At 43.2% G+C, this 288,358-nt stretch overlaps 1 protein-coding gene and 1 non-coding gene across 2 annotated transcripts; both read left to right on the top strand.

The window, feature by feature from the left end:
• The first annotated feature begins 47,279 nt into the window (after positions 1 to 47,279).
• LOC124805706 lies at positions 47,280 to 256,201 on the top strand. Its single transcript, XM_047266279.1, has 2 exons — positions 47,280 to 47,486; positions 255,491 to 256,201. The coding sequence occupies exons 1-2, from the start codon at positions 47,450 to 47,452 to the stop codon at positions 255,757 to 255,759; spliced, it is 306 nt and encodes a 101-aa protein (XP_047122235.1). The 5' UTR covers positions 47,280 to 47,449; the 3' UTR covers positions 255,760 to 256,201.
• On the top strand, positions 118,571 to 118,644 carry Trnat-ugu. Its single transcript has one exon. It is a non-coding gene; the product is annotated as a tRNA-Thr (tRNA).
• Positions 256,202 to 288,358: the final 32,157 nt, after the last annotated feature.

Here is a 288,358-nt window from a genome sequence, read left to right as displayed (position 1 = left end):
ATCAGCAACCTCACTCCGCGTTTGCGTTTTTCAGTGATTTTATGTTTCATTTCTAAGTTAATTTTCTTTCTCTTACGGTCGTCTTCTTGCGGCTCTATCTTCGGCAACATTTCTAAGAAGGTTATTAAAATTTGCAAACAAAAAACACAATGTGAGCACGATTTTAGAGAAAAGTGTGGTCAGAAGCTGCACGAATATGGTAGTAGAAAGAGCACTGAACCCAGATTGCTGTACATACTAAAGACATTATTCATATGCGGCTGCCAACAACGAGAGGTGTTCATATTGTTGAACGTTTCCCCAGACGCGCGCGAACGGCTGGTGACGTCACACTAAATCGTCGTCACTCGTTACGCGAAACATCACCCTTTAAGCGAGTCATTTTTGTACAATTTGTTTTGCTTATTATACGAACTGCGTGTTATGGGAAGTGCTCCTTAAGCGAGGTTCCACTATCTAGAATAAATAAATATATCAATGGCGGCTTTCGCCAAGTTCTAGTGGACAATATGGCGAATTTCCTGACGTTCACAAGTAATTTTTATCGTTTATAATCGCCGAATTGCGACACCACCTTCGTTTTTCCCTAAGGGAATTGTATACTTCTTCTGTGGCATACGAAAGAAGCTTCTAAGAGATCTTGAACACCATAACATGCATGGGACTTAATGAAATGCTATCAAGATAACAGTGGCACAAACCACTGCCCCGTCTTCAGGAGAAGGGGTCCCGCAAACACCTGCCGTAATATACCAATTGTAAGCAAATACAGAACTCATGTATAGTTTGTGTGCTTTATTATCACGGCTGTAATACCGAGTGCTCAAAATGTTGGTCTCCAGCATTACTGCATGTTATGAAGTGATTATGGAGAGGCAGTACTACAGGCTTAATTTCATCCGGAGTTACCGGCAGCACAGGCCCATGTTAGAAGGCATTTCATGCCTTTGGGGGTCAGTGTTTCCTCATAGTACTCTTGTTTTAATTTTCACCATAGATAAAAGTCCAGAAGTTCTAAGTTTGGTAATGTTCAGACAATGTTTTGTGTCCTGAACGACCTTTCCAATGCTCTCCACATGTTTTCTTAAGAGGGTCTGTCATTACATGTACTAAATGGGAGGGACGTCCGTCATGTTGGTATCACATTGATAGCCTTATGTCCAGTGGGATGTCTTCCAATAACTGCATCAGCGGCATATCTTAGGAACTCGAGATACTTGCGTGTATTTAGATTCCCATCAATAAAACAGAGACCATTGATGCAGTTCTAGAAAAACACTCACATAACGTTGATAGACTAAGAGCGTTATTTGTATCCTTTTCTTTGAGTCAGTGTAGATTTTCAATTGATAGTTAATGTTAATTGTGAAGATTGACTTGCCCGTGGTTTGTAAACGATGGTTCTTCCTTGAACAAAATTTTGGACTTTCGTAGATAACATTCGAAGAACTGTTGCCTGTTTTGGATGTCATGGTCATGAAGCTCCAGATGAAGCGAAGTGTAAAGTGGATGAAATGCGATGATCTGTAGGGTTCACAGCACACTCGCTTGGTTAATCCCTATCATACTTCCGAGATTCCTGTTAGTGTCATTAGCATTGTGTGTAACTGCTGCTGAAATGTTTGTTTCATTTCTCCCATTACTTACTTTTCTTTTTCCTTGGAATATTTTACTCTCTACGCTTCCAGATCCTACACATTTTTATAATATTCACAAAGACAGATCGTGAGTGCTTGACACGATGAAGGTAGCCTTCAGCATATAGCTGCACCGCTGCTTCAATAGTCTGGCGACATTCGTCATAAACGATATTCAGTTTTTCGACTGCCGTATATGATGTGAATTTCTCACTAGCTTTACGAGCAAGTTAGCTGATTGCTACAACAGCAGAGCTTCATGGTCACAGTTAAACTCAAGAACCGTAACTGAGCTACGTGTTCTCTTACATGTGGTGTAAGAGGGCAGGCATTTGTGGAACCTCTCCTTCTGACGGCCGGACAGTGGTTAGCGACGCTGTTATCTTGATACTGTTTTGTCAAGTTCCATTCATGGTATGACGTTGAAGTTCTTTAGAAGATTCTTTCATATGCCGCAGAAAAACTGTATATAGCTCAGTTAGGAAAAAACGAAATCGGTGGCGTAATTCAGCGACTGTCGCCTGTGTAGCTGCCTCATCCTACACACACATTCTCACCACCGACGTTTTTGAGATTCCCGATTCTCGCGCAATTTGTCTGCTACTGATGTGCGGATTAGCCGCGACAGCAGCTAAAACACCTACTTGGGCATCATCATTTGTTGCAGGTCGTGGTTGACGTTTCACATGTGGCTGAACACTTCCTGTTTCCTTAAATAACGTAACTATCCGGCGAAAGGTCCGGAAACTTAGATGATGTCGTCCAGGATACCGAGCAGCATACATAGCGCACGCCCGCTGGGCATTTTGATCACAATAACCATACATCAACACGATATCGACCTTTTCCGCAATTTGTAAACTGTCCATTTCAACACGGGTAATGTACCACGAAGCAAATACAGTCCGCACTGGCGAAATGTTACGTGATACCACGTACTTATACGTCTGTGACTAGTAAGTGCCATCTGTCACAAAGCGAAAAAAGTGGTCCAACTAAAACATTCATATTTCTTTACGTACTACACGAATATGTATTAAAAATGGGGGTTGCTATTTAAAAAAACGAAGTTGACATCCGTTTGACCTATGGCAGCGCCATCTAGCGGGCCAACCATAGCGCCGTCTTGTTTCCCCTTTCAAGCTAGAGAAGTTTCGTTCTTTGTAGTTTCTTCGTTTGACGCTTGTTTCGTGAGATATTTGGCCCGGTCACTATCAATGGACCACCCTGTATATTAGTTGTGGACTTAGCGTGAGGCATAATTGACTCTCAAATCAAATATCTGCACATCTGAATTGCTACATGATGCTTGTCACGTATTGGAATACTGTGTTGCATCTAAAAAAAATACGTAAAATGTGTTGCCATCTATAAGCGTACCTGGCGTAGAGAAGCAACTTAAAGATTTGAAAATAAATAAATCACTAGGTCCGGATGGAAACCCAGTTTGATTTTACAAAGAGTACTCTACGGCTTGGCTCTCGCGCGGCACAAAGTCCCAAGTGACTGAAAAAAAAGCGCAGGTGACTCCAGTATATAAGAACGGTAAAAGAACGTATCCGCAAAATTACAGACCAATATCCCTAACTTCTGTTTGCTGCAGAATCCTTGAACACATTCTCAGTTCGAATATAATAAACTTTCGAGAGGCTAAGAAGCTTATGTCCACGAACCAGCATGGTTTTAGAATGCATCGCTCGAGCGAAACTCAGTTTGCCTTTTTCTCATATGATGTACTGAGAACTATGGATGAAGGACACAGGCAGATTCCATATTTGTAGATTTCCGGAAAGTGTTTGACACGGTGTCCCATTGCAGGCTGTTAACGAAGATACGAGAATATCGAATAATTTCACAGATATGTGAGTGGCTCGAAGATTTCGTAAATAATAGAACCCTGTGTGTTGTCCTCTGCGGCGAGTGTTCATCAGAGAAAGGGTATTGTCAGGAGTGCCCCAGAGAAGTGTGACAGGACCGCTGTTGTTCTCTATATACATAAATGATCTGGCGGACAGGGTGTCCAGCAGTCTGCGGTTGTTTGCTGATGATGCCGTGGTCTGCGATAAGGTAGTTGAGTGACTGTAGGTAGATACAACCGACTTTGACAAAATTTCCAGTTGGCGTGATGAATGGCAGCTAGCCCTGAATGTGTAAAAATATAAGTTAATGCGGATGGCTCTGAGCACTATGGGACTTAACATCTGTGGTCATCAGTCCCCTAGAACTTAGAACTACTTAAACCTAACTAACCTAAGGACATCACACACATCCATGCCCGAGGCAGGATTCGAACCTGCGACCGTAGCAGTCGCGCGGTTCCGGACTGTTAATGCGGATGAGTGGGAAGAACAGACCTGTAATGTTGGAATACAGTATTACTAGTGTCTAGCTTGACACAGTAAAGACGTTTAAATATCTGGGCGTATCGTTGCAAAGCGATATGAGGCGGAACGATCACGTGGTAGGGAAAGCAATGGATCGATTTCGGTTTATTGGGAGAATTTTAGGGAAGAGTGCATAACCTGAAAAGTAGAGCCGATATAGGACTCTGGTGAGACCTATGTTTGAGTACTGCTCGAGTGTTTGTGATTCGTACCAGGTCGGATGCAAGGAAGACATCGAAGCAATTCAGAGGAGGGCTTTTAGATCTGTTACAGGTAGGTTCCAACAAAACGTAAGTGTTACGGAGATGCTGCGGGAACTCAAATGGGAATTCATGGAGGAAGGCGGCGTTCTTTCAGGGAAACGCTATTGAGAAATTTTAGAAAACCGGCATTTGAAGCTAACTGCCGAACGATTCTGCTGCCGCCAATATACATCCTGCGTAAGGACCACGAAGATACGAGAAATTAGGGCTCATACGGAGGGGTGTACAGACAGCCGTTTTTCCCTCGTTCTGTTTGCGATTGGAAAAGGAGTGGAAGTGACAAGCAGTGGTATAGGGTACCCTCGGCCACGCACCTTACGGTGGCTTGTGGAGTATCTGTGCAGGTGTAGACGTACATTCCAACGCGATGCTGTGTTACCGGTGATTCGTAGAACGAACTAACTACGTCTACCATGTCTGAAAGTTTTCCAGCAATATTTCTCCTTATAGGCACCACTCTAGGGGAGATGAAAATATTGTACGGTGTTCTACATTACAGAAATATAAACGATGAAACTGACATGCTAATCTTGCTTTTTATTCGCACTTGTAGTGGAACTACGTGAGATTATGTACAAACAAACTTTCGAGGAAGGCTGCAATATTTGCTAACTTTAACTATGGTGTAAAGGCTCTCTAAAATTGCATTTCCCATAACGAGATACAAAATAACACAAAAAATCTGATCAAATATGTGTTGTAAACACACACACACACACACACACACACACACACACACACACACACAAGTTATTTATCGTTACACCCAATTATAATTACAGATCTCTGACTACGAGCGAAAATTCGAACTTTGTACCAAAATAAAAATTGTATTATTTCTCAAAATATGTAAGACTTCGAGAAAAACTCACGTGGATCTATTGTAATGTAACTGTTCTGCAGCATTTAAAAATACACATCGCTTTGCGTATTGGTGCTACTGATAAAATACGTTGAGCAGCAATTGTTGACAAGCGAAGTTTGATACTGTTGGCAAGTACAATTGACCCTCCAATTAAATATTTTTGTATATAAATTGTCTGTATTACTTATTAAAATACACATGACTAAAATAAATCATTTCTAATAGGCAAGGGTAGATCGCTCTTTGTCGATGAGAATTACCAAAGTAAACAATGTTATTCCCATTTATAAACTCGTCAAACGTGTCTCTAAAACTGATATCAAAGTCAGTCAAACGTTAGAGTGGCCCCATATGTAGGTATTGCATCTCTCAAAACGTTGCCTTCTTCTGCTATCACACAATGGAAACTATATGATCCAAACACTATACCGACCCTTCATCTTTCAGTACAAAACGTTTGCCATCTTCTGCTGATAATGCCAAACATCTAGAATTAAGTTCTCACTCTGCAATCGAGTGTGTGCTGATGTGCTGATATGAGCCTTCCTGCTAGATTAATACTGTGTACCGGACTGGGACTCAAATGCAGGTCCTTTACATTTTGTAGAAAAGTGCTCTCCCAACAGAATAACCCAAACATGACTTATGACCCGTCCTCACAGCATTGCTTCCGCTAGTATTTCATCTCTTACCTTGGAAACTTCACGGAAGCTCTCTTGCAAACCTTGTGGGACTAGCACTCTGGAAGAAAGGATGTTACGGAGACGTGGTTTAGTCACAACCTGGGGGATGTTGTAGAACGAAATTTTCACTCTGCAGCGGAGTGTGCACTGATATGAAACTTCCTGGAGGATTAAAACTGTGTGCTGGACTGGTTCTCGAAACCTGTGACTAAGCCGCGTCTCAGCAATATCCTTTCGTCCACGAGTGCCAGTCCTGCAGGGTATGCGGGAATTTTGTGTGCAAGCATGACTACGTACTGGTGGAAGTAAAGCTGTGGAGATGGGTGGTGAGTCATACCTGGGTAGCTCGGTTGGTAGAGCAGTTGCCCACGAAAGACAAAGGCCCTGGTTTCGAGTCTCGATTCAGCACACAACTTAAATCTAAATTTCATATCACCGCACACTTCACTGCAGAGTGAAAAATTCTTTCTGGAAAAAATTTCCCAGCCTGTGGCTAAGCTATGTGTCTGCAATATATTTTCAGTGCGAGTCCTGCAAGGTGAGCAGGAATCCTGTGAAATTCGGAACATAGAAGATGAGATACTGGTGGAAGTATAGCTATGAGAATGGGTCGTGAATCGTGCTTGGGAAGACCAGTCGCTAGAGCTCTTGCCTTCTAAAGGCAAAGATCCCAGAAGTTGTTAGACTTTGCACTTCTTTTAACATGATGATACGATTTGTCAGAACTAGTTCGAACTAGTTGGAAGTGGTCGGGACCACTCGAATCTCTTCAGAATTTGCTATCAGATTGTGGCACATTCAGTGTTAGCTTCTCATGTTAGAATACAACAGGGTGAGCCAAAAACGACTTTACGACTATGGAATATTTTGGAAATTTATTGAGACCACTTGCAGAATCAGTAGATGTGCCATTCTTTGGTGTCTCCCAGCGTATTTGTTGATCGAACGATCCACGGGTATACGGTCGGTTGACACTGTCCAACGGGCACAATATTTCGGCGATCAGACATGTCGCCATCGTCAGCTGCGCTGCCGAACTGAGCTCCTGAGGGCGCGTGGCCGACTAATATCCCCCGCCCTCGCCAGCCGCTCCGTCCGTGCGGTCCGTGACCGCGGCCGCGCGTCGGCATCGGAAGTCGCGGAGACGCCAGCGTCGGCGTCTGCGACGGCGTTGATGCAATTTCTCTGTCCGCCCCGGTCGTCAAATCATTTTGTTTGCCGAGAGTCTTCTTAATAAAACTCGGAGCTGGTTTCCAAACCTTGTTAAGATTATAGCCGCAATCTCGGTTCATGTGATCGTCCCTGGCATGAATTTCTATGGCCTCTCTAGTGACGCTGTCGTAGTATTTGGGAGTCTGTTCCAAGATCCTGGTACGTTCGTACTCCATGGCGTGATTCTCGGACAAACAACGCTCTGCGACCGCTGACTTGTTGGGCTACATCCGTGGAGTGCGCCTCTGGTGTTTTCGGCAACGATCTTCGGCGGTGCGCACTGTCTGTCCACTATACGTCTTCCGACATTGACATGGAATCTGGTCTACGCCGGCCTTTCGCAAACTGAGATCATCTTTGACACTTCCCAATAATGCTCGCGTTTTATTGGGCGGGTAAAAGAGTTTTTACTCGGTCCTTCTTGAAAATGCGTCTATTTTTTTCCTATAGTGCGCCAGTGTACGGTATAAAGGCAGTGGCTGCGTTTCCCTCCGTGGCTTCTTTCGCCTCCATAGGAGGGGCGAGAACGCCCTTAATCTGCCGTTCTAGGTACTAGTTCTTTCGTAACACAGTTCTGACGCGTTCCATCTCCTGGGGCAGACTCTGTGCGTCTGAAATGGCGTGCGGTCTCTGTACTAGTGTTTCTAGTACTCAATTCGTCTGCGAATGGGGGTGTCAGCTCTTTGCATACAAATACAGGTCAGTGTTCGTTTTCTTCCGATAAGCATACAGTGGTCCATGGTACCATCAGCTCATCTACTAACCATGACGTTCAGGCATGGTAATCTATCGTCTACTTCGGTCTCCATAGTGAATTTGATGATGGAATGTATGAAGTTGAAATGTGTAAGGAAGTCAAGGAGTTTGACCCTTCCATGGGGCCAGAGACGAACGTTTTATCCACATAAGGGGAAAAAAACGTTGTTTTCATTCGGAAGAGACCATGGCTTCCTCCTCGAAGTACTCAACATACAAATTCGCGACCACAGGCGAGAGTGGGCTGTCCTTTACTACTCCTTCCGTATGTTCGTAGTATTCTCCATTAAGCAGAAAATATGTGGAAATCAGCACATGGCAGAATAGGTCGGTTGTCGTCCCGTCACTTCTGCCTACCACTTCTGCCTTCTCTCTGCACTGTGTGTCCGTCCCGATAACTGAGTGGTCAGCGTGACGGATTGCCGTCCTTCGGGCCCGGGCTCGATTCTCGGCTGGGTCGGGGATTTTCTCCGCTCAGGGACTGGGTGTTGTGCTGTCTTCATCATCATTTCATCCCCATCCGGCGCGCAGTACGCCTAGTGTGGCGTCGAATGTAATACGACCTGCACCAAGGCGGACGGACCTACCCCGCAAGGGGCCTCCCGGCCAATGACGCTCATATCCATTTCTGATTGTGTCTCTGATTTCCTATCTTGGAGTGCCCTTGATGGCTCCCAACAGCCTTAACCATAACAAAAAACAAGTAATTGAGCCGTTAATGTATGACAAACAGCTTGAAAAGAGGCACCGTGTCAAAAAGTTGCGAAAATCTACAAATCTACCCCAGGTGATCTATCATCACTGGCAAGTATGGCGGCACTTATGGACAGGCTCCATTTTGGAGATGCACACAGTGTTACTCCTGAAGTCGTGGTGTGGGGAGGCATTGGGTATGACTTCAAGTCACAGCTGATATTGACTGAGGAAACTCTGACGAGACAATGGTATAACATGGGGTCGTTGTCGTCGCGCATTATCTCTTACGCGACAGTCTTGAGGTGCCATTCTTCAACAGGAGAACCCATGGCACGAGTCTCTATAAATTGACTGCATGACGTTGAGGTTCTCCTGCGGCCAGCAATATCCACAGATCTGTCCCTGACAGAACATCCGTGGGACTAACTCGGACGTTAACTCTGTTCCAGTGCCAGTATCCAAGACGTCAAGAATAAGTTGCAACAGTTGTTGGCCAGCTTGCGTCAGAAGAGAAAATCACTTCTTTACGACACTCCTCTCAACCGGTGCCCCACTGCAGTCTCCTAACTAAGGTACGAGCATATGGGATTGGTTCCCAAATATGTGAGTGGCTCGAAGACTTCTTAATTAATAGAACCCAGTACGTTGTCCTCGATGGTGAGTGTTCATCGGAGGTGAGGGTATGATCTGGAGTGCCCCAGGGAAGTGTGGTAGGCTCGCTGTTGTTTTCTATCTACATAAATGATCTTTTGCATAGGGTGGATAGCAATGTACGACTGTTTGCTGATGATGCTGTGGTGTACGGGAAGGTGTCATCGTTGGGTGGCTGTAGGAGGATACAACATGACTTGGACAGGATTTGTGATTGGTGTAAAGAATGGCAGCTAACTCTAAATATAGATAAATGTAAATTAACGCAGATGAAAAGGAAAAGAATCCCGTAATGTCTGAATACTCCATTAGTAGTGTAGCGCTTGACACAGTCACATCGATTAAATATTTGGGCGTAACATTGCAGAGCGATGTGAAGTGGCACAAGAATGTAATGGCAGTTGTGGGGAAGGCGGATAGTCGTGTTCGGTTCATTGGTAGAATTTTGGGAAGATGTGGTTCATCTGTAAAGGAGAATGCTTATAAAACACTAATACGACCTATTCTTGAGTATTGCTCGAGCGTTTGGGATCCTCATCATGTTGGATTGAGGGAGGACATAGAAGCAATTCAGAGGCGGGCTGCTAGATTTGTTACTGGTAGGTTTGATCATCACGCGAGTGTTACGGAAATGCTTCAGGAACTTGGGTGGGAGTCTCTGGAGGAAAGGAGGCGTTCTTTTCGTGAATAGCTACTGAGGAAATTTAGAGAACCAGTATCTGAGGCTGACTGCAGTACAATTTTACTGCCGCCAACTTATATTTCGCGGAGAGACGACAAAGATAAGATAAGAGAGATTAGGGCTCGTACAGAGGCATATAGGCAGTCATTTTTCCCTCGTTCTGTTTGGGAGTGGAACAGGGAGAGAAGATGCTAGTTGTGGTACGAGGTACTCTCCGCCACGCACCGTATGGTGGATTGCAGAGTATGTATGTAGATGTAGATGAATCAGTGCATGCATTCAAACCAGAGGAGATGCAACGTCTTAGTACCAAGTTTTTTGTCGCTGAAATAACAAAATGTTCAAATGTGTATAAATTCCTAAGGGACCAAACTGCTTAGGTCATCGGTCCCTAGAGTTACACACTGTTTATACTAACTTGTGCTAAGAACAACACACACACCCATGCCCGAGGGAGGACTCGAACCTCCGGCGGGAGAGGCCCCGCAGTCCGTGACATGACGCCTCAAACCGCGCGGCCACTCCGCGCGACCTGAAATAACACCACATACCCTCATCACTTCTGCAATTTCATTTCCCTTCTTCCTCCCCTTGTCCTTGTCGGTGCTTGATCTTTTTCGTCAGGCAGTTTAGGTTCAGTGTGCTTCATTGAACTACTTAAGGACAATGGGCACTTTCTCAGCCTACGAGTTTGCCTGACCTTAGCTCTGTTGGGAGTATTCACTGTGGGACAGAATGGGACACAAGCAGTTTAAACTTCTGAACAACGTTCGTAATAATTTGGTGTCTGGTAAACATCATGATTCAACAAAGCTTCTCAACTATTTAACACCTAAGATAAATTATTTTAGAACACAACATTACAACACATTATAAAGTATAAAAGAGCAGATTGTAGATTTCACATAACTAACCTCAGTTTGCCTTCAACAACAGGTAACAAATTTTAACAATTCTGTCTGGATTTTGCTGACTGCAATAACATAACGTTCCTTGAAAATAGTGAATAAATTAAATCCTATAGTTTTTCGGAAATGTAATGTTATTTCCTTTCCGTGAATAGCTTAAGTTCTAAATACATGTCTGAGTCTCACATCTCTCAGCGCAGAACTTCAGTAAACGTTCTAAGACTGTCTTCGCACAGTTGGTTTCTTCATTTTATCCCTTTTCTCTTGTTGCTTGTTAGGAAGCCTCTTAACGCGAAGCGCCACTTTAATCTCATTGCCGTAAGTGATGGGAAAACAAACGGCTGCGGTTGCTCTATTTTTACGTAATTCATTAGTGAAACCCTAGAGAGTGCTCCTGTGCTTAGCGCAGAGCAAGCAGACGACAAACAGCGGGCGGTATGCGTTGGCTTGCCTTGGCTGCTGAGCTGTATAGCAATCCAACGTTCTCCTCTGGCCCACCGTGGGCCAGCGGTCTCTGCGTTAGATAAAAAAAAGCAGGTAATACCTTTCCGTATACTTTGCTACGGTAAATCTTTTAGCATGTATGTACCAATGTATCTAATCAGTGTAGCGCTTAACGTTTAATGATGAACCTGAAGGAAATAAGAGAGAATTTTCGGCTTCATTTGAGCTCATCTACTTATGAAACCATGTGCTGCTTTCCGGTGAGGAATCAATAAATGTTCTTCAGTCCTGTACTCATTTGTACTGCTCTCGCAGTGACTGTGAGCGTGTTAAGACGTCAGCAGCAACACACCCAGAAACATGTAACGGTACGTACTCTACACGTTACACCTGTTGACGAAATCCTAAGAAACCTTGAGGTGTCGTGAAATATAAAGCAAACTATCACACGCACTCAAGAAAGCTTAAGAATACAAACACAGAAGCTGATGGTGATATCTACCGCAACAGTCAAAGCTCGATTGTAGGAGGGAAAATATGCTGTTATGTGCAGCAGTTTTTGCCTCTAGTTCGATGACGAACGTAGCATAAAAGTGTGAATAATGTGCACGATGGAAATGTTTCTACGGCCTGTTTGTGCAACCTGTGCGTCAAAGAGGTAGTGAGGTCAAACGGAAATGCAGGGAGAAACATGTCAGTGCTAAGATTCGTATAAGACGCTGTTCTTCTCGCTGAAAGTGAATAGCGAACAGTAATGCAGACGTGTAGAAACTAGAAATGGAACGAGCTGAACATCGGATCTGACGAAGACTTGTAGAAGAAAATAAGCATTTTAGCAATGGCGAAAATCAAGACTCCATAAGTGAGCCGAAACAAGATGGGGACTAAAATCAGAACTAAGATTAGGCACTGATCCGGAAATATTCATAAGCTTCACGCACAGACAGAAGACTCTGGCCTAACTACTTCACCCCTACTTTTCCAAACTCCATGCAGCCGTGAAAAATCATCTCTACCATAAAATTAAATGGCTCTGAGCACTATGCGACTTAACTTCTGAGGTCATCAGTCGCCTAGAACTTAGAACTAATTAAACCTAACTAACCTAAGGACATCACACACTTCCATGCCCGAGGCAGGATTCGAACCTGCGACCGTAGCGGTCGCTCGGTTCCAGACTGTAGCGCCTAGAACCGCACGGCCACTCCGGCCGGCCCATAAAATTAGAGCCACCAGAACTCATCCCCAATCCATTAGCTGTCACTGATGCCTCGACTATAATTGCCTCTTAACTTCAGATTTCAAAAGCATGCATCGAGCGAGGTGGCGCAGTGGTTAGCAGACTGGACTCGCATTCGTGAGAACGACGGTTCAAACCAGGGTCCAGCCATCGAGCATTTACGTTTTCCATGATTTCCCTAAATAGCTCCAGGCAAATGGCGCTAAAATTACCTGCTCGTTACAAACATAAGACTTAAACCAAGGAAGAAATTTCCGAGGATGTGTATCTGGATCACAACATTTTATGAGTGAACCAGGGACTGGCAAAACAGGAAAAGAAGAGAATGGAAGTGTATGAGGTGTGTTGTTACAGGAAGATGATGAAAATCAAATACAGTGATCAGGTGAGAAGTGAAGTTCTCGAAATAATCCGTGAGGAAAGAAATATGTGGAAAAGACTAAATAGGAGAAGCGATAAGACGACATATCGCATGTTAAGACATCAGATGTTAGCTGTCATGGTACCAGACAAAGGACGTCACAAAGGGCGAAACCGAAAGTGGCAGACTGAGACTTGAATATATTGAATTAATAAACCAAGTTGTTGGGTGTAACTGCTACTCTAAGATGATGAGACTGATTCAGAAGAGGAACTCTTGGCGGGACGCGTCTAACCAGCCAGAAACTCGCTGACCCCCCTCCCCCCCCCAAAAAAAACTTGAAGTCTAACAGCATTTCAGCTGTCTGATACGTCTTGCATACCAGATGGAATAAAGGGCCTGATACACATGAACACACAGAAGCCAAACACAAGAAACACATACACTAAACATTGATTTTTTTAATGAAAAACTCATAACTTCGCTGCAAAAATAAGTTAAAATAGTTATAGTCCACTGGTCCGAAATAAGGTTTTTGAAAGGTTTCCGCTGGTTATCAGGCAATCGATGGAAATTTTAATCCGCTCCCAAATATTCCCAATAGTGACCTATCGCCAGCCTGCTTGGTCACTAAGCTAAACAGTTTAAAAACTCATTCGAAATCTCTGTCTTATCATATAATTTGTCTGAACCCTCCCGGTTTCTCCAGGTCTTTTTCACGTATACAAACGTCTTCCATGATTTTAACTCAAGTGCCTGCAATGATTAAATTGTGCTATATGCAGAATTATACCAGACGGGTTCCATTTTCATTCCTTCCTTCTGCTGTTTTTCCCTCTCTTCTTTTCCCTAATACCGAATTCTAGTCCACAGTCACTATTCATATTTTGTGTCTCTTAAACTGAATAATTTATTTTGTCCCATCACATATTCGGTTAATCACTTATCTGAGGAGTTGGTAGGCATACGTGATTGTGTTATTGTACTAAGACTTGTCTTTATATCAGTTTTGGTTACGATAATGCCTTCACTATACTCTTCATACCAGTTCAAAGGCGCTCCTATTTTCTTATTCATTAATTTTCCCTACTCCTGAGTTACTCCTATTTCAGTTTTTGTTGTGCTCATCTGACCATAAATCATCTTCCTGCACCACACTTCACTAATTCCCACTACATGTAACTTGAAACAATGCGTTTCCCTTTTCGAGTTCTTCAATCCGACTATCTGATTAAGGGATCTACTTTTCCACGCTTCGACCTGTAGAACACCTGATTTTTTTCTGCTAAAAACATCTTTCTGTGTAGTTGGCACCCAGAGATCCGAACAGGAAATTATTTCACCTCTGGAATGTTTCGCTCAAGAGGATGTCACCATCATCAAACTTTACACTGACGCAAAAATTACAACATCCTCAAGGACCTTGACACCAGGGTATGTAATATGTGAACAGAGAGAGGCTGTAGTTTTATTTGTCACGGTCCTGGGTGATCAGATGGCGCTCAGAAGATCTGTATGTGCACCCTGCGTTTTCACTCTGCAGGCAGTAGCCGTGCTGAATTTAGCACATTCATTATAGGGTACAACCATGCTCCACAGCGAGTACGCATTCCTGTTGAACAGCTTCAGCCATTTGAACATGGCCGCAATGTAGCCTGCCGGAAGTTTGATGCACGCACAGACGGATCGCTGCAACTGTTGGGCACAACGAGTGTAGATGCGTGTCGCTGTTTTCAACAGTGGTATGCGGAATATTCACACACCTGTAGACCAAGTTTTGGACGTCCGTTAAGTAAAGAAACACGTCAAGATCGACACACCGTGTGACTAGCGGTGGCTGACCGAACATCACCCAGGGACGAAATTCGGACACATATTGCACATTCAGAGTCATCAGCGTCTGTTGGAAACCGTCTGTTAGAGCAGCATTAATATCACGTGTGCCCATGGCCAAGTTACCAATGTCACCATCAAGCATGGCTACTCTGGTGTTGTGAAAGAGTTGACTGGAGAGTGAAACGGCGCCTTATTATCTTTGGTGATGAGATCAGGTTACGTCTTATGCGAGTGATGCCACATACACGTGTATGGCGTCTATATGATTAGCTGCCTACTCCAGAATGCATTCGCCCATTACAAACAGGCTTCATGATGTGGGGCGCCATCAGTTACAACTCGCGGTCACATTTCGTGTACCTGCAGGCTGTTATCTTCGTGCTACTGCCATTTCTTCAATAGGAAGGTGATGAGCTTTTCAGCACGTCCACATACGGCTGTTGCAACGCATCATGCTCCTCATGGCGTATAAGAACTGCTCTGTTTAGTAAGATCACCAAATCTCACGTCAGCTGAACACGTATAGGACATGACGATACAGCAACTTACTCTTTCTCCAGGGCCTGCAAGAACCGTTGCCGAATTGCAACAAAAGACGAAAGATGCTTGCGATACCCCACTGCACGATGCCAATCGGCATCTTTATGATCGATTACATGCGACGACACACGCCATGTTGCCACCGGAGGAAGGTACACTGTATGTTGATGCGACAGTTTCGGCACCCTTTGTTGTGACATTTGTGTTTCATTTTGTCTGAATTTTTTATCGCATACTCCTGCAATTATGAACTACCTGTTACCCCACTTCTTAATAAAATGACTTTGTCTTTAAGCGTGTTACACTTCTTCCCGGCAGTGTACATAGAAGAGCTGTATGCTCGCGAGAAATATAAGGGCCGCCATTTCCCCCTGGTTTGAGCCGAAATAACAAGGCAATAAAATATAATCGCATATGTTTCCACAGTCATTTTGGGGCACAATTCACCTGGCTTCTCCCTTCGGCCTGTCCGGCTTGGATGACTCTTCAGGCACCTAAACTACCGCAAGCATGGCGATCCTGGTTCAAAGAACGTAAACCTCCTGGCCCATACGGACGATGCCCTACGTTAAGACGGTGTCCTCTGAAGCGTGTGTATCACAACGTCAAATTGGTCCCTTCCTTCTATGCTTATCATGTCCCTTTTCCTGTCATGTCCACTTGTAAGTAAATGCTTGGGGCTACTCTTAGGCGCAGGGGAGCCAGCCTCCCTAATTGAGTAAACACTTAAATGAAAATCGAAGATGTAGGAGCGATATCTAGCCATAGTGAAGGCAACTCTCCTAAGGAAAGTTAACCCTAACAGGAACGTCCCTGGTCCCCCCACGTTGGCGGCCGTACGAAGCTTTGGTGCCCTATCCACATGCAACAAAAGTCATTCATAAAATTCAGAAGAATAACCGAACCGATTTTGCGATGACGACAAAGGCAAGAACAAAGGACAGGTTATTTGGAATTAAACAGACATTAAATTTAGGAACGAGTAATGTGAGGAGCGTAACAGAGAAGGAAGAAGGATTGGATAGGGAGTTGTCTAAGAAATAAATCAATATTGCTGCAGTTACGGAAACAAAAAAGAAATTACAAGGGACAAAAAGAAATTGATAACTACACAACGGTTTATAGGGAGTTTATAACGAATCAAGATTGTGGGATTCCTGCGTCAAATAGTGTTTGCAAAACCACTCTCAGTTTACTGAAAACTGCAACACTCTCTCTTTTTCTGCGCTGTTCATTCTAACTAAAGTACAAGGTTAATGTAGACTGGACTGACACGTTGTACTAAACGACTTACGAAAATTCTATACTTTTACAAATTATTCCGCAACATATTGAAACATATTTGTATGTTTCAATGTAAAATTTCTTGGTCGTAATAAGTTAATTGTGTTATAGATTTCATTTTGCATGAGTTATAACAAATGCAACATGGTTCGAATTTGTTTAAAAATGTAATTTACGTAAAATTTCATGGAAAATCACTCGTCATTAAACAGAAAACTGTTAATGTATTATGTTCTAAAAATACGCTTAACGTTTCCGTAAATAATTCAGTGTTTTGAAAAAGAGAAATATATACTGTCCTCTAAACATGGCAAAAAGAGAATTCAGAAATTTCTATTTTGCAACTTTATAAAACAGCTTTTATCATTATTTTATTCTTCAAAAATGGCTCTGAGCACTATGGGGCTTAACTTCTTAGGTCATCAGACCCCTAGAACTTAGAACTACTTAAACATAACTAACCTAAGGACATCATACACATCCATGCCTGAGGCAGGATTCGATCCTGCGACCGTAGCGGTCGCGCGGTTCCAGATTTTAGCGCCTAGAACCGCTCGGCCACTCTGGCCAGCTTTTATTCCTCATTTTTGCATGTGTGGAAAAATTAAGTTTACATAAAATTTTAAATAATACGAAAACCGGATGCCATTATAATCATTAATTTGAACAGTAAAGCTTCTAGAACATGTGTTAATTGGTTCAAATGGCTCTGAACACTATAGGACTTAACTTCTGAGGTCATCAGTCCCCTAGAACTTAGAACTACTTAAACCTAACTAACCTAAGGACACCACACACATCCATGCCCGAGGCAGGATTGGAACCTGCGACCGTAGCGGTCGCGCGGTTCCAGACTGTAGCGCCTAGAGCCGCTCGGCCACCCTGGCCGGCATGTGTTAATTATATAGAATTTTAATATGTAGGACTGGATACACGCCAAATTATCTTTCAGTGGTTGACAGTCGGTATGTGCATTAGTCTTTGTTTCGGGGGCCTACAGCAATTCTATTGCCTCATAAAGGTGCGAATAAAAATCTCTCATTAGTGCTAAAATGGTGAATGATGTATTTTTACTGTTATGTCGATGTAAAATGTGAAATAAAACATGTGAAGTGATGTCTTCACTCTGTCAGTAAAGTCTGAGATCATCTCCTAGCATGAAGGCAAACAAAATGACGAATACATAGTTCTTTACATTATTATTCATCGAACTTTTAGTACTTGATTTCTCTTCTCATGAACTTTAAAAATGTATTACATTAACAATTTTTTATGCCTGAAGAGTACATAATTTGGATGCAAGCCTGCAAGAGTTGTTTTTCACACAATTTTGGAAAGAGGATCATTTCAAGTTCCATAGAAGAAAAGAGCTGCTGCAGGAGTGGCAATATTAATTGACAAAAGATGAAAAAATAAAAGCACAGCTCACGACCCGCCCTCAGAGCTTCACTTCTGCCAGTGCCTCATCTCCTAGCTTCCAAACTTCCCAGTAGTTATCCTGCATACCATGCGGGACTAACATTCTGGAAGAAAGGATACTGCGGAGACATGGCTTAGCGAGAGCATTGGGGATTGTTTACAGAATGAGTTTTCACTCTGCTCATCAGCACACACTCCACTGCAGTGTGAAAATTGATTCTCGATAGGATATCTTAATCAACAATCACAGCTAGGTCATCAAGGGACTCGATCTGAGAACTCATACAGGGCTATGTTTAAAGAAATCTCAGTACTCTGGCTAAAGGAAAGCACCAGCAATTCACCAGTAGTGATTTAGCATACCCTGCAGTAACTGCGAAGAAACGACGGGTGCCGGAACGACTAGTTCAACAGGCCGACGTAAGAAAGAAATTTAGGATGACAGAAATACCAGTCACTTTGGAGTGAAATACACTACTGGCCATTAAAATCGCTACGCCAAGAAGAAATGCAGATGATAAACGGGTATTCATTGGACAAATATGTTACACGAGAACTGACATGTGATTACGTTTTCACGCAATTCGGGTGCATAGATCCTGAGAAATCAGTACCCAGAACAACCACCTCTGGCCGTAATAGCGGGCTTGATACGCCTGGGCATTGAGTCAAACAGAGCTTGGATGGCGTGTACAGGTAGAGCTGTCCATGCAGCTTCAACACGATACCACAGTTCATCAAGAGTAGTGACTGGCGTATTGTGACGAGCCAGTTGCTCGACAGCCATTGACCAGACGTTTTCAATTGGTGGGAGATCTGGAGAATGTGCTGACCAGGGCAGCAGTCGAACATTTTCTGTATCCAGAAAAGCCCGTACAGGACCTGCAACATACGGTCGTGCATTATCCTGCTGAAATTTAGGGTTTCGCAGGGATAGACTGAAGGGTAGAGCCACGGGTCGTAACACATCTGAAATGTAACGTCCACTGTTCAAAGTACCGTCAATGCGAACACGAGGTGACCGAGACGTGTAGTCAATGGCACCCCATACCATCAGGCCCGGTGATACGCCAGTATGGCGATGACGAATACACCTTTCCAATGTGCGTTCACCGCGATGTCGCCAAACACGGATGCGACCATCATGATGCTGTAAACAGAACCTGGATTCAACCGAAAAAATGACGTTTCGCCATTCGTGCATCCAGGTTCGTCGTTGAGTACACCATAGTAGGCATCCTGTCTGTGATGCAGCATCAAGGGTAACCGCAGCCATGGTCTCCGAACTAATAGTCCATACTGCTGCAAGCGTCGTCGAACTGTTCGTGCAGATGGTTGTTGTCTTGCAGACGTCCCCATCTGTTGACTCAGGGATCGAGACGTGGCTGCACGATCCGTTACAGCCATGCGGATAAGATGCCTGTCATCTCGACTGCTAGTGATACGAAGCCGCTGGGACCCAGCACGGAGTTCCGTATTACCCTCGTGAACCCACCGATTCCATATTCTGCTAACAGTCATTGGATCTCGACCAACGTGAGCAGCAATGTCGCGATACGATAAACCGCAATCGCGATAGGCTACAATCCGACCTTTATCAAAGTCGGAAACGTGATGGTACGCATTTCTCCTCCTTACACGAGGCATCACAACAACGTTTCACCAGGCAACTCCAGTCAACTGCTGTTTGTGTATGAGAAATCGTTTGGAAACTTTCCTCATGTCAGCAGGTTGTAGGTGTCGCCACCGGCGTCGACCTTGTGTGAATGCTCTGAAAAACTAATCATTTACATATCACAGCATCTTCATGCTGTCGGTTTAATTTCGCGTCTGTAGCACGTGATCTGCGTGGTGTAGCAATTTTAATGGGCAGTAGCGTAAATAGGATGCGTAGGCAAGTCAAGATGAAATGGCTGCATGAAAAATGTGAAGAAATAGTTAAAATAAATGATTGTCGGAAGGACTGATTTAGGATACAGGAAAGTCAAAACAATTTTCGGTGAAATTAAAAGCAAGGGTGGTAACATAAGAGTGCAATGGGAATTCCAGTGTCAAATTCAGAGGAGAGAGCAGAGAGATGGAAAGAGTACACTGAATACCTCTATGAGCGGGAGTACTTGTTTGATGACGTAACACAAGAAGAAACAGGAGTCGATAGGAAATAATAGGGAAACCAGTATTAGAATCAGAATGAAAAAGAGATCTGGAAGACTTAGAGCAAATAAGGCGGAAGGGATGGATAATACTCCATCGGAATTTCTAACATCACTGGGGGAAAGGGGGGGGGGGGACGGCAACAAAAGCGTGTAGTATACATGAGACTAGATACACGCCATCAGACTCTCTGAAAAAAAAATCATCCATACAATTCCAAAGATAGCAAAGAGCCGACAATTGCAGAATTACCGCTCAATGAGCTTGACAGCTTATGCATCCAAATTACTGACAAGGCTAATATATAGAAAAATGGAGTACAAAAGTTAGGATATGTTAGATGTCAGTTTGGCTTTAGGAAAGGTAAAGGCATCAGAAAGGCAATTCTGACGTTTCAGTTGATAATGGAAGCAAGACCGAAGAAAAATCAAGACACGTTCATAGGATTTGTCGACCTGGAAAAAGGGTTCGCCAGTATAAAATGGTGCAAGTTGTTCGAAATTCTGAGAAAAATACGGATAAGCTATAGGGAAAGGCGGGTGAAATACAATGCGTACAAGAGCCAAGACGGAGCAATAGGACTGGAAGACCAAGAACAAAGTGCTCGGATTACAATTTGTGTAAGAAGCAATGACAGAAGAAAAAAAAAACTTCAAGAGTGAGATTAAAATTCAAGGTGAAATAATACCAATTGAAAAAATTCGCTGGTGATATTTATATCGTCAGTGAAAGTGAAGAAGAATTACAAGATGTGTTGAATGGAATGAACAGGCTAATGAGGACAGAATATGGACTGACGGTAAATCGAAGAAAGGCGAAAGCAACGAGAGGAAACGGAAATGAGAATTACGAAAAGCTTACGAGACTTGGTGACCACGAAGTAGACGATGTTAATGAATCCTGTTATCTAGGCAGCAAAGTAACTCCTGTCGGTCGGAGCAAGGTGGGAATAGAAATTAGACTAACAATGGCAAAAAAGGGCATTCCTGGTCAAGAGAAATATACTAGTATTAAACATAGGCCTTGATTTGTGGAAGAAATTTCTGAAGATTTACGTTTTGAGTACAGCATTTTATGGTAGTGAAACATGAATCTTGGGAAAACGGTGGTACAGAAGAATGTAGAAAATTGGGTGGACTGATAAAGCAAGGAATGATGAGGTTTTCCGAAGAATAGGCGAGGAAAGGAGTGTATGGAAAACACTGACTAGAAGAAGAGTCATGATGATAGCACATATATTAAGACATCAGGAAATAACCTCCATGGTATCAGAGGGAGCTGTCGAGGGTAAAAACTGTAGTAGAAGACGGCGGTTGGAATACATCCGACAAATAATTGAGGACGTAGGTTGCAAGGACACTATGGGTAGCTTCAGTTACAACGATGGAATCGGCTCCAGAATGTAGCCTATTGTTGCATCTCCACACCCTCGCGCACGGTAAAGCAGGCACGTGTCGATGCTTAGTCTACGGCACAGCCGCTCTTTGTAACAGTGGGGCCAGCCGGGGTGGCCGAGCGGTTCTAGGCACTACAGTCTGGAACCGCGCGAACGCTACGGTCCAGGTTCGAATCCTGACTCGGGCATGGATGTGTGTGATGTCCTTAGGTTAGTTAAAGTAGTTCTAAGTACTAGGGGACTGGTGACTTCAGAAGTTAAGTCCCACAGTGCTCAGAGCCATTTTTTTGTAACAGTGGGAGGCCGCCAATACGAGAAGCCTAGCAGGAACGCCGCCTTGCCGGCTGGCAGCGCGGCGCCTGCTCCAGCGAACTCCCTGGCTGGAAGCAGCCGCCGCTGTCACGCGCGACCAAATTTGCCGATCGATGAACTCTTCCGAGGCAGTGTGTATTGGGTCGCTGCCGATTTATGCTATACCAGCTGGCGTTAAAACGCCTCGTCACGCTTCATCAACCCACGTCGATGAACCGGAAAGTTTAATAGAGATTTCTGTATGAGTACATTTTTCTAGCGTGGGCTGAATCTTCCAATAGTTACTCTTGCGATTAACTATTTTCAACCCTTTTATCAGCATCATATAATAAAGCGGTCCGTACTACTAGATGTATTGCTTTCCGCGGTGTTTCTTCACAATTCTGCTTCTACACCGATTCATTTTTATTTCATGGTGCTTAATTCGTTACTTAACTGAGTATATTTGCTTGATAATGACCAAAGGGTCAAACTTGATCAGTTACGAGAATGATCGTAAATAAATAAAGCATAAGCAAGAATACTGGTCTCACACATGAAATTTATTTCGACTTTAGACTCAGATGCCGGCCGCGGTGGCCGAGCGGTTCTAGGCGCTTCAGTCCGGAACCGCACGACCGCTACGGTCGCAGGTTCGAATCCTGCCTCGGGCATGGATCTGTGTGATGTCCTTAGGTTAGTTAGGTTTAACTAGTTACAAGTTCTAGGGGACTCATGACCTCAGAAGTTAAGTCCCATGGTGCTCAGAGCCATTTGAACCATTTTTTGGACCCAGATATGCATAACACACTTAAATAAAATCAAAGGGAGGAATATTAGGATTTAATGTAGAGTTGTAAAGCTGCTGTAGGCTACTATAGACTGTCACAAGTGAGTGTAGACAATGGTAGATTTCTTGGTAGCTTTAGTCAGTTAAGATCGCCATTGCGTCACTAGTACATAAGGAGTGTTGCATACCTATCAGGCGTTACCTAATTTCGATCGCTTCGTTTTCGCATATGATCAATGTCTTACTAGATTCCCATAGAAACAGGAAGCGGTGAGCCGTCTACAAATGGAGCGAGGATATACCTGTATAAACGGCTGCATAACGTAAGGAAGATTTTCGTTCTATATAGTTATCTCGTGTCTGCTACTTAAAAAAAAGTATTTATAACAAGATTGAAACTGGCGATGTTTCGTTCAAATTTTATTCAAAAATTGTTCATTTGTAACGTTCAATAGAGGGATGTTGTAGTAAAAATAAAAATTTACAGATTTATCATATTCCGCTAGAAAACGCAACTTCCACAAAACTGGGTAGAATTTAAAAAAATTCAAAACAACAGCATATTAAATCGCTTCAATACTTCGTCGAACTTGTATATGACATGCTTCTGTTATTGATAAATAACTTTCACACTTATCATCAATAACAACATGAAACTCTTGCCTTTGATCATGATGAAGAACGTTCTCTTGAGTACAAAATAACAGTAACTATGTAGATTTTTTATGTTTGTCTGCGTAAACTGTACTTGCATCATAAGTGATTGCTATAGTTACGTAAAACCGCAGAAGTAACGCGAATCACCTAACTTTTATCACTTATAAAACGCAATTTATATTTTCTAATGATATAAATTATGTGCAAAAAAAGTTATTAATGTTTCTATTTCTATCAATGCTACCAGTACTATCAGTAACCCCACCATCTATTACGTCATTTATGTAGTGTACGAAAACCACTGAATCGTAATTTTCATAGAGCGTTGCCGTAGTTTAATGTCACAAGAGACGGAACACAATCTCAACTTGGGAAGGATGAATAAGACAATCAAACGAATATTTTTCAACCGAGACATGCCGACATCCATCTTGTGCAATTTAGAGAAGCCACAGAAAACAAAAATCAGAGTGGCGAGGTCAGAGTTTGTATCTCACTCCTACCGAATGCACAAGTTAAGAGTTATATGACATACTCTACGATTAATTAAGTGCTCTTTGGTATCCTCTGTGTGTGAAGATTATAGCAAGCAGCGAAGCTGGTGCCTTCCTAATCTGATATTTTACATGGATCTTCAGAACTGCGAACTGTCAAACATTTGTTGAAAGAAAACAGATCATCTGCGTTTATAAGGCGAGTGTAAGAAAAGAAGAGCAAAGCCGTGGAACTCCATGCATAAAACGCAATTGGATGGAGGTAGAATGAACTCTACCCTCAGATCCTTGATAAATAAGACCTCTTAAAGATCTGCACACGTTTCGGGAAAATTAGAATCGCAGTTTACTCTCCTAGAACATAGTTTAACAGAAATCGTGGACTAATGTTTGAATTACACTGTGACGTTACGATGTATACTAGGGCTAATGACTGGATTATATGTTATACGGCTTGGGACACAAAACTGCAATGCAAATATAGACTGCAATGTTCTGTAGTACTGAGAACTTATCAAATAAATATTTGACGACTCTTCAGTTTTAATCTGTGATTTATGTATGTTCTCACCTGCTGGCACAGCAAAGAGAGTAGGTAACGTGCCCATTATGTTCTGTTATATCTAGGTGTCAAATATTTGTCATCATCTTTGATTAAATAATATTTTAATCAGAATGGTTGCTGGGCGTTACAACTGTTTCATTCATAGAGCCCTTCTTCCCCATTTTCATGCACGGATGCGTTACTGAGAACTGTTTTCGCTCGTAGAGAGGACAGGATCAGGATAGGGCAACTTAAGAGAAAGAGTGCCGCCCCTGTTGGTCCAACGACTTCCCCAGGAAGAAAGTTTTATGGTACACCTTGAGCTGATTAGCTAGGAAATATGGTGCTCCTTTCGCGTCCAAACACTGCTAGTAAATCGCTGGACCTCAGTGCCTCAACCCCACTAATGTCAAATCTTTAGGAGCTTCAACATGTAGCTCGATGTCTGTGTTGTCTCTTAAGACGGCCGAACGATACGAGACAGTGTCGGCAGGGAGCCAGACACGTTGCAGCAAAACATGCAGTGTTGTAGTCTTCTAACGGGAGACTGGTTTGTGGAGCTCTCGACGCTAACCAGCACACTCATTACCTCTTCGTAGCTAGCGCAATCTACATGCATTTGAACGTGCTTTTTGTAATGAAACCCCTCTACATTTCTTGCCCATCACAGTCCCCTTCATTACCAAATTGAGGATTCCGTGATGACTCACGATGTGTCGTAGCAACCTAGTCTTCTTTTAGTTATGTTGTTTCATAATTTTCATTTGTCTCCAATTCCATTCAGTACCACCTAGTTTGTTATTCAGTCCACCCATCTGAGATTCAGCACTGTCCTATCTAACACATTTCAAAAGCTTCTATTCTCTCGTGTTTATGGTCCACCTTCCACTTCCGCACAATGCTCCATTCTAGGCAAATATCTTCATAAAGAGTTCCTCACATTTTAATTTATATTCGGTGTTACGGAATTTCTCTTCTTCGGCACTGATTTTCTTGCAAATGTTAGTCTCAGTTTTATATTCTCTCTACTTGCGCTATCACATTTATCTTCCTCCTCAAATAAGAAAACTCATCTACTACTCTTAGTGCCTTATTTTCTGTTCTTATTTCCTATGCATCACTTAATTCGACTGAATTCAATTATCCTTGTTTTACCTTTGGTGATGTTCATTTGATAATCTCTTATCAAGACACTATCCATTCCGCTCAACTATGTTTTCATGTCCTTTTTGATTTCCGATAGAATTAGAACGTTATCCCCGAATCTCAGTTTTTTTCTTTTCCCTGAAGTTGAACCCCTCTTCAAATTCCTCCTTGGATTATTTCACACTTTGCTGACAGTATGTCTAAATAATGTGACGCCATAGCAAAAAGTTTTGGATGTTTTGTTAAGTAATTATTTGACATCGCTTATATTCTTAGAATTTGTGCACTGCACATTTTTCGCCCCTTGATCAAGTCATTGCTTGCTTGCTCTCTCATGAGATCCTAGGATCCCTAAACCATTCCAAATTAGTTCGATTTTTAATGTGGTTATTTTCATAACATGAGTACTATGACAGACTATTTTTATAGGGCTCTATTCCCCACCCCTCTCTCTGACCATATCTTTCTCCCCCTCAACTTACTTCAACTTCGTTCCTGTCATTCCCTCTGGAACATGGGGCCGCGACGAAATTCCTCCACCTGGTACGAATTCTAGCAAGTCTCTTCACTTCACTCCAGGTTTTCCCATCCTCTGCAACTTCTCTCTCGATCGTCCTTTTCCAGGTCTGTTTGGGACGACCACGTTTTCTATCTCCTTGAGGGTTCCAGCCCAAAGCCACCCTTTCAACAGCATCTGGTTCCCTCAATGCATGCCCAATCCAGTTCTATTTCCTTTCCTTGATTTGTATATTGATTGGTTGCTGATTTGTCTCCCTCCAAAGATCTTCATTTGTCATTATATTTGACCATCTCACATTTAAATTACGCCGGAGACAGCAGTTGATAAAAACTTGGAGTTTTCCAAGTTTCGCAACCATACAACAGAACAGTCTTCACGTTGCTATCGAAAAGCCGGAGTTTGGTCTTCTTTGAGATGTTCCTATTTCTCCAAACAGGATACAGTTGTACAAAAGCGCCATTTGGTTTACAGATGCGACTACGGACGTCCTCCTCAACGCCTCCTGTAGTCGTAACTATACTTCAGAGACAGAGGAAGGATTGGACCTGTTCTACGTCCTCTTCATTAATGGACAGCCTATTCGTGATGGTCGAATTTATCCGCATTTCTTTGGTTTTGCGAACATTTATCTTGAGGCCTGCAATTTCTGCCTCTCTCTGTAACCTAGCAAGTTTCTCTTCGATGTCTCGATATCGTTGTGCCATTAAGAAATCTAGATCTTCGAGCCTATCTCGCATCCCCCCCCCCCTCGCACACCTCTCTTCCGTTCCCTCATCATTCTCTTATCACATGGTCCATCACCAAAAGAAATAGTGTTCGGTGAAAGAATACACTCTTGTCGTACTCCCGAATTAACTTGGAAAGGCTCTGTTAGGTCTCCATTATGTAGTACCTGGCATTCATAGTCTTCATACATTTCCTGGAATGCCATATTTTGCAAGTGTTGAAACGTCCCCTTTGAAAAATTGTACATGACTGTGTTTATACTGACACACAATATTGTTAGCGCAACGCAATCTGACTTTCAAAAATCCCTACAAAAGAATGGCCCTGACTAACATTAACCTATACGTTTCACAAATCACTTACCTCACAAAAATCTTGGTTACTCGAACTACTGCAATACAGCGAGCGCCACTACTGCCAGCTAAATAAAAGATTCAAACTACAGAAGGCACTAACTACTGATAGGCATAATTAGCAAATGAAAGATTTTAATAGAGAACAAACAATGTATTTACCTTAATAGTCATCAAAAGTCAAAATATATATAGCAGTTCATGACATCCAGTCTTACAAATTTCAAAATTCCGTCATTTCTCTCCCCACATCCACCACTGCTGGCGGCTCACCTCTAACAGCGCAACGCTACGCGCTGTTCACATCCAGCTGCCGCTGCCCAACACTACTATGACAGACAACAATGCAAACTAGCCACAGACTGCACACAACACAGCCAGTGATTTTCATACAGAGCGCTACGTAACGTTACCAATAAGAAAACATAAACAGCCTACTTACATAGCCCCCATGCACCCCACAAAAAATTTTACAAATTGTTTTGGGCAGTGGCCAATAATGATTTGATAAAATTTTTCATAATTACAATAACAAAGATATCAAATGCACACACTTATTGATACAATGTTGGTCAAAAGCTAAAATTTTCTCACAGTCCATCATAAAGACAGTCCTGATCATTCATCACAGTAAAATTGCAGTGTTTTTCTCAAAGTCTGAGCAGTAAAAGAAAATGCACACGGAAGTAGTGGATTTCCATGCAGTCTTGAAGAAGTAGTGTTGTCCTTCCAACGGAAAGACAGTGCTGACTCTCGACATGCAGACGAGTAATGGGCCACAACAGAGCAAACCCACAGCAGAGTCATTCGAAGTTTTGAAGAATATTGGTAGGCAGGTCATCACAGAGTAGACCCACTGTAGTCCTGGTAGAGATTACGGTATTGGTGGGCCACCAGAGGTGCAGACCCACTGTAGTCCTGGTAGAGATTGTGGTATTGGTGGGCCACCAGAGGTGCAGACCCACTGCAGTTCTTGTAGAAATAATGGTATTGGTGGGTCATCAAAGATACAGACCCACTGTAGTCCTTGTAGAGATGGCCAGCAGCCATCTGTTGTGACTGTGCAGGTGCACAATCACCATTGAAGAGTCTTGCGGATAATATAGCAAGTCCATAACCACCACTTGTGCACTCGCAAAGTTTTTGAAATTGTCCTTAGAACCAGCAATGCTGTTATCCAGTCCCTTGTTGAACTATTAACACACGTGCAAACACTAACAGTCGTTACTTCTCACATATTGTCCATATACTATGACCAACAGAAGCGTGTGCAGTGAAATGGAACTTACAAGTTAATAATATGATGAACTGGTGTCATTTACAATTTTATAACATAAGAATACAATAACAAAGGTACAAAATACATCATTAAAGAACATAACAATACAGATAACATTTGTAGTAATACGGGCCTTACAAAAGAATCGAAATAACATATACATCAGTGTTACAGGAATTATGACATAAGTACATACATAAAAGATCAGAATAACTTTTGAAACATCGACTTCACATATGAGCAACAAAACAGAACAGATAAATAATGTCTAAACATCTTTACAAAGTAGATAACATAGTATTAGAAAAATTCTACAACATAACTCTCATCAGCTAAACACAAAAAGACAGGAAAAACAGAAATACACAAGGGAACACAAACACATAGTGGGATAACATAAGGAAAGGACAGGGTTTCTTTTACTGCAGTATTTTGCAAACAAAACTTTCTTTACTTCTCGGAGATCTCCCTTCGTTCTTCATTATTTCCAAAAAGTCCTATCTATACCTGCTTTCTGCACTTTTTTCGTATGACTTCTCAATGCATTTCTTCCAGTTCATCGCAACTCATTCTCTTATATAGTCTACCCCCTCTTAAGCTAACTTAAATCTACTAAGCTCAGATGCTAAACTAAGGGACGAGGCAATCCAGCAGCACAGAATAATTAACAAAAAACAGCAATGACAAAAAAAAATGGAAATTGGCAAAGCAAGCAGCAGCAAATGCAATAACTTATATCTAAACATGACAAAGCTCAAGCAGAAAAAACATTACAGTAAAAATGGCCATGTTTAATACCTATGCCACATCTTAACACTAGAGTGATGCATCACAAGAACTTACACTAGCACATAAGTTACCAAATCGTAAAAAAATTATTTATGCAATTCCTGTGAAGGGAAATGTCTATTTATGTGCCCTCATTTTCTTGGAAGTAGATCATAAATTTCTTGTTGACTGGATCTGTAGGCATAAAATAACTGTATTAGCTCATCTATTAAATTTTATTTTAACCAATGTTGCAGTGCAGCTAGAAACTAGATATTAAACAAAATGAGTAAATAAATACATAAAGCAAGCCATATGGCATTTCTCTCAACTAGCAAGACAATAGCCGTAAAATGTTTCTCATCGTTTCATTAGGCATTTTAGTAAATATCATAAATTAAGAGCTCCACAGTATAATCATATGTTTTCATGTTTGAGCGTGTCGTATTTGCGATGCTTTCTACAAAGGAATGTCAATAGCGAGGATAATGGCCTCCTTTTTATTTCACCTGTGCCTCTGAAAGGCACAAACTAATGGCTTTTTTCCAGGCGACTGTCACGCAGCTGGGTGCCCATGACTCATTACGTGAAGGTGGTCAATTAACTTTCTTACTGAAATATTTACGACACCAGTTTGCATTAGAGTGACAGAACACATGGTACACAAAGTAAGCGTGTACCCCCCTGAGGATTAATGTAATTATAGCCTCACATGTTACAGATTACAGCAATGGAATGAAATGTATCACGGAAAACTTTCTTTGTAATTGAAAAATCTTGAAAAATAAATGGTTTAAGTACAAAAGTAATCACTCAAATGCGTGTCCTGTAGCGCTAAATGTGCATCTTGCTGTAAGATAATTCTGTGCAAGTGTCGTAGTTATCATCCTCTGTAAGCAAAGTTCTGCTGAAGTCAATGTACTTACCTCATCATAAACGAAAGTGAAATGCCTTGTGTATAGATATTGTAGTTATTACATACCTTACCGTGATCAAGAAAGTACTATAATGTAACATATTGTTGTGCTACGGAAAAGGCTGTCTCATTGTAGCTATACCACAAAAGTTACTACTAAAACATGTTTTACTTTCCAGAATAATACATAAAACTGTGCAGACATAAAACAGAAACACCGCAAAAGCAACATTGTAAATTGTCACTCATTAGTAGCGTCGTGATAAAATCGTGTAGCTGTCACATAAACTAACCACTGTGTCGTCTGGTATCTCACAGAAAGTACTATAAATCCAGAATATATTTTCAAGTAAACCAAAATGTTGCATTAAAAATCTCATTAGCAGTACCAGTATATGTTCTAAGTATGTAAGTCTTACAGTCGTTACGTAATCATGCAACTAAAAAGCAAGAATGTACACACACAATAACACTGTGTCGTCTGTTCACCATAACAATGCATTCGTAATTTCTGTTTAAATATGTTCTCTTGGTTCTTGACTGGATATTTAACTTCAAACATTGTTGCATGTTAACAGTTTCTTAAGTCTAACAAAGCATACTAGAAATGTGAAGTGAAAAATTTTATGGCAAAGACTAAGTTAAAAAGCAGATTATCTTTCAATAAACGGTTTACATGTGAAATGTGGTGCAATCCTTTACTCTTCCTAGTACACAGAGTTTCAGCTTCAACGCAATTATCATGTGGTATACGTCGGATTCTGTAAGGTCCATTGTAAACTAGAAAGAATTTGTGACTCAAGTGTTTCTTCTTATGTGATAATGAATGAGCTTTAATGAGAACTTTCTGACCAATGTATAATTTCTTTGCATTTGCTTTACCGTGTAGTTTTCTCCTTTTGTCTGCTGCAGATTTTATATTTTTAATAGCCAAATCAATTATGTCCTTGTGTCGAAGTTTAAGTGTATTCGGGAAAGGTACAAGCTCTCTGATTCTGTTCGGTGGTTCTTCATTCTTCAGTACAAGAGTAGGTGGTAAAGCAGTGGAGTCATGAGGCGTTTCATTCAGCACATTTTGAAATAAGTGTAAATATCTGTCCCAATGCTGATGCTTTCTGTGACAATAAAGTCTGCAAAGCTTATTGATTTCTTTCATAAGCCTTTCAGACGGGTTACAATGTGGTGAGTACAATGAAATAAAAACAGGTTTGATTTTATGATTCCAAAGCATGCGTGACCAAACAGTAGCTCTGAATTGCGGTCCGTTATCTGAAATGACTTAAGCAACGTGGCCAACTTCACGTAAGAAATTTTTAACAAAGGCGTTGGATACAGACCGTCCAGTGGCTTTCCGTAACGGAGTGAAAGAAACAAATTTTGAAGTAAGTTCAACAGCGACTGGAACGTACGAAAATCCATTAGATGTTCTGACAAGCGGTCCCAAGAGATCAACAGCAGCAAATTCTTTTAATTTAGAAGGAATGATAGGAAACAGCGGAGCACGATGGGAGATAGTAAATGGTTTCACCTTTTGACAAAGCTTACAAATAGACAAGACTCCTCGAATTCTCTTTTCCATATTGTTAAAATAACAAGTCGTTCGAAGAATATGATAACATTTTCGTGGGCCAAAATGTGCATAGCTGAAATGAATGTACTAAATGAGCTTATTAACAAAATCGTCAGGAATACAAAGTACCCATAGCTTGTCATCAACAGTGCAGCGTTTGAACAATATGTTGCTTCTAACCAGATAATAATGCCGAATCTGAGTATGTGTCTTTTCATGCCATTTACTTTTGATGTCTTTCCAAATCGGATCTTTATCTTGTTCATGAGCAATGTCCTTTAAAGATTTGGTGATGAAGTTTTCAAAGGCGACTTTCTGAATGTAAAGAATACTGAAATTTTTCTCGAGGTTGCCTTTTGTGTTACTTTTCTCAAGCCCAGCCGGTGCGCGTGACAGTGCGTCCGCAACAATGTTCTCCTTGCTGGGAATGTAGACTATTGTGAAGTGGAATTCTTGCAGAAACAATGCCCAGCGTTTTAACCTGTCATGATTTAATTTTGAAGACATAAGAAATTGTAATGCACGATGATCACTGTATACTTTTACGTGCTTACCAGAAAGAAAGAAACGGAATTTGTTAAATGCCCAAACGATAGCTAAAGCTTCTCATTCAGTAACGGAATAATTTTTTTCAGATTTTGTTAGCACTCGGCTAGCAAAAGCAATGGTTTTCTGAACAGTAGTGTCATTTTCTGTGGTTTCTTGAAATAAATGGCCACCAAGACCGACTTTAGAAGAATCCGTGCTAAGGCAGAAATCTTATGACAGATCTGGATGAGCTAGTATTGGCGCGTTAAGTAGCGATTCTTTCAAAGAATTGAATTCCAACTGTGCTTGTTCGTCCCAGTTCCAAATAGCATTTTTTCCAGTGAGAGAACAAAGTTTTGGTGTAACAAGAATTTGCATATTCAGAAAACGACGGTAAAAATTTACGAGAACTAGATAACTTCGGACTTGTTTTTTTGTGGATGGAAATGGAATGGCTCTGATTGCTTCTAACTTTTCAGGATTCGGCTGAATCCCTTCAGAAGAAATAATATGTACCAAAAACTTCACCTTTGTCCTACCGAACTCAGACTTTTCCAAGTTAACTGTAATTCCAGATTCTGCAAAAATATGTAACACGCTGTTGAGGATGCGATTATGTTGTTCCCATGAGGTTTCTGCTATCAGAATATCGTCCACATATAAGGTGATGTGACGTTTTAAGAACTCGAGTAATATGGAATTTAGCCCGCGAATCAATGCTGCCAAAGAAATGTTCAAACCAAAATGAAGTTTCCGAAACTGATAACAAACGCCGAAACAAAGGAAAGCTGTGTATTTTCTACATTCTCGATGAAGTTCCATCTGATAAAAGCTGGATCTGAGATCAATAGAAGACAACACTTTTACACCATTAAAATTTTGAAGAAGCTCTTCCAACGTTTGCGGCCTGTCTGTTTCAGGAATAATGATAGTATTGATTTGCCTCGAATCCAAGACAAGCCTGATCGATCCATTTTTCTTCTCAACAACATGTAATGCATTGTTGTATGAGCTTACTGCAGGCTCAATAATGCCCTCGTCAAGCATAGATTGTATTTCTGTTCTAACACGGTCCCTATAATGTGCTGGAATTACTTATGGTCTAACACAAAATTTAGTACGCTCACGAACACGAAATTGGTATTGAAATCCCTTGATTGTTCCTGTTTTGTGAGTAAAAACTGTGGAATGTGCTTGTAAAATCTCAAAAAGGTCCTGCCTATCAGTGTCATTACAATTCTCAATTGTTTGAATTTTATTCTGAATTAACTCATTAGTTTCAAATATGCCGTCGATATCATCCCTGTCAGTACTTGCAGAGTGATTGTTAGTGTCTAGTTCCGTAGAAAATTCCGAACTGTTAACAGAAGGTAAAGCCGATTAATTTCCTCGTCATGGTTTGAGAGCCAATCTTCAAATTTCAAAGCTATTGACCTACCTTCTTTCTCTAAACTTATTTCAGCATCGTGAAAGTTTAAGATTACTTTGTATTCATTCAAAAAGTCTACTCCCAATATAATTTCCGTCGAAAATAATGGAACAATAAGAAAGTTCATAGAGAAGCTGTGGCTTTGACAAAAGAATTCTAAGTTGGTTTGTTGGCGTACATCTACACTTTTTCTAAAGATTGCACCTTGTAATTTAATCTTACGTAACGGAAGTGTGGGGCAATCGTTCGATTTGTTGCATTTGCTAAAAGCTGTTTCACTAATTACTGAAATGGGACTGCCAGAGTCAAGTACTGCCGTAAATTTTACGTCATTTACAGTAATGTGAATCACAGGATATGCAATGTTGTTATGTTTTACTTCGTGTTTTTGGAGTAAGATGTCCCTAATGTCTTCCATTTTTACGTAATTACTAGCTACGGCAGCTGCATCGTCAGTTTCATAAGTAGGTTTTGTGGCTGCCAGCGGTATGAGTCATTGCCTATTGTGTCTTTGTTGGCGCGCGTCGTTATTGGGATTTGGAGACCTAACTTCTACAAATTCACCTTGTCGAGAGGGCCCTGCTCTGTTTGAATCCCGCCAGTTCTGATGCAATTCAGGTCTGTCGTTACGATCATATCGTCTGTCGTCATGTCGGTAGATTCCATAGTTTCTTTCTTGTCGGTCACGTAGTGGAGAATTTCTCCCTGAATCGTGACTCCACGCTGGACCGTTGCTTCTAAAGTTATTCTGTCTCCCTTGATAATAATTATTTTGGTTCCCAAATTGTCTGTTTCTCTGATTGTCTCTGTGATAATTACTACTGCGGAGAGGTGATCTTTCCCTGTAATTATTACTACTCTGCCAACGGTTGTCATACGGGTGGTGTCTGTTTTGGTCACGATTTGTGTTGTGAGAATAGCCTTGTCGTGCCCAGTTATTATTTCAGTGAGGTATCCTCGGCTAAGGGTCGACATATGAAACGTCCCCCTTGAAAAATTGAACACGACTGTCCTTAAAGTGACACACAGTATTTTTAGCGCAACGCAATCTGACTTTCAAAAATCCCTACAAAAGAATAGCCCTGACTAACATTAACCTATACGTTTCACAAATCACTTAACTCACAAAAATCTTGGTCACTCGAACTAATGCAATACAGCGAGCGCCACTACTGCCAGCTAAATAAAAGATTCAAACTACAGAAGGCACTAACTACTGATAGGCATAGTTAGCAAATGAAAGATTTTAATAGAGAACAAACAATGTATTTACCTTAATAGTCATCAAAAGTCAAAATATATATAGCAGTTCATGACATCCAGTCTTACAAATTTCAAAATTCCGTCATTTCTCTCCCCACATCCACCACTGCTGGCGGCTCACCTCCAACAGCGCAACGCTACGCGCTGTTCACATCCAGCTGCCGCTGCCCAACACTACAATGGCAGACAACAATGCAAACTAGCCACAGACTGCACACAGCACAGCCAGTGATTTTCATACAGAGCGCTACGTAACGTTGCCAATAAGAAAACATAAACAGCCTACTTACAGTGTACCACTTTTCGATTGACGGAGTGGAAAGCCTTTACAAAGTCAATGAAGGTAAGATAGAGGGTGTGTTGCCACTCCGCACTTCGTTCCAGAATAATTCTGAGAGCATTGATAAGGTCCACACAGCTTCGATGTTTACTAAACCCGTCTGCTTTCTCCTCAGTTGCGCTTTCACAGAATCCTTAATGCGGTTTAAAATTATCCTCGAAGGTACCTTACCCGGTACTGACGATTGGGTAACGCCACGCCAGTTGTTGCAGTTAGTAACATTTCATTTTGTGCATTTTCACGATAATACCTCGTTTCCAATCTGTTGGCAGTTTGTCCTCTCTCCATATCTTCTCTAAGAGGATGTACAATAACTGGACAGCATCTCAGATGTTATATTATCTGGTCCTGGTGCCTTCCCATTCTTCGTCTGCTTCAGCGCTATCCGAATTTCTGCTTTCATGGGTGCATTTACACCAATGTTGGGCCTAGGATCATTGTATTCCACTTGCTCTTGTTCTTCTGCCTCACCGTCAAGGTCTGTATTTAGAATTTCGTTAAAGTGTTCCTTCCATCTACGTGATTGTTCTTCGTGTGTAGTTAGTGTCTCCCCTTTCTTACTCCTTAGTGGTCGATTTCTCTGGCAGTTTTCCTTTGAGAGCATCTTAGTGATATCATATAGTTCTTTCAAACCCCCCTCCGCGCTACCTGTTCTCCTCTATCAGCCCGTTCATCTATCCATCTTTTGTAGTCTCTTCTCATGCTCCTTTTCACTTCCTTATCTGCTGCTCTATAATCAGCTTGTGCCTGTGGATTTTGTTGCCTGGTCCTGCTCTGCTTTACTCTTCCCTAGGTATGTTCGGACATCCAATCTCTCTGCGGGCGATTTTTAAAGCCAAGTTGTCTCTCACTCACTTGCGCAAAAGTATGCTTAGGGATACAGGGAACTTATAAATGGTGGAAAAATCGAAATTTTTTGTGACTTTATTAAATTCTATATAGTATTTCCTGATTACATTGATATATACATTATAGGGTTTCAAATGAAAAATGATTATATATACCTAATTTTAAAGTTACGGTCATGTATGCCACCACGCCCCCTTTATTTCTGTTACAGAACCCAGTATTATTTCGAAAAGAACCGTGAACATTCTGTTTCCAGCGATTATACGTGTGTTACATTGTATATGTCGGTAACAGTGCAGGTTTCTAGTGTCTGTAAATGATTATCTTTGCTAGTATTTGTTTCGCTGAAGCAGTTTGTTCACGTGTTACTGACTGTTTGTTGCCCAAGTGCTACATATATTTGTGGAAGTACATATTCTTTAGTGTGCAATAAATACGAACTACGCCACGCATCAAGAAATTCAATAAAAGGAAATTCCGTGATCACCAGTTTACAAACAAAGCAAGTCACACTGTTGAAAGTAACCTACGTAGCAGTTCTTCAGGGAAGAAACTCCCACATGGCACACCTCCTGAAGGTTCAAATTATTGTATTAACAATGACGCTGTTTGTAGTGAATTTGTTGTTGTTGATGTGGGCATGTTATCTTCTTTGATAAAGGAAGTGGCGAAATGTAAACCTTGTGATGGTGTAGACTGTCTGGAAATAGCTGAACAACAAAGTAGCGGGAAGTGTTTAGCGTCAAAGTTAGTTGTTCTGTGTAGATCCTGGAATAAATCTGCCTCGAAAATGACTTTGAACATTGTGCGTAATTCATATAATGTGAATTTGAGGTTAGTGTATTCAATGCATGCAATAGGAAAAGGAAAAAAAAAAAAAACGCTGCTCAAACGTTTTGTGGTTTGAAGGACCTTACTCCTCCTCCCAGTAGGTTCAGAAAGTACATGAAAATACTTTTAGGTGCCTTGATGGTTGGGTCTAAAGCATTTATGAAACGTGTAGTAGAATAAACTGTAAATATTAGTGGAACTGGGGAAATTGCTGTTGCACTTGATGGGACATGGCAATGTTGAGGACATCGTTCCTTGAATGGTGTTGTAAGTGCTACTTCTCTGCAGAATGGAAAAGTTGTTGATGTTGAGTGCTTATCTAAGTACTGTCACACCTGCCATGGTAACACTGAAGGACATATTGAACATCAGTGTTCTAAGAATTATGATGGTTACAGTGGAGACATGGAGTGTGATGGAGCTCTAAAAATATTTCAGAGGTCGGTGCCCGTTTATAATGTTAGATATATAAAGTACCTAAGCGATAGGACTCTAAAAGTTTCAATAATGAGTTCAATGTTTCTGGTGATACCTTAGTAACAAAACTGGAGTGTTGTGGACATGTGCAAAAGAGGATGGATGCTAGATTGAGGAAGCTACGAAGAGAAATGAAAAGAAAGTTGCTCTCTGATGGAAAATCTCTGTCTGGCCGAGGCAGATTGACAGAAACTGAAATAGACCTCCACATGGAATGAGACCTCTTCAGAGTTATTATGGACTGACCATTAGACAAACTGCACCTCTGAATGATGTTACAGCAATGAGAAAACATGTATGGGCTACCTACTTTCATAAGTTGTCCACAAATGGCCACCCTGTTCACGGACTTTGCCCGAAAGGAGCAGATTCTTGGTGTGGTTACCAAAAAGCAAAAGAAAGTGGTCAAATACACCATCATAAGCATTCTCTTCCTGAGTCTGTTATGAGTGAAATAAAACCAATTTTTAGAGACCTGAGGGAACCTATTTTGCTTAGTAAATGTCTTCGTGGGGGCACTCAGAATAAAAATGAAAATTTCAACCATTGCATATGCGATAGATTACCGAAGAATTTTTTTGTAGGACTAAATACAATAAAAGTTGGTGTTATAGATGCAGTGCTATGTTTCAATGATGGAGTGATAGGAAGGTTGGAAGTCCTGAGAAATTTAGGCATAAAATGTGGCTCTAATATGGAAGATCAATTGCTTGCATGTGACAGTCAATGGGTGCATGAAGATGAAAGATTCGCTCTTAAAATTACCAAAGAAGCAAGCAGTGCTGAAAGCAATGCCAAGAGGAAACTTGAAGATGAAGAAATACTGCAGGATGAAGACTATACTTCAGGAATGTTATGAGGCACAGTTTTATTGGACTCATATCTTCATTCGCAATTTCCCGCAAGCCGTATTTTTCAGAATTCAGGCAGAAGTATTTCCTAAATTTTAGAAAGCTCTATTTTTTTTCTGTGACTTGCGGCAGTCCATATTTATGCAGTAGACCTAAGCTTTATTGCAGAATAAATTAAATTATAGAAAAAATAACATTTTTACTAGAAAAAATTATAAAAATTAAAATGTAAGTTGTGATTTTTTTTATCCTCCTAATATACGTAATAGGTGAAATTAAACAGGTCTAGTACCTCAGCCATCATGTCATGCGTATCTGGTAAAAATCTGTCTCCAAATGTATAACACTGGATTAAATGGTACCTCAAATTGAGAAAGCATTTTGTAAAAAAAATGCATCAGTTTCTTTGTAATTTTTTTAATAACCCTAAGCAGGTTCAAAAATATTCAAAATACTACTAATGTGTTTAGAAAGCGTGCTGCATTACCTGATATCAACAAAAAATCTATAAAACATACATTATAAACAGTGCCTGAAAGAAATAGGTGTTGATTTTTACATAACATTGAGCAGGAAAAGTACCCTGTATCCTTAACTTCTGTCCACATTTCCTCCATGTCCTTATCCTTATTCATCTCCAGTTCCAGCGCCTGGAATCTATTCCTGAGTTCCAACTGGAACCCCTCAGCTATCTGTAGATCTTTCAGTTTACCTACATCGAATCTTCTATTCCTTCCCCTCCCTCTGACCATATTCTTTTCTCTCAGCTCTACCCCCTCTTCTTTTTCCACCTGCCCACTATTCTTCTAACCATCCACCTCTTCCCTCTCCACTCTCTCTATTTCCTCTTCCCCCTCACTCTATCCATTCCCTCCTCTATTCATCTTAACCTATCAACAGTCATCTTTCCTCTATCCAAATTAACCTATCAGCAGCCATGCTCATTGTAATGTGAAGACTCTGCTATATAGTTAAATAAAGCACGCTGATACTTCTCCCACAACACACTTGTCATGTAGGCTAGGCAACACATGAGGAGCTTGTAAATCATTTATTTGTCCTTGACGTACAGGCTATCATACAGAGCAGGTCGATAAGGCAGGCCTATACTACTCCAACACAACACACCTATCATGCACGGCAGCCTGAAAACCCGTTCTTGACCTTGACATGTGCGCTCATTTGGCAGATTTATGTGGCAGGCCAATACTGTTTCCTCACAACATACCTTATTACACCAGGGGCATGAATACACAGTTTTGATCCAGTCTCCGCTCCTATTGGAGCTATGTGGTTATATGCCCCACAAAGCTCATACTAGCGATGGCTGTTGTTTCTGTGGCAAATTTGGTTGAAATAGATCTAGGAATTTGGGAGGAGACTCTAGACACACACACACATACACTTTGCTTCATACATGTAGCAGGTATAAGTGTAAAGAAATGCATTTTTATCATATAATACTAATCTAAAGAATATATGTATCTGTATGAATTAAACATTAAAACTTGTGCTAACTGTTCAGCTTAAGAACAGCCAACCGCCAAGGACCATGTTACAATGCTGCTGACATATAGCAGTCATGATTATGAAGAACGTACTCATATCCGAGAGTAGTAGTAGTGCCGTTCATTAGACCTCCTTTGTTCCGCATCTTCTCACAGGTCATCAGCTATCAACGGAAAATTTGGTGGTAAGTTCCTATGGGACCAAACTGCTGGAGTCATAGGTCCTTAGGCTAACACACTACTTGAATTAACTTACGCTAAGGACAACACACACACCCATGCCCGAGGGAGGATTCGAACTCCGGCGGAGGAGGCGCTCGAACCGTGGCAAGGCGCCATAGACCGATCGGCTACCCCGCGCGGCCAGCTGTCCACGATGGCACATAAACGAGACATATCTGCGCTTCCAATGGGACCATCCACCACCTCTGCTGGAAGAAGTGCCCTAGCAGCATTAAAGGGCTCTGCGATGATGCTCTAGCCAACTGTTGCCCTTTGGCGAAAAATGACAATAACTTGTCGTTTACCCAGGTACTCTACACAGTGTGCTGTACTGTACAAATAAAATGGTTTCTGGCATCGAATACATGCTTTCCAACATATGTTACTCAGACATTATTTATTTCTTCTTGTTTCAGAACCCTTCTCCCGCAGTTTTCCCCATAGTTCAAAGTCGACCTTGGTCTAAATGAGCGACTAGGAAATGAGAGGAGAACTCACAGATCATTCGCTGATATTGGCTGAATCTACAAGAATGCGCCATCGCAGAGCCACAGTAAGAAAATACTTAAATGTGAATTTAAAGAAACGAAAGAAATATAAGATAAGGGTTCAATTCTCGTCGATGATGATGTCATTAGAGCGATAATAGAACCTCGGATTGGGGAAAAAATCTGCCTCATTCTTTTCAAGACAACCAGACTGGTATTGGCTTAAGCGGTATAGGGGAACCATGGAAAACCAACATCTGGGCTGCCAAATGGGGATTTGAACAGCCGTTCTCCTGAATGTGAATGTAGATGTGACATATCATTCCTGGTAAACTCTTGGCCGCTAGGGACTCAATCCGGTATCCGATGAAAGACTTTGTCTATCCACGATCTGCTGGGTTGGTCTTTCCCTAATATGTCCCAGGCCAGTTCTAGTTGGGGTCTGCTACGTTGTCTTAAGGGCTTACGGACGTACACACAAAACTGCGAAAAGTCCTGTCAGGAAGCAGCACTGCTGTTAGTGAGAGGTGAATTACCAGAAAATGTCTGCTTTCTCCTTTTAAGGCCGACTGTCTGAAAGACCAGAACGTCTAAAAGTTTTTGTGAAATGTCAGTAGCACACAAAACAGAGGACTTGGGACACATATAGGAGACAAGCAACAGACCCTCTGGGGCAGAGGTGATCTTTAAAAGGGTTACGCCAGCCGTTGAGGAACTATGGAATACATACAAGAGTTCACAAGTACGTTGCTGTGCGTTGGTGTTATAATGTATCGTTTAAGTGTATGACGCTTGATGTAGCCTTACGTTTAAAATTATGGAATTCGTCCTAACGAATACTAAAAGATCCCAAAAGAGACAAGTAGCAAAACAATAATATTTTAATTTATACTTTTAGAAAATATAGCATTTGCTGTGGCTTGAGCATAAATGTTTCGTGTCAAAGAATAACTATTGTGAGACAATACTTTACATTACATTAAGGACGTGTTGTTAGATGAAATCTTATGAAATTTATATGGCATTATTTGAGCTTTTTCCACGAGCACTAGCAAAGTTGTTACAGAGGTGACAAATGCATCAACTGTAATGTGTCACACCTATAATTATAGAAAGAATACATTTGGAAATGAAAGAAAATTATGTTTGGTCGTTGCAATTAAGAAATGCTGAGAAGAAAAGTTTATTACCTTAAATTCTAGGCGAAACGGTCAGAAAAGAAAAGTTACATCTTGGCAATAAAAAGACGCCAGAAGAATTTTCCTCATACACGGAAGTAAAATCGCTGCGTAGGGGCTTGGTAAGGAAATATAAGAAACTTCGCACACCTTTAATGAAATATGACTCAGGGATCAATTGTAATGATTTTTGTAACTTATGTCTAACTTTTAGAGGCAGTCACATCATTGTATCTTTACCTGTACTTATAATACAGTATACAGGCGCCTGTGAGTGACAGGACCTGTATAAAATTCTATTAATTGCCGTATATTCAAATTACACGAGAGCTTTGGCACTGCAAGGATAGAACGTTGAGAGGTGACACACCACTCTCTCACTTTAACAATACTGTCAGTCAGATTAATATTCATTTTGTAGGTAATGATTTCGGTGTTTCCCAGTACTATATTTGGTGTGTGTGACTTTTGAATTTTTACATGAGGAAATTGTGGGCAGAGTGTTCATATAACTGCTAGTGTAGCCTGTAGAGAACTTGTGTCTGAGGGGCTGCAGTGGAGGTGACAGAGATATTGGTACTGGTAACCTCGATGTGGGTGCTTGTAGATTGATAAAGAGATTTTATCAATTAATTTGAATACAATGAAGGAAAATCGTACTCAAAATAACAATAAGGTAAATTTCCATCATATCTATCCTGAAAGACTTTTAATAAATGAGCAATGCAGAGGGTAGGTTTTGGATATCCCACCACCACATCAGATTATCAGTGAAGAGGTTAGGGCATCTGGTTATTTAGCTGAGATACAAAGAAGCAGTTACGTAAATTACTCATACAGCATGAACAGGTATTTTGTAGAAAACCAGGTATTATAAAACATTACAGTTACAAAATGGACGTATATCCATATCAAACTCCCTGTTATAATTCTTGCCCAACCCCTGTGTGAAGAAAAGGGTAGTGAATAAGGGAATAGAAAGAATTTTAAGTTGGCGAGTCATAAAACCTTCAAATTCTCCACACTGCAGCCCATTGTTGGGCTTCAATAAGGCAAACAGTTGTATTCGATTAGTACTTGATGCACGATCCATTAAAAAAAAATGTTTCTGTAAGGACAAAACCTAAAAATATCGTCAGAGAACACTAAAAATTTCATGGTGTTAAGTACTTAACTTTACTGGATCTGTGCTATTCATACTGGCAGGTGTTATTCATCTGGAAAGTAGGAAATGTACCACATTTGTATGTTCTATTCGCTTTTACCAACTTTGTGTATTACTTATAGAACCCAAAGTTAATACAGGTTTGTTTATAGCAACATTGGACTTATCTGGCTACTAAAAAGATATTTAATACAAAATGTCTTGACATATATGCACTTTTTTATTTGTTGGTATCAGTATGAGAATCATTTAATATAATGCATCATTTCAATTAAAGTAAGATGATATATTATGTCACGTCTTATAACATGAAACATGCCATCATGTCATTCAACATGACATTGCTCATGTTGTGCAGTATGATACAAGATGTCATTAACGTTTAGGATGCATTCTTCCACACTTAGTGATACTTCCTATTATAGTTGCATCCCCACTCTCAGGTACTTCCTATGGTAAATGCATCCCACTCTCTAGATGCACATACACTTTTGTCTGTTTGTTCTTACAAATGTCACCATATGTGTAACAGGGATAAATTAGGGGAAGGAAAGGCCACCTCAGCGTAAAAAATCAACACCAACCACCTAAAAATCAAAAAACCGTTTTATCTTCCACTCCTCCCCCCACTCCAGGAAAAAATCCATGCTAGAAATTTTATCCCCCCAGAAAAACTTGTTTAGCTATTACATTTATATTCATCAGCTGTATGACATAGTAATGTATATTGTTTACTATGGCTGTCGAATTTTCTGGATTTTGGGCACAGGTTCAGGTACTCTAGCCTATGAATTGCAACATGCAGGAGTGCCAACACATCGCTGCTCAGAGAGCTCACTGCACTCGTAAAAAAGCGCGAATATATCAAGATGTTTTGATTTAAATGCCTTTGAAGCTGCTAGACGAGTGGAAAAGCTAGTTCCCTTCTCTTACATCCCAAACACTGCCGAAGACATAGTAGCCTTTTTGTGGTATGATAGGAGCATTTTTCATTTGGTTCCCAATTTTTACTATACAATAATTGTGACATTATAGCTTGATAATCGATATAGATTTTTGTTGACTCAGGCGACAACTGATCCAGTATAGGTCTTTTTGTTGTCTTTCGAACCATGTTGCTTACACGGAGACAACGAACAAAGATTTCATAAAACAACAGGATGACTGTTAGTTACATGTATTTGCTTACCGTCTTTCAATACTTGAACCTATTTGCACAAGTCTGAATCGTTTAAGGGGCATGAATAAAAAAGCTTCACAGAAACGTCAGGTTACCTTCCATTCGGAAAACGGGTGCACTCAGCGACTGTTAACGTGACTTATAACACAAAAACGTGTTTTTTGAACGTAAAATTCGAATGAAGATAGGTTTTTGAACGCGAGTTTTCATTTTTGTCGTAAGAAAGCATTATTTATTTATTTAATTCACCTCAAACCGTTTCCGCACATTCAGTTCATGTAAGAACGAATTTTACATGCTACATTTCGTTCAACTTTAAACAATCGTATCTCGACAACGGATAAAAAATGGTTCAAATGGCTCTGAGCACTATGGGACTTAACATCTGCAGTCATCAGTCCGCTAGAACTTAGAACTACTTAAACCTAACTAACCTAAGGACATCACACACATCCATGTCCGAGGCAGGATTCGACCCTGCGACCGTAGCGGTCGCGCTGTTCCAGACTGAAGCGCCTAGAACCGCTCGGCCACACCGGCGGGCCGACAACGGATAAAGATTACTGAATACAAAGATTCGTTTTGACTTTATTCATTTATAAGTTTGAACCAATTTGTAAACGTTTAAAGTACAGAAGCGGCGCGCTTCGAAATCCTCCAAGGAAAACGTGATTTTTGCATGTTTTTGCAGGTAAAATCCGAACAGTGCACATATAAAAGGTGCCATTAGTTGAGCAGTAATTTCAGCCCAATTAAAATCTTTCACAAAAGAAATTAATCGACTAGCGCAACATTCCTGGGGGCCAGCTGCAGTTTGTTGTCCAAACTTTGCTTAATATACTGTAACATAGCTACAGTAAGACACATGGATGTAGGTTCACGCTAAACTAAATTTTTTTTTACCCCGTGTTCTTAGTGCAAACAGGACCCGAACACCAAGACCCCCAGCCACAAGCCCCTCCCCCCTCCCCCCTCCTCCCCCCTCCCCCCTCCCCCCTCCCCACCCCAACTCCAAGCCGCGATTCTGCGCTGCCTTTTCAGACATATTTGTTACAGCGCTTCCACTCTGCGACCTATATGAAATATAGGTTGTGAAGAGATACATGCTTACATATTTGTTATCTGTGTTTTTGATTCGCAGTGTAAGCTAGTAATGAATTCTCTTTGAATGCGAGGCACCGTATTTCTAGATTTGTACTACATCCGGATTGTTAAAGTTGTCGTTTCGTGTATGCTTGATATCTAATGATTAGAATAAATATTTATGATAAGCTCAGGGCTCTTTGTACAGAAACATAATGTAAGTAGTTTCATTGCTGTTTAAAATTTGTAGTTCTAGAGTCACATTACCTAAACAAGTGCTGATTGTATCCTAATTTTAGCGAAATGAAACTCAAAGCAGACAACTGGCTTCACACAGCAAACAAAAATGTAACATAATCCACTGATTCACCTGAAGATCAGCATGTAAGCTCTCGAATTAAAAGAGACTGACACACATAATTGTTTTAATTTCTGTTTTATTGTTTTTCGATATGCTTGGTCTGCTTGAAGTTCATTCAAGAGGATGTCGATTTACTTCCGGCTAAATTGTTAAGGAAGTGGTGCTTACGTGCCTTGTTGCTGAAAAACATTTTTCTAAGGTTATTCGGAAACTTGTGAAAAGATAGACCAAGTGCGCTGAAAATCGGGGTGGCTATAATGTTTTCGATATGCTTGGTCTACTTGAAGTTCATTCAAGAGGATGTCGATTTAGTTCCCGCTAAATTGTTAAGGAAGTGGTGCATACGTGCCTTGTTGCTGAAAAACATTTTTATAAGGATATTCGGAAACTTATGAAAAGACAGACCAAGTGCGCTGAAAATCAGGGTGGCTATGTTGGAAAATGATGTCCTAGTATCTATGTACTGTTGTTGTGATTAGAAAAATGTTGTGCAGGTACTTTTTGACTTGTTGTTGTTGGGGTCTTCAGTCCTGAGACTAGTTTGATGCAGCTCTCCATGCTACTCTATCCTGTGCAAGCTTCTTCATCTCCCAATACCTGCGGCAACCTACATCCTTCTGAATCTGCGTAGTGTATTCATCGCTTGGTCTCCCTCGACGATTTTTACCCTCCACGCTGCCCTCCAATACTAAATTGGTGATACCTTGATGCCTCAGAACATGTCCTACCAACCGATCACTTCTTCTAGTCGTGCCACGAACTCCTCTTCTCCCCAATTCTGTTCAATACCTCCTCATTAGTTATGTGATCTACCCATCTAATCTTCAGCATTCTTCTGTAGCACCACATTTCAAAAGCTTCTATTCTCTTCTTGTCCAAACTATATATCGTCCATGTTTCACTTCCATACATGGCTACACTCCATACAATTATTTTCAGAAACGACTTCCTGACCCTTAAATCTATACGCGATGTTAACAAATTTCTCTTCTTCAGAAACGCTTTCCTTGCCATTTCCAGTTTACATTTTATATCCTCTCTACTTCGGCCATTATCCGTTACTTTGCTCCCCAAATAGCAAAACTCCTTTACTACTTTAAGTGTGTCATTTCCTAATCTAATTCCCTCAGCATCACCTGACTTATTTCGACTACATTCCATTATCCTCGTTTTGCTTTTGTTGATGTTCATCTTATATCCTCCTTTCAAGACACTGTCCATTCCGTTCAACTGCTCTTCCAAGTCCTTTGCTGTTTCTGACAGAATTACTATGTCATCGGCGAACCTCAAAGTTTTTATTTCTTCTCCATGGATTTTAATACCTACTCCGAATTTTCTTTCCTTTACTGCTTACTCAATATACAGATTGAATAACATTGGTGAGATGCTACAAACCTGTCTCACTCCCTTCCCAACCACTGCTTCCCTTTCGTGCCCCTCGACTCTTATAACTGCCATCTGGTTTCTGTACAAATTGTAAATAGTCTTTCGCTCCCTGTATTTTACCCCTGCCACCCTTAGAATTGTCAAAAGATTTCTCTAAGTCTACAAATGCTAATCTTTTTGACTTACAATCACACTAAGATTTTTGTGTGTTTCAGGGAGGTTAAACAATTTATTGTTATTATCTTAAAACTGGTGACATTTTCATCGTTAGAAACCAGGCATATAAGGACACATTTAACAGGGAACGATGGCAAGTTAAATTTTTTGGGGGGTTGGGAGGGGATAGTAGGAAACTTAGCCACCCCTCCTTTCCCCCTCCTGCCAGAATCAATGCTGGGTCCGTATCTGATTTGTGGGACGAGTGGGGGGTGCATTGACAGCAGCCGTCCACGGAGAGCCGTAGGACAATCCTCGGGGATGTGGCGAAATAGAGGAAAATTCCGTTTCGCAGCCGCGGGTCGTCTAGCGCGCCGCTTCTTTTGGGCGCCTAAGTTGGCTGCCGTGCGCGAGTGGGAGGTGGTGATCTAGTGATGGCAGGAGGGGTCCGGGGAGAGGGGAGGGCGGGTGCGCGCGCACGGCGCGCCGCCTGGTCAATACGGGCAGTGTGGCGCCAGCGGCCGCTCTGGGAATCAGCGCCGACCTGCGCTCCGCCGGCATGTGAGCGCGCACCCTCGCTACGTGCTGAACGCCCCGCTCCGCACTCTGTTCTGTTCTGTTCCACAGCCGACTGCGACTGCCGGGCCCGCGGCGGGCTGCGACGACCCGCGCCCGCCACACACGCAGACATGGATACCTGGATACCGCTCGTGCTCGCCATTGCAGGTAACACGCAGCCGTCAACTGTTTGGCTTCTGCCCGCTGCTGCGCTCCTCGCTCCGCCTCCCAGCTGTCAGCTAGCGCGTTCACGTGCGGGACGCGGGCCAACGTGTGGCTCCGAGTACAGCATTCTCTGCAGTGAGAACGACGGCGCAAGCAGCACGACACACTAGCTTACCGCTGCCTACAGTTACTGTAGGAGTCACGTGTGAGCACCATTCGAAATTAAAATACCACCTGTCAAAATTTTTGAACCCGCGCGCGCGCTTGATGATCGACGTTTTATGTATATACCTTCAACGCAGACACTGCATTATCTGGGCTCTTGTCAGCATCTTAGCTCTAAACAAATGGGTAACAATTACGTATTCCGGCACTTGTCACGGTTTCAAAGACGATTATTACATCCCGTTCAGTTTCATTTCTCCTTGGTTGGGTCACCATAGCTACTGCAGCGGCGCTATATTATGCAGGATTATACAACCAATACGTCCAATATGCCGTAGTCCTTCTACCTGCAGTGGATAACTGTTTTAAATTATTTTAGAAACTGCCGTAAAAGTTGATGTTTGGTTCATCGACTTCGACCAGTTTTTACGTCAACCTTGTAAAGTAGTTTAAGCTGGGACTTCGACATCTACATTCCGCTGCAGTATTATCATGGTGTAAAACACTCCAGCGTTTCGTCCACTATGGTAGGTGATCACCATCAGGTTGAAGTTTCCATATCCTTAACTCATACGACGATTAAGGTGCGGAGAAACTTTCTTGTATGTTTTCCTCTTCATTTCTTTATAGAGTGCATGCTTATCATAATAATTGTTGGTCAAGATCATTCTCTAAGCGACTCGATTGACTATACGATAGATACGTATGTGCAAAAATTATTATAGCACCTTCTCCTCTCCGCTCTAGTTAAACGAACCACTCGGAAGCCAGGGAGGCTGCGCCTGAAGTCCGCGCAATATCTGTTGTCAACATGTCTTTCGGCAGACAGCATTTAGGAACGGACTACCTGCAGTGATCCCGTTTCGTCCTTTGCAGCAGTTTATCTACCTGGAGGGGCACTGTCGTCCTGTTGTCACATCGAAACATTGCCTATGTTAGCGGTAACACTAATAGCACATCATCAAGCTCTTGCGGCATGCGTGGGCGGAAGTAGCGTTTGTCGCCAGTGAATATGACAGCTAGTGACGTCAGGTGGTATGCGACACGTGCTACTCGCATGGCAGAGTCTGCAGCAGTCTTGGCTGTTTTGCTCGCTGTGTTCTTCTGTTCATTTTAACTAAAGTCTTCCTACACCTAACATGTCGAGAAAGTTGCTCTCTGACTTCAGTTTTTTAGCAGTACGATTGCCAGTGTAGTACAATGATGAAACTCTGGAATGTTTACCTCGAGCTGACACGGTAACAACCACTCCAGCTTTATAATATTAGAAATATCGTCTTTACTGATATACCTTTGTCACTCCTGTACTTATCAGTGATATGGGTATTTTATTTATGAATTTTATATGTTCGACAAACCAGTGTGAAGCTGTATTATTATAATTGGAGCATGTTCTCACTATGTCGACTTTACTGTACTTATATTTCTGGGAGAATCTGAGGATGACATCTATTTATTGTCGAAACTGGTAATGAAATAAACTGTTCCAGACGAAGCGATCTTGCCTCTGATATTATAAATACAATATTAGATCGCCTCAGCAACGTGTGTAAATTGTACATTCCAACTTTTATTTCAAGGTTCTCCATGGCGTTTGGGTCCCTGCAGCCGGCGCTCGTCCTTTATCATGTTCATCGTGGAAAAAAAATTATTGATATTGTTTTGCAAATGGTGTCGATTCTTAACGCAGTGACTCAATGACAGGTCGTCGTAAATATCTCCTGTAGTTTTATTTTTTAATTTTCTTTTAAGACACAGACGCACGAGCTTTTCATAATGCCTTAATCGTTTTAGACCAGCCACTGGTCATCTTCATGCTAAAAGCACATGGTGTAAGCGGTGACGTTTCCCGTTGCGTTGTCAACAACCCGATATCCGTTCTCTGGCAGCATCGGTTGGCAGAGGTGGCGGATCCTGCCTGACCCCCGCCTGTCGCCGCCCCCGCCTGCCAACGCGACGAGTTTTCCGGCTCAGTGGAGACAAATTAGCGGCGCGCAGGCCTCCATTACGGACCGGTACCGACGGAACCGCTCATTCTTATCGACAGGTGCGCCAGTAATTTGCGCCCTGTGCACACGAGAATTTCATCACACCGGCTGCAGGCGGATGTGTATCAATCCAAATTAGCGCGGCCCTCACGGCTGGCTACCTGTCATTTTTTAATTAAGTCAACCTGTCACAGCCTCGAAGATTGATCCGAGCTCTGCAGCGCTTTACAAGGCCAACTTCTACTGGTGTTGCAGCGCCCTTGCCTCCCCCATAGTTTAAAACCCAGACAACTAGCTCGTTATGCGTCACATAACAATTTAACGTGCTTTGCGAGCCACTGTGCAACTTCATATTTTTCTTATAAACTACTATTTGGACATAAATAAAAACCTCGTATTAATTTCTAGCGAAATAAAAAGAAAACGGAAAGCTGTGAGTAGGACTCGCCCAATGAGAGTTCTGTACAAACTTAATTATGTGCGAGGTCTATTCGGAAAGTAGGTCCGATCAGTCGCGAAATGGAAACCACTGATAAAATAAAAAAAATGGCTCTGAGCACTATGGGACTTAACATCTATGGTCATCAGTCCCCTAGAACTTAGAACTACTTAAACCTAACTAACCTAAGGACATCACACAACACCCAGTCATCGCGAGGCAAAGAAAATCCCTGATCCCGCCAGGAATCGAACAGGGAACCCGGGCGTGGGAAGCGAGAACGCTGTTAAAATCAAAAATATTTTATTTGAAGTAGTTAGCTACGCCTTTCAGCTACTTTTCTACATAGTCGCTTAGACATTTGTCGTAGTATTGTACCAGCTTTCCAATACCCTCGTCACAGAAGGCAGCCGCCTGTGCTTTCCGCCACTTCTCTACGGTGATCTGCAGCTCGTTGTCTGCGTCGAAAGGTTGTCTTCATAGCCAGCGGTTCACGTGAGCAGAAATGAAACTCAAGGGGAGCCAGTTACGAGCTGTATTGTGGGTGAGAAAACACATCCCATCGAAAATGCTGCAGGAGCATCTTCATTGCCCCTGCAGATTGCGTCCGAGAATTGTCGTGAAGAAGGAAATGCATGACAGTAATGTAGACTGCTTGGCATCAGGCGAAATCTCTCTCCAGGCCCTCACATTTGGCGGGTGACACTGTTTTCTAGGCGTCTTTACGTGCTCACTGTGAGCTCAGAACTGAAAAGAGCGACGCGATGTGATCGATGGGCCTACTAGAGACACTGCCCAACATATCTGTGCTAAGCTTCATCGGATTTTTCCCCACGGTTTCCATTTCGAGCCCAGTCGGAAATTACTTTCATCTATATGTTTTGAAGAGTGAGTTTGCAAATATCAGAATATGTAACATAAATGGGCTTATCTTTTGACTTCTGAAGCTTAAAGTTTTTACACTGACAAGGGACGATAGACCTTAGTATTTGACGTAAATTTCAGCTTTATATCTCTACCCATTCTTGAGAAAAAGTGTATTTTGGTTGCATTGACTTAGAAGCAACTTTTTTATATTGCAAAGGGACCTTTACCTCTACCCGCTACTGAGAGAAATGTGTCTTAACAGACGGACAGAAAGAGGGAAACAAATTGATACCTATAAGGGATCCGTTTTTACCGTTTGAGGCATGGAACCATAAAGATGACTAATTGGACATCTGACCTCAATTTTTTCATTTATCTAAAATATTTTAAAGTCTAATATAAATTCAAATGTGAGAAAATCTTTTCTGAAAGGATTTGTCCGGAATATATCCTCGAACAGAAAGAGATTTACGGTAAACAGTTTTGAATATTAGATGCGATCCGATACTTAATGGATGCTTAATGGAAAGGCACTGAATCGAAATGAGGAGAAACAAATTTATGGTGCAACAACCTGACTAAAAGAAGGGGTTAGTTGATAGGACACACCCTGTTGCGTCGAGAAATGGTCGATTTAGTAATGGAAGGAATGGTCTGCAAGGGGGGGGGGGGGGAGGCAGGTGGGGAGGAAAGGGGGGGTAAAACTATATAGGAAAACCAAGGCTTCACTACAGAAAGCAGGTTCAAATGGAGGTAGTTTGAATAGTTACACGGAGATGAAAATGCTTCCCAGTGTACACTAGTGAAATGAAGATGGTTCCCACTATAGACTGGCGTGGAAACATGGACCAAACCAGTCTTTGGATTGAGGCCCATTTCAACAATACAAAACTTAGCACTGATAAATCAAAGAACATCTATTTGAAACGCATAGTCGCTTCAGTGGGAATTTATAGGCAATTTTTGCAAAGTATGATATAATTTGTGAGCGTTTTTTTGGTGTATGCAGGAAGTAAGCAAACAGATGGATCGATCCTATAATTGTTGGCATCTAGCTTGTAAACTGTCACTTGAATTGCATTTGACTTGTCCTAAGAAGGCGAGCATTGTGGGAACAGAAGGCAGCAAGTAACGCATCGGGACGTAACTCCGTCCTCCTCACCTACGATGACGTTTCAGGTAGAAATGTTACGACACAAGGAGATTAGCAAAATGCAATGGATACAGTGTTTTGAGAATCCATTACTGTGCTGCGACACCACAGCGATACAACTGCGTCGAACAGTTGTATCGATGAAACATTGGGGTTTTGCGCAATATTATCCGGCGGCAAACCCGAGAAGCGGGAAAGTCTGAAAAGTCACCTCCTTCATCATAATTCTAAAGTAATAGTAAAACTTCTGCTCATCGATTCGACGACGAGCAAGGAAAAAAAAGGATAGTTGTTACACTGTGCGAGTAAAGTAATTATCGAAGTTTTAGAACAACAAGAAAGGATTTCATACTCAAGAAATATTGTCCCATTAAAAAGCGCGCTGACCAAATGCTTGAGAGTGATAAAAAATACGCAGTGCTATTGTAAAAGACGCATTTTGACTCATTAAAGCGTGAATGATAAAACGGGACGAACAAAAACCAATATTCCACGAAGTAAGCGGGACATACTCGGTGGTGACAATATTAATGGGATGCCTCTTAATATCGTTTCGGACCTCTTTTTGCCTGGCGTAGTGCAGTAATTCGACGTGGCATGGACTCAACAAGTCGTTGGAAGTCCCTTACAGAAATATTGAGCGATGCTGCTCTTAAGCTGTCCATAAATAGGAAAATGTTGCCCGTGCAGGATTTAGTATACGAACTGACCTCTAGATTACATCCCATAAATTTTCTATGTGACTCATGTCGGGCGATCTGGCTGGCCACGTCTTTCACTCGAACTGTTCAGAGTGTTCTTCAAACATGTCGCGAACAACTGTGGTCCGGTGAAGTGGAGCATTGTCATCTATAAAAATTCCATCGTTGTTTGAAAACATGGAGACCATGGTTGGCAGAAAACAGTCTCCAAGTAGCGGAACATAACCATTTCCAGTCAATGATCGGTTCGGTTGGACCAGGGGACCCAGTCCATTCCATGTAAACACAGCCCACACTATTAGGGAGCCACCACCAGCTTGCACAGTGCCTAGTTTACAGTAAGGGCTTCGTGGGGTCTGCCCTACACTCAGATTCTACCGCAGCTCTTACCAGCTGAAACTGGGACTCACCTAACTAGGCCACACAGTTTTTCAGTCATTTAGCTTCCAATCGATATTGTCACGAGTCCAGGAGAGGCACTGAAGGCGATGTCGTGCTGTTAGGAAAGGCACTCGCGTCGGTCGTCTGCTGCCATAGTCCATTAACGCCAAACTTCGCCGCACTGTTCTAAAGAATACGCACCACATTGATTTGTGCGGTTATTTCACGCAGTGTTGCTTGTCTGTTAGCACTGACAACTCGACGCAGACGCCGCTGCTATTGATCGTTAATTGAAGGCCACTGCGTTGTCTGGGATGACAGGTAATGCCTGAAACCTGGTATTCTGGGCACACTCTTGACACTGTGGATCTCGGAACACAGAATTCCCTAACCATTTCGAAATGAAATGTCTCATGCGTCTAGCTCCAACTACTGTTTCGCGGATAAAGTATGTTAATTCCCGTCATGCGACCATAATCACACCAGAAACCTTTTCATATGAATCACCTGATTACAAATGACAGCTCTGCCAATGTACTGCCCTTTTATATCTTGTGTACACATTACGTCTGCCATTTGTATATGTGGCTTTTGTCACCTCAGTGTAAACGGGGTGGTCATAAAGTTTCCGTTTGAAGGCCATACGGTCCAGAATCCGTATGCTAATCAGGCAAAATCGTTGTGGGCATTGAGGTAATCATTCCATCGACGCACCAGGTTGAAGATACCCGTTTGATAAAACACCGTGTCCTGCTGCGAGAAGTCCGTAACTACCTGGTGCACGTCCCCGTCCGACAAGAATCGTCGACCCTTGGAGGCCCGTTTTAAGGACCGATGGCGTGATGGCGTGTGAATCAGCGTCCGAAGCATCGTGTAGCAAACGACGTAGAGACTGTGAAATGTCAGCATTCGCCGGCCGGTGTGGCCGAGCGGTTCTAGGCGCTACAGTCTGGAACCGCGCGACCGCTACGGTCGCAGGTTCGAATCCTGCCTCGGGCATGGATGTGTGTGGTGCCCTTATGTTAGTTAGGTTTAAGTAGTTCTAAGTTCTACGGGACTGATGACCTCAGAAGTTAAGTCCCGTAGTGCTCAGACCCATTTGAACCATTTGTCAGCATTCGAAGGAAAACTGACAACCTTTTACCATGATCTGAAAATCACGCATGGATTACAATGTGGATTTTCTAGCCCTCTGAAATTAAATGTGTTATTAGTAAACCTAACATCAACCTTGTTGTCTGTGGTATGGGGGAAAAAACTCGGCATCATGATTCAGCGCGGATTGACTTTATTCCACGATGTGCGTGTTTTGGCTCTGAGCACTATGGGACTTAACATCTGAGATCATCAGTCCCCCAGAACTTAGAATTACTTTAACTAACCTAAGGACATCACACACATCCACGCCCGAGGCAGGATTCGAACCTGCGACCGTAGCAGCAGCGCGGGTCCGGACTGAAGCGCCTAGAAGCGCTCGGTCACAGCGGCCGGCTGTGCGTGTTTTGGTAAGCTACAAACGTCCAGCAATATCTGGAATTGTGGATCAAAAGTTTATTCCGAGAGAGAAAACATTTCGGAATCTATCGGATGCTTTATGATCATGAGTAGAATGTGTGCTTCGATCTTTCTTTTGGGACTCACTTTGAAGAGAGTTATAACGACCTAGCACTCTAACGGGCATTCAAATTAGCATGCAATACGCGTCACAGACTAAGCAGGGATGCCCCAGTACGGTCTTGAAGATGACGTTGGTGTGATGGGTGTTATTGTTGCCTCCATCCACCCTCTCGATGACGTATCATGTGCAGAAATATGTCATGACGATGTGTGATTGTAGAGTGTAGTTTTGGTTTTTCGTCTGTACACAGAAAGCTACAGTACTATATCTGATGGTGGCTACATCGTTTATCACTATCGTTTTCTCCACTCCCTGCTCCGTTCGCTAACGATGAAGGGGGACAACTGACGATAAGCCTCCGTATTCATCGATTTTACAGTCATTCTCATTTCGCAAGAAATATGTGGGAGGAGTTAATATGTTCCTTGGTTGTTGGAACGTATGAGCTCTGAATTTAACGCTTGTAGCGTCTGCCACTGTAATTAGAAGAGGATCTCATTACGCTCTAATGCACATTAAATCGCTGATGCATACTTCTAGTAATTTAACAGTTGCTGCTGTTTCACATGATTTTTCTGCTATCCAGCAAGAGAGTATCGTTTCGATTAGTTATGAGCAATACGTGTGTGTTATTGTTACCGACTGTGAAAATAAAGCAACGAAATTGGATGAAATCGGATGCCAGCACATATACGGGTCGATCAACTGAAAACGAGAAGGACTGAAAAAAAGTAAGTGAACTGTTTAATGTTTCGTAAGTAATTGCTATACCTGTTAATACATTTATCGCGCGGCGAGAGAAGACAGTCAGTCCTTCATAAAAAAATGTTTGCGGTTTCTACGGAGCCACCATCGTACACAAGCGTGCACATCTTCGTCCGAAGCAAATTGACAGTCACGAATGTCTCTCTTCAGGACTCCAAAAATACGTAAATCGCATGGGGAGAGATTGGCATTGTGTGGAGGATGCTTAAGGGCTTCGCTGTGAAATTTATGAAGCGTACATGAAACAGTCTTAGTAGCATGTGGTCCATTATTACGTTGGCAGGTTGTTTCGGCTATGCTAAGGATGTTTCGCTGGGAAGCCCTTACACATCCTCAATGCAGTTCTGATCTCTGCTCATGCGATTTTCATATTTTTGGAACCCTGAAGAAAGACACTTGTCGCTGTCGATTTGCTTCGGATGAAGAGGTACATGTCTGAGTACAATGATGGCTCCATAGGCACCAAAAAATTGGCCATGAAGGTATTGTATGTCTTGTTTCACAGTGCGATAAATGTTTTAACAGTTGCGGTGATTACTTTTGAAATAATTAGCTGTTTACTTACTTTTTCTATCTGTCTCGTTTTCATTTGACTGCTTCTTACACATCTGCCCCTACTGCTGTCGTTTTATGCAAACCGCAAAGTAATACTTTGCGTTCATAAACCAGGCGAGATATTTTCATATTATTTCATTCGCCACACTCAAACAATAAGTCCTGCAGAAAAAAAAGGCAGGACGTTTTTGTAAGAAATTTAATGTAGTTAAATGTGTACTGGGATATATCTTCACTAGAGACTATAGTTTTTAAGTTATTCAAGAAAACCATACAAAAGTGACATTCAAACTCACCCACACTCAGCCCCACCTTTTGTCTTTATGGCACTCTCTCCTGCATCTGCACGAATTATTTGCACATTCGACCTTTTATGGTCTTCGTTGACTAGTCTTGTAACTTCAAAGCATTAGTCGAGTGCTTAAAAACTCAAAAATAGACAACTGTGTAGATTTCGTGAATTTTAACAGCATAAAATAAACAATTACATCGCTGTATTCGTCAGGCCTTCTGACTACGTATCCACAGTGCTTGGGAGGGTTAGCCGCGCGGGATTAGCCGAGCGGTCTAGGGCGCTGCACTCATGGACTGTGCGGCTGGTCCCGGCGGAGGTTCGAGTCCTCCCTCGGGCATGGGTGTGTCTGTGTGTGTGTGTTTGTCCTTAGGATAATTTAGGTTAAGTAGTGTGTAAGCTTAGGGACTGATGACCTTAGCAGTTAAGTCCCATAAGATTTCACACACATTTGAACATTTTTTTTGTGAGGGTTAAGTTTGAACTGAATTGTCATGTAATTAGTTTTAACGTAATGTTTACAAAAATTGTTTTTCTTTCATTACCCTCACTGGAAATTTTAAATTAATAATGTTAACGAAATGGCCGACTATGATTGTGGCGTAAAAGGGCCATTAATAAGAGACCAAATAAGGTCCAATATCGGGAGTACTTCGTGTAGTCGAGAATTTTTGTACAATGGTAGGAGGGAGTGCCACGAACGACGTACGTAACTAGAAATCTTGCCTGGTGAGGGATGAGCGTGGGGGCGGAGCAAGGTTTGAAGGTCACTTTTGCAGGGTTTTCTTGCGTAACTCGTAAACCATGGCCTACAGCGGAAACGTTTATCAGTACAAAATTTAATTTCATTAAAGGTCCTGTTCATTTTTTTTGTAGGACTATTAGTTTGCAGGCAGCGAGCGAGAGAATATGAAAATCTCGCGTATGGTTTTTGAGGGTCAGTTATAACACTGCACGTTGCATAAAACGACAGCAGTAGAGGCATCTGAATCACCCTTTATACCTCGACAGTTATAGACTCGAGAGGAACTGTGGAAAACCTAAATGAGGAGCGATGAACAGGGATTTGAAGTCCACTCTTATCGAAGCTGTATCCATCTGATTCTGTTACATCCAATAGATAACCTCCTTCAAGCATATTTTATGAAATAACTGCATCAGACTCTTATTTCTTTTTCATTTCTTAAACAGGCAAGTAAGTTTGTCTTCAGTAGAGTGGATGCATTACCAGAATGAATAATTCACTCTGTAGAGGATTGTGAGTTTTTTTGATGAAACTAACAGATTGAAACTGTGCACCGACAATGAAGAAGGGCGAGGTTCCGGGTAGGACATATAGTCTAAAGTGGATATACAACATTAAAATCTGCTAGCAGAAAAGGCGTCCCTGGTTTTTATTGCAGCCTCATTAGCTTGTAACTAGTGCTTACCACGTTACGTGCGCCAGAAGCGATTCACACACACACACACACACACACACACACACACACACACAACGAGAGCGAGAGAGAGAGAGAGAGAGAGGACGGGGGAGGGAGAGAATATAGTGTTCTGGAGGATAGGAGGGAAGGAGAGTAGTTAAACGCTTGTTGGGACGTCCTCGTTTATGTATGCTTTGATTTCACTAAATCATGTCCGACGAACGGTGTAACGTAGGTGGGGTAACTGGGCCCACGGTAAATATCGACTTTGCTGCTCTACACCCAGTGCTACCACATCATTCCATTTTTTTTAATACTAATCGCTGCTTAGCCTGTTTATTCGTTTATTGAGATCAACGCAGATTTACAGCGAAGTAAAAGGTACACAATTTAATAATACTCTTTCACAGCCTGAAATATAGAATAACAGACAAAGAGAGTCGCATTATTTGCAACGCTAACGCGATTCCAGTTTCATTGCTTCGTTGCCGATCAATGCACACCGACAACAAACAAAACAATAAACGTAATTTATGCACTTTACACTGTCATTCCGTTGGCTCACTCACAACGAGAGTGGCACTATCGAACAGACGAAAACAAGAAACAATTTTTTCTGTACCAGGGACATGGAAGTGGTATGGAAGGATGCTCAACACAGTCCTTTCGGAATCTCCTCGACAATTATTTGTCCCTTTCCCATTTTAGTGTCCTCCAAACCTTCTCTTCCTAGTCCTTCTTCTCATTCGTTTTCCTCCTTCGGCCTCACTCCTCCGCCGTTCTTTTGCCCTTTCTTATTTTTATCGTCGTCGCAAAAGTGTGCGCGCACGGAAACGGCGCCCAGATCTCGCGCCGCAGCTGCCACTGGATGAACGCTGGGATGGTACTTAAAAAAATGCGATTGCATCGTCCCGCAATCTTATTCCAGTCTAGCTCGTGGTAGCAGCCCTACCCCTCTGTCGACCTCCACCTGAGATTAAGAAATTGCGCGTGGATTATTTATTACTTTTACCAACTGTGTCTTTATTATGGCTGGCTGAAGTAATTGAATAAAATACGGTTACCAGTTACATCTTACTCAAAGATTCCTCTAAAAGAGTAAACGCGCGTATTAAGCGAAATAGAAATGCCCTGGATCAAAGAACATCGGTTCGACCCCACTTGCAGGGTTGGAGAGCAATATTACGATCGTGGACCCATTCCAGAGTTGCAAGATGAGTGGACGTGGCAACATACAATCTGTTATTTTGGCTGATGTTCTATGAAAGAATATTAAGACAGAACTCCCGGTAAAACTGTCCACAGCTGAGCGGTCAGCGTGGATAATTGCGATGCGGGGGATTCCCTTTCGATTCCCGGTACTGACAGGAATTTTTCCACTGTGGGAGAACTATCACGGGCTGCACTCGCTGAGAATCTGATCGACTGATTAGTAGCCGTTTCGAGGTCAAGAAAACCGACAACGGCCGGCAGAGAGGCGTGGTTGTTCCATGCCCCTCCATACCGTATCCGATGACGCGATTGGCAGTCGGTAGGATCGAACGCAGAACTACCCCGTAAAGACTGCATATACAGAGTCATTCACAAAGAAAGAACGGATGTCAGTTGTTTATTATGGACAAACTGTGAAACACAGAAATACACTCATGCTCATAAAGTAATGCAGAATGTGGTGCCACACAAGGTCGCACTACACAAAACTGGCGCTAATAGCATAGGCACATAGGGAACACACATGACAGAGATATGTAAATCGACGGTGTTGGTGATAAGTTGAGAAAACCGTCCCGAAACACATGTGCTACAAAATGCCACTGTTTCCTGCGTATGTACCCCGACATCAATATGGGATATGATCACCATGCAGACGTGCACAGGCCGCAAAACGGGTTGGCATACTGTGGATCGGGTGGTCGAGCAGCTGCTGGGGTATAGCCTCCCATTCTTGCTCCAATGCCTGTTGGAGCTCCTGAAATGTCGTAGGGGTTTGAAGACGTGCAGCGATACGTCGACCGAGAGCATCCCAGACGTGTTCGATGGGGTTTAGGTCTGGAGAACAGGCAGGCCACTCCATTCGCCTGATATCTTCTGTTTCAAGGTACTCCTCCACGATGGCAGCTCGGTGGGGCCGTGCGTTATCATCCATCAGGATCTGCCAAAGACATGCATAGGTGCACGTGCACCAATCATAATGCCACCCCACACCATCAAACCACGACCTCCATGCAGGTCCCTTTCAAGGACACTAAGGGATTAGTATCTGGTTCCTGGTTCACACCAGATGAAAACCAGGCGAGAATCACTGTTCAGACTATATCTGGACTCGTCCGTGAACATAATCTGGGACCACTGTTCCAATGATCATGTACTGTGTTCTTGACACCAGGCTTCACGGGCTCTCCTGTGGCCAGGGTTCAGTGGAATGCACCTTGCAGGTCTGTGGGCGAATAAACCATGTCTGTTCAGTCGTCTGTAGACTGTGTATCTGGAGACAACTGTTCCAGTGGCTGCGGTAAGGTCCCGAGCAAGGCTACTTACAGTACTCTGTGACTGTCTGCGGGCACTGACGGTGAGATATCGGTCTTCTTGTGGTGTTGTACACTGTGAATGTCCTGTACTGCAGCGCCTGGACACCTTTCCTGTCTGCTGGAATCATTGCCATAATCTTGAGATCACACTTTGTGGCACACGGAAAGCCCGTGCTACGAACTGCTGTGTTTGACCAGCCTCCAGTCGCCCTAGTATTCTACCCCTCATAGCGCCATCAATATGTGTCCTTTGAGCCATTTTCAACACACAGTCTCCATTAGCACGCCTGAAAACGTCTGCACATTAACTCGCTGCACCGTACTCTGACATGCACCGACACGCCTCTGCGTATATGGACTGCTGCTAGCGCTACCTTGCGACGACCACAGGTCAAATGCAACGCATGGTTATACCCCGAGGCGATTTAAACCCGCAAACCGCCCACCAGAGCGTTGTTTCGCCCTGTACCAGCATTATGCTTAATTTATGGGCATGAGTGTACATTGCACCTGTCACTGGATAGCGGAAGGTTCAAAGTTTTATGTTCGCACAGATATACTTTCAACATGAGTACCATGCGTTGCTCGACAAACATAAAAACTATAGTCCATTTTATTCTACACGAAAATCAACAGGTCCCCGATTATTGAATACTCACCTTTGGCAATTTGATTTTTCAGATCTTGAAGAGTAGCTGCCATAAGTGGACAAAGACTCTGTCTTTTGTTACCCTCACAGAAAAAAATCGCAAGATAACGCCCCACCTCAAGGTGAAAGCGAGGCGGGGCGCCGACATGCATAAAAATGAAACCATTGGCTTTTTCATGCAGTTGAGAAATAAACCAAATTTGCAGCACGCCCAGGTATGACACTGGTGTCACAGTTTCCTTCGCAAAAAAAGTCCTTAAATTTTGTGAACAGAAACGGCACAAAACACATTCAGTTTCAGTGAATCACATTCATGTTCAACGACGACGCCACGATTTTTTCACCTCCAAATACATACTTTACGGCGGTTTAGTTTACCTGATACATTCGTCCGAAAAGATATGTTGATTCGTCGGAAAAGATGAATAATTCGGAAGAATTGTCCTCTGCCCTATAATTGAAATGCAAAATTCGTAGCCGCGGGGTGTGGCCGCGTGGTTAGAGGCGCCACGTCACGATTTGCGCGGCCCCTCCCGCCGGAGGTTCGAGTCCTCCCTCGGGCTTGGGTGTGTGTGTTCTTCTTAGCGTAAGCCAGTTCAACCCTTCGGTGGCCGCGGCTTTCATACTTCCATGAGTGGGCGCGCTGCGGCTTTTGCAACGCAATTAGTTTTACATTTTTAACCTAAGGAAAAGTAATCATCCTATCAGTAAAAAAAATGCATCAATTTCTTTTTCCGTAATTTCAGCACTTGCTTTTGGACCTGGCAAAACTTTTAGGATGTTCTTGGCCTTGGTTTTATGGGAATAAGGAAGCGGTTCACTTATCCAAATAGTTTCTTTATCTTTTCCTACGTAAAATTGGTAGTCCTCTTTTTGTTGTCGCCCCTCTTCAACCTGGTGGTCATCTATTTGCTCTGTTGTTTGTTCGGAGTCACTGCTGTGGTTTTCTTCTTCAATAACTTCCTCTTCTGACTCAGATTCACCTGAATCTGATAGTTATTGTATTTCGTCTTCTGACAATTCTCGCAGTTCTTTCTCATGGTATTCAGGACGTACAATTAGACGGCCCCTGTCAAATGTCTTCTTTTTCTCCATTTCAACGCTTTTATGAGACCTGTTGAAACACATGTTTTTGTAAAAGTAATGTATTGTAGCAAATCAATACCCAAGACAGTAAAAAGGTTTGAAAATTGCATATGGGAACTTTGATTCGATTCGAATATTCGTTATATACTAAAATGAAAGATTGCCTTGAGGCGAAAGAAAAACACAAGTACAGAAAATACTTACAGCACAAGGCGCGTAGCGGTAAACACACCGCAAACGCAACAGTCACGTTTCAAACAATAGTAGTGACCAAACTGTTAAAAGCATGAATAGCGCAAATGTAGTAAAGTGATGACATCCGTTGAGAACAACAAATACGTATCTGGACGTGGACGCAACTGCAACGCTATCTGTGATACTAACAGAAAACTAAATCTTGCGGCTATTTGCCACAGGCGCGCCCACAGAAGGGTTAAGTTAGTTTAATTAGTGTATAAGTCTGGGAACCGATGAACTCAGCAGTTTGGTCCCTTACAAATTCACACACACAAAATTCGTAATTTCTGTTATGGTCGACGAGACTCAGTTGCTTCAGTGTTTGCAACTTGTAAGGCTGCGCATGCGGGCGTCGTTTCAGAACGCCTCATACGGTTGTTTGAGGAAGTTGAAGTTCCTGGCTTGCTCGTCTTGTGAACTTCCGAGGGATCCGTGTGAACGAATCTCGGATATCCTCGACATTTTCACCAGACGTGCGTGACAGACCAGTTCCCTGCCCTTTGTGTGTGCAACCAGCTGCCAAGAATTTTGCATGGCAGTCATAAATCTGGTAGGTAGAAGCCTCTTCATGCTGAATCGACCGCGGAATGCACGTAGAATTTGAACAATGGATTGACTTCGCGTAACTTCCAACACACAAAATGGATTTCTTTTCTGCTGTGGTCGCCATCTCGCTACAAACAAACAGCGACACAGTTGTGTCAAAACTTTGAACCTTCCTCTGTCCAGTGACACGTGCAATGTGTTTCTGTCTTTGTAGTTTGTCTGTAATAAACAATTGAAATCCGTTCTTTCTTTTTGATCACCCTACATTTTCAACGACTCTAGGCGCGAGCAGAATTCTGTTGAGTGCGGGAGAAATCGAAGGAACGATTGCACCGGGGTTATGTTGTGCTTGGCTGTCTAGCTGCGGCGACAGCGGCCTCGTGGCGCACGGCCCAGCTTCGGAAACACAGATCCATCCTTCTCGGAGGCGGCCGCACTACGCGTCTCCTTCCTAACACAGTCCGCCTAGACGTGATCTCGCGTTCCACCACGATAACAACTGGTTACCTTCAGGAATCTTCTGTAACATTGCTAATCCCACTGGTCTGCTTGGCGTGGTTCACCCTTAAGAAAACCAGAAGAATTTGTCTTTCTTAAGTTTTCTTGTAAAGTCGGTTTTACACGAGGCCCGTGACCGACATTATCTTTATCCTCTACGCCGAGTTTGATCGCAGCAGCTTCGCTCTCACTTCATGTCCGAAGACGTGAACGTTGAACGAACTTCCGCACGACACGCAACCAACAACTGCGTACACCCAATGCGCTTTTCCTCTGTTACCTTCCTCCCTCACGTCAATGTTTGTTTAAAATAATATATACAAGCTGTTAAAAAAATGGTAATTCATATTTTGGGATGTGGTAGTATGGACTAAAACAAGGAAAATGTCTAGTAAATGTGGACTGTAAAATGCATATCTTAAGAGCTATGAGTACTTCTACATCTCCGCTACTGTGAAACGCTTCTACTCTCTGCTTTTAGGAACGAACTATGGAAAGCAGTAAAACAGTGAATAAACAAACGACAACACATTACTTTGTTACTGCGAAACAGCAGATCTGCTTATTAATCTGCTAGCTATTACAAATGACTTGCTCTGGATGACCATCGCGAAAGAAGGTACTCAAAATGGTGTGTGTTTATAGTAAGGTATGCTTCTGTCTGACGTCTTAGGCAAACATGCACTCTCTGAAAAACTCCAGGTCGTTCACGGATATGCTGTAAGGCATTGTGATGCGATCCTGTAGTGTTGGCACATCATTAATGGGCCTTGCATGCTCAATTATCAGTTATCTATTGATCTCCTCAATTTTGAGTCATTGTGCGTCTTGAACCTCAGGAGTGGTTTTCTCAAAAACGGGGGGAGGGGGGGCGGTGGGGGGGGGGGGGTCGAGCCAAAATATTTTAGAACGTTCCGTTTTAGATTGCACTCGAGCGATGTGCCGTGTATGAGCCGAATCGGTTACTTGTGTCTGAGGCCTTCCGCTTGTTAGCCAAATTTCACTGTGGCGCGTCCCTGGAAGTGTACTCAGACCAGGCGATTACACGTTACTAGAAATGTGAAACCAAATAATTGTAGCTTATGCATTGTTCTGCAGGTACTCGCTACCAGATTGGGTGTCTCGGTTAGAGCAGACGTGACAGGCCGAGTCCATGTAAGAGCTGTGCTGTCCACACGAGTAAGACATAGTCCATGACTTTTACTCTGCAAGAAGTCGTACACTCCAATTACACTATTTTAACACTACTGTACACCTAATCAAACTGCTTAGAATGTTCAAGCCATCCTCTGACGCTTACAGGTAGGGTAAGGCCCATCTGGTCAGTATCTAGATATTTAACCGTTTGGACATGTGAGAGGTACTGATAGGACGTCAAGTACACCAATCAGGAAATAGCAAGGAGGCAATAAATGAAGGAAGATTTAATTAAGTATTGTAATAACCCTCTTCCATAAACGCCATTTGGTACGTAATGCTCCAAAGTAATCGTGTTTGCAGAAAGGAATTGCAAGAAAGGGTTCCTGCTTTTTTTTTAACAAAACACAAATTATACTTTCAGGCCTTGTTTTTATTGCATTTCTCAATTGTGGTCTTAATTACATTCTTCAAACCAAACCGGCAGTCATTAAGATGTAAAATAAGTAAAGATGTGACGGCAGGAATGGCATCTGGCCACCCACCGTCATTAACATTGTCAAATCCACAAATTAATATGCCGGCTCGCTACGATACAGAGAGAAGGCCAGAAAAAAAAATAGATTCAGAGCCGATGCTGTCTTAGAAAGAACAGCATAGTAAGCGATCATTATGAGAGTGCCGTTGACTATCTGATATGTCCTTCATGTATCTTGTATCTTTGCCATTGATGGGCGAAGACGCACATTTGGCTCAGGATGTTGATATCATAGGTTCAGTGGTTCCACCATAAGCGTCGGTAACTATGCCATACGCCTCCCGTTCATTTAAGTCCGCCGCCTAGGTAACCGTGAAGATGGCAACATAACCGGCACAGTGCAGGCAGTACAGGAATGCTGTGGTGTAATTGGTAGACGTATGAAAAAAAAAATTTCAACACCGAGAAGGAGTTGTGTCTCATAAAGGAAAGTCTATATGCATGTTTCTAGATCTGAGAGTTGGTGTCTATTCAGATTTCACGCCACTACGAGGTGCAAATTAGGTTTGCTATAAATACAAATTGTAACGGTTGTGAGCACTAGTTACCCTTGATAATGGACGTGGTGAGTTGATGTAGTCAAGAATGCCTTTAAGGTGACAAAAACGCCATTATCAACATCCCACTGAGTTTGAACGAGATCGTGTAATAGAGCTGCGAGAAGCTGGATGTTCGTTCTGCCATACTGCAGAAAAACTTGGCAGGTATGTAACCACTGAGCGTGATTACCGGCAGCGGCGGTCAAGGGAATGTACGCAAGAAGAACAGTCTCCGGTAATGTGGCACTACCTAGAGGGAAGACCATCGTGTTCGGCGTATGGCTCTGGCGCATCGTAATGCATCCGCAGCAGCAATCTGAGCAGCTGTTGGTAGCACAGCGACACAACGAAATGTTAATAATCGGTTACTTCAAGGACAGCTCCGAGCCAGATGCCCTCTGGCGTGTATTCCTTTTACCCCATTTGCGACTTCAGCAGTGTCGAGCGAGAGCTTGTTGGAAGGCAGGTCTGGGACCGCGCTGCTGCTACGGTCGCAGGTTGGGCTCTTGCCTCGGGCATGGATGTGTGAGATATCCTTTAGTTAGGTTTAAGTAGTTCTAAGGCTACGGGACTGATGATCTCAGATGTTAACTCCCATAGTCCTTAGAGCCATTTGAACCATTTGGAAGGCAGGTTGGAGGTATGTTTTTCTGATGAAAACTGGTTCTGACTCGGTGCCAATTATGACTGTGTTTTGGTTAGGAATAGGCCAATTGAAGGCCTGCAGCCAACGTGTCTGCGTGCCACACATACTGGGTCTACAGCTGTAGTGGTGGTCTGGGGTGCGATATCATATGACGCCAGATGCACTCTCATGGTTATCCCACACACCCTGACTGCAAAACTGTACGCCAATTTTGCTATTCGCCTTGTTGCGCTGCAATTCATGAACAACATTCCAGAGGCTGTTTTCGAAGTGGATAACGCTTGCCCACGTACCCCCGTTGTAACACAACGTGCTATGCAGGGTGTCGACATGTTGCCTTGGCCTGCTCAATCACCAGATCTGTCACTAATCCAGCAGGTATGGTATATAATCGGACGACAACTTCTGCGTCATCCACATCTCTGTATTGACCAACCGAGTGCACCAGACATGAAAATCCATCCCACAAAGTGACATCCATCACCTGTACAACAGAATGCATGCAGATTTGCACGCTTGCCTTCAAAGTCTTGGAGGTTACACGGGTTATTGATGTACCAGCATTTCATATTCGCAATGGCTTTTTCCGTGCTCTGTGATCTTGAAATGTTAATCACAGGAATATGTTACCTAGACAAATGTATTCCCGAAATTTCATTACTCTACATTAATTATGTTTTGGTGTTACGATTTTTTTCTTCAGTGAATTAGTGTTCGGACGGCTAGTGAAAACTGTAGCTGTAATAGTATGTATTTGTAGATGTAGGTTGGAGCCCCTGTTGGGGTTTGAAGAGCCCCACTCAATCTTACTTCCCTTTCTCTCGGGTATTTCGCGTCCAGTGCAGCCTGCTGACTCGCAAGTAGTCAGCAGCTGCGTGGAGCGAAAAGTTTCCAGAGTCGGCTGTCGTACCACCTGGTACACTTGGCCCAGTGTACGTACAAATAGCCTTCTTTCTTGCGAGCTGGCAGGCCGGTGCTTATTACTGCCACTCGAGCGTAACTGCTGGCGGGCTCCATTTACCGGCAGCGCGAGGTAATGCACCTCCGTGCAAAGGCGCCCGCCTCAAAGCGACGTTCGGCGTCAAAAGCGCGGAGGCCGTCTGGGGAGGAGGGAAAGCCGGGGGTGGGAACGCCACGCCGCATCGCATCGCATCGCTCCTCGTCGCGTCGCGTGCTGTCGTCGACCGAGCGCAGCGGCGCCCGCGGAAAATCGATGCAGTGCACTGTGAAACACGCGCGCTCTCCACTCCACTCCACCCACGCCTCTAGCCGAGAGACACTCGCCAAGGCGGCGCGACGCTACAGTCCCACAGTTCCGACTGTCATCAGGGCGACGGCGGGACGTGTGGACGTCCTGTGCTGGGGGTCAAGTGTCTCGTTAAAACCTGGATTTGTCGTTTACCGAGTATTTTAATTTCAGAGCATTAGGTGATCTGAGAGGACGAAAGGAGGGAAGATTTTCGAATCCCACATCCGGATGACGATGTGTTGATTGGGGACGCAACATAAGCTCGGCATGTAATGATACGAATATTTTGATTCGTCGCCACACAGCGGAGTGTACGATGCTCAGGTCAAGTTATGTATACAAAGTCATTCAGCTGCGCCGGCCGAAGTGGCCGATCGGTTCTAGGCGCTACAGTCTTGAACTGCATGACCTCTACGGTCGTAGGTTCGAATCCTGTCTCGGGCATGGATGTGTGTGATGTCCTAAGTTATTTAGGTTTAAGTAGTTCTAAGTTCTAGGGGACTGATGACCTCAGAAGTTAAGTCCCATAGTGCTCAGAGCCATTTGAACCATTTGATTCAGCTGCCCCTACCTGTGGGTTTTATGCAACGCACAAAGCCTTATAAAAAAGGAAAAAAGAAAAACACGCAAGATTTTCCGATTTTGATGCTCTCTACACGTAAACTGTTCCTCATACAGAAAAAATTAACAGGAACTTTTTGTAGGAAATTTAATGTAGTAAAATTATGTACTGGCGTCCGTTTTAGCTGAAGGCCACGGTTCCTGAGTTATTCAAGAAAAACGCGTTTGAAGGTCACTTTTGTAAGTTTTCCTTGAATAATTCTACGGCTTCTAGCAGAAACGTCGCCCAGTACAAACTGTAAATACATTAAATTTCCTCCAAAAAGTTCCTGTTCGTTTTTTTCTACAGGACTAATAGTTTCCATGTAACGAGCGAGAGAATATGGAAACCTCGCACGCGGTGTTTAGAGGCTTTGTTGGTTGCATAAAACACTTGGTAGTGACAGCTGAATCATCTTGTATATGCACTGAAGCGGCAAAGAAACTGGTACAGGCATGAGTATTCAAATAGAGAAATATGTAAACAGGTAGAATACGGCGCTGCGGTCGGTACGTCAATATAAGACAAGTATCTGGCGCAGATGTTAGATCGGTTACTGCTGCTAAAATGAAACTTTATCAAGTTTAAGTGTGTTTCAACGTGGTGTTACAGCCGGCGCACGAGCGATGGGCCACAGCATCTCCGAGATAGCGATGAAGTGGGGATTTTCCCCTACGACTATTTCACAAGTATACCGTGAATATCAAGAACCCAGTAAAACATTAAATCTGCGACATCGCTGCGGCCAGAAAAAGATCCTGCAAAAACGGGACCAACGACGATTGAAGATAATCGTTCAATGTGAGAGAAGTGCAACCCTTTCGCAAATTGCTGCGGATTTCAGTGCTGGGTCATCAACAAGTGTCAGTGTGCGATCCATTCAAAGGAACATCATCGATATGGGCTTTCGTAGCCGAAGACCCACTCGTGTACCCTTGATGACTGCACGACACAAAGCTTTACGCCTCACATGGGCCTGTCAACACCGACAATGGACTGTTGATGATTGGAAACATGTTTCCCAGTCGGACGAGTCTCGTTTCGAATTGTGTCGAGCGTATGGACGTGTACGGGTATGGAATCCATGGACCTCATGAATTCATGGACCCTGCACGTCACCATGGGACTGTTCAAACTGGTGGAGGCTCTGTAATGGCGTGGGGCTTGTGCAATTGGAGTGATATGAGACCACTAGTACGTCTAGATACGATTCTGACAGGTGACACATACGTAAGCATCCTGTCTGATCTGCATCAATTCAGGTCCATTGTGCATTCTGACGGACCTGGGCACTTCCAGCAGGACAATGCGACTCCCCAAACGTCCAGAATTGCTATAGAGTGGCCCCAGGAACACTCTTCTGAGTTTAAACACTTTCGCTGGCCACCAAACTCCCCCCCCCCCACCCCCTAGTGGCCGGCCGCTGTCGCCGGGCGGTTCTTGGCGCTTCAGTCTGGAACCGTGCTGCTGCTACCGTCGCAGGTTCGAATCCTGCCTCGGGCATAGATGTGTGTTGTCCTTAGGTTAGTTAGGGTTAAGTAGTTATAAGTGATTGATGACCTCAGATGTTAAGTCCCATAGTGCTTAGAGCAATTTTAACCATTTTGAACCAAACTCCCCAGACATTAACATTATTGAGTGTATTTGGGGTACCATGCAACATGCTGTTCAGAAGAGTTCTTCACTCCCTTGCACTCTTACTGATTTACGGACAGCCCTGCAGGATTCATGGTGTCAGTTCCCTCCAGCACTACTCCAAACATTAGTCTCATAGTGCTTAAAGCCATTTGAACCATTTTGAACCAAACTCCCCAGACATTAACATTATTGAGTGTATTTGGGGTACCATGCAACATGTTGTTCAGAAGAGATCTTCACCCCCTCGCACTCTTACTGATTTATGGACAGCCCTGCAGGATTCATGGTGTCAGTTCCCTCCAGCACTACTCCAAACATTAGACGAGTCCATTCCACATGGTATTGCGTCGCTTCTGGGTGTTCGGGGGCCCTACACGATTTTAGGCCGGTGTACCAGTTCCTTTAGCTCTTCAGTGTACATTGATATACAGGGGCTGAGAGGATGGCTTGTACATTAGTGTTCAAACAGTGTATTTGGAATGTACGATTCCTTGCGGAGGAAAGGTGATGGAGTATGTTTTATTCGTGTGGACTTCACAGCTCTTACATGGATTCCGCGCATGACATCTGCTCTAACCGAGATACACGCTCAGATGTCGCGTGCCTGCAGAACATAGCATAAGCTATGAATCATTTGGTCGCATATTGCTAGTGACGAGTAATCGCCTGGTCTGAGTACACTGCCAGGGATGCTCTACCGTGAATCATGACCAACAAGAGGAAGGTGTCAGACACCACCAACCGATTCTGCTCATATTTGGCAGGTCGCTTGTGTACCACCTAAAATGAAGAACTCTGAAGTTAATTTGGCTCAACAGCCCTAATTTTCACAACGCGCAATCGTCGCAAGATTGACCAGATCGATACATAATTGAAAACTGAGAATTTTTGTCATCATATGTGGGCTCCGAAAATGCATTTATCAAAGAAATCGAGGAAAGAAACTTTTTTGACTGCCGTAGAGACCAAGGCGTTTAGCTGGGGAGCGGGGAACCCGTGTACAGTTCCCAAGTGCATTCTTTTTTTTCATTGGTATTTCTTTCGGTTTTCAGATTGGTAGGAATAGGAGGATTAATAAGATGAGTAAATTAATGAGGAATAATAACAAGGTAGGGTAATAAATTTCTCAAAATACTTGCACTATTAAATAATTAAAACATTAAGCTTCACTCTATCGAAACAATTCCGAGTAAGACTGCTGCGAAGACGTGCATTCGACGCACGCTGTCACATAAGGGAGAAAAACGAACCCTTGTCGCAGCTGGTAGTATACGTAAAATAACGCATCCGTACGGGGCTCTATATTCCGTAACAGCGTGTATGAAATTGTTACCTAAAGTTCTCTGGCGCTTAAAAGAAACTAATGATATTGTCATTGAGGTATCGTTAGAAAAATTGTACGTTACTTTCTCCAAGTCCGGGGAGCTGACAGATTAAATTTGCGAAACCTATCTTGAGAACTTATTTAACAAACACAGTCTTCATCGCATTAAAGTCGTTAGTTTTTATTTTTTAGAAGACCTGTTTCGATATTCTGTAAGACCATCATCAGATCTACATTCCTTGACGACAGTAGGAACCTCTGGCGTCGAGAAAGACCGTCCGTGCAGGTATGGAGAACACGGACATGCTCGACACCACAGATTCCTACTCTCACCAGAAAATTTGGATCTGATGGTCTTACAGAAAATCGAAATCGCTCATCTAAAAAATAAAAACTAGCAACTTTAAAGCGACCAAGACTGTGTTAGTTAAATAAGTTATAACTTTAATAGACCGCCGCGCGGCCTGAGACGCCTTGCCTCGGTCCGCGCGGCTCCGCCCGTCGGAGGTTCGAATCCTCCCTCGGGCATGGGTGTGTGTGTTGTCCATAGCGTAAGTTAGTTTAAGTTAGATTAAGTAGTGTGTAAGCCTAGGGACCGATGACCTCAGCAGTTTGGTCCCATAAGACCTGACGACAAATTTCCAAATTTTCCAAGATCGCAGTTTTCCTTGAAAAATGAACCAAAATAATTTTGTATTTTGAGAAAATTTTAAAACCATACGTTGCCGATAGCAAGTTTTGTCTGATGTTGGGTTCTTTGGGTGGATAAACTGATACCGTCACGTATGACAGCATTTTCACAGGTGACAAGGATCAGCCGACTTGCACGGCAGAAGTAATACTGCCAAACTGCACACCTGTGTATCAGTTATGTTATGTTTGTTCTAATCGGCAAGTTCAAAGCTTTATTTCGACGTTTCAAAACTGCAATCTGCGTCTGGAAACCCAGCGCGAATTACACAAGCGCGCGGATGCAATAACGACTCACAGCAAAATTCGTGATTAGCTTACAGCACTTATGTTTCAGGCTATATTAGTGTATGCAGAAAAACAGATTCCGAAAATGAAATATTTTTGAATGTAAACCAAGTCTGTTTACCGCTGAATGTTCTAAGTGACGACGTAGTTGCATGAAGATTGCATTCATTAGACGATCGTGGTGTCGCGAGTATATTTTCTTCGGCCGGTTTTATGGCAAGTATCATCCATTTAGTTGCTGGAAGATATTTAGGATATGTTGAATGAGAGAGCCATTATAAAGCGACCAGGATTAAATTTTTAATTCCTTACTAATCCAAGACGTTTGAGAAAAGTATTTGCCTCCCAAGTTATTATTCCTTATTGATTTACTTACCCCCTATAAATCTCATAATTCGATCAATTCGGAAATGGAGAAAATTGCATATAAAAAAATGAATGCCCTTTATAAGCGAACACAAGTTGTCTACTGCCCAGCGAAATTCGATGACCGCTATACCAGCGGCTCCTTCGTTGTCCAGCGTTTACCTTATGGGCAGAGTTATAAAACTACCGTGGACCGCTACAGACTATCATAAGTCATCGTAGACTACGGTACGTTCCCTGGTAGTTTTGGTCAGTCAAGATCGTGAGGGCGTTACCTGTATGTTAAAGGCATTGCACACTTGTCGGGCGTTACCTGACGTCGATCGCCTAGTTTGTGTATGCCATCAGTCTCTTATTCGTTTCCCTACCAACCGTATACGTAAAGAGTTGCGTAACTTACGGAAAATTTTTGTTCTACATAGTTACTTAAAATACGCATTATTTCTAGGAAAATTGAAATTTTTAACGTTTAATTCTGGTTTTATTCGGAAACTGTTGATTTGTAACGTGGAATAGAGGGGTGTTTCAGTAAAAGCAAAGAAAATTACAGATTTATCACAAACGCTAGAAAACGCAATTTCCTCGAAAAGAGGTAAAATAAAAAACAGAAACGTATCAAATATCGGTTCAAAACTTCGTCGAGCTTATATAAAAGACGTTCCCATTATTCATAAACAATTTTTCACACTTATAAATATTAGCAGGAAACAATCGCCCATAATAGTGATGATGAACTTTATTGAGTACATAATAACAATAATAATTATACAGACTTTATGATGAAGAATTTAATTGAGTAGAAAATAACAACAATAATTATACAGACTTTTTTTACGTTTGTGCGTGTAAACTGTACTTGTATCGAAAGTAATTGCTTTGATTCGATAAAAACGCAAAGGTTAAGCGATAAACTAATTTTTTTACCCATAAAACGCAATTTGTATTTTTTACCGATATAAACTACTCAATATATTAACACTGAATGATGTGCATTTCGAATTATGTGCAAAGCAAACAGACAAACAAAAAACAAAGAGATGTCGTCGGTTCTCGGTTTTTCTCCCTTATACATTCATTTATGTTTTTTCCCTACCAGTGCCACAAATACTAGCATTAATACCAGCATTTACCACGTCGTTTATGTACTGTACCGAAACTACCGAACAGGAGTTTTGACGAGCACCACTCTACTTATGGGGTGACATAAGCGCCACTCGAAAATGTTTCTTGCCTCGATTTATAGGAGACATTCGTTTCCAGACCACATATATAATGATGAAAAATGCTCAATTTTCAATCGTATATCGATCTCGTCAATTTTGAATGGATTGCGCGTCGTGAAATTTAGGAGTGGTTTTTTCAAAAACAGGTGATGGGGGCGGGGGGTGGTGATGGGGTGTTGAACCAAAATGTGTTAGAGTCTTTTATTTTAGGTAATACGGAAGCGATCTGCCAAATATGATCCGAATTGGTTGGCCGTGTCTGAGGGCTTCTCCTTGTAAGTGCCAGTTTGAAGCACTGAAATAATGTCTCCCAACAACAATATCTTTCGCAATTCTTAGGGAAGATGTGTGTGTTTGTGTCTGTGCAAAGAGTGTCTTGTATTTTGCTTAAAGTGACTTGTGATCCAATGAACCACTTGCAGCAGACATATCTGACTGACAGGATGGCCTCTCGCCGGTATAAGACAGATTTACAAAAGAACTAGCGTTTTTGTAACACCGATGGCACAAACAACAGGTTACACAGACAACTCTTCACCCCCGCCGGTCCTTATCCTGCCAGGCTGAGTGGACCTGGGAGCCAGCAGGAGAAAATTAGAATGGGGATATTTCTGCTTAAGTATAGTGGTAGCTGCAACACTGTCACTGCAATGGAACCGGAAATTAACACAAAAAGTTTCAAATTTGGCTTCAAGAAATTTTCAAAAATCATGAATTAACGCTATCGTACTTTTGGGAGTACGGAAGAATTCTGACTACTTTAATCGCCCATCCGAAGGCGCTCTTGCTTCCACCTAATCATTAGACGTGTCTCTGCCTTCTCTCCATTGTCCCCCCCCCCCCCCCCCCCTCGCACTCACCACCCCGTTGTTTAGGCCATTCATTTTTGTTGTTTCTAAATACTGAAATCTGTGTTTGGAAACAAATGTACAAATTAAAACAAACCTTTAACTAATATTCTGCCATAACGTCTTTTTTCTGTGTGTATCTCTCGATTATTATCCATACAATCTGAGAAATATTGTTTATAAAACGCGTGTTTTTCTGAAACTGCTGCTTTAATTTCTATTGCCCATATCTATAATTTGGAGGTATTTATTTTTCTTTCCTATTGATTCATTTGCTTTTATTACCTTATTGATATCGGACCATTACTCTTCAACGCAACCCTTGGGATGTACGTGTTCCAGCACTTTTGTTAATATTTTCTGGACAAGCGCTTAATACTTCCTATTTCTAGCATATAATGTTTAAAGATCTCTTCTTTTTTGTTTTTGTAGTTTTGTATAATTAGCAGGTGTATTTATTTGAGACGTTACAAACTAATGGTCGAATTGTGTAACACAGCATATGTAAGTACTTGACCTTATATTCCCATATTTACTATAATATCGGTTACTGATCGGTAGTTCCGTGTTGTTCAGGTGTTTTTCTCTACATCTTTCTTCTAAAGAAAGTATTAGTTATTTTCAGATCATAAAAAATGGATAAAGCAGTATAAAACGTACGTTGTTAATTTAGATGAAGCCGCAAAAGAACTGGGTTACATTTAATAAAGGAGAATTAACGGCAGCTAAAAATACCTCGAAAATATGAAAGCAGCTGGATGGAATTAATGTAGAGTTAATTAAGGGCGAAGGAATGCTGCTTCATTTCGACTATTATTCATTTATAATGCTGCTGGAAGCACAAGAAAAACCCTCAAAACTGAAAGAAGGCAAACGTAATACAAAGGCCACAGAACAGTGCGCAGCAACTGTATAGGAGTAGGCCTGGCACAATTTAGAAACTGTACAGTATATTTTAAGCAAACTCAGAGCAATATTTAAATATATGCTTTTTGAGGAACACATAAATTTCAGAAGACGTACAGCGACTGACAAAATATTTATTTTACGATACTTTACTGAAAAATAAAGAATTAGATCGAGAATCACTTTTAATAACGATAGATTTTAGGAAAGGATGCAACAGTGTTTTAAGAGAAAATTTATAGAATATAACAAAATATTGAGTATATCCTCACATATGATATCAGCAATTCAGAGAATGTGCAACAACACATTATTTGTGTTGGTTCTAGGAGGAAAACTGGCGAACGGCTTCCACAAAATAAAGGAATAATACAAGGCTGTAGATTATATCTTACCCTGTTTAATGTCTGCATCGCCAGTGCTATTCATACATGGAATTTTAAAGCAAACACTGGGGCATAGTTGAAAATCCGTCAGTATTAAAATCATTTGTTTAATCTGACTGCCACACACCGATTTCTTCGAAAGAATATTTGGAGAACTGTTAATGAATAAACTATTATAAATGGAATCTGAAAATGTGAGCGCTAACACTAAAACTATGGAATTTATCTATAGAAACATAACTATGATTAAAACGGTAGTTAATGATAAAATGATAGAGGAAATAAAATACTGGGAATATCTTGGCTGTGATTTATTATACGATAATTATAAAGATTATTATTATTATTATGGAAATGGAAGAGGATGTAGATGAAGATGAAATGGGAGATACGATACTGCGTGAAGCGTTTGACAGAGCACTGAAAGACCTAAGTCGAAACAAGGCCCCGGGAGTAGACAACATTCCATTGGCACTGCTGACAGCTTTGGGAGAGCTAGTCCTGACAAAACTCTACCATCTAGTGAGCAAAATATATGAGACAGGCGAAATACTCTCAGGAAGAATATAATAATTCCAATACCAAAGAAAGCAGGTGTCGACAGATGTGAAAATTACCGAACTATCAGTTTAATAAGTCACGGATGCAAAATACTAACGCGAATTCTTTACAGACGAATGGAAAAACTAGTAGAAGCCGACCTCGGGGAAGATCAGTTTGGATTCCGTAGAAATATCGGAACGCGTGAGGCAATACTGACCCCACGACTTATCTTAGAAGCTAGATTAAGGAAAGGCAAATCTACGTTTCTAGCATTTGTAGACTTAGAGAAAGCTTTTGACAATTTTGACTGGAATACTATCTTTCAAATTCTGAAGGTGTCAGGGGTGAAATACAGGGAGCGAAAGCAGATGGCAGTTATAAGAGTCGAGGGACATGAAAGTGAAGCAGTGGCTGGGAAGGGAGTGAGACAGGGTTGTAGCCTCTCCCCTATGTTATTCAATCTGTATATTGAGCAAGCAGTAAAGGAAACAACAGAAAAATTCGGAGTAGGTATTAAAATCCACGGAGAAGAAATAAAAACTTTGAGGTTCGCCAATGACATTGAAATTGTGTCAGAGACAGCAAAGGACTTGTAAGAGCAGTTGAACGGAATGGATAGTGTCTTGCAAGGAGGATATAAGATGAACATCAATAGAAGCAAAACGAGGATAATGGAATGTATTCGAATGAAGTCGGGTGATGCTGAGGGAATTAGATTAGGAAATGGGACACTTAAAGTAGTAAAGGAGTTTTGCTATTTGGGGAGCAAAGTAACTGATAATGGTCGAAGTAGAGAGGATATAAAATGTAGACTGGCAATGGCAAGGAAAGCGTTTCTGAAGAAGAGAAATTTGTTAACATCGAGTATAGATTTAAGTGTCAGGAAGTCGTTTCTGAAAGTATTTGTATGGAGTCTAGCGATGTATGGAAGTGAAACATGGACGATAAATAGTTTGGACAAGAAGGGAATAGAAGCTTTCGAAATGTGGTGCTACAGAAGAATCCTGAAGATTAGATGGGTAGATCACATAACTAATGAGGAGGTACTGAATAGGATTGGGGAGAAGAGGAGTTTGTGGCACAACTTGACCAGAAGAAGGGATCGGTTGGTAGGACATGTTCTGAGGCATCAAGGGATCACCAATTTAGTATTGGAGGGCACCGTGAAGGGTAAAAATCGTAGAGGGAGACCAAGAGATGAATACACTAAGCAGATTCAGAAGGATGTAGGTTGCAATAGGTACTGGGAGATGAAGAAGCTTGCACAGGATAGAGTAGCATGGAGAGCTGCATCAAACCAGTCTCAGGTCCGAAGACCACAACAACAACAACGATAAAGATATTCCGGCCGCTGTGGCCTAGTGGTTCTAGGCTCTTCAGTCCGGAACCGCGCGACCGTTATGGTCTCAGGTTCGAATCCTGCCTCGAACATGGATGTGTGTGATGTCCTTAGGTTGTTGTTGTTGTTGTGGTCTTCAGTCCTGAGACTGGTTTGATGCAGCTCTCCATGCTACTCTATCCTGTGCAAGCTTCTTCATCTCCCAGTACCTACTGCAACCTACATCCTTCTGAATCTGCTTAGTGTATTCATCTCTTGGTGTCCCTCTACGATTTTTACCCTCCACGGTGCCCTCCAATGCTAAATTTGTGATCCCTCGATGCCTCAAAACATGTCCTACCAACCGATCCCTTCTTCTAGTCAAGTTGTGCCACAAACTCCTCTTCTCCCCAATCCTACTCAATACCTCCTCATTAGTTACGTGATCTACCCACCTTATCTTCAGCATTCTTCTGTAGCACCACATTTCGAATGCTTCTATTCTCTTCTTGTCCAAACTAGTTATCGTCCATGTTTCACTTCCATACATGGCTACACTCCATACAAATACTTTCAGAAACGACTTCCTGACACTTAAATCTATACTCAATGTTAACAAGTTTCTCTTCTTGAGAAACGCTTTCCTTGCCATTGCCAGTCTACATTTTATATCCTCTCTGCTTCGACCATCATCGGTTATTTTACTCCCTAAATAGCAAAACCCCTTTACTACTTTAAGTGTCTCAATTCCTAATCTAATCCCCTCAGCATCACCCGATTTAATTAGACTACATTCCATTATCCTCATTTTGCTTTTGTTGATGTTCATCTTATATCCTCCTTTCAAGACACTGTCCATTTCGTTCAACTGCTCTTCCAAGTCCTTTGCTGTCTCTGACAGAATTACAATGTCATCGGCGAACCTAAAAGTTTTTATTTCTTCTCCATGAATTTTAATTCCTACTCTGAATTTTTCTTTTGTTTCCTTTACTGCTTGCTCAATATACAGATTGAATAACATCGGGGAAAGGCTACAACCCTGTCTCACTCCTTTTCCAACCACTGCTTTCCTTTCATGTCCCTCGACTCTTATAACTGCAATCTGGCTTCTGTACAAGTTGTAAATAGCCTTTCGCTCCCTGTATTTTACCCCTGCCACCTTCAGAATTTGAAAGAGAGTATTCCAGTTAACATTGTCAAAAGCTTTCTCTAAGTCTACAAATGCTAGAAACGTAGGTTTGCCTTTTCTTAATCTTTCTTTTAAGATAAGTCGTAAGGTCAGTACTGCCTCACGTGTTCCAACATTTCTACGGAATCCAAACTGATCTTCCCCGAGGTCGGCTTCTACCAGTTTTTCCATTCGTCTGTAAAGAACTCGCGTTAGTATTTTGCAGCTGTGACTTATTAAACTGATAGTTCGGTAATTTTCACATCTGTCAACACCTGCTTTCTTTGGGATTGGAATTATTATATTCTTCTTGAAGTCTGAGGGTATTTCGCCTGTCTCATACATCGTGCTCACCAGATGGTAGAGTTTTGTCATGACTGGCTCTCCCGAGGCCATCAGTAGTTCTAATGGAATGTTGTCTACTCCCGGGGCCTTGTTTCGACTCAGGTCTTTCACTGCTCTGGCAAACTCTTCACGCAGTATCTTATCTCCCATTTCGTCTTCATCTACATCCTCTTCCATTTCCATAATATTGTCCTCAAGTACATCACCCTTGTATAAATCCTCTGTATACTCCTTCCACCTTTCTGCCTTCCCTTCTTTGCTTAGAACTGGGTTGCCATCTGAGCTCTTGATATTCATACAAGTGGTTCTCTTCTCTCCAAAGGTCTCTTTAATTTTCCTGTAGGCAGTATCTATCTTACCCCTAGTGAGACAAGCCTCTACATCCTTACATTTGTCCTCTAGCCATCCCTGCTTAGCCATTTTGCACTTCCTGTCGATATCATTTTTGAGACGTTTGTATTCCTTTTTGCCTGCTTCATTTACTGCATTTTTATATTTTCTCCTTTCATCAGTTAAATTCAATATTTCTTCTGTTACCCAAGGATTTCTATTAGCCCTCCTCTTTAACCTCGTCCTTAGGTTAGTTAGGTTTAAGTAGTTATAAGTCTAGGGGACTGATGACCTTAGATGTTAAGTCCCATAGTGCTCAGAGCCATTTGATAAAGTTATACGGAATAAAGGGAATTCGTTTAGTAGTACATGTGGAAGAATCAGCAGATATATAAAAAATGGAGCTCTGAAATATGAGATTTAAAGTGTTAAATAACTTTTTTTATATCAACACTATTATATGGGATTGAATCAAGAGTGGTAAACCAGAGTACTAGTAATTCTTATCGAGAGGGCTGAGGTGACATTTATAAGATCTGTCAAGGAATGTAAAACAACGGAAAGGCTCAGAAATGTTTACATCAGGAATGAACTAAAGATATGCAGCATGAAATAGAAGTTAGAAGTAGAAGATAGGATGAAAATATGCACAGAATGAGTCCTGAACAGCTACGAGTAAAAATAAATGAATGCAAAACTAAACGAAAAAGGGACTGTGGAAGACAGAATAGTACCAAAAAGCAACAAGTAGCTTAAAACGCAATGAAAAAGAAAAATAGTTGTATATTCTGATAAAATATGCACTACAAAGATTCAGTCTTGGAATGGTGTGTTGCACAATATTAATAATACAAGATTTTGGATTTGTAATACGATTTGCTATTTGTAGCTACATACTGCAAAAAATGAATCCGTGCAGGATGGACAGAGAGTAATTTAGGACTTCTACCTGGTAATATATGTTCACTAGTGGCTTAGACTCCTTGTACAAATAGAGACATAATTTATTTCCAGTACTTGGCATCATTTCCCAAAAGTGTAGCGGGAAAAATGTGCTTATTCCATGTTGATTAGTTTACTTACGTTCTATATAAAAAAAGTTGCATTTGATGGTTTTTCTCCTCTGGATTCACAGTCCGTCGACATTCATTATTATGTTGATATACAACGTATTTACTCTGGTGATAGTCTCTCTTGATTGTTCTGAGGTAATCAAGTTAAACGTCTCAATTGTTCTCCCTTTGTAACTACGAATGCATGGTCGAGTCACTGGCATTTTTTTTTCCTTCCTGCGACACGAAAATCTGATCATAAGACATACACGAGTATTTGTGAGACCACTGCAAAAGACGGCCAATTTTGGTTAGAGCAAAAATTTAATTTGATACTGTGAAATTATATAGCGGTGACAGTTTAATAGTCGGTGTTGCAAAAATCAATTGAATAATATTGGCAGATTGTTGGGTGTCGTGTTTTACTTCCCTTACGTGTTCCGCCCGTGTGTATCACTGGATCATGGATTAGGTCACTGATGTACGTACATAAGTAGAAACGTCTGATTTTGGTATTGGGTCACACACTTGATATCGTATGGTTTGGACAGGTGCTACTATTAATGGTAGTTGCTATGAAGAGATCGCTTTACGAAATTTAAAAACAGAACGCTTAACTATCATTGTGAGTCAAGCCACTTTCGGTTTTAGACATTTCTTGGTTTCACTGGACAGAACTGATCTTTCCCGGTGTGGTATTACCTTTTGTATCTGCATTCTTTTTTGTTTAAATTTTATTGAAGTTTTCCGTTTGTATCAGTAAAATACATTATATACTTAGTCCATATTAGCTTCGAACTCTGAATCGGCCTTCCGAAGTCGAGAGCAAATACACATTTTCTCACATGAGATGGCGTTAGTTGCGTTGTTGGCGTCTATAATGCGGCTCATTTAATTTTTCGACAAAGGACTTAGCACCTTTAGGAAGAATCAAGGAGCTTAATTTAAGACTAAAACACATTCAAAATTCACGGGGAACCCAATCACGCAAGAGATTAGTGGCTCAACATGTATACTTATCAGCTTGGTTGGTGCCTTACTGTATTAGCATTTAAAAAAAAAACTTGGTTGTTTCAGTCGACAGAGACTGAGAGCAAGTAGTCGACAGGAAAACAGTTTCCTCGTCGCATAGCTTATGATGCTCTAGTTCAGCGTTCCTTAAACTGTGTTCCTTGGGACCCTGGGCTTCTGTGGACATCACTAAGGATTTGCGAAATATACGTGTCTCTCACAATTTCACACAAGAAAGTAACTTAGAGGACATTAAATACAGGGTGGTCCATTGATAGTGACCGGGCCAAATATGTCGCGAAATAAGCATCAAACGAAAAAACTACAACATACTTATAGGAGAAACGGCCTTTGTACATAGCAGCCAGCTCCATTGTCACCACTGGCGATCGTGGCAATCAGTCGCGAGCGCTGGATAACAAATAGCATTGTTGGGTTGTAGAGGGTGTCTTGAGCAACAAATCGAGGACAGGAACCATTGCCCAGAAGTGTCATCCAACGACTCTATAGAGTGTCGAACTTATAGGCGTTGGCGCCTGCCACTAGGCCAACCCTTTGGCAGAAAATGTGACTCTGACGGAGTGTCTCCTAAGAGTATGGTGCTCTGTTGTCTCAGTGGATGATGGTTTTTGACAAAGATTTCCATCCACAATTTATTTTGCTCCTGGAAACCTCTAAAATCTCCGGCGTTTTCAGCTACACAGGAGGAAAATAAATTGCAGATGGAATCCCATGACCAAAACCGTCAACCACCGAGGGAACAGATCATCACATTCATAGCAGGCAAGGTGTGTCTACGCAGCAGCTAACTCCATCGTTTCTACTGGCGATCGTGGCAATCAATCGCCATCACTGTATAATAAACGACATTGCGAGACGTTCCGCCTATGGTCCATCAGCGTACAAAGTCACCTTTACTGCCAAAGGGGATGCCTAGTGGCAGGCGCCAACGCCTATAACTTCGACGCTCTATAGAGTCGTTGGACGACGTTTCCAGACACAGGTCCTATCCTCGAATTGTTCCTCAAGACATCCTCTACAGCCTCTAGAAGTCTGTCACAACATTTCTGGGATACCATATATGAAAAGTAATGCCTCCGAATATTTTATTCTGTTCTCACTATCGATTGAGGTTTACCTGTCATGCATATTACTCAGTCGACTTTCCCATTTCACTGACTCGAACTGCAACACTCGCGCCACTATAGGGTACCTGTCGTATCGTGTAACATGGCAGTACGTAACGTAATTATCTCGGAGCATGAGAGACGTTGGGTTGTTCGTGCTCGTAAAGAGGGACACGGTGGTGCGAAACTCAACTTGACCCGATCTGATTTTCATCTGTTTCTGAAACTTAAAGGACACCTTCGACGACTTCACTTTGATGGTGGTGAAGAGGTGCAAGCGGAAGTGAGGTTGTCGTTCCGTCAACAAAGTCATTCTACAATAACGGTATGAACAAACTGACCTCTCGCTAGCAGAAATGTGTTTGTCACCAGGGTGACTGTGTTGATAGATAAATATGTATACATGAGGAATAAAGATGTAGAATGTTGATAACGTTTGCTTTATTTTTAAAAAATGTAAGAGTTTCCATATGAAAAAAATCGGAGGCATCACTTTTCAGCATGTCCTCGTACATGTTATGTACCAAATTTCGCGCTCCAGTTTCAGCAGAATCTTGGTTGACGCACTGAACAGCATAAATAAGGAACAGATCGCGCTTGATTTTCTTAAAAGCATTCCAAGACAACTAAATGCAAGAAAGAAGTAGCAAAACATAGTTTTCGAACATTTTTACATGATTCCCTTTCTCACACACACCCACAAAGGTAGTAGTGGTATCTTTTTCCTCTATAGTATTTTCATAGAAATAATGAATCATGTACACATTAAATTTGCAGCATGCGCTCCTTAGTTATGCTTTTACGTCACTACTCTTACACCCAACGTCAACCATAACGGTGCGCGGGATGTAAATCAGTCAGATTATTTTTTCCACATAGCAAGAGGTACATGTGCCGAGTTTGGTAGACATTGTTTCAGGTATACGTCACTGTGATCGCAACGTTACCCCACAAATTCCTGCAGGAACGAAATGTCATCAAGACTGTCATCAAGCGAGCTCGAAAACTACGGTGTCGATCCTAATATCGCTCGTTATCGAATATTTTTACATGTCACAGCTTCTTACTCGTTACGCTTCCCCCTGAGGGGCCTTGCGGTGTATTAGCTCTAGAGTTTTTTTTTATACAACTGATACAAATAATGAAACACGTATGTACAAAATTTGGTAGAAATTACTCGAGACGTTCCTGAGTAATGCTTCTGTGTTATCTCCTTTTCAGCTCAAACCCACCACAGTGCCTGCCAGGTAACAAGTGATACGTGTACCAAATTTTGTTGAAATCGATCCAATGGTCTAGGAGGTGATGTAAAACGTACATCAATGCATACAATGACTTTTACATCTGTCAAAGGCGACCATGTCCTTAAAAACAAAAAAAAAAACAAAAAAAGACCCTAGATTTGCACTGTTTCTTGACAAGCACTACGCTCTCCTTTCAGTCTTCAGCGTTAGTTGTTCAGTCACTGCGCATGCGTGCAAGTGTTCCTCACACAGGGTACGAACACGTGAGCTGTAGTCCTAACAGTTAACAATCGAGTGAAGTGATGAATTAAATGAAGTACGAAACATTCCTTTTGTGACTACGTAAGAGAGCCATTGCCCCGCCGCTGTTAAGTAGGATAACGATTTACTTTCCTCGAGTGTCGCGCTGCAGCGGTTCCCCTCGGTTGCCTGCGACCCTTCCCCTCCCCCTCCCACTCCGCCAAACAGACTCGCCGCTCCGGAACTTGGAAGTGCCCGGGCGCTCTCCCAGAGTTCTGTGTTTCGCGGTACAGCGCCGGCCCAAACAATTTCGCGGCTAGATGAGAATTGAAGCGCGGCTGGCGTAGGCGTGGCTGCGCACCCCGGGCAGCTCGTCACAGGCAGAGACTCGCGCCTTGCACGGCTGTTCATTTCCGCGTTCGTACAAAGCAGTGTTGCATGCAGGGGAACGGCGCACAGAAACAAAAATTTAGTGAGAGAGTCTTATCCGCCCTGTTCACCGTATTACCAGCAAGCACTTCACGCTTTAGTTACTACCACGTCTCCACAACCAGTCGCGCCTTTACGACTTACTGCCTTGGTACGCTTTTACGTCCTGCGGGACGCTTCGTAATGGGGCCAGACACTTAACCTTGTCTGTTAAGTGCTTTGAGATTTTACAATGCTTTCAGTTCAGGAAGATTATTAATGAATACTTAAATAGACTGAAGAGCCAAAGAAACTGGTACACTTGCCTAATATCATGTAGGGCGATCGAGAACACGCAGAAGTACCGCAACATGATGTGGTATGGACTGGAGTATTATCTGAAGTTGTGCTGGAGGAAACTGACACCATGAATCCTGCAGGGCTGTCCGTAAATCCGTAAGAGTACGAGGGGTGGAGATCTTTTCTGAACAGCACGTTGCAACGCATCACAGATATGCTCAATAATGTTCATGTCTGGGGAGTTCGGTGGCCAGCGGAAGTGTATAAACGCAGAAGCGTGTTCCTAGAGCCACTCTGTATTAATTCTGGACGTGTGGGGTGTCGCATTGTCCTGCTGGAATTGCCAAAGTCCGTCGGAATGGACTGTGGACATGAATGGATGCAGGTGATCAGACAGGATGCTTACGTAGGTGTCACCTGTCAGAGTCTTATCTAGACGTATCTGGAATCCCATATCACTCCAATTGCACAAGCCTCACACCGTTACAGAGCCTCCACCAGCTTGAACAGTCCCTTGATGACATGCAGGGTCCATGAATCCATGAGTTTGTCACCATACCCGTACATGTCCATCCGTTCGATATAATTTGAAACGAGACTCGTCCGACTAGGCAACATGTTTCCAGTCATCAACAGTCCACTGTGGGTGTTGACGGGCCCAGGCGAAGCGTAAAGCTTTGTGTCGTGCAGTCATCAAATGTACATGAGTGCGCCTTCGGCTCCGAAAGTCCATATTGATGATGTTTTCTTGAATAGTTCTCACGCTGACACTTGTTGATGGCCCAGCACTGAAATCTGCAGCGATTTCCGAAATGGTTGCCCTTCTGTCACGTTGAACGATTACTTTCAGTCGTCGTTGATCCCGTTCTTGCAGGATCTTTTTCCAGCAGCAGCGATGTCGGAAATTTGATGTTTTACGGTACACTCGTGAAATGGCCGTACGGGAAAATCCCCACTTCATCACTACCTCGGAGATACTGCGTCCCATCGCTCGTGCACCGACTATAACACCATCTTCAGACTCACTTAAATCTTAACCTGCCGTCGTAGCAGCAGTAACCGACCTAACAACTGCGCCAGACTCTTGTTGTCTTATATAGAGGTTGCCTAGAGGTGCAATCCAAGACTAATTCGAGCTCATAAATTTCGGGCCACTGATATCATTCGTTAACGAATATAGGTAGATTTCACACCTTCTAACCAAGCCCACTGATGAAGTAGAAATGGGCTCCGCCATTTTGTTTTGGTTTTTCTAGTGGTGTACTACGCTACTGTGGCGCGCAGATACCAGTATGGTCAGAATTACAAACAAGTACTTGCGAATAAATTAAAAATCAGTCTTGTAAATTTATTTTTCCGAAGCGATACTTACAGGTTTATAATGCAATCAAGAAAACTGTAGACAGTTTGTTACGAGTTCACATTACATTTTATACGCTTCACGTTAATGGCGGAATCCGAAGTTGACAAGAAAATACGGATGGTTTCATCTTCTTCACCATATGGCGTAGCAGGGATGGTGAAAGAGCGTTAAGGTAGCTTGTACACCGTAGATGCGGCATACCCGTGACTGAAGTTCAGTCGTGCACTGAAACCTCTTCCGACATCAGCAACTGCTATGCCAGTGATACACTGGTAGCGAATGGTATATTTGTGTGTAAGCTCTTCTCGTGTTTCTGGAAGCCAGCGGCTTTACGTCAGCGCAGCAGACCACTAAACCACTGAAATGGTCACGTAGTGACTAGAAGCGCCGACGGCATAGTCATGACAGCTCTCTAGCTGTGACCCGATTCTCTACATTTTTCTTCCATACTCAAATGTATACACACCGCAGTATAGTCACAATATTCATTTAAGAAAGCTAAAAATATGAATTTATAGTTTTTAAAAAGTGGTTTATTTGTTCAACGCGATCAGATTAGGGGCTTCAGGCACTCTTTCGTCGGAAAAAGTTTCAAAACATAGAATATTTTAAATTCATACTTACTTTGAAATTAGAATACTTTTAACATCATAATTAGTAATTAAATTGTGTTAATAGAATTAAAAAGGATTTCATTGTATGTAGAAAGAACGTGGAAAACAGTACTGACTAAGAACTTGAAACGATCTTAAGGTAATACGACATGAATCGGACACTAGGTGCAAACAGTTCAACACAGTTATTCTATTAAGAAAACCATGAAAAGCAACGGGGAAATGCCTGAGATATAGCAGACATTCCCTTTAACTTCCAATATTAACATACTGAAAAACAGTTTTAAAATAACTTGTTTTCACTCGTGTGCAGTGAGGTGAAGCGGTGCTACGACATGGCACAAACCACAGCATCATTCGCAAAAAGCAGAGAACTGGAAGTTCCATGAGGCTTTTCGCGGATGGTTCTCTCTTACATAGAGAAGTCGCAACATTAGAAAATTGCATCGAACACCAATAGAGGATTGATGCTTGGTGATGCGATTGGCAGTTGACCCTCAACATAAACAAATGTAAGATATTGCGCATAAAAAGACTGAAAAAGAAGTTATTGTATTAATACCCTATTGCAGAAAAAACCAATGGAAGCTGTCGCATCCATAAAATATCTAAGAGTACGCGTATGAGTGATTTTAAGTGGAACGACTATATGAATCTTGTAGCAGGTAAGGCAGATGCCAGACTGATATTCACTGGAAGAATCTTTAGCAAACGTAGCCCACCCACAAACGAAGTAGCTTACGAAACACTCGTTGGACCAACACATGAATATTGTTCGTTAGTCAGGGACCGTACCGGATAGAATTGATGAAGGAAATAGATAAGATCCGTGGGATGGCAGCGAGTTTCGTTACACGTTCATTTAGGAAGCATGAGAGCAACACGTAGATGCTCAGCCAAATCCCGTGGCAGACGCTGTAAGAGAAAGAGAGGAGTTCGCATCACAGTGTGGTTAACTGCAAAAGTCAAAGAGCTCACGTTCTTCATTTGTTGGTTCCTCCTATGAATACCTCGGGAAGGGACCACAAAGATAAAATTAGAGATGTCCGAGCCCACGACCGCAAACCACTCGCTGCTTGAACGGGGAATTTCGGAAGTAACAGTGGTACACAGTTTACCGCCCAAAACACATCGTAAGTTGGCTTGAGGAGCGCATATGTAGATGTAGAAAGAGAACCACTGCTCAGAATGACGTCAGATTTGACGCAGGGGGATACGTTATAGAAAAAAATTAAACGAAAATAGCTGCAAGCGTCAGAATACGCACACCAACAGGCACACGGCAGACGGCTTTTCCTCAGTTTGCGTCCTAGAGGCCCAGCATGACTGTGTCCAAGAAGGATCACGCGCCGCTGGTGAAGCTCTTTTACATGAACGGTTACTGTGCGCCAGTAGTAGTTCCCGACACTCAAGCGTATGCAAAAAGGCATTGGTCCGATGTCTGTTAAGGGTCGAGAGCAAGTGATTACAAAATTCGAAAAGAGAGGTTCTTGGAATGCCGTGTCGTAGAGGGGGGAAAACAGTTGACCCGACGTCCGTCGAAGATGTGGCCACAGCATTCCAGGAAAGTCGAGCGGATGTATGCAAAAATACTGTGCGTGGAAATTGCCCGAACGTTGGACACGTCTGCGAAACATCCTGAATTGCTATACATACAAAATCACCCATGTCCACGAGTTGCTTCCTGCCGACATGCCAACAAGACAAACGTTCGCTCTTGAGTTTCGTGCTTGCATGGGAATGGGCAATGAACGGCCATGGAACGTTCTATGGACGGACGAAGCCCGTTTCCATTTCCAAGGCCATGTCAATTCACAGAAGTGCGGAATAAGGGCAGCGGAAAATCCGCACGCATATCAATCGACAACGCTTCATTCTGCAAAGGTGACTGTGTGGTGTCAGTTGACGGCATTGTTTACCGTAGGGTCCTATTTTTTCGGAGATGTTAGTCGTGCGGGTCCTGTTACCTGTATCGTCAGTGGCAAGGGCTGTGAGAGACTTTTGCGCACCAACGTCATTCCAGCTATTCAACAGCGTGAATGTGTGAGTGGAATCATTTTTACGAAAGATGCTGTAATTCTAAGCCGTCATTTTTCTACGGCCTGGCCGTCCGTATCACTTGATCTTGATCCGTCTGACTTTTGGCTATCGGATTATCTGAGAAATGTTGTGCCCAGTGGTACAGTTACGAAAGAAGCTGAGTTGAAGGCACGCATTGCGCAGCGCATTTGGAATGTGTGACCGCTGAAAGACTCTGGATCTCCTGTGGAACATGCTGTTTCTCGATTTCAACTTGTGGCAGAAAACGGCAGACGGACATTCCTTCCGCCAGTCTCACGACAGTTAGACGTCAATTTGATTTTTATGTGGTTTTTGGGTTGGGTTGTTTGCGGGAAGAGACCAAACAGCGAGGTCATCGGTCTCATTGGATTAGGAAAGACTGGGGAAGGAAGTCGGCCGTGCCCTTTCAAAGGAACCATCCCAGCATTTGCCTGGAGTGATTTAGGGAAATCACGGAAAACCTAAATCAGGATGGCCGGACGCGGGATTGAACCGTCGTCCTCCCGAATGCGAGTCCAGGGTGTTACCACTGCGGTGGTTTTTGGCCCCAGGACATCTAAAAACCGATGTCGGCTAAAAACCGATGTCACTGTTGCTGTTTATGCGACTTGTGGCCTCAGGCCAGTTAAAAAACCGATTTCTCCCATCCGATGCGGTACGACTTTGCTGTGGTGGATGGGCTTACCTCACGAACATTGCGACTACTCTTGACTGCCGAACTTGTGCAGCTCAGATGGTTCAAATGGATCTATGCACTATTGGACTTAACATCTCAGGTCATCGGGCCCCTACACTTAGAACTACTTAAACCTAACTGACCTAAGGACATCACACACATCCATGCCCAAGCAGGATTCTAACCTGCGACCGTAGCAGCAGCGCGGTTCCGGACTGAAGCGCGTAGAACCGTTCGGCCACAGCGGCCGGCACTTGTGAAGCCATGCACATTGAGCATTATGGATGGTGTAATTGCAACCACAGCACTGGTTGTCGGTATGGCTCCACGTCACTGTCGGTGTCCTGACTCTCTCCTGGATGTCTCGCAAAAAATGGTTCAAATGGCTCTGAGGACTATGGGACTTAACATCTGAGGTCATCAGTCCCCTAAAACTTAGAACTACTTAAACCTAACTAACCTAAGGACATCACACACATCTGTGCCTGAGGCAGGATTCGAACCTGCGACCGTAGCTGTCCACGCGGCTCCAGACTGAAGCGCCTAGAACCGCTCGGTCACAACGGCCAGCTGCATGTCTCGCAGCGGTCCGCACTGCTAAAGGTGGTTATCTAGGCTTCTGACGCGTAATCACATTAATGTGACTGGACGATGTTAAACGAGCGTGTTGTTGTTGTTGTTGTTGTTGCTGTGTAGGACTTCAGTTTGAAGACTGGTTTGATGCAGCTCTCCACGCTTCTCTGTACTGAGCAAGTCTTTTCATCCCTGTAGAACTACTGCAATCGCCGTGTATTTGGACGTTTTAGTATAGGCACGCATTGGTGTCCCTCTACAATTCAGCAAAGACACACACACACACACACACACACACACACACACACACATACAAACACACAGACACACACACACACACACACACACACACACACACACACACACACACACACACACACACACTCGCAATTGACTATTCCTTGATGTCTTTTTGTGGTGTCTTGTTAACCAATTTCTTCTTTTAGTCAGTCTATGATATAAATTTATGTTCTCCCCAGTTCGATTTAGCAGCTCCTCATTAGTTATTCTGTCTACCTATCTGATCTTCAGAATTATTCTGTAGCACCACACTGCAAAAGGTTCTTTTCTCTTCGAGTCTGAAATGGTTATTATCCACGTTTCTCTTTCGGACAATTGAGCCGGCCGCGGTGGCCGTGCGGTTCTAGGCGCTGCAGTCCGGAACCGCGAGACTGCTACGGTCGCAGGTTCGAATCCTGCCTCGGGCATGGATGTGTGTGATGTCCTTAGGTTGGTTAGGTTTAAGTAGTTCTAGGTTCTAGGGGACTGATGACCTAAGATGCTAAGTCCCATGGTACTCAGAGCCTCTCTTTCGTACAAAGCTACACTTGAGACAAGTACCTGTAAGGACAAGATCCTAACGCTTACATTTTAATGTTAACGAATTGCCCTTTTAACCAACACATTTCTTGTCATTACCAGGATGCGTTTCATACACTGTCTACTTCGACAATCGTCAGTTACTTAACTGCCCAAATAGTAAAACTTTTCGACTGTCTTTAGTGTCATTTCCTAATGGGATTGTCTCAGTATCATCTGATTTAATTTGACTTCATTCTGTTACCCTTCTTCTAAGTCCTTTGCTGTCTCTGATAGAATTAGGATATCGTCGGGAAACCGCCAAATTTTTATTTTTTCTCCCTAAACATTAATTCTTTCATTACTTGTTCAATATACAGACTGAATAACATCGTGGATAAGCTATAACCCTGTCTCATACCCTACATTATCACCTTCCTTTCATGCCCCTCGATTCTCACAAATGCAGTTTGATTTCTGTAAAATTTGTATATAACTTTTCATTTTCTTTATCTGTTCTTGGTACATTCAGAATTTCAAAGAGTGTGTTGCAGTCAATGTTGTCGAAAAGTTTTGCTAAATCTGCGTGTGCTATAAACGTTTATCTGCCTTTCTTCAATCTATCTTCTAAGATAAGCCGTGTTGTCAGTATTTCCTCGCATTTTCTCACACTACTGCGCAACACAAACTGAACTTCCCTGAGGTTTTGCTGAACTGAAGCTATCGCTTGTATCCATTCCCTCTGATCCTTTTCTGATCCTATCGGGGGGAGTCTCTGTGGTGTTCGGCACGAGTAGGGATGGGCCAGTGGTTGGTTCTACATTGAGAGTCACGCATTGTGGAGTGTTTTGATGAATGGATATTGCGACTGAAACAAAAGTATTCTGGTTGGCGACCCGTTCCGGCAAACAATTTTGGTTGTCACAAATGATCAAATCGCAAATATTTACGTGCCTGTCGATGAAAATGGAAGCTTTCGCCTGCTCGAAGGCTCCTCAGAGACGTCCAGCCACTTCCATTTGTGTGTGGCCAACTCACCATTGACTATCATACACAATGTCACACACAGGCAAATCTTTCCTACACACTTTCATTATTACAACATGAAATAATGTCTCAATTTCTTGGCGCAATGCAAAAAATTAATATAGCATGAGTTTCCATAAGACAAAACAACAGCCACATTCTTTATCTATGATGCAGCAAAACCATCGAATTAACGCAGGACAATCGAGGATCTCATTGGTTTTCCATATATTCAAACAATTACACGTGTAATTATTTTATTGTCTTGTCGCTAATGTGAAAAATACTTTTACGCCTTCTACGTGGCTTCCGTCCTATTTCAGTGTTACGTTAACTTTTCAGTCGTGCGGTGGGGAGGCTTGGTATTAGACAGTTTGCCGGCCTACAAATTGGACGATTTGGGATATAAACGCTGTTTGCTCAAAGCGCACTAAATCATCATAATATTTATGAATTTTTGTGTTTCCGTTTTAATCTATACGACTTCAAGGCAGACTGTATAAGCCAGTGCATAGTTCGGTGAAATGTATGGACGGACCACTTCCTACAGACCCATGCGCAATAACACACTGTGGTATTAAAGCCAATCCTTGGGTTGATAGCCTCTTTTCTTTCTATTTTACAGTACTATTACCCCAAATCGGCGACAATAACTTCACAAAAGAAAGGTCGCCGCCCATACGAGTTTTTATTTACACTGCTGACCTCTGAAACTGCAAAGCAGGAAAGGTAGAAAATAACGAAATTATTGTGCACGTACACTATAAAATTTGTAGATGATTTGGGGATATGCAGTTTGCGAAATTTATCACGCATAGCTGTCATCTTTAGCAGAAACTTATTGTGCACGTACAATATAAAATTTGTAGATGATTTGGGGATATACAGTTTGCGAAATTTATCACGCATAGCTGTCATCTTTAGCACAAATATCGGGTCGTCCGGCTGTGGATCGAATTGAATTGAGCTAGGAAGAGAGATGGTTCAGCTCATCGCTAGGTTTAAAAAACCATAATGTTGAAAATTGTTGAAAATTAGGTGGACTGATAAGGTAAGGAATGAGGAGGTTCTATGCAGAATCGGAGAAGAAAGGAATATGTGGAAAACACTGATAAGGAGAAGGGACAGGATGATAGGACATATGCTAAGACATGAGGGAATGACTTCCATGGTACTAGAGGGAGCTGCAGAGGGCAAAAACTGTAGAGGAAGACAGAGATTGGAATACGTCAAGTAAATAATTAAGGACTTAGGTTGCAAGTGCTACTCTGAGATGAAGAGGTTAGCACAGGAAAGGAATTCGTGGCGGGCCGCATCAAACCAGTCAGTAGACTGATGACAAAAAAAAAAAAAAAAGGGCAGGTTAGTAGTGGCGCGCTAGTTTCTCTACAGTTCGTGACCAGATGTTTTCGATGGGTGAGAGATCTGCAGATACTAAAAATAAAATCTTCTAGGCCATGTCACAATCTCCTTCAATTTCTTCTGCACGATCGACGTTTCAAGCAATCTGTTGGGTTCATCTTATGATCTTCTGGTGTTAAAATAAATGTGAACACCAGAAAATCCTATAGAAGATCTGAGCAGAGGAGCCGAACATTCGATTGTATAGAAGAAATTGAGGAGGAACATGACATGGCTTAACAATGAGGAAGATTTTACCTTCAATGGCAACGGATTCGAAAGCCTGCAGACTTACATATGACCGGAAATATTTCTGACCAGGACAACAGTCGAATATCCACTGTGTGGATGTAGATCGGGACACCAGGGGCAGCATGCTATCTTGAGTAATCTTGTAGAAAGATAACTTCAGAGAGACCTCGAAGACAGAGCACAGCCATCGGCCTTAACACGTAAGAAATGCATGCCTTTTTTAAACCTGGGCTATAAGAAACAGAGATTGTTGCGTTTTGTACGCAACAGCACCGCATAACAGGTCGCAATCTGGGCACATCGACGACGATGGTTGCAATTTGCAACGTCCGTTGTCCTCGGATCCTCCACGCACGAATATTCCGATAGTGATGTTGCACGCAGGACCTGTAATCGTATGAAAAGGCAACTTGATGTCATTCCTGTGTCCATTGCTGTCGTTGATGTCACTGCTCTCAGAACAATCGCTACCTGCTGCCGCTCCACCGGAAGCCGTAACAATACGCTGACAGGCGGTGGTGTTTCTGGTGTCATCGCATTTTTTCTGTTGATATTTGCCTCGCCAGAAACAGGCCCGTTTCCTGATTTAAGGTTGGTAACATGGCTGTACGATGTTGTGCGGCCGAGTGAATACTACACTACTGGCCATTAAAATTACTATACAAAGAACAAATGCAGATGATTAACGGGTATTCATTGGACAAATATATTATACTAGAACTGACATGTGATTACATTTTCACGCAATTTGGGTGCATAGATCCTGAGAAATCAGTACCTAGAACAACCGCCTCTCGCCGTAATAACGGCCTTGATACGCCCGGGCATTGAGTCAAACAGTGCTTGGATGGCGTGTACAGGTACAGCTGCCCATGCAGCTTCAACACGATACCACAGTTCATCAAGAGTAGTGACTGGCGTATTGTTGCTCGGCCACCATTGTCCAGACGTTTTCAATTGGTGAGAGATCTGGAGAATGTGCTGGCCAGGGCAGCAGTCGAACATTTTCTGTATCCAGAAAAGTCTGCCACCTGCAACATGCGGTAGTGCATTATCCTGCTGAAATGTAGGGTTTCGCAGGGATCGAATGAAGGGTAGAGCCACGGGTCGTAACACATTTGAAATGTAACGTCAACTGTTCAAAGTGGCGTCAATGCGAACAAGAGGTGACCGAGACGTGGAACCAATGGCACCCCATGCCATCACGCCGGGTGATACGCCAGTATGGCGATGACGAATACACGCTTCCAATGTGCGTTCACCGCGATGTCGCCAAACACGGATGCGACCCTCATGATGCTGTAAACAGAACCTAGATTCATCCGAAAAAATGTCGTTTTGCCATTCGTGCACCCAGGTTCGTCGTTGTGTACACCATCACAGGCGCTCCTGTCTGTGATGCAGCGTCAAGGGTAACCGCAGCCATTGTCTCCGAGCTGATAGTCCATGGCCCGCATATCGTGTTCGTGCGGTAGCGTTCTCCCTTCCCACGCCCGGGTTCCCGGTTTCGATTCCCGGCGGGGTCAGGGATTTTCTCTGCCTCGTGATGGCTGGGTGTTGTGTGATGTCCTTAGGTTAGTTAGGTTTAAGTAATTCTAAGTTCTAGGGGACTGATGACCATAGATGTTAAGTCCCATAGTGCTCAGAGCCATTTGAACCATTTTTGATAGTCCATGCTGCTGCAAACGTCGTCGAACTGTTCGTGCAGATGGTTGTTGTCTTGCAAACGTCCCCATCTGTTGACTCAGGGATCGAGACGTGGCTGCACGATCCGTTACAGCCATGCGGTTGAGATGCGTGTTATCTCGACTGCTAGTGATACAAGGCCGTTGGGATCCAGCACGGCGTTCCGTATTACGCTCCTGAACCCACCGATTCCGCCGGCCGCGGTGGTCTAGCGGTTCTAGGCGCTCAGTCCAGAACCGTGCGGCTGCTACGGTCGCAGGTTCGAATCCTGCCTCGGGCATGGATGTTTGTCATGTCCTTAGGTTGGTTAGGTTTAAGTAGTTCTAAGTTCTAGGGGACTGATGACCACAGACGTTAAGTCCCATGGTGCTCAGAGCCATTTGCCACCGATTCCATATTCTGCTAACAGTCATTGGATCTCGACCAACGCGACCAGCAATGTCGCGATACGATAAACTGCAATCGCGATAGGCTACAATCCGACCTTTATCAAAGTCGGAAACGTGATGGTACGCATTTCTCCTCCTTACACGAGGCTTCACAACAACGTTTCACCAGACAACGCCGCTCAACTGCTGTTTGTGTATGAGAAATCGGTTGGAAACTTTCCTCATGTCAGCACATTGTAGGTGTCGCCACCAGCGCCAATCTTGTGTGAATGCTGTGAAAAGCTAATAATTTGTATATCACAGCATCTTCTTCGTGTCGCTTAAATTTCACGTCTGTAGCACGTCATCTTCGTGGTGTAGCAATTTTAATGGCCAGCAGTGTATGTAGGGTCGCTCAGCTGCCCCTACTGATGTCGTTTTATGCAACCCGCAATGTTATGTTTGGCCTTTAGAAACCACGCGCGAGATTTTCATACTCTCGCGCTCGCTACTCGCAAACAGTTAGTCCCACAGTAAAAATGAACAAGACCTTTTTTTTGTAGGAAATTGAATGTAGTTAAATTTTGTACCGGGATACGTCTCCGCTGGAGACCGTAGTTTTCGAGTTATACAAGAACGACCAAGTGACCGTCAAAGGTACTCTAACTTCCACACTCAGCCTCCACCGGTCAGGATTTCTAGTATGTTGTTCGTGGTCCTTCGGTCTTCATTGACTGGGCGTGTTACGCCACCAGCTTAATCGAGCACTTAAAAATTGTAAAACTGACGTAACAATTTTATGAATTTTAACAGTATTAAGTACACAATTAAATCGTTGAATTCCACACGAGTTCTACCTACGCTACTACTGTGCTTTTGAGGGTTAAGTTTGAATCGAATTATCAACGTGATTAGTTTTAGCGTCACGTTTAGAAAAGTGTTTTTCTTTCATTACCCTCAGGGGTACGTTTTAATTAATGTAACGAAATAGCTACCGATACTGGTGGCGTAATAGCCCAATAAACAGAGCCAAAAAAAGGTCGAATATCAGGGATAGCTGATGTAGTCGTCAATTTTTGAACAGTGGTAGGAGGGACTGCCACGAACAAGCACTGTGTTGTGAGGGATGAATGTGGAAGTGCGTTTGAACGTCATTTTTGTACGTTTTTCTTGAATAATTTGAAAACCTTGGCGTCCAGCGAAAATGTATCCCAGTACAAAATTTAACAATAATATAATTTCTACGAAAAGGTCCGGTTCGTTTTTTATGTAGAACTAATATTTCGCGTGTAGGGAGTGAGAGGATACGAACATCTCGCGGGTGGTTTTAGAAGGTCAAATATAACATTGCGGGTTGCATAAAGCGACATCGGTAGGGGCAGCTGAATCATCCTGCATCTGTCCTCTCGTGCGCTAGTCTTCCAGGGCCGTCGATCTCCAGCATGGCGTTATGGCGCTCCTGGAGCCACACAGTCCACATTCGCGTGGCAGTCATGGGATCTCGACCAACGCGGGGAACGGAAAAGTAAGCCGCAGTCTCGACAGGCCATTTTACTTTGTGCGCCTGCGCTTAAATTTTGCGCATCCACGCCAGTTTCGCGCTTGTTTCTTGCTGTCCTTCATCTACATCTACATGGATACTCTGCAAATCACATTTAAATGCCTGGCAGAGGATTCATCGAACCACCTTCACAATTCTCTATTATTCCAATCTCGTATAGCGCGCGGAAAGAATGAACACCTATATCTCTCCGTTCGAGCTCTGATTTCCCTTATTTTATCGTGGTGATCGTTTCTCCCTATGTAGGTCGGTGTCAACAAAATATTTTCGCATTCGGAGGAGAAAGTTGGTGATTGGAATTTCGTGAGAAGATTCCGTCGCAACGAAAAACGCCTTTCTTTTAATGATTTCCAGCCCAAATCGTGCATCATTTCTGTGACACTCTCACATATTTCGCGATAATACGAAACGTGCTGCCTTTCTCTGAACTTTTTCGATGTACTCCGTCAGTCCTATCTGTTAAGGGCCCCACACTGCGCAGCAGTATTCTAAAAGAGGACGGACAAGCATATTGTAGGCAGTCTCCTTGGTAGGTCTTTTACATTTTCCAAGTGTCCTGCCAATAAAACGCAGCCTTTGGTTAGCCTTCCCCACAACATTTTCTATGTGTTCTTTACAATTTAAGTTGTTCATAATTGTAATACCTAGGTATTTAGTTGAATTTACAGCTTTTAGATTAGACTGATTTATCGTGTAACCGAAGTTTAACGAGTTCCTTTTAGCACTCATGTGGATGACCTCACACTTTTCGTTATTTAGGGTCCACTGCCACTTTTCGCACCATTCCAGATTTTTTTCTAAATCGTTTTGCAGTTTGTTTTGATCTTCTGATGACTCTATTAGTCGATAAGCGACAGCGTCATCTCCGAACAATCGAAGACGGCTGCTCAGATTGTGTCCCAGATTGTTTATATAGATAAGGAACAGCAAAGGGCCTATAACAGTAGCTTGGGGAACGCCTGAAATAACTTCTGTTTTACTCGATGACTTTCCGTCAATTACTACGCACTGTGACCTCTCTGACAGGAAATCGCAAATCCAGTCGCATAACTGAGACATTCCATATTCCCGCAATTTCACTACGAGCCGCTAGTGTGGTACAGTGTCAAAAGCCTTCCGGAAAACCAGAAATACGGAATCGATCTGAAACCGCTAGTCAATAGCACTCAGCACTTCATGCGAATAAAGAGCTAGTTGTGTTTCACAGGAACTATGTACTCTAAACTCATGTAGACTGTGTGTCAATAGACCGTTTCCTTCTAAGTAATTCATAATGTTCGAACACAATATGTGGCGTTGCAGTTTTAATGGCCAGAGAACTATACGTCGCAATTTCCCTTCAGCGCAGTGCCAGAAGATCTCTGGCATCTGAACGTTTCTGCTTACTGTGGCACTTGGTACAACATTACAGACCAATATCCTTAACATCGGTTTGTTGCAGGATTCTCGAACATATTCTCAGTTCGAATATAATGAATTTCTTTGAGACAGAGAAGTTGCTGTCCATGCATCAGTACGGCTTTAGAAAGTATCGCTCCTGCGAAACGCAACTCGCCCTTTTTTCACGTGATGTCTTGCGAACTATGGCTGAAGGGTATCAGACGGATGCCGTATTCCTTGACTTCCGGATAGCATTTGACTCGGTGCCCCACTGCAGACTCCTAACTCAGGTACGAGCATATGGGATTGATTCCAAATTATGTGAGTGGCTCGAAGCCTTCTTAAGTAATAGAACCCAGTACGTTGTCCTCGATGGTGAGTGTTCATCGGAGGTGAGGGTATCATCTGGAGTGCCCCAGGGAAGTGTGGTTGGTCCGCTGTTGTTTTCTATCTACATAAATGATCTTTTGGATAGGGTGGATAGCAATGTGCGGCTGTTTGCTGATGATGCTGTGGTGTACGGGAAGGTGTCGTCGTTGAGTGACTGTGGGAGGATACAAGATGACTTGGACAGGATTTGTGATTGGTGTAAAGAATGGCAGCTAACTCTAAATACAGATAAATGTAAATTAATGCAGATGAATAGGAAAAAGAATCCCGTAATGGTTGAATACTCGATTAGTAGTGTAGCGCCTGACAGAGTCACGTCGATTAAATATTTGGGCGTAACATTGGAGAGCGATATGAAGTGGGACAAGAATGTAATGGCAATTGTGGGGAAGGCGGATAGTCGTCTTCGGTTCATGGGTAGAATTTTGGGAAGGTGTGGTTCATCTGTAGAGGAGACCGTTTATAAAACACTAATACGACGTATTCTTGAGTACTGCTCGAGCGTCTGGGATCCCTATCAGGTCGGATTGAGGGAGGACATAGAAGCAATTCAGAGGCGGGCTGCTAGATTTGTTACTGGTAGGTTTGATCATCACGCGAGTGTTACGGAAATGCTTCAGGACCTCGGGTGGGAGTCTCTGGAGGAAAGGAGGCGTTCTTTTCGTGAATCTCTACTGAGGAAATTTAGAGAACCAGCATTTGAGGCTAACTGAAGTACAATTTTACAGCCGCCAACTTATATTTCTCGGAAAGACCACAAAGGTAAGATAAGAGAGATTAGGGCTCGTACAGAGGCATATAGGCAATCATTTTTCCCTCGTTTTGTTTGGGAGTGGAACAGGGAGAGAAGATGCTAGTTGTGGTACGAGGTACCCTCCGCCACGCACCGTATGGTGGATTGCGGAGTATGTATGTAGATTTAGATGTTCTTTGCGAGGATACATTACATAAGAATAAAGTACCAGAGTTCTTCTTTAGCTTAAAACCCAAAAGCATTGCGAGCCCAAAATTCAGATTTCTGGCGCGAATGAGAGTAGGATGAAAGACACACGCACCAGAACACAACGCAAATGCCGCTGTCAGTGTTTTCGCGGTTGAAACACGCACGGTAGTGTCGCACTGCGTCCCCTAGTTGCTGGTGTGGGCCGCAGGTGGCGGGACCTGCTCTGGCTTTGCCTTTGGCACACAATGGCGGGCAGTGTGGCGAGGCGCCGCCCGGATGCGGCCGCTGCCTGGCTGGAGGGTCCACAACAGCCCACGTCCTGTCTACGGCCGCCGCAGCGCGACACACACAGACCAGCGCGGGGCCGACGTCTCTAATCCACAGGGCCGCTGCAAATATAATCGCATATATGCGCGCTGTCATCTCGGAAAGTGTCTGCTGAGTATAGCTAAAGTTTATTTGTAGTCATAAGTCTTCTGACTTGTCGATGCGGTCCACCACGAAGTCCTGCCTTGCACCAATTTCTTCGTGTTTCGCTACGAGTTCCTCTCTTGCGCCAACTTCATCATCTCAGAGTAACACTTGCTTCTTAAGTCCTCAATTATTTGTTAGATGTATTTACTTGTTACCATCAACAGATCCCTCTATGTCGTACAATTATGTCCTATCATTATTTCCCCTCTTCTTGTCAGTGTTTTCTACACGTTCCTTTCTTCACTGATCTGTGTGGAACCTCCTTATTCCTTATTTTATCAGCCCACCTAATTTTCAATGTCCTTCTGTAGAACTACATCTCAGACGCATCGATTCTGTTCTTTTGCGGGTTTTCCCAGAGTCCACGAGTCGCTGCCGTGCAATGCTATTTTCCAAGCGTGTATTCAAAGAAATTTCTTTCTCAGATTAAGCCCAATGTTTGATACTAGCAGACTTCTTTTGACCAGGAGAAGTCTGGGTGAAGTACGGATGTAGATTTCGCTGCTGATGAGTTTGAGAGTGCAAGGGAGTTGGATCCAGAGCCACTGAAACCTCTCGGCCATCCCATTACGCCAACAGGAGTCCAAAATTAGACTATTATCTGCGTCGGCACCTACCTTACATGTAAGGGATCTTTCAGCCTCTGTCTCCAGCGTTGTGCGGGAACAATTACCCACGTATGGGATGAATTTTACAATCTTCCCGGTGCACTGAATGTTGCTTATGGAGAAGATAAATCTGTGGAGTTTTTACATCATCTCATCTCCATTCGTAAGAACATCCAAATCACTAAGGTAGTATTGATTTGATTTGTTTTGATTTATTACTCATTTAGAGACCTGTTAGCCTCACATTTTATATCAGGTCGTTCATTTTACAGCTTTTCATGTAGATTACAAAACATATTCCATGTCACAAACCGCAATTATTGTTTTCAGCAATTAAAATGGAAGTAATATATTAGAAAATGAAAGGAAAAAATAACAAAAAATATTCACATTTTAAATAGATATGATTGTATAATATAGGAAATACTTGGATAGTAAGAGTAGTAAGAGAGAGAGAGAGAGAGAGAGAGAGAGAGAGAGAGAGAGAGAGAGAGAGAGCGAGCCTGGTCTGAAAGCCACGGAACTCTACTTCGAGCCTTGCAGTTCCGGTTCGCTGCAGTTTAATTTAAGGTCTAATATTTCTAAACACTATTTACAAAACTCTATATCTATTATGTACATTGTGGAAAGCGCAGTATAAAGTATGTTATTTCATGGGGCTATTCATTAACCTTCAGTTCCTACATTATGTATCTTGAATTTTACCTGTTATGTTGCTTAATTACTAAGTGTTCAGTTACAAATGTTACATCCCAACAGCGGTGTAATGACCGTGGGATGGTTATGCCTGCTGTTTATACTTAAGCTAGAACAGGTTTACAGGGGTGATTGGATTACACCGTTTATTATTATACAGCTGAATTATTTTAGATCTTGTTAAGGGTATCTGGTACATGTTGGTGAAAGTGTTTGCTCTTTGAATATGTGTGTTTCGGTACTGCTCTCTGTGTTGGTGCACAAATTGGAAGTGCCGTCTTACGCTTCCTGTGTGTTGCTGTTTTCTGTTATACGACCGTGTCTATTTGTTTTCATCGTGTAATGACCTTGAGACATCTTCAGCAATTTTATTTACTATTTCCCACTCGCCTTTCTCTCTTGTCTCCAGGATCATGTCGTTGGTGTACTGCGCTGGTGTCTGGTGTGCTACTATGGAAGTAGAGAAACATGGTTCTCTGCCTTTCCTGGACGTTTTGGCTGAGTGGAATAAAGATGGCTTTCTGGGGCACTCAGTTTGCCGTAAGCCCATTCATACTGATTTGTATTTACAATCGTCGAGTTGTCATCACCTGTAAACTATGAGTGTGCTTAAAACAAACACGAAGCCCACACGATTTCAGATCCAGATAACTCAAACACGTAATGATGGAATTCGGGGATAATAGATATTCTACCCAGAATATTAATAGGGCAGTATCAGTTAAAACCAATAGGCAGGAGGTTATAAAGTAGAAAGCACACTGGTAAAATTTCTAGCTGGGGGGAGTGTGATAACATGGAGCAAGATGAGAGGACGAGAAGAAGGACAGACAGCAAGGGGGAAGGACGAGAAAGGCACAGATAGGAGAAGGAGGATGAGGAGAAGAAGAGGGGCAGCGATAGGGGAGGGGACAGGGAGAGGGGAGAGGAGGAGTAAATGGACAGAGAATGGAAAGAGGAGGAGGTGGGGAGGGACAGGGGGAGAAAGATATAGGCAGCGAGATGGGGGAGGAGGGGAAAAACAGACAGAGGAGGAAATGGACGGAGAAAGGTTAAGAAGAGGAGATGGGCAGCGAGGGGGGAGAGGAGCAGATGGATACCGAAAGGAAAGGGGTGGAGATGAACAGGGAGAGATGAGAGGAAATGATGTACAAAGTGAGGGGAGAAGAAGAGATGGGTAATGAGAGGGGTAGGAGGAAACTGACAAAGAGAGGAAGAGGAGAAGGAGGAGGAGGAGGAGGAGGAGATTGACTGCGGCGGGGGGGGGGGGGGGGAAGTAGCAGTTGGACAGAGGGGGGAGGAGTAAGTTGACAGAGAGAGGGGAGAGGAGGAGGTGTACCGAGAGTGGGGGCGGTAGGTGGACGGAGAGAGGGGTTGGTGGAGGTGGACAGAGACACGGGAAAGGAGGAAATGGATTAATAGAAAACTGGAATAAATACATACCTGGGCAACGCCGGGTACTCAGCTGTTAATGAAGTAGCGATTTATTGCGAATCTGAATGTAAATCTACATCCATACTCCGCAAGCCACTTTAAGATGAGTGGCGAACGGTACGTTATGTACCAATGACACTTCCCCCTTGGCCTGTTCTTGGCGAATATGGTTCGGGGGAAAAAATCCTCTGTGTGCGCTAGAATCTCTCTAACTTTATTTTCATAGTATTTTTCGCGAGGCTGCGTTGGGGGAAGCAGTATATTGGAAGATTCTTCTAGGAATCTTAACAGTAGACCATATCGTGATGCAGAACACCTCTCTTGTACCGTCTGCCTCTGCAGCTGACGGAGCATCTCCATTACATTTTCATGCTTACTAAGTGAAACTGTTACGAAACGTACTGCTCTTCTTTGAATCTTCTCTATTTCCTCTAGCAATTACATTTGGTACGGACCCCAGACTGACAGGGAAGATTGTAGTAATGATGGAACGAATGTTTTTGTAACTTAATTCCTTTGTTGAAGAACTATATTTCTTGAGGAGTCTTCCAGTGAATCTCAGTCTGGCATCTCCTTCAGCCGTGATTAATTAACTGTTTCCAGTGTTTTTTCTGCAATCATATAATCTTACAATGAAGGGTCTTTCTGTCTACGTATTGGCACTTCGTTAGATTTGTTTATGTTGAGGGTGAGTTGCCACACTGTGCAGCAAATGTTGATCCTCTGCTGATCTTCCTGCATTTCGGTACAACTTACTCAGTGTGATTCTCTGTCCTTACTACCCTTCCTAATCAATAGAGTCTTCCAATCTATAGCTGATTACCTAAAATCTCCCCCTTAAACTATAACACAACCAGGAAATTTACCCGAAATATTCTCCACGTTTCCCCTCAGATGTTCCGTCACTACTGCTGCTGAGGCAGAGGGTCTACAAAAACACCCGATGACCATGTTTGATCCACCTTTAACACTTATTTTGCCCAAATTATTTCGTATTCTGCTTCTATACTTATCTCACTACATATTATGGTATTTTTAATGATGTAAAAAATCCACCACGAGCGTTCAACGTATGTTTGCGATGTACATTCCAGTCGGAGATTAGGTTTTCATTTCTATTGAAATACCTGCTTTCTGTCCCTACTACTATGTGGGCAGCGCCGCCGTTTACAAGGGAGACTAGTTTAGGGACCTTGCCATAGACGCTGATGTGGTTAACTGATACTATATTAACTTTTTTCTCCGATTAGCTATAACGAATGGATTCAGAACACACCTTTTCGTGCCCGTGGAGGAATTTATCTGCCCTAAATTCTATCCTAAAAAACTCAAACTTGCCTTTTACAAGTACTACACTACTATAACATCCGCTTCCGGCGTGTAGTACACGTCCAACCTCTTAAGGAGTTCCAACATTTCTTCATCCGATAGCAGAAGTCGAAAGATTCAGGGTCCATGCCGGTCACAAAATCGTCCGAGCCTATGATTCGAGCGGAAGACTCGGCTCCAAACCAGAGGACAGTTATCGTTTCTGGGACTATAATTTGTACATTTGTGGGCAACTAAGTCATGTAATAAGAATTACGAACGTCAAATTATGCTAGTATAATGAAATGGATTACTAGTGGATGATAAAACACTGAGTGTGTAATGTCATACTGTGAAATCAAGACAAACACTACAGTATGCAAAATTGATTATAGGAGAGGTTGGGCGCAGCAGTAGATACGTAGCGATGGAAAGGTTAGCACAAGACAGGAAAAGATGGCCAGGGTCAGTCCAGTCAAATGACTGTTGACTTAAAAAAAGTACTAATTGTGTTACGGCTTGACTTCGGTTTGTACAGCCTACCGAAAAGTTTGTTCCCTGCAGGTGGCGCCAGCATCCGCTCTGTTGAGCCACTTGGAGACGCTATTACCTCCGGGGATGACCCTCGAGAAGGAGGTCAGACAGAGGCAGCGCGCCACGTGGGCCGACCTCATTACGTAGCGCAGCGCTGACAGCAAATGACAAACTCATCGGCTACTATCCAGGCTGTGCTTGTTTTATTTTGGTGGTGATTTACAAATCGTCTACTGGAGGCTGCTCAGGTGTACAGGAACTACAGCATCATGATTGCTACTCGGTTATATTACGTTGGTAAACAACTCGGTGGCCGTTCGGTTCTAGGCGCTGCAGTCTGGAGCGTCTCTCTCTCTCTCTCTCTCTCTGTCTGTCTCTCGTTCATCTTATTGCCTGTACTGTCGTACGAGGGAACTTCAAAAAGCAAATTACACATGTTGTCCCATGCTAGGACCGTTGCGCACTGTGAGAAGAGAGTGTATGTTGTTTGCTGCTGCAGATACAGTCGTGCTGCGGTAACGGATAACAGGTGTACAATAGTGTGGGTGTGGAATGGAGCAGCAACTGGAAACGTACCCCAAAGTTGAAGTACGCCGAACGCCACGATTCTAAACTGCACACAGATTCAGCGTGAAATTCTGGCGCTGTATGGACAAAATGCAATATCGAGTTCAGCCGCAGTGAAATGGTGTAAACAATTTGATCAAGGCCTCACAGATCGGAGAAGAAGGCCATCGATGTCGAGAACAGACGACAATGCCCAGGCAATCGATGAACTGATTCGCAGCAATCGCAGATTTTCTGGCGATTAGAACGATGACACAGCGGTTATCGAATGGTTTCTTGACCAAGGCGCAGATTTCTATAGTCGACAAATTAAAAGTTCCGATCATTGTGGTGACTAAGTTGAAGAATAGTGTCATGTGGCTGTGTCACTAGGAGTGTGGTGCAGTGTTCAATAAAAGGCCTGCCAAAGTTTATGTTTGAAGTTACCTCGTATGTCATTGTGTCTGTCGAGACTGAATATGTCATGAATATCAGACAGAAATGTAACCGTCTGTGAATGGCTTGTATACCGCAGGCTTGTTTCAGGATATTGCCATCTTTCACGGACAGTACTGTACTTGAACACTTCACTATGGTTTTTCAGAAGGCCACCTCTTACGATTTCCAAAAGTTTGATCAAGTCCACTTGCTGCTCGATGTGGCTTGACAGACAGAGCCGCCTCGCTGCTGCTGGGTCACGCAACGCGCTTTGCTGTTGTGTCCCGAGGGAGCGCCAGATGGGCGGGCTTTTCCACTCCCGGCCGGCATCTGCCGGCTGCGGACAACGCACGGCGCACCCCTGCCGGCGCCTGACGGCACTCTGCCCCCCCGCCCCTGGGGCGCCACCTATCTCCACAGCCCCAGCCGACACGGTTCGCTATCAGGGCTGTCGCTCCTTCGAGCGCCTCCCTGAAAAGGCACCTCCTCCAGTTCAGGAGCCAACAAGCCTTTTCATGTTGTGCCATTAGCGCTGAGCCATCCCCCTTACATCCATTGTAATGGATGTTACTGCAGATCACCGGCAATAAAATCCATTTACTGCGTCGTCCATTCGATTGCGCAGGTGACTGTACACTACGTTTCTACTAATGTACCCCTGCCAGCTGTATGTGCCGCAATGGTCGGGTGCAAGTCTTTCCGAAAGTACGCCACTTTGGCGAATTGGGTGTTCCCGATTTACCGTTATCAAACCAGGGAGAAGGGATCTACTGTTTAACTTCTAATCAGAACCACGTGCCATTCCTGCCGATTTCCTACTTATTTGAGAGATGAAGGCTATATAAAAGGTGGACTTAAAATGTTGACCAGGTCTCGGTCCCACAGACTCTCGTTTTCCAGGCACCATCTTTACCTGTAGACCATTAGTCTCGACTCTACGCCTGACAATGAAATGTCATGTTTCACCGCTGCGCCAGAGGTGCATATAGGTATGTCACTTGGCGCCGACACTACAGCATGAATTACCTACCGACATTGACGCACATATCACTATGACAACGGGACGGCTGATGTCTGCCGCTCGTGTTGCGCATGCTCACAGAGGACTTCTGTCACTCTATGTCCTTCACTATTCTGACTTTGGGCATCTCGAGAAGCGACCATGTTGACCCGTATTTCACACACACACACACACACACACACACACACACACGCGCGCGCGCGCGCGCGCTCAAAGACCTTGAAGCCTCAAAAGTCTAGATGTGATAGACGACGTCATGAACAGCGAATTGTTCTACACACAAAATGTTCCATGATGCCTCGCAGCGATGTTAGATATCCTTTTGTATGGGTTATGCCCCTGAGAGACGGTAGGGCTTAGGGCGCTGCGGCTCGTGTCGCCTGTGATACAGTTAGCTGCTCTGCATGAAAAGTGGCGGTCTGAGTAAAACTGAAGTTCCTGAATCGCTTCTAAGATACCTCTCGCCGCTTAGAGACACTCATTCCTACGGTTTTCTTGTTGGAAATCACTCTATGAATCTACAGGGGTAGGCAGTATGGTGCTCACCTGCTAGTTCGGTGAAATCTCGTCATTCCATGGCTACCAGCTAGCGTAGCGTCCCTGCCCGGCTTCACCACAGTTCGTCTCTAACAAAAGCTGTTCCCCACGACGCGGTTATCACTCCTACACTTTTTGCCGGAAACGCTTTCGGAGAGCCTATGTATATTAGGTGAACAAAAATTCGCGCACTCGAACACCACAGTGCGATTGCTTGCACACTGGCGATACAAAAATATCTGTACCAAAATTTCATCCCGTTCATACTTTCGGTGGAAAACAGACGTCACAGGGAGGGAATAAGGTAACAGTTCAATCATCTATTCTGTAAGTATCTCCATTCAAACCTGCGTAGCCGTGTTGCGCAGTTAGTGTAGTGAGCAAAATCTTATGTTAGAAGGTTCGAGTTCGAGACTTCGATTCTGGGTCTACGTGTTATTTATTTTTGTTTTCTAATTTTTCCAGGCTAATAATGCTGTAATGTACACTGTTTCTTAAACGGTATATATTCTGCAACTACAGTTTTTTAATGAAGCACAATTCTCATTGGTCAGACGCGCCTTAAATATTCATTTAATGTTAACAATAAGTTGAAAGTAAATTACCTGTCATAGGACATAAATAACTACACAGTTTATCAGTGCAGATGTTAGAAATACATACTACATTCAGAAGCAGGGGTCAACTGTAAAATTTTAAATTAATTATCAGTGATAGTATGTCAAAGGACAGGAAGGAATGGACGGGTGTATTGTGTGGAAGAGAACAGAGCAAGCGTTTAAAGGCAAAATACGCCTTTAAAAGCGGAACGATAAAAACGATCCCTGATTTCTGTGTTAATATTAAATAATTGTACGTGATTTGTAAAAAAAACGTTATGTAACTTCCGTACAAAGATTAATAAGTCAAATAACATTATTGCACTGTACAAAACTATACAATAAAAAATGCACCTAGATCTGGACTTGAACTTTCGAACTGGAGTATTTAATGGGAAACTCTACCCGCTGTAGTAACCGAATAGGACAGCTACTTAAGTATGAACGACGGTATTTGTCGTATATGTAATTACACTGTCCGCAGCTCGTGGTCGTGCGGTAGCGTTCTCGCTTCCCGCACCCGGGTTCCCGGGTTCGATTCCCGGCGGGGTCAGGGATTTTCTCTGCCTCGTGATGACTGGGTGTTGTGTGATGTCCTTAGGTTAGTTAGCTTTAAGTAGCTCTAAGTTCTAGGGGACTGATAACCATAGATGTTAAATCCCATAGTGCTCAGAGCAATTGAACCAATTGTAATTACACTGCCGCCAGACTGCCTTTGTTTGATATCCATTTCCTATCGAAAATATGAACGGAACGAAATTCTGGTCCACACACTGTTAGCATGCAAGGAACTGGACGGTGTGAGCGAATATTGGTTCAGCCCGTATATACGACAACTTTTATAAAGATCATCATCTTCGTGTGGAGTGCCTACCACAACAGTGTATATCTTGAAACAGTATTATTATTTCATATTGTGCGGAACTGGTTATTTTTGACAGTTAAATTATGTTCCAAAGAAATTATTTGGTCCAACTCTACTAAGCAGCTACATTTTAGTTCACAACTACCCGTTGTTACTTTTACAGCTAACGCAATATAGTTGCACTGTTGTGGGCAGTGGTTTGAGGGTGTGGGTCTACATCTACATGGATACTCTGCAAATCACATTTAAGTGACTGGCAGAGGGTTCATCGAACCACCTTCACAATTCTCTATTATTCCAATCTCGTATGGCGCGCGGAGAGAATGAAGACCTATATCTTTCCGAACGAGCTCTGATTTCCCTTATTTTATCGTGGTGATCGTTCCTCCCTTTGTAGGTCGGTGTCAAAAAAATATTTTCGCATTCGGAGGAGAAAGTTGACGATTGGAATTTCGTGAGAAGATTCCGTCGCAACGAAAAACGCCTTTCTTTTAATGATTTCAAACCCATCCTCTGATGACTTTATTAGTCGATAAACCACAGTGTCATCTGCAAACAACATAAGACTGCTGCTCAGATTGTCTCCCAAATCGTTTATATAGATAAGGAACAGCAAAGGGCCTATTAACACTACCTTGGGGAACGCCAGAAATCACTTCTGTTTTACTCGATGACTTTCCGTCAGTTACTACGAACTGTGACCACTCTGACAGGAAATCACAAATCCAGTCACACAAGTGAGACGATATTCCTTAAGGACGCAATTTCACTACTAGCGGCGGAGGTTCGAGTCCTCCCTCGGGCATGGATATGTGTGTTTGCCCTTACGATAATTTACGTTACGTAGTGTGTAAGCTTAGGGACTGATGACCTTAGCAGTAAGTCCCATAAGATTTCACACACATTTGAACATTTCACTACTAGCCGCTTGTGTGGTATAGTGTCAAAAGCCTTCCGGAAATCCAGAAATACGGAATCGACCTGAAATCCCTGTCAGTAGCATTCAACACTTCATATGAGTAAAGAGCTAGTTGTGTTTCACAGGAACGATGTTTTCTAAACCCATGTTGACTGTGTGTCAATAGACCGATTTCTTCGAGGTAATTCATATTGTTCGAACACAATATATGTTCCAAAATCCCTGTAGTTCAGTGGATTACTCCTACTACCTTTCTTGAAAACTGGTATGACTTGTGCAACTTTCCAGTCTTTTGGTACGCATCTTTCGTCGAGCGAACGGTTGTATATGATTGTTAAATATGGAGCTAATGCTTCTAGCATACTCTGAAAGGAACCTAATTGTTATACAGTGTGGACGAGAAGACTTGCTTTTATTAAGTGATTTAAGTTGCTTCACTACTCCGAGGATATTTGCTTCTACGTTACTCATGTTGGCAGCTGTATTCGATACGAATTCTGCGAAGTTGCGTAGAGAGATTTTTCATCCATTAGGAAGTTTTATGACGGCACATACTCCGCTGCAGCGAGGATTCATTATGGAAACAATCCCAGGCTGTTGGTAAGCCGCTCTCCTGTATGTTCTAGATTCCTTGGGCGCTAGAGCAGCAACGTGTGCATAACTTAATGGGATTTGGAACATCGGAGAAAGATTGTTAATAAAAGAAGTGAATTTCCTGTATCAGTCTGCGATCATCGTAAATATTTTGTGAGTAAAACCGTCTAGATCGCTATTAATTTTTTTTATTTACTACGCCATTTCGGATACTGCTATCAACAGATCTGCAATTAAGATCAGAGTAACGTAAAGAGCACATCCGTTTGCTATACAAGAAGGTACAAAAGATGAAAATTTAAAAGTTAAAAAAGTATAAAATACTGTTAAAATACGCTCGCCAAAAAGTTTAGAAGTTGCAGAATAAGATTCAGTGTCAGTATTAGATCCTACACCTGATCTGTGTTTTTATGACTATATAGAAAATGGTTCTGAGCACTATGGGACTTAACATCTATGGTCATCAGTCCCCTAGAACTTAGAACTACTTAAACCTAACTAACCTAAGGACATCACACACATCCATGCCCGAGGCAGGATTCGAACCTGCGACCTTAGTGGTCACGCGGTTCCAGACTGAAGCGCCCAGAACCGCACGGCCACACCGGCCGGCGACTATATAGAAAGAGAAAAATAATAAACAATAAAATAAAGTTCGAAAACAACGTCTCCCCACACTAGCGCCACCTGGCGACCAGAACATATACCTTTGTACAAATATTTGAACCGTCTGTTGACTGGAGCCCCGACAGGTTTCACTACTGACACTGAACTTTGTTCTGCAAGTTCTAAGCTTTTTGGCAACTGCATTTTTAAAAAAATCTTTTAATTTTTGAACTGTTTAAATTTTCACCTTTTGCACCTTGTTGTTGCGCTGTAAACGGCTGACACATTTATGTTCCTATAAAGGTAATTACAGGTATCTTACAAAGACAGTAGCCTAAACGGCGTAATAAATAAAACGTTTAATAGCGATCTAGACGGTTTTATTCACGAAAGCTGTGAAGGCTAGTCGTAATGCGTCAATGTGTTGGTCAGCACTGCCGCAGCCGATTTGGGGTTCATGTTCGAGGCTCGGTCCAGTACACAATTTTCAACGTTTAGGAAGTTTCAGAGCAGTTCCGTCTGGAAGTCACGCCTGGTAACAGCTGAAAGAAGTTTTAGAGTCAAGGCATCCTTACCAGGACTACGAAATGTTTTTAATCCATTAGCTGTGCGTATAATGGAACATATGAAAGAGGGCTCTATATATCACTTTTCGATCTGTACAGTTGGTACTAGATTTGAAGCATAAACAGTACCCGAACTATAAATTTTTGAAGCATTTCTGGAGGATGGGCAAGATATACTGCCTCAGAAAAAAAAGTAAAGCCCTCGAAGATATGGTGGATGTCAATTAGACTTTGTACATGTACACACCATCGATAGGTATGACAATGACTGGGGCTGCAATTATCTGTGACACGCAGAGCGACCACCAGAGTGCATTTGTGTTGGTCGTGTTTAGTGTTGTTACCAGGCATGGTAAGGTATATAACTTTGTCGGATGTAAAGTGATCATTTTGAAGACCCGAATGTAGCACGTGCTGGTGTAAGACATCGTTATCAGCGTGTGACAGAAACTCAAACTGGCATCATTTGTGGGTTTTCATTTGGCCAGCTGATCGAATCGTGCACCATCCAGATTTATGGGGAATTCTTAAGTGACATTAGCCCGAAGTTAGACTACATGGGAACATGAGAGCTGGAATACTTATCAGGACACGTCTGACCACCACCAGGGAGGATAACTGTACTGTGTACCAAGCACATCGTATCTCCTTCACCCCTGCGCCTCCTATCCGAGAATAAGTAATGGATTCCCTGCAACATTCTGCGTCATCCAGTATCATTGGTCAGTGTCTGGAAGCAGACGGACTCGGGAATTACCGTGCCACGCTCAGGCTACCTTTAAGACGATGACACGAACGACTGCGTGTGGAGTGTTACCGTGATCGGGAAGCATGAGCTGCTGATGAATGGCGTTGCACGGATGTTGAGGGATGAATCGCGGTTCAACACTACCTCAGATCATTATCGTCGGCGAGAATGGTGTCGACCTGGGGAGAGGTCCCATCTTTCCAATGTTTTGGAAAGGCACAGTGGTGTACCTGGCATAATGGTATGGGGGACTATCGAGTATGACTTCTGGTCACGCCTGTTTGTGACTGAGGGAACTGTAGTGGCACATTTGTACGTCGCAGAAGCCCTGTGTTCTCATATGCTACCTCATTCAACGGTATGGTGGTGCCATTTTTCAACAGGACAACGGTCGTCCACACATTACACTTGTCTTTATCACTTGTCTGCGTGATGTTGAGGTACTCTCACGGTCAGCAAGTTCCTCTCATCTGTCGCCTACAGAATATTTGTGGGTTCACCTCTGACGTCAACTCCGCTGCAGTACCGGTATACCGTGTACCATGTAACAAGCTTGGAGAGAGGATGGCTGGGACGTATTGACTGATAGTCGGTTGAGCTTAAAACTTCTTTTATTTAAATCGTTAATAGAAAATCAGTCGGCTGTGTCTCCGGGACGTCTGCTTTCTGGTCGCTGGGGCCAGCAACGGCGGAACGGGAGAATTACTAGTTAGTTAGTTAGTTTCATGTTCCATGGATCATTTGCGTGATAAATCGTAATGAAGTGGAAAGAGTCGTTTTACATACACATCGCAACGTAATTTTTAGATATTGCTACTGCTGAACATTTAAAATTTTTTAAAAATACCTACGGATGTGAGTTAGTAATTCCAGTCTACCACCATTTACACATTACAGTAATAGAAATTGTTCTACAGAATAGAAGGAGCAAAGTACCGCTAAGCATCTGGGATTGGCGATTAATAGTTTTACTTAAGCCCTCGGGCACTAAACCGTTTATTCTGAGGCGACGCTACCCGTGATACTGAATGTACCCTGCTGAACTATGGGAAGTAGCCCCTCTTTTCCCACAAACTTATTAGTGTGCAAGTGAATTAATTCTTAAACTAGAACCTTAATTTCTGACTAGACGGTCGCCAGTGTACTAACGCTATTGCCACTGACGAACAGTTTGCGCTGCTGCGCCTATTCCTTGAGATACAGTTAGAATTAAATATGAAGAATGCACTACACTAACAAATATATGGCGTGCATCATAACCAACCCTCACAAGTTGACAAAAATCTCCATCAAGGACAAAATAGACCAAACAGTCGCATCCAGACAAACGACAAATGGTTCAAATGGCTCTGAGCACTACGGGACTCAACATCTGTGATCAGTCCCCTAGAACTTAGAACTACTTAAACCTAACTAACCTAAGGACATCACACACATCCATGCCCGAGGCAGGATTCGAACCTGCGACCGTAGCGGTCACGCGGTTCCAGACTGACGCGCCTAGAACAGCACGGCCACACCGGTCGTCGGCAAACGACAACGACAAATTTTCCACACAAAGGTGTGGAACCACTTTGTTAAGAATCCTTCCCTCCGACGAAGTTAAATAAAGTAAGCCGAGCCACCAAACAAACAAGTATGCATGAAATGCAATCCAAGCAACTTCACCTTCCTGAGACGTAGCTTTCACAATAGGTCTCGCCTAGACGACAGACAAAGACACACTTGACCGAACAAATGCTTAGCCAACGATGCCGTGACTATGCTCACTGCGTTGCTAGTTTTTCAAGTAACACACCATTAACGCACTAATAAAGTTCCGCTGTATCACATGCAGAACATATCTTCATCGATCCACAGTCTGCGTGGAACTCACAGCCACTATAATAGAGGAATACTGTCAAGTTCTAATCCCAATGCCTATTGCTCAACGGTATACGAAAACGGCAGAAAGCGCGTAATAAACGACAAATGCAACTAGGAGTTGCTCTTCCAGGCGGTTTTATGCGTACTACAATAGAAGCACATGTCCGAAGCAACCAGACTCACGTAATTGTGGAAATACGCAGTCCAGTGATCACCACCTATGTTCCACGACGACATATAACAGCCACTCACAGAGGGCAGATGGCAGCAGTAAGGGATAAATAGAGCGTGTCGGGTGGACGCGGAAAACAGTGCAGTTGTTGTCGTAATGCGGAAACGGAGCATCATTATTGGCTTTCGGGCCAAGGCTGGAAGTATTCCCGAAGCGGTTAAGTTTGTTCGCATGACGTCTTGATAAAAGTGTACCGTACACGGCAAACTGGCGATATTCAAAACCGGCACCGAGGCAATTGTGACGCACCATGGCCGCATATGACAAGGGTGAACGGCGTGTGCGGAGATCTGTACGGGACAGTAGACATGCAACTGTTAAGCAACTGACGTCCCAGATGAACTAAGAGGCTAGCAACAGCGACTCCTCAACGACCGTTAAGCGGATGTTGCTGCGTATCGGCCTCCACAGCAGGCGCTTGCTTCATGCATCCATCTGACTGCCAACACCGATCCTTGGATCGATGTACACCCCTACATGCAGTTTCCTCGCCACCATGGAATCTGCCAGCAGGACAATGCTACATGTCACGCCCGCATCTCATGGTCGTGCGGTAGCGTTCTCGCTTCCCACGCCCGGGTTCCCGGGTTCGATTCCCGGCGGGGTCAGGGATTTTCTCTGCCTCGTGATGGCTGGGTGTTGTGTGATGTCCTTAGGTTAGTTAGGTTTAAGTAGTTCTAAGTTCTAGGGGACTGATGACCATAGATGTTAAGTCCCATAGTGCTCAGAGCCAGCCAGCCCAGCAACGTGTCACGCTCGAAGTGTACGTGTGTGATTCGAAGAGCACAAAGGATGAGTCTGCTGTATTCCTGTGGCCACCAAATTTCCAGGATTGACACCCAATCAAGAATCAGTGGGACCACCTCGGTCGGGCTGTTCACGCCATGGGTCCTCAACCGAGAAACCTAACGCAGCTGTCCACGGCACTGGAGTCGACATGGCCCCACATTACTGTCGTTACCTTCCAGAATCTTATCTACTCTCTTTCTGCACGTCTGGCAGCGGCCCTCCCTGCAAAAGATGGTTATTCAGGCTTTTGACAGTGGTCATATTAGTGTGACTGGACAACGTAACACCAGCAAGCAGAACTCTATTTCTGAAGACATGATGTCACTGTCCCTCGAAAAACACACTCACTCACACATTGAAAGTCTTTGTATGGAGGTCAGTTAGTCAGTTCCTAAGGCAGAGGCAAATAATAAGCAAGGAGTCCGATCTGGCCCGATGCGTACGACTCAGGGCAGTCCGCAACCACGAACGGAGCACTAAGTGTACAAGCAGCTCTGGTCTTGACTCAGAGTCGTATTAAATCTGCCAGTACACTCTTCCACGTGCAAAGATATCAGGAAAGCAATCAGCCCGACCTACACACAGTGCTATTATAATTAAAGTACCAGTCAAAACGTTGTTAAAAATATTGCTGCTCAAAATGACATAAAATTTGTACGGAACGTTATTGAAGAAGGGGGAAACGAGATGAAAAAAAAAAGACGAAAACTATCTTACTAGATGGCGCTGTAAGCGTCACAACGTAAACGGGGTCAGCTACAAAAGACAAATGAATCGCTTCATGATACAAGTATGGCATTCATCAGTTTTGACACTGTCAGTTAGGTAAATCTGTTCACCACGACAAGGTCATACACATAGGATGGAAAAAATCGGTTTTCAGTTGCCCTGAGGCAAAAAAGCAACAATGACATCGGTTTTTAACTCTCCTGAGGCAAAAAACCGCAAATAAGGCAACAATAAACTGGATTTTTAACTGACATGAGGCTGGTGCAAGATATGTTCATAATGCAGTCTACTGTTTTCTCCCACAAGTTGAAATCGATAAAAAAACAGCTTGTTCCACAATAGTTCGGTGTGTCCCAGGGGTCACGCTCAGAATGCGTTGCACATTGCGTTCCTTCAGTTCAGCTACGTTTGTGATCGGAGAACTGAACGGAACATCTTTTATATTACCCTACAGCCAGAAACCACATGGATTAGGGTCACGTGATCTGGCTTTGAGAACTATGGGACTTAAATCATCAGTCCCCTGGACTTAGAACTACACTAATGGCCATTAAAATTGCTATACCACGAAGATGACGTGCTACAGACGCGAAAATTAACCGACGGATAGAGGATGCTGTGATATGCAAATGATTAGCTTTCCAGAGCATACACACAAGGTTGGCGCCGGTGGCGACACCTACAAAGTGCTGACATGAGGAAAGTTTCCAACGATTTCTCATACACAAACAGCAGTTGACCAGCGTTGCCTGGTGAAACGTTGTTGTGATGCCTCGTGTAAGGAGGCGAAATGCGTACCATCACATTTCCGACTTTGATAAAGGTCGAATTGTAGCCTATCGCGATTGCGGTTTATCGTATCGTGACATTGCTGCTCGCGTAGGTCGAGATCCAATGACTGTTAGCCGAATATGGAATCGGTGGGTTCAGGAGGGTAATACGGAACGCCGTGCTGGATCCCAACGGCCTCGTATCACTAGCAGTCGAGATGACAGGCATCTAATCCGCATGGCTGTAACGGAACGTGCAGCCACGTCTCGATCCCTGAGTCAACAGATGGGGACGTTTGCAAGACAACAACCATCTACACGACAGTTCGACGACGTTTGTAGCAGCATGGAATATCAGCTCGGAGATCATGGTTGCGATTACCCTTGACGCTGCATCACACACAGGAGTGCCTGCGATGGTGTACTCAACGACGAACCTGGGTGCACGAATGGATGAACGGATGAATCCAGGTTCTGTTTATAGCATCATGATGGTCACATCCGTGTTTGGCGACATCGCGGTGAACGCACATTGGAAGCGTGTATTCGTCATTGCCATACTGGGGTATCACCCGGCGTGATGGTATGGGGTGCCATTGGTTACTCGTCTCGGACCCCTCTTGTTTGCATTGACGGCACTTTGAACAGTGGATGTTACATTTCAGATGTGTTACGACCCGTGGCTCCACCCTTCATTCGATCCCTGCGAAACCCTACATTTCAGCAGGATAATGCACGACCGCGTGTTACAGGTCCTGTACGGGCCTTTCTGGATACAGAAAATGTTCGACTGCTGCCCTGGCCAGCACTTTCTCCAGATCTCTCACCAATTGAAAACGTCCGGCCAAGGGTGACCGAGCAACTGGCTGGTCACAATGCGCCAGTTACTACTCTTGATGAACTGTGGTATCGTGTTGAAGCTGCATGGGTAGCCGTACCTGTACACGCCATCCAAGCTCTGTTTGACTCAATGCCCAGGCGTATCAAGGCCGTTGTTACGGCCAGAGGTGGTTGCTCTGAGTACTGATTTCTCAGGATCTATGCACCCAAATTGCATGAAAATATGATCACATGTCAGTTCTAGTATATTTGTCCGATGAATACCCGTTTATAATCTGCATTTCTTCTTGATGTAGCAATTTTAATGGCCAGTAGTGTACTTAAACCTAAGTAACCTAAGGACATCACACACATCCATGCCCGAGGCAGGATTCGAACCTGCGACCGTCGCGGTCGCTCGGTTCCAGACTGAAGCGCCTAGAACCGCTCGGCCATACCGGCCGGATATGTGATCTGGACAACAACGTTTTAGAGAAATGACGGCTGATAATTCTAGCATTATATACGAAGACAGTAACTTGTTCTCGAAAGAACAGTTACTGTTGATGACCGTGCAGCTTTCCCCTGGAATAAATGATGACTAACTGAAAACCTCAGCTGCCGACAGCTGGACAGCTGAAAATTTGTGCCCCGACCGGGACTCGAACCCGGGATCTCCTGCTTACATGGCAGACGCTCTATCTATCTGAGCCACCGAGGACACAGATGAATAGCGCGACTGCAGGAACTTATCCCTTGCACGCTTCCCGTGAGACTCACATTCCGAACTGTCCACAATTCTATATATGTATTGTACCTTACGGGTGGGTGGGCTAACCTCTATAAGGTACAATACATATATAGAATTGTGGACAGTTGGGAATGTGAGTGTCACGGGAAGCGTGCAAGGGATAAGTCCCTGCAGTCGCGCTATTCCTCTGTGTCCTCGGTGGCTCAGATGGATAGAGCGTCTGCCATGTAAGCAGGAGATCCCGGGTTCGAGTCCCGGTCGGGGCACACATTTTCAGCTGTCCACATCGTGGTATATCAACAACACCTGTCGGCAGCTGAGGTTTTCGGTTAGTCATAATTAATTCTAGCATTTACAGAATGCCTCTGCAGTGCAATGTACCGGGGCGCATCATCTTGCATTAAAATGATTCTACCCATGCTTGCACGCTGTTTAAGTGCTGTAATGACGTTGGTGCCCCAAAGAATCTCACAACGTTTATCAGTGACGGAACAGGTAACAGACCTGCAGCATCCTTCTCCTCGAAATAGTATACCGCACACTAAACAGTGGTGTCAACCCGCACCGCACGGTTAATTTTTCAGAATGAATCGGTCCGGCTTGATGTCCTAGCGGAATCTCCGTTGCCTATATTCTTCAGTTCTCTGTATTGACATGTCTTTGAAGGTGAAAACGGACTTCCTTCAAAGCTTTAACCGTCCACTTCCAAGCTAGCAAAAATCCTAGAGCAAACTTTCGTCTTACTGGCAGGTCAGTATGAAGCAACTCATGAACACGAGTAATTTTGTACGGATAGAAACACAGAATGTTTCGTAGAATTTCATGCACCGTGCTCACAAGTATGTCCCAAGGTCGGGCCATTTCCCGTGCATGTTTTCGCATCACTGAACGACCCCTCCTGCAATGCAGTGGCCGCTTATACTGAAGTCGGATCAGTAATTTTCATCTCTCTCACTTGAAAAGAACCTGTCTTTTCAAATTTCGTACTCGTTTTCTCCAGACCATTGGCAAAAGTCGGACGAACGCCTTTTTTCGTACCGTTGAGTGTCCAGAAGTACTGCAGAGCACCTGAAGCTGAGGCAGCATTCTTGCAAAAGAGCCTTACCAGCAGCACGCGACCCTGCGTTGAGACAGACAAGCCGAGCGTTGCAGACACAAACGAGAAACAGCTGCGTACCTCGCGTCGTCTGTTTTGCATATTCTGCCACTTACAACGCCATCTAGTGGTAAAATATTCGTTACTTTTTTTCTGTATCCATAACGTCTCCCCTTTTTTCGGTAATATTCCGTTCAAATTTGACGTCATCCTAAGCAATGATTCGTTTTTTATAGCGGTTTGAAAGCAGATCTTTAATTATAATCACCCTCTATGTGCCACGCCTCACATCAGCAGGTTAACAAAAAAACTACACTTCTCCACAAACGTGGTAGGTGACACTGGCTGATGGCCTCTATTCGACGGCACACGAGGAACCGCCGCCCTCGGCGAGTCCGTGCACAGCTCCGTTGGAAACGGCCTCTAGGACGCTCCACAGCGGCCACCAGCGCTGCGTACCATTAGCAGCGGTAGTTCAGATCCTCGCGGACGACAAGCATTTTGCTCAACAGGATATCAACTAGGGTTGTGACCACCTTGTCTCAGGAGAGGGTACAAAGGCGTTATGACAACCTTCCCAGCCGATTCAGTGGATGCGTCCAGGTCATACGGATAACTGGGTTCATACTGCCAAAGTTCTTTGTGAATCTGATTCGATTTTGTAATCACTGAAACAAAACCACATATCCTCTCCACCCTGGAAGTTTCATTTCGTTTCCTCACCTCCTTCTGAGTACTTCACTTTTTCAATCAGCCGGTGTTACTCTGCATACACCGATCAGCCAGAACATTGTGACCACCCACCAACTACCGATATAAACCTGTTCAGACGATAGCAGCGTCACCTGGCGAGGAATGACTGCTGGTCAGACACACGCACGGAGCACGTAGTATCAGTGAGCGTGCTGTCCGTGTGTAGAATGGGGAAGGCGCGAGATCCATCGGAGTTTGACCGAGGGCAGATTGTAATGGCACGGAGGCTCGGCACGAGCATTTAGGAAACTGTAAGACTTGTCGGGTATTCGAGGAGTGCTGTGGTGAGTGCCTTCAACACTTAAGGAAACCAAGGTGAAATCACATCCAGACGTAGTGGGGTTGGACGGCCGCGCCTCATTACAGACGTCGGACGTCGTAGGCTGGGCAGACTGGTAAAACAGGACAGGCGGCGAACTGTGGCAAAACCAACATCAGAATTCAGTGCTGTGCGGAGTACAAGCGTGTGCAAACACACAGTGGTCCGAACACTCTCAACAATGGGCCTCCCCAGCCGGCGGCCCACGCATGTGCCAATGTTATCACAACGACGTCGGCACCCGACCATCGGCACTGGACGTTGGCGCAGTGGCAAAGCGTTGCGTGTTGTGATGAATCCCGATACCTTCTTTATCATGTCGATGGGAGGGCGCGAGTCAGTCGTCTTCCAGGGAACAGCTCCATGACACTTGTGCTGCGGGACGCAGACAAGCTGGCGGCTGTTTTGTTATGCTCTGGAGATCATTCATGTGTGCATCCGTGGATCCAGTGCAGCTCGTGCAAGGCACTATGCGGCCAAGAACAATTGTACATTGGTTGTAGACCACGTACACCCCTTCATGACCATTACGTTTCCCGACAGCAGTGGCATTTTTCAACAAGATAATGCGCCATATCACAAGGCCGGGAGTGTGCTAGAGTGGTTCAAGGAACACAGTGGCGAGCTCTAATTGATGAGCTGGCCCACCAGCTCGTCAGTTCTGAACCCAATCGAACACATCTGGGATGTGATTGAATGTGGCGTCAGAGCTCATCACCCCCCCCTCCACCCCCCCCCCCCCGGAATTTACGGGAATTAGGTGACTTGTGTGTGCAAATGTGGTGACAACGCCCTCCAGCGACCTACCAACACCTCATTGCTTTCATGCCACGACGCGTCGCTGCTGTTATCCATGCCAAAGGCAGTCATACCTTCTGTTAGGTAGTTGGTCATAATGTTCTGGCTGATCGGTGTAAATAAACAGCGGAATGTAGGGCCACGCTGGCATCCGAGACACCTTGACTCCGCCAGACTGATGTTGCTGATTTCTAAATGGGTGTTGTATTTTAGTGGTTTAACCGAATGTAGCATTCATGATGGCAAACGAAATGCTAGATACCGGTTTGGTTAATGACAAACAAATATTGAAAACCAGTTAAGACTATTTAAAACGCAAAAGCCCGGTTCCGCCAAAATTCCAGTTACGTTATACATTGAATCATCTTGTTATTTCTAAAGTCTCTTGCCCAGCGAAGTGCCCCTGTTTACAGTACCGATGAAAGACCGGATGCTCAGAATTTCAAACCAATATCGCTTACATCCGTCTATTGCAGGATCTTAGAGCATATTCTAAGCTCAAACATTTTGATGTTGTTAGAGAAAAGCGAACTTCTCCTAAAAAATCGGCACGGATTCAAGAAAAACCATTCGCTCGATAACAGTTTTCTTTGTTCAAACAAGACATTTTGCAAACAATAGATGCAGCTGAATAGGTAGGTTCCGGATGGAGTAGTCGGAGAATGACTTACTTATGCATCTCTGTTCTAGCTGTTATTTGCCTGATTTCATTTACACAACTTTATGCTAAGGAGAAGTTGTCCTGAGAGATGGTTCTTGGAGTTTTTAAGCGGGTTATGGCGAGATGTGCGGCGTCTTTCTTTGAGTGCCTACCAGTTAAGGTTTTTCAACAATTATTTTGGATTCTGTCGCCAGTAAAACAAGACTGATTACCAGAATGAGCTTTAATTTTGCAGCAGAGCGTGCACTGAGTTAAAAATTCTCGCAAATTAAAACTGTGTGCCCGACCGAGGGTCAAACCTGGAAACTTCGCCTTTCGAGGGAAATGTTTTACCGACTAAGCTATCGGGTCCCCACTACCTCACAGCTTTAATTCCGCCAGTGGCACCTTCACGCTGGGTGTGAGGGAGAACCTCAGTCTGTAGAGCATTTTCTCGCGAAAGCCAAATGTTCCAGATTTGAGTGCCTGTGCGACGCACAGTTTTAATCCGTCAGAGAGTTTCAAGGCAACGATCATTATAGTCTAGTAACATTTTGCACCATCATTTGTTTCTTCCACTAGTGATAACTAAGGACATCAGAATGCAAACATCTTACGAGGCTCGCTATGTGAAACCAGTTTTCTTCCAACAGATCATCACATTTCTTTTTTCTAAGAGACACTTTTTTTTTACACTAGTAGCCTTGCACATTACTTGCTTATGGTATTAATGGAGTGCTTTCTCTGTGTCACTAACACCCGTAACATAGCTTTCGTCTGCGAAACGTGGTATTAACGTCACCAAACCATGTCTATCCCATTTTACTGGGAGTAAGGGGGGGAGGGGGATGTATATTTCGACAAAAAAAATCCAACATTTATTTCGGCTTTCTTTCGACGTAGAAGTGTTCTGTATCGCTGACGACTTTATATCTCGTGTTCATATCCCACCTACCCCGTCACGATTGTGACGAACTGTTTACTTTTATTCAAAATATCTTCTCATTATTTGAAAATTACATCCACGCGGACGAGGTAATAGGGTGATCAGGTGGTCTCCATCATCGCCGGCCGCGGTGGTCGAGCGTTTCTAGGCGCTTCAGTCCGGAACCGCGCGACTGCTACGGTCGCAGGTTCGAATCCTGCCTCGGGCATGGGTGTGTGTGATGTCCTTAGGTTAGTTAGTTTTAAGTAGTTCTAAGTCTAGAGGACTGATGACCTCAGATGTTAAGTCCCATAGTGCTCAGAATCATTTGAACCATTGAACCATTTGGACTCCATCAAAATACATAAGCTGGACCATTAGGTTTCTTCGTCAGTTTTTTACGGCGTGCTGTTGTATGCTTGGCTAGCTCCGAAAGTTTATGATGGAATGAGGATTTCTTAGTTACGTTATTCGCGCCCGTTCTTTGCGCTCCTTTCTACATAGCAGGTGCCATTGCGATTTACTCATTTGTTGTGCCTGATGCAGGAAAGCCATGTTTTCCTGCTGTTTACACAAGTTCCATACGAACATTTTCGAAGTGAAGAAAGTATGAACTCAGTTGAAATCAATAATGCTCTTTATTATGGTATTAAAATTCAGAACAAAGATAGAATTGTTGATTTTATGATTTTTACATCATCTAAATCTATTTATAACACTGAAATATTGATAATTTGTGAGAAAGATAGGTTTTACATGTTAAAGGAAATAGATCGGTCAGAATTGGAATGATCATATAAAGTTGATCGTCGGTAAAGCAGATGCCAGGTTGATTGGTTCAAATGGCTCTGAGCACTATGGGACTTAACATCTTAGGTCATCAGCCCCCTAGAACTTAGACCTACTTAAACCTAACTAACCTAAAGACATCACACACATCCATGCCCGAGGGAGGATTCGAACCTGCGACCGTAGCAGTCCCGCGGGTCCGAACTGTAGCGCCCAGAACCGCACGGCCATCGCGGCCGGCTGATGCCAGATTGAGATTCATTAGAAGAATCCTAAGGAAATGCAATCCGAAAACAAAGGAAGTAGGTTACAGTACATTTGTTCGCCCACAATATTGCTCACCATTGTGGGATCCGTACCAGATAGGGTTGATAGAAGAGATAAAGAAGATCCAACGGAGAGCAGCGCGCTTCGTTAGAGGATTATTTAGTAATCGCGAAAGCGTTACGGAGATGATAGATAAACTCCAGTGGAAGACTTTGCAGGAGAGACGCTCAGTAGCTCGGTACGGGCTTTTGTTGAAGTTTCGAGAACATACCTTCACCGAGGTATCAAGGAGTATATTGCTCCCTCCTACGTATATCTCGCGAAGAGACCATGAGGATAAAATCAGAGAGAGTAGAGCCAGACAGAGGCATACCGACAATCTTTATTTCCACGATCAATACGAGACTGGAATAGAAGGGAGAACCAAGAGGTACTCAAAGTACCTTCCGCCACACACCGTCAGGTGGCTTGCCGAGTATGGATGTAGATGTAGATGTAGAATCGGGATACAGACTTGAACTTGGGTTTATAAATCCGTAGTACGGCATCTTAAACAATCGCCCACCGTGACTGTTCGTCATATAAAAAAGCGAACTCCCGTAGCTGAATAGACTTTAATCAATAATGAAAATCCGTGCGAAATTTCTTCAAAACCCGTGACATGCCAGTTTCCCAGTTTATGTCTTTGAAATTAGCCTTCATAAAATTATATTCTTTTACGCTAGACATCCAATTTTCCTACTTTACTTGCAGTAAGACATTTGCTGTGTACTTATATATATGTATCTGAGGCGTCTTGTCACGGTCCACGCGGCTACCCCGGTGGAGGTTCGAGTCCTCCCTTGGGCATGGGCGTGTGTGTGGTCCTTAGCGTAACGAATTTCCAAATATATATGTAACTTTCATCCGCCATTGCGTAAATCCCCATAGAAATACTTAACACTTGTCCACAGTATTAATTCTCCTCCGGAAGCAGTTATTAGGCGTTATGATTGCATAATCCTAAAACCAGCTCGTATCGAAAATAAATACCAGCTGAAAAAATAAGCAATAATGTATCACATCTAGAACGGGGGAAACCTGATCCAAAGAAGAATATATGAAGTTATCTTTGATATTGAACATGTGTACGTTGGTAAAAGACTACGTTTAGCAAAGGCGCTGTCCGTTATAGATGCTGCGATAGCACTTGGGTGGGACACTGCCATACGCTGTTAACATAATGTTGTTGGCAGGCTGTTATGAAGGTTAATCGGATTCGTCGCTGACAGTTCTGTCGTAATGCATGTGAGTATTGATCAGCCTCAGCTGGAAGTTCAAATGCATGTTCAACAACAGCCCATGGAGCGTGCTCTGTCATCGCTGAGCCAAGGTCGTGGATTACTCACTTCAGTGACCCTTTAGGCTAATCGACATGCCCTAGCCACTGCACACGCTATTTAGAATTTTTTAATGTGTCACAGCGAGGTAAGCACCTACGATGTGATATTGGTACATCTTTGTTGCACCACTTCAGTTATGATAAAAATCATCTCACGTTAATTCACAACAAGTGCTACAACTTCGTAAGTAGCAGAAGAGAGAAAAATCTTCCGAAACAGCTATTGAAGTTTTCTCCGAAAATTACGTAGAAAAAATGTAACTGAACCACGATGAAATATACTAGACGTGTTTCCGGAAACATAGCTAACATCTTTGAAGATGTTTGCACAGGCTGGAGAACGGTAACCAAGATGTAGTTGTAGCAATAATGACGAACAAGTTACAAAGGACCAGTAAAGTAATCAAGAAAGTATACATAATTTGTAAAATGAGTAAGGTGGACATTATTTCATTTTTCAGATACGAGCTAGAATCATTAAATTTTGGCTATGATAACGTAGAAGCTCTATGGCTCAAGTGCAGGCGTAAAGTCGACCAAAGTATACAAAAATATGTACCTAGCAGTATAATTAAAGCTGGCGAACGTCCACCATCGGTAGAGAACATCAGAAAGCTTGTTCAGAAACAGTGTTTGCTGCACAACACGATCAAAACAAAGCATAAATCTTAAAGAGGCTGACGGTAGTTGGAACGCGTTCGGTTACCAGATGGAGAACGCGTGATGCCTTCAGTAACTAACAACAAAATATAAGGGGCAGTCAAATAAAAACGAGACAGATGTAAAAAAAGTAAGTAAACAGTTTTGTTATTTTAAAAGAAATCACCGTAACTGTTAATATTCTGTATTTGTACCACTGTGTACAAGACGGTCAGCGCCTTTATGGAAAAAGGTTGTCGGGTGCAGTACAAGACGATCAACGCCTTCACGGAAAAATGTTATCAGGTGCTTACGGAACTAGGTTCCCCTTCGTTTGAAGCAAATCAACGGTCACGAATGTCTTTCTTCAGGGCTCAAAAAGTTTGGAAAACACATGGGAAGAGATCGAAATTGTTTGGAGGACGTGTAAGGCCTCCCCAGCGAAACTTCTGCAGCGATTTCATGATTGCCGACGGAAGGCATCATTCTAATGCATGATAATGCCCGCCCACATATTGCCAAGGTTGTTTTGACCGCCGGCCGAAGTGGCCGTGCGGTTAAAGGCGCTGCAGTCTGGAACCGCAAGACCGCTACGGTCGCAGGTTCGAATCCTGCCTCGGGCATGGATATTTGTGATGTCCTTAGGTTAGTTAGGTTTAACTAGTTCTAAGTTCTAGGGGACTAATGACCTCAGCAGTTGAGTCCCATAGTGCTCAGAGCCATTTGAACCATTTTGTTTTGACCACGCTGCGGAAGTTTCGCTGGGAAGCCCTTACATATCCTCGATATAGACCCAATCTCTTCCCATGCGATTTTCATATTTTTGGAGCCCAGGAAAAAGACATTCGCGGCCGTCGATGTGCTTCGGACAAAGAGATACATGCATAGGTGCTGTCATGATTCCGTAGGCAAACGTAAACATTTTTTTCGTGAAGGAATGACCGTCATGTCTCGCAGCGGGATAAATGTATTAATATTTTTGGCGATTACTTTTGAAATAATAAACAGATTGCTTACTCCAATTTGTCTCGTTTTTATTTGAATGTCCCTTTTATTGTTTCAGACCTGATGGTATTTTTATCATAAAATAGTTTACAGGCGCTTATAGATGAAACATAAAACGAAACAGATGACAATAAAGCAAAATACGAGATGTTTAATTCGGTTTTCAGGTGTTCTTTCGCAAAGTAAAATCAGTGATGTTGCCATCATTCGGTAGCCGTAGCGCTGTCGAGTGTCATATCAATTAGTACGCACTAGTAGTGGTGCTGAAAAACAGCTCTATGGAGTCCTGTCAATTTTTATAGAGAATTTACGAGTTAATTGGCTCCGCTGATGATGATTATGAGTAGGAGATGTCTTGGGCAGAGATATGTTCACCGTTAGAACAAAAGCGCACAGGTCACATACAACATAAACAAAAAAGGAAATAGAGCTGGATCATAAACTGCCGTCCTATATCACTCATATATATTTGTAACAGAATAATACTAGCTCATATTCGCGTTCAAACATTATCATATAATTCACACGTTACATTCTCAGTACCATGATTAGAGGAAAGCTGGCTGATTCCGGGTTTTCAGTTCTTCTTGTCTTTATTGCTAGTTTTTGCTACTTTTGAGGTTTATAATTTTACTAATGTTTTATATTTTCCTTTCTTGTATGATTTTGGTTCTTATTATTTTATTTTTTGTGTTTTTGTAATTGACTCTTTTAGTTAAGATACCTTTTATTCAGTATCACATCGACGCGTTCTAAGGAAAACATGCTCTGTGGACTACCCAGCCAGGTTTGTGAATCGATCGAAAATTTCGTATGGGGGAGAAGGTATTAGTTACAATCTCAGGCTATTCACAAATGATACATTCATCTACGAGAAAATTACATCTGGGAAAAATTGTAGTAATATCGTTAGAGCTGCACAATATATCAGCCTTGTGCAACGACTGCCAACTTGCTCTTAATATAAGTGCAAAGTTGTGCAGTTCACGAAACGTAAAAGCTTGGTTTCCTTTGACTAGCGGATTAATGAGTCAAAACCAGAGTTAGTCTTGTCATACAAATATTTTAGAGTAACAGCATGTAGAGGTATGAAGTTAATTGCTCAGTTGATAATAAAGCAAATGACATGCTAGATTCATTGCTAGGATATGGGGAACAGCAGTTTCTCTACAAAACAGATTGTGTACAAAATACTTGCAAGACCCACACTAGGATACTGCTCACATCATGGGACCCTGGCCACGTCTTATTAACTGGAGACATAGTACATAACCAAACGGAGGCGGTACGAATCCATGCTGCATTCCAAAAAAATCGGCATCTGCTTTTTCTCTGTATGAAGCTTGCGACGATACGGTAATAATCTTTATGCGTACATCCTCTGAATAACCTCTTTGGCTGGCCTGGTGTCGAGGGTTTGTGATCACATTGGTCACTGTCTCAATAAAATTTAAATTAATTATCCCTGATACAGATAATCAGAATAAAATGACAGGTTGGATAACAGGAGAGCCTTTCAAATGATGTTACGTCCGGACTCGCGCGACTTTGCAGTTGCACGTGGGCCGACCGCAACCGTCTCGCGCAGATTCCACGCTTCCTGGGCTCCGCTGTCAGACGTCAATGCCGCTCTGTGGTCAGCAGCAGCGCTGCGGCACACAGACAACCTGCCGCGCTCAACCAAAACAGGCCACCTTGGCTCAGTTTTCTGTCTGTTGTGTCAGAAACTGAATTGTCCACTATGATCAGAGAGCACCAAAACACTTGTACTGTACATAACATTACACTCTGGTACTGGCGCCTTCTAGTGTGGTTTATGTCCGCCGCTGGTAGCTGAGTCATGTCGGCACGGTAGTTCAGCGTGTTCGATCAGAGGGTTAGCTGCCCTCTGTAATAAAAAAACTGAGTGAATGGATCAATAACGAGCTTCAACGGGCGGCAGTGGACGTCCGCCACGAAAAAGTGCAACGAACTACGACGAACAAAATGAGATTACAAAAAAAAGTCGTTAACGCGACGGAATGTCATACTTCACGGCTCGGGTTCGATTCCCGGCTGGGTCAGAGATTTTCTCTGGGTGTTGTGTTGTCCTTATCATCATTTTATGCCCATCGACACGCAAGTCACCGAAGTGGCGTCAATTTGAAAGACACCAGGCGAACGGTCCACCCGACGGGAGGCCCTAGCCACACGGCAGTTCCATTTATCTGGTATATAGAGCGGTGAAGACAACGGACGTCAACGTACCTGGATTGTGTAACGGAATCTTATATAGTAACAGTTTCAAGAAAACTTGTCTACTCTTGGTACACACAAATGACGAGCTACGATGTACCGCAATTGCAATACAACGATCACAAAAATCAGCATAATTATAAAATGGGCACTCACAAACAACTTTTTTGATGTAAATCTTAATAAAGGGTAGTTTCGACCTGTGGGAATTGTACTGTTACTGACTCTTTAAGCACAAAATATTATCTCTTTACAGGGGCAGGACAATAATGTGGAAGCATCGCGAGACAAGCACGTTTGAACATAACTGCAGATGCTATCCAAGCCTGCGGGTTGCGCTGTTGTTATTTGAACACGAACAGCACCTGTGGAATATCCTCAACACTTTCCAAGTGCCAGTCATGGTCAGAACAGTATTCTGTGTAGTTGTGAGAGCGTCATCTTAGAGCTAAGTGAATTAGAACGTGGCTAAATTGTTGGTTCTCTCATGCGTCGTGCTTCCGTAACCAAAATAGGTGAAGTCACTGGTGTTTCAAGGGGCACTGTATCGAAGATATGTTCAGCTTAAAAGGAAAGCGGAAAAACACACTGCGCTAAGTCATGACTCGGACAAAAGCGTATGTTGAGTGATAGTGACGTATGGTCATTGAGGAGGACTGTGATGAAAAATAGTAAGACGACAGCTCAGAAGTCACTGCAAAACTGTTTGTTACACTTGCGAACACTGTCAGCACCTAGCCAACACGAAGGGAGCTGCATAAGCAGGGAATTTCAGGGCGAGCTGGAATTCCAGAACCACTCATCAGAGACACAAATTCCCATTACAGGAAAAGGTGGTGCCGAAGCCATTAAAGTTGGACCATAGAGAAATGGAATAAAGTCATTTGTTTGGATGAGTCTTGGTTCAAACTGTTTCCAACATCTGGCCCAGTTTACTTCCAAGACTGAAACATGACAATGGTGACCGGGGCAACCATATAGTGATATTCCATGGGCCCTATGGTTACCGTGCAAGGTCACATTACTACTAAGGATTATCTAACAATTTTGGCTGGTCAGGTCCATCCCATGGTACAATGTTTGTTCCCCAGTGGTGATGCTGTACTCCAAGAGGACAGGGCCTCTACTCACGAAGTTCGTATCGTACAGGACACGTTTTTTGAGCACGAGAATGAATTATAGCATCTGCCCTGGCCGCTACAGTCACCAGATCTCAGTATTATAGAGCCTTTGTGGCCTGCTTTGGAGAGAAGGGTGCGTAATCGCTCTCCACCTCCACCATCGTTACCCGAACGTGCCACTATTTTGCAAGAAGAGTGGTATAGATTCCCTTGGAAACTTTACAGGACTTCTGTTTATTCAATGCGGGACGACTAGAAGTTACTTTGAATGCCGACGCTTTTCCTACACCGTATTAAGCATGGTAATGTGTTGTGTTTTTGCTGTTTCCAAACTTTTATCCACCCTTTGCATGTTTGTGAACAGGTCTGTGTTGGGTTCACCCAGAGCGGAACTCACTTGTAGTTTAAGAAAGAACGCCTCACTCTGCAGCGGAGTGTGCACCGTTTTGAAACATTCAGGAAGATAAAAACTGTACGTTGGATGCGAATTCGATGAAGGAACCTTGACTTCCGCGGGTAATGCTCTTCGCATCTGAGCTGTCCAGGCATGACTAACTACCCGTCCTCACAGCTGCACTTCTGTTAGTGGATTCTCTCCTACTTTCCAGACGTGGCAGAAGCTCTCGTGCGTAGCTTGCTGGACTAGCGCTCCTGGAGGAACGGGTATTGCGCAGTAGTGGCTTAGACATTGTCTACGACAGCATTCCGTAATATATTCGACTATCGTGGAACCTGTGGTTTGTTGGCCTGGGCGCTCGCAAAGACGGAGGGGGAATGGGGATGGGGGGAGGCAAGAGGGAGCACTTGCACCTTCTGCCTCCGATCTCTGGAAGATAGAGTGCGGAATATTGATTCATTACAGGCTTCTCATACCCTTCTAAAGGTTATTCCCCGCGATTCCAGTAAATCTGTCGTTAGGCAACCGTAACGTTACGTGGCGTGTGGTATGACACGCCTCGAAACTCACCAACATATTTATATTAAAAAAATGACAGTTTTAGTGTTGCCCCTCCCCCCCTCCCAACCCTCTACCCAGGTTACTTTATACAGATGCCCGTGTTTTGTATTATAGTATATTTTTATATGTTTTTAACACTTTCAACACTGCCCTCTTTACACCAGGCACTTGGCTGTGAACTGGCATATTTAATGGATGTTTGCAATTAGATTGCAAAGAACAGAAAAATGATAGGAATATGGTTCTTGCATCATAGAAAAGGAAAAAGTAAGAGCTTTACATCAATGTGAGTTTATTTTACAATGTAAAATACAAATGCGTGTTATAATTAAAAAAAGAAAACACAAAAATGTCGTGGATAAAAAAGTTTTACATGATCTCTCTCTTGAGTAATGCCATTATTACTGTATCTAAATTTAAAACAATATATCACTGGACTGTCTAACTGCAGATACCTGTAAACTAGAGTAATTTAACAGTTCAGATGTAGTTAGCCTTTGTGTGAAAATCCTGGAAACATTGTGGGACGCAAAGGCCAACGCCACAGTCATTGCACCATCATCTACTTTCCTTCCTGATGCGCTTACCCATCTCCTTCTACCCCTTGTCTGAACATACTTTGCAATACCTAGTAGTATTCACCTTGTTTGCAGTGGGTGGGATCTTCTCTGGAAGGTGCCTTGCAAATGTCCTCTCAATTTGTGAGGATGAAGCGGCTTGTTGCTGAAAAATAATTCCGCCCTTCTCAGCCAGTTTCTTCCCAACTTTGTGAATAAAGTCTACTAGGGATACATTCTTTCTAGTCTTCTCTTTATATAAAATAAAACTGTTGACAGTTGACACGATAAGCAAGTGGAAAAACAGCTTTTTCCACCACTTCAAAGTTTTTCGGGCAAACGGACGATAGCTGGAGAACTGATCTTCTCTGTCAACCCCAGCTTTATTCTTAGTGTAATCAATAATAACGTCTGGCTTTACAATTTATGCTATTCCACCTTTGGCGCTCACTTGAATACTAGTGCTGGTAGACTTATGCTTTGTGGAAAGACAAAAAACATCTCGTTTTGACTTCCATTTCACTGCCAAGATATGGTGTTTCCTTTGAAAAACTATCTTCTTTTTGTTAGTTTTAGTGTTTTGAATAGTCGTCGCAAACCTTTCCTGTTTTTCATTACAGTTCCCACTCCAAGAGCTTTATTTTCCCACAACATGTCCAAAAGAGATGGACTGGTGTAGTACCTATCCATATAAATGCAACGTCCTTTGCCAAAGTACTGTGAACACAACCTTTTTACAAGGCCCTCGATGCTATTGTCAACACTGCCTGCAGAATCTGTATATACATCACAGTTTAGCATATAACAGTTGATGAACCGCAGAGAGCATACAAATTTATTCCATATTTACTGGGTTTGTTTTTCATGTATGCTCTGAAGCTTGTTCTACCACGAAAGGGACACATTGCCTCATCTATTGTCAGATTCATACCTGCACGAAAACTAATTTTGCTTTTTTCACAAAGAAATCAAACAAAGGCCTCACTTTGTGAAGTGGGTCGTGCTTTTCTTCGCCTCTGCTAATGAACGTAGCATTGTCATTCAAGTGTAACATCGACAATGTAGCGCAAAATCGATCGGGACTCAACAATTTACTCGCAAATCCTGTCTGCGAAAACGGGTCTGTTGACCAATAACCACTGATTTTCGGCAATTTGGCGGCGCACATATGCAAAATAATACTGAGAGATCAATAAATCTCTTGGAATATTACTGCAGACCACTTATGCCAAACACAGTTTATTTTCAGGCTACCTTTGCGTTTCATTGCCGTAATAACGTTACCAGCGTACCGATTCGTTTCACTTTTGATGAGCCGAATAAGGTCGTCATCAAAGAAATAACTAAAATATTGAAGCTCCTCAGTGGCATCTGAAAAATGCGATGCTACGCCGACTACTTCCTGGAAATCCGGCAGTACTGGCTGATCGTCTAGTTCCGACCAATCGTGCTCTTTGTGCTCAGTGATTTTCGTCTGGAGAGAACGAATCCTCTTTGTCAGAATCGTCAATTTCAGATCCTGCATCTACACAAAGAATATATAAGATCTCTGCCTCCGTCAACTCGCTGCGCGATATTTTCACGATCGTAAACACCCGTGAATGAACTGCAGGTAACTTCGTCTTTGCAGTGCTCACAACAGCTCCCAGGATGAGATAGCCGATAAGTGCTTGCCTCTTGCGGAAGAAGAATGAAATACCTCCACATTAGTTGACGAAACTGCTTCGGAGACCCGCTAAACGCGCTTACGGAGCCAAATAAAGGCTCGCCCGTACCGTATACGGGCGCCGTCGCCAACGTCAGGGCGGCAGCGCCCGTATGGCGTACGGGCACCGTGCTGTAAGTGTTAATGCAGCGTTCTACAAACGGATTATTTACAAAAATGTACCAGTCATTTCAAATAATATTTATTTCCTGATTAATACAAACATTCCATCTTTGCTTATAGAGGTGAGAAAGGCGCAGGTTTTCTTTAAAAAAGGAAGTGTTATGAATGCACGGGCCTTCCTTTCTTTCTTTCTTTTAGGACGAAGCATACCAAATATTACTACGCAAGGAATAAAACTACAGATTTCTGTAACAAACGAACGTACAGACACTCCTCTTTGCATATGTAGATTAAGGATGCAACACATAATGTGGCTCACTTTTCCGATTACAGACTACAGGGTGACACGGATTGGTGTGGGTGGCGGTTCGCTATGAGACGGTCTGAATGGTCTGCTATAATATCACTGTTGAGTTTGCCATCTGCATTCGTACCTACTACCGAAATTAGTAAGTGAAAATGAAGATTAATTGGCATTTTTCTTTAACTTCACATAACCGTTAATTTTTATTTTTTTAAGATTCGTTTTTATTGTTTTTAACACACTTTATGCAATGTTATAAAAAAGGCATATATATTTCGCAAACACGGGGGTTCCGCGAAACACAGTTCAAGAGTACAGACGTAGATGTAGATGTAGAAGACACGCTGGCCTAGAGAATTGTTTCCAGGATGAATTGCCCAATCTGCAGCGGAGTTTGCACTGTTTAGAAACTTCCTGACGTACTGAAACTGTGTTTCACAATGGGACTCGTATTCGGGCGGTTCTGGGTTGCCGTCCCGGTCAGTTTTGATCTGCCAAGAAATTTCAGATCGTCGTATCGTAAGTTGATTTTTAACTAATTGGTCTATGTCGCATTCGGATATGCGTTATGTTCAAGGGTTTTTAATTTCCACGTGTCTCGCAATAGGTAATCATGTTGACGCCTTTGTGCCTGGGATACAGCCAGTTAATTAAAATCAGTCACACGATAAACATCGAAAGTTAGATAAAAAATAATAATATAAACGACTGGCAGGGATAGCCCACAGTTTGAGGATAAAAGCGTGACAGTTGACTGTGAGTTGTATCCCCCACCCTCTGTGGTGGGCAGCTGCAGCCGCTGCGTGGAATGCTGACACTCGCGGTGGTATGCGCGAGTGGCCCCAATTAATTTCCCGTCCGTCGCGTAACTGTCACTACCGCGTGGGCCCCGCCGGCCTTTCCCGCTTTACAACCGCTAAGCGTCAGGCGATTTCGGTTTTCGCACCGCCGCCCTCCCAGCAGTGCCGATCTGGGATCCGCTCTCTGCAGCGGAGAGACCTGCGGGAGAGCGCCGCTGGCGCAATACGTTTCCTCGCGACGGCGACGGCGACGTCTGGAAGGCGCCCAGCGATCGATGCGCTGTAGCTTCATTCCCTTTTACGGCCACCGCACAGAGCAGCGCGGATTAGGATCGTGAAAGGTTGCAGCCACTGCCAGATGCGCGCCTCTCTCGTCCGTTGCCGCGATTTGCTGTTACTGCTCCATCACGCCCTGCACCCGTCTGTCCGGGCGACCGCTAGCTGTGCCACTGCGCCGCAAGAATGCGCCAAGGGTGTTTGAGAAGAGCCCTCCTTTCCGCGTAAACTCTATGCGACATGCAACCCTATCCGTTGCAGCCGAAGGACCGCTACACTCTTCCGTATCCCGTGTGATCTTTAGATGACACGACAGCTGGCGGTTGTCTAGCATGCCATTAAAATTACTACGCCAAGAAGAAATGCAGATGATAAATGGGTATTCATTGGACAAGTATATTATATTAGGACATGTGATTACATTTTCATGCAATTTGGATGCATAAATCCTGAGAAATCAATACCAAGAACAACCACCTCTGGCCGTAATAACGGCCTCGATACGCCTAGGCATTGAGTCAAACAGAGCTTGGATGGTGTGTACAGGTACAGCTGGCCCTGCAGCTTCAACACGATACCACAGTTGAGTAGTGACTGGCGTATTGTGACGAGCCAGTTGCTCGGCTACCATTCACCAGACGTTTTCAGTTGGCGAGAGATCTAGAGAATTTGCTGGCCAGGGCAGCAGTCGAAGAGTTTCTGTATCCAGAAAGGCCCGTACAGCACCTCCAACATTCGGCCGTGCATTGTCCTGCTGAAATGTAGGGTTTCGCAGGGATCGAATGAAGGGTAGAGCCACGGGTCGTAACACATCTGAAATGTAACATCCACTGTTCAAAGTGCCGTCAATGCGAACAAGAGGTGACCGAGAGGTGTAACCAATGGCACCCCATACCATCACGCCAGGTGATACGCCAGTATGGCGATGACGAATACACGCTTCCAATGTGCGTTCACCCCGATGTCGCCAAACACGGATGCGACCATCATGATGCTGTAAACAGAACCTGAATTCATCCAAAAAAATGACGTTTTGTCATTCGTGTACCCAGGTTCGTCGTTGAGTACACCATCGCAGGCGCTCCTGTGTGTGATGCAGCGTCAAGGGTAACCGCAGCTATGGTCTCCGAGCTGATAGTCCATGCTGCTGCGAACGTCGTCGAACTGTTCCAGCAGATGATTGTTGTCTCGCAAACGTCCCCATCTGTTGACTCAGGAATCGAGACGTGGCTGTACGATCCGTTACAGCTGTGCGGATAATATGCCTGTCATCTCGACTGCTAGTGATACGAGGCCGTTGTGATCCAGCACGGCGTGCCGTATTACCCTCCTGAACGCACCGATTCTATATTGTGCTAACAGTCATTGGATCTCGGCCAACGCGAGCAACAATGTCGCGATACGATAAACCACAATCGCGATAGGCTACATTCCGACCTTCATCAAATTCGGAAACGTGATGGTACGCATTTCTCTTCCTTACACGAGGCATCACAACAACGTTTCACCAGGCAACGCCGGTCAACTGCTGTATGTCTATGAGGAATCGGTTGGAAACTTTCCTCATATCAGCACGTAGTAGGTGTCGCCACCGGCGCCAACCTTGTGTGAATGCTCTGAAAATCTAATCATTTGCATATCACAGCATCTTCTTCCTGTCGGTTAAATTTCGCGTCTGTAGCACGTCATCTTCGTGGTGTAGCAATTTTAATGGCCAGTAGTGTAGATTTATGGCTGGAAATTGTTACAGGAGTCATACAGCGCAAGCGGTCACGGCCGGTATCTGCATTTTTGCTGATTTTTGTGTCATCGGCATTAGGCCGTGGTTTATAGAAACAGTTCGGTTTGATGAGCTTATTCGCGATTGTCAATGCTTTCTGAGTCCTTATAGCCACTACTGATGTCTAGAGCACTGGAGGACGAAACATTAGGCAGAGAAATATGCCACGTACCGCAGCCTAATGCCCATATAAAAAAATTACCAAAAATATTGTAGGATTGTTCTCATCCTCTTCGGCTGCATACTCGTACGTCTGGCATACTTTATAAACTGTTAGTGTTCTAAATTGTCTCTGAGAGAAACTTTTATAAAAAGCCAAAATCGCATAGATATTTCTTTATTTACAAACAATCGCTTCCGACAGACTTCGTTGTCATCTTCAGGTCTTCAAAACTTTATGATATAAAATGTTTTCATTTTGAGTTTATTTTATAAGATTTTTGAAGACCTGAAGATGACAGCAGAGTCTGTCGAAACCGGTTGTTGGTAAATAAAGAAATATTTGTGGGATCTTGGTTTTAGAAAGTTTTTACCAGCTAAAACAGATCGCTCCTTCTTATTTCTCAGCATGAGAAAATTCAGTTTCCATGAGTGCTAATGTTAGAAAAAATGAAAAATGAAAACCAGTTGTTTGTTATATTACTTCTCAAACTGTTTGGAATTTCAATAACGAGAATACGTAGATTACTTACAATTTCCGAAGTATATTGAATACGACAGCTCCATCCAGTTAGGAGTACATGTAGCTTGTGAAAGGTCCAATTCAAGACACAGCTTAGCTTTTTTCACGTACACAGTAGTTTATAGAGTGAAAAACACTACAAGTGCAAATAAATATCATAAACCAAGCACTGGGCGTACAGTGAAGCCTCCGATAATTGATATCATAATCAACGAATGAGCTATTAACGTTTCTCCTTTTTTTTAATTCATCATAGTTGAAATTCACTACAGCAATCTTGTGGCGTAACAGTTAATACACAATCCGAAACTTGATACTTCGGATCCTACATCACATCTCGTAATGTTTTTTTTTTTTTTTTTTTTTTTTTTACCCCGACTGCTTAAGACTTTCCATGATCATCGTCAAAACTTTCTAAAACTTAAAAACTTATTTAATGCTTATAGCGAGCCGCAATTTCTCTCCTGTTGCCTTTATTGTCTGTCGGAACACCATTCTTTTGCAGACAGATGTATCTTTGGTATTATTATTATTGTTATCTTATTTTAGCACTTCGTTTATTGTGTGAGTAGCATTCTCCAACGTTCATGTGGAGATGATAAAGTGTAAGTCGGACTTAATTCTCGTTAGTAATTGTTCATCACAAATATCTGCTTAGCTAACTCATTCCTGATTAAGCGCCTGGCAGTTCCGATACTGGACAACGGGTTTATTCATTTGCTCATCGCAAACAACTGCAGAAATTAAGAAGCTACTCACCTTCCTGAAGGGTAGTGGAGCGTTGTTAATCATTAGCAGTGAGAGGTGCATCAGAATCAGTATTTTACTTTGCAGTGTAGCGCACGCTGTTTTGAAACTTCCTGACAGAATAATACTGTGTGCCGGATGGGGATTCGAACCTCGAGCCTTGGCGTTCGCAGCAAAACTGTTACTAACTCATGACTCGCCCTCCCAACTTCAACTTCGCCTATTTTCCAAACGCCGTAGAAGCTCCACGTAGACCTCGCTATACTAGCATTGCTTTCTTCTGGGATTTGATATTATTGGACAAGTGGTAATCGGCATTTGTCTTGACCAGAGAGATCGAAAGAGAGGAACGAAGGTTAGTCTTGAACTGGCGTCGACAGCTAGATAACTAAATTTGTAGTACTGGGGTGGTCGAGGAATAGGAAGGAAATCAGCCTCTTAACGGAAATATTTCGGCATTTGGCTGAAGTGATTTACGGAAAATCTAATTCACGATAAACTTTATCAGGTTTGAAGCCTGTTCACGGGAAAATGTGTCCAATGACCTACCTCACTTGGTAAATAGTATACTACCGTGAAAAAATGGTAACTTTCAAACTAGAAAATAACGACCGTCCATGGTCGACAGTAGGAACAAACACAGGTGTAAAAACAAAAGTTAATAAGTCTCGTATAGTATACTTTTATTTATTATAAATTACGACATCTCGTCAGCACCACCACCATCGGAAACAGAATGTTCCAGCTGAACAGGAATGAAGAATGTTAGGGTGTGATATTGTGGAAGGAACCACCCGGCGTAAAAAGGTCTGTAGCTTCATTCAGACTCAGAGGAACGGAGAATACATAAACACTCAAATTATGACAGTCTCTCGAGAACGTTGTGGAAATAAGACTACAAGTACACCCGAATACCACGTTTGTTTACACTGAGACTAAAATGTTTGTTAGAACTTTTTGTAGTTAACTATTTACGGCTATCAAGTATCAGAAGAAAACCATTTTGAGCCACCAGCTGTACATATACACAAATTATTCACAACCGGTTTGAGTTTTAGCAGCCATCATCACAGAGGAAAGGCTGAACGTCGATGGACCAAAACTACATTAAATTTCTGTTTGAATTTAAAGTATTTTTGAGCCAACGATGTACTGATTTTCCTCGATGATGATGGCTGCTAAAACTGGAACCGTCTCGTATATATACAGTTGGTGGCTCAAAATGCTTTCCTTTAAAGTATTTGTGTTTTGTGACTGCTTTGACTCTCGCACTAGAGTCATGAAGGGAATTTGACGACAGTAATGACTTGATAACTGTTCAAGGGAGAGTGAATGCTTGTCAATATTTGCCAAGAATGGTACACTCTGTTATAACCTCTGTGACTAGGGTACCAAATGGAATATTCCAAAGGGATAATGGAAGACCACGCTGAAAATGGAATATTCCAAAGGGATAATGGAAGACTCCACACTGCAGTTCAATCTACAAACGCCGTACGTTCCGTACGGACCCTTGACTGGCCTGACTGGTGTCCTGATGTGTCACCCACATACACTGCCGGAAAAAAATGCAACACCCTCAAGGAAAAGGCCATTTTACTGACGAATAATGTGACAGGTAGTTCATCATTGTAGACCAAATGAAACAAACGTGAAACAGTGAACGGTGCCTAAACAGTCACATGAATATACGGTGTATCCCTCTCTCCTCTCTGGCGACAACGCAGGCGTGTATTTTCGTATACAAACTATCATAAAGGTGCCGAATGGCATCCTGTGACAGACAGTCCCAAGCACCTTGCACCTTTTGTCACATTTCGGCTGTGGTTCTTGCAGGCTTTGAGGAACGCATAAATTTCCACTTCATGATACCCCATACGCTTTCAATTGGCGAGAGCGCTGATCTTTCTGGCCAGAGCGGTTATATACTGCGATGAGCGCGTTGCGTCGTTGCAGCTGGGTGTAGACGTGCATTATCTTGCTGAAAAAGCACATCACCTTCCTGTCGAAGAAACCGTACCAACATCGGGATAACAACCCATTCATTGTAGCAGGCGCTGATTAATTTACCCTTCAGAAACTCCAGATGCGATTGCTAGTTGGAACTGATGGTCATCTACAGCACGAAGCTTTGAGTCAGACGTGTGGATCGTGGGCGACTGCACTGCGGAACAGACTGCACATCAGGTCTCTGCCGTACACGTGTATGTTGTTAAATCGCATACAGATAGGATTTGATCTCATCACTGAAAACATGAGTCCCATTCCACTCACCAATCGTCCACTAGAGTAACTGTGTTTGATGGTGCCGTGGTGTCAGTGATGGCGTGGCACAGATTCACGTGTGTTCTTTGTCCTGCTGCAAGCAGACAGTTCCTAATGGCCCTTGGTGACACACAAGTGCAACACGTACCCTGATTTTCTTATGTGGAGGACGTTCGGTAGGCCATCGCTGCTCGCACAAATCGTCGATCTTGACGTGTGTCTGTACTACGCGGACGTCCAGAGCCAGGTCTGCAGGTGTGGGAATGTTCTACAGACCCCTCCTGAAAGCAGCAACACACCAGCGACACACTGTGCCCAACATATGCGACAATCCGTCCATACATGCATCCAGCTTGCCGCAGGCTCGCAATGTTACCCCATTCAAATGGCTGGGGTTGTTGAACAGGCGTATTTACTCATTGGTGTGACATTGTTGTACCCTGGAATAAATGTTACAAACGCTGTACACCCATAAATTCAGCACAGTTACTGCCTGCAGCGTCAAGACGTAGAACGCAAAAGAGCGTCCTCCTGAGCGTCACCTGATGGGCGACAACGGTGACAAACAAATCAGTAACACTACATCCCCTCAGTGTGCACATATTACACTAAGGTGACAAAAGTCACGGGATAGCGATGCGCACATGTACAGGCGGCGGTAGTATCGCGTACACAAGGTATAAAAGAGCAGGTTATGGCGGAGCTGTTACTTGTACTCAGCTGATTTATGAGAAAAGGTTTCCCATGTGATTATGGCCGCACGACAGGAATTAACGGACTTGGAACGCGGAATGCTAGTTGCAGCTGGACGCATGAGACATTTCATTTCGGTAACCGTTAGTGAATTCAATATACATTTCAGGCATTACCTCTCACCAAGGACAACGCAATGGCAGACGGCCTCTACTTAACGACCGAGAGCAGCGGCATTTGGGTAGAGGTGTCTGTGCCAACAGACAAGCAACACTGCGTGAAATAGCTGCAGAAACTAGTGTGGGATGTACGACGAACGTATCCGTTAGGGCAGTGCAGCGAAATTTGGCGTTAGTGAGGTGTGGCAGCAGACGACAGACGCTAGTGCCTTTGCTAACAGCACGACATCGCCTGCAGCGCCTCTCCTGGGATCGTGACCACGTCTGTTGGACCCTAGATGACCGGAAAACTATGGCCCGGTGAGATGAGCCCCGATTTCAGTTGGTAAAAGCTGTTGTTAGGATTCGAGTGTGGCGCAGACACCACGAAGCCTTGGACCCAGTTGTCAATAAGGCACTGCGCAAACTGGTGGTATGTTTACATGGAGTCTTCTGGTCCAAATGATTCGATCATTGACTGGAAATGATTCATATTGGCTGACTGGAGACCATTTTCAGCCATTCATGGACTTCATGTTCCCAAACAACGATAGAATTTTTCTGGGTGACAATGCGCTGTGTCTCCGGGCCACAACTGTTTCCGATTGGTTTGTGGAACATTCTAGACAATTCGAGCGAATAATTTGGCTACCTAGACCGCCCGATGTGAATCTCATCCAATATTTATGGGACATAACGGAGAGCTCAGCTCATGCACACATGGCAAGAAATTCCTCAATACGAGAGTCGCAGGCAGTTTGCACAACGACTACAAGACTGTATTAGTGCTCGTTGTGGTCACACACCTCATATTGATATTGGTGAGGAACATCAGTCCCGAACTGAATTAAAGTTTAAACATTTAATGCCCGTTACATGATGAACATCTTCAGACGTTAGATAATTATCGGACTGGGGCTTCATGGTGTGGCACTTCCCATTTCTGCCAATGTATATCTCTGTTGCCCATGCGTTATTACCAGTATGGTCTTTTACTCCAAGCCCGTCGGTAAAAATGCTTCCTTCACGGAGGATATTCTTGTTACATACCATGGCAGAAACATGGTGGCGTAGTGGCAAGGAAGGGGACTCGTATTCGGTGGTTCAAATGGCTCTAAACACTATGGGACTTAACATCTGAGGTCATCATTCCCCTACAAATTAGAACTACTTAAACCTAACTAACCTAAGGACATCACACACATCCATGGCCGAAGCAGAATTCAAACTTATGACCGGCGCGGTTCCGGACTGAAGCGCCTAGAACCACTCGGCCACAGCGGCCGGCTCGTATTCGGTGGGACGGCGGTTCAGATCTATGTGCGGTCTTGTAGATTTTAGTTTTCCGTGGTTTCCGCAAATTGCTTAAGCCAAATGCCGTGATGGTTTCTTCGGTAAGGACACTATCGATTTTCTTACCCCTCGTTCCTTAATCTGAGTTTTCGCACCTTCTCTGATGACCTCACCGTAGACGGCACATTAATATCTAATCTTTATTTACGGGAAAACTTGCTCCGCGCATCATCTGGACCGTGTGAACAATGCTTGAGGGTGTTTCTGATTCGTCTACTGGGAAAAAAGCATAAGTGAGTTAATGATTTGCAACTGAACACAATAAGCATTGAAGGATTACCTATTCATCTAATAAGTGAAGAAATAAAATTTTATGTATTGACTGCATTACTGGTCAATTTGTGTCTCGGACGTAGTCACTATGTCAGCGACGCCCTTGCGAAGATCTGAACGTAACGCCAGAAACTCTCGTGGAACCGAATTAAGATCTAGCTACTTTCCATGTTTGTGCTTTGGCGTCACGCGTAGCCAACTGCTTGCTGCGCAGGGGGATATTCATGACTTCTTAATACTGTGTAGCACATTTTAAAGAAACCCATTTTCGGGGAAGCAAATGTCATTTTTCTTATGATGACGTCTTATACAGCGCGGCAGCGCGAACTAATATCCAACTATTCTAGTTTGTCGTGACATTTCAGTAAGTACTGCTCTTTGCAATAAAGCGTCGCCTGCTTAATAAAGTGCATGAGCAGTGCCTGCCACGGCCTTTATTAAATGCGAGAACTTCATGAAATGCGGACACGCTCGTTCTATCCACTCTCTCTCTTTCTCTTGTAATGCTAAACGGGTCCTAGTCATGCGACTGGAAATTCATTCAGATGAAAAAGAGGCTCTAACTAGGCTATTTTCGGTACACTTGTTACCATCAAAACACTTCAATGGATACACTGGTGACCTTAAAATACTTGTACAAAACCTAATGTCGCACACGTAGACGAATGAACAAAAAAAGGAATCTCTTCGAAAAGAAGCTCTTGTTAAAATTCTGATTGACAGTGTAGTGAAGGACATGGGAGAAACGCTCCTACACTGATAAAGCAAAACATTATGACTACTGCCGAATGCGGCGTTGGATGCCGCATGGTTGTGGGCAGGTGACACGGAAACGAAAGTATTTAAGCGGAGCGTACATGGACGGAGCATGGCCCTATCCAAGATATGGGCTGCAAATGGGACCCCCCACTGATATACCGGCTTTGACAAAGGGCAAATTATTATTACAGAGAGCCTGTGAACGAGTATCTCGAAACCGCGAATCTAGTCGAATGTTCACGTGCTGCTGTCGTGAGCATCTACGGAAAGAGGCAGCACAGTGAAACTATCAGTAGGCGCTAAGAGGTTGGTCGCCCACGACTCTTCACAGAACTTGGGGTTCGGAGGCTTATCTGCTGTGTAAAGTAGGACAGATGGTGACCTGTGGTTCTTTGCCGAAGGAGCACAATGCTGGTGCATGCACAAGTGTTTCGGAGCAACCCGTTCGTCGTACATTGTTGAACATGAAGCTCCGCAGCAAACCACCCCTACCTGTTCACATGTTGACCAAACGACATCGTCAATTACGATTACAGTGGGCACGGAACCATCGGTATTCGACTGTCCATCAATGGAAACGTGTCGGCTCTTCACGTGAATCACATTTTTGCTACACTAGGTCGATGTTCGTCTCCATAAAAGCCGTCATCGAGGAGAACGGCGGCTCGAAACGTGCAGAGCGCTCGGACGGAGGCTCGTAGGAGAATTATTATGCTATGGGAGACATTCATCTGCGCTTGCATGGGACCGGTGATAATAATCGAAGACACGCTGATAGCTGCGAACCACCTTCATCCCTTCGTGCTTGATGTCTCCCCCAACGGCGATGTCATCTTTCAGCAGTATAATTGTCCGTGTCTTGGTGCCAGAACTGTAGCTACAGTGGTTTGAGGAGCACTATAGTGAACTCACGTTGATGTCTTGGCCACCAAATTCGTCTGATGTAGCTCCTATAGAATCCATCTGGGTCGCTATCGGGCAGCATCATCGCGCACTCAGATCAGCGGCCCATTCTTTACGCGAATTTACATGACCTGTGTCTAAACATGTAATGCCACATATCTCCACAAACCTATCAACAAACTGTCGGGTCCATGATATCTACATCTACATGGATACTCTGCAATTCACATTTAAGTGCCTGGCAGAGGGTTCATCGACCACCTTCACAATTCTCTATTATTCCAATCTCGTATAGCACGCGGAAAGAATGAGAACCTATATCTTTCCGTACGAGCTCTGATTTCCCTTATTTTATATGGGTGATCGTTCCTCCTTATGTAAGTCGGTGCCAACAAAATATTTTCGCATTCGGAGAAGAAAGTTGGTGATTGGAATTTCGTGAGAAGATTCCGTCGCAACGAAAAGCGCCTTTCTTTTAATGATGTCCATGCCAAATCCTGTATCATTTCTGTGACACTCTCTCTCATATTTCGCGATAATAAAATACATGCTGCCTTTCTTTGAACTTTTTCGATGTACTCCGTCAGTCCTATCGGGTAAGGCTCGAATGGCTCTGAGCACTATGGGACTCAACATCTAAGGTCATCAGGCCCCTAGAACTTAGAACTACTTAAACCTAACTAACCTAAGGACATCACACACATCCAAGCCCGAGCGGTCGCGCGGTTCCAGACTGAAGCGCCTAGAACCGCTCGGTCACTCCGGCCGGCTATCGGGTAAGGATCCCACACCGCGCGGCAGTATTCTAAAAGAGGACGGACAAGCGTAGTGTAGGCAGTCTCCTTAGTAGGTCTGTTACATTTTCTAAGTGTTCTGCCAATAAAACTCAGCCTTTGGTTAGCCTTCCTCACAACATTTTCTATGTGTTCCTTCCAATTTAAGTTGAATTTACAGCTTTTAGATTAGACTGATTTGTCGTTTAACCGAAGTTTAACGAGTTTCTTTTAGCACTCATGTGGATGACCTCACACTCTTCGTTATTTAAGGTCAACTCCACTTTTCGCACCATTCCGACATTTCTTCTAAATACTTTTGCTGTTTGTCTTGATCTTCTGAAGACTTTATTAGTCGATAAACGATAGCGTCATCTGCAAACAACCGAAGACGGCTACTCAGATTGTCTCCCAAATCGTTTATATAGATAAGGAACAGCAAAGGGCCTATAACACTACCTTGAGGATCGCCAGAAATCACTTCTGTTTTACTCGATGACTTCCCGCCAGTGACCTCTCTGACAGGAAATCAGAGATCCAGTCAAATAACTGAGACGATATCCCATAAGCACGCAATTTCACTACGAGCCGCTTGTGTGGTACAGTGATACGCAGAATCAGTGATATATTTGGTTCCAGAGATGGATAAGCAAGGTATTAAGCAGGTGATCAAAATATTTTGGCTCATCAGTGTATACGCTCAAGGATATCCATAGTTAAAGTTCTAGTTTCAAAACGTTGTAGAAACAGAACTACTACTTACAATGGCGTCAAATTTGAGCAGCATGTTATTGACGCAAGGGGGAAACGTCACGGAAAAAACTAACGAAAATTTTGTAATAGATGGCGCTGTAAGCGTCTTAACGGAAATGCGGTCGGCATAGAAGACAGATTAATCGCCGTACGGCGGCTATGGTTAGTTTCATATAACCCCTTAGGCAGAAGTCACATGGATTAAGATCGGGTGATCTGGACGGCCAGGCTGTAGGGAAATGGTGGCTTATATTTCTAGGATTTCCGAAATTCCTCTGCAAGAACCGCTTCGATGACTGTGCGATGTGCGGTGGAGCGCCATCTTGCATAAAAATGATCCTACCCACGCATCCACGCTGTTGAAGGGTTGGAATGACGTCGGTTCGCAAAAGGTTGCTCATAGCATATAACAATGACCATGCATGTAACAGGTCGCGCAGGACTCATCTCCTCGAAAAAAATACGGTCCTACGGTAAACGATGCTCTCAACGCGAACCACAGAGTCGCCTTTGCAGAATGAAGTGGTACCGATCTGATTTGATCCATTATAAATGGTTCTGAAAGCCTGTGGCTGTGAAAACAATAGGTTTGTGTATAAATAACTGCTACCAGTCATGATTTTCTTTATTTTATTTTTCGCACGACGCGTTTCGGGAAATGATTCCCATTTTCAAGTGCGTTTTTTGTGTTTGTTATGTCATTCCTATGTCATGATGTCGATGTGTGAGATTGTGCTTCATCTTCTTGACTTTACTGCAGTATATATTGAAAATGGGAATCATTTCCCCAAACGGGTCGTGCTAAAAATAAAATGAAAAATCATGACTGGTAGCAGTTATTTATACACAAACCTATTGAAGTGGTACCGGTTGATGTGCGCTCAGATGTTCTGTAGCTAATGTTCTGCAGTTCTGTGAATTGACGTGTTGCTGGAGATGGAAATGGGCTTCGTCTGTCCATAGAATGTTCGTTGGGCATTCATTGTTTATTTCCATGCGAGCAAGAAATTCCAGAGCGAACGTTTGTCTTGCTGAGAGGTCAGCAGGAAGCAACTACTGAACGTGGGTGACTTTGTCTGGATAGCAATGCAGAATGTTTCGTATGATTTTATGCACTGTGGTCGCAGACATGTCCAACTTTCGGGCAGTTCCCCGTGCACTGAATGTCTGCACACCAGCGCTCGACCCCTCCTGCAGTGCTGTATCCAGGCACATCTACGACAGACGTTGGATCAACTGCTTTCTTCCTTATGCCACAGTCCACTTCAAAAGCACCGTTTTCTTCAGACCATTAGCAGATATCGGATCAGTGCCTTTTTTCATGCTCTTGAGTGTCCGGAACTTCTGCAGGGCTTCAATCACAGAGTCACCGTTCTTGTAAAAGAGCTTCGCCATCAGTGCGTGAACCTTCGTGGAGATGGCCATATTTTGCGTCTCGGACGAAAACAGAGGAACAGCCGTGTGCCGTGCGTCTGTTGGTGTACATATTCTGACGCTTACAGCGCCATCTACTGGTCAAATTTTCGTTACTTTTTCCTTTGGTTCATTGACGTTTCCCCCTGCGTCAATAACATTCTGTTCAAATTTGCAGTGGTTCTTTTCTACAGAGTTATGAAGCTGGAACCTTAATTGTGGATACCCTGTATACCACCGCAAAGGCTCTCAGAAGAACTGTGGGACAGCGCGTGCGGAATGCAACGACATCGCAGCACTGGCCCGCATTAGGCGAGAGATAGCACATCGCTAGGTGAGACTCGAGGCGTGGGGCATCTGGAGGACTGGCAGATGTAGTATCTGTGGGTTTACATGTAGACACCGTGTTCTTAGCGTCGCAGCCCATTGCTGTAAGGGAACAAGCACGAACAACGTCGAAGGTAATGTATCTTACTAGGTAAGGGGAAGAGTTACTGCGAGATGGATTTTCCTGGCAGCAGTGACTGTCTGCCTGCCGCATCGTCGCCTGGGAAAGTGGGAAAAATCTCAATAGTCATGAATGATTTTATAGCTACCAAAACAGAAAGAACTCAACGAATAAAGATACTGAGGAAGGGGTGATACTGTTTGAAAGAGCTGTGCACATCTTCACAACAACCACGTCCTATACACAAAAAATATTATAAAAAATATATAAAAGAATACCTTCCTGTGACCACGAGTACGTATAAATGAAGCTTGCGCAGGAACTAAATAAGAACTACTGCCATCTACAACTTCACTAAAATGAAAAGTACGATAATAAATTACATCTCTTCGAGGAAAATTTGTAAGGCAACGGTACTCACTTATGCTTCCACATCTAGCAAACAGAACAGTTAACCCAGAATGAGATTTTCACTCTGCAGCGGAGTGTGCGCTGATATGAAACTTCCTGGCAGATTAAAACTGTGTGCCCGACCGAGACTCGAACTCGGGACCTTTGCAAAGGTCCCGAGTTCGAGTCTCGGTCGGGCACACAGTTTTAATCTGCCAGGAAGTTTCATATCAGCGCACACTCCGCTGCAGAGTGAAAATCTCATTCTGGAAACATCCCCCAGGCTGTCGCTAAGCCATGTCTCCGCAATATCCTTTCTTTCAGGAGTGCTAGTTCTGCAAGGTTCGCAGGAGAGCTTCTGTAAAGTTTGGAAGGTAGGAGACGAGGTACTGGCAGAAGTGAAGCTGTGAGTACCGGTCGTGAGTCGTGCTTCGGTAGCTCAGTGGTAGAGCACTTGCCCGCGAAAGGCAAAGGTCCCGAGTTCGAGTCTCGGTCGGGCACACAGTTTTAATCTGCCAGGAAGTTTCAGAACAGTTAACCGACTATTACGGTTACCAGGCGGAGTAGCCCCAGCCTGACTTTCATCAGACTCTAATCTACAACTTAAAAACGCACACGGTCCATCAGTAAGTGTCACTAGGGCTCGTGAGACGCCCAGCCTCGCCAGAAACTAAGTCTCACTACCTTAACGGCTTCTTTAAGCGGTTGCATTACTTAACCCAAGACGACTTAAACTCTGGTACGAGTTACGGCTCACAGAGACACACAGAGACATAGAGGCGTCGCAGATGACCCAGAGAACATCCCAGAGTGGTCCAAAGAGCATCGCAGGGTGCCCCAGAGAGCTACGACACCAAGAAGAATCGCTTCTCGGTTTTTGGCAAGATCAGTGTGTAGTCTTTTTATTCAAGGTCAACATTTTATTTGCGATAATACTGAGTTAAGTCACCAACAAGTGACACATCTTCACAACAACCATGTCTTTTACATCAAAAAGATACAGCCTCATCATCATCTACCTTCCTGCGAAGGAAGTCTGAGTAGAAAAGTAATGAGGCTGAAAACAATTCGAACGATCTGGGGACGGTGTGTTGTTCTACTTGTGTTCTACTTGTGTTCATCCCTTGTACATGCTCTGTCCTAGTTTCAGTTCCGTACGCTCATCACACGATTTTTGAGAGCGCCTTTAATGAAGTTGTGTTTATGTTATGTGCTACGAAAGCGGAACAGCGGCATTTAGAACAACGCTATGCAATCAAGTTTTGTGTTCGACTTGGGGAGTCAGCGAGTATGATCTTTGACAAGTTGAAACAGGCCTATGGGAAACATTCCTTGTCAAGAGCACAAGTTTGTCGCCGGCAAAAATCAATCTTGGAAAACAAAACACGTTAAACATGGACCTCGCTCAGGGAGGCCTTCAACTTCAAAAACCGATGAAGACGTCGTACGTCTACCTGCTCTTGTGAGATCGGACAGACGTTCAACACCAAGGATGATGAGTGACTTGCTAAACACTATTACCGTATATCAAATTTGGGCTGAAGATTTGTACGTGCAAAAGATTTGTGCCAACATGGTGCCGAAAAACTTGACATTGGAGCAGAAGACCAATCGAAGAAACGTGTATGTTGATGTTCTTGAGAGTGTTGCCGATGACCACGAATGATTCAGTCGTGTGATCACAGATGATGAATCTTGGATTTTTGAGAACATTCCGAGGCAAGCGACAAATTGAGGAGTGGCACATTGAGACATCTCCTTCACCGAAAAATTCTCGAATGAGCAAATCAAAGATCAATACAATGCCGATTTGCTTTTTTGACATTAGCGGTATCGTGCGTAAAAAATTTGCTCCTCCAGAAGAAATTGTCATCCAAGTGTTTTAAGAAGATGTCACTGAAAGACTCAGGAAAAGAGTTAATGGAATGAAACCTGACTTTGAAGACAAGTGGATGCTGAATGCCCTGTGTCGCGGAACAGCGGCCACTACAATCAGGGAATTTTTGACCTCAACAGGCATTCTTGTTGTTCCAAAGACCTCTCCCCCCCCCCCCCCCTTCCCCAATTCATCAGATCTGAGTCCTTGTAACTTTTTTCTTTTTCCGAAATTGAGAAATATCTTAAAAGGACGTCAATTTGGGGCTCTGGAGAACATTCACAAGCATGCCACCGACATTTTAAAGGCTCTACCAGTTGAAGCGTTTCAGCGCTGCTACCAAGACTGGGAACAATGACTACGTCGGTGTACAGCAGTCAAAGGGAAATACTTTGAGGATGACAGTATGACAGTGTCACTGTTTGAAAAGCGAACCTCGTAAGATTAAGCACACGTCAAGGGCATACGGAATAGGTTCCCAGATATACCCGTGGCTCGAAGATTTCTTAAATGATCGTACCCAACACGTTGTCCTCGACGCCGAGTGTTCATCAGATACAAGGGCGTCGTCAGAAGCGATCCATTGAAGTGTGTTAGGACCGGTCTTGTTCTCTGTACACATAAATGAGCTGACGGTTAAAGTGAGCAACAATTTGCGATTGTTTTCTGATGACGCTTCCGACCAGAGAAACTTTTGATTCCCTTAAGTTACAACGACGAGTCACATTTTTGCTTTGACGAGAGCTCTCACTCATAGACTTCTCTCTCTCTCTTCGAAGTCTCCGAATTAATTTTTTGAGGATTAAACGCATATCGTTCAAACAATAGGACCAGCGTTAAAGATGTCTGGTACTAACTATGGTACCTGTTTTCTTAGTGCACGCAGAAACTCGAAGTTTCAGCTTGTCAGTGGAATGGAAGTAATCGATTCTGGTACCAGGAGACGTACTTTCCAGGTGGAGAGAAGAGGAGAAGCCTGGTATTTAACGTCGCATCGACAATGAGGTCATTAGAGACGGAACACAATCTCAGATTGACGAAAACGCAAGGAAGAAATCCGGCCGTGCAGTGTCAAACGAACCGTCACGGCATTTGCATCTAGCGACTTATGAAAACGACGGAAAACCTAAATCTGGACGTCCAGGCGGGGATTGGAAGCACCGTCCTCGCGAATACGACTCGAGTCTCTTATCTCAGCGTCACCTCGTCCGGTACTTTTGTTTGTGAAAATTGAAACACTCAGAAAGAATGACTCGCTTGAATACAGATTTGGGAGGATGTATAGAGCAGCGTACCGACAACACGTAATTAAGATTACAGAGAGGTATGGTTCACGTCTGCCCAGCTGCGCCCATGTTTGTGCCACAGAAGACGTCAGTGTTACACCGAGCCCATGCGACGAAGAGTCTTCACACGAAGCAGAAACGAGTCAAAAGCCACAGTATCTCAACATTAGTGTGCTCTAACAGGACAGAATGGTTAGTCTCTGAGAAATGTGTTTACCGCATGAGAACTGGCCGGGTGCAGAGAATAATGCTTATGTGGATCCAGTCGATAGAGGGGAGGTGGGCAGTAGGCAGACACGATCAGTTACTGGACCGCGCAGGGCGATCTCAGCGCCGGATTATCGCCATCTTGTCCACGTGTATACAACGAAGTGTACTATTTCTTCCGCTTTTGGCTCGAAGCTGGAACACTGCACAGTCGTGGAGCCATCTGCGTCGACGGTTATAAGGTGAATCTTACGCACAGGACTTATACGGTATTGCATCTCATCTCCCATCGTTGAGAAAAGGTAAATGCCTCAGGCAGGAACGAGCATGTAAAGCCATCCTTGCCGTGCTAGGTGTCAAAAATTAGTAGTTTTACTTGAGTCTCACTTAAACAGCCCTAAAGTGAAGGGCGGTTCCGTGCTGTATGCTGGCATAGTGATCACAGTTGGCAATATGCAACGGCGACCAAAATATCGCCAAATGTGTGATTGGGGGCCGGCCGGTGTGGCCGTGCGGTTCTAAGCGCTTCAGTTTGGAACCGCGTGACCGCTACGGTCGCAGGTTCGAATCCTGCCTCGGGCATGGATGTGTGTGATGTCCTTAGGTTAGTTAGGTTTAAGTAGTTCTACGTTCTAGGGGACTGATGACCTCAGATGTTAAGTCCCATAATGCTCAGAACCATTTGAACCATTTTGTGATTGGGGAACTGTTCAAAACAACATGCGATGTCAGCTCCTACATACTGAGAACTCGCGGCACAACACCTCTCCCCACCCTCTGTAGGCGTCTGTATGTTTTCAAAGGAGAACGATTAGTCACAAAATGGCGCAGAACATGCAATTATTTCTCTTACAACGACGGATTGCACTATTTCCATGGCCTGTAGGTACGTTGGACACTTTGCTACTGTCTGGAAATGGTTATTTGCAAAATAATTCGACCTAGTCTTCTGAAACCCACCGTTGACCCGTCCGTTCGAGGCCCATAAACAAACAGCGTAGGGGAACGTGCCCCAGCACCATATAAAAGGTATTTTGTGTCCACTTGTGTGCAGTGGTGTCCGTACGTATGCCCCACAAGCCCAAAGTTCACGCAGATAAATACGTGAATTCATTGTCAAAATGGTTCAAATGGCTTTGAGCACTATGGGACTTAACATCTGAGGTCATCAGTTCCCTAGAACTTAGAACTACTTAAACCTAACTAACGTAAGGACATCACACACATTCACGCCCGAGGCAGGATTCGAACCTGCGACCGTTGCGGTCGCGCGAACCAGACTGAAGCGCCTAGAACCGCTCGGCCACACTGGTCGGCCAATTCATTCTGATCTATGATTTCATCTCATGAAGTTTAGAAACTGTGATTGCAGCACATAGATTCACACTATACGTAATTTCGAAAGTCTTTGGTTCTTCTCATGCTTGATCTTTGGCATGAAGTTCTTTTCAGTCATCAGTATCGTTCTGTGCGTCGCAGTTCTCACAAACGTTAGTACGAGGGGCGTTCAATAAGTTATGCAACACATTATTTACCTTGGCCAATTTCGGCTGAAAAATGCGAAAATGGTTCTAGGACATCGTGCAATATTGCCGCTTCAGCCCCTATAGTTTCATTATGTTCCGATAAGTGGCGGTGCTATACATAGCCTTCAAAATGGTGTTCGTAACGGAAGTGTGTTCCGAGCAGAGAGCTGTCACTGAGTTTCTTTTGACGAAAAAACAAAGCATCGCAGATATTCATAGGCACTTGCAAAAAATACAGTTTTGAACATGGCTGTTATTCAGCGACCGTATACTAATTTCAATTTAGAGCAAGGCCTCATAGGTTTTGTTTTACTTTTGACTTGAGCATAGACTATTGCTTTTTAGCAATGTATTTTTTACGATTTAGCAACTGTTGATTCTCATGAAGACCCCACTAGTAGGTGTCGAAACCTATGTCAATGTACCTAACGTTTACGGGCCACAGGTTGGCACTTGCAGAATGTCAATTGAGACCTAGCGGGGACCAAAAGCACGGTGAGTCGTTGGGAGAGACATCTGCTTTCATCACCTGTCACTCTCCCTGCGTGCCGGCAGGTCCGTCACAGCGGTGACTCTCGCGATGTTGGACTACAGCGTGTTCGTCGCCCCAAAAATACAAACGAACTTATCCCATTTTTTTAGCAACGCAAGGCCTCACATAAGTCTACGCACCCGACAGAAACTCACAAAACTTCCCCATCCACCTTATAGATCGAATCTCACACCTCCCTACTTCCATATGTTTGGCCTAATGAAGGAAACACTCCGCAGGAAGCAGTACGTGAACGATGGGAAGATTATTGATCTAGCAAGATGTTGGCCCTCCCAGTAAAGTGGCTTAGAGCTTCGCCATTGATCGGAGATTATAATGAAAAATAGGAATTTGTAGAGAAAAGAGTGGGCAATAATATGGTGCATTTAAATCCTCATTAAAACCAACTTGCTTCCAGAAAAAACTGTGTTGCATTACTTACTTAACGCCACTTGTACATTTGAGATCTGATTTTTCACCTGCGGGCGAACTTTTAGGAAGAATTAAATAAACCACGTGCTGGCCCAGGACTCGAACCTGCATGTCTCCCTTTCAAGGACAGTCCGATACTAATCACCTAACCTTTTTTTATGGGGCTCATACAGTCATGCAACCGGTTGTATTTGAAATCACTTTAGCGTTTTGTGCCAATACCGCTGTTATTAATTCTAAACGATTCTGGTTTACCTTCCGATGAGGCTAACTGAGGCCTCCCAGACAAATATGAGAGCGTCAGCTAATGTCGAACTCGGGACTCCTACGTCATTAACCAGTGACGATAACCGCTACCCCACTGAAACGGCCGTGTACAGAACTGTTGAAATATACCAGGTGATCAAAAAGTCAGTATAAATTTGAAAACTTAATAAACCACGGAATAATGTAGATAGAGAGGTAAGAATTGACACACATGCTTGGAACGACATGGGGTTTTATTAGAACCAACAGAAACACCCCATATTGCTAGACGCGTGAAAGATCTCTTGCGCGCGTCGTTTGGTGATGATCGTGTGCTCAGCCGCCACTTTCGTCATGCTTGGCCTCCCAGGTGCCCAGACCTCAGTCCGTGCTATTATTGGCTTTGGGGTTACCTGAAGTCGCAAGTGAATCGTGATCGACCGACATCTCTAGGGATGCTGAAAGACAACACCCGACGCCAATGCCTTACCATAACTCCGGACATGCTTTAAAGTGCTGTTCACAACATTATTCCTCGACTACAGCTATTGTTGAGGAATGATGGTGGACATATTGAGCATTTCCTGTAAAGAACATCATCTTTGCTTTGTCTTATTTTGTTATGCTAACTATTGCTATTCTGATCAGATAAAGCGCCATCTGTCGGACATTTTTGGAACTTTTGTCTTTTTTTGATTCTAATAAAACCCCATGTCATTCCAAACATGTGTGTCAATTTGTACCTCTCTATCTACATTATTCCGTGATTTATTCAGTTTTCAAATTTATACTGACTTTGTGAAAACCCGGTATATCCCCACCACAGAGAGCAGTGCGTACGCGAATACGTTTATAGTCGAGAGTAACTCTAAGCTGGCAGTCTTCTGCGTATACCGCAGAAGAACCCGTGAAGTGTTGCTAGCAGAGCAAGTGAGAGAGGCCGCAGCCGGGCACACGGAGCTGACGGGAGCGCGTCTCCCCGGAGCGCCATAAAGCGCTCACGTGGCGCAGCGCACCCACGTACGCGGCCCGTGAGGCCGGCCTATCTCGGTGGAATGCGCGCCGCTGGCCGGCTTTCAGAGAAGCCCGCCGTGGGCCGTGCGCCGCATGCGAGTGCCCGCCCAACGGCTGACGGCGGCGGCGTCCCGCGTTCCACTCCACCTGTAATCGCACGTGTAGACTTCACTGCTAAGCAAGCAGAACCACAAAATATACGGTAATGCCCAGGACTTACGTGAGTAATTCGACTTCGCTTAAATTGGAGTTTAGCTTTGCATATACACTGAAGAGTCAAAGAAACTGGCACGCCTGCCTGATATCGTGTAGTTCCCCCGCGAACACGACGTAGCATGAACTGGACTAATGTCTGAACCATGGACCTTGCCGTTGGTGGGGAAGCTTGCGTGCCTCAGCGATACAGATGGCCGTACCGTAGGTGCAACCACAACGGAGGGGTATCTGTTGAGAGGCCAGACAAACGTGTGGTTCCTGAAGAGGGGCAGCAGCCTTTTCAGTAGTTGCGGGGGCAACAGTCTGGATGATTGACTGATCTGGCCTTGTAACAATAACCGAAACGGCCTTGCTGTGCTGGTACTGCGAACGGCTGAAATCAAGGGGAAACTACAGCCGTGATTTTTCCCGAGGGCATGCAGCTTTACTGTATGGTTAAATGATGATGGCGTCCTCTTGGGTAAAATATTCCGGAGGTAAAATAGTCGCCCTTTCGGATTTCCGGGCGGGGACTACTCAAGAGGGCATTGTTATCAGGAGAAAGAAAACGCGTTCTACGGATCGGAGCGTGGAATGTCAGATCCCTTAATCGAGCAGGTAGGTTAGAAAATTTAAAAAGGGAAATGGATAGGTTAAAGTTAGATGTAATGGGGATTAGTGAAGTTCGGTGGCAGGAGGAACAAGACTTCTGGTCAGGTGAATACAGGGTTATAAATACAAAATCAAATAGAGGTAGTGCAGGAGTAGGTTTAATAATGAATAAAAAAATAGGCGTGCGGGTAAGCTACTACAAACAGCATAGCGAACGCATTCTTGTGGCCAAGATAGACACGAAGCCCACGCCTACTACAGTAGTACAAGTTTATATGCCAACTAGCTCTGCAGATGACGAAGAAATTGAAGAAATGTATGATGAGATAAAAGAAATTATTCAGATAGTGAAGGGAGACGAAAATTTAATAGTGTTGGGTGACTGGAATTCGAGTGTAGGAAAAGGGAGAGAAGGAAACATAGTAGGTGAATATGGATTGGGGCTAAGAAATGAAAGAAGAAGCCGTCTGGTAGAATTTTGCACAGAGCATAACTTAATCATAGCTAACACTTGGTTCAACAATCATAAAAGAAGGTTGTATACATGGAAGAGTCCCGGAGATACTAAAAGATATCAGATATATTATATAATGGTAAGACAGATTTAGGAACCAGGTTTTAAATTGTAAGACATTTCCAGGGGCAGATGTGGACTCTGACCACAATCTATTGGTTATGAACTGCAGATTAAAATTGAAGATACTGCAAAAAGGTGGGAATTTAAGGAGATGGGACCTGGATAAACTGAACAAACTAGAGGTTGTACAGAGTTTCAGGGAGAGTATAAGGAAACAATTGACAGCAGTGGGGGAAAGAAGTACAGTAGAAGAAGAATGGGTGGCTCTGAGGGATGAAGTAGTGAAGGCAGCAGAGGATCAAGTAGGTAAAAAGACGAGGGCTACTAGAAATCCTTGGGTAACAGAAGAAATATTGAATTTAATTGATGAAAGGAGAAAATATAAAAATGCAGTAAATGAAGCAGGCAAAAAGGAATACAAACGTCTCAAAAATGAGATCGACAGGAAGTGCAAAATGGCTAAGCAGGGATGGCTAGAAGACAAATGTAAGGATTTAGAGGCGCATGTCAGTATGGGTAAGATAGATACTGCCTACAGGAACATTAAAGAGACCTTTGGAGAAAAGAGAACCACTTGTATAAATATCAAGAGCTCAGATGGAAACCCAGTTCTAACCAAAGAAGGGAAAGCAGAAAGATGGAAGGAGTATATAGAGGGTTTCTACAAGGGCGATGTACTTGAGGACAATATTATAGAAATGGAAGAGAATGTAGATGAAGATGAAATGGGAGATACGATACTGCGTGAAGAGTTTGACAGAGCACTGAAAGACCTGAGCCGAAACAAGACCCCAGGAGTAGACATTTCATTAGAACTACTGACGGCCTTGGGAGAGCCAGTCCTGACAAAACTCTACCATCTGGTGAGCAAGATGTATGAGACAGGCAAAGTACTCTCAGACTTCAAGAAGAATATAATAATTCCAATCCCAAAGATAGCAGGTGTTGACAGATGTGAAAATTACCGAACTATCAGTTTAATAATTCACAGCTGCAAAATACTAACACGAATTCTTTACAGACGAATGGAAAAACTGGTAGAAGCGGACCTCGGGGAAGATCAGTTTGGATTCCGTAGAAATGTTGGAACACGTGAGGCAATACTGACCTTACGACTAATCTTAGAAGAAAGATTAAGGAAAGGCAAACATACGTTTCAAGCATTTGTAGACTTAGAGAAAGCTGACAATGTTGACTGGAATACTCGCATCCAAATTCCAAAGGTGGCAGGGGCAAAATACAGGGAGCGAAAGGCTATTTACAATTTGTACAGAAACCAGATGCAGTTATAAGAGTCGAGGGACATGAAAGGGAAGCAGTGGTTGGGAAGGGAGTGAGACAGGGTTGTGGCCTCTCCCCGATGTTATTCAATCTGTATATTGAGCAAGCAGTAAAGGAAACAAAAGAAAAATTCGGAGTAGGTATTAAAATTCATGGAGAAGAAGTGAAAACTTTGAGGTTCGCCGATGACATTTTAATTCTGTCAGAGACAGCAAAGGACTTGGAAGAGCAGTTGAATGGAGTGGACAGTGTCTTGAAAGGAGGAAATAAGATGAACATCAACAAAAGCAAAACGAGGATAATGGAATGTAGTCGAATTAAGTCGGATGATGCTGAGGGAATTAGATTAGGAAATGAGACGTTTAAAGTAGTAAAGGAGTTTTGGTATTTGGGGAGCAAAATAACTGATGATGGTCAAAGTAGAGAAGATATAAAATGTAGACTGGCAATGGCAAGGAAAGCGTTTCTGAAGAAGAGAAATTTGTTAACATCGAGTATAGATTTAAGAGTCAGGACGTCGTTTCTGAAAGTATTTATATGGAAGAGAAACATGGACGATAAATAGTTTGGACAGGAAGAGAATAGAAGCTTTCGAAATGTGGTGCTACAGAAGATGGCTGAAGATTAGATGGGTAGATCACATAACTAATGAGGAGGTATTGAATAGAATTGGGGAGAAGAGGAGTTTGTGGCACAACTTGACGAAAAGAAGGGACCGATTGGTAGGACATGTTCTGAGGCATCAAGGGATCACAAATTTAGCATTGGAGGGCAGCGTGGAGGGTAAAAATCGTAGAGGGAGAGCAAGAGATCAATACACTGAGCAGATTCAGAAGGATGTAGGTTGCAGCAGGTACTGGGAGATGAAGAAACTTGCACAGGATAGGGTAGCATGGAGAGATGCATCAAACCAGTCTCAGGACTGAAGACCACAACAACAACAACAGTGCTGGAGGGAACTGACACTATGAATCCTGCAGGGCTGCTCATGAATCCGCAAGAGTACTAGGGGGTGAAGATCTATTCTGAACAGAACGTTGCAAGGCATCCCAGATATGCTGAATAATGTAAATGTCTGGGGGTATGGTGATCAGCGGAAGTGTTTAAACTCAGAAGAATGTTCCTGGAGCCACTCTTTAGTGTTCTGGACGTGTGGGGTGTCGCATTGTCGTGCTGAAATTGCCCAAGTTCGGTGGAATGCACAGTGGACATGAATGGATGCAGGTCATCAGACAGGATGCTTACGTACGTGTCGCCTGTCAGAGTCGTATCTAGACGTATCAGGGGTCTCATTGAAACGTCCCGTTAGAAAAATTATTGTCTGACTTTGCTGATAAACCTCTTACATTATTTGATTTTCAAACAGCTGAGCAGAACTGAACGTACTCAGACATTTCTCTCTTATTTATTCCGATCAACACTAAACTGACACACAATATTTTTAGCGCAACGCAATCTGACTTTCGAAAATCCCTACAAAAGAATGGCCCTGAGTAATAATAACCTATACCTTTCATGAATCACTTACCTCACAAAAATCTTCGTTACTCGAACTACTGCAATACAGCGAGCGCCACTACTGCCAGCTAAATAAAAGATTCTAACTACTGAAGGGACTAACTATTGATAGGCATATTTAGCAAATGAAATTTTTTGATAAAGAACAGCCGGCCGGAGTGGCCGAGCGGTTAAGGGCGCTACAGTCTGGAACCACACGACCGCTACGGTCGCAGGTTCGAATCCTGCCTCGGGCACGGATGTGTGTGATGTCCTTAGCTTAGTTAGGTTTAAGTAGTTCTAAGTTCTAGGGGACTTATGACCAGAGCAGTTGAGTCCCATAGTGCTCAGAGCCATTTGATAAAGAACAAACAATGTATTTACCTTAATAGTGTTCAAAGGTCATAATATATAGCAGTTCATGACATCCAGTCTTACAAATTTACTGTCTCTGATGGACACACGTCCAGATCATACGCTCTCAAACCTCCGCCATCTCTCTCCTCACATCCACCACTGCTGGCGGCTCACCTCCAACTGCGCAACGCTACGCGCTGCTAACAGCCAACTGTCCAACACTACAATAGCAAACTTCCTGGCAGATTAAAACTGTGTGCCCGACCGAGACTCGAACTCGGGACCTTGCCTTTCGCGGGCAAGTGCTCTACCAACTGAGCTACCGAAGCACGACTCTCGCCCGGTACTCACAGCTTTACTTCTGCCAGTACCTCGTCTCCTACCTTCCGAGATCGAGTCTCGGTCGGGCACACACTTTTAATCTGCCAGGAAGTTTCATATCAGCGCTCACTCCGCTGCAGAGTGAAAATCTCATTCTGGACTACAATAGCAGATTCCAACAATGCAAACCAGCCACAGACTGCACACAGCACAGTCAGTGATTTTCATATAGAGTGCTACATGGCGTTACCAACATAAAAACCTAAACAACCTACTTACATCATATCACTCCAACTGCACCAGTCCCATACCATTACGTAGCCTCCACCGGTTCCTGACGTGTACGGGTATGGAGACAACCTCATGAATCCATGGACCCTGCAGTCAGGAGGGGACTGTTCAAGCTGGTGAAAGCTCTGTAATGGTGTGTGTCGTATGCAGTTGTAGTGATATGGAAGCCCTGATACGTCTAGATGCGACTCTGACAGGTGGCACGTACGTAAGCATCATGTCTGATCACCTGCATCCGTTCATGTCCATTGTGTACTCCGACGGACATGGGTAATTCCAGGAGAAAATGCGACACACCACAAGTGCGGAATTGCTCCAGAGTGGTTCGAGGAACACTCTTCTGAGTTTAAGCACTTCCGCTGGCCACCAAACTCTCCGGACACGAACATTATTGAGCATATCTGGGATGTTCAAATGGCTCTGAGCAACGTGGGACTTAACAGCTGAGGTCACCAGTCCCCTAGAACTTACAACTACTTAAACCTAACTAACCTAAGGACATAACACACATCCAAGACCGAGGCAGGGTTCGAACCTGCGACTGTAACAGTCGCGCGGTTCCGGACTGAAGCGCCTAGAGCCGCTCGGCCACCACGGCCGGCTCTGGGATGTTCAGAAGAGATCTCCACCCCCTCGTGCTCTTACGGTTTTTTGGGCAGCGCTGCAGGCTTCATCGTATCACTTCTCTGCAACACTATGTCAGACATTAGTCGAGTCTGTGCCACCACGTGATGCGGCACTTCTGAGTGCTCGCGGTCGCTCTACGTGACATTAGGCAGGCGTACCAGTTTCTTTGACTGTGCAGTGTATTTCAGTAATTATCGCCCTGTATGCACAGGGTGAACCAGATAGAATTTCGGAAGTTTTTCAGAACTGTTTTCTTAGTATTTCGGCTTAAGGGACCCGTGGTTGTGTGTGTCTTGTTACAGAGAAATAGTTTCATTATAATGTATTCAGTTTGTTGCACGGTTACCTATGTTTCTATCTAGAAAACACATTCGTAACGGTGTAAAAGGCTGCAATATGCAAATCAACGAAAGTACAACACAAAACACGGAGAAATGCAACAACCCTCAGATACAAAAGCACTGTGGTGGCCTTGCAGTAGCTGTCGTCAGAAAACCTGTGCATCGCTGTTGACGTACAAGTAGAGTTGCGCTCTGCCAAAAACAGCTCTGGAAAAATTACGGTGTGTGAACAAGTGAAGTGCCGGCCGGTGTTGCCGAGCGATTCTAGGCGCTTCAGTCTGGAACTGCGTGACCGCTACGGTCGCAGGTTCGAATCCTGCCTCGGGCTTGGATGTGTATGATGTCCTTAGGTTAGTTAGGTTTAAATACACTCCTGGAAATTGAAATAAGAACACCGTGAATTCATTGTCCCAGGAAGGGGAAACTTTATTGACACATTCCTGGGGTCAGATACATCACATGATCACACTGACAGAACCACAGGCACATAGACACAGGCAACAGAGCATACACAATGTCGACACTAGTACAGTGTATATCCACCTTTCGCAGGAATGCAGGCTGCTATTCTCCCATGGAGACGATCGTAGAGATGCTGGATGTAGTCCTGTGGAACGGCTTGCCATGCCATTTCCACCTGGCGCCTCAGTTGGACCAGCGTTCGTGCTGGACGTGCAGACCGCGTGAGACGACGCTTCATCCAGTCCCAAACATGCTCAATGGGGGACAGATCCGGAGATCTTGCTGGCCAGGGTAGTTGACTTACACCTTCTAGAGCACGTTGGGTGGCACGGGATACATGCGGACGTGCATTGTCCTGTTGGAACAGCAAGTTCCCTTGCCGGTCTAGGAATGGTAGAACGATGGGTTCGATGACGGTTTGGATGTACCGTGCACTATTCAGTGTCCCCTCGACGATCACCAGTGGTGTACGGCCAGTGTAGGAGATCGCTCCCCACACCATGATGCCGGGTGTTGGCCCTGTGTGCCTCGGTCGTATGCAGTCCTGATTGTGGCGCTCACCTGCACGGCGCCAAACACGCATACGACCATCATTGGCACCAAGGCAGAAGCGATTTTCATCGCTGAAGACGACACGTCTCCATTCGTCCCTCCATTCACGCCTGTCGCGACACCACTGGAGGTGGGCTGCACGATGTTGGGGCGTGAGCGGAAGACGGCCTAACGGTGTGCGGGACCGTAGCCCAGCTTCATGGAGACGGTTGCGAATGGTCCTCGCCGATACCCCAGGAGCAACAGTGTCCCTAATTTGCTGGGAAGTGGCGGTGCGGTCCCCTACGGCACTGCGTAGGATCCTACGGTCTTGGCGTGCATCCGTGCGTCGCTGCGGTCCGGTCCCAGGTCGACAGGCACGTGCACCTTCCGCCGACCACTGGCGACAACATCGATGTACTGTGGAGACCTCACGCCCCACGTGTTGAGCAATTCGGCGGTACGTCCACCCGGCCTCCCGCATGCCCACTATACGCCCTCGCTCAAAGTCCGTCAACTGCACATACGGTTCACGTCCACGCTGTCGCGGCATGCTACCAGTGTTAAAGACTGCGATGGAGCTCCGTATGCCACGGCAAACTGGCTGACACTGACGGCGGCGGTGCACAAATGCTGCGCAGCTAGCGCCATTCGACGGCCAACACCGCGGTTCCTGGTGTGTCCGCTGTGCCGTGCGTGTGATCATTGCTTGTACAGCCCTCTCGCAGTGTCCGGAGAAAGTATGGTGGGTCTGACACACCGGTGTCAATGTGTTCTTTTTTCCATTTCCAGGAGTGTAGTTCTAAATTCTAGGGGACTGATGACCTCTGATGTTAAGTTCCATAGTGCTCAGAGCCATTTGAACCAATTTGAACAAGTGAGGTGACGTGAAAATTATCGTAGAAGGGACACGATAAAGAGCAGAGTGGAATTTAGGCACAGCCGTAGTGAGATGATCCTGCGCCTCCTCCCCATCGTGAAGCAACTGCTGCATTTTCTTCTATTCAGAAACAGAAAATTTTTAATTTTCTAACCTGATGTAATGAAAATGAAGCATTACCTAGATAATTTTTCTTAAATGAAACGTATCGATATAAAATCTTGCACACAACCAATTCAATATATAATTATAGCAAAAATATTGCGATTTGTATAAACTATCTAATGAAACTGAAAGTGAAATTCGTGTCTTATCGTTTACGGTTTCAGTACGATGTATAATAAACAACAGGTTTTATTTGTTCTTCATAAATTATTGGCTGGCTCTGAGCACTATGAGACTTAACAGCTGTGGTCATCAGTCCACTAGAACTTAGAACTACTTAAACCTAACTAACCTAAGGACATCACACACATCCATGCCTGAGGCAGGATTCGAACCTGCGACCTTAGCAGTCGCGCCATAAATTATTAATAGTGTGTAAATTGCTAATTAAAAATAAGAGAAAAAGGACCCAGTTGAGGATTGAGAAACTATCTTTTTCCAGAACTATGTTTTTATTACTATTTTACTTTCCATTTCCTTGGTTTGAATGAAGCAAACCCATTGATTGTACCGCCACGCTGCGTTCTGTCAGCAAGATGATTCTATCGACAAAATAATTTGCTGAAACTGCGTTAAGAAGATGCTGCATTCGCGGTACTCTCATAAACATCTGAAACCTAGTTCAGTTTCTTGGCAAACATCTTGTAACCCACATCGGAGGAAAATCTTCAAAATTCTAAATAGGTTCCGTCTCAATACTCTTCATTAGCTCTTTCACCTCGAAGTCTAAAGCATCTGTTTCTTTACCAGTCTCTCGGCATCAATTTCTCTACTATTCTTGGCACCAAAATCCCTGCACATTTTTTAGACAATATACAGAGCTTCATTTAGGGGTTTTTTGACAGGAAATTAAATTTTGATGAAACAGATCTATATATATAAAATTCAAGTTGTCTTAGCCACACAGGGCGGCTACGTTTCAGATTGCATTTTTGCGAATCATTAATAGTGTGATATATTTGAGATCGTTTCTTCTAATTTCACTTATTTTCCTATTAAATATTTTGGGGGACTCTAGCTCGAATATAGTCCTCAGTCGGCAGAAATCCGTAGCCTTTGGTCAAGTGACAAGTTCGCTTCAGCACCCACTAGCCAACCTTTGAGGCCGTAGAACACTTTAACGAATCTTATTTGACAAGTTCTAAGTTTTTTGTTATCTGATGAAGTCGGAGGCCCAAACATCGTCATAAATAAATACATTTTATTTAGCGATGCAGCCGTAGTTCCACTGTTGAACATGAGCGAGTTGTGAGGGCGGCAGTTGTGTGAACTAAGCAATCAACGTTGCCGAATCAGCTTTTTTAGATCTATTTTGGGCTTATTTATAGTACCATGTAGCTGGCAAATAATTGATTTAGCTGGGGTCCGGAAGGATGGCTTTTTCCACCAGCATTTCGATTTTTTTCTGGGTTTCTCTTTCTTGACTTTACGAAAGGATTAAAATCAATGTTGATTAAAGGAAACTTACATACACTCAGCTAAGATTCCAAAACATGTTTCAGTATTCCCTGAAGATTTGTTATTACACTGAATTAAAAAGCCCACCAAGGAAAACTAAAGCTGCTCTGGTGTGCGTGCATTCCAGGCTTGTCAGAGTACATCTACACAAGGAAAAAAATTATAATTACGAAATATAACAGTTGATAGCGTTACTTGAAACGCTGTTGCAGCATAGCTGACATCTACGAAGTATCTAAACTTCATAATTTTTGAGAAAGCTGTTCAAAGCAAAGCAGTTTTTGACTTGTGCAGAATGTATCAGAAGTCGTACGTTTCACAGTTGCAATTAATGGGCCAGCGAATCAACCGAGGAAGGAAACAATGGTTTCCATTCAAAAGTTTGTTATGCTGCCAACTTCACTACAATGCATAGATGATTTGGATGAAGAAATACCTAATGTGGGTTTCATGGAAACAAATTAATGTTTAAAGTAATATGTATAGTGATCCGTTTTGAACTTTTAAGAGTGCAGGTCTATTGTTTCCGCGTTATCAAGGGTATATAATACAAATAATGTTATACATTCACAGTTAATTGTCTGTATTACTGTGATGTTCTGCAGATTACAAATTAAGGAAATAATTATTGTTAAGCAGTGTAATTACTACAAAAATAAAACTGCACGTAATACACCTTCTAGTATTTCAGCTTTTTTCTGGCTTATTTTTATAAACAAATTAAGCTTACTTCGGTTTCGAGAGTTGGCAACACTGTAAGCAACTAAGCGCACTGTTGCCACATAAACCATGTTGGCGGTAGACGTCTGATCAGTATTAGTCTATTCATTATAATGTGCTACATAGACGAAATGACAGTGCGATAATGACGCCGTGAGAAGACGGTGCGTTTACAGTAGTAATTAGAGGGAAAGATTTCTTTTCGTAGGTGGAAGATAGGAACACAAGCGGTAGGAACACTGACATATTGCTCGCGGCTAATTCTTAAACCAGCTTTCTTTCGTGTATTTGTTATTAAAAGTACGAGAATAAATGAGTTACCATGTACCGACGAGACGACATAGTTTCAAATAAGGCAAACTGCATCAAAATTTTTAAGGAAAAATAAGACATCATAATTAAAGCGAGAAGTGGTTTATTTAGACGAAATGACGATTCGAAAATAACAAATGAATAAATATTCGCGAAGTGTCCGAAGTGCTACTGTCGACCTAAACCACCATCAGTGTTTATAGGGAAGGTCTGGTCGGGCCCCATGAAAAAATGGATTTTTTACATAATTTGCATCCCCGAAGTATATAGATTATGCCTTCATAAGAAGTTTTTGATTGTGAAAGTATTTTAGGAGTTACAGAGTGTTGAATGGAACCGTGCACTGACCAAAATATAGGCAGCTGTAGGCGCTCAATGAATTAGTTCAAGAAAAGATCCGACCAGTATACGAATTTCTGTCCAGCGAAGATTTGCTTAAGACATGCGTCGGTCCCAATACGAAAAATCACGACGAGAACTTCAGTACTTGCATCTGGAAACTCGTGCCGAAACGTCTTAATTGTTGCGCAAGAACTGCTGAAATAGCTGCATATATAGCTGCAGGTACATTCAGCGAAGGTTATTCATCTATTCTGAAGACGAGGAACGTCATAGGGACGAACATCATAAACTTCGCAGAGTTATCTAACATGAAAGGCGTGGCCAACGCGGAGCAAGGAACGTCTCAGTTTGTTAAGAGAACCTGGATTGAAAAAATACAGCTCAAATTCAGAGCCAGAGCATTGCTGAGGAAGAGAAAGGATGCTTCCATTCTCCTGGGATCGCAGATTAACAGTAACATTTGGACCAACGTTCTATTAGTTACTCCACACTTCAAGCGCGTTTTTCTCAAAACAACATTTTTCAGCGCGTGAAGCGCACTAGAGCCTCGACTGATTAACCGCTCCATTTGATTTTCTTAAAAAGAAAGATAATTAAATTTATAGTGTCTTAGCAAGAGGTTTTTCTGCGTTCCAATTACAAATATCTTTTTAAACAATTGAACTTAGAACAATATGACAAGGAATTGCAATGTTTTTCAAAGGGTTTCCAGGTTTCTTTGGATGTACTTTCAAAACCTCATCCTGTTGGCCCTCCAGAATCACTCTAGTTTAAGAATTTTCTGTTTTTGTGGGTTTCAGAAATAGTCACGAGTCTACAATGCCTCGTGCAAGCAACTACGTGTCGCGAGGCGCATCCTTCGACAAGGGCTGCAGCAGCAGTATTTAATTTGTTATGAGATAAAAGATTTTTCGTATACGAATGTATGTATGATGAAGTTTTTAATAAAAACAACCCCTGTACGAAGGCAAAACATTTAAACACCACTCATTTTACGTGCCTCTCGACCAGAACGTCTCCTTAATTGGTGTGTATGAGTAGAGCTGTTTGTCGTGTAGTACATGACTGCTCTCATTTCGAAAGAATACTCGAGCGCTCGCTATTATTACCTCCCCTCCATGTATCTCGAGTTCAAACACTACGGCGCTGCCTACAGTTGCGCTCTACCAAAACTACGATTGTGTAGTTTTGGGGTTGGGTTGGGTTGTTTGGGGAAGGAGACCAGACAGTGAGGTCATCGGTCTCATAGAATTAGAGAAGGACGGGGAAGGAAGTCGGCCGTGCCCTTTCAGAGGAACCGTCCGGAATTTCCCTGGAGTGATTTAGGGAAATCACGGAAAACCTGAATCAGGATGGCCGGACGCGGGATTGAACCGTTGTCCTCCCGAATGCGAGTCCAGTTCTAACCACTGCGTGTAGTTTTGGTACAGCACATAAATGACGTAGTAAATGGTAGAATTACCGGTAGTATTGGTCGCACTGGTAAGGAGAGAAACAGACGACTTACCTGTTTTTTTTTTTTTTTTTTTTTTTTTGGTTGGTTGCTTGGTTGTCTTGCACATATTTAGAAACGCACATCACTCAGTGTACTTTTTACCCTTACTGAAAGGGAATAGGATTTTGTAAGCAATAAAAATCAGTTGATCACGCAAGTATTGCGCTTTCATGTAACCAAAGTAAATACTTTTGATGCAAGTGCAGTTTACATGTACAAACATAAAATATACATTTAATTACTGTTGTTATTTTGTACTGAATGGAACATTCATAGTGCAGTTCATATGTACAAACATAAAATATATATTTACTAACTGTTGTTATTTTGTACTGAATTGAACATTCATCGTCATGATCAAAGGCAAGAATTTACTATTATTACTAATAAGCGCGAAAGTTGTTTGCGAGTAACAGAACCATGTTTTATGTATGTTCTGCGAAGTATTGAAGCAATGTTTGACATATTTCTATTTTTATGTTGCTCTTTTTTATTCTACCATTTTTTTAGGAAATTGCGTTTTCTAGAGCTATATTATAAATCTGTAATTTTTTCTTTATTTTTACTACAACATTCCTGTGCTTCACATTAAAAAATCAACACTTTTGGAATAAAACCTGAATTAAACATAGACAGCTTCATTTTTGCTACAAATATTGTTCATTTTTAAGTAACAGACAGGAGGATACCTTTACAGAAATGCCCCGTAGGTTGCCTGGCAAGTTACATATCCTCATCCACTTTCTACACAGTTCACTGCTTCCGGTTTCTAGGGGAATATAGTATGACACCAATTGCACATGTAAAGAAAGAGATCGTTGTGAGGTAACGCCCGATGGGTATGCAACACACCTAAAGTACAAGTAACGCCGGTACGTCCTTTACTGATCAAAGCTACAAGGAAAACTACCGTAGTCTACTCTCATTTACGATAGTCTACTGTAGTTTACGGTAGTTTAACAACTGTATTGCTGCCACAGTGACCAGGTCTTGAGTTTGCTTTGGTGGGTAGTAGCATATTAGGTTGAAGCAAAGTCACAGAAAATGTAGGGGAAGATCACTTGAAGAAAACGAGGGTGGGAGGGAGCGAGAGAGAGAGTGGTAGAGAGAATAGAGAGAGAAAGAGCGAGAGGGGGAGATGGGACGTGAAAGGTGGTGAAATATGTAGAACAGGGGTGGGTAAATACCCTAACGCGGGCGCGGGCGCCCTTGTGCTCTCGCAGTGCTCGTCCGCGGGCGCTGTCAGCCAGCAGTTCCCCTCCACCTCTCTGCTAATATCACTCGTTTGTTACTCACTGACAAACATAGAAAAATATCATGACTATTTTACAACGTAATAATTGACATGCAAAGCTTGTGACAAACTGGCGCGTGTAGAGATGCACACTAGCTTAATTTCATCTGCTTTCCTTCACGGCAGAATTGTTATAAGCTAAATGTTATTACTTTTTATTCGATGGGACTTTCCTGTAACACAGGGGAGGCTACCTTCGCGTAAATACTTTGCACATGTTATATTTGCATTTGTAACCTGCGCCCTCCTTCCTAGTTGCTGCTATTGTTCACCAATATGCAAAGTCTTTTTTGAAGATTTGACAGGAGTAAGATTGCAATAAACTTTTCAGTTTACTTATCTTGTCTTGTAGAATTGGCTCCAGTTGTTCCAGTTTAGGGTTCTCAGTCCTGAACCTGAAATTCTCACATTTTAGGTTCTCATGGTTCAACTGATCTAAGTAATTTCGAAGATCGACTCACGATTTTTGTTTTTACGTTAATTTATTTTGCCATATTTTTGTATATCACACTGTCTTTTGAATTTTCACATTAAAAAGCCGAAATTATAGAAATATGTCCGATCACATCAGAGGCATGCTTGCTACTACTTCATTCTGCAGTAATAACATTAATGCAAAGGATTTACAATTTTTCTTGACAAATGAATTTCTATTAAGTTGAATTATTATTTCATAGATGAATCCAAAAATAAACATAATAAACAGAACAATGTTGCGTAATTCATAACAGAAAATTTATGTGTGCCAAATAATTCGTAATTTCAAATGTACCTAAAAAAATAATTTTAACTGTACATTCAGAGCTAGTACATATCGATTGTAACAACCAAAATAAAGAAATTCCTTTTCATAAATTTTAGCTTGAAATATAACTTATAGTGTGTAAAATTATATGAAATTTTTCAGAAAAACAGCTAACCTGTCCAGGATTTGAGTAACTACTATTGAGAAAAAATAGTGCTTACACATTGTTCTGCTATAATAGTTACGACAATGAAAATAATACCGTACTTGTGTGTGTGAAATCTTACGGGACTTAATTCGTAAGGTCAACAGTTCCTAAGCTTACACACTACTTAACCTATATTATCCTAAGGACAAACACACACACCCATGCCCGAGGGAGGACTCGAACCTCCGCCGGGATCAGCCGCACTGTCCATGACTGCAGCGCCTGAGACCGCTCGGCTAATCCCGCGCGGCATAATACCGTCCTTCCGACCATCTAACGTGACTACAAATTCGAGCGTCAACTTTCGACCGTGTATAGTCTGTTGTCTGCGGTCCTGTCCTCAAGTAAGGAAATGTAAGTTGGGCGCGCGTCGTGCTCGTACGGCGATACAAATGGCCACGGTGCCTGCGGCCAGACTCGCCGGTATATAGCTCACGTGTCGAGCCCTGATGTAGACGAAGAAGAAGGCTCCTGTCCTGTTGCGGGTCTCCAGGTCGTCACGGCTTCACATTTGTTACCAGGAGCGGACAAGTGATTTGTTTGTTTACGGCCCGGGAGACGTTGCGAGTCAGCGGGGAAGCAATTCTCATCGCGCTGAATGGCGGGCGGCCGGCTCGCGTGACCCGGCGGCGGCGCCGTGTTTATACGAGCGGCCGGGGCGGCGTATACCAGCCGCCGGGAGCCGGCTGGCTAATGCGGCGCAGCATAACAGCTCGTGTCTGGCTTCCCGTGCTGAGCCAATTAACGTTCCGGCTCGGCGCGGGCCATCTTCACGCGCTGCGAGGCCTCTCACGAGCGCCAGATGGGGATATCCTGCACGCCGTAAAAGTAAATGCCTGCCGCGCTAATATGACTACCGGGCTCGGTATCGCCGGGGTATTATGTTTCGCTCTTCTTAGAAACGAGGAGGCGCCAAGTACCAGACGACGCTGACTCACGTTTTCAACGGTTACGTACTACGCAAGCCACTGCACAGTGCATGGTAGGGAGGGAGGAAGAGATAGAGGGGGGGGGGGGGGGGAAGGGGCGAGAGTGGCTGTTCTGACCTTGTACGGTCCTGCCCAGCAAGTAATCAATCACGACGACACCGATACGTTCTTAGCGCCGATATTAGTTACTGAATCATATTTCATTATTAAAATAACAGAAGACAAAAAACAGTATGATTATGGGATCAACGTGAAAATTACTCAGGCTGACTATGAAAGACTATCCTTTTTGCGGAAAAAATGTACTTACTCTTCGACGAAGTTCCCTTTGTCCGGAATAGACGTGTGTGAGAGGTGAAACCGCCTTATTTCGTAAACACTTCGAAACATGGAAACGAGGTTTTCGGTATATGATAATAACCAGATAACCAGAAGGCCACGCTATTTTGTTGTTTATCTGTATGAATGTATGGTCTCGTGGCGGTGTGAATTAATATATATAGGGTGTTACAAAAAGATACGGCCAAACTTTCAGGAAACATTCCTCACACACAAAGAAAGAAAATATGTTATGTGGACATGTGTCCGGAAACACTTACTTTCCATGTTAGAGCTCATTTTATTACTTCTCTTCAAATCACATTAATCATGGAATGGAAACACACAGCAACAGAACGTACATTGAAATGAGGATTGACACATTGTTGGATGAACCATTCGCAGAAGTGTACCCGTGGAGGCCAATCAGCTGCTGATAGTGCCTGCACACGCTGTACATGGTACGGAAACAACTGGTTCCCCCGTAGCACTCTCCATACAGTGACGTGGTCAACGTTACCTTGTACAGCAGCAACTTCTCTGACGCTGACATTAGGGTTATCGTCAACTGCACGAAGAATTGCCTCGTCCATTGCAGGTGTCCTCGTCGTTCTAGGTCTTCCCCAGTCGTGAGTCATAGGCTGGAATGTTCCGTGCTCCGTAAGACGCCGATCAATTGCTTCGAACGTCTTCTTGTCGTGACACCTTCGTTCTGGAAATCTGTCTCGATACAAACGTACCGCGCCACGGCTATTGCCCCGTGCTAATACATACATCAAATGGGCATCTGCCAACTCCGCATTTGTAAACATTGCACTGACTGCAAAACCATGTTCGTGTTGAACACTAACCTGTTGATGCTACGTACTGAGGTGCTTGACGCTAGTACTGTAGAGCAATGAGTCGCATGTCAACACAAGCACCGAAGTCAACATTACCTTCCTTCACTTGTGCCAACTGGCGATGAATCGAGGAAGTGCAGTACATACTGACGAAACTAAAATGAGCTCTAACATGGAAATTAAGCATTTCCGGAGACGTGTCCACATAACATTTTTTCTTTATTTGTGTGTGAGGAGTGTTTCCTGAAAGTTTGGCCGTACCTTTTTGTAACACCCTGTATATATATATATATATATATATATATATATATATATATATATATATATATGAAGACGGTATCTGTTCTTTCGGACATCGGTGACCATGCCGCTCGTTAGAATGAAATTACAAAGAAATGAATACCCCTAGCTGCATACAGGCGTTGATATAAGTCAAGAGGGACAGTTGAAAATGTATGTCCCGACCGGGACTCGAATCCTGGATCTCCTGATTACATGTCAGGCGCTCTATCCATCTGAGACACCGAGGACAAGGATGGATAGAGCGTCTACCATGCAAGCAGTAGATCCCGGGTTCGAGTCCCAGTCGGGGCACACATTTTCAACTGTCCCCATTGACTTACATCAACGCTTGTATGCAGCTAGGGGTATTCATTTCATTGTAATAAAATCTTCTCTGGCTTCCATCAGCGTCAGGTGGTTAAAATCCAACGAGCTTCCGAGCGAGCTCTCCTCGGCTATTGTCAAGTGGTAAATGACTGTCATATAACGCGGCTGGAAGTCCGAGCAAATTTTATTAATTGTAGTAAGTGGAGTACTCATAACTGTTATAGCAACTTAGATACCAAGCAAGTATTTTCTTAAACAGACCGATGTAATTGTTTTAAAGGTAACAGAAACCTCTTTAAAAGACTACTACAATAGCATAACGTTAGTTAATGTTGCCGTTGAAACTGTACACAAAGGCATCCGAGAAAGATGCTAAAATTGGAAGGTAACACCCACTGGTGTCGGCTGTTGGTGTGTAAACATCGCCAAGCAGGGCTCTCATTCCACGATCAGTCTTTGTCACGCTTTAATTGTTTCCACGAAAGCACTTCTCTTATACACAATCTGGTCAAGAGTATCAGGATACCTATTAGTGGACCCCGACATGGGGTATGCCCACCCTTCGCCTTGATGACGGATTCCGATGGAGACATTTTCGGTGAGATGCCTGAACGTTTGCGGAGAAATATCAGCCCATTATTCCTCAAGAACCGAAACCAGGGAACGCAGTGATGTTGGACGATGGTGTCTGGATCGAAGTCGCCGTTCTGACTCCTCCAAAAGCTGTTCTATGCTGAAGCGCCAAAGAAACAGGTATAGGCATGCGAATTTAAATGCATAGATATGGAAACAGGCAGAGTACGGCGCTGCAATCGGCATCGCCTATATAAGACGACAAGTCTCTGGCGCAGTTGTTAGATCGATTACTGCTGCTACAGTGGCACGTTGTCAACATGTGAGTGGGTTTGAACGTGGCGTTATAGTCGGCGCACGAGCGAAGGGACGCAGCATCTCCGAGGTAGCGATGAAGTGGGGATTTTCCCGTACGACAACTTCACGAGTGTACCGTGAATATCAGGAATCCAGAAAAACACCAAATGTCTGACATCGATGCGGCCAGAAAAAGATCCTGCATGAACGGGACCAATGGCGATTGAAGAGAATCGTCCAGTGTGACGAAAGTGCAACCCTTCCACAAATTGCTGCAGATTTCAATGCTCGGCCGTCAACAAGTGTCAGCGTGCGAACTATTCAACGAAACATCATCAATGTTTCACTCGTGCACCCTCGATGACTGCACGACACAATGCTTTACGCCACGCATGGGCCTGTAAACACTGACATTGGGCTCTTGATGACTGGAAACATATTGCCTGTTAAGACGAGACTCGTTTCAATTGTATCGAGCGGATGGACGTGTACGGGTATGGAGACGACCTCATGAATCCATGGACGCTGCATGTCAGCAGCTGACTGCTCCAGCTCGTGGAAGCTCTGTAATGGAGTGGGGCGTGTGCATTTGGAGTGATATGGCACCCCTGATACATCTAGACAGACTCTGACAGGTGAAACGTACGTAAGCATCCTGTCTCATCGCCTGCATCCATTCACGTCCATTTTGCATTCCGACGGACTTGGGCAATTCCATCAGGACAATGCGACATCTCATACGTCCAGAATTGCTACAGAGTTACTCCAGAAACACTCTTCTGAGTTTAAACGCTTTCGCTGGCCACCAAACTCCCCAGACATTTACATTATTGAGCATATCTGGTCTCGCGGCTCTAGGCGCGCAGTCCGGAACCGTGCGACTGCTACGGTCGCAGGTTCGAATCCTGCCTCGGGCATGGATGTGTGTGATGTCCTTAGGTTAGTTAGGTTTAAGTAGTTCTAAGTTCTAGGGGACTGATGACCACAGCAGTTGAGTCCCATAGTGCTCAGAGCCATTTGAACCATTTGAGCATATCTGGGAAACCACGCAACATGCTGGTCAGAAGAGATCACCCCCTCGTATTCTTACGGATTAATGGACAGCCCTGCAGGATTCATTGTATCATTTCCCTCCAGCACTACTTCAGACATTAGTCGAGTCCATGCCACGTAGTGTTGCGTCACTTCTGCGTGCTCGCGGGGGCCTACACGATATTAGGCAGGTGTACCAGTTTCTTTAGCTCTTCAATGTATTCGGTTCAGGTCGGACTTCCCTCAATGGCTGACGGTCCCTGTTGGATACGACGCCTACCTGGTCTTGGTTTAGTCTGGGTCCTGCCTTCGTGTTTTCATTTCGCAGTCACTTCATTAACAGTCTACTCGGGCTGCTTTAGAAGGGCTTAAATGTTCCTGATGTATTTGTTACTCTGATGACATCCAATGGTTAGTCCACTTTCGAAGTCACTGAAATCTCTTGGCCGACCGTTTTTGGTGTTATTGCTTCTCTGCTTACAACACAATACTTCCCGCCTTCTCTTATACTGGCGGGTCTGCCTTTCGTGACATCCAGTGCCCAATACCTCATTACATATGGGTGTCCAGATACTTTTGATCAGGTAGTGTACATGAGTATATAGACACATTTTCGTGAAGGGCTTTCGATACGCTAGTAATTAGTATTACCCGTTTACAAAAATCTAAGCCAACGCTGCGACTATGTCACATAAAGTAGGCACAAGAGGAGATTTATTCTATTCGTAGTAGAGCAGGCCTATCTTCTTACTGCACCTAACGATGGAGCCTTATACGAGATCGATCTTTACATCGCCGTTTCCGTCCGTTTTGTCTTTCAATTGGAGCACGTTTCCCGGGTACTTACGCGAAAAGATTCAACGCCAGCATTAACAAGCGTCATGTGACTCTACTCTTGTTTTCAAGAGCTTCTGAATGCCTTTTAGAAAAAAAAAAATATTGTTCCAGTTAAAGAATCACACTTGCTTCAATATGTCTGCTGATAGAAGACTTAAGACGATTAATCACAAAACAAAACTACGTGCCCCTCTGCTTGCTATCATTTGCCTAAGACCTCGGTTCAGTATCTGGAACACTCACGAAGTAAAAGGGATGGTAACGTCTTACGCGACTCAACCTGTGCGCTGTTCATTTGGCTTGGTGACTGCGCGGCTAAGTGATACGCTATTAAGTCGAAGGGTGTGAGAGTTTATCATTTTTTTTTTTTCCTACAAATGTCGCTTCTTTTACATCTGACAATAATTCGCTGATGCGAAAAATTCCAAGTTACAGCAAGGTTCGGTATGCACGTCAAACATAGGCCCCTCATAACTAGATGGGTACGTCATATGCCGTAAGAAGCAAGGGCTTACCACCTCCAGAAGGAACATGTCCGGTAAAATCACTGCGATGTTTAAAACAAGCTTCTCGCTGAAGAGAGATTTACTTACCTGTACTTCTCCCTGAAGCTTAGGTCTGGATATGGCTGCGAAACGCCCATCCACCTTTGCGTAACTTTCCATTGGCCTCAGAAATTCTTCCAGCTACAAGTTTCTTTAAGTGTGGAAATAGACAGGAATTGATCGGAATTATTAACTGTGTTTAACGACCTGTCAGCGGGAAATTTAATCAAGGCAACCACTGCTTGCTAACTTACTTTACGTGGTCAGGAGGACCGTGCACAGCTGCAAGACTGCTCTTCCACTGGATTTTATTGCCTGATTTCTGCCGCCAGTCACCCTCTGTGATGACCTGCAGCAAGTCCGCATGGATTCGGTCCCTCCACTTTTTATTTGGTCTAGTGTATTGTATTGTATGTTAACCGGGGACCTAGAAACGACGGAAAGGTTCCGTCCCCGCCGCAGCCGCAGTGGCCCACAGCCCCACGACGACTACCGCAGTCCACTTCACCACTCTCCCGCCCCTCTCCGAACCCAGGGCTATTGTGCGGTTCGGCCCCCGGTGGACCACCCAGGGAACGTCTCACACCAGACGAGTGTAACCCCTATGTTTGCGTGGTAGAGTAATGGTGGTGTAAGCGTACGTGGAGAACCTGTTTGCGCAGCAATCGCCGACGTAGTGTAGCTGAGGCGGAATAAGGGGAACCAGCCCGCATTCACCGAGACAGATGGAAAACCGCCTAAAAACCATCGACAGACTGGCCGGCCCACCAGACCTCGACACAAGTCCGCCGGGCGTTATTTGGTCTAACTTGTGGTCTTCTTTCAAGGGGTGTAAAATCCGAGCGTTTTAGACGATCGATGTTCGGCCACCCGAGCTACGTCACCTGCCCTTACAGGCCGTTCGGTTCTCATCAGGCATACAATATTTGTGCTCTTGTAGATCACCTCCAGCTCACAATTCTGTCGGCTCTTCCACTTTTCAGTGATCCCATCTTTTATTAGATCATAGCACTTCCTTAATACTTTCCGAGCGAAAATGAGATTTCACAAGTACGTTTTCCAGATACTTCATGTGTCGCAACCATACAGCCCTACAGGTTGGATCAGCGTTTTGTACAGTTGCAGTTTAAAAGTCCTTGACAGACTGTGGGATTTGAAAAGCTGAAAGTCTGAAGTCTGTTTCCGGCTTGGGTACTTGCTTTGATATCTCCCCCATCGATACTACCTCTGAAAAGAACATCTCCACATATAGGGAACCATTTTGTAAGATCGGGTTCCCCTTGCCAGTGGCTGGAGCGGGTCTCTTCGATAGGAATGTGACCTGCTCATCACATCATACTTGGTCTTCAGTTTATTCACCAGGAGACCGATCATCTGCTAGCAGCAGTCCCTATACTGTCGCTCATTCCCATCAGTTCTCCTTCATCAAGCACAACAGGCCTACGTCGTTGGCAAGTGTACTTTTCTCACCTTTGATATCGATCTCTTCGTGCTTACAACATTATTTTATTTCACAGCCGACTACTTACAAGTGATTTTTTATAAAACAAAATGTAGACGAAGTAAGAGGCTTAGCAGTTCCATATGATTTTGTAAAGGTTTTGTGGATCAAATAAACATGCAGAAACGAATTGTTTGCAAAAATATTAACTTTTTAGTTACTATTTAAACTTTTATACTTCTCTATACGTCTGTTTCAGTAGCTGCGCGGTTAGCGCGGCGGATTGCTAACCGAGGGTTACATTACGAGGTGCATTCAAGTTATAAGGCCTCTGATTTTTTTTTCTCTGGACTGGAAAGAGATAGAAACATGCGCATTGTTTTAAAATGAGGCCGCGTTCATTGTCAATATGTCCCAGAGATGGCAGCACCATACGGCAGATGGAATTTTACCGCCAGCGGCGAGAATGAGAACTGTTTTAGATACTTAAAATGGCGACGTTTTCCTTACTTGAACAGCGTGCAATCATTCGTTTTCTGAATTTGCGTGGTGTGAAACCAATTGAAATTCATCGACAGTTGAAGGAGACATGTGGTAATGGAGTTATGGATGTGTCGAAAATGCGTTCATGGGTGCGACAGTTTAATGAAGGCAGAACTTTGTGTGACAACAAACTGAAACAACCTTGGGCTCGCACAAGCCGGTCTGACGACATGATCGAGAAAGTGGAGAGAATTGTTTTGGGGGATCGCCGAATGACTGTTGAACAGATCGCCTCCAGAGTTGGCATTTCTGTGGGTTCTGTGCACACAATCCTGCATGACGACCTGAAAATGCGAAAAGTGTCATCCAGGTGGGTGCCACGAATGCTGACGGACGACCAAATGGATGCCCGTGTGGCATGTTGCCAAGCAATGTTGACGCACAACGACAGCATGAATGGGACTTTCTTTTCGTCGGTTGCGACAATGGATGAGACGTGGATGCCATTTTTCAATCCGGGAACAAAGCGCCAGTCAGCTCAATGGAAGCACACAGATTCACCGCCACCAAAAAAATTTCGGGTAACCGCCAGTGCTGAAAAAATGATGGTGTCCATGTTCTGGGACAGCGAGGGCGTAATCCTTACCCATTGCGTTCCAAAGGGCACTACGGTAACAGGTGCATCCTACGAAAATGTTTTGAAGAACAAATTCCTTCCTGCACTGCAACAAAAACGTCTGGGAAGGGCTGTGCGTGTGCTGTTTCACCAAGACAACGCACCCGCACATCGAGCTAGCGTTACGCAACAATTTCTTCGTGATAACAACTTTGAAGTGATTCCTCATGCTCCCTACTCACCTGACTTGGCTCCTAGTGACTTTTGGCTTTCTCCAACAATGAAAGACACTCTCCGTGGCCGCGCATTCACCAGCCATGCTGCTATTGCCTCAGCGATTTTCCAGTGGTCAAAACAGACTCCTAAAGAAGCCTTCGCCGTTGCCATGGAATCATGGCGTCAGCGTTGTGAAAAATGTGTATGTCTGCAGGGCGATTACGTCGAGAAGTAACGCCAGTTTCATCGATTTCGGGTGAGTAGTTAATTAGAAAAAAAATCGGAGGCCTTAGAACTTGAATGCACCTCGTAGATTCGATTCCCGGCCGGGTCGGATATTTTCTCCGCTCGTGAATAGGATGTTGTGTTATCCGTACATTCATATCGTTATAATTAATATTACACTGTTGAGATGTCTGTATGAGGACGTCCGGAAAGCTAATAAAAAATATCCAAAGCGGTCGCAGGAGACAAAATGCCAATAGTGATCGTACCGAAAATTCATGCTTCAAATGGTTCTATTGCAGCTTTGTAGGTAATCGCGTTGCCACTATTAAATTTAATATTTCCGTTTAATTTTCGGGCAGTTTTGCGCAGCATTGACAGTTGTTAATTCAATCTTTGAAAGATAATATCATTTCTCAGAAATGAATTGACTCTATGGTTTTTGCTGCAGAGCAGTTATCTTCCGCGCGGTGATTCGATGGCTGTTTCCGACGTAAAAGGACTGGCTCAAGACTCATCCACATTAACAAATCGGGGCATAATATCAGTAGGATTCCTCTGAAAATGGGCCTAACGCTATGGATAACACTGCTATGTGTCATTTTAGAAATGTGACACCTCTCTTGCGCAAAGGATTCTTCATGTATAATGTGTCTCACTCTTCATGCTGACAAACCTATGGCACCAGCAATTTCATACACATTCATTGCCGATCGTCGACCTTACTTTCTTCATGTTTCCTTCTCTGGTTTCTTTCATGTGGAACATCTTACGAGAAAGAAGATCACGTTTGAATTCATTTACCCATTTTTTAACTGCTGAAAGTGCAGGAGGTCGGTCATTTATTAACGTGTACGATTTTTGGATCGATTGGCCTCGACGATAAATTTTATTAACGTGCGACTGTCAAGGTACATTAATTCACTGCCATGTAATTTTCGCACGAAAAGTCTGCATTATTCCCGGCTACATCTGATGACCATACGGCGGGAAGCGGTGATGCGGCAGACAACAATCACAATGGCTGCAGAATGCAGCCGACGTCATCCAGAACAGAGCTTTTCCATCATAAATTTAAAAAAAAAGTTGCGTCTAGCCAACGTCTTTTGCAAGGGTATCCATAGATATCATATTCTTCTCTTCTCCATCAGTGTCTAGAGACCTCTTCCTAGACTAGCAACTTCTGACTTACAGTGGGACTAAGTCTATTGAACTGTTTATGACATAACATTACTTCGCCTATTAATTACTTCCATTACTAACTGCAAGCTGTCATCACGTTATACGGATTGTTTTTCTTTCAACGGAATTCCATTTTAGTTGTTTTAGTCGTTAATCATACATCATTTTTCTACTCCTGTCATTTTTGAAATACCAGTCGTGAAAGTCTCGTTTACACTTAACTCCATGCCATTTTCTTTGTTTATTTATATCTCTGTGCATAAACAACATCAAGTGCTGTCGGAGATCTATTTTACTTACACTGCTCTTTCTGAGTCCCTGCAGCTTCCCACTGTTCTGATACTTTCATTTCCAAATTACTCGTGAATGCCCCAATTAACGCGCCTCTTCTAAAAGAAAAAAGTCCTACTATACTCTTTCTCGCACACCTTAATTGCGGTCTTTATTTTTCCAATATAATTTTAAAGTCCTTCTATAGCGCGAATCATGTCTACTGTGTCTTCCTCTCCTAGCTTCTCGTGATCCACATTTTAGTTTCATAGAGTGGTATTTCAGATGTACAATTTGTTTTGAATAAGACAGTCTTAAACTGTTATTAAAAAGTTACTTTGAACGGTAATAATCATGAAATATCTAGAGTATCCATTCACAGCTACCTAAGGAGAAAATCCGACAAATGCAGGTACCATACTGAGGCTCACCTTAAAAAATATAATCCATATGGTAGCTCGCTTACAAAGACCTGTATCCATCGAAGATTCTGGAACGTTTTACTTCAGTGTACACTACATCTGAACACTGGATTAACGAAAGAGAGATACAGGATACAGTATACTGCAATAGGAGCTGGAAACTTTGCGTCACCTAAACGCTTACTGTTAAAAAGAAGTGCACGTTCCAGAGCAATCAAGATACTTTGAAGATAAACAAGGATTCAAAAAGTGTCTTTGTCTTCGACATTTCATGACAAGCAAAGAGATTGTTAACAAATTGTCCTAAACTAACCCGAAGACAGGAAACATAAGAAAGTGGACAAAACAACATTGCCAGTTAACTGTGAAACTAGGAAACAAAATATCGCTCCGCCAGAACATCCTCAAAAAGGATCTGCATAGCCATACAGATATTCTAAAAAGCAGATGAGTTAATGATTCCAGATCATCTTGGTGGTGTTCGGTTCAGTTGTGGGTCTCTAAAGGAAGTGGCATCGATACGTCTGGATCCTCAGTATTTCATTTTTTCACATGTGGCCTGGCTCAAACTGTCCAGACTTGAGAACTTGCATAATATGCGCTGTTATGTAACGGAAAATCCTCATCGCTAAGGTTAAAAGTGATTACATGACGGTAATATTTGTGTTTGATGCGCAGTCCACGCCGTTGTCACTGAGTGAAGGTTAAAAAAACTCTGAACAGCAATTAGTGTTCTGTGGTTCGAAAATGGCCAAAAATAAAGAAAACTGAAAAATAAACATGTTAAATGGAGTGCACGTCCTACTTACCAAAGAATTTCGCTCAAAGATAAACGAAGCCAGTATTATTAAATATTAAGACTTACGTTAAAGTTTTGCTCGAATGAAATAGTGCCTTGAAATTGACGAAGATGCTTCTGAAACGAAAATGTGATGCACATTATTGCACAACGTAGTCCGCAAGCGAACTCAGTGAAAAAAGAAAGGGATATTATTTGAGAAATGTGTTGGCACAGAGGGACGTTGATATTTTAGTGGGTGGTTAAAAAAAGAAAAACCAAGAGTCAATAGAACAGGCTAATGGGACGTATGATAAGACATCTAAGAATGGTTAATAGAAGGAGCAGTACAGGGAAATTCGTATGGCAGACAAATATAGAAACCTTTACTTATTATAAAAATGTATTTGTGTGTGTTTGTGTGTGTGTGTGTGTGTGTGTGTGTGTGTGTGTGTGTTGTCCACATCTCCTCCTAAACCATTGTAGCGATTTCTACCAAACTTGGTACACATTTCCTTACCGTCAGGCAACAATGCAACACAATTCAGGAGATGTGACGTCATAAACAATGAAATGCTTGAAGAACTGCAGTATCACACTTGGCGCTTACATTTATTAATTCTTTTGTACTAACTCTGTTCTCAAAACATATTGCAGACAGTATCCATATACGCCTCTGGATGTTCCCACAAAATTATATAATTGCATGATACTGTAGCGGGACATCCTCCTCTGGCATTACCTTTCCTCAACAGTAGTTGTCGATACCAGTATTACTTTTCGAATTTTGGACAGGTCATATTATCTCAGCTGCTTTTCTGAAAATTTTCATACAATTTTATACACAGCATGGTATATTTCAATCTAAAATTTATGAAAAGGAATTACTTTATTTTTGATGTTATAATCGATAAGTTCTAGTTCTGAATGTACAGTTAAAATTATGTTTTTAGAAACATTTGAAATTAGGAACTATTGGCACACTTAAAATATGTTATTAATTACGCAATACTGTACTGGTTACTATTTTTATTTCTGGATTAATTTATGAAATAATAATCGAAAGTAATAATATAACAGAAAATAAAAGAAATTCTTTTGTCAAGAAAAATTGTAAACCCTTTGGAATATTGTTGTTTCCGCTGAGTGAGACAGTAGTAAACATGCCTCTGATGTGATCGGACGTATTTATCTGCAGTCTGCTTCTTCTGCCGGGCGACTTTCTGTTCAGAATCTACTCGAAGTGTATGTGCCTTTCGTGCCTGCGTGTAAATCAGCAACCAACCACAATACGAGTGTGTTTGTGACGACAATGATATTATATCTTGCAGAGTGTGGAGTTCTGAATTTCCGAGTATGCTGCACACTGCGCATGCCCAGAGACAAAGGACTCTGGCGGCTTCTGCTGTCATCGGAAGATATAACCTATTCACTCCTATTATGGAAACGGATTACGTGCTTTCGTGTCTTCTTAATCGTTATTATGTTATTTGCTTTGTTTTCGTGAGACATTGAAGAGTTACATAAGGTCCTGGTATTTTTTCCTCCTTTCGTTCTCCTACAAGAGGGACGAAATATCTGAAAGCAAAAAGTATTTACATTTTACAGAGAGAAAATCTATACTGTGCACAAATAAGAATGTAAACAGATAAAAGTACTTCAATGAAAATTTTTTCAACTGTGAAATGTCAGATTTATTGGACGAGAAAAATAATTATCTTTGTTGCTTGGTACTTACCAAGAAAATAAGATACAAAAGGACGCAGTAAAAAGGCACTATTTATTGCGTTCTACAGATTGTCTATATGTCTGCACGTGCATTATCTCGAGCAAATACATGTTCTGAAATGTTCGGATGACACTTTTCCTATTCTTTCAGTTCTCAGAAGTCTAGAGAACTTGCAACTTCTGAAATGTTCGGATGAAACTTTTCCTAATCTTTCAGTTCTCGGAAGTCTAGAGAATTTACCACACGACCGTTGACAAGAACTTACACTATGAATTCTGCTTTGGTCTTTAATAAATTCTATTGTCATTGCTTGTTCCTACATTTTGTTACATTTCGATTCTTCTGTAAAAACGGTAGTCCCTCATATCCTCATTTTCACCATTCAGATGCCAAACTGCACAGCAGGCAGCTCTCATAACATCGGCAATTTTGGCGCTGACGTGTAAACGAAAATGACCACTGAAAGCAGACGAGACTGAGTACGGTAACATAACGCCAGGGGCGCTGCAGTACACGCACGTGTCTCGGGTTGTCAACTGAGACACGAAAGTCGATCGTGTAAAAGGGGCTTCACATCTCTTCGATCTAGGATTACTTCTATATGGTGCTATTGATCTTAGCTTCATAAAATAGGTGTTCAGTACTAACTCAGACGAGACTCAGAGGGCCATAGACACGGGTTCCCAGGTAGATGCCGTGTTTCTTGACTTCCGCAAGGCGTTCGATACAGTTCCCCACAGTCGTTTAATGAACAAAGTAAGAGCATATGGACTATCAAATCAATTGTGTGATTGGATTGAAGAGTTCCTAGGTGACATACCGCAGCATGTCATTCTCAATGGAGAGAAGTCTTCCGAAGTAAGAGTGATCTCAGGTGTGCCGCAGGGGAGTGTCGTAGGACCGTTGCTATTCACAATATACAAAAATGACGTTGTGGATAAGATCGGAAGTTCACTGATGATGATGCGGATGATGCTGTAGTATATCGAGAGGTTGAAACAATGGAAAATTGTACTGAAATGCAGGAGGATCTGCAGCGAATTGACTCATGGTGCAGGGAATGACAATTGAATCTCAATGTGGACAAGTCTAACGTGCTGCGAATACATAGAAAGAAAGACCCTTTATCATTTAGCTACAATATAGCAGGTCAGGAACTGGAAGCAGTTAATTCCATAAATTATCTGGGAACAGGCATTAGGAGTGATTTAAAATGGAATGATCATATAAAGTTGATCGTCGGTAAAGCAGATGCCAGACTGAGATTCATTGGAAGAATTCTAAGGAAATGCAATCCGAAAACAAAGGAAGTTGGTTACAGCACACTTGTTCGCCCACTGTTTGAATATTGCTCACCAGTGTGGAATACGTACCAGGTGGGGTTGATAGAGGAGATTGAGAAGATCCAACGGAGAGCAGATCGCTTCGTTACAGGATCATTTAGTAATCGCGAAAGCGTTACGCAGATGATAGATGAACTCCAGTGGAAGACTCTGCGGGAGAGACGCTCAGTAGCTCGGTACGCGCTTTTGGTGAAGTTTCGAGAACATACCTTCACCGAAGAGTCAAGCAGTATATTGCTCCCTCCTACGTATATCTCGCGAAGAGACCATGACGATAAAATCAGAGAGATTAGAGCCCACACAGAGGTATACCGACAATCCTTCTTTCCACGAACAATACGAGACTGGAATAGAAGGGAGAACCGATAGAGGTACTCAAAGTACCCTCCGCCACACACCGTCAGGTGGCTTGCGGAGTATGTAGATGTAGATGTAGAACTAAATGACAAAATTCGTAAGACAATACAAGTTGTATCGACGTAACTGTGATGTTGCTTCTGAGACCTTTCAAACATTCATATGTTAGAGTTTTTCGCCGAGCTCAGCATGTCAGCACGTGCGACGTTTCTCGCAGCCGTACCTGTTCGGCGGGTGAAGAGGAGAGTGTTCTGGAACGTGGACGAGCCCTCGCGACGCTGCTCCGCCCAACCGGAAGTGAACGCACGGTTGCGCGGAGCCGGCTGGAGTTATTATTCCGGCTCGGTCCTCTGAAATGCCGCCCCGCTGCCTCTATCAGCATAACAAGCACGCCTGTTTGTTCGGAGCCGTGTCTGTTTAACCTCGTTCTGTTTGTCAAATATTGTTCATCGCGGGGTAATGACTGCATTGGCACGGTTCCACTCGACGCGCTAATTTTTTTGACATTTGCACAAGCAGACTACAACGAAGGTCGCAGACTAAACAGATATCTACATCTGCATGTGTACTCAGAGAGCCTCTGTACGCTACATTACCAATATTAGCGACTATTTGTCCTGCGTGAGAGTTGTTGGTGACATCTCGGCGGGAAGTTTAAATGACTTACATCATTCGTCGGTAAGAGAGACTGCAGAATCAGGTTCCTGTCATGTCACTGCATAATTAATACTCCTCCTACGTGTGCACGCTGCACTCTGTTTTCTTGTTTTTTGCTGACACTTTACTCTGTCCTTGCATAAATATATCTTAATCAGCTGTGAATTACAACCTCCAGAATTTTGTAAGCTTTGCTTCCTTTGCAGATAACGTATTTTTCACTGGGATGTTGCAAAAATGTCGAATAACAACAGCACTATACGACAAGTTGGTCTCACGAGAGTCTTTTTTGGCTGCAGACTGACGTAAATAAAATGTTAAGGCCTTAGGTAGCTGGACATGCAAATATTTTAAAATCTTAAACATGATTGCAACTTCGGCAACTTGACTTTTGCCGTTTGTCTTGTAGATACTGCTGTAATCCAGATGGCATCCCTGTGCTGCTCGCGAGTGTACATATGAACACCAAACTGCACTTATATCTAGCAACGATCCTACCAGCCATCCTAATATGGTTGTTCCTCGTGGGTCACCACCAGCAACTCAAACCTCAAGCCCATTCAGAGCTTATAAAACAGGTGTTTGAGGATGATCTTAGGAGCCTCCAGATGGGCACGTGTCAGAGCTTGATATCAAGAACTTGAGACTCTCTGAGAAGCCATCAAAGCATCTACGCGGGAACTGATAAATAAGGTCAACCCTCTTCCACCGACATTTCGCCATTTGAACCACGTGGGGTTAGTCTTCCCAGAAAGATGTCATCGCATTCACGTACCTCGGGCCATTATCGAGGTGCCCCACTCAAGAAAGTCTAAGAAAGTTACAATCATCCACAGAAGGGCTTAAGGATTTAGAAAGCTCGCGGCCCATATTACGACTAAATAAAGAGCAAATTACCTTCTCAACTAAAAACCAGAAAGTACAGCCACGCAGTGGTAGCACTTCTGCAAAACCCCTTAAAAAAAGAGGTCTTATGTTAATAGGCCGCTACAATTGCCATTTGATCTGCACACCTGTAATACTATACTGCTGCAATCCTGTCACGGCTTGTGATTTTTTGTGTTATTAAGATGGATGGCGAATATCAGCATCTGATGTGACAAGGTCCATTACACCTTCTCACGAAGACAGTTTTACAGCTGTTGAAACCTAGGGCAAGGGTTCCAATAAACAATTATTTGCAACTGGTTGGCTGTTTTATTTCAACCTTTCAAGCCTGACCTCAATAATACCACCAGATAATATTTTTGTCGCCGACTTAAAAGAGCCCACTGCTAGCTTTGGAGCACAATAGATGATGACAACTGATAACAGGCGGTCATGCGAACCCCAGCGCTGATTTTAGGGATGAGAGTGCCAGTGTCAGTCAGTTTTACGAAGTCCGGGCAATAAAACGGATGCACATGAGCACTCCGAAATGAAGTTGCCAGATTTTTTGAGGTATCAACGCTGTCCAACGTTTCTACAAGGACTGGTTTACGACCCGCAACCATGTAACAAGGTTTTAAGAACAGCGGTCGTAAAAAGGTCCTAACCGGTAGGAACCGGAGACGAGCGTCACGCTTTAGAGTGGCAATCTGTACCAAACCCAGCAGGATTTCTGCTATCATGAAATATAGCGAACTATACGAAGGAAACTGCACGCATTGGACACCTGTCTACGGGAACGTCGTAAAAGGCCACTGCTCATAGCGGCACGTAAAACTGCTCGTCATCACTGAACCAGACAATGCGGAAAACCGATTGTGGCTGACTGGAGGCATTTAGTGTGGTCCGTCGAGTGGAAATTTTGCCTCTTTCTTTACATGATACAAGGCAGCTACACTGAAGTGACAAAGTGTTGGGATACTGCCTAACATTGTGCCGGATCTCCTTTTGCGCAACCTAGTGCAGCCTCTCGACATGCCATGGACTCAAAAAGTCATTGGAAGTCTCCTGAAGAAATACTGAGCCATGCTACCTTTCTGCCTCTATAGCCGTACATGAATACGAAAGTGTTGCCGGTGCAGAATTTTGTGTAGGAACTGACCTCTCGATTACGTCCCATAAATGTTCGATGGAGTTCATGTCGGGCGATCTGGGTGGTCAAATCATTTCCTCGAATTTTCAGAATGTTCTTCAAACCAATCACGAGCAATTGTGGCCTTCTGACATGGAGCAATGTCATCTACAAAAATTCCATCGTTGTTTGGGAACGTGAAGTCCGTGAATGGCCACAAATGTTCTTCAAGTAGCCGAACATCCAGTCAGTGATCTGTTCAGTTGGACGAGAGGAAGTAGTCCATTCCATGAAAACACAGACAACATCATTACACAACCACTACCAGCTTGCACAGTGCTTTGTTGACAACTTGGGTCCATGACTTCATGAAGTCTATGCCACATTCGAACCATACCATTAGTTCTTACCAACTGAAATCGGGACTCATCTGAACAGAACACGGTTTTCCAGTGGATTAGTGTCCAACCGACGTGGTCACGAGCCCAAGAGAAGCACTGCAGTCGATGTCGTGCTGTTAGCAAACACACTTTCGTCGGATGTATGCCGCCATAGCCCATTAACGTCTAATTTCGCCGCACTGTCCTAACAGCATCGTTCGTCGTGCGTCTCACATTCATTTCTGCAGTTATTTCACGCAGTGTTGGTTGCCTGTTAGCAGTAACAACTCTACGCGAACGCCATTGCTCTCGGTCGTTAAGTGAAGGCCGTCGCCCATGCGTTGTCTGTGGTAAGAGGTAATGCCTGAAATGTAGAATTCTCGCTACACTCTTGACACTGTGGATCTCGGGATATTGAATTCTCTAATGATTTCCGAAATGGAATGTCCCATAAGTCTAGCTCCAGCTACCACTCCGTGTTCAAAGTCTGTTAATTCCCGTAGTGCGGTCATAATCACATTGGCTATCTTCTTACGTGAATCACCTGCGTAGAAATGACACCCCCACCAGTGCACTGCCCTTTTGTACCTCGTGTGAGCGATACTACCGCCATATGTATTTCTGCACATCACTATCCCTGACTTTTGTCTCCTCAGTGTAGTGTACCGACGTCCCAGTGATGCATTTAATCATCGGATTGTTGTGAGTGTAGTTCAATCGGAAATAGGACTGTAATTTTTTGTTTTTCGTACCAAGGCTTGGGACTATTTATTCAGGCTACCACGGACAAGAACCAGCAGCTTTATTTCAACATTGTCGGTGTCAAAGTGTTGCTCTTTCTTCTACATCTTCACGGTGAGAATGACGCGGACGTTAACGTCTTCCAAGCTGACAACACAGCTGTTCCTGATTTGACGAGTAGTCGGACACCGTATAGCATCTAGACTGGCCTGCTAATTAATTCAATCTTAATCCCACAGCAAACATACGGGACTGTTCAGAATAGCAGGTGGAACATAACAATCAATATAGCTGCAATTTGCCGGTTCTGCAAGGTCTGATCACCAAAGAAGGGTTTCAGGTGGATATTCTGTATCTGAAGGAACTCGTGGATCGTCGCCGAATTATGGAGTTTGTAGTGGGACACAGAGGGTGGTGTTTGTTTTATTTAGCAGAAAGGTCCACATCTTGTCTAATTTCAATCTTTCATTTTTGCGTTAAGATTATTTTATGCTTTTGAATTTCTATGGCCATATTGTGCATCCTAACGTAGTAAAGACTGGATCTTGGTAAAGCTATAGTATCGGATAAAAGAATTTGGTAGTTCCGTGGTTTTAGGGGATTAACTGCTATTGCCTATTTATCCGTGTTTCCTAGACGACAGTAGCTCCAGTGTTCATTAAGTCGTGTGTTAGTGCTCCTTCTGTACCTTATACGTACATTTGACCTCATGTGTAAGGGAGTTTTTACACTCATTCCACAAAATGATCTCATGTATAACTGATTCTTTACACTCATGCCATAGCAAATATGGTTTACAGTGTTCAAATATTCGTGCATCTTCCTTGTTGGTTTAAACAAAATGTTATTATCGTGTCTTCTTAGTATTCTACTGACACTGCTTAAGTTTAAATATGGTATCCGAGTCTTTACAGCCTCTGATGATGCCTCCAACATTGGAAGACGAAACGTTAGGCAGGGACTTATGACTTGGACCACTGCGTGGTGCTCATAAAACAAAGGTCACCAAGGACAGAAAAGAAGAAACTGGAATGTTGTAGCACTGACGTCAAAATGTGGACGTATGAAGTACTAAACGGAGATGTGCATAACGTAAAAAGGAAGGAAGGTAAGAAATTATAGCAAACAAAGACGCAGGATGCAATACGCAGAAAACGTACGCAGAGGAAGCTCTGTAGGGATTACGGCGATCTGAAAAGTACTGAGAACAGTTTGCGTTTCACACATAATAATGGAAATGGTAACCAATGTCCACATTCAGGGAATTTTAAGTCGGTCGCTGTCACAACGTGTCAATGCTATGCACAATAAGTGCACGAACTTTAATTTATGAAATGGAATATAGTCCCTTTATTTGGGCACAATGCAAAAAAACTTTTTATAATTCTGCCTGTATACTTGCCGAATGAATTTTGTCGTTAAATTATTTTTATACTTTCCCAGTTTCTGATGAACGCATATATGGTCGGCCTACTATCCGCAACAGTCAGCATCCCCCCTACCTCCCTATGTTTGCGCCTTTCATTTTCTGGGTCAACGACCCCTTGATATCTTATTGAAGAACATGGTACACTGGTTAAGACACTGGACTCGTATTCGAAAGATGGCTGTTCAAATCCCCGTTCGCTTATAGGCCTTAAGTTTTCTGTGCTTTTTTTAAAGCAAGTGCTGGAATGGTTTTTAAAAATGAATGAATTCGCAAGAAAGATGCTAGTGCGACCAGCTCTATTGTTCCAGCGTTTGGACTCCTTATCAACTAATCGTTATGAAAGACATAGAACGAATCCAGAGAGGTGCTGCTAGGATCGTAAGAGAATGACGTAGCCCCATGGAGGACTACCATGTTAGCTCTCCTAAACATTAGCTCCCAGTAGAAATGTTTTAATAAAAAATGCCAGCGTGCGTCACTTACGGGTATACTAATGGTTGTGAATATAGTTAAAGTGTAAACGAATCACGTTTCATTCGTAAGTGTACTCGTTCAAGCGATATTTTCTTTGAATATATACGAATTTTTTGTGTTTTTACTTTTACTGTTATTTGGCTTAACACTTCCTATCAGTCCAACGTGAAAAGCTCTGTGGGTGAACGCTGCGAGAAGAAAAGATGGAAATCGACCAAACGTAGAAAAATATTTCTCAGCATTTTCACGAAGGGAACGTAGCCCTAACGTCAGTTTCGTGAGTTCATATTTACTAAAATATTGGATTAAGAAAGTAGTTTTTCACGTCACATACTTCTCTTCTTGGTTATTTGAAACGTATAAAAAACGTATAACAGAAAGGACACACACACTGATCGATACCTCCACAGGGAATCAGACCATGACCATACCTAAACAGAGATGTCGTTGAAACCTTGGTGGACAGAGCCAACAAAATCTGCGAGCTGGTTTATTTGCAGGATGAATTACATCTCTAATGTTCGGTCTTCTAGAAAACTGGATGTGCTAGTAAGAATATTGATAGAGCACTTCATCGAAGAGGGGAAGAAGCTGGAAGTTCTAAGCAACATCGGCCGCTGTCTGGAAAAGTTTTTCTCCTGTTCATTAATAAAATTTAGAATGACATTGAGAAAGTTTTGGCCAAGTGTGGAATCGAAACGATCTTTAGACCCACGACGAAGATTAATGAATATTTAAGAACGGCAAAAGATGCACGGAATCTCCTAGGAACACCTGTGGTATAAAATTCTGCACAGTTACGGACAAGTGTATAAAGGAAACTACGAAAGAAAGTGCCAACAACCGCGTAGCCGAACATAAAAGAAACTGTCCTCTGGGGTATACCGAAAAATCGGCCGTAGCAGAACACGTTTTTCGAGATGGGAACCACGAAATAAAATTCACGAGACGGTAGTTTTAGAGAGGACATCGCATTATCAATGGCCTCAAGCCTGACTAGCACTACCCGTTTTACCTAGGAAGATGTCTCCCACAGTTGGAGACGAAATTTCAGGTAGCAGTTTTATACATCGACCACGGCCTCTCAGACTGAAAGTTTTAACTGAAGAAAACGCCGGCCGTGAAAGCCTACATTGATTGGGCAATTGCAATATTTTTTCTTATTTAAACTACAGGTACATATAATACACGGCTGTTGTACTTTTAAACTATATCTTATATACAGTGAAAGCAGTCCATGGTTAAAAACTGCATCATCATTACTTTTGATTGATTGTGGTTGAACACTGCCGATGCTACTAGGCAGAGGAACTCTACAGAGAGCGATATCCTGACGAGAATCCACCTTCACAAAGGATGTTTCCTCGTCTTGTTGTGACACTTCATGAAACGAGAAAGCAGGGCAACGCAATCATCGTAGAACTCGCACACGATAACTTGGAGAGTATACCGGCATCCCTAAAACCAGTACACGTAGCATTCTAACTCGTTACCAGTCCCATTCTTATTATATTCGCCGTAGATAAGTAGCATTTCTACCTTCAATTCGGTGGTGCACACTATACTCACACAGAACTTAAAGTGAAAGCGGTTGACTGAATGACTGGCCTGCATTTTCCTTGTAATTCCATTTGCTTACTGTCAGCTGCAGCAAGTGGACTAGTGACGTCACCACGGTTACCTGCACTGTGTGTTGGTGCAGGCAGTCAATGTCTGTGTTTTGTTACATTTTTAATAACGTCATATTTACTTGAATGGCACACTGTGATACATTTTTGAACAGATCTTGAGGAGTTGAAGAGGATTACCAAATGAGAAGTAAAAGGTGCTGTTTAATAAAGAAGTACTACTGTCCATTTCTTCGTAACGAACAGAGCTACGAGTCATGCTGGCTGATATCCTCCTGGTGGGTAAACAAAATTTGAATGATTTTTTTTTTATTTTGCTTCTGGACAAAGAGTTATTTGGGATGCCTAAGATAAATGTGACATCCTATACAACGTGTTTGACAATTCATTTTACACACTTCTAGAATTTGTAGAGGAGAGTTGGCAGATCAAGTTTTATGTAGAAACCTTTGTTCGGAAACGTCATCCAACGACGCTAACAGCGTCAAAGTCATTGGCGCCGGCGCCTGTAAATGTATGTATATACAGGGCGATTCCGTGATGATGGAGAAAGATAAATGTATCAATTTGATGTAAGGATCCCTGTACCGGAAACGAACAAATCGAAAATTGCAAGCGAAAACCATTCTGACAGTTGAATACATGTACTGTCGTTGCTAAGAACGTTGGGTATGCAACTTTCCGAGGTGGTAGTATGGACCAAGACAAGAATAAGTGGCTAGTAGACATGTGATGAAAAATGCATACCTGAGGAGCTACGAACGCTTGTTCATCTTCGCTAGTGTGAAACACACCTCCTCTATTGAACAAGAGTTCACGACTCTTAAGGTATGCGTTTCAGAGTTCATAGTTGCTAGACGTTTTTCTTGTTTCGGTCCATACCATCACCTCTGACAGTTGTCTACGCCACAGTCTTAGCAACAACATTACAGTATATATATTCCACTGTCAGAAGTATCAGAACGGTTTAACCTTATAACACTTTCGACTAGTTCATTTCCGGTAAAGGGACCGTTAACTCGAATTGATACATTTATCCGTCTCCATACCATTTAAAGTTGAAACTTCGTGGCAGATTAAAACTGTGTGCCGGACCGAGACTCGAACTCGGGATCTTTGCCTTTCGCGGGGAAGTGCTCTACCAACTGAGCTAACCAAGCACGACTCACGCCCCGTCCTCACAGCTTTACTTCTGCCAGTACCTCGTCTCCTACCTTTCAAACTTTACAAAAGCTCTCCTGCGAACCTTGCAGAACTAGCACTCCTGAAAGAAAGGATATTGCGGAGACATGGCTTAGCCACAGCCTGGGGGAAGTTTCTAGAATGAGATTTTCAGTCTGCAGCGGAGTGTGCGCTGATATGAAACTTCCTGACAGATTAAAACTGTGTGCCGGACCGAGACTCGAACTCGGGACCTTTGCCATTCGCGAGTTCGAGTCTCGGTCCGCCACACAGTTTTAATCTGCCAAGAAGTTTCATATCAGCGCACACTCCGCTGCAGAGTGAAAATCTCATTCTGGATCATTTAAAGTTGTAACATCATCACCGAATCACCCTGTACATTTATAGGCGCCCTCGCCTATAACTTTGACGCTCTCTACCGTCGCTGGTTGACGTTTCCGGACGTGGGTTCCTAAGCAAAACTTGGTCTAGCAAGTCCCCTCTGCAGCCTCCAGAAGTGTGTAACTCGAATTTTGAAGCACTTTGTACAAGATTTTTTCTCTGCTCTCTGTACCATCGTCGTTATTTTTTACTTTACTTGGTCACTACATAAAGCTGCTGTAGACCTAGCCGGGGGCATGGCGCCGTGTAGCGGCTGTGGGTGGCGGCCAATAACGACGAGGAGAGACTCGCCGCGCGACCCGCCGCGGGCATCGATCCGTGGTGGGCAGCGCGGAGCGCGGAATGTAGGCCACTGACTTGACGCCGTCATTGGGCTGCGGCCGGCAGGTGGCGCCAACAACAATCCCACCGGCCCGTCCGTGTGTCGCTGCCCGTGGCCGCCGACCGCCGACCAGGACGTCCTCAGGGACCCTGCGGTGCGACCCTACGAAACCGATCGACGGGTCCCGAATATTGTCACGTACACTGCTGCGGCTTGTAGTGCACGTTGTAGATATTTTTACGTCTATAAGGACAGCTACAACAACGATATGGAAACATCGACATCGTTAATCAGCGAAATACATTGTCAAATGGTTGAAACATTGCGTTTTTCGGAGTAATGGAACTGCTGTCTAAGTAGAGAGGAACGTAGTTACCATCAATTCTCTGGACTACGAGATCGTCTTTACCTTATTTACAATTGCTGTTCGTATAACTGTGCTTAAAGTAATAAGAGCATTAAATATTCCTGTTTAAAAAGACGTGTTCCAGTGAACTGACTAAAAGATGTTTGAAAGATATTAAAAAAGGGAAACATGAAAGCCATGAAATCAGCCACAACTTGTTTCGATAATACAGTCGTCTCCTGACGTAGTCAAATTATACCGGATTGCTAAGTCGAGCCTTAGACTTCATGTAGAATGAATCATTAAGCAATGTCCGAATCTTTTGTAGATGAACCTGTATAACTGGGTTACTTCGACAGTAACATGATGAAGGTGGATATCACAATAAGCGTGTATATCTTTATATAGCGTGTATCTTAATTAATAGGAAAACTTCCAAGGATAATACGATAATAGTAGCAAAAAATTCCGGTAGACACGGGTTCGAAAATGAGCCGCTTCAGACATCTTCAACTTTTGTAGTCCTGTCTTCCTCAGTTGCGTCTAATATTACGGTATATTGATAATTTTTACTTATGGACCGTCTGATGGCAACTGAATAAAACACAATTTTAGTGTCATACGCGTTTCATCTTTATTTTCTGCAAGGCATCATCAGTGGCAGGTTACGTGGATAATTTCTTACATATTACGCTCCTGTTCCATTTTTGGTGTTCTTCTTCTTATGAATGCCAATTTGCGGTTTTTTCCCCACATTCCACAGCACTCTGAACTGAAGACTTTTTTCAATGCAATTTTTTGGTTTCTGTTGCCGACTGTCGGCAACAGAAAAAAACCGCAAATTGGCATTCATAAGAAGAAGAACACCAAAAATGCAACAGGAGCGTAATATGTAAGAAATTGTCCACGCAACCTGCCACTGATGATGCCTTGCAGAAAATAAAGGCGAAACGCGTATGGCACTAAAATTGAGCCGCTTCAGAGTTCATTGGGAAAGTGTGGTCACCAGCCGTCACTGTCGTCATTGTGAAATATCGTCCTAGTCAGTACAAACGTATTTGAATTGCAGATTTTTCGATGAAGACTCTATCAAATTGGGCTCAAATTTCGCCCGTGGCCTAGCGTAACAAGAAATACAATACCGCAGCAACACTCTACATGTCACAAATCAATGAACACCCATACTTTTTAAGAAGAGGTGTTCCAAGTTTCGTCCTTCAATTGGAGTGGGATACAGCATTCGTCTTTGCCGTGATTTACGAATTCTTTCGAACACTCCATAATCTCAGTAAAGCTAGACAAGACTGCTCAGTTGGCTGTCCCAGTTCTTCAGTTGTACTAACGGGAGTTCTGTACACATCATTTTGAGGTGACGCTGACAGAAAAATCCAGTGGATTGGGGAACAAGTGATCTTGGAGGTCAAGATGCAGGTCCTGCTCCATCCATCCGCCTTGCACCCACACTGGCGCGTTAGACGTGCTACTGCTCCATCGTGCATCTGCCACATCTTCAACCATAGCCAAGAGGTGAAATCTGAGCCCAGTTAGATGAGAACTTAACGGACAACTTTACATTTCAAAATAATTTGTACTATCTAGGACAATGTATTACGCCGAGTCGCTGACGACTCGTAAAAACACTTCGAAATTTCGTCACGAATGGTTCGCCTGCGGTCCCACGTTTATTGGAAAGTTTTCGCTGTTATTGTCATACACTTTCTATTGTGGTTCAAATGGCTCTGAGCACTATGTGACTTAACATCTGAGGTCATCAGTCCCCTAGAACTTAGAACTACTTAAACCTAACTAACCTAAGAACATCACACACATCCATTCCCGAGGCAGGATTCGAACCTGTGACCGTATCAGCAGCGCGGTTCCAAACTGAAGCGCCGAGAACCGCTCGGCCACCGCTGTTAATTATGAGACGCAGTGTATAATCAATATACATCTGATCGTCGCAGTGTAAATAAGAGTGCATATGCTGTTTGGAACCACGAAATGACAGCGGCATGTTTCATAATATAAATGGCAGCAGTAAAAATCTTACTTTCGGATTCAATGAGCGCTTTTCACAAAGCTATCCTGACACCTGTTCCGACTTTTTCAGCTTTTGTTTCTCAAGCAGGAATCGGCTTTTTCTGTATCTGCGAGCAGCCGGCACCGTGATTGTACCAAGGCGTGCACCTCTCTGTCCGAAGCAAATCGACGGCCACGGAAGTCTTTCTTCAGGGCTCCAAAACTATGGAAATCGAATGGGGAAAGATCGGGACGGTATGAAGGATGTGTAAGCGCTTCCCAGCGAAACTTCCGCAATATACTTGTGAAACGTCCCCTTTGAAAAATTATAGAATTGCAGTGCTGGAAAAACTCTTACATTATATGATTTTCAAACAGCTGAGCAAAACTGAACGTACTCAGACATTTCTCTCTTTACTTATTCTGATCATCACTAAACTGACACACAATATTTTTAACGCAACGCTATCTGGCTTTCAATAATCCCTACAAAAGAATGGACCAGATTAACAATAACCTATACCTTTCATGAATCACTTATCTCACAAAAATCTTCGTTAGTCGAACTACTGAAATGCAGCGAGAGCCAATACTGCCAGCTAAATAAAATATTCTAACTACTGAAGGCACTAACTACTGATAGGCATATGTAGCAAATGAAAGATTTTGATAGAGAACAAACAATGTATTTACCTTAATAGTGTTCAAAAGTCATAATATATATATCAGTTCATGACATCCAGTCTTACAAATTTCCTTTGCCTGATGGGCACACGTCCAAATCGTCCACTCATAGTAACCTCTCAATACTCTGGCATCTCTCTCCCCATATCTACCACTGCTGGCGGCTCACCTCCAACTGCGCAACGCTACACGCTGTTCCCATCCAACTGCCCAACACTACACAAGCGAATATTCCAAAATTGAGTCCAACCAGCCACACACTGAACACAGCGCAGTCAACGATTCTCACACAGAGCACTACGTGGCGTTACCAAAATAAAACCCTAAACAGCCTACTTACACTCGTAACAACCTCGGCAACATGTGGACGGTCCTGGGTACGGTAATGGTTGCATAGGTAGCCGCAAACATTTTTCCATGAAGGAACTGGCCGTCTTGTCTCACGGTGAGATAAATATGTAAACTGTTATAGCTATTACCTTTCAAATAATAAACAGTTTACTTACGTTTTTCCGTCTGTCTCGTTTTCATTTGACTGCGCCTTATACACTATAATTACTGGACCTAGTATGATTTCACTACGCCGGACAGAATATGACGGTACTGTCGTACTATTTGTGAATAAGTAGTCATAATGCAGGTTCCTTCCTGCAAAGTCTTCTTTCTCAAGTACGTGAGGGCTGTTGAGCACTACAGTAGAAAAAGAAGTGCCTTTCTCTCTTCACTTTTAGCAGGAACACAGTAGCTTTGGTTGAGAATAATATTATAGCGTTCACCAGGTAGACGTGAAAGCTACGCGAATGAAGGGGTTGTAAACTTGCAGTACACTGACGAGACATATAATTACACGGCGGATAACGCTCGCCGAAATGAGTCGTTAGCGCTAACTATTGCAGTCTTCTGACAGCGAGCGCAATATTCGATTCTCCACGCCCGAAGACTTACACCAGTTAGAGATGATTGGTAACGTGACGAATGGAGGTGTTGCACAAACTCGTGCTTTCCTAATTGTGCGGAGTTAATCAGTATTGCTTCTCTTACATGTGATAGATGGTAATTCTTGTCTTGGACATTCGGTTTTAAGATCCGTATTATGACTTTGTACAATCCTCAGTCTAATGATTGCAGAAATCTCAACCTATGTCGTCATTTAACTGGCGTAATCCTGTTACTTGGCCGGCCGCTGTGGTCGAGTGATTCTAGGCGCTTCAGTCCGGAACCGCGCTGCTGCTACGGTCGCACGTTCGAATCCTGCCTCGGGCATGAATGTGTGTGATGTTCTTAGGTTAGTTAGGTTTAAGTAGTTCTAAGTCTAGGGGACTGATGACCTCAGATGTTAAGTGCCACAGCGCTTAGAGTCATTTTTAAGCATACTGCTTGTGCAGTGGTTCTCAGGACAGTAGGTTTTACTCCCCATTTACTGTTTTCAAGTTTCCGAATATATTATTTCTGGAGGTCGCCTTCTGACGGATCTTTTCGCAGTGGTGTTCGTATGTCAGAGATCTGTCCAACGCCACACCCAGATAGGCTGGTTTATCTGTGTGTTCCAATGTCTTGCTTGAGTCTTACAAGGATTCGGCTTAAGGTAGTTATTTTGGTAATATTCTGACAAGACTCCGAGCGCTTTCTGCAGCTTCTGCTCTACATCTTCAAAAGTCCTCCCCTATGCTGTGATTGCCACATCGTCTGCATGTAGGAAAAGCTTAGTACGATTAGGCACTGGCTGATCGTTAGCATATCAGTTAAAAAGGAACAGGTTCACAATGCTTTCTCGATGTGGAAAAGCAGAGAATGGAGCAGAGAACGCCGACTTACCCTGGAAACGCTTCGCACAAGGATAATGGCCACCCGTCCACCACCGGAAAACAATCTTCAGGACATATTAGAACCAAAATAGGCACTTCTCAAAGCCAAATATGAGGATTGTAAGCTTAAACAAAGAACAAGAAAGACTTCTTATTGATACCGTGCATTTAGCTATTAAGTGATATGCCCTCCAGTTCCTAGTTTGCTGATGACACTAGCTTGGTAGTAAAGGATGTTTTGTTCAGCATTGGCTTGGTTTCACATAGTGCAGTTCATGAACTAAGTTCATGGCTTGTAGAAAATGAACTAACGCTAAATCACAGCAAGACTCAGTTTTTACAGTTTCTAACACACAATTCAACGAAACCTGACGTTTTAATTTCATAGAATGGACATATGATTAGTGAAACTGAACAGTTCAAATTTCTATGTGTACAGATACATAGTAAACTGTCATGGAAAGCCCACGTTCAGCTTGCGAAGACTTAATGCTGCCGGCCGCGGTGGCCTTGCGGTTCTGGGCGCTTCAGTCCGGAACCGCGGAACTGCTACGGTCGCAGGTTCGAATCCTGCCTCGGGCATGCATGTGTGTGATGTCCTTAGGTTAGTTAGCTTTAGGTAGTTCTAAGTTCTAGGGGACTGATGACCTAAGATGTTACGTCCCATAGTGCTCAGAGCCATTTGAACCATTTGAACGTAATGCTGCCATTTTTACTATCCGAACGGTATCTGAAATGAGTGATCGTTCGACACAAAAATTAGTCTACGTTGCTTATTTTCATTCGCTTATGCCGTATGGTATTATATTTTGGGGTAACTCTTCCTATTCTAAATGGACATTTCTGGCTCAAAACGGGCGGTTCGGGAAGTAAGTGGTGTCAGTTTACGAACCTCTTGTCGACCCCTGTTCACGAGCCTGGGTATTTTGACATTGGCCTCTCAATATATATATATATATATTCCTTACTGTCATTTCTTGTTAACAGTATGTCCGCAGCTCGTGGTCGTGCGGTAGCGTTCTCGCTTCGCACGCCCGGGTTCCCGGGTTCGATTCCCGGCGGGGTCAGGGATTTTCTCTGCCTCGTGATGACTGGGTGTTGTGTGCTGTCCTTAGGTTAGTTAGGTTTAAGTAGTTCTAAGTTCTAGGGGACTGATGACCATAGATGTTAAGTCCCATAGTGCTCAGAGCCATTTAGCCATTTGTTAACAGTATTAGCTTACTCCCAAGAGTAAGCAGCTTTCACTCAGTTAATACTCGTCAGAAATCAAACCTGCATTTGGATCGGACTTCCTTCAATCTTGTGCAGAAAGGTGTGCAATATACTGCTGCATCCTTTTTCAATAAGCTACCACTAGAATTAAAAAATCACCCAAACGCTTTCAAATCGAAACTGGTTTCCTCATGGATCACTTCTTCTACTCTGTCGAGGAGCTGCTTGAAAAATTAAGCTGATTCTTGTCGTATTGTTGACTGCGTATACTTGAACTTATGGCTTCACTTTTTTCGGGTTTATAAACATTTTATTTTTATCTGTTACTACTTTTATGTTGTAATTTCATGTACTAATACGTTCCATGACCTAGGAGATTTGCTCCTCCATTTGGTCCTACGGAACTTGACGTGTAAATAAAATTATAAATAAATTACTGCACAGTGCGACAGAAAGTGGAACCCTGAAGTTTAGTACGTACGATTTGTTATCGTTTTTACGATGTTCCGTCTAAGAAAATATCGGTTTATGGCGGTCTTTCAGCGCTCTAGATCGCACTGGCTTAGTTCTGCAGCACTGTCTAGGGCGGCGTATCGCCCAGAAACAAGCGGGACAGAACAAAAACTACTTGGCACAAAGCGCAGCCACGCTTGCCAACCAGGGGCGCAGCAGAACGCACTCGTATAACGGCCGAGTGGATATAATGCCGCTCGTCGCTCCCAGTAAACCAAGATAACGCAGAGTTTCAACTTAACAACAGCTACAGAAACAAGTTTCCAGCAGAAGGAACGCATCGAAGCGCGCTGTGGATGACATTCCATGTTGTGGCGTGCAATAAGGTGAAAACTGCGAGTATCGCATTTACCGATGGCATATCGATGAAAAATTTTCCCAGCATTTCACCATTAGACAAACTTATCAACTATAAAATAATAAATGACAGTAGAAAAAATGACTTTCGAATAAGCTGGTACAGTATTTTTATTTTTGAAAGTAAGGCTAACAAAGGTATTCTTAGCAAATATCAGACATAAGAAACTGTAATTACCTTACAACCATAAAGACCCACGACCAAATTAAACCATTACTTATATTCTTGACGAAAAAAGAAAAATAAACTGTTTCGCTGTTACAGATAAACTACCTTAAAGATAGGCCGGTGTGTAACCTCCGACTTTGTCAACGCAAAAATGTTTCCTTTATGTAAGGTATTTAAACTGATTTGTTCTGATGTTTATTTCTAATCTTTTGTAGACGAATATAAGACACATTAACAATGCATAGTTCAACACCAAGAAGTTTGTCTCGTCACAGACTTTATGTATACATTTTTTTAAAGGGATTCCAGGTGAAGTTACCGAGAGAACGAGATTGTGTGGCAAGTGAAGAGGAATACGCCTACAGTGCTGGAGTGCACGTGCTCTGAACACGATAGAGCCAGAGATATTTGCAAACAGGTTCTTGATCACCGGTCTGAGAATCACCATGTTCCATCGACACGTGTCAGTCCTGTTGTCGTGTCCTCTCTACCGGAACAGGTTCGGTTCGGTAAATGGAGCTGATGAGATGAGAATCGAAGCCTGACCCGCTGTCAGGTTGACTACAATTCCGCGTTTGGTTTTCCTTCACTACGCTGAGAGATGGTCTCGTCGTGAAGAAGGACTTTCATTATTGAACCTTTCCATTGCGACATCAGTTTCATATCGTAGGAAAGAGAATTTACCAATTATTTAAAGTTAAGGACATGTAGATGCCGATTTCTGGGCAAAGATATCTTTACTATACTTGTTGTCGAAAAGAACAGTTTTTTTCGGTGCTAGATAATGCACATTCACGCCAGTACCTAGCATTGGATATTGAGCACTTGTCATCTTATTATAATCGAAACATAAGGTCTCACTTAACTAGTACCATAATCATGCCTATGCTATTGCAGCCGTCCGCCTCTGTACCAAGCTACCCTAGAGTCTGCGCACATTTCAAAACACTGTTGCCTTTAAGAAGAAGCTAAAGCACTTCATTATGTCGTCCTCATAACTTTTCCCCAGAAGATAACGTGCGTGACCAGTTTTCCCCTGTGTCAAACAGTAAAGCAAATGCTCCCATCTTCTCCCGTTTACACTTCTTTCTCTTTTCATTTCTCGGTCACTTTCTACTCCCGTATATTCATGAACTGCTTTTCATCACGTTCCTTTTTGTCTCTCCTTCTCCCACTCTTCTTTCACATCCTTCGCTGCTAGTGCTCATACTTTAAATCTATCTTCGTGTAATTTCTCTTCACTGTTGTATTTCTCGTGAACGAATGCAGTGTTTTTCTTTTCATTCTGTACTACAGTGATTTCCAAGTCTTGTGTGGCGTTGTGTATTACTTGTAACTTATGATGTACATGTAGTAATAAGTACAACGCCAAATATACAGAATACTTGGTAAAAGAGGATGATAATGTTAAATCGATCAATAAATAAATAATTTATGTACCTATCGCAATGTCTGAGCAAAGACATGTCTTCAGGGAGTTTATTTCGCTCAGTTCCCCAAAGCGCCTTGGTACAAAATACAATTGTCTGGAAGATACAGCGGACTTCGTCGCTGAGAGCATACAAATATACATCTCGACTAGTACTCCGAAAACCACCTTACGGTGCTTGGCGTAGAGTTCTTCGCTTATAACCATCGTTCGACAACGCTCCCCGTTGCAGGAGTCTCGATTGACTTGGATGTGGACGGCATTTTATAATGTCACAATGCTATTCTCGTTTCCACTGTCTGAAAGAGCCTTTGTTGAAGTCAATAAAAAGAAATTTTTTCGAACCATTTCCGCTAAGAACCTTTGTTATGCATTACAGTTGGGTGATAGCCCGTGCGGATGCAAAAACAGATTTTAATGAATGGCCGAAGTTACTTTGCACTAATATTGGTGTTTCTAGGGGTAGCGTCTTTGATTCATAATCAAAACGTCTTCGGTCCCGGGTTCGATCCCCGCCACTGCCTAAATTTTGATAAATAATCAGCATTGGCGGCCGAAGACTTCCGGCATAAGAAGTCAGCCTCATTCTGCCAACGGCCTTGTCAAAGAGGGCGGAGGAGCGGATAGAGGTTCAGGGCACTCTCTTGTCCTAGGGGTGGGAAATTGCCCCTAAAGGCGGAAGAATCAGCAATGATCAACGGCATGAGGATGCAGAAGACAATGGAAACCACTGCATTAAAGACACGTAACGTGTATCCACAGGACATGTGGCCTGTAATTGAAGAAGTGTCATGATGATCTCTCCATTGGCAAAATATTCCGGAATGATCCCCCAATCGGATCTCCGGGAGGGGACTGCCAAGGGGGAGATTACCATGAGAAAAAGATTGAATAATCAACGAAAGCATAACGTTCTACGAGTCGGGGCGTGGAATGTCAGAAGCTTGAACGTGGTAGGGAAACTAGAAAATCTGAAAAGGGAAATGGAAAGGCTCAATCTAGATATAGTAGGGGTCAGTGAAGTGAAGTGGAAGGAAGACAAGGATTTCTGGTCAGATGAGTATCGGGTAATATCAACAGCAGCAGAAAATGGTATAACAGGTGTAGGATTCGTTATGAATAGGAAGGTAGGGCAGAGGGTGTGTTACTGTGAACAGTTCAGTGACCAGATAGTTCTAATCAGAATCGACAGCAGACCAACACCGACAACGATAGTTCAGGTATACATGCCGACGTCGCAAGCTGAAGATGAACAGATAGAGAAAGTGTATGAGGATATTGAAAGGGTAATGCAGTATGTAAAGGGGGACGAAAATCTAATAGTCATGGGCGACTGGAATGCAGTTGTAGGGGAAGGAGTAGAAGAAAAGGTTATAGGAGAATGGGACAAGGGATGAAAGAGGAGAAAGACTAATTGAGTTCTGTAACAAGTTTCAGCTAGTAATAGCGAATACCCTGTTCAAGAACCACAAGAGGAGGAGGTATACTTGGAAAAGGCCGGGAGATACGGGAAGATTTCAATTAGATTACATCATAGTCAGACAGAGATTCCGAAATCAGATACTGGATTGTAAGGCGTACCCAGGAGCAGATATAGACTCAGATCACAATATAGTAGTGATGAAGAGTAGGCTGAAGTTCAAAACATTAGTCAGGAAGAATCAATACGCAAAGAAGTGGATACGGAAGTACTAAGGAATGACGAGATACGTTTGAAGTTCTCTAACGCTATAGATACAGCAATAAGGAATAGCGCAGTAGGCAGTACAGTTGAAGAGGAATGGACATCCCTAAAAAGGGCCATCACAGAAGTTGGGAAGGAAAACATAGGTACAAAGAAGGTAGCTGCGAAGAAACCATGGGTAACAGAAGAAATACTTCAGTTGATTGGTGAAAGGAGGAAATACAAACATGTTCCGGGAAAATCAGGAATACAGAAATACAAGTCGCTGAGGAATGAAATAAATAGGAAGTGCAGGGAAGCTAAGACGAAATGGCTGCAGGAAAAATATGAAGACATCGAAAAAGATATTATTGTCGGAAGGACAGACTCAGCATACAGGAAAGTCAAAACAATCTTTGGTGATATTAAAAGCAACGGTGATAACATTAAGAGTGCAACGGGAATTCCACTGTTAAATGCAGAGGAGAGAGCAGATAGGTGGAAAGAATACATTGAAAGCCTCTATGAGGGTGAAGATTTGTCTGATGTGATAGAAGAAGAAACAGGAGTCGATTTAGAAGAGACAGGGGATCCAGTATTAGAATCGGAATTTAAAAGAGCTTTGGAGGACTTACGGTCAAATAAGTTAGAAGGGATAGATAACATTCCATCAGAATTTCTAAAATCATTGGGGGAAGTGGCAACAAAACGTCTATTCACGTTGGTGTATAGAATATATGAGTCTGGCGATATACTATCTGACTTTCGGAAAAGCATCATCCACACAATTCCGAAGACGGCAAGAGCTGACAAGTGCGAGAATTATCGCACAATCAGCTTAACAGCTCATGCATCGAAGCTGCTTACAAGAATAATATACAGAAGAATGGAAAGAAAAATTGAGAATGCGCTAGGTGACGATCAGTTTGGCTTTAGGAAAAGTAAAGGGACGAGAGAGGCAATTCTGACGTTACGGCTAATAATGGAAGCAAGGCTAAAGAAAAATCAAGACACTTTCATAGGGTTTGTCGACCTGGAAAAAGCGTTCGACAATATAAAATGGTGCAAGCTGTTCGAGATTCTGAAAATAGTAGGGGTAAGCTATAGGGAGAGACGGTTCATATACAATAAGTACAACAACCAAGAGGGAATAATAAGAGTGGACGATCAAGAACGAAGTGCTCGTATTAAGAAGGGTGTAAGACAAGGCTGTAGCCTTTCGCCCCTACTCTTCAATCTGTACATCGAGGAAGTAATGATGGAAATAAAAGAAAGGTTCAGGAGTGGAATTAAAATACAAGGTGAAAGGATATCAATGATAAGATTCGCTGATGACATTGCTATCCTGAGTGAAAGTGAAGAAGAATTAAATGATCTGCTGAACGGAATGAACAGTCTAATGAGTACACAGTATGGTTTGAGAGTAAATCAGAGAAAGACGAAGGTAATGAGAAGTAGTAGAAATGAGAAGGGCGAGAAACTTAACATCAGGATTGATGGTCACGAAGTCAATGAAGTTAAGGAATTCTGCTACCTAGGCAGTAAAATAACGAATGACGGACGGAGCAAGGAGGACATCAAAAGCAGACTTGCTATGGCAAAAAAGGCATTTCTGGCCAAGAGAAGTCTACTAATAACAAATACCGGCCTTAATTTGAGGAAGAAATTTCTGAGGATGCACGTCTGGAGTACAGCATCGTATGGTAGTGAAACATGGACTGTGGGAAAACCGGAACAGAAGAGAATCGAAGCATTTGAGATGTGGTGCTATAGACGAATGTTGAAAATTAGGTGGACTGATAAGGTAAGGAATGAGGAGGTTCTACGCAGAATCGGAGAGGAAAGGAATATGTGGAAAACACTGATAAGGAGAAGGGACAGGATGATAGGACATCTGCTAAGACATGAGGGAATGACTTCCATGGTACTACAGGGAGCTGTAGAGGGCAAAAACTGTAGAAGAAGACAGAGATTGGAATACGTCAAGCAAATAATTGAGTACGTAGGTTGCAAGTGCTACTCTGAGACGAAGAGGTTAGCACAGGAAAGGAATTCATGGCGGGCCGCATCAAACCAGTCAGTAGACTGATGACAAAAAAAAAAAAAAAAAAAAAAAATAATGGCGATTACTGCACTTGGATAAAATAACAGCACCAGATCCACTTATTTTCGATCTCCTGAATAGTTTTGGCCACCAAGATCATTTTCAAGTGGTTGTGAGTCTATAAAAAATCGCTCAAATGGCTCTGAGCACTACGGGACTTAATATCTAAGGTTATCAGTCCCCTAGAACTTAGAACTACTTAAACCTAACTAACCTAAGGACATCACACACAACCATGCACGAGGCAGGATTCGAACCTGCGACCGTAACGGTCGCGCGGTTCCAGACTGAAGCGCGAAGAACCGCTCGGCCACAATGACCGGCTGTGAGTCTATCGTCATGGGAGTATACTCTCTGTCTGTCTGTGTACTCCCACGACGCTGTTATTTGATCCAAGCAGTTACTACAGTTTTCGACCCTGCTTCATCATGTTCCACACGTACATTGACAAGAAATTAATGCTAGGCGATTGTCAGTTTTTCTCCTTTTCATCCCCTCATTATCTACGTGAAAATAATGTCTAGCCTCTTTGAAAACTCTGTGTTCATGGTCCACTGATTACTTAATGTACAAATATTACAAGTACATACAACTATGAAGAAAATTGTAAGAAAAGAATAATCTTTAGAACGAGTTCCAATTATTTGTTGGCAAAGAGTCACAAAGTGTTTCGTTAAAATATTCGTAATTATTCATCATTACTTGCTTCTAAAACTGAATTTGTCTGCGTATCAGCATAATTTTAACAACTTTTTCAGATGTTTCTTGCAGCAAATGTGAAACACTGCACGTTCGGCATAACTTGAAATGTGTGATGTAATTCTAGTACTAATTAATGTGCATGACGGCTATGTGGTTGACATTGTCCACGTGATTTCGTTAAAGTGGAAGTTTTTATTGCGTTTCTCTGACCATTTAATAACGTGAAATGCGTTTCATGACTAAATGCGGCAAGTGCTCATGCAGTGTAGTGCCGTGTCCGGGATGTCAGTAACGTTTATGAAAACGAAAGAAGGAAGAGCGTAAAAGTCGATATATGTACGAGGCCTACACCTCTAGAGGAGGAGCCAGGAACCCGGGAGCTGGTTGCAACCATCCTGCGGACGGATCTCTCACGTATCCTGTCTCCATCAGGTCGTGCAGAGGGACATAGGCTGTGGTGAAGGACATTGCCTACTGATCACGTACCTTGCATATACTAGTTATGAACCATTATTCGATTATCACCGTTCGTATGGACAACCTCCACGCCCAGTGCGACCCCACAAACACCAGTTGACGGTCTCCGCTCCTGAGAGTCAGTTCCTGTCGACGACAACATAGTTAGTAAGAGAGGAAGCTCGTGGGGAAAGAAGTCTATGTATTTTGCAATCGCTCCGGTTTTAGTCATAATAGACTTAGGGTAGCCACGAAAAATCGTAAATTTAGTTGGACGGAAAAATGAACCTCCTCCCTACCGAAAAAAATTCAGTGCCTCGCTCCAGCTCGCCTTCGGAAGCAGTTGTAACTGAAGAGACTTGTCGATTAATAGCTGATACACACTGAGAGACAGGCCTTGAGGAGTTATTGCAGACGCCACCATCACAAGTAGTGTTCACTCGACGGCTTCAGCCTCCCATCGTTGTGACAACGGTAAGGAGAGTTACAATATTCGAAATGATAAGACATTTACATCTCCTTCCAATAAGAGACAAGAACAGAACCTGTGGAGTCACATCGTTACCCCCCCCCCCCCCCAAAAAAAAAAACGGTAATACGGAACTAGAAATGGAATCGTCCACGAGGCCTATATACAGAGAAATGAAGGCTTCCAAAACACCTGGCGAGATGGACCAGGAGGTACTGCAAGATAAAGACGGTAGCTGTCAGAGGGACGAAAGATAGGCGAGGGGGCAGTGATGAGAGATGTTTCGTTTGGGTCTCCCGCGACTGTATCCACAAATACTAGCAGGGCACAGTGCTGACGGCTTGTGCTTTTATTAGTAGCGCATTTCCATGCAACATTCAGAAAGGGTTTCGGACGACTGCTACGGTGCCTCTGTTCGTATCCTAAACTCGGAATTCCTTACAGATTTCTCGGCCTGGAAATAAAAAACAACTTTCTTATTGGGAAGAGGGGAGAGGGAAAGAAAGTTAGCTTTTTTCGACCTAATCTGCTTGGCCAGTTGCATTATAAATAAGGTTTATTTTGTGACTAAATCGGTTTCCATACCTAAACTGTGAGACATTCGGAATATCCGTCTTCGGCTGCAATTATGTCTTCACTGGACTCAAAAACATTTGCCGAGTCAGGAGTTTCTTTAGATGTAATATTTCAAGACCAGAGAATACCAAAGCTGGGTGTGTGTTGCAGAGGAACATCTGTTCCCCATTGACAAAGAACCTTTGTCAGTTGGTGCATGTTAACAATTTTTTTCTCAGGCATTTTTCACCCAGCTGATCCAGAACACGACCGTAGTATCATTGCTTTATCTACTGCTTTGAGTGCAGTTTCGTGTCTAGTGCGAAGTAGCGGACCCAGATATATGTCTGATCACATCAAGAAATCGGCGCACAAAATCTTTTTTAATAGTATCCAAAAATTGCTGAATTTTTTTTTTCGCGTGCATACAGCTCGCGCACAATTAATGCGTCAAGTTAAGTCTACTGTACTCTCTCTTGTCTATAGCGTCACCTGTTTTGTGCATACCTGGGCGGCAAGTAGCATTATGCTCACGTTCTCGATGTTTTCATCTGTGGTACTGAGAGAGAAGACGCAGTGGTTAAGTCTGTGGGTTCGCATTTGGATCGAAAAGGATTCAGATTCCCACCCGACCCCTAAGATTAAGGTTTTCCGTCGTTCCTCTGAATCGGGTAACGCGGAGCGTGAGACGATTTCTTTGAAGGGAGTACTACGGATATCCTCCAAATCCGATCTTCCGTGTCTGCTGACCTCGTCGTTAAACCATTCTTCTTTCATGTGTGATTGCAATTTTTGGACGCAATTCATACGAAACGTCTTCAGCAGAAGCATGGTCAGTTGTGAATTTAGCAACCCATTTCTAGTCTCTTATCCTCCTTCTTTCATCTGTGACTGCAATTTTACTGTGTGATTTACGTGGAACTTCTTCAGCATAAGATGGCCAATTTGTGAATACCGCCACCCATTTCTAGCCTACTACCTGAGAAAAAGGTCTCATAAACATTCACCAACTTTGAATTAATTGCCCCAGCGACAAGCAGCCTAAAAGAAAGATTTTTGTCCAAAGAAATACTTCATTTCCACAAGGGTCTTTGGTTAAAAAAGTACTTTATTTCGAGCTTTTCTTCAAGTGCAAACGTTTCTGTGGCTACATCCTCCTCGTAAGAGACTTTTGATGTTCAGGGTGATTTCGTGATGATGGAGAAGAGTAATTGTATCAAACAGAGGCAAGGGATGCTGGATACGACCTTGTCGAAAACTACAAGTAAAAATCGTTTTGATGCCTCTGATAGTGGAATACATGTACCAGTGCCGTTAATGCTAAGATTTTAGAGTAGGCAACTTTCATAGGTGGTAGTATGGACCGAAGAAAAAGAGATATTACACACGAGCTCTAAAATGCATACTACGTATCAACATCTTTTTCTGTGCTTTAAAATGAGCTAAAACTAGAAATAAAGTACTTATTTTAACCAAACAGCCCTGTGCAAATGATATTGTTCTTTGAATTTATCGGGGTTGTGGTGCCCACCCTGAAAAAAATGAAGAACTTTGTGACGGTAGCGAATTCCACTTTATCTGTTTAAAGGAAATACACGCGACTTGAAGAGGTACGCGAGGTACGTGGACCAATCTATTCGGCAAATTAAGTTAGAATTGACTTTCGCTGTTGTGCAACGTGTCTCAACATAACAGAAATGAAATTTCATTGAGATCGATGTCACATCTATGCGAGGCCGACAAATTTCTCCTTTTCTGTTAAATAAAAAATACAACAGAGGTTGTAGATTTTAACCTGCTGCCAGTGATCCCATTTTTAAGTTCTTTGAGCATTACCCTAACCATTCCGTATCCGTTAAACAAACTATTTGCACACCTAGAAGCAAGTCACCGAATCTGTTCGGCAGCTTGCTTTAAGTAGACATCGTGATAAACCCGAACACTTGAGCCGGCTTGTGCAGCAAATAATAAAAAATAAAAAATGGCGGGACATTGTTATGTGGCTCCTCAGCAGGTGCGCTGCACGTTTTCAGATTTGGTCCTCATTGCGACTGTCTTGAAATGGTTATCCCGGTTCAGTTTATTTCATAACTTTATTCCTTGAATTACAATGAAGAGCCAAAGAAACTGGTACGCCTGCCTAATATCAAGTAGGGTCCCCGCGAGCACGCAGAAGTGCCGCAAAACTACGTGGCATGGACTCGACTAATGTCTGAAATAGTGGTGCAGAGAACTGACATCATGAATCCTGCAGGGCTGTCCATAAATCCGTAAGAGAGTATGAAGATCTCTTCTGAAGAGCACGTTGCAAGGCATCCCAGATATGCTCAATATTGTTCATGTCTTGGGAGTTTGGTAGCTAGCGGAAGTGTTTAAACTCAGAAGAGTGTTCCTGGAGCCATTTTGTAGCAATTCTCGACGTTTGGGGTGTCGCATTGTCCGGATGGAATTGTCCAAATCAGTTGGAATGCACAAAGGATGCAGGTGATCAGACAGGATGCTTACGTACGTGTCACCTGTCAGAGTCGTATCTAGATGTGTGAGGGTTACCATATCACTCCAACTGCACACGCCCCACATCATTTCAGAGCCTCCACCAGCTTGGACAGTCCCCTGGTGACATGCACCCTCCATGGATTCATGACGTTGTCTCCATACCCATACACATCCATCCGATCGATACAATTTGTAACGATAATTTCCGGCCAGGCAACAAGTTTCCAGCCATCAACAGTCCAATGTCGGTGTTGACTGGCCCAGGCGAGGCGTAAACCCATGTGCAATCATCAAGCGTAGACGAGTGGGCCTTCGACTCCGAAAGCCCATATCGATGGTTGTTTCGTTGAATGGTTCGCACGCTGACACTTGTTGATCGCTCAGCATCGAAATCTGCAGCGATCTGCGGGAGGCTAGCAGTTCTGTCACGATGAACGATTCTCTTCAGTGGTCGTCGGTCGCGTTCTTGCAGGATCTTTTTCCGGCCACAGCGATGTCGGAGATTTGATGTTTTATCGGATTTCTTATATTCACGGTACACTCGTGAAGTGGTCTTACGGGAAAATCCCCACTTCATCGGAACCTCGGCTATGCAGTATCGCATCGCTCGTGCGCCGACTATAAGACCGCATTGCAGCTGCAATAAACGATATAATAGCAACTGCGCCAGGCTGTTGTCTTACATAGGCATTGATTGCCGAGCTGTAGTCTGCCTGTTTAGATATCTCTGTATTTGAATACGCATGCCTATACCAGTTTCTTTGGCGCTTCAGTGTGTAATCGTTGTGTAAAGTGTAAAGATAGAATGCTAATCCCGTGATCGAATAATACGATAGTTTTTCCTGTGTTGTTGCGTTTATACAGTTCGTTAAGTGGAAATGATACATATTCGCATTGGATTTTTTTAATAAATTGATTCTTATTGTAGATAGAAACATCGACAATGAACAATCTACCAGTACTACTCGTTACGCCCAATAACTCATTGAAAAGGAAGGTATAACCACATGTAGCGTGTACTCCTAAAATTTCATTGACAGTTCAAGAAATAAGAACAAATTCTTAGAGAGTTAATAATATGCAAAGTGAAGTATTGTGTGTATGATGAGCGCATGTAATTTTTACGAGTATTTCAGCTGAGTTGTGGAAGAATATTTGGTATTATTAAATTACTAAGTGAAACTGTATAGCTTTACTGACAGCGAGAACAACATGTACCGACGCCTAGATGATTAAAACATTTTCCTGTTGTACTTGGTTATTTCCCAGAAGTTTATAATTGTCGGCTCTTATATTTGTGTGGATGTGTGTGTGTGTGTGTGTGTGTGTGTGTGTGTGTGTGTGTGTGTGTGTGTGTGTGTGTGTGTGCGCGCGCGTGTGTGTATGTATGTATGTGCCCGTGTTAACGAAATTTCATCTGTAACATTAGCAGATGTTAATTCTGTGTTCCATGCAGGTTACACGAACGTGGTGGTAAGCAGCAAATCAATCAGTGTTAGAATGAGGTGCTACTGAAATTTTCAGAGACATTAATTAATGGCTTTTACTCAGTTAACTGTTTTGAATCTTTGAAAACCTCTATGCAGTTCAGGGCCTACAGGAGGTTTCCATCCCGCATATGCATGGAGAGTAAACCAGCGTGATGGAAGAGGCTAGCAGCGTTGTACGGCTTGATTATAAATTCAGTTGGAAGGAGCATTCCACACAGCTGGTGAAATGGGTCAGTAAGTCTTTATTTGCGATGCTAGTTTTGTCCCACGTAGCTGATGTAGGTTTACTGAAGCTGGAACACTTCGCTATAATTCATTCCAAAATATCATGCAAAGACACATTTTGTGGTAAATCAGCGAGAATGTCCCTCAGAATCTTCTTCAGAGAACTGGGAACACTAAGTGGTGTTCCAGTATACTGACAGAAATTCGTCGTTAATAATATAGCGCTATCAATAGCCTTTTGGTTTTCGTGGAGAGAGAAAGAAATGCTTGCGCACTCGACATGTTTAAAAGGTGTAGTTCGGCTTTCGAAAATGTCATCATATGCGAGCCCGAGATGTCCCCAGCTTACGTCAGTCGGAACTAGGCATTGTATTCTGACCTTCGATGAAGCAATTCTGTAGACAAATGTAGTATTCCAAAAGTCAGACAATGCCTGACTTGCATATTTGTACCCAGCGGGAAAGATATTAATTTTGTATTTAGTAAGGCGATTCGTACAAAGCTGTCCTCACACCTGTCTAGATTTTGTTCAGATTTTGTTTATCAATCAGGATTTGCGAGCAGCCCGTCCTACTGTCGTAGTAATTTTGTGTTTTGTTATTGTGTGGAAAAGTAGAAATATTCTTTTTTTGAAAGTGCATATGCTACAGGAAAATGTCTATAGTCGTAAAGAATCCACGTATTGGATCACAGCTATCTATATCGAAGCCCAAAAGTTATTATACGTGCCTAAGAATGAAACGAAAACTGAGTCAAAATAAGAAAAAAGTCACGTGCAGGATACGCACATAGGTCATAAGGAGTTTCTATCGTTATTGGGAGTGGGGGCGAATTCTCTGAAATCGTTATCAGTCTCAAAACGTGTAATAAAACAGAGTACGTGATAACGTGTACAACTGTCGTCAAACATACCACGTTAATGGGATGGTGGCACGGATATTGTCCCGCATCTCTGTTATGCAGAGTACTCTAGAGGGGACTCGCTCATATAAACGGGAAACAAGCACGCAGTCGCCGGGCAGGCGAGCAGAATGGCCGCTGCCACCGCAACGAGTACAGCGACGCTAATGCGACCGCAGCCGTCAACCGCAGGGGAAAGAGCGCAAAGAGAGAGCTGCCAGCGGCGCCGAGAGCTGCGGTGCGGCATGCGTGCTGCGTGCGACTGCGAGCGCGCGGTCGACACAGCGGCTGCAATCGATAGCTGGCCGGCACGCTCGACCTGCGCGCCCTGATGCAACCGTCTGGCTTATTAGCTGCCGGGATGACATTGCGTGGCTCTTTCCGCGCCTGTCGCAGTCTATTATCTGCTGGTCGATACACACTACAACCCGCAAGTCGTTCTGTGTCTATGTGTGTGGTATCGATAGCAACGATGCCGCGGCGTAAATGCATGTACTTATGTTGGTACTATGACCGACACCGACGATAGCGCCCTCTAGCAGGCGCTGTGCAAATTTACGAGCTCCGCTACAGATTCAGCCCATTTCATCAGAAGCAGACGGCCGGGACACTCCGTACCTCATTGCAAAGTTATGTAACCATTTATTAACATGTTTTTGCCTATAGTAAACCTCTCATACTTGAAACGCAGTACCGACGTGTTTTACCTCACCTGCTCCTACTCGCTTCCTTCATTCGGCCAAACTCTCAGTTTTCAGGAGCACACCCACGCGCCGCCTTCCAGGCGACATACAAAATTGTGTACGTGTGTGTGTGTGTGTGTGTGTGTGTGTGTGTGTGTGTGTGGCGTATGAGTGAGAGAGTGAGAGAGTGAGAGAGTGAGTGAGTGAGAGAGAGAGAGAGAGAGAGAGAGAGAGAGAGAGAGAAAGAAAGCATAGAAACATGCTCCCCACTTTCTTATATGTGTGGAGTCTGTGCTTTCGAAAGAAGAGACAGCACACACATGATTATATGCCCCTTGACGGCAAATAATGATACCTTCAATGCTGATGCACTCCTCGTTCGACCTCTTACAGGAGTCCGGTGAGGCTACGAGCACTGAGGATAATGGACAAGGGACACTATTATGACGCAGTAATGCGATCTTCTGACTTCAAATATCACGGCATTAGAATTCGAACGGAGGACTTTTACCTACTAGAATAAAGTGAACTTTTAACTAGATAATTGAACTAAACATTACTTAGACAGTGATTTAGGAAACGAACACTGATAGACAATTTTCATTCATAATAGCCAGTGGTTTATGGAACTTCAGTGATAGGTCCGAAGCATATAATTTAAATCCCCCCAACACCTGGGAAAGTTTTCTTCTCAAGGCTCGGTTAGGAAGTGACTGATATTGTGCAAATAAAACACCCTCTCGTGCCAAGTCGTGCATTTGTGATTTAAAATTCTATCAAATTATTGACATGAAACTCTCGAGTAATAATTACGCGCAGCGGCGTTTGTGTAGAATCTTTGATCAAATAACAAACCCGCTGTTACGATTCCTTAGATACTTGAAATTACGACCAGCTTGTAGGGAATTTGTTGTGGATGTGACTGTATTGGTTTTATCATTAATATTTCATCATTAATCAGTTAAACATCGATTACGATTCTTGGTGAAGTAAATATCTCACGCACGTCGACATTTCGGTTCAGCTTTGTTATTTTGTGTAAAGTCGTCTTCGTAACTTGATAACGATCTCAACACTCTACCGACTGTCGCCGAGTTTTAGACGAGGCCAAGTACAAATCAAACCAAATCATCAAGAAGAAGAGGCGTTATTAACACTACGTATATAAAGTTCGACATATCGTGATGTGGGTTGTGTGTAAAGCGTGTTCGAATAACCGAAGTTGTGAAGGAGACCGCTCGCGATAAGCGGGAAGTCCCGGTTCGGCACAAATTTTCGTTTGTCGCCATTGGATTTATTTCAATGTACGATTACAGTTGGTGTCGGAACTTCTCTTTCGTCGTGCTCCCCATTGACTCAAAACCGGACTCTGCAACAACGGACAAGTGTCCTTGAGATATGATTCTGGGTCATCCGACTCGCAAAGAAGTGAGTCTCGAAGCTTACTTGTTACGGTGCGCGTAGTATTGAGCATTTTCCTCCATAGTTATGGACAGGCAATGTGAAAACTAGTTCTTCTGTTTTTCTTTGGATATTGTAATTCACCGAATTTGATTTTAATCGCATCTACAAGAATTAAGAGCAGATCACCACTAACTTTACCTTTTTTTGTAGATTTTTTCCTCTTTTTCTTGTATTTATTTATGTGCCTATACGCCACCTTGTCATCGTAAGACATCACATAACTGCGGTGAAAACACGCATCTGACGAGTATGAGTCGTGTAACCGCTATTTTACTTTTGATTAATTGACTACTTTTTGTAGGAACGGGAAAAGGTAATAGAAGTCGGTACTGCAAGAACGTGGTTTACTGGTGCAAAAGCAAGGTGATAAACGATTACATAACTGAGTACGTAGGTGCGATGCTGAAGGCAAGTGTCCTGGCTGGCTGCACCTGATCAAATGGGCTGAAGTAGTCGTGGAGCTCGTAGACCTCGACAGCACCGGCTAGAGAGCGCAGTCGGCGGTGTCTCTCGTAGTGCCGCCAACTTGAGAGACTATTCCGTGGCACCGTTGCTATCGATAGCACACTACTGATTGCCTGTCAGAAGTAAAGTAGAGATCAAACTGTAGGCTGGTCGAACAGCACAGTGCTTTACCAGACGTAGGCTTTCTGGAACTCGAAACCGGTCCACCTAGCCAGTGACAGGACGTGCACGTTAACGAAGAAACCTATCCACTGTTAGGCTCGGCTAATCACAACACATATAGCCAGAAGTGAAAGACACACGCCAGTAAAAAGGGAACCATGCGAACAACCACGTATCGAACCAAGAAGGTTAGGATTTGTAGTCTGACGCATATCCATCTACCAAGTCTTACAGTACATACGGTAAATATTCCAAGATCAGGTGCGTTGCGGACCTATCGGAGGTAGACATGGCGTGGCAAGAGCAAAGTTTCACTGCGCTATAAAATGTTTGTGTGAACGACCGTGTAAGAGACCGACGAACATTCATCATTCATTGGGTACACGGACTCAACCCAGGTCTGAAATGAACCGATCTCTCTTAAATCACGCTGTTCTCTATGAACGCTCAATATCTCAAGTTAATTAAGCATGGAGGACATCTAACGTGGTACCTAAGATGCAGATCGCCCTTCGCTACTAAGTACGTTTCACGCATGTAAGTCTTAATTTTTACCTAGCGAGTTGTATATACGACGAGTTTAAAATTAACTGTCGTGAAATGTACGATTGAACGTTCATTATTAATTATGCTTTTCAAACACGACATTCTACTGTAAGTGTGAACATTTGCTGCAAAACTGACAGATAACTGTAATTAAGCTTTATGATAGATTGTGATTATTGTGATGGCAGTAAGTCGAATTTCATTCACAACAGTGTACCAGAAAGAATGTGTAGAAGAGTAAGAGCGCGATTGCACTTGTACGTTCAGAATGCAGAGGGAAGAAAGTTCAAATGATCAATGTTTTACTCCAAGCTCAGTTCAAAATGGTTCAAATGGCTCTGAGCACTATGGGACTTAACATCTGTGGTCATCAGTCCCCTAGAACTTAGAACTACTTAAACCTAACTAACCTAAGGACATCACACACATCCATGCCCGAGGCAGGATTCGAACCTGCGACCGTAGCGGTCGCGCGGTCCCAGACTGTAGCGCTTAGAACCGCTCGGCCACTCTGGCCGGCTCCAAGCTCAGTATGTGGTTTGTTTGTGAGAAGTGGAAACTCTGTCTCGCACTGGAATTCGGATCCGGATTCACGCCTTTTTCAGACAGTGTACTTCCACTTACAATCAAAAAAGAGCTTTAATGTTTCTTCGGTAGCTAAGTCACTAGAGATGAAGCACTCGCTTTGATGGAGAAGATTATGTGAGAGAATGGACGTGGCGTCTTCGAAGGAACCGTCCTGGTCTTCGCTCGAAGTAATTTAGCAGAATCAATTAAAACCTAAATTGAATCTATAAGCGATTTGCGTGTCCTGTCTACTGCATTACCACGTTCAGGGCAAAGGATCAGTACGAGATTATGGTGCGCTTCCGGGTGTTCTGAAGAAGATGGCTGTGTCCGTCGTCGAAAAATTATGCTTAAAGTGGAAACAACAACTCGGAACCAATAACCATTTGCGCAGAAAGTACATGGGATTTCAGATCAGTTTGTGAGTTATTGGTGATATTTATTTGCGCTGTGTGTACGAACGGAGGACGAATTGCAATGGAATTTTAGTTAGTTCAGGCTACGGTTAGTGATCTTTCCATGGCAAACCAGATATTACATTACCGTCTATAACTGTAATGAAATCGAGTTTAAATTCAGAATCCGGCAATCTGGCTGTCACATAGAGTTATTTATTGAAGCTCTGTGTTTGGCGGTAACATTATAAGATAACTGATTCAATCTTAGTTGCTTTCGTCGAAGTGAAGAACGGTTAATATTGCTGTTAACTTTCATACATTTCAAAACTGAAGAATAACTAGGACTTGGAAATAGTTCGTTGGTATTTGAATGACCGTGAAATGATATGTAATTTACTTTCGGAAAAATAGTACTCAGAAATAAACTCCTGCAGGTTCTAATGAGTGTGCTAAGCAAATAGTAATTACGCCCAGAGTGGCGTTTAAAATAATCGCGGACCAAAACGAAATGCTTCCGTATTTAAATATTTCACTTTCAATGCAAGTAATTAAATTTTATTCTGATCTGAAACGAAAAGGTTTTTTTTTTTAAATGCCGGAATCGTAATGCAAGAAATATTTTTAGACTTTTTGATATTTATTTGATCTACATACGAAAACAAGACTCACATAAAGTGATACAGCTCAATGATAATAGGCATCAATCAAGAGATACAAAAAGTGTCTCCTTTTGCATCGGTGCGTAGTATATATAATGAATTAATTGACTCTAATACCTTTGATTTAAAAAAACGATAAAGTTAATGGTTACAAAGTTCACATATCGCTGCCTTTCACAGATGACGAATTACCAGTGAATGAAATGTCATTTCAACAGCGCGTACTTAACGCTTTCATTACACAGATATTCATCTGGATAAAAGGGGGAAAATTTTTTGAATATGGCTGTGTAGCCACAAGGTGTTCGCGTGCTCGGGACCTTTCTCCCTCCTATTCTTTTTGTGCAGTTTTACTGACTTTTCACGAAGGTTCCACCGAGAGGAATTTAAAAATAAGTTTTACAGGCTTACATTTAAGATGAGTATGGAATAAAAGAACAGGCCTTAAGAAACTGAAACGAAAATAACTTTACTTCGAAATAAAGGTATAACAATAACCAAAATAAAGTCAGTCTGACCGAGCGAGATGGCGCAGTGGTTAGCACACTGGACTCGCATTCGGGAGGACGACGGTTCAATCCCGTGTCCAGCCATCATGATTTAGGTTTTCTGTGATTTCCCTAAATCGCTTCAGGCAAATGCTGGGATGATTCCATTGAAAGGGCACGGCCGACTTCCTTCCCCGATCCGATGGAACCGATGACCTCGCTGTTTGGTCCCTACCCCCAAATCAACCAACCAACCGAAGTCAGTTTGTTCCAAAGTCCGCATCTGAGGTATAAAAATCAGCTGCTGGATAACATTCAGTACCGTATGGCTGTAAGTCGTGATTTACTGTGATCAAAACAGTACTGAGAAAGAGGTATCCGATTAAGAAAACAGGAATTACACAAACGAAGAAGGTGGTGCAAACCATTTTTTGAGAAATTTATCTCTGTTCCACGACTGTAGTGCCCGCTTTTTTTTCATGGGCTTATGAATGCCAAAGAAGCTGACAGTTTCATAAAACCTTATCTGTATCTTCGCCGGCCGCGGTGGTCTAGCGGTTCTAGGCGCTCAGTCCGGAACCGCGTGACTGCTACGGTCGCAGGTTCGAATCCTGCCTCGGGCATGGATGTGTGTGATGTCCTTAGGTTAGTTAGGTTTAAGTTGTTCTACGTTCTAGGGGACTGATGACCACAGATGTTAAGTCCCATAGTGCTCAGAGCCATATCTGTATCTTCGTAGATACTGTAGAGCAATAAACTTGCTCCCTCGCATGTAATTACTCGGATGAAAATGTTTGTGAAGTATATGGGCAATTCAAATTATTATTATTTGCTGATTGGTCACAATAGTACTTACGTGGATACAGAAGAGAAGAAATCGTGAAGAAGTAACTTGTTAAAGTGAACTTCACAATTCGTCTTGTGTGCAGTGTCTCTGGAGGGGAAACTGGAGTAATGTCGTTTGTGGGAAAGGAAGCAGGCACAGGAACGTTGTACACTGAATCATCTTAAACTATTAAATACTGCCTGCGCTGAAAACTTATTTCGCTATGACATCGGTTTTCAAACTGACGCTGTGTCAAAATCTCAGTAAAAAAATGTTTTACAGTGGAAACTTGATATCGCAAGCAGCTGTTGTTATCTCTGCTAACCTGCGTAATCCGTGACAAATTTGGGATTCTACCGGATCTTAATATCGTAACATGGGACTGTTATTTAGCAAATCTCAACTCTTTGACATAAAACGAAATAAATTTATCATTCGCGCTTCACAGAAGTTTTAATGCTGCCCATGAGACTAAGAGCACATCATCTTAAGATGGAGGAGGATGTTGTTACATCGCTGGTAATATGTGCTGACGGACTTGTATTGGACACAGTGTACGAAATCTAATGAGGGCGAATGGCCGTATCCAGTGCGAATTCACATGAACGCCTTGCCAATCATGTACAAATAATCTGTTCGTACCATAAAAGTAGCTGGTGTGTCATCTTGTATGGAAATGAAACGTAGACGATAAACAGTACGGAAAAGAGGAGAACAGAAGCTTTTGAAATGTGGCGTTACCGAAGAATGATGAAAATAAGTTGGGTAGATCAGGTAACTGATGAAGAGGTATTGTATCTAATTGTAGAGAGAAGACGTTTTACAGCACAACTTGACTAAAAGAACGAATAGGTTTGATAGAACACATCCCGAGTAATCACGGAATAGTTAATTTCGTAAATGAGGTAAGTGTGAGAAGCTAAAACTGTAGACAGAGATCAAGATATGGGTACAGTGAGTACCGCGTGGTTATAATTGAAATGCAGCTACTGGCGGAGTTACAATGTGTACTGTAATTATCGCTTGTCAGCGAAACTTGGTAGATATGCTAATGCGTTAATGCGTAACAGATTTACGCTGCAAAACAAATTAGTTCCAATTGTGACCACCAGGAGCAAATCTGGCGCTGTACACTGTATGACGGTATGATATACAAGCTGTCATTTGACAAGCCATAACGTTAGTGAATAGTATGGCTGTGGAGAAGAGAGACCGTGTACTGTTAGTGGAACTGTTTTGTGTGAACGGTAGCAATTACAATTATCCATTGAGATCGTATCGCCGACTGGAAGATGTGAGGAGAGGCCTAAGGTCATTAAATGGTGCAAAAAAAAGATGACAATGAAATTCGAAAACGCGGATGACCTTGCTGTGGCACCTGGAAGGTGAAGGTGCCCTATCCCGATGGACGTTATTGACGAGGTTACGGTCACTGTAACTGATCGTGCAGCAAGTTCCCTGTCTAGCACTAGTGCTCGTGCAGTGCCACGAGAATTGTCCATCGCATGGTCAATAGTACGGAAAGTGCTGTCTATTTTACGGTACCCGTACAAGATCCAGAAAGTACAGCAACTGAAACCTCATGATACGCAGCAAGGTTCTGAATTTGCTCTCTGGTTTCTGGCACGGATAGGAGTTGATGACATGTGGCCGGGCAATAGTGTGTGTATTGACGGAGCACATTTCACACTACAGGTGCAGCGAATAAAAAAAAAAGAAGAAGAAGAAGAAGAAAAAGCCGAATTTGGGGCACTGTTAAACCATGTGTTGTGCTGGAAGAGCAATTACACTCGCCGTATATCACTGTGTGGTGTGGATTCACAACACCTTTATTCTCGGTCCGTTCTTCCTTGAAGAGGGCACACCCAGAAGGCCTGTCAGATGTACCTTGACGTATGCACGTTACTGAGACTTTCTTGCACAGCGTGTGATTCCTACTTTGGAAGAGCGCAACTGTATGGAAAACACGGTTTCCTTGCAACATGAGGCAACACGTCGATCGCCCAGTGAAAGATCTGTTTAGTGCAACCGTCCAGGAACGTATTATTTCCAGAGGCTTTCCATATGCATGTCCTGCAAGATAACCTTTCCTGAATCCATGAGACTTCTGGCTCTGGGGTATCTAAAATAGCGCGTTTACCAGAGACCCGTTAGGTCTCTGCCTGATGTGCAGGCCAGTATACTGGAACACGTTGCTCTGATTCCACGGGAAATGCTGCGAGCCACTGTGGATCGCGCCGTTTTACAGATGCAGCATCTCGTCGACGTAACCTGTGCTCATATTAATGAAACTGCGTAAGCGACGATAAATATTATAACAAAATCAACGTAATACTTTTGTCACTTGTTTGAATTTTCTGCCCACGTCCCTTTCCTAATACGTCGTATATGGAAACATTTCTATACGTCTTTCTTGCATTCACAGCCCAAATCTACACCCGGTGGCCAAAATCGGAAATAATATTTCTCCCGTGTAAATCGGTTCCATATTAACGCATTAGAATATCCATCAAGTTTCGCTGTCATGCAATAATTACAGCCCACACTGGAGATGTATGAGTAGCTTCACTTTATTTATAACCACCCGGTAGGTTCAAGTAGGTTACATAGTTATGAAGAGGTTAAGAGATGTTCTCAGGGCTTTGACAGCTACATCAAACCAGTCTTTGGACTGGAGACCTCAAAAGACCCCCGAAAGTAGAGCGAGCCCTTGGAACAAACTGTGAATGATATTAAAAACTGTGTGCCTTAACTCAAGTGGTTCATTTTGTTTTGTTAGAGAAACTACTAACAGTGGGTTCAACTAGGTGAATTATAGAATCAATTAAGTTTGCAGTATCCATATTCTGAACATTAAGTCCGTTTGAGTGAGCTGGGCTTGCAAAATTCACTTTGCAGTATGAAGTGGAGCAGCTGTTAATACCGCGGCACTATTTCCATCGCAACCACGAGAAGAGAAAAAAGTTGCCACGTGCGAGTCACTTATAAATTGTGTGCTAATTAATTGGTACGTCGTTGTTATTCTGGTATTATGTTTGTTTATTGAGTATTAAGGCAAAAGTCGAAAGGAACGATGTGCACGTGACGTCTACATAACGAGGAGGTGTTAGAAAATTTCGCAGCGTGCCGTGATTGTTAAAGCGAGCTTACCGAACACAGGCATCACACTCGGCATGCATACATTACCGAAACGACGGCCTGTTGCCTTTCCTGCTTTCCAGCAATTAGAGCTCTGACTGCTACCGCCCGTTCTCAGAAATTTATTAACCAAGCATGCTAACGAAGGCTCTCTTTTCTAACTTGACAGGGCTTAACTTCTCGATCAGAGAAGTGGCCTGCAACTCTAAACGTGTGATTTATGCTATAGAGAACGTACAGTGTCCAAAATACATCGTCACGAATATCGGTAATGTTCAGAGGAGTATTATTTGAACAAGGACTTGTACAAAAACCAAAATACAATAAAGCTTTACGCTGTGCGCTAACTGTTGATTTACTGGACGTTCCAGAATGAATTTCCAGTGGATTGTTCGCTGTTTTGAAGCTTCATGTTAGGTTAAACTGTGCCGGAGCGGAATTTGAACTTGGAACTGTGCCTTTGGTGGTCTGTGTTCTTACCGTGTAAGCAATGCAAAGCGACTCGTGATCCACTGTGACAGCTTCGCTTCTCTCAGTAGTCCTTTCTTTCTTTCCAAACCTTACAGAAGGCTTCCTATGTACTTTACTCGACTAACACAGATGGAAGGAGGCGCACTGCAGAGAAATGAATTATCCGCAGCCTAAGGTACTGTTTCACCTGCAGCCGAGTGTCTGCTGTTTTGAAACTGCCTGGCCGATCGGAATACAGACTCGGAACCTTGCCTTTCACAGCTAATGCTTTACCATCTGAGCTACACAGTGAGATTTCAAAAGTGGAAGTGAAGAAGTGAGCGTGCGTCGTTCGTCGAGCTAGAGCAGCTCAGTCGGTAATCTTATTTTTGTTTCACTCAGTGCGGTTGACTCAAGTGGAAGAACAATAATATCCAATAACTAGATTTAGGTTTTCCGTAGTTTCTCTGGATATCGAGGAGAATGTCAGATAGTTCCGTAAATACATCCATGACTCTCTACTGATCACAACACTGACGGGGTGTTAAAATCTGCCGGTCGCGGTGGCCGAGCGATTCTAGACGTTTCAGTCCGGAACCGCGCGACTGCTACGGTCGCAGGTTCGAATCCTGCTTCGGGCGTCGATGTGTGTCATGTCCTTAGGTTAGATAGGTTTAAGTAGGGGACTGATGACCTCAAATATTAAGTCCCATAGTGCACAGAGCCATTTTTTTGCTAAAATCTAACGTGCTGAATTACCCCACTCCTTACATCATGTCATCGATCAATATACTGTGATATATAAGGCGCGATCAAAAAGTTTCCCTTCGAGGCCATACAGTCCAGAATCGGTACGCAAGTCAGGCAAAATCGTGAGCAGCTTGAAGTAACCCATTTCGTAAAACGTCGTGTTCAGATGCGTGAAGAAATCCGTAGTCGCCTACTGTACATCCCCGTCCCACAAGAATCGTTGACCCTTGAAGAACTTTTTAAAGGGAGCGAAGGCATGGTAATCGCATCAGGTTAGATCTCGACTATAGGGCAGCTGCTCGCATGTCTTCCACGTGAGTCGGAGTAACTTTTACGTTACATTTGCGATATGGCGACGTGCAGAACTTCGTGATACATTCTACAACGGTCGTTTTCGACAGGCATGCTGCCCCATACACATTCTTGATTGTGCGATGGATGTCTCTCGATGTTCGTTCTTCGGCAGCCAAGAAATGCATAACAGTACGTTGGTCTTGTTTGGACACATTTGGCAGTAGCGTCGCCACAGTTCACGTCGGAAAGACACGAATGCCACACTTTGCTACATATCGATGCTTATATGTTCGCATCACGCTGCATGTACGCTGCAGCAACGCCCCGTATACTTCTTATACTGTTCCTTGCGTGTTGGAGTTTTCCGTGTTCCCGTTTGACAATACGCCAGTTTACTGTCCGTAATGAGAATGCGACCGGGACTTCGTAACTAGCTTGATTTCATAGTCCAGTCTAATAGCTAGGATTTCTCTTTGAAGGGTACTCACCATACCCCCCACGGAGAAGCACATTGTAAGTTAACTACGGGCCATCGTAAGATTCTCTTACTTGAACTTTCGGGTACAGATTTTGCTAAACTAACTCGACAGCAGTTCTTGCAGACAATCATATGGTTATTAGGGGCGAAGGAGCAGTATAGACGGCTTCAGACCTCATTTCTCCTACCGAATGACGCAAAGCACTGAGTAAGACACCGTACGATCTTTCGACCGTCGATTTACACTTTCCGTGATTTACCTAAACGCTTGATCCAGAAACTGAGGTGACGTGGGGAAGTCCACTTCAGATATCTCAACGAAGGGAATGTTTCCTGCAAGCAGAGAACACGGGAGGAAAGTGTGTTAAGACTGCGGACCACACTGAAATGGAAGAAGAATACAGATACCTTCACAACGCGCTCTCGATGTTCCCCCAGACGCATTAGTGAAACTACAGACCGGAGTGCCGTTGAGTTACAGTGAGGAACCTCTAAGGCTAAAACTCCTAAACAGATACCAATGATATTTTGATACTGCAGGGATAGACCGTTTTCTGTGAGCATCTACCACAATAATAGCTGAAATAATAATGGTGGTTTTGCTGGTTTTCAGCCCACCTCATCTGTCACACAATTAGCTGAAAACCAGGCAATAAAGCAGAATTTCTAAAAAATCTAAAAAAAATTCTGTGAAGATACAGTAATAAATTATACGACTGTTGAAGATAGGTATGTAGCCCGATGCCAGTCCAGCTAAAATTAAAATAAACAAGCATCCTTGTATATGTACAAGGTGTTTGGGCATAAGTGTAGGTTCTTTTTTTTTTTTTTTTTTTTTTTTTTTTGACGGATGACAGTGTACTGAACAGCCTTAGATGGGTGTTTACTTCATTTGCAGACTAGTAATTATAGCTGTTAGGAGTGGTATGTTTGTAGGTTGGATAGTACCTCCAAGTGCATATAGCAAGAGTAACCCATTAAGGCGTATTTTCTCCTGGGCAAGGTCAGGTGTTGAAGTGTGGACGTATAGATGCAAAAGTCTTAGTGTATACTGACAGGTGTAGTCCACATAGTAGTGCAGTTAGCGCCATGCAGAAAACGTCAGGTAGTAAACGATATGACATGTTTTCGGGAAGAAGAAAAAACAGCTAACGCAATGAAGTGGGTACATATCAAGATACCAATTTCTGCGGCCGGCTGAAGTGGCCGAGCGGTTCTAGGCGCTACAGTCTGGTACCGCGCTACCGCTACGGTCGCAGGTTCGAATCCTGCCTTGGGCAGGGATGTGTTTGATGTCCTTAGGTTAGTTAGGTTTAAGTAGTTCTAAGTTCTAGGGGACTGATGACCTCAGAAGTTAAGTCCCATAGTGCTCAGAGCCATTTGAACCGTTTGAACTAATTTCTGCACTTATTCCCCAAACACCCTGTACATATCACTTCCATTAAGGCTGCGGGACACCATGAATGGCGGAAGTAGCATGTATATGAGAGGACTTCAAAAAAGTAAGTTACGCATTATTATTATAGCACTGCAGTCATAGACTTTGCGGCCGGTCCCGGCGGAGGTGCATGGGTGTGTGTGTTTGTCCTTAGGATGATTTAGGTTAAGTAGTGTGTAAGCTTAGGGACTGAGGACCTTAGCAGTTAAGTCCCATAAGATTTCACACACATTGTTATAGCAGGTCAAGTAACTATTATTGAATGCTGCACTACACTTCAAAGATACATGACACTATTTTCAAACATATTCACAAAGTTTATGTAAACAACACTCAGAATGTTTTACAAATCCTTCAATTCTGCGACGATAGAAGTCCGCACTTTGGTCACTGAGTCATTCGAGAGCCGCTGTGTGACCGTCTTCTTCGACGGAAAAATCTGCGACTCTAGCGTGTCTGTTCCTCTATCGCTTGGGCGTGTCATCTGTGGTCGATGTCGATGGCTTTCCTTTCCGATCAGCATCACACACGTTAGAATACTGTAAACACCTAATGTCTAAGTGTTAATACAAACTAATGTGCGTAAGTGACATATGTGTGTTTCGTTATGTTTCCTTTCGAGTTGTTACCTGATAGTCATACTGGGTCACAACTAATTCAATTCCACAAGCAGCAGTGGACGAGACAAACATCTGAACAGAAACCGTAGTAGAACGGAAACTGTGCGTTTAATATTTACACGGGTTTGCATGCATACGAAGCAATATTGGAAAACTTTTTTTCTCATTCTGATGTTGGTTTCTCAAAAACACGATTCGGAAATGTGGTGAACATAAGCAGTGAGACATTAATTCAATAATTTCCTCCATTAAATGACCCACTGTTTGACGTGCGGTGTTGCAACTGACACTGCTATGACGGTGATGATAATGATGGTGATGATGATGATGATGATGATGATGATGATGACTGTCTTGATTTAGCCTTCACTTAGGGGAACAAGTTGTTGAAACGATTCGAGGCGTCTTGTTGAGTGAGACAATTAGGAAAATCGAGAGAAGAAACTGCATTTTTTTCACAACACTGTTTCTTTGAGCACTTACCAAGAAGACGCCATTACTTAATCTACCATTCCTTCAACAGTAGCAAATGACAAATTTAGTAACAGTAACTACGTCAAATCTCAACAGTGCATCTAGTTGCAGTAAATACGCATTTAAAAGGCAACCCTCATAGTTGGAGTTAACAACGATGGTGACGATAGTTTTACAGTGTTTCTATAAAGCCCAGGTGCCATTTCAACAATGATAACTTGGAAACAATTAGATAGTATCGTAGCAGGTCTCAAAGCCTTTTTCCCTCTACCCTTTGCTGTAGACGGAGCAACATTCCACACTTCTGGACATTGAATCGCCACAACAGTAGGATTTGTGGCTCCGAAGACCCATACAACACGTATGGACACATCTGTGATAGACCGAAGCTTAATGTTCGGTATGGCCAAATGCACGATAGTGTGACAGAGCCGTTTTCCTTCGCAGAGATAACTATAACGGGAAATTTTTACCTGGACATGTTCCAACGGTTCCTACTACTACTGGTCGAAAGGCTGCAGACGTTCATAATCTTCGAGTATGATTGATGGAATTCGAACATGCGGGATGTGCTAAATGATACATTTCCTGGCAGGTGTGTGGATCGTGATAGTCCCACCGCACGGCCCACGCGCTCTCCTCATGTCACACCATTAGACACTTTTTTGTGGGGTTACGTCAAAGGTCTTGTGTACACAACATCAGCCAGTAATGTTGATACCAATCATGCATGACTCAATGAAGAGGTCGGAACGTTGTTGCTGCATTGCTGGCCTGTTCATGGACGGAACTCGAACATCGCCTTGATGTTCTACGAGCGACGAATGGGATATACAATGAAATTGTGCCCAACAGAAAAAAAAACAACTTTGAGAGCAGCTAAACATTTTACGACCAACCACGATGTTCTATTCCTCTATCTCTACTAGTTCCCAAGATATGAGTTTTTGAAATCGTTCCTCTCTATGGATTAACCCTCGGGATAGTGATATTCTAACTCCATGACCCTCATGCCGTATCCACATGAGGCCACATGGCAGAGGGTGACACGGCGTCCGGAGGGCATCGCGCTGCCTTCTGGGCCCGTTTTGTGGAGATACCTTTTAATAGCAATACTAATCTTATTTTCTTTTCAACCTTATTATCACTACTAGGTAACAGTCTATGAAAACGAGCTCCTCGTCCACGATTCGAAGCCCAAAAGGATATCGAGCCGTCGCAGTGACGTCCTCTGCTTTGCGGCTTCATGTGAATGGTGTATGCAGGGGCATGTGGTGAGCACACCGCTCTCCATGCCGTTCTTCTGACTTTCCAGATATCAGAGCCGCTACTTTCCATTCAAACAGCTCATGAATTGGTATAATGAGGCTGAGTGCACCTCTTACCGGTCTTCCCACTATTCCCACTAAGGAAAATTTCTTGGCAGTGCCGCTAATCGAACTCGGGTTTTCTTCAAGAGAGCCGTCTACACTGACCAGGATGATGTCGAATTCCTTCCCTAATCCGAGCTTGGGCCCCGTTTCCAATCTACTCCTCGTCCAAGGCAAGTTACACCATAATTTCCATTCTTTTCTTCCATTTATCTCCTTTTTTACTTACTGCTGTGTAGTCCTCGTTGTTCACAGTATCATTACAGCATTACCTGAGGTACGGTGATGAAAATATCATCGTGTTCTTCGCAACGTTGCAAATAAACCACCAGAACAGGCATACTTATTTTGGTACAAGCATTCTTGACTCTGAAAAAAAATTCTTTAATTCTCGTTCTTTATCGCTCTTCCATTACTCGTTTTTTACTTATAATACCAAGAGTACTGCTTCTTTATCGATATGTCCCCTTTTCCACTGTAAAAGCTGATCTGGTATTATTTACTTAGGCGTTCTTCGAGCACCTCTACAACATCATTATATTGATGAATGCTAACTAAGGAGAACGTGAAGTTTTATGGATACTAGGAAGGCCTTTCAGCGGGACGCTGGAAACATATGTGTGGCAGAAAAAGGAACTATTTTCAGGTCCAGAGCACCTGAGCGAGCGCGCAAGCGAGTGCAACAAAATTTGGAAGGGGAAAGGAAAGGAATGAAAGAAAAGCGAGATAAGGAAGGAAAAAGAACGAGGCAAGAGAGAGAGATGTAGACTGTACAGTATTTCAGAGTTCAAGTAATTTGTTCCTAATCTTCTCGAGAACATGATTCGCTTCCTTGGTCCAATATTTTAGACTTGGAAATTTGCGTTTACTCGAAGGAACAAGTCCACAGTTGATAAGACTCTAAGTACCCAGCTTAACCAAGTGGTATCTTTCAGGTAAGTTGAGCAGTTTGCTCTCTAACATGCTTTTTACATTCGTGTTGCTGGGTCTGGCTTCCTGCCAGCAGGGAGACAGAGAAATTCTTTTCTTTCTTTTTCAGCACTGTAAACATAATTCTTTCCACTAGGCTCTTTATGTCCTACGTGTTTTATATTTCTCGTTACAGAGAGGAGATGTGGAAACGTTAGGAATTAAATTGATCAGAAACCATATTCATTTTATTTTCTGTCTCAGGAAGCAACAAAGAACACCGATCAAATATTTCAAAGAGTCAAAAAGACAAGGGGCGATATAATGGTATCTATCGATGTCTTGCAAGTTGCACAACAAAAAAGTATTAGGAAGTATTTATATTATAGCATTTATAGTTATCCCAGAGGTTTTCTTTTGGTGCCTTTATTGTGTGATACTAGACGGTACCACTAGCGAAATTTTCTACATACGAATGACAACCTAAAAGTTATTATTCGCGATTTTTACTCCTGAAATATCAATTCTCGGAATAACAAACAAATGTTGAAAAAGCAATTTACGGATGATATGACGATCGTTATATTTTTACGTTCACTTTGAAAACAGTCAAAAAACATTTTCTTCAGAGAATGTAATATTTGCAAGTGTTCAGTTTCGTCACATTGACACTGAAGAGATGAAACTGTCATTTGATAATGAAAAATATTTCTAGTTTTCCGTCCAGTCGCTTTGTTAATGAAAAACTTTAATAAGTGTGTCTTATCCGTTGTGGACATTGAACCTGCGACTGTCGTTAAAATAGAGAATGATTTGTGTCAATACTGCGATCAGTCACCTTATAATCCTTTTTTAAGCATTTATTCTTCCATAAGCTAGCTTTCGGACCACTTTAAACTCATCCTCAAATGTCTGTTGCAATGTTTACGGGCACTTCACATTTTATACCAGCTACAACAGCTTAGTCGCTGGGATCGTTGCGCTGTTGGAAACAGTTCGAATTGCATAGATTTTTCCGTTTTATGTACATTAAGAAAGCATTGCGCGGTGATTTTGGTAGTTAATTCCTGAAGCTGTAAGTATAGCACTATAAAACTCTCCATTACAAATTAGCTAGTGTGTTACAACAAAACAACAGTGTTAATCAGTGTTTACTTGTTGATCAACCTTTCGTGAATTCAGTACACATTTCACAAAAAGAATGCGATTATAATTGAGCTCTCTCGGGGATAACAGATAGCGTATTACGCTTTTCCGGCATACTGTGGACGAAACGCTCTGTATAAGATTAGACGATTACTGGGCGACAGGAAAGTACAGTAACTGCACACAGAACGTTCACATGTGCACATATGCAATAGACGTCATCATTGTTCCTAAGCAAGTTGACGGAAGGCGATGTCAATTCCACAGCTAAGATATATGTATAGCCGTAGAAATGGTGCTGATTATTCCAGAAAAACATCTTGAGCAGCACGTGAAAAAGGGTATTGTTTCCAAATATAGTCCATTCGGACATTCCGTAAAACTAGAAAGGATGCCTAAAGCAAAAACCGTGGTTTCGACCGCCTTGCTTTCTCTTCAGGGCGACGAAAGTGATGGGTTCTGAAATATGTATCCCGTATATATAGGCCTAACTTCATTTCTGGCTGTCACGTGACAGTCGATATCACTGTCCTGGGTCATCAATGGCCCAGATCCCTAAGTGGTTAAACAAAAGTAAGACTTTTGTTTGCGCTACACTAGCAACAAAGAATCAACAGAGTGGTTCAAATGGCTCTGAGCACTATGGGACTTAACATCTGAGGCCATCAGTCCCCTAGAACTTAGAACTACTTAAACCTAACTAACATAAGGACATCACACACATCCATGCCCGAGGCAGGATTCGAACCTGCGACCGTAGCGGTCGCGCGGTTCCAGACTGAAGCGCGTAGAACCGCTCGGCCACATCGGCTGGCTATCGACACCGTGCATCAAGCAACTGTTCGCAAAAAAAAAAAAATTGCTGTAGCATGCCAGTGACCGCTTGTTTATTCCTGGCCTTGATAATCCTCTACATAATTAATACACGTGGCCAGTTGCCTCACTAGATGACGCGATGTCGGCACTCTAAAGCCACGTTTCGTCTCCCTGCTGTCAGGGCAGTTAACCCTCTCAATAGCACCTATTATTCTTCGTTGCTGCGTTCCTGGTTGACAGGCAAACACACCAGCTTCTTGTAAGTAGATGGGCTGGTCGATGTTCAGCTACAGCCAATTTTCTGTGATGTGGTGGCCTCATTAGTAGAGTCTGACATGTAATCTGGCCGCCGCTGAGGCTAAGTCTGGGTCCTTCGAACGACCGACCTCAGAATCCTAAGCCCTGTCTGTGTGGCAACACAGTGGGCTGTGGAAGTTCCTGGAGGACAATTTGTCTTCCGGTCGAGGTGTTACAGTGATGTAACTGCTCGTAGTCTAGGATAAACGTCGCGCAACCAGAAGCGAAGTAGCGAATTCCGGCCTATTAGTTCCTTAATTTTTAAAATCGCGTTTGTCTGACTGCTAAAAGTATGAGTCAAATAGAACAAAGATAATCTGCTTCACTTTATAACAAGCTTATGACAGTAGAACTTTTCAGAAACATTCCCGCAGAAGAGTTCATGGCTGCTTCAACATCAGAGTAATTTTTGGACGAGAGTTCCTCGCCATGCTGCGGCTGCCGGGCACAGACCTTCCACCACCGACCACCGACCACCGACCACCGACCACTGGCCGACCGCTGTCAGCCACCGGCTAACCGCCACTACCCACAGGTCACTGGCCATCCTAGTGATAGCGACGCGGTGCACCTTGGGCGCATCTCTGCAGTCGCACCGACAAGCATACAATTGTCTATTAATGCAGTTTGCTTTACCGCGCAAAATAACTTCGACACGCCGAGTGAATCCATGCAGTACCACAACGATGCGGCCACTGATCGTGCAACACACGAAATCTGAAATATTGAAGTGTGTAAACTACAGACACATTAAAAGATACTTTAAAAATGTGTGTGTTTAAGTTCGTGACGTTTGTACTTCTGTCATGTTGACGCATGGGTTGGTATGAGTGTATTTGTCAGGTGTCTTTTTTGACAGTTACGGTATTTGTCTTGCAGTTGAGTATTGGATTTGAAACTTAGAATCTCATGAATGATGTTTAAGCGTTGTGGAATAGTCTCAGGTAGGAGGAGGCCCAACATTTTCAACACGTTGTTTGCTTTAGGTCTGGTAGACGTATGAAGGCAGACGAGGCAGCTGGAAACATTTGTGCTGTGCGTGGAGGGAGTGCTATCAGAAAAATCACGTCAATTCAGGAAGTCACAAAATTTAACGAATGTGATCCACTGCAACCCATTTAACCTTCGTGAAACATTTCATTCAATGGACAAGGTTCTGAAGTCGCATGCATGAGTACCGCATGATCTAATTCAAAGCAGCGAAAATCAAATGGATGACTGTGCCTGTATTTTAGGATGGAAGACCTCAGTTTGGTCATCACTCATTACTTTGCAATATTGTTGCTTGTTGCGAGTTATGACGTCTTTACGTTAATTTCATAAACAGAAATTAACGTCTGAGCCCTAATAACAGCAAAATACATCTTCTTGAGCAAACGGCAGTCTTAACAGACAACATTTTGTATCTGGTGGCACAAAAAGGGACTCGTGTACTACGAGCTGCTCCCCAGCGGTGTGTGCACTACGTCTGAAATTTGTTACAAACAACTGAGAATCTTCCGATGGGAGTATACGTAAAACGACCAAGAAAACTGCGTCATGTATTACAGCTCCACGATAATGCTCTCCCGCACTCTGCAGATTTGACAAAAAAATCATCCCTCCCCGTTCTTATTCTTCTGAGCTTGTGTCCTCAGATTTACCTTTCCCATTCGTTATCGAACAACCATCAAAAAAAATTCTTTCCAAATCAGTAGGTTTGTACAGGTGTGAGACCAATAAACTACCTGACCGCTGTCAGACTGTTTTAAGTAATGTTGTTAAATTTCTTTCTTTTGTTTACTGTTGTGTGCAGTAAGCTAATGGAGAAATGCTTTAAAATGTCCATTGTACTAACAGAAATGAATAACAACTTACAAAGATAACCTTAAGACGAAAGCCTGTTTTAATAAAATATAAAGTATCTGTATCATGAGCTTGCCTGTATAGTCACGAATTAGTTAGATATTATGCATTTTGGACTACGAAAAGCTCTTTGTTATACTCAAGTAGTGTGGAATGTGGAAGCTGGAGTAGATGCATAAAGATAAAAATTGTTGTGCCAGAGCCGGCCGGGGTGGCCGAGCGGTTCTAGGCGCTACAGTCCGGAACCGCGCGACCGCTACGGTCGCAGGTTCGAATCCTGCCTCGGGCATGGATGTGTGTGATGTCCTTAGGTTAGTTACGTTTAAGTAGTTCCAAGTTCTAGGGGACTGATGACCTTAGAAGTTAAGTCCAAGTCCCATAGTACTCAGAGCCATTGGAACCATTTTTGTTGTGCCAGAGTTAATGTATTCACAAAAACTAAAGAAAAAAAAATCTCGCCAGGAGCAGAATAGAAACAAATGTTTCAATCGTGAAATATAAAAAGTTTTCACCCTTAGATGACAGGGTACAGAAAGTAGTGATAAGACATGTTGAAGGAGTTTCCTGAAGGAAAATGTTAAAAGTATATACGACTTTTAGTATTTTTGGAGCAAAGTAACTAACAAAAGCAGAAGTAATGCTGATATAAACGCAGACTGGAACAGCAAGAAAATGTTTAGCGCAGAGAGCTACGTCAAACAAATTTTCCGACGAGACTACAGCAAAACCGCGCTGAAGGAAGGCAAATGTGTTTCACCCTGTGATTGAGTCGGATCTGCGAATTGCACTTGTGCTCCGCGCGCCAACAGCTGCGTCGCTACCGGGCAGCGATGGAAATGCACGCAGCGAGAGAGGGGTGGCTGTTTAATATTTGTGAGAATCCGGATCGGGTGTAAGTTAGAGTCGGTTCCAGAGATAACACGGCGGCGCGGAATCTCTCCCCGGGGGCAGAGCAGCGCGCTCTGCGAATCACGCGCTCCAGCCCCCACCCCTCCCCCGCACTGAAGGGCAGGCGGGGGGTGACGCGCCGGCCGCTGCAGCCTGCGTGCTGCGCCCTTATTGGACTCTCCGCCGCACAGAGGCGCGCGATTGCGGTCTCGAACGCGACCACACCTCTCAGAAAATATCGGCCAAAGATAACCGCCGGAACACCGCCGTCTTTGTGATCTCTCTCGTAGCAGCGAGCACATTGCCCCGCAGCGAAACTGCAGTCCGACTTCTTGCAGCGGATTTTCCTTATTGTTCGGGAAGCGTATATTAAACCAGCAGCCGTACCGGAACCCCTTCCTTGTCTCAGTCGGTGGTCCTACAAGAAACTTCGTGGCTATATGACAGGTGGAACGGTTATAAGTGACGATATCAACCTTGGCCAGTATCCCAGTGTGGCAGCGCAGTTCGTCGTTACCCTCGTACTAGGAGCCTATTTCATCGGATGGTTCACAAAACACAGAGGCGCCTCAGGTTTGATAAGAATCGTCTACCACAGTCAAATATTGTGGTGTAAGTTTCTTTCGGTCGTTCATTTTTTTGAACAACGCTTCCTAAATTTATTAACTTGCCATTGGTTTTCCTCGGAAATGTTCACCTTATTCACAGCTCCACAAGCAACAAATCGCTCCTAACGGCGAACAAAATAGGCGAATATGCTTCTGTTTAATTGACTCTGAAATGTGGGGTACCAGATGCCTCATTCTACATTTCTCAGCACCTTTAAAATTTTTCCCAAAAATTCTGGCCTGCGAACATGTTGGCTCTCTTTTCAACATGCAATTCACCTCTCACTACCACAAGTTCCCCTTTTTGGTAACCAAAACCATTGTTTTCGATAACGGCTAAAGATTTTTGTAAACGCGCGGATGGCAAAAATGGCTCTGAGCGCTATGGGACTTAACTACTGTGGTCATCAGTCCCCTAGAACTTAGAACTACTTAAACCTAACTAACCTAAGGACATCACACACATCCATGCCCGAGGCAGGATTCCAACCTGCGACCGTAGCAGTCGCGCGGTTCCGGACTGCGCGCCTAGAACCGCTAGACCACCGCGGCCGGCGCGCGGATGGCACTCGTAGATGAATACCTAGAGATATACCGTTAAAATCTGAGCAATTTTTTTGCGGTTAGTTTTTTTGGATATCAGCTGCTGACGGCATTAGAATGGCGAAGAACGCTTTTTCTGTTTTTTCAGGAACCGCCCATGAACTTAATGGTGTCTCCATGAGCCTCTTAAGGCGCACCGTAGATCACGTCTAATAGTAAAAGTACCAACAATTTTACTTTATTTGCCTCTCCCGGAGGTAGTGTGTAATATTCAAACTTCGACCCCGTGCTATAGGATAGTTATAGTAAGACTATCCTTCCGGTGGGTATACAGTTCGTCCCCAGCCGAAGAGCTATCCGGAACATCTGACCATACCTTTTAATCACGAACAGAACTTGAGGTATGAGCCCAAGAAAAATCTCATTTTTATGCTCGTATTGATAGGGCATGCTGTCACATCTGTGCCGTCCTATTGGCTATTAGATGCTTTCAGCGAATTTTTAAATAACTATACAGTTCATCCCGTTATCACGTATAGAAGGTGCTCTTTTTTTTAAAAAAAAGTGTTGCATGTTCCTACAGTAGGTAAAATGAATCAAAACTAGAAGGAAAGTGGATATAATGATATGTCTAAAATCCAATACCTGTGGAGATATAGGCCAGAGTATTTTCTCATGCCCATCCATTTTTTATGAAGTAGACACTATGGACAGTGTTGTATGTGGTTACCATGCACCATGACACATCCCTTAGCCCTTCTCCGCAGCGAATCACGCACTCTTTCTAATACACCTTTCTCCCATTCGGACTGCGTCACATGTTTGGGCACCAGCTCCTGTAGCGTATGCACATTGTCAATGTGTTGGGCGTGCATCAGTGTCTAAAATATCACCATGAACTATCGGTTTCAGGTCCTGTGAATGGGCAAGCCATGCTACGGGACCACTTCGACCAATCCATCGCCCATGAAACGTTGCGGTGAAGTGCTGTAGCGCGATCCGTAGAAAATGGGGTAATGCACTGTTGTGCGCAAACCGCAGTCGTTGTCTTTCTGCAGAGGTATCGTTCTCCAACAGCACTGGTATTTCAGCACGCGGAAATCAGATTACACGGTACCAGTTAATTGGTTTCGTAAACTGTATGACCCTAAGAGTCTGCCACCGACAGTTCCTGTCGATACAATGATGAGGCGATCATGATGCCTCACATCCATAATTGCTCGAGGATTTGCGTATGCCCACATGTGCGTATAGTGGTACTGCCTATATCATCTCTTGTGACGAACTGCACCACCGAATACTACATGTTAGTCGGCCCAAGTGAAACGGCCCATATCTTAACAGGTATCGGTCTATGAACATATCATTATAAGAACTTTTCTTCTATTTGAGACCAATAGTTCATCCCGCAGGAATATTTGACACTTTTTTACGTATTTTGTTCTTGGTTGATGACGATCAGCTGTTATGCAGGGTGTTTAGAGTATAAGTGCAGACGCTTCTATTCATATCTGAGGACAAAGTATTGAACAATATCATTATTTACATCATTTGTAGACAAATAAGTATAGCTATTTAGAGTGGTATATTTTTGGGTTTGTTGGTACCTCCAAGAACGTATGTCAAAGTAAGTCATTAATGTTTATTGTCCCCTGGGCACCAGTGTGGGTAAATGGATGCAAAACGGTTTGTCTGTAGTGGCAGGCATAGTTCACTTTGTGGCATAGTTACAACCATGCAGAAAACGTTACGTGGTAAGTTACGTGACGTGTCTGCAGGAAGACTGTTAGATGCAGAGAAAAAGAAAAACACTGAATTGGGTAAATATTAAGGCAACAGTTATCGCATCACGTGTAACACCCTGTATAGTAATCGTCATAGTTATCCCAAAACAGATCAGTAAACTCACATAGACTTCTATAAGTCGAGAATTATTAACAAATGGCAATAATAAATTGTTCGTGAACAATAAGTACTCAATACTGTATACACCTAAATCAATGCTATCGCGGCGCAGACTGCTGACATGGAACTATATAACGATCAGCCGGAACGTTTGCAACTTGGTACACCTTTAGAATGCAATACAGCATCGATTGTGGATGGCATGAATTCGAAAAGGCCTTGATAGCTTTATGGTAATATGTGGCACCAGATGTGTACGCACAAGTCAAGCAATTGCCGTAAATTTCGGGCCAGTGGTATGTGGCGCGATGCGTTCTGTCGCGTTCGCATCAGGCAAATTTGATGGGTAAGACCGCAGCGTGAGTTAGCATGCTCCTTAAACCATTGTGGCACGCTTCTGGACTTGGGCACGAAAAGTTATCCTGATAGGAAGTTAATATCGCCGTCGGAGAAGACAAGCATGAAAGGATGCAAATAGAACGTAACAGATAGTTCGTACTAACGTTCGCGTTATCCTCAGCTTTCATGATACGTTAGATTACTACCATAGATCCCATGAAAGCTTAGGCGAAAGTTCTCCACAGCATAATACTACTCTCACTGGTCTGCTCCAGTGGCGAGGTGCATGTTACGAGCAGCCACTTGGTCATGCGACAGGTCAGTAGACTGTTTACAGAACGCTGATTAGAAAATTTATAAACAAAGGGATTAACCAATAAAATACGAGAAAGATGTGACGGAGCGTACGAGTAAATAATATATTACGAAGAAAAGTTCTGAATTCCTTGCAATAAGAGGAGTGTACCACAATGAAACGTTTCAACTTGGCTTAGAATACTTAGGTTTATCACTCAACTGTTTTCAGTTCCACCGGAGCACACTCTTCTGTACAGTTCTTAAGGAAGTGCTATCCTAGTGCATACCGTTTCCCCCTCTAGCATTCTTTGAATGAAGACTGTAGTCCCTTCTGAATGAATCAATGTTGTCAACAACAAATACCATACCGAGCGAGGTGGCGCGGTGGTTATCACACTAGACTCGCATTCGGGAGGACGACAGTTCAAGCCCGCGTCCGCCCATCCTGATTGAGATTTTCCGTGATTTTCCTAAATCGCTTCAGGCAAATGCCTGGAAGTTTCCTTTGAAAGGGCACAACCGACTTCTTTACCTAATCCGATGGGACCAATGACCACGCTGTTTGGTCTCCTCCTCCAAATCAATCAACCATCCAACAAATCCCATTATAGAAAAATGTACGTGGATAGCAGAGTTAGAACTCCGAGTAGCCTGAAAACGACCTAAATGTATTTCGTGAGCCGACACCGCATATAAGTCTGACTACTATTTTCTGTATTTTCTGGGTTAAGAGCATTCTTGGTGAGAACACAGAGTTTCCTCAAAATATAACACCATACGAGATAACACAGCGGAAATAAGAAAAACAACGAAGCTTAGTGTTTCCTTGATAGAGTCAATGGAGATTGTTCTTATAGCAGCATTCAGTTTCTAAACAAGATCTTGAACGTAATAATCACAAGAAAGCTTTCCATCTACCCTCAGCCATAAGTATTTCTATTACGTTTTCCGCGAGCACTGCTCTTTTTTGTATACTTTCACACACTTAGAAAGTTTTCTGTTAGAAGCCATCCAAGTCTTTTATAAGCAGTCTCTTCTAGGGCACACTGTAGTTTCTTAGTATCCTAACAGTTTGCCGACAATGATCATTTCTTATACCTCCAGCTGAGTCTGTGTGATTTTTCCAGTTCATATCTGTATGTATTTTAAAGTGAAGTTATTGTATGTCGTTAGTGTGTATCCAAAGATTCCTTCATTTACATAATGTGACAGCGCAGCTGAGCTAGAGGTGCCTCTGCGGATTTCTGATTCATTCGCATGCCCATTGGCTCAGCGCCATTTAATAAAAGCTGAAAAGCTATTGTGCAACGGATAACTAATAGGTCAGGGGTGGCCCTATCTAACATAAAACGTGGCTTTTCACTTCACGAAACATAACAAGCCGAGTGATAAACTACTATGAAATACAACATTGGTCCATATCAACCCCTGTTTTTCACGAAGTTCCCTGCCAAGACACAGGAATAGCAAATTATTACAGGATCTGTATGATCGTGAGAAAGGCAGAGAATAGGAAAATTAACAATTGTTGACATGGGGCAATACGAAAAAAAAAAGTGGCTCTGAGCGCTATGGGACTTACCTGCTGCGGTCATCAGCCCCTAGAACATAGAACTGCTTAAAGCTAACTAACCTAAGGACATCACACACATCCATGCCCGAGGCAGGATTCGAACCTGCGGCCGTAGCGGTCGCGCGGTTCCAGACTCTAGCGCCTAGAACCGCTCGGCCACTCCGGCGGGCAATACGACTCTAACACTTGAATGTCCTGGCAAAGGCTGGAGAGCTTAAGTGAATGTGATGAAACTGTAAACTGCGCATGAGTTATGCGAAGATAAATCCGTGATGGACACACGACTGCCAGAAGAATACGACATTGCTGTTTAAGTGATGAATGAGCAATCAGTCACTCGAAAAAGGTGTTAGATTCGCAAAACGTTGCTAATCCTAATAATGCACCTAGAAACGCACGGTAATTCTCATACTCTGCTCACCCAAGCAGCGATTTCTCGCCATATTCAACGCTCAGTGGCATGGAGAGTAGCGGACGCTGCGATCTACAGCAGACTGCAATACATCAGCTCACTATCGTACCTCTATAAAAAGCGTGCTCTCTGTCATTCCGTTCTCTGTCTCTCATCACGATCCCCAGAAGAAGTGCTCTCCACCGTACCCCGAAATGAAGTTCATTCTCCATCGTATCCTAAACTGAAGGCATTCTCCTCTTATACCGAGTTCTTTCTTTCACGGTTCCTATGTGCCCATGAAAAAGTTTCTTCAAAACGCTGGCGAACGATGTTTTTGTTAATAAGACAATATCTGCCCTCCTAGCAAAGTGTTTGCAACGTTAAGCAATCGTTACTCACCCATTTACACAGTTCTTAAGCAATTTCGAGCTACTCTCCCGCCCCTCAGCTAAGTTTCATACTTCACCAAATATAGTCGTCTACACGTCTGCATTTCTCGGAAACTGGCGTCCTGACTTCTCCAACTCTGCTATTTCTTTTAGATGAATCTGTAAGGAACTCTCTTGCAGATTTTTAGTCCAGACGTTACTCACCCCGCGAAAAACTTCACTGGAAAGTCGGCGCTGGAAAGTCGGCTCATCGATTTAGAGAGAAAAGCATCTCTGGCCACATCGGAGATCCATCGCTTCACACGGATCACTGAGATCTTTATCTGGTATTGATTTCCCCTGGGCGAGCGTTCTCAAAAGGTGACTCGTTGGCACAAAATAAGGTTCCTTTTAGCTGTGTTTCGGCCAGAGGTTTTCAAACTTCTTAGTTATAAAGATATTGATGTAAGGCTGTCTAGATTTGAACATATGTCTGTCCGTATGCGTTACAATTTCAAGAAGAAAACTCGCAATACATAAGAATAAAGTTATATAAGACAATGATCTTTCTACTCTTAAATCAAAGCGTAAGCTAACTGAAAGAAAATTTAGGCCATATAGATTGTCAATTGAAGTTGTATCAACACAGAAAGACAGAATTTCATCAGAATGTGATGCCCTTAGGGTGATATCAGCATTGTGTAACAGCTACTGCCTTTTAATTACACGCAACTCTTATACTCAGTCGTTAGCTAAGGAGTTATTTTCTGGGGATCAAATGCGAAAACTACAGAAAAGGGCTATAAAAGTAATAACAGTAATAAGGTTCAAAACACTAGTCGTTTTAACTTTATCGTGTGAGAGTGTTTGCGAATCAGTTATGAACATAATGTTTCTTTTGTAATTATTGCACAACAACTCTGTCCATGACCGTGGAATAGGATCTAAAACGAACTTATATTTACCGAGAAAAAAATAAACATAAAACTCAAAACGGCGTTTTATATCAAGAAATAAAATTTTGCAATAACTTACCTAAGGACATTAAAGAGATTACTGAAAAGGACGTATTTAAAAGGCAGTTAAAAGTACATGTTAAGCAGTACATTCTATACATAATAGGGATTTCGTAAAAGAATATATAACTCAAGTAACTGACAATAAAATATCTTTGTGAATTCACAACTCATTTTTGAGCTTCGGTTTTTTTCTCATTTCTGGAAAAAAATTTAATCGAAGTGTTCAGTGGATAATACTAACATCTAACCCTCTTCTAAGCTGGAAATGTCATTCATAATTGGCAGATGCTGACTCAGTTTCTCAGGAAAGCTAGTGGGAAGTTGTGGTACACAAACTGGAAACCAAATGTCGTTGTCATGATCGTGATGTCAGCTGACAGTGCGTATAGTGTTACATTAGAATATGTGTTCAGCTGTGATGAATGTTGGAAAATGAATGAACAGTCTAGTACTTGCTTTTCATTTTACTACGTAACTTCTTTGCGTGAATGTATGAAGAAAGCAATATTGTAAATTAGGGCTAAACCGAATGTGGTTGCGCTGTTTCAAGCAGACTGGCCTTGTATGTGGGAGGATGGAGACTGTAATCTCAGATTTACCACAGCAGTGTGGTTTCCTGAAATTACTTCAGGTAGATGGCGGGATGATCCGCACTTCAGGGCTTTCGGAAATTCCCGTTACAAACTTCTACGCTTGTAGAGTGGTGTGAGTGCATAATATTTTGAATAGGAACCGATTCCCGGAAAATTACCACTCTGTGCTACGGCAGTTTGAAAACATGTTTGATAAGTAGGTAAGCAACAGGGCAGTCATGGTGGGTGGTGGTTACGTCGGATCGGCTTATGTTATTTAACTTCTGTCCTACCTCTCTGTCCTCATTCATATGTTTATGAGTGTTGAGCAACATGTTTGAGTCCACGTTTGCAGAATACATCGACGTGATCTTTCTGAATGGCGACGCTCACGTAATGGAAGAGCTGTTCGTCGCCTTCATCAAGATCGTTCTCCATAATTACGTAACGGCTTCGAGAAGGGTATCTTCACCGTCAGCATGCGTGACTCTGGTGCTCCAAGTAGACGTCACGCACCAGAATTAGGAGAGGCCGTTTAAGAAAACCCGTCAACGAGGACAAGAGCAATTTCTTTGGCTATTAGTGGACGGAATTGTTAAACAAGGGATGCGACGGTGTCACCTAAAGGCACTTGTGGTCACGTTACCGACATCTTTTGAAATGGCTATAGCACGAAAACGGTACGTTTCTGGACACGGGTGCCATTTGAAAATAATTCCCTCTCATTCCCCTCTACAAGTCTTAGAAGTTTGTAACGGGAATTTCCGAACACCCTGTATAATGCCATCTGTCTCATCCTTGATAAACTAGACTTGCAAAAATGTAAACGCCTGTATGCAAGAGTTATGTATTCTTTCTTCTTAAACTTTAAATATAATATCCTTTAAAACGTGATCTCCGAATGAACAAACTTCGTCTACAACTGCTCCAGGAGAAAACAAGTAACTGCCGCAATAACTGCTCCGACGATACAGAAATGACAGACAATGAAATACTAGCAGATTTTTCTTCAGATTATAACCAATATGAAAGGGAAGACGTATGAAGAGACGACTTGTGCGACCCATTCTTGAGTACTGTTCGAGAGTGCATGGGACCCCCATCAGGTCATTATAGAAGAAAACATGGAAGACTGCTGCTAGGTTTGTTATCAGTACATTCTATCAACACTGTGAGTAAACACAAATGGGAATCCATGGGGAAGTAGTTCTTATCGTGAAAAACTATTTCGAAAGTTTAAAGTACTGGCGTTTGGGACAGACTCCATAATATGAAGATGTCCGAAAGAACAGATACCATCTTCATATGGTTAAGGCTAACCGTCCGTTGACCTTCTTCTTCTGTACTGGATGCGCACGCTTTGCCCGAACTCTTACGGAAATCGGTAAGGTTGTCTGCCGCGAGTAATGAGTGCAATGGGTAGGGCCACTACGAATGTAGTATGTGCATATTAAGTTGGGAATGCGGGTCTCACGGGAGCGTGCAAGGGATAAATCCCTGCAGTCTCACTATCCTCTGTGCCCTCGGTGGCTAGATGGCTAGATGGATAGATCGTCTGCCATGTAAGCAGGAGATCCCGGGTTCGAGTCTCGGTCGGGGCACACATTTTGGACTGTCCTGTTGATGTATATCAACGCCTGTCGACAGCTTAGGGTCTTCATTTAATTATCATTTCAGACTGCATAATGGTTCTGCTCCCACTAACGTACATTCCGGGTAAGGGCAGCGAAGACAAGAGAAATCAAGGCTCGCACGGAGGCATGTAGGCAGATATTCCCTCGCTCCATTTGCGAGTGGAAGAGGGAAGGGAATGTCTAGTAGTGGTACTGAATGGTGGTTTGCGGAATATGTTTGTAGATGAAGAGATCGCAGGATTTTATGAAGGAACAAGATGACGGCCAAAAAACAAGGGAGCACCTCAGGCTGTGCACGATTCGTAAGTAAAACTAAAGCAAAATTAAGACACTTTTATGGGATTTATCAACCTGGTAAAAGCATTGCGCAGTTGAAGCAGAAGAAGAAGAAGAAGAAGAAGAACAACATCTATGTGCCAGAAGTGATCAGACGTGCAGGGACGCTGAAAGAACACTCTCCGCGCCAGGACGGCCGACACCGCGCGCCGAACAGCGGCTGCTGAGGCCTGGCCGCTGGCCGCTGATTGGATTCGTCGCCGGCGCGTCACGGCGCGGCCCCGGCCGCCTGTGGCAGCGGCGGCCGCCGCCCCCTGCAGTCGCGTGCGCCGCGCAACTCCTGGCCGCACGGACTTTTTTGCGCGCTCAACCTCCGCGGATGTCTTCAGATGTCGAATAAAAATAAATTGAATAAACTACACGGAGAACCTGGCCCGAACCGCGAATGCAGAACGAAATGCTAATATTCGAGCACCAGTTTGGAACACGTTCCAGAAAAAGTATAGTATGATAGTAGGTGTTGTGTTGGCAGAAGACCCAACTCCGTGTTACTAGAGGAGGCCGAAATGCACGCGTTTTACCTCACACAGGCTGGCGTGAGGAGGGAAGAACTATACTGACGTGAGGTCTGCAACATGACAAGGAATTAGAATTCAGAAAGAGGACGTAATTAGTTTGATACTTAACTTTAATCCATTAATGATGAACGTCGCTCTTGACGGTACATAATTCACAATATTACCTGTTCAGAAGACATAGTAACTGAATATGGCGCCTTGCTAGGTCGTAGCAAATGACGTAGCTGAAGGCTATGCTAAACTGTCGTCTCTGCAAATGAGAGCGTCTGTAGTCAGTGAACCATCGCTAGCAAAGTCGGCTGTCCAACTGGGGCGAGTGCTAGGGAGTCTCTGTAGACTAGACCTTCCGTGTGGCGGCTCTCGGTCTGCAATCACTGATAGTGGCGACACGCGGGTCCGACGTATACTAACGGACCGCGGCCGATTTAAAGGCTACCACCTAGCAAGTGTGGTGTCTGGCGGTGACACCACAGTAGGCTCTACAAGTTTATATGGCACCGGTTATGATTCTTCAATTGCAACTAAATCAGCAAAATGTCCAGGCAAATGCCTACAAGTACGGAACTGCAAGTTCTTCGGATCTAGGAATAATTCGCTCCATCTTTAAGTGCAACGACTTTGTTCAGAATGCAATTTTGGAACAAGGTATTGACACGACATACTTACGAACACTTACACTGAAGCGCCAAATAAACTGTTATAGGCATGCGTATACAAGTAGACACATCAAAAAAAGTTTTGCATCACCCCGGTTCACAGAACTCCTGAAGAAAGACGTTGGCTGTGGATATTGTATCACAGACACAGTTCCTTTGACTGTTTAGAGATGTCACTAAACTCGCCCAAAGATGTAAGCAACCGTGCATGAGCAGCGTCTGTTAGAGGAAAGGGGTCCCACAGCCGATAAGTTCTAATAATTCCACCAGGAAGGAGGTGCGTCGCTCATGTTGTCTGTAGTTCAACCATACCCACACGGTCAATACCACAGTTCGATCGGGTCTGCATTGTCACTTTGCGCCAGGAAGGGCTCTCAACAAGGCAAGTGTCCAGGCGTCGCGGAGTGTACCAAAGCAATGTTGTTCGGACATGAAAGAGATACAGAGAGACAGGAACTGTCGATGACATGCCTCGCTCGGGCCGCTCAAGGGCTACTACTGCAGTGGATGATCGCTACCTACGGATTATGGCTCGGAGGATCACTGACAGCAACGCCACCATGTTGAATAATGCTTTTCGAGCAGCCAGAGGACGTCGTGTTACGACTCAAACTGTGCGTAATAAGCTGCATGATGCGCAACTTCACTTCCGACGTCCATGGCGAGGTCCATCTTCGCAACCACGACACCATGCAGCGCGGTACATATGGGCCCAACAACATGCCGAATGGACCACTCAGGATTGGCATCGCGTGCTCTTTACCGAAGAGTGTCGCATTTGCCTTCAACCAAACAATCGTCGGAGACGTGTCTGGAGGCAACCCAGTCAGGCTGAACGCCTTAGACACATGTCCAGCGAGTGAAGCAAGGTGGAGGTTCCCTGCTGTTTTGGGGTGGCGTTATGTCGGGCCGAAGTACGGCGCTGGTGGTCCGACCAACAGTGCAACGATATCGGCAGCATATTGGCGAGCATTCGTCTTCATGGACGACAATTCGTGTCCCCATCGTGCACATATTGTGAATGACTTCCTTCAGGATAACGGAATCGCTCGACTAGAGTGGCCAGCGTATTCTCCAGACATGAAGCCTATCGAATAATTCTGGGATCGTGGCCCACCAACCACTCTGAGGGATCTACGCCGAATAGCCGCTGAGGAGTGGGACAATATGGATCAACAGTGCCTTGATGAACTTGTGGACGGTATGCCACGACGAATACAGGCTTGCATCAATGCAAGAGGACATGCTACTGTCTATTAGAGGTACCGGTGTGTACAGCAATCTGGACCACCACCTCTGAAGGTCTCGCTGTATGGTGGTACAACATGCAATGTGTGGTTTTCATGAGCAGTAAAAAGGGCGGAAATGATGTTTATGTTGATCTCTATTCAAATTTTCTGTACAGGTTCCGGAACTCTAGGAACTGGGGTGATGCAAAACTTTTTTTGATATATGCAGAAGGATATGTAAACAGGCAGAAAACGACACTGCTATCGGCAACGCCTATGTAAGACAAAAAGTGTCTGGCGCAGTTGTTAGATCGGTTACTGCTCCTAAAACGGCAGGTTATTAAGATATAAGAGCTTCAAAGTGGTGTTATAGTCGGCGCACGAGGGATGGGACACAGCATCGCCGAGGTAGCGCTGAAGTGGGAATTCTTTCGTACGACCATTTACGAGTATACCTTGAATATCAGGAATCCGGTAAAACAAGAAATTTCCGACATCGCTACTACCGGAAACAGATACTGCAAGAAGGGGTCCAACGATGACTGAAGAGAATCGTTCAACGCGATAGAAGTGCAATCCTTCCGCAAACTGCTGCAGATTTCAATGCTTGGTCATCAACAAGTGTCAGCCTGTGAACCATTCAACGCAACATTATCGGAGGCGAAAGCCCACTCATGCACCTTTCACTGCACGACACAAAGATTTACGCCTCGCCTGGGCCCGTCAACACCGACATTGCACTGTTGATGACTGGAAACATATTGCCTGGTCATACGACTCTCGTTTCAGACTGTATCGAGCGGATGGACTTGTACGGGTATGGAGACAACCTCATGAATTCAAATGTGGGTGAAATTTTATGGGACTTAACTGCTAAGGTCATCAGTCCCTAAGCTTACACACTACTTAACTTAAATTATCCTAAGGACAAACACACACATCCATGCCCGAGGGAGGACTCGAACCTCCGCCGGGACCAGCCGCACAGTCCATCACTGCAGCGCCTTAGACCGCTCGGCTAATCCGGCGCGGCCCTCATGAATTCATGGGTGTCAGAAGGTGACTGTTAAAGCTGGTGGAGGCTCTGTAATGGTGTCGGCCGTGTGCAGTTGGAGTGATATGGGACACCTGATGTGTCTAGATACTACATGTGACACGTACGTAAGCATCCTGTTTGATCATCTGCATCCATTCATGTCCATTGTGCATTCCGACAGACTTGGGAAGTTCAAACAGGACAGCGCTATACCCCACACGTCCTGAATTGCTACAGAGTAGCTCCAGGAACACTCGTTTGAGTTTAAAAACTCCCGCTGGCCACCAATCTCCCCAGACATAAATGTTGTTGAGCATATCTGGGATGCCTTACAAACGTGCTGTTCAGAAGAGATCTCCACCTCGTGGTAATCTCAAGGAATTATGGAAAGCCCTGCAAGATTCATGGTGTCAATTCCGTCCAGCATTACTTCAGACATTAGTCTAGTCCGTGCCACGTCGTGTTGCGGCACTTCTGCGTGCTCTCGGGGACCCTACACGAGAGGAGGCAGGTGTACCAGTTTTTTTTTGGCTGTTCAGTGTACACATGTTTTGCAGAATGTAAAATGCAATCGTTTCACACAATACGAATCGCTCTGTAACAATTAACTTGGATAAAATTTAGTGTGTCAGCCTCAGCACACGTATCTATCGGCGTATGTTGATTGCTTTTAGTTACCCAGCTGTTATTTATGACACATTACAAGGTAGCTTCAACAAAGAAATAGCTATTCAATGTAAGTGTCTCCACATATCGTTTTTCAGTACTTTTCATTCTCTACCCCGAAGGTACAGGAGCATGCTGCAGATGTTGTGTAATCATAACTGTGGATTAGGTTGTTAACAGACTTTGAATGCGAAATGGTAATTGGATAGGGGATATTCCATTTCGGAAATCATTAAGGTACGCAATATTCCTTGATCCACAGCGTCAAGAGTGTGCTGAGAATACTACATTTCAGGCATTGCCTCTCATCACGCACAACGCAGTGGCCGACGGACTTTAGTTAACAAAGGAGAGCAGCGGCATTTGCGTAGAGTCGTCAGTGCTAACAGACAAGCAACACTTCATGAAATAACCGCAGAAATCAATGTGGTACGTACGACGAACCTATCCGTTAGTCAAGTGCGGCGAAATTTGGCGTTAATAGGCAATGGCAGCACACGACCGTCTTTGCTAACAGCACGATATCGCCTGCAGCGTCTCTCCCGGGATTTTGACAATATCGGATGAATCCTAGACAACAGGAAAACCGTGACCTGGTCAGATGAGTCCCAGTTTCAGTTGGTAAGAGCTGATGGTAGAGTTCGAGTGTGGCGCAGAGCCCACGAAGCCATGGACCAAATTGTCAACAAGGCACTGTGCAAGCTGGTGGTGGCTCCATAATGGTGTGGGCTGTGTTTACGTGGAATGGACTGGGTCGTCTGTATCTTCGGCTACTTGGAGACAATTTGAAACCATGCATAATCTTCATGTTCCCAAACGAAGATTGAATTTTTATGAATGACATTCCGCCTTGTACCGGCCAATGTTTGTTGCAGATTGGTTTGAAGAACATTCTGGACATTTCGAGCGAATGACTTGGCTAGCCAGATCGCTCGACATGAGTCCCATCGAACATTTATGGGACATAATCGAGAGGTCAGTATGTGCACAACTCTACACCGGCAACACTTTGGCAATTATGGACAGCTATAGAGGCAGCATGGCTCAATATTTCTTATGGGACTTCCAATGTCTGAGTCCATATCACGTCGTGTTGCTGCACTACGCCGGAAAAATTAGGTCCAACACGATATTAGGAGGTATCCCAGGACTTCTCTCGCCTCAGTGGTTAGTGCAGGGCGGAGAGGTTCAGCGTCCCTAGAGTCGACATTGTCTCGAATTACAAAAGCCCAATCTTTCAACAGATGTGGGGGATCGCTGACGTAAGCCAATGGACATGACGCTCGTTTTTCTCATACGAGTGGAAATCGACAAAGCGCATTACTGTCCACGAGACAAGTAACAGACAAAATTGTCTTTCATAGCTCTTACATCACTTGGGTCAACTCGTAGTGTTTGTTCACACTTTACAAAGGCCATCAACAATCAAGGGAAGTATCAGAGCTACCCTTATTGCATTTATTCTGAAATTCTAATTTCGCGACTCTATCGGATTTCTGTGGTGGCAGAGTAATGCGGGAAATTTGTGCGTCTGGCGATACGCTGATAATTCATCGTCTGGCAATTTCAAACATTGCGTAATGGACGCTGATATACAATACTTACAAATTCTCCGCTCGTGAAAGCATCGTAAATTGCTTTGAAATGAGAATTGCGTCACCAAATTTGGTTGCTAACGTTTACAGACATTAATTCGTACAGTATACGCACGTAACTACTCACTGATCGAAATACGACTGAGTATTTAGAAGTGACATACAGTCACGTATGCTGGTCGCCGGTTGACACGATTTGCACTCTCACGCGTCCTCCCTCTCTCAAACAAATGTATTGCAGTAAACAGCTTGCAGCATCGATCCAAATGCCGTCTATTACTGCAGGACTAATAAAGGAAGAATAACGAACCTGCAGGAGGTGGAGAGAAGGCTAAAGCTCATATATAAACATAATCGGTCTGTCACTGCAGTCTGCAGTGATGCAATTCAAGTAGCTGTTTATTTCTATCATTAACTTGTCGTCTAGCAATTCGTGCTGCAACTTAACAAACTAGGAGTAAATGTGATTATCTCATCTTTTTAAATCCATTTACTTCTAGATGAGGAGATACTAGCATCGAAAGGAAGCTGACATCACGCGATTGCAGTAATGTGTGGTTGCACATCGTAGTATGTTTCCTTATCGTATATTGTGCTCTCACACATGTTTTACTCTGTCCTTAATTGCCTTGTATACTCAACTGCACAGTAATAATTGATCTTGGCGTGACTGCGGTTAATAACTATTTGTTGTTACTAAGGTATGTACCGTTTTCAGTCGCGTAAATGTTCTGCACTTCCATACCATTTGTAATTGAATATTTTGAAGTCACAATAACTTATATGAGTACGCAAATTCTAATTTTTTCTGAATATGTACGGAAAAAGTACTTTGTAAGGCCATTACTGCCACTTTCCTCCCGGGAGACCCTGCCTTCTGGCCATAAGGATAGGATGCATTCGTCTGCATCAATGAGAGGTGATGGTTGAGACTGATTCAGATATAACAGTCATCTATATCTACACGACTTCTCTGCATTTGACAGTAACTTTACTTTACTTTGCTTACTTTTTTCGTGTCCAGAAACCAATCATAGTCTTTCAGCCTACTACTGGGTATATCAAGGGCTTCTCTCTTGTCCAGACAAAAATCTTAGAGGTCCCATCTGTTGGAACAATATGGAAGGCCAAGAGGTGTTCCACGTCTTGCACAATACCACAACCGCACTTTTCGTCACCTACGTTACCATGACACCACCTGATCATGTTTGTTTCCACCGAAGCCACCTCTGTTCTTATGCGGCTCAGGGTCTTCCGTGTTGTGGGGCCGCCAAACACTGCCTGTGGCTTTTCAGTGGCTGTGTTTATGAGCCGTTTACGGAATCTCAGGCATCCAGGCTCGTACCCAGTGCCAAATAGAGGATGTCGATCATCGATGGTTTGTCTGAGCCTCTCTGTGAAATCGTGAGCTCCGGGAGCTGGAACTCGCAAGATCAGCAGCTATGTAAAGCGGTAGGGTCGTGGATTTCATACAGCCTGTTGTTATTCGACATGTTCCATTAAGGCTTATGTCGATTTTCTTCGTGCAAGTTGATATAGTCTGCACAAGGCAGGCGTATTGAGCTGCAGATAAGCATGCTGCTTGTGCAGTGGTTCTCAGGACAGTAGGTTTTACTCCCCATTTACTGTTTACGAGTTTCTGAAAATATTATTTCTGGAAGTCGCCTTCTCAAGGATCTTTTCGCAGTTGTGTTCGTATGTCAGAGATCTGTCCAACGCTACACCCGGATAGGCTGTTTTTATATGTGTGTTCCAATGTGGTATTATTTCAGGAAACATTGAGCTTTTGCTTTGCGTGCCGAGATCGAAGATGAAAAGCATTTGCTTGAGTCGTACAAGGATTCGGTTTAAGGTAGTTACTTTGGTAGTATTCTGTCAAGACTCCGAGTGCTTTCTGCAGCTTCTGCTCTACATCCTCGAAAGTCCTCCCCTGCGCTGTGATTGCCACGTCGTCTGCATATAGGAAAAGCTTAGTACGATTAGGTACTGGCTGGTCGTTAGTGTGGCAGTTAAAAAGGGAGAGGATCACAATGCTATCTCGAAGTGGAAAAGCAGAAAATAGAGCAGAGAACACCGACTTAGGCTGGAAACGCTACGCACAAGTATAATGGCCACCCGTCCACCACCGGAAAACTATCTTCGTGACAAATCAGAACCAAAATAGATACATCTCAGAGCCAAATATGACAATTGTAAGCTTAACCAAAGAACAAGAAAGACATCTTATTGATACTATGCATTTGACAATTAAGTGCCTGGCAGAGAGTTCATAGAACCACCTTCAGACTATTTCTCTATACACTGATCAACCAGAACATTTTGGGCATATCGATATCAAGTCGCCCAGGAGATAGTAGCGTCACCTGGAATGGAGTGACTGCTTGTCAGACACACGCATGGTGCATGTAGTACCAGTTAGCGTGCTGTCAAATTTCATGAATCTGGGTCAACTGGAAGTAGCGTGCTGGTTTTTATTAGTGAGCTTGTGAGTGTTGTAAAGTGTGAGATAATTGCCGATCTTTTGACTGCATTGACCTAAATGCTTAGTTTTCGCACCGCCAAGGGATCATAGACCTTACTGCGTAACTTAAATTTCGACCTGGTACCACTACCCGTTCCTGAGAAAAACGATCTTAACCGTCGGATAGACAGACGGACAGACAGACAGTCGGGTAGCTAAGTAATCCTATAAGGGTTCCGTTTTTAGCGATTGAGATGCAGAACGCTAAAAATCATCTTTGAACGTAATTATATATATTGAACGTAATTATATATATTGACAGCTTATGTTAGTATTTGTTTGGATTACTTCCGGCTATAACTATGCAACACATGAAAAATGTATACCTATTTTATACAGGGTGTCCCACCTAACTTTCCCACCTCATATACTTCAGATACGAAAATGCAATTGGCCAGGGTTGCATCTATGTCAGTGGTTCACACAATGGGCAGAAATTTACAGTGCACAAAGGTAAGCAAACATCACTTTCAACACAAATTTACGTTTTTAAAAATTTTCTTTTTTTTCCCACGGAAATGAAAACTATACTAATGTGGGCAGACTCGTTTTCACTGTTCTAAACCTAGACTTCAAAGTATGGCAACGGCGCCACAGGTTCTGCCGTAATGCGCAGAGCAACGGGTACCTGCAGCAGGCTTCAGGATAGTGCAGGCAACCCGCATTGTGGTATTACAGCAGAAACTGTGGCACCGTTTCCATTACTTAAAGTCTAAGTATTCGAGAAGATATAAGGTTTAGAGCAGTGAAACTACCTGTGCCGTCACCTGTACCTCTAGTTGTCACCTCGGTAGAAAATAAACATATATGTACCCAAAAAAACGTAACTTTGTGTTGAAAAGAATGTTTGTTTTCGTGTAGGGATTATGCATTCCTGTCCATTGTGTAAGCCCCTAACATAGGTGCACATCTGGCCCATTACATTTTTCACATTTTCCTTAACCTCAGAAAAGCATCAGATGGTAAAGGTATGCAGAACAACCTGCATAATTGGTTTTATTCGAATTAATGTGTACTACCATCTCCTAATGTATTTATTATTCCTTCTGAAAGACCCTCTCGCATGTCGTCGCCCAACAGTTGTGCAACTGTTCGTTCGCAATCCAGTCAAGGGCGGTCGATGAGGTTTTATGTATTGTCTAACCAACTACACCACTTCTCTGTCGGTAAAGTACACCGATGGAAAAATTCGCAACACCAAAAAATAATTAATGTAGATGAATGAAATTTTGGGAATACATTTGTATAGGTACCACATTTAAGTGACTAATATTGCAAGATCACAGCTTAATGTAAGCGAGAGATAAGCTATTGAAAATGTGAAATGCTGGTACATTAATAACGGGTGTAACCGCGAGAATGTTGAATGCAAGCGTGCAAACGTTCATGCATTGTCTTGTACAGGTAGGATGTCAGTTTGTGGGATGGAGTTCCGTATCTGTTGCACTTGGTCGGTCAATAGAGAGACGGTTAATGCTGTTTGTGGATGATGCTGGAGTTGTCGTCCGATGATGTCCCATATGTGCTAGATTGGAGACACATATGGTGATCGAGCAGCCCATGGCAACATGTCGACACTCTGTAGAGCACGTTGAGTTACAACAGCGGTTTGTGGACGAGCGTTATCCTGTTGGAGAACACCCCCTGTAATGCTGTTCATGAATGGCAGCACAACAGGTTGAATCTTCAGACTCTCTTAAAGACTTACAGTGCACGGGATGACCACGAGGCTGGTCCTACAGTCATACGAAATCGCACCCCAGACTATAACTCCAGGTGTAGCGCCAGTGTGTCTAGCACGCTGACATGTTGGTTGCAGGCCCTCAACTGGCCACCTTCTAACGAACACATGACCATTGCTGGCCCCTAGGCACAACCAGCTTTCATCAGAAAACGCAACAGACCTGCATCCTGCCCTTCAATGAGAGAAGGAAGATCCTGCTGCTCCTGACCCTACTACACGACCTCGTTCGAACAGTGAGCTGTTGATAATGGCATCTTTGTTGCCTTAAAGACGTTCTTGACTGACATCAACCCACCACGTCCAATCTCAAAGGTAACTAACGCTCACAACCGTTACAGCGTGTATTTAAAGCCGCTCTTCTACATCTGGCACGAAATCTGAATAGACATCATCTTTCTAATGTAGGATCACGCCTACCAACTTTCCTCTGTGTCGCACAACTCCTTCTTGGTGCTGCGATTTGCTTCTTTCATTGTATTACATAAAGTGTGAGCACACCTCCGTATTATGCTACTGCCGTTTCACTTGCAGCAAATCAGCTTTTAGATTATAAGTTTTAAGTATGCGCCTAGTTTAAGGTAGATTGCATTTGAGCGCTGCGTGCTTGGTGAAGGGCTTCAGCCACTGGATGCCTCCTCTGTTGTAGGTACGTGGAGCTGCGATGAGCCGTACAGCCTGCTCTGCTCTGGCGTGAGCACCCGCCGCCCCCGGGACAGGTGCGGGGCCAGAGCTGTCGTGCGACCACACCAGCTGTGCCACAAAGCAGAACAGAGGAACGGCCCGCCCAGCCACTGCGCCGCTACAACACAACACGTCTCCCTGGCGACCGGCTACAGCTCACAGTGTAGCGACGCCCCTGTTGAGGCAGAAGGGGCACGCGACAAAAAAGGGAATATTACTGCTGCACAGCGATGATACGACGCCAGTAACTAATTAAAATATAGGCATCTACTTTCACCATTTGCACCATTTTGCACTATATAAACAATGGTACAGAAGTACCCACATATTTCATAAATTGCAGTCGACAGGTAGTTTCGGGTATTGTACAATTTGTTCAAGAAATGTTCAAACAAGGAAAGCAAGTGCCGTATTCACGGGTCCGGCAACGCGCATTTTCTGAAATGTGAACACTTGTTCACAGAAGGGGCTGAAACTCTTGTAGTTGCGGAGTTGAGCACAGTCGTTGCACTGGTACTCGTTCGACGGGATCAACGCCATCGCAGTACCCAAGGTATCCATTACTCTGAGCAGTAGCTAGTCTGCCGTCGGTTTGTGATTGGATTCAGGATTTCCTAGAAGAAAGAACACAACATGTCATTCTTAACGGTTCAAAATCTGCAGATGTAGAGGTAATTTCGGGAGTACCGCAGGGAAGCGTGATAGGACCTTTATTGTTTACAATATACATAAATGACTTAGTTGACAACATCGGTAGCTCCGTGAGGCTATTTGCAGATGACACGGTTGTCTACAAGAAAGTAGCAACATCAGAAGACTCGTACGTACTCCAGGAGGACCTGCAGAAGATTAATGCATGGTGCGACAGCTGGCAGCTTTCCCTCAACGTAGATAAATGTAATATAATGCGCATACATAGGGGCAGAAATCCATTCCAGTACGATTATGCCATAGGTGGTAAATCATTGGAAGCGGTAACGACCGTAAAATACTTAGGAGTTACTATCCGGAGCGATCTGAAGTGGAATGATCACATAAAACAAATAGTGGGAAAAGCAGGCGCCAGGTTGAGATTCATAGGAAGAATTCTAAGAAAATGTGACTCATCGACGAAAGAAGTAGCTTACAAAACGCTTGTTCGTCCGATTCTTGAGTATTGCTCATCAGTATGGGACCCTTACCAGGTTGGATTAATAGAAGAGATAGACATGATCCAGCGAAAAGCAGCGCGATTCGTCATGGGGACATTTAGTCAGCGCGAGAGCGTTACGGAGATGCTGAACAAGCTCCAGTGGCGGACACTTCAAGAAAGGCGTTACGCAATACGGAGAGGTTTATTATCGAAATTACGAGAGAGCACATTCCGGGAAGAGATGGGCAACATATTACTACCGCCCACATATATCTCGCGTAATGATCACAACGAAAAGATCCGAGAAATTAGAGCAAATACGGAGACTTACAAGCAGTCGTTCTTCCCACGCACAATTCGTGAATGGAACAGGGAAGGGGGGATCAGATAGTGGTACAATAAGTACCCTCCGCCACACACCGTAAGGTGGCTCACGGAGTATAGATGTAGATGTAGATGTAGGTTGCGTGGTTCGAGTGGTACTGTAGGGTCAGTCGCTTTAGTGTGTGTTATTGTACAGTAAATTATTCGAAACTCTTGCTATGAATCTTGGGGTCCTACTTACAAAAATGACAATTTTTATCTTTAATTCTATTGTGCTGTTAGTGCGTACGAAAGGATTAACACATTTTCTTTCTTCCTTTCCACCATTTGTTAACGATGGAAGCGTACTACTCCATAAATGGTGGATTACACAGGCCAACGATGGAAAAACTTTTTTGCTGAAAATATCTTATTCTTATGTCTTTTAGGGTGGGAAATCAAAATATGATACTTAAAAAACTGTATCACCCATCATTTCGTCACATTTTGCAGTTAAATTTATTAAATTAAGCGATTTTTTAAAGAATTTAACAGCTTTTATATAGTTAAAATAATTTAAAAAGGAGGTGTAATGAATGTAGATGACGTTGGTAGCACTGCTGAAAAACATTTGCTGGCAAAAAAAGATCGGTTTTATTCTTGTACTAACAGATGGTGTTTTGTTTACTGTCAACCTAACATCACTTTCCCGTTTCCTTTACATGTGCTCAGTCAAAAATTCTGCTGACAGCTTTTGTTATATTTGTGCTGAATCTGTGATTAAAAAACGCCAAAGAAACATTACAGACTTTGTGAAAAAGGTTTATCTACCATACTTTGGATCTAAACTTCGTGATCAAGATAAATCTTGGGCATAAGGTATGTTATGTGTATGTTGAAGATCTGAGAATATGGTCCAAAAAATAGAAAAAAGCCTTTTGATTTGCTGTTCCTATGATATGGAGGGAGCCAAGAAATCATTCCGATGATTGCTACTTTTGCAGTGTTGATATTACTGGTCATAATTCGAAAAACAAGAAAGTAATAAGCTACCCTAACCTTCCGTCCGCCATCTGACCATGGTGTAGATTTGCCGGTTCGTGAATCACCAGATGATTTAAGTTCTATTCCAGCAGAAGTATTTTGTGATGTAAAACGTGATTTAAATAAACCAGATGTTGATGAATTTCATTGTAGTGCAAAAAGTGTAGAGCCCAGATTGTTTACTCAGACCGAGCTTATCGATTTGGTTAGAGATCTGGGCTTAACGAAAGAAAATGCTGAATTGCTTGGCTTTAAATTAAAAGAAAAGAACTTGTTGGCAGTTGGAACCAGCATATACATGCATTGAAAGAGAGAGCAGCAGTTATCCAAGTTTTTTCAACAAGAGGGTGATTTAGTGTACTGCTTAGACATTCCCGTTCTGATGAATGAGCTGGTATTGAATACAAAAAGAAAGACTGGAGGTTGTTTATTGATTCATCCAAAACTAGTTTAAAGGCTGTTTTATTACACAATGGTAACATGTATGCATCTATACCTGTTGTATATTCTGTACATATGAAAGAAAGCTATGAAAACCTAGAAACAGTGCTAAATAAAATAGGCTATTCTGCTCATGGTTCGATGATATGTGGCGATCTAAAAGTAACATGCATGCTCGTTGGTCAGCAAGGTGGCTTTACCAAATTTCCATGTTTCTTGTGTGAGTGGACAGTAGGGCTAGGGATCAACACTAGTGCAGAAAGAACTGGCCTGTGAGGGAGTCTTTAAAACCTGGTGAGAAGAATACTCTAAGCAAAACCCTTGTAGATCCAAAAAAACGTACTCCTACCACCTGTACATATAAAGTTAGGCCAAGTGAAACAGTTTGTAAAGGCTTTGCCTAAAGATGGACCATGTTTTAAGTATCTCTGTCTAAAGTTTCCACACCTTTCAGAAGCTAAACTAAAAGAAGGTGTCTTTGTCGGCCCTGACGTTAGAAAATTGATGTTAGCTTTGAATCCACACTGACTTTAAATGAGAAAGAAGCATGGTTATCATTGAAGCGAGTCGTTACGAAGTTCTTAGGACATGAAAAAGACATAGAATATGTTTCTATTATAGTTACAATGTTAAAGAAGTTTAAAACTTTAGGATGTTTAATGAGCCTGAAAGTTCACTCTTTGAACAGTCTCCTTGTTTTTCTTCCCAGAACACCAACATGATGGGGGACTACTGTTGATCACTTCACCGAGAAGTTCAGCAAGCGACTCATCGTAGAAAAAGCTGCACAAGAAGCTTCAAAGAAAAAAGAGAAAGAAAATAGAAACCAATTTCAGCTCCAAAGTGAAACCTCTATTAACACATATGAGTGTTTTAAGTAGCTTACTGTAAATACAAACCATACTTACGTTGTAGCAAAGCGTTTCATTAATTTCCCCGCTTACCGTATAGTATAGTATGTTTATACCATATAATAAAAAGCATATTGCTCGAAAACTACGGGCGATACAAAAAAAACTAAGACTAGATTTGAATTCAGCTCATAAAAATCTATAAAGATCAGCTATCAAAGTAAAAGAAGTTTTTTAAAAAAAAATTTCGTTGGCCTGCGTTATAAGAAGGGTAAAACAGCGGACCCGCAAAATTACAGACCAGTATCCTTAACATCGGTATGCTGGAGAATTCTTGAGCATATTCTAAGGTCGTGTATGATAAATTTCCTTGAAACAGTAGAGCTGTCCATAAATCAGCAGGGATTTAGAAAGTATCGGTCGTGCGGAACACAGCTTGCATTTTTCCCGCGCGACATCCTGCGGACCAAGGATGAAGGGCAACAGGCTGATTCCGTATTCTTAGATTTCCGAAAAGCGTTTGACATACTGAAAGCAGTTAGCGGAAGTTCGAGCATATGGAAAAGGTTTCCACATATTGGAGTGTCTCGAAGACTTCGTAACACTTTGCCGTCCGCACGTCTCGTACAAACGTATTCGCTTGGCGCCGGCAGCGCTAATTCGGATTACTTGGCTTGTCACCGGCCGCTTGTCACCTTTCCGTTGATGGCAAGTTTCAAACACTCTATTTTTGCCGTATCATTCCACAAACTCGAATTTTCTTTTCAATTAACTTCTCTGTGAGCTCTGCACTGTTATAATAATTATCCATGTAGAGGTGATGCCACTTTCCATCAGAAGGTGTCAATAGTTTCATCACGGTTTTTGCTAAAGGTTGTCCAGCGCCAGAATATATCTTGAATGAGGACATGTATCCCGTACTGGAATCACACAGCATCCGAATAAGTATGCCATATTTCGTAATTTTCGACGGACTGTAAACTTTAAAATTTAACTGTCCTCGCCACGGTATCATTCCTTCATCATCTGAGATGTTTTGACTTAGATTAAACGTTTCTTTAAACTTTTTGGAAAAATAATCAATTGCGAATTGCACTTTGAATAGCCAGTCGGCATTATCCGGTTTATTGTTGTTGTCGGAAAAATGTAAAAATGATAATGTCTGAATCGGTTGCGGGACATCGTTTTGCGAAATTTCGTCGTGTCATCAACGGATTCGTTGACCAGAAATCATCGATCCTTGCTTCTTTTACAATTCCCATAAGGATAGCAAGCCCAAACCATTTTGTAAGTTCGGGTCCCGTAACGTCGACAAATTTTGCATTTTTAAAATCCAGTTTCCTTCTATCGCAGTTTTGACTGTAATACTTGTTGGTTACGTTGCTAATATATTCAAATAGATCGTTCCCAATTTATAATTCTACCATATCCACGACGTTCTGGGTATTTTTGGGAAATAAGTGTGGACCCGGGGATCCTTCAAATTTATTATTAATAGCACTCCGTCTTCAGGCCACGAGTGGCCTACCGGGACCATCCGACCGTCGTGTCATCCTCAGAGGAGGATGCTGATAGGAGGGGCGAGGGGTCAGCACACCGCTCTCCCGGTCGGTATGATGGTATTCTTGACCGAAGCCGCTACTATTCGATTGAGTAGCTCCTCAATTGGCATCACGAGGTTGAGTGCACCCCGAAAAATGGCAACAGCGCATGGCGGCTGGATGGTCACCCATCCAAGTGCCGGCCAAGCCCAATAGCGCTTGACTTCGGTGATCTCACGGGAACCGGTGTATCCACTGTGGCAAGGCCGTTGCCCAAATTTATTATTGGTCCTCAGTTAATTATAGTCTGTCTTCTTCGTCTGATTCATCCGAATCAGTTGGCAACCGTAGCGTTCGCCGAATTCTTCTTGGACGTATTTCACTATCTTCCGACGATTCTGCTTCACTTTCAAACTTTTTGGTATTCAGTGTCTTCTTCCCAATCGGCCAAGACGTCCTGAACGTCAGTCAAGACTTCCGCGCATTCATCGTAAATAATCGTATCGTCTCTTTCGTCTGCCATGATGAAACTGCAGAAGTACTTATAAAAACAAAAAAACTTGTTGACGTGTGTAACTTATTGTTACCTAAACAAAACACCTACAGAATGAAAAAGGTACTGAAGTGCCGTCACGGGCCACTGCGCCATACTACGCTCGCGACACCATTGTGGTGTCGCCGGCCACTGAGCGAGACTACGTACACTACACCACTGTGGTGTCGCCGGTCGTTGACCGCTGTTTCGCCCACGACACCACTGTGGTGTCGCCGGACGGCAAAGTGTTAATAGAAACCTTTGAGTTATCCTCGATGGCGGGTCGGATACGACCGCTTTTGTTCTCTATCTGCGTTAATGATGTGACGCATAGCGTGAGCGGCCATCTGCGACAGCGGTGATGACGCGGCAGCATGCGGGGAAGTATACCGTTGAGTGACTGTAGAAGGATACAGGATAACTTAGACAGAATTTCTGTTTAACGTGATGAACGGCAGCTTGCTCTAAATACAGAAAAATATAAGTTAATGCAGATGGGCAAGTTGGTATCACATCGCTGTCCGGGGCGTGTCCAGACACATCTTCCCCCTGGAATCTCATTGACCGTGATGAGTTCCACTTCGAATTAAGCCCCGATGACCAGCGACGACGTGTCTGAAATCGCTCCGGACAGTGATGGGATACCAACCTGACTGCAGCCCGCCTACAGCCCGACAACCAGGAGTCATGGTCCGGGGTGCCACCTTTTATCATAGCAGCACCCCTTTGTTGACATCGGCGGCACCTTTACAGCGTACCGCTACGTCGACGATATTCTAGCTTGGTCAGCTGCAGAAAGACGACATCAGCTCCATTCCTCGTCGGCCGCTGTGGCCGAGCGGTTCTAGGCGCTTCAGTCCGGAATCGCGCTGCTGCTACGGTCCCAGGTTCGAGTACTGCCTCGGGCATGGTTGTGTCTGATGTTCTTAGGTTAGTTCGGTTTAAGTAGTTCTAAGTCTAGGGGACTGAGGACCTCAGATGTTAAGTCCTATAGTGCTTAGAGCCGTTTCTTGAGCTCTATTCCTCAGTCAATATATGGGCAGAATTTCTTGACGGTAGATAAAGATTAAGTGGGACTTATTATCAAGACTCTGTCATTAACGTATACCATACGATACTGAAGGATCTACCACGTCAGCAAAGACTACAGATGCGGTACATGCGCGATTGTACCCCTCGCTTTCTCGCAAGAATATTGGATTGATAGAGAGACCACACAGCTTCATTGGCCCGTTTCCTAGACCTCTACCCCATAGACTTTTCGCTATGGGGACACTTGAAAGAATAAATCTACGCCACTACAGTCGACGATATGCAGCCACTACAGGATCGCGTTCTCAGTGGCTGCCAGCACGTACACCAACTACCGGATCAGCTTCACACTGTGTGTGATTCCTTAGGAGGTCAAGTTGAGTTTGTCCTACGAAAAACTGTTCGCATATGAGAATGTATGCGTTCACGGCCGATGTTAGTTATATATGTTTTTATTCTTCTGATCATGGTATACTCAAAACATTCAATAATTTTTTTTACTACCCACATAATGTAGGAGAACATAAACGCTCTCCTTAAGTGCCATAGCACTGGAAGGCCCATACAAAAAAAGCTTCACATCTTCGGTGCTCACAAATTTTCCCCTAAGAAATACATTTGTTTACATTTCTCTCTTTGATAATTATTTTTTACTTGTACATCGATGTATATTGAACATTCAGATAGCTTTACGCAAAAGACGTGTTGTGCGTGCTCACTCAGACATACGAGTATTTTGCCTCAGCTGTGACCTCTTCTACGAGTTTACATTTTTCAATTTGTAAAAACTTATTTCGACCACAGAACTGTGAGGACTATCTTTCATTACAACCACCGATCATTTTGACACTTTAACTTTGTGTTTCGGTCTACGATGTAGCTAACAACTGATGCGTTTCCTCGTTAAAGACTCTGTGCTGTCGACACTTCATGAATATTCTGTCAGTGGTGTAGCTCAACAAATAAATTAAAATCTTTAATATTGAAGAACATGCACTGTGAGCTGCGAATTAAGAATGAATGGAATAAGCTTCTACGTCACTAAAACCAATACCGCATTTTTGTTTCATCAGTACTGAAGGCACTGAACATTTTTCGAACTATTAATTTACTCTGTTATCTTTATTTTTACCTCTTTTTCGCGTAACATGCAACTTACAGCTCCGCATCACTGCGGATTAAAGTCACAAACCGGAACTGTCGAATTGGTGAGTTCAATAACATTGTGGTAGACAACTATAAAACACCATATAAAAGACAACACACACAGCTAAGGAGCACACAGAAAATACACACACAGACGCACACACACACACACACACACACACACACACACACACACACACACACACATAAAATGCAAACGAAATTCAAATTTGGCTGAGAACTCTCTGGTGAACAAATGAACACTGATTGGGCTGGGCCACATAACAAACCACAATCACGCTGTGTTCTGGTGTAGTGAAAAGTGTTTTACTACGTTATTTGTGGAAAATACTTGTTATAGTTACGTATGCATCACAACATCTCAGCATGATGCGGAGAATGGAAGTGCTTGCAACACGAAAACGTAACTAAGTACGAAAATAGGATAGAAAATATCGCGGAAAACTAAATTACATTCTAGAAGATAGGTTAACTCCCAGCAAAAAACTTTTCTCAACAACATAGTTTGGTTGCAGCTGGCATGCTACCTGTAATAATTAACACAAAAGTGATCCAGAAAAGGCCGGCTGAAGTGGCCGTGTGGTTCTAGGCGCTGCACTCTGGAACCGCGAGACCGCTACGGTCGCAGGTTCGAATCCTGCCTCGGGCATGGATGTGTGTGATATCCTTAGGTTAGTTAGGTTTAATTAGTTCTAAGTTCTAGGGGACTAATGACCTTAGAAATTGAGTCCCATAATGCTCAGAGCCATTTTGATCCAGAAAATTTATGCTCACCAAATGTAAAGGTTTTTACAAATTGAAACGATCTGTTGTTTGGACTAAAAATGCACGTAATTTTATAATCATTTAAGAAAAATGTTCACATTGCAGACTCAATAGAAACGAAAACCCACTGATGATGGCACAGTGGTGCCGAAACATGTTTGGGTACAGAGAAACGGTGTTTTGCATAACTGGCGGACTTCACATCCAAAAATTATAACTGCAAACACGGCCAATACAAGGAGCTGCAAATCAAAAATATGGATATAAAGCACAGGCAGCTTTCCAGTAAATGGTACCGCATAAGCACCTTAACTTTTCCATGTCTGGCACACTAGGTCAGGCGATTTTAAGGAGATAATCCAGTTTACTAGGAGCGACTAGTTCCGGAAATTTAGAGCAGCGATCACGGACTCTGTGCGACAGCAGTGGCAGACCAGTAGACGACACAAGAGGACTCTGTAAGAGGTTCAAAGCTGGAATTATCCGGTGAATGCAGCACTACGGGAGGAAGACATTTTATATGATTACATGGGATGAGGCCAGATCGCTATAACAGCGGGTTAGTACACCGGTTCTATACAGTTAGCAACATTCGTGACATAACTGAAGAATAACTGAAGAGTACGCGCTCTATTCTTCGGTACATACACCGTTGTTGCGTGCCTTAATGTTTACAAGCTTTCTAGCTAGTTTTCAAATTCAGGTGCTCTGTGTTGTTTCTGTAGTTTGCTCTGCTGCAGGTCGGTGGGACATAAGAGAGCACCATAAAAAGTAAGCCCTAGCCTTGAAGACGTGAGATTATCTTTCTGATCCAAACGTCTAACCTTATACTGCGCGTTTTAATGTCTGTGAAAACTGTCAACTTGCACTGTTGTTCACAGTCATCTTGAAATCTGAAAAAACTGATTGCAAGACACAGTCTTTTAGTCAAAAGAAGACAACATAGGATATGTTAATATTAAAACAGTGTGATATTCATACCAACGCACGGTTTGATGTCTTTCAGATTTACTTTCATCAGCGAATATGCGTATGAGAAGAGTTTTTTTCCATCTGCAGAAATTTTAATTAATGACGAAATCTCATTTGGAGAAGTATGCAAACATAGTTGTTTTTACAGACGCCAGTATGACAGACACTGAAATTATTTTTTGCGTGAGGTGGTCCCAACATTAAACACATTGCTATATGTAAATATGAAGAATATAGTCAATGCTACAGTAACAAAATTGTATTGCACTGTTTTTCAGAAAACACCGATGAATTTCATGCTACCTCTCTTATTAAGCACATTTGAGATGTCGTGAAGCATCAGCTGAGAATTCAACAATCATTTTCTTGTAATCAACAGCATATTCTGAAATGGTTCATTCGAAGGGCATGGCTGTTTTCTTCCACATCCTTCCCTAACATGAGCTTGTGCTCCGTTTCTAATGACGCCATCGTTGATGGAAGGTTAAACCCTAATCTTCCTTTCTCCCTTCCTTTCCCTAATTAACAGAAATTATATGACATACGTGATATATATGGTAGCATCTGCCACCGGCCATATACCAAGGACTACGCTTCTATGAAACTACGAATTGCTCACCAAAGATGAACCGACATACTTTCATTTATATGGCCGTATTTTTTTGGTTTATTGGTTTATGCTGAGTACGGAAGTTTCGTCCTTGCTTGTCAGGACCAAAAATAATTCTGAAACTGCACGCTGAGCTACACGGCACGGAGGTCGCCTATCAAAATTGTTCATAATTTACCATAAACTGACTTCAGTTGCCTGTTATTAGGCGAAGGGCGACAACGTTTCAAAGGTGATTCGACGTAAAAAGGGCCTGCTTTTTTATTTTTGCTCTACAAATCAGTCAGTTATGGCAGGTGTTCGTTAACGAACGAGATGCATAGAACACTTAAAGGCGCTTACAAAAAAGTGTGCTGGATGCTCGATGATTTCCGTAGGTTATTTCGTGAGGATTCTGAAATGACTGCTTTTAGTGACCTTTTCTACATTACTACGATTGAGGTTAGATCGTTTTTCCGTATTACGCTAACCACAAACCATACACACACACACACACACACACACACACACACACACACACATTATTCGAACTGGACTGAATTGAATAGATTTAATTGCAAATATATATATATATATATATATATATATATATATATATATATATATAATGTAAAGCTTGCATAAGCAATATGAATAAATATACTCACGAGGTAGGCAGAAAATACATATATAATTAAACCACAATTAAAAATTATGCACAGAGAATTCTTCCAAGGCATAAAAAATTTTTGGATTAATAAGTTTCTAACACATTTCCTAAAGTACTTCAGCATCATACTCTTAAGTAAATGATGAATGCTCCAAGCTGCGGGATGACACCCGAATAATGTTGAAAAGCACGTTTAGTACAACGAAAGATTACTGGGTTTTACGTTTGTTATTTGATCTTTTTCTTTTTTCTCTTATTATGTCCCCCTCCCACCTTTTTCTTTTTCTTTTGCAAATCTTGGTTCAAATGGTTCAAAATGGCTCTGAGCACTATGGGACTTAACATCTGAGGTCATCAGTCCCCTTAGAACTACTTAAACCTAACTAACCTAAGAACATCACACACATCCATGCTCGAGGCAAATCGTGTAATCGACGTTTAAGTACGGGAAAACGAATGCGTTCATCGAGGAAAACTGAACAGGTATTCCGACGTGTTATGCTGGATGTGCCGATATTACGAGGAGCGAGCGTCCAATAAATATTGCAACACATTTTTTTTGCTCGGCCAGTTTTGGTTGAAAAATGTGGAATATATTGTGGGACAACGTGGAATATTCCCTCCTTAGCCCCTATAGTTTCACGAAGTCCCGATTGGTGGCGGCGCTATACGTAGCCTTCAAATTTGTGTCTGTAACGGAGGTGGGTTCCAAGCAGAGAGCTGTCACTGACTTTGTTTTGGCGGAAAACCAGAGCAGATGGTTGTTGTCTTGCAAACGTCCCCATCTTTTGACTCGGATCGAGACGTGGCTGCACGATCCGTTGCAGCTATGCGGATAAGATGTCTGTCATCTCGACTGCTAGTGATACGAGGCCGTTGGAATCCAGCACGAAGTTCCGTATTACCCTCCTGAACCCACCGATCCATATCCTGCTAACAGTCATTGGATCTCGACCAACGCGAGCAGCAATGTCGCGATACGATAAACCGCAATCGCGATAGGCTACAATCCGACCTTTATCGAAGTCGGAAAGGTGATGGTACGCATTTCTCCTTCTTACACGAGGCATCACAACAACGTTTCACGAGGCAACGCCGGTCAACTGCTGTTTGTGTATGAGAAATCGGTTGGAAACTTTCCTCATATCACCACATTGTAGGTGTCTCCACCGGCGCCAACGTTGTGTGAATTCTCTGAAAAGCTAATCATTTGCATATCACAGCATCTTCTTCCCGTCGGTTAAATTTCGCGTCTGTAGCACGTCATCTTCGTGGTGTAGCAATTTTAATGGCCAGTAGTGTACATCAACGGGGACAGTTGAAAATGTGTGCCCCGACCGGGACTCGAACCCGAGATCTCCTGCTTACATGGCAGACCCCCTATTCATCTGAGCCGCCGAGGCCACTTGGCTTTATCCCTTGCACGTTCCCCGTGAGACTCACTTTTCCAACTTAATGTCCACACGCTACATTCGTAGTGCCCCTGCCCATTACACTCATTACTCGCGATTACCGAGTCCCGGAAGAGTTCGGGCAATGCATGTGCATCCAGCGCAGAAGAAGAAGAAGGTCAATGACCGGTTAGCCTTAACTATATGATGATGGTATCTGTTCTTTGGGACATGTCCGAAAGAACAGATACCATCTTCATATGACTTCAGAGTGGTCGTCGCCACAAAAATGCTAACGAACTTCTCTCTTTCCATGAAAACGCAAGGCCTCCACAAGTCTGCATCCGAGAGGAAATCACATATGTTCATTGAACTGTTCTTCCTCAACCACCCTACAACTCTGATCTCGCATCTTCCGAATTTCATCTGTTTGATCTCAAGAAACAAGCACTCAGCGGGAAGCAGTACGTAGACGACGGATTGGTTATTGATGCAGTAAGACGTTGGCACCGACGTCGACCAGCAGAGTGGTACCATGCGGACATACAGGTCCTCCAAGTAAGGTGGCTTAAGGCCGTCGGACTGAACGGAGATTATGTTGAAAAATATGGTTTTGTAGTGAAAAGAGAGGGGAATAATTTGGAGTATTAGAATGTCGTGTGACGAGGGCCTCCCGTCGGGTAGACCTTTCGCCTGGTGCAAGTCTTTCGATTTGATGCCACTTCAGCGACTTGCGCCTCAATGGAGATGAAATGATGATGATTAGGACAACACAACACCCAGTCCCTGAGCGGAGAAAACCTCCGACCCAGCCGCGAATCAAACCCGGGCCCTTTGGATTAACAGTCTGTCGCGCTGAACACTTTTTTTTTTAAAATCTTAATCTCATTTTGTTCGTTTTCGTTCGTTGTATCTGCTCGGGGTGTACATCGCAACACACCCGTTTCAGTTCGTCGTTAATCCATTAACTCAGTTTTTTTATTAGAGAGGGCAGCTAACCCCCTGACCGAACACGCTGAGTTACCGTGCCGGCACTACTCAGCTACCGGGGACGGACATGTGGAGTATTGGAATCGTCACTAAAACCAACCTCTTTCAGGAAAAAAGAAGTGTTCTGCATTGAGCGCCCCTCGTATTTTCAGTTCAGCGCTCGTTCTTCTTAAACAGTGCGTACATACGGGAATGAACGAGGATGAGGTGTCTGAAGGAGATTAGTGAACAAAAGGCAACCGGCAAGATAACAAGGATTTTCATTTAATCAGAGCGGCAGACGCTGTTCATCGGTAGACGAGTGGAGTGCAACGAGGGAGGCGTCCGGTCGAGGAGCGCTAGTCGTAACAAGGCCGCTCTTGTGAGACGGCGGGTGTGGCGCCGAGCGCCGGTCTGACCCGCAGCGGAAGTGTACGCCCAGTCCGGGAAGCTGCTCGTGACGCTGAGCAGCCGCCATCTGTCGCCGGCGAAGATAATTATGCCCGGAACGAGGCGCTTTGCGTCTGTAAATGGATGTTGTACGGGTACAGATATGGATACCCTTACCCGTCTCTGTTGGATCCGAGATCACAGGTGGTACGAAATGCCCTGTCAGCTGGAGAGCGGGGTAAGCTTTCGACGCCTGCAGTCAAAGCGCGCAGGTAGATGGTCTACGACGTAAGCTGATGGGGTCAACACGTAAGATGCACGGCGCGATCGCCTTTGGGGCGGATTATTTATTTTATGGTTAATATTTTGCAGTATGAATCAGTATATTTTTCTTTACGTCTATTAAATGAAGTTCAAGTGGTTCAAATGGCTCTGAGCACTATGGGACTTGGCATCTGGGCTCATCAGTCCCCTAGACTTAGAACTACTTAAACCTAACTAACCTAAGGACATGACACACACCCATGCCCGAGGCAGGATTCGAACCTGCGACCGTAACAGTCTCGCGGTTCCGGACTGCAGCGCGTAGGACCGCTTGCCCACAGCGGCCGGCTTCAAACGAAGTCCTATAGCGCAATGGCTAACGTCAGTTACTCCATTACTGTACCCTCAGTGGACTTAAGACTGAATTATGGACCTTTTCCATGAACTGAAGACATAATACACACAGTTTTAAACTGTTTAATTTTCAAGATCCCTTACCACATTGAAGAGGGGTAGTAGCTGATTGACAGGACATTTTTCGCATACGAGCCGTGGCTACAAAATAACGGGACTATTGCTGTACAAAAATTTATTTAAAAAACATACATTTTTATTTTTTATCACCCTCAATACAACCCCCCCCCCCCCTCTATTCCTATAACGCTCCATGCAAATTTCCTATTGATGGAAACAGCGCTGGAAGTCTTTTTCTGTGAGCTACTTGATGACGCGAGCCTTTTTTTCTTTCACTGCTTCAACGGATTTAAATCTTGTTCCTTTTCATGCTGATTTGACCGTGAAGAGTAAATAAAAGTCACACGGTGTTAGGTCAGGCGGGAATAAGGTGGCTGGTCTGACACTGGGAAGCTGCACTTCACTAGAAGCCTCTTAACAGGCAATTCGGTATGAGCCGGTACGTTGTTTTGATGCAGAACCCATGACTTGTTCTTACACAATTCGGGTTATTTTCTTCTTATTTTCTTACAGAGTTGAGTAAGACCTCAAGTTAGTAATGATGAGTAATAGTTTTAAGTTCAGGAACCCGGTGAAGATACACAATTCCACGAATACCGAAAGAAACAGTCATTATCACTCTGAATTTTGATTTGCTCATTCGAGTTTTTGAATCATCGTTCTATACACGTCATTCATTCGTAGTTGTATAAGTAGTGTAACTTACTAATGTCATGTCATAATGTCATAGCAATGTTCCATCGACAGTCAAAAACAGCAGGTATACAGTCAATGAGGCTGTTTCGTCGGCTTGAAAAGGGCTGCTACATCGTCGGGGTAGTCTTTTTTTTTTTTTTTTTTTTTTTTAAACCGACTCTGGTGTACGTTGTTTATACCTCTTAACTTCTGCGCTGCTTTCTACGGAATAGCTTACACCGTTTCTTTATGTCTACTGTAGCTACATTAAAAACTGAGCTATAAAGTTCTGAAACCAATACGCAAAGAAAAATAATAAGCACCTACTATGTACATGTACTGTAGCTACATTAAAAACTGAGCTATAAAGTTCTGAAACCAATACGCAAAGAAAAATAATAAGCACCTACTATTTTACTGTTATACATTTACGACATGAGGAAGCCAATTTAAGGATGCATTGGGACGGCGGTGGGGCTGAAACATGCTGAACGTGTGATGAACACAGTGAGATTATATCCAGAACTGTATACAAGATGTGGGATGAATGTTCTTTCACGTATGTTTTCTTCTCGCTTTTTGGGTGTGAAAAGTGTATGAAACTGTATTCACTATATTATATCTGAACAGGGAGTGATGACCATAAACTGATTACAATCTGTTTATCGGCTGTTACTTCCGCATACGATTAACGCTGCTAGGCTGTTAATTCTTGCCACTAAACCGCGAAATGCTCGAAGTTTGGAAGGTTACATCTAATGAACGACGAGTTTATTCTCGGCTCACTACTGGAACTCCTAGGCATAAAAAGGAAAGTGGTCTCCTCGCTAATGGTAACGCTGCGGTTTCAAGAGGAAAGATGGCCATCACGTTTCTGTTCATCCTTCAGATCAATTCGAAAGCAATAATAGGAAGAGAAATTTAGAATGACAGTTTGACACAACAGCGACATGTTATTTCAGTTATACCCTCCTGATCTTGTGACAGAGTAGGTGTCGAACCAGCGACCGAGGGAAGTGAGACGTTAGTTACGATTACGTACCCCTATCCCACAAGAACGAAGTTCAGGATCCATCAGCTCATTCTGATCTACCAGTCCAGGTCAGTGGATTTGCGAATGACGCTAAGGAAGTTTTCTGTTTACACCCTATCTTTCAACCCACTCTGTTATTGTGATTATGACAGAGGAAGAAGTGAATAATTGTCGATAGTGTGCAGTCTTACAACGCGTGATTCTGAAATTGGTAATCTGCAGTTCTAGTGGATTTTCAGTTTTCACGTTTGGAGGAATCGCTGTATCAACAGGGGTGTGGTGCCATTGTTACTTCAAATCAAATGGCTCTGAGCACTATGGGACTTAACATCTGAGGTCATCAGTCCCCTAGAACTTAGAACTACTTAAACCTAACTAACCTAAGGACATCACACACATCCATGCCTGAGGCAGAATTCGAACCTGCGACCGTAGCGGTCGCGCGGTTCCAGACTGTAGCGCCTAGAACCGCTCGATCATTCCGGCCGGTTTACTTCAGTTAATCAATCAGTTAATTGCATTGTCCATAGATTACAAGGTATGTATATGTGATTTGTTTGTGTGTATGGTTTCACGATGGCCATTTAACAATAATGAACGAATTGATCTTTAGACAAAAATAATAGCATTTTTTTCTGCAGAATTTCTTGAAGACCAAATTATTTTTGTGTATCACGCGCAGCTGAATTTTCTGCTTTCTCCACCAGCAAGGAAGGAAGTAGAATATTAGTCTCTGTCATTACTGGTGTTACAAGTGATACTCAAAATTTATAAGAGAGGTAACATCTTTCTCTACTATGCTAAATGTGCTACCAGCCTTTAATTATTCGTCCTTATAATGGATGAAGTTGACCAGAAAAAAACGTTGCAGATCAGTTTTAAATTTTGCTGTGCTGCCTGGTAGACAATTTATGTTGATGGGGAGAGGAACACAAATTTTTGCAGCTGCGTATTGAACATTTTTCTGAATCGCTAGTCCCTTTGGTAATGAATAACGGAGGTAATCGTTTCTGCTGTAGATGTGGACATTACTATTCTTCTCAAATCACGATGGATTATTTATGATGAATTTTATGACATGTAACTCCTTAAAGATGACAATGCGAGAATACCACATATTATTCACACTGCTCTTTTTTCCGTTTTCTTTTTTTTTTTCAAAATCAGTATTTTTCCCTGGGTGATAAGTTATTCCTGCGTATACTCCTTAGCATGCAGAAATGCTCTAGAATTGGTAGATGCTCTTAAGAGAGCATATTTGCAAACCGCCGTGTCGCCAGACATTAGTGTGTTGGCGAATACGAGTCAGGTGGGTTACGAGATTTTAATGTCTCCTAATCTTCCGCAGAAGATATATCTAGAATGTTAAAAATTTATCGCCTAAACGTTTCTTGAAGTAATAAATTTGTATCTCATACTCATTCCTTAATAAAAATGTGTCGTATGTATCTTATGTGTTTGCCTGGGGAAAAAAATTACATATAGGGGTTTGGCGCAAGTTTGAAACGTTCTTTGGTGTGCAGACAAGTAAAAAAAGGTTGAGAAACGCGGGGCTAGTGCACAATTGTGAGTACCGGTTGCTCTAAATAGCGACTTTTCGCATGGGGGACAGATATCAGGAAAGTTGCAAATTAAAGCTTTCCTTCAACGCAGTCACTGGTTGCGAGGTACGTTGAAGAATTTTTTCGAGACAGGTAATACTTTTTCTTTGGCCTGGCCATTAAATAACATGTCCACAATTTATGTCTGACATTTCGTTTCCATTGGACGAATAGTAACGGGACTGTATGCTGTTCCTCTGGTACATGTTTCAAAACCAATCTGATTCAATGCCACAGCGTGTAGATGCTACTGTAACAGCGCTTGATTGCTTCGTCCACTTTCGTACATAACATTATTTGCTGCGTAGTTCACGTAACTGCTATTTTTATCTCTTTATTATTAGTTAAGTGTATTATTTTCGTCTCTGGTGTTTGGGATTGACGGTGTTGCAATTTTCAGGAGCAATAATACATCTGTTTACAGCTCTGAGTGGTTACAGAGAAAGTTTTTTCCATATAGCTTTGCCCCTATTCATTTGCTTGAGTAAGAGAAAATATTGAGACTTTACTGTTCTTATATAGATCCAAATTATAATTTGAACAATGCACGCGTTTTCTTACCTTAAGCTATCGTTTAAATTTAACACCACAATGTCTAACTTTTCTGTGTTTGCGGCATCCCAAGGGTACGACGACGTTATGACTTCTTCGACCATTGTAACTTGAAGATTCATGCTTGACATTTGAAACCGTCCGCTGAATTAATAAAGTTTACTGTGCAACTGAGAATTTGAGTCCCATCAGTCTCCGTTTTTCTGTTCAGTCTGACTTGATGACTTAAGTGACAATGGCTCCAGGGTCCTATATGAAGACTTGTCGCGTCTTGGAATGCTGCAGCTCGTCAATGTCATTTGCGTGTCTACCGTTTTGTTTACTCCTTGCGTACCCTAGTGTGTCTTGTTCTCCGTACAAAAATTTGTGTTGGCTTCATACAAATAACAAGATTAGGTACCACTCTTAGATAAGTGAACATTTATCATACAAGTTTTGTTGGTCATTCTGTAAACGAAAAATATTTTATTTTGGTTTGCTGACATTAGTCTGTGATCAGACTTATGATTTGAGACCGTCCCAGTAACATCTGAACTGGAGGGCCAGCATAACACGCCCGTTTACCTTTTCTAGAAACCATTTACTGTAGGGTTGCTCGGTGGCATTCTACTGAGAAGAGCTTTCACCGCGTAATCTTTCTATCTCAAAAGTACCGTCAATTCTAATTCTACAGTTAGGTGGAAAATGCCACACGTAAAGTCAGTCTTATCCTCTACAGATGCTAACTCAGTATCTGTCGTTTACAATCACATTATTTTCAAGTGACGAGCGTTACAACAGGAAATATTAACTTTTATTTAAGTGCGAAACTGCCAGTGTCTCTTACATAGTATTCGCTGTAGCGTCATAAATAATATTCATCGTAATAGGAATAACGCCTAAAAATGACTTATTAAAAACACCTCAGCAAAAGTAAAGATTTTACGTGTAATTTTTTATGCTAATTTTAGCAACTTTTGAACGTAATTCTGGCAAAAGGTACGTCTCGTATTGTGAAATATACTTCGCAATATGACATCATTTAATCGAGAAAACCGAGATTCAGCATTACAGAAACAGTTGTAAACTCGCTTCGATAGTTTGAAAAATAATTGATCTTTATTTTTATCTGAATGCTAAAATTTAGGAACACTACTAAATGAAAGTACGAAAAAAAACAGTTTTCTTTCATTCGTGTAGGAAACGATTGAGCAACTACTGATACCAAATCATTTCCCTGCTTCCAAATTTTGATATCGCGCAGTCCCCACTACAGATTGATGTAATTACTGCTTCGCAGATCTTAACCAGTTTGAAATTTAAGTAATGTTGCTTTCAAATTGATGCTACAATTAATAATAGAACTAAAACTCTTCATCTTTCTTCTGTGTTAAATTAACATACTGAGGACTTCTTTATCGACCTCAAGCTCCTGTCGGAGAACAAAACCAGCTGGCTCAATCGTAATTCCTCCTTCCTCAACAAAAATTTTGCCATGGGAGCAGATTCGCGGATTTTTGGGCTGAAAGAGAGTAGCAGAGAGACGGTGAGGGTAGAAGAGAGAGGAGACAGTGATGGTGAGAAAGAAAAAGTAGTAGTGAAATAGATAGAGAGATCGATGAAGGTAATAGCAGTAGGAGCCAGAAGAGGAGATATTGATGCTCAACGAGGGACAGTGGCAGTAAAAAGCGAAAGAGAGATGGATGGAGATAGAATCCGTGGTAGCAAAAGACAGAGGACATAGTGACAACGAAACATGTAGATGAATGGAGACCATACAGAGGATGGGTGGTTTGAGCAATCCCAGACCGTTGAATGTTAACACGTAGGTATAGGGGAAGGCGCATTGTGGACCGAAATTTTAAACGCATATATACAACCCCGCAAATTATTGAGCTGTCTAGGTAATGGTGGAGACAGTGAGTGCGGGATACAGTGTAAATCAATTGGATAAAAAGGAGATAAAGGGAGAAATGTATAGACGGTGGCAGTGAAAGGGAGATGCTGAGTATGAAGACTTACGTGCAAAGAAAGGCTGGGTAAAAGGGTTGTGAATGTTTTGTGTTAGAGCGCGAATATGATCGCAAGCCAAAATTTTTACTAAGAAAGACGTAATCAGGTTTGGGCAGCTGGTTCCCAACCTTTCTGTCTATGTTTTTTAAAGACATACACATTCGTCTTTTTTGTCCTCCGACAGGAGCAATTTTCCGATTGTTCATTTACCTACGTCATCAGGCAGAAATTACAGCAAACTGACAGTGTGTTTCGGCGAACCAGTCGGTTTTTCTAATGACAAAAGGATTTTCTCCATTTTTCTGTTTCATTTTACATAAATAGTTAATAAGTTTATAGTCATCCTTAAAAATGAATGTCCATTTTTTCCTTGATTATTTCAATACGTGCCTCATCAAATTATTAAAAGTTATGAAATATCACGGAACCTGGAACTCTTAAAGGTACCAGATGAATGTCTTTCCATGTACTCCAGTTTTCGCTAGTCTCTGTAACTCTGCTAAGACATCTGTTTGAGTTATCAGCGGTGGAATTTGGAACGCTTAAACCATTTCCAGTTTGTCACACTTTACTCCGCATTTATCGACTCTTTACCTAACTATTCTATTTTGTTAATCATTCCTTCTAGATCTAGCTTTTGTTCTTTAGCGTACCACATACTTTGAATTTCAAACTTAAAATTTTTTGATGAAATATTTGATCGATGTTTTTCTTTTAGATTGGAATGTCCAGTGTCATATTTCTATAGAATAGGTAACATAATAGCCTATTTAGAAACAGAAAAAGTCGTCGCGGTATGAAATAGTGAACATCTGAAATAATGATCCACAATATATTGCACTGGAAGACAGATAAGTTTGTGCAATTAGATTTTTAGCACTAATTGTCTTGGATTACAAGATGAAATAAATTCAGATTTAGAAACGCATTTTATAAAAGTTCTTTAGTAATACCTCGCGGTTGTTTTGGCCAGTTTCACGCCTCGCTCAGGACGTTTTAGTTTTGGAAATGAGACATTGCGTGACTTGCCTGGCGAAGGATAACCTCTGTATTTATTAGTTGTGGCTTGTACAGATTGTACCTTATTGCTTTGGTTGGAGGAGAGTGAGTGGAACGTTTTGATTATGCCACATATTTATTTCAAAGAAATGGTCACGTTTGCATTTATATCTGGTGCATTTGTTAGGATGTTGGGGAGAGCTGGGTTCAAATCCCCATTTGGTCATTTTTATTTGGATTTCCCCGCTGTTGCACCAAATCAGTTCAGGCAAATGCTGTCTTTAAGGGCTGAAGTGTCACATTTTAAACATGATTGACAGTAGCAATTGTAAATAATTTTCAATATACAAAATACACAGCCAACTTGTCACATAAGTTCAATGTAAAAACATTGACCAGGTTTCGGTACCACTCAGGATATCTTATTCAGAAGGAAGTCACATAAATTACATAACTCAAGTGTCTTACTTTCTTAATGATTTCAGACACTGCTTCCTCCCAGTTAGCTGCTGCTGTTACTTGTGGCAAGATACGGATTAGATATTATAAGACTTCCACTGCATTTATTATAAGCAGATTTCTCCGATAGGTTGTAAGTGAACAACTTTTACTTCTGTGTGTGTTATCGTAAATATAAACCCAGGAATGTGAACTGACATCCTAAATGTTCTACTGACCTCAAAGCCACATCAATTACATGCAACTGAAAAGACTCCTGTGTGTGTGTGAAAACCGATCTCCTTCGTAAGCAAATAAATAAGCAAACGAATAATTTCACGCTAAGTAGACTTGGTGAGTGCGAACTGTAGCAGACTGTAACGACGACCTGTATAACAATGTAACCTGAAACACACGAAAATGTCTGCAATGTTGTATGACCCTGGTAAAATAAAGAAACTGATAGAACCTACATTGCGCAAAGGAAACGAAACAATCACATATTATGAATCGCACTTGCAGAATGAAGTACTGGCAGAAATAGAAACAGAAACTGAGTAAGTCTAAAAAAACTAAAAAAAACCCTGCTAAAAACTAATTACAGTTGGTCCAGTGATACAGGATTCATAATCTTGACACAGAATTCCAATGAAACGCATGACTCAGCCTTAAGTTCTGAAATTTCAGTTAGGACGGAACTAATAAAAAAAATTACACATTCAAATATGAAAATTCATTTAATCTGCTGATTACCATGTTACAGTGAATTAACTCAAAAGCTCAATCAATAGAATAATTATCAAAAACTCGACTGTGACGAGAGTGAAGTAGACCAACAATACAAGTCTACAAAAATAAAACACCGCTAAAAGACGGTATGTCATAGATTAAAAATTGCCAGATTCTAATTAAGTTTTTAATCTATGACATACCGTCTTTTAGCGGTGTTTTTTTTTTTTTTTTTTTTGACGGACAACGAATGTTGGGTAAAAAGATTCCGAGCTTTTTCGCTGTAATGTTTTAATCATATTTTCACCCGAAGATATGACTTTTAGAGCCACTAAACCGGTTGTGATCCAGTAATAAAGGTCTAAATACAGCTGAAGCGATTATTAATACCCAAGATGAATACTCGTAGCTGTGGTTGCCCAACCTTCAAGATTGTGTACTAAAAGTAGAATTTTTACTTCATCAAATAATACCTTGTTCTTCGTTTCAAAAACTTTTTTATGTCCGTATACTATACAACCATTGTTCTGAGTCGTCATTCCTCCTCGTAACAAATGTGCAACTTACATAGTTCCAAAAGTGCGTCCATGCATTAAAATGGACTTTTAACGAATCCTCCGCCAGCTGCACACCTCAGCTATACACTACTGACTGTCAAAGATTCTAAGACTCCACAGTGCTGCCATCGCAGACACAGATACTGTTGCCTAACAACTGTTTCCCTAAGGGTTCTTCAGATATATCATTTTCATTTACAAATATTAACACACCCAATAATATCATAAAAAAATAGCCGTCTTACAAGGTATGACGTCAGGAAAAAACGAAAGAGTAATATATTTCGTTTCTCAGAACTGTTCTTCTTTTACATTGCACAACAAACAAATGAATGACTTCGCAGCAACAACTTAATTTGGAAAAATCCATCTGAGAGTGAGAGCTTCGCTAGTTCAGGAAAGCTTTGTTCGTGTGCGTGTATAAAATACTTCTGGCATCTTTTGTAAAGATCTTAGGAACAACAAATCCTTTCCAGTGGCCAACCCTGCTTTTCCCCCCTGAGCGTCGGTACAGCACAGTGGCCCGCGGCTGTTTGCCGTATTTCTCCTCCGGTTGTCGCGTAAAGTTCTCGGAGCGCGCCGTTTCGCGAGAGGCTCCACCAGCTTTATTTCGCAGAAGGCTGCGAGGGGAGCCGCTTTCGGATGCCGAGTAAGCTGCTTAGCGGCACCACTCAAGCGGAGGCGGAAATTTTCAGCATCTGATATCATAGCAGTGCCACAACAGCTCTGATACAGCGATACTTCTCCCGCTGCCGTGTATTATAGCCAGCAGGGAAACAGCGTCGCGTGAAGATTCAGCTGTCTGTTTTCAATGTTACTGTGTGGAGATAAGTATTTTCCGCCACGTTACGTAAGCGCAAGCAAATAGACACTAGAAACAGAGTAGGAGTAAAAAATAAGCAATCTCATAAAGAAAAATAGAAACTTTGCTCCATTCGAACAGTAAAGGGCACACTGGATGTCATTCTTTTAGCCAGAATGCACTTTTAGCAAAAAGAAAAAAACGAGACAGGATGCGTGATAAAAGCTGCTCCTGAACGACACGCTAGTGACTGGAGAAGATTCTGGATCCATTGAGAGCCAACATTTTGTAGCTGGAGGTGGAAAGTACTGAATGGTGAAGAAATTCATCACGTACAAGGGCTATTAGGAAAGTAAGAAACGATAAGTCGTGAAATGGAAACCACAGAGAAGATCAATACTGTTTTATTTGCAACGCTTATCTACACCTTCCATCTACTTCTCTACACAGTCGCTGCTCACACTTAGACCTGTAGTAGCGTTGTACTAACTTATCAATTCCCTTGTTCTAGAAGATAGCCGCCAGCGCTTTTCGACAATTTTCTACTCTGGACTGCAGCTCGTTGTCTGTGTCAAAATATTGTCTTTATAGACAGCGTTTCATTTGGGCAGAGATGAACCTCAGGGGTAGCCAATTACGGGCTGTATTGTGGGTGATCAAACACTTCCCATCTTCATTGCCCCTGTAGAGTGCGGCCGAGGTTTGTTGTGTAGAACCAACCGCGTGACAGTTACGTTATTTGGATTGCATAGCTTCAGGCGAAATCTTTCACCAGGCCCTCATACTTGGTGGGAGACGCTAATTTCTAGCCATCTTTACGTTCTCACTGTGAGCTCAGAAATGAAAAGAGCGACATGATGCGATCGACGGGCATACTAGACACAGTGCCCAACAAATCTGTGCAAAGCTTCATCAGATTTTCATTGTATTTTCCATTTTGCGACCGATCATTCCTTACTTTCCGAATAACCCTCGTCTTTAGTTGGAGACATCTCTGATGGTTGCAGGGATGAAATAATTACTGTCCGATGCTTGCGGGGCGCGTCGGTTACTATCTGAACGGCATTAAAGTGCTTTCCACATCGATAAAATCGTTACTTTAAAAAAATAATGTCATTAATATAGTGAGATGGTGACAGGTTAGTTATAATTTATAGTATTATAATTTATAGTACTCTCATGTTCAGAAAAAAACAGAACACCGTGGACGACTAGAGATAGGTTCAAAACGGCTCTGAGCACTATGGGACTTAACTTCTGAGGTCATCAGTCCCCTAGAACTTTGAACTACTTAAACCTAACTAACATAAGGACATCACACACATCCATGCCTGAGGCAGGATTCGAACCTGCGACCGTAGCGGTCGCGCGGTTCCAGACTGTAGCGCCTGAACTGCTCGGCCACCCCGGCCGGCTACTAGAGATAGGATGTTCATATTCACAGGACATGTACATCAGTATGTTCTGCAGAAGTGATTAGCATTTCAGTCACCTCGGTTCCGCATGTGTCCTGTTGCCTAGTAGGCACACGGTGTGCGATGGATCCTGACGACTTGTTACATGCGTGATGGCATCGTCGTGTATAAGGCGCGAATGGTGTACTGTGGTACAGTCGTCCATGCTGCATTCACCTGGTTCCAAAGTTTATCTGTGGTGGTTTGCATAGGGTTACAGCGCTGTACCCTTCGTTTCACCGTACCCCACACATTTTCGATTGGTGACAAGTCTGGTGATCTGATGGGCCAGAGCAAAAGGCTAACATCTCTGACACCAAGAAGGCACGTGTTCGTGCAGCAACATGTAGTGGTTCATTGTCTTACTGAAAAATGGCGTCTGGGGTGTTGTGCAGAAAGCATATGACTACGGGTCGCAAGATGTCTTTCACGTAAGTCACATTGGTCACAGTGCCCTGTACACACACCAGCTGTGATTTGTGGTTGCACCTAATAGCACCCCACACCATAAGGCCTTCAAGTGGCGCTATATGTCATAAGCGAAGGCAGTAGCTGTGATGCTGCTCCCTCTGTCCACGGCGAACCAAAATGCGGCCATCATTTGCAAAATAACAGAACATGAAATCGTCTGAGAACATTATCTAATGCCAATCCTGTCCCCAGTTACGTCTTTTCATATACCATTGCCGTCTAGCATCTTTCTGTACATTCGTCAAAAGTAGGCGGAGAAGTGGACGACGCGCTCGTAACCCATGCCGTAATAAACGGCGAGGCATTGCCACCTCTGATAGTGTACGACGTGTTAGACTGTTCAACTGTTGCGCAGAGCCGAGAAGGACGGAGATCTGTCCTGCAACACCATTCGGATGAGATGTCAATCTTCTTGGGGGGTGGGGGGGAGGGGCGCGGTCTGGTTGGTGCGACCTGACCCATTCGTCGCGTTCTGCGACCTTCCGTCAGCCATTCAGCACACATCCGTTCACTGTCGGAACAATTTGTCTCACACGAGACATGGCCGCATGGCCGCATCACATTGTGTCATGGCAATAATGCGCCCTCTTTCAAACACACTGATTTGGCGGTACGGTTCGCGCATACTTCTGCGAGGCATCTTGTGCGTCTGCCCGAGTCACACTGATCCCTTACCCTCGGTTTACAGCGACAACAAGAGTCGCAGGCACATTTTACGATAGATGGTTTGGGGCGCGATATCGATTTTGACCTTGAGCCCGCGATCCGACATGGTTCAAATGCTAACCATTTATGCAGAACATGTTAATGTTCATGTCTATCTCTAGTCGTTCAAGGAGCTCTTTTTTTTAACATGGGTGTATGCTTGCCGTATGTTTTGATATTTTTACTCTGTTGTTACGTTGCCTGAGAAAAAATTGTGCCTTACAGAAGGGGAGAAGGAAACGTAACGAGGCTTCACAAGCTGAGAGGATATGTGATTTTATTTCAGCGATTACAGAATCGAGTCGATTTAGGACAGAACTTGACAGTGTGAGCCCACTTGAATCAGTATGATGTTGTACTCTCTCTGGCCTAATTGCATGAACTGATTTGTTTGAGAAGGGTGCCATAAAATCGTTGTAGCCTCTCCTGAGCCAAACTGCACCACGAATGTTGTATCTAGTCGTTGGCATCCCGGATACTTGCATTGTGTCGGAGTTGACGTCCCAGCTGATGCCACAAATGTTCTATTAGGGACATATCTGGGTATCTTGCTGACCGCAGGGGTATCTCAACATCACCCGTCCATTGCGTAGAGACGAGTACTGTCCTGCTGAAAAATGGCACCATGACACTATTACATGGGAGTTAAAACATCAGGCCTCAGGATGTCTGTGATATATTGTTGTGCCGTCAGAGTTCACCCAGTTTGTGTGGACGAGTAGTGTCCTGTTGAAAACTCGCATGAGTAGTGTCCTGTTGAAAACTCGCACCACGATACTGTCGCATAAGAGGTATCACATGAGGACACGGGATGCATGTGATGAACCGCTGTGCCGTCAGAGTTCCCTCAGTCACTACCAGCCGCGACCTGAAGTCATACACGATGGCTTCCCACACAATGAGGCCAGCAGTAAGATTTCTATGTGTCTCCAGAACATTGGAAGAATGGGATCTCACCTCAAGTCGCCTCCATGTCGCCGACGGTGAACATCTAGGGCAGTGCAGAACACAATACGACGTCACTCATCAGCAGTCTATGCTCTCCGATCGCGACGCCGCCCCAAACGCAGCTGTTTGTGTTGTGGCGTTGACGGCAAACTACGAACGGGACTGAAACATGGGACTTAGGGAAAGCAGGAAAAGGTGTGGACGGGGCCGGATCAATTACCATTGGTTGCACAGTAAGCACATATACTTTATTTAAGGAAATAATTTTTTAAAGCAATCATTTAAATTGACTGCAACACTGACGGCTAGAGGCTTTATTAAGGGAGAACTCAAAATTGTCAGCTGAAATACTTTTTAGGTCTGAAATTGAATTTTTCTATTGCTAAATCATCCCAATCAAGTACTATTGGTAATGGTTGGATTACAGTCGCTGTTGTTGTTTGTCATGATGCTTCTAGGACTGGATTGGAAAGTTTTACATCTCGTGAAGTTTTGGCATTTCGTACTGTACATTTGTCAGAAATTATTGTTATTAATGAAGGTTCTTATTTAGTACCTTATGGTTCATTATCTCTTAATTGTAGGTCTAGACGTAAGATTAATTCCGACGAAAAAATTTATATTTGGTCCAAAATAAGTGGTACCTCTAATATGGAAGATTGTAAATTTGTTGGTGATTGTATGGTCTATTATCATTAATAAAGACTACACATTGATCTTGCCAAAAGCCGAGAAGCGATTCTTCTTAGTGTTGTAGCTCCCTGGGGCACCCTGGGATGCTCTCTGGGCCCCCCCTCAGGGGCCTCACACAGTAGATAACTCCGCGAGTACAGTCCTTAAAATTACTAACGACTAAAGGCCTGAATCACAAATTAGGAAGACAATTACACGTTAAAAATACCAAAATAATTTTTAAACAATCTTTTTAAAAAAAATTAACTGTAACACAAACTACACTGACGGCTGAAGGCCTTATTAAGAAAGGAGTCAGATTATATGTCGGCTGAAGGCCACAAGCAATAGGAATAAAAGGTTCAAATGGCTCTGAGCACTATGGGACTTAACTTCTGAGGTCATCAGTCCCCTAGAACTTAGAACTACTTAAACCTAACTAACATAAGGACTTCACAGACATCCATGCCCGAGGCAGGATTCGAACCTGCGACTGTAGCGGTCGCTCGGTTCCAGACTGTAGCGCCTAGAACCGCACAGCCACTCGGCCGGCCAATAGGAATAATTTAAACAAAATATTATTTTTAAACAACCGACACAATCAGACCAAATATAGAAGAGAGTGATCCACAGACAGTGCTCCAAGGATCGACCTGAGAAAAAGTCCCTACAGATATGTAAGCGGTGAGACAGGCACCCAAGAGTAATGCTCCCTTAACAGGATGGCAAGTCAAACCAGAGACAGCTTAAACGCCGACCAGCACACTCGGAAAGTCCACCTAAGATGCGATAACCAATACCACAATAGAATACCAGTTAACATCGTCAAATGACAAGCATTAAATTACACAAGTTGGCTCCACCAAATCCTAGTACGCAGACAGGGTTAAGACCAAACTGCTTATTCAAAATCTGACTAGATGCACATGGAACCGCAAAAAGACAATTCTACAAACAACCCGAAAAATGCTAAAACAGTCACTATACAGCAACAAGACGAACTGCACGTAGACATGAACGTTAAGGACACAGAAATGGTCGAAAGACCAGATACACGTCGTCCACTGAGACGACTGACCGAACGACCAACCATCGGTCGTTGTCAGTCAAGTCAGGCAAGGTAAACGTCGGAGTATAAAACCACCAACTGACAGCTTGATGGCACGTCCTTTTCCCGGGCTCCCTCTCCCCCCCCTTCCATCCTCTTTCTTCCCCACCTCCCCTCTCTTTGCCCCCTTCTCTCCCCTGAGTCCTTTTACATTTCCCTCCTCTGCCTCCTCTCATTCCCTCTCGCGTCTGCCCTTCTCCCCCTTTATTAGTCCTCTCCCTCCTTGGTTCCCCCCCTCCTTTTTTCGTTTTTTTTCCTTCCTCCCTCCTTGTTCCTCCCCCTCCTCCAGGTCCCCCTCCCCCATCTGCCTTTGGCTCGGGAGTGTCATCTTTGTGCCGCCACTTTCGTGCAGTGTTCTACAGTGCGTGTTTTACAGTGAGTTTTCCGTGTTGTGTTTTTTGGGAAGTGTTGCAAACGGCCATCACACTGTCGCTGGATGTGCCTTTTATCTCTTGCGAACAGAAACCAGACTGTCGCCGTGCTTTTTTAATTGTGTGTGTACTATGTTACTTGTCTGATTCCTGTGTCTTTTATTAACGTTGCCAACCCCTTTTGCTTTCTGTTTTAACTTTCCGCATTTTTCCGCCATTTTTCACTTGACATCACCGTTTTATCGCCTGTTTTTCTTGTTTCTTTTCTTCTTCCGTTCTTTCAAATAAAAGTCTGTAGGCTGTAGAGCAGCGTACTAAGCTGCTGCCAGCCCGCCCCCCTTCGGGGGGAATTGAAAATCAATAAAGGAAAAAAAAAAAACTTGATGGCATGAGGTCACTTCGACGGATGGACACACACACACACACACACACACACACACACACAAGTGAAAGTTGCACTACTCGAATATAACGATCCATTCAACTTAAACTCGCTGAGTGCGGACCTCGACGTGGTCGTGCACCCTCGCGACCACATCCTTCCATCGGGCAGTGCATATATCGCCAGCTCCCTCGGCGAGTGCTGGCGCTGTCGGACCTCACTGTTCCTCTGTCCGAAGCCAACTGTCTGAAGCAGGACGACCCGGAAATACTAGAGGTCGCTCCAAAAAGAGTACCACAGTACTTGCTATCGATAAGCGCTGCTACTGCCACTGACGGACAGACAAAGTGAGCAAACGTAGTGGCACCAGTGAACAGACTAAGAAAACGAGAGGTGAAAATCCCAATATACGACGCCAACCTGTCAATGGCACCAAGGCGAGCCGGAGGACGGCTCAGGGACCTTAATTAACTAGTCAGGCTACTGCTATTCACCGACTGAATGTGAGAGACGACACAAAATGTCGCAGGGAGTCCACTACTTGTTTTCGGATACCAGGCACATTTGTGACTGACTTACAAAGTGCTTAGTGAAGAATACGACGGTACTCCCTTGCGGTTGTCAGACGTTGGTCAGCTGGAACCTTGATGACGAATATGCCTTCTCTCAGGTTCCCATTCAGTCTAACATAGCGCCACACAAATCTGGACATTGCACGATTTGACTAGCTGACTAAATGGATACACACAATGAGGCGTTTTTCACGCGTCGTCGGGTTCTGATAACGCTGTTTCACATGAGTATGCGACATCCCTTAGTCATTTGCAGTGATGTCACATCATCTGACTTTTTTTTTCTTTATTGATTTTCAATTCCCCCCGAAGGGGGCGGGCTGGCAGCAGCTTAGTACGCTGCCTACAGACTTTTTGTTAAAAAAACGGAAGAAGAAAAGAAACAAGAAAAACAGGCGATAAAACGGTGACTTAAAGTGTAAAATGGCGGAAAAATGCGGAAAGTTAAAACAGAAAGCAAAAGGGGTTGGCAATGTTAACAAAAGACACAGGAATCAGACAAGTAATATAGTACACACACAATTAAAAAACATGGCGACAGTCTGGTTTCTGTTCGCAAGAGATAAAAAGCACACCCAGCAACAGTATGATGGCCGTTCGCAACACTTCCCAAAAAACACAACACGGAACACTCACTGTAAAACACTGCACGAAAATGGCGGCACAAAGATGACACTCCCGAGCCAAAGGCAGATAGGGGGGTGGGGACCTGGAGGAGGGGGAAGAACAAGGAGGGAGGAAGGAAAGAAACGAAAAGGGGGGGGAACCAAGGAGGGAGAGGACTCAAAGGGGGACAGGGGCAGGGCAGACGCGAGAGGGAATGAGAAGAGGCAGAGGAGGGAAATGCAAAAGGACTCAGGGGAGAGAATGGGGCAGAGAGAGGGGAGGTGGGGAAAAAGAGGATGGAAGGGGGGGAGAGGGAGCCCGGGAAAAGGACAGAGGAAAGGAGGGGGAGTGAGGATCAGAGTTGATAGGAGGGATAAATGGAGGGAGAGAGAACATCATGTGGGAGGGGGAGTTGATGGAAGCCACGTTGGGAAAGGAGATGAAGGGTGTAGAGATGGAGGGTAGGGGGGACACAACAGTGAAGACATGGCAGGGGGCGGGGATGGGAGAGGAGAGAAGCAACCAGCGGGTGAGGGGGATCAAGGTGGCGGGAGGTGTAGAGGATGCGGATATGTTCGAGGAATAGGAGCAGATGGGGGAAAGGAATGAGATCATAGAGGATCCGCATGGGGGACGGGAGGCGTGTACGGAAAGCGAGGAGGGGTGCATGACACTCAGGGATCTGGAGGGACTTATAGAATTTGGCGGGGGCATCATCTGACACTGTTCACTCCCCTTATATACCCTGCCAGGGCTGGCAACAACACTAAACACGAGCAACACTAATGCACTCTGGTGGCCGTTCTATTTGTCACAGAGAATTACAACTAGCCTGCATATCTGCCGATGGTGTGTATGAGTGCGAAGTTACGTTGTCGCCTGACCATGCCGTCTGGATGCTTCACTTTTCTTGTCAGGCAGTGTATTTTATGTTGCTCGTATGTAATCTAGGAGTTACAATCGTCGAAGTTGGTGTAGCGGTTTCGTATTATGTAAGTCAGTGCGTACACTATAATCCATGATGCCGCACTGATTTTAGTTAATGTGTATTGAGCACCTCGAGATATAATTCGGTCTGTAACTGCCAGTTTTCGACGCAGCAATGGACATTAGTTGTCTTACTATGTCAAGCTCCACAACAGTGGAGAACGGCAGTACCTTAGCAAACAGTATGAGCCACTTTTCTTCTCAGCCGCGTAGGATTAGCCGAGCGGTCTAAGGAGCTGCAGTCATGGACTGTGCGGCTGGTCGCGGCGGAGGTTCGAGTCCTCCCTCGGGCGTGGGTGTGTGTGTTTGTCCTTAGGATAATTTAGGTTAAGTAGTGTTAAGCTTAGGGACTGATGACCCTAGCAGTTAAGTTCCATAAGATTTCACATGCATTTGATCTTTTTTTTTTGTATTCTTCTCGCCCGCTGTGTGCGTATGGATTTTCGCTAAATAAATAACATATTGAAATGTTTTTACAACGCCACTGGTATTCCACTTTTGGTTATAATTGCACAGGAAGAAGCTACACAGTAATCTTCTCGTACGACGTCAGCATCTGTGACCACAGACATCCGTCTTCGGCTAGTGTTTATTCTGTTAACTGGATGAAATTGTTGGATGACGTCACGAATATGAAAACGTTCGTGTT

The sequence above is a fragment of the Schistocerca piceifrons genome, chromosome 1 (genome assembly GCF_021461385.2).
Source record: "Schistocerca piceifrons isolate TAMUIC-IGC-003096 chromosome 1, iqSchPice1.1, whole genome shotgun sequence".
NCBI lineage: Eukaryota > Metazoa > Arthropoda > Insecta > Orthoptera > Acrididae > Schistocerca > Schistocerca piceifrons.
This window is presented reverse-complemented; position numbering and strand designations above follow the sequence as displayed.

Coding starts and splice junctions, on each gene's coding strand:
- LOC124805706 (XM_047266279.1), top strand. CDS start 47,450: ATGGATACCTGGATACCGCTCGTGCTCGCCATTGCAG. Junction 47,487..255,490: donor GCTCGTGCTCGCCATTGCAG/GTAACACGCAGC, acceptor CCTCTGTTGTAG/GTACGTGGAGCTGCGATGAG.